The 288,358-nt window shown below is 40.7% G+C and overlaps 5 protein-coding genes and 1 long non-coding RNA gene across 14 annotated transcripts in view; 4 read left to right on the top strand and 2 right to left on the bottom strand.

Moving 5' to 3' along the window:
• Positions 1-3,226, top strand: part of rybpb (RING1 and YY1 binding protein b) — a 19,506-nt gene extending 16,280 nt beyond the window's left edge. Inside the window, exon 5 of the mRNA XM_022223316.2 lies at positions 1-3,226. This exon is cut by the window's left edge and continues 13 nt beyond it. Within this exon, the coding sequence (XP_022079008.1) occupies positions 1-237 (237 nt within the window). The 3' untranslated portion in view covers positions 238-3,226.
• A 29,498-nt stretch (positions 3,227-32,724) lies between these two features.
• LOC127534075 (uncharacterized) lies at positions 32,725-86,852 on the bottom strand. Of its 2 annotated transcripts, XR_007942025.1 has the most exons (3): positions 86,014-86,852; positions 71,708-72,050; positions 32,725-34,129 (listed from the first exon to the last, which is right to left on the bottom strand). It is a non-coding gene; the product is annotated as an uncharacterized LOC127534075 (long non-coding RNA). The 2 variants fall into 2 exon arrangements; XR_007942026.1 differs by lacking the exon at positions 32,725-34,129 and having other exon boundaries at positions 70,259-72,050.
• Positions 71,788-74,037, top strand: prok2 (prokineticin 2). The gene is made up of 3 exons (XM_022221671.2): positions 71,788-72,024; positions 73,297-73,422; positions 73,747-74,037. The coding sequence occupies exons 1-3, from the start codon at positions 71,788-71,790 to the stop codon at positions 73,870-73,872; spliced, it is 489 nt and encodes a 162-aa protein (XP_022077363.1). The 3' UTR covers positions 73,873-74,037.
• On the bottom strand, positions 78,119-81,564 carry gpr27 (G protein-coupled receptor 27). The gene has a single exon (XM_022186808.2). It carries the CDS (start codon positions 80,905-80,907, stop codon positions 79,792-79,794), a length of 1,116 nt encoding a protein of 371 aa, XP_022042500.1. The 5' UTR covers positions 80,908-81,564; the 3' UTR covers positions 78,119-79,791.
• Positions 86,853-90,706: 3,854 nt separating the features above from the next.
• Positions 90,707-98,921, top strand: LOC110945287 (eukaryotic translation initiation factor 4E type 3). The gene is made up of 7 exons (XM_022186907.2): positions 90,707-91,029; positions 92,747-92,819; positions 95,744-95,838; positions 96,058-96,118; positions 96,197-96,263; positions 96,350-96,505; positions 97,461-98,921. Exons 1-7 carry the CDS (start codon positions 90,845-90,847, stop codon positions 97,505-97,507), a joined length of 684 nt encoding a protein of 227 aa, XP_022042599.1. The 5' UTR covers positions 90,707-90,844; the 3' UTR covers positions 97,508-98,921.
• Positions 98,922-107,374: 8,453 nt separating this feature from the next.
• Positions 107,375-256,921, top strand: foxp1b (forkhead box P1b). 8 transcript variants are annotated; one of them, XM_051948529.1, is made up of 21 exons: positions 107,375-107,759; positions 112,010-112,089; positions 125,315-125,376; positions 141,992-142,035; positions 157,088-157,154; positions 175,367-175,536; positions 201,938-202,090; positions 219,770-219,907; positions 220,174-220,281; positions 223,761-223,908; positions 230,171-230,360; positions 235,478-235,585; positions 239,959-240,046; positions 241,376-241,459; positions 245,662-245,866; positions 246,069-246,145; positions 246,815-246,916; positions 248,089-248,210; positions 249,073-249,142; positions 249,344-249,510; positions 252,157-256,921. In XM_051948529.1, the coding sequence occupies exons 6-21, from the start codon at positions 175,378-175,380 to the stop codon at positions 252,299-252,301; spliced, it is 2,064 nt and encodes a 687-aa protein (XP_051804489.1). In that variant the 5' UTR covers positions 107,375-107,759; positions 112,010-112,089; positions 125,315-125,376; positions 141,992-142,035; positions 157,088-157,154; positions 175,367-175,377; the 3' UTR covers positions 252,302-256,921. The 8 variants fall into 8 exon arrangements, with proteins under 8 accessions (XP_051804489.1, XP_051804491.1, XP_051804488.1 ...); XM_051948528.1 differs by lacking the exon at positions 107,375-107,759 and adding an exon at positions 107,817-108,083; XM_051948531.1 differs by lacking the exon at positions 125,315-125,376.
• Positions 256,922-288,358: the final 31,437 nt, after the last annotated feature.

Genomic DNA, 288,358 nt, shown 5'->3' with positions numbered 1-288,358 from the left:
AACATCGACCGGAGTACCGCCCAGCAGTTGGCTATCACCGTAGGGAACGTGACAGTGATCATAACAGACTTTAAGGAGAAGACCCGCTCCTCCTCCACGTCCTCGTCCACCATCACGTCCAGCGCGGGCTCCGAACAGCAGCACCAGAGCTCCGGCTCCGAGAGCATGGACAAGGGCTCGTCGCGCGCCTCCACCCCTAAAGGGGATCTCTCTGTGGGGCACGACGAATCATTCTGAGGTCCCGCCTCTTTTGCCCCGTCCTCACCCTGCTCCACTCCCCCTTTTCCCCCATGTTTCTGGACACTATGGATCCCATAGGGGGAGAGATTTCACCTTGTCCCATCGCTGCCCCGCCTCCATCCCATGATCTCCCCTGGATGCTGAGAGGAGCTGGCTGGCCGAGAGGAACAGTGCGGTGCGCCTGCCGCGGAAACAAACGCCGCGCTTTGGGAACTTCCCTCGTGGTTACACCCGCGGCACAGGCGAGGAGAGCTGGGCTAGACGGAATAACGCCCCCACCCCGACCCCCCTGCGGTAGCATCCAGACACTTGTATGTATTGTTTTATATTTGTACGTGGATGTGAGGCCAAGTCGACATTTTCTTTTGTTTTGTTTTTGTAAAGAAGAATTCTCCGCTGGGCACAATAACCACCACCATTTTAATAACTTTAAACTATTATTACCCTTATTTATTACCTGTTGCACCTGTATACTTTGATATTCTCCTTTTTATGTTGAAGCTTTGCTGTGTAGCTCTGCCGATCGATCGTTCCTTCAGTGTTTTTAATACAGTTTGAAAACGATAGGACATCATACACACAAACACCACACACACACACACATGCACACACACACACACACACACTGGTGCTAGATACACTGTGAAGCGGTTTTGCAGATCTGGGATTGCCCATTCACTCAATGTGACAAAGTGCTGATGAATAAAATTCTCGTTCACTTTTCTCAACAACACTGTCTCACTCTGAACACTGTCGGGACCTCCGTCAGGTCCGTCTACTTTTCTGTACAGGTCAGTGTGCATCAGCAGAAGGTCACCTGAAGTTTAGACACCTGACTTTTTCAAATAGATTGTCTATGATTTAGTATGCTATAGCAGATTATACAGTATCTTATGTCCTTAACTGTACAGTGTAGGCTGTTGTGTAAAACACTAAAAGCTGTTGATATTTTCTGCATTCCGTACTTAAATATTGAGTTTTCTGGCTGAAGGCAGAGCTGTCCTCAGCTCCAGAGCCGGAGTTTGTTCTGTTGTGACTGAAGGATGGTTACACGCAGTTCCACTTGGTAAAACCTTATCGAACTGTAAAATAGACCTGTTGTTTCAAGCTGTTGTGAATCGATTTCTTTCTCTTTTTTTTTCTTCTTTTTTTGTGGTCCTGAAGACAACTTTTGAATCTTCATCCGCTCAACTAAGAAAACAAGTGCAAAGACATGAACAATTTACAAGGATTGACAATTCAATTGACCTGCTTTTTTTTATTTGTGTTAATTTAAGACTCCTGTCATTGAAGGCAAAAAAAATATTGCAGTAGTGAATAGAATACAATTGTACTTTCAATTTTATAACAGCAAGGCTTATTTAAGGGTTTTAATTCACTTTCACCTTAGCTGATACTAGACCAACATAATTTCCTTTTAACTGTATGAAATTGTATAAAGAATAAATGTGTATATGATATCTTAGTTTTATTTATTGAAGGACCAAAGGAATTTCATAATGACATGATACATAGACAGATGAATAACAATTTGAAATGCAATTATCTAATGTGTGAGATGAATAACAGTTTAAATAAAGACTAATATAATCCATGTAAATGGTGTTCTTATTGTCCACTCATCTCTGTGCGCGGCTAAATCGGGGCAGAGATCGTCGTGGTCCACACAAAGTGGTGGATGTCACCTCATCGTGGGGGCAATAGAAGCAGTTTGGGTAGCTGGGAAGAACTCCTGGTTTAAGACTTTTGCCTTAGTAAGCCCCTCTTCTCTCTGCTGGACTACCACAGCACCTGTAGCTACCCCCGACAGAGACCCCAGCTCAACAACTGAGCCACAAATAAAACCAGGTTAGGCGAGATTAACATGCCCCAAATAAACTCCTCCTCAGATCCCGGGGGCAGGATTTGATCTGTGTCGACTAAACGCTTTGCAGTTTCACACGTAGGGATGATAATCACGTGTGTCGTAAGCAATGTTCGAAGTCCAGGAGATACGTGTTCACTTTTTTTCTGCTTTTAAACTATGGTTAATATGTAATTATGTACTTTATTGCATACAAATATGGAATCAGTGTTGAAAGTGAGGAAAAGCAATGTGAATAGAAACTTAAAAAAGTGGGACTTGTTGGGTCAGAAGGGGAAAATGTTTTGTCCAATTTTTACTGAGAATAAAACCTTGCTTTGTAATGCAATCTATTAGAAATGGGCCTAAAAAGCCATCTTTTCACCTGCCTTATCTGCAACCACATTCACTTGACTGAGTACTCCGACAGAAAGGATTCATTGTTAAATTATTGACAAATGGCCATTCGCTGAGTATATGAATTATTGCTTGTATATAGAATTTTAAAAAGGTTCAAAGGCAAACACTATGAATAATGGCATTGGAGCTGAAATCTTTTGTTTCCTGTTTCCTTCCCGCGCAAGCAGTTCTGTTCTTGTGTGCGACCAGTAACCTTAATTTACTGTGTAAAGATGGTTACATTTTTTAGCTTTGTTTGTCAGAGACCCAAATATAGAATGCTTGTTTACTGACTGTATAACCTTAACCGTGAATTTCCAATTAAGTGTAATATACAAACTCATTTCTTCCTATAACAATGTCTTGTACAATGCTTTTAAAGTTATTGCTCGGTTTAAAAAAAGAAAAAAGAAAAAAAATGTAGGGACAGTTTAATAATCCATTCTTTGTTTAATCCAGTTTTTCTTTTCTTTTTTTTTTCCTTTTTCTGTTAACTTATAGCTGATGTGTCATTGTTTCCCCTTGTGAAATGGTCACCTTCTGTTCCTGGTGTGGAAATGTACGCAGCATTTTCAGCAAATCACGGCTCCTTGTCTAGCTTATAATGTTAAACTAATACATGTTTCTGGCATGTGCACGACTTTGCGCTTATAGGCTAACCTGATCATTTTCCTCCGCTTCAAATAGAAATGTCTATTTATGAATTTTGCTTGTAGTTTTTCACAAATAAAATTGTTAAAGTTATCTATTTTCTGGCTCTTCTGTGTTCTTTTACTGATACCATTTACATCGTGTGTCTATTGACATGTGAGTTCACCATCTCAGGTTGTTTTGTAGATAATGGGATGTATATATGGATCTGAGATGGGTCTGTATCGATTTGGGACGTCCCGGTGAGGGTGTAGCAGAGAAAGTCTCGCAGTGTAACGGCACATGGCTTGAGGGAGCCCTCGTATTGACAACAGCTTTCAATCACCGTCTCTCCAGGGGCTGGTTAGCAGCAGTCTAATGCACCATCTAAAAGCCCCAACCAGTGACTTCTTTGCTCTTTTCTGTCATTGCTGATAATCTACGCAGATATGAAAGGAGTAGTCGATGCTCACATTTGTTTTAAAATCAGATTCATTTTGCTGATGAGGTTATGCATTAATTAAGATTGTCCACATTGTAAAAAATGTTATTAAAACTCCCTAAAATTCCCTTTTTTTGATTATTGAGTTTTTTCTTCACTTCTGCCTTCTAGTGTTAATGTGATTTTAACCCTCGTGTCGTCCTGCGGGTCAAAATTAAACCGGTTAAAAGTTTGAAAATGTGAAAAAATGCTTATATTTTCACAGTGAATCTTCTGATGCCCACATTTTCAACATTTTTGAGAAATCTTTGAACATTTTTTGGTGGAAAAAAAGAAATGTTAAAAATGTTCTTTAAAGAAAATATTAGAAATTTTACTGATATATATGTGATCACTTTGATATTTTAAAGATTTTTTGGACAATTTCTACTCATGTTTTGAAAATTTTTACAACAATTTTCTTGCCAAATTTGCAGGATTTTTAAAAAATAAAACTAAGTAAATTTTTGAGTAATTATTGGAATTTTCTTCCTGAAGATTTTGCAAATTTTTAGAAATTTGGGGACATTTTTTCAGACGAACTATTGTTTTGGTGCCCGTAAATTAGGACTACAGGAGGGGTAAAATAAATGTTCACAGTTTGACCATTGCAGGACACAAATCAGTCCATCCATCGTGTAGCTTCACCTGCTTTATCCTGCACAGACCACACTACTATTGTACGTCATGATTCAGAATGAGATAATAAACTGCTCTCGCAGTGCAAAAATCAAACTGAATGTGGGAAATAAAGTTCGATGTCCAAAGTCCACACAAGATAAGCCTCTTCTAGTGGCACAGAGGTGAGTCACTGCTGCATTAGTGCAGTGGGCAGGGATGACTCTGCAGCAGTTGTTAGGTTGAAGGAGCCTCCAATTGAAAACACTCTGCTGCCTGATTAGTAGGTCACACAGGGGAAGCAGTGTCCATTATGTTGAGCAGGTTTTTGCAGCATCCTTCTCTCAACCACCAACTCCAGAGTTTCCAAAGTGAAGAAGTGCTGACAGCCAATTCCCAAACTTGAGCCTTCAAAAAAAGTTAACAAACCAATAGATCACGTCACAATGGAGACATACAACTTTCATATACAGTCTGTTTAGTGTCACACAATGAGCAATCATGTGGGTCAGCAAGGACAACCCATAAAATTGGGAATCATTACGATTTCTGCAGCCTTCAGCATGCAAGTTTTAAGGAACTCCCCCTCAGAGTACGGCTTTGATGCTAACGCTGTTTTGCTTGTAGCTGGCTTTCACTGCAGCATCGCTGACCTCACAGCTCCAGGTGAAAACACTTTTTTCTTTGTTGACAAAGACGTCTTGCTGACCAGGGTGTCAGGACCAGCAGAAAAGCAGGGAAAATCCATCCATCCTCTATAGACCGCTTTATCCTCACTAGGGTCGCGGGGGGTGCTGGAACCTATCCCAGCTGACTCGGGCAAAGGCAGGGGACACCCTGGACAGGTCGCCAGTCTGTCGCAGGGCTACATACACAGACAAACAATCACACTCGCATTCACACCTACGGGCAATTTAGAGTAGCCAATTAACCTCAGCATGTTTTTGGACTTGTGGGAGGAAGCTGGAGTGCCCGGAGGAAATCCACGTATGCTCAGGGAGAACATGCAAACTCCATGCATAAAGATCCCAGGCCCACCCCGGGATTTGAACCAGGGATCTTCTTGCTGCAAGGTGAAAGTGCTAACCACTACTCCACTGAGCAGCCCCAGGTAAAATCCCAATAGACAAAATGCCACTTAGAGACCCGGATTATTGCTGCCATCTGCCGTGAGTGCCGAGTCACGGTGCTGCGTCATGCTGTGTGCGCACACAGGTTGAGAGTATTACTTGTAATGTATACTGTGTGCGGAGGGGTCACACGTACGCTCCACGGACCGGTACCGGACCGCCAGGGGGTCCGATCCGGCCCCTTGGAATACATCTACATTATCAAAAAATATTCAAAAAATTATGACCTACATTACTACTGCATTTGTTTGATCAAACTGCAGCTCCCACATTGTCTGCTGGGGGCGCTCTGTCTTGTTCGGAGCACACAGAGTGAGGCAGCACTGTGACTCTGCGCTCACGGCAGATGGCAGCAATACGAAAGCCGGGTCTGTAGGTGGCTTTTTGTCTATTGGGATTTTACCTGCTTTTCTGCTGGCCCTGAGCGCTGATATTACGGACATCGCTCAGCTGGCCATATTCATTCGTGGAGATGACGAGACTTTGAATGTCACAGAGGAGTTTCTTGAGTCGGTGCCCATGTTAGACACCGTAACAGCCGAGGACATTTTCCGCGCTGTCGTTGGTGCTGGACAGGGTCGGAATGGACTGGTCCCGCGCTGTCAGCCTGGCTACAGATGGTGCACCATCAGTGATCGGGAAAAAGGCGGGTACTGTGGCAAAGTTTAAAGTCAAAGTCAAAGCCGCAAATGGAGGGAGGTTTTTTTTTGGACATTCCACTGTATTTTGCATCAAGATGCATTGTGCTGTAAGTCGTGAAAAATGGATCACGTCGTGGAGGTAGTTGTCCGAACTGTTAATTTCGTCCGAGCCAGAGGTCCAAACCGTCGTCAGTTTGACTGCCTTCTCAGTGACAGTAACATCACCCATGGCCTGCTGTACCACACTGAAGTAAGCCGAGGTGGTGTGCTAAAGCGCTTCTTCGATCTTCGTGGGACATCGGACAGTTCACGGAGAAAAAAGGTAAACCTGTTGCGGAATTACAAAGCCCACAATGGCTGCGGGACCTTGCATTTCTAGTTGATGTTACATAACAGAGCGCGTGAATAATCTGAACAAAATGTTACAAGGGAGCAAAAAATGATCACCCTGTGTTATGACGGCATACGTGCATTCAAGTTGAAGCTCACATTGTGAGAGACGCAGCTTGCAAGCGGTGACGCTGCTCATTCCCCCTGTTTAAGAGATGTATGCGCAGCCAGCGTCAAAGCTGACATGAGCCAGTACAAAGACAAGATTACAGGATTGCTGTGGGAGTTTGAGAAACGATTTCAGGTCTTTAGCGAACTCCAGACAGAATTGGCTTTTTCGCTCACCATTCACAGTCGAAGCTTCTGATGTGCCCTCTGACATGCAACTTGAAATAATGGATTTGCAGTGTGATGTAGAACTGAAGGGCAGATTTGCCTCTGTGGGCTTGGAAACATTTGATCAGCATCTCCTTCCAGGCTACCCTAAATTAACAGCACTACTTAATAAAACAAAACTGCACACAAAGCTCACACATAAGCACTTAACTGACATGCTGAAGTTGGCTGCTGCTCAGGACATGATGCCTGATACTGATGCACTTGTGCAGGCTAAAAGAGGTCAAGTTTCAGGAGCAAATACGAAGCAAGAATAAATCCCGTAAAATGCTGCTTTAAACATTGTTGCCCTCGGGATAAAAACAGTTGCTAAATGAAAACTTGCTGTAGTAAATACTGTAAAATTCAGTGTTGGTCATCAGATTCACTACAAAAGTGTTTGGTTGAGTGGAATATTATTTCTAATGGATGCATCCATGTTATGTATGTAGTTTTTATGTATATTTTACATATACATTTTATACATAAACAAGGCAGGTGACTACTTTCTTAACTGTCTGTATAAAATAGCTGCTACTTAAGATTTAAAGGTGTGCAGAGTTAATTTAGGTGTTCACAATTACTTTCCAGATGTGGAAAATGGGCTTCAAAAAAATTCTATATCTTTATAAGTTTGATTTTTTTTTAATTCCAGGACTATGTTTTTAAGTTACACATACCTGTGACTAAATATGTTGTGCGACTGTGATCAGTTGTAATGCACAATGCACACAAATAAATGTTAAACTGAGTCATAGTGTTGTTGAAATTGCACTTACTTTAATCTCTGGTTGTTTCTAACATAATTTTTAAAAGGACAGTTCATTACATATGAAGATTTTTGTAATATACTTGTTCTCCTTTGCACTAAAACGTCGGAAAAACTTAGACTAATTGTTACTTCTCGGTAATTATGCTATAAGTTTAGAGATCAAAGACCCTTTGAGATCAAATTAGACCATATGCGGCCCCTGGACCAAAATGAGTTTGACACCCCTGATCTATACAGTCAGGTCCATAAATATTTGCATTATATTAGCATTTACACCACTGTACACCACCACAATAATGGATTTGAATTAAAACAATGTGTCTTAAGTGCAGACTTTCAGCTTAAACTTAAGGGCATTTACATCCACATCAGGTGACCAGTGTAGGAATTATAACACCTTTTAAAAGAGCCAAAAGTAACTGGACAGTTGGCTGCTCAGCTGTTCCACGTCCAAGTGTGTGTTATTCCCTCATTATTTCATTTACAAGGAGCAGATAAAAAGTCTAGAGTTCATTTCAGGTGCGGTGTTTGGAATCTGGTGAGCTCAACTTTCAACATGAAGTCACTCTCAGTGAAGCAAGACATCAGTAGTCTGAAAAATCAAAACAAACCCATCAGAGAGACATTAAAAATCAACTGTTTGGTACATTCTTAAAAAGAAAAGGACGGTGAGCTTGTTTTATTTCAGATCCATTGTGGTGGTACACAGAGGCGAAATGTGGAAAATTGTGTCAATGTCCAAATATTAATGGATCTGACTGTGTATCCAACAAGAAAAAGAAAAAAAACTAATTAGAGATCTTGTGTGTTCCTAGTAAGATAATCCTTTTTTAATCCTACAGTGGGGAAATGTGCAGTGTTACAGAAGTAAAGACAGTGTAAACATTAAAGAAATGTAGTACAAAAATGAAAATAAACCAAAATATATGTACACTAAGGTTAAAAAGTTTGGAGTCACTTGGAAATGTCCTTATTTTTGAAAGACAATCATTTTTTTTCAATGAAGATAACATTAAATTAATCATACATACAGTCTAGAGATTGTTAATGTGGTAAATGACTATTCTAGCTGGAAACGGCTGATTTTTAATGGAATATCTCCATAGTGGTACAGAGGAACATTTCCAGCAACCATCACTCCTGTGTTCTAATGCTACATTGTGTTAGCTAATGGTGCTGAAAGGCTCATTGATGATTAGAAAACCCTTGTGTAGTTATGTTAACAGATGAATAAAAGTATGAATTTTCATGGAAAACATTAAATTGTCTGAGTGACCCCAAACTTTTGAACAGTCGTCTAGGTACTAGTTCTAGAAATAATGAGACTGAACCTGTTATTAGCATTGCACAGACCTTTGGATGAATAGAAATACTGAGGGAGTATTAATATTGCACAGATTATTATCTATACTGGACAGATTGTATGCAAGCAGAAGAAAATAACAAAATAGCATATATTCTGGTACATGTAAGAAAATAGATATTGCACAGGGGTTTTAAGAGTAAAAAATATTCAGATTTCACAAAATGTGTTGGTATTGTTCCAAAGAGAAGTATGACAAATTGTCAGTCTAATGAACTAATTCTGACTTTTACTCAACTTTTAAACTCGCACAGCAGTAAGTATACTTGAGTAAAATATCAAAGTTGCAGTTCTCCAGCTCAAGCAGGATATTTTGGTATTCCTCCCACCTCTGGCCATATATCCCCAGGTATCCTTGAGCCTTGATATTTAACCTGCCTGCTCCAGGGCCGCTTAGGAGGCAGCACAGAGAATCTCCCCCTTGAGGGATAAATGAGGTACATAATAAAAAGAAAATTGCTTTCAGGTCACTGGCCAAGTAGCAAGGGCAAAAACCTAACATATAAGGTAGCTTTTAAGCCGTAAAATAAAATTGCTGTTTGATGTGACGGAGTAAAAATGGAACAAGTTGGCGTTCGCTTTAAAGGATACGTTATGATGTTTGTTCGCGAGGTCCTCAAATATGCCAGAAGCGTAGCCAAACGGTGCAGGCAGGATATCAGTAATCCATTAGTGTAACCTCTGGAAAGCCATGGTAGAGTTCTGAGGAGGAGAGGGAAATGTAGGCCTTAGTTTTTGTTGCTCTTGTTCGCCAAACATCAAAACTGACTGCTTCTTTCTTTCTTTCTTTCTTTCTTTCTTTCTTTCTTTCTTTCTTTCTTTCTTTCTTTCTTTTCTTCTTTGCTTCACTTCAAAGCAGACAAAAGCTTCTCTGGGACTGATTCTGTTCAGGTCAAGCTCCAAAAAGATGAGCGTCTTCCGCGAGAATCAGCCCCTCTGCCAGAGCAAACTGCCATATCACGACCAGATCCATATGCTGAGGAAGGGTTTGAACATCTGCAGATAAACACCCCCCCCCAAAACAGCACCACTTTTATGTGAAAAGGAAATCAAGATGCCTGATGCAGAATACTGGAAATCTGTGAAGCAGAAGGTGAAGTGAGCCATGTTTCCTCTCAAACCACAAACTGTGTGATGTTTACATCGGGTTCCTGTCCTCGTGCGCCGGATCAACTGAGCATGATGGACAGTTTAAATAGTAACATCATCAACAACTTCAGCTCACTCGTGTTTATTTCTTACCACTGAGCCGTAGTCATGATGAGTCATTCATCCCACTTCTTATTCACGACTCCACTGCATATGTGGGCTGCGCCATCCAACTGATCTTGTAGAAAATGGCAAAAATAAGGTTTTACAAGTTCACATTTGTAGCCACACGATTACATAATCTCGCACAATTGCACATCATTTCCAGAAATATGGCAAATAGAATAAAGACAGTTTAATTGCAGCACAGAGGCAGCTTGTGAAAAAACACAAATTAAAGGCTCTTGGTACTTCAGATCTCCACTTTGTGCACTTTGTTCAGGAAGGTAAGATTTTTCATTAAACAATATGGCTACTAATATTCTCCTTTCAATGCCACATATTATGATGTGATCTGAGTCATCTGTAACAGTACATATAATATATATATATCATCCATCACTGTAATGTAAGATGTTAGGAAAGTTTAAGAGAACAACCACTGAAAAGAAATGACAGATTTCTTCCCTTTTTGCCAGGCACCAGCTGATACAACGTAAGGATGTCTTGAGAATTCATCTGATTTGAAATTTAGCAAGACTGGCTAAATGTTTCCCTCATATAGAGTCTTCATTCCAACCAGCAGGTCCTATGCACATGTTCTGATCTGCTACAAACATGGCAAAATACACCAAAGTATTTCAGAAAGCCATCATTCCTAATGTGCTTTATTTCACGTAACCCCTGAAACTCGCTCCTTTAAAGACAAAGTTAATGCAATTAACCCCTTGACGCCTGATTTTATTTTTACAATTACATAAAAGAGACTTTTTAGTGTGTGTTTTTGCTTTCCAGCTGATGCTAAAATAAGTGGAGATTGTTAATTTTTCTACTACACACAGAATAGATATAAAATAATAATAGTAACGGATACATAATAATTAGGTCCCACTCTGACCCGTCCCTACAAGAAACCAGTGCTTGCAAAAGGTTCCGAGGTACGTATTGAATATGAACAAACCGGCATTGGGGGATTGAATACGTTTTCTCGGCTGCAGTCTGAATGAAAGTGGTATGACGTGAATTCATGACATTAAGCGTCAAGGGGTTACATGAGATGGTTTAGAGACAGTGTGCATTTTCTCAAACTTGAGAAAATCAGATATATCCTTAAAGATTCCTTGCAAAACTTTTAGAAGAATTTGGGCCCTTTTTATTGCGCTTATAAATCCCATTAGACAAGGATGATTAGTATACCAGTGACTATCAGTTTAAATACTGATAGTCTATGTGCTACTTGTGCTATCTGTAAGTAACTCTAGTCATTTGAATAATGCAGCTGACCAAATTTCGTGTGCCATTTTCTTTCTTCCAAACAAAGGCATGAAGGTTTTCATAGATAAACCATTTTAGATGCGTTGCTATCGCCAGCTGTCGAATCCCTGTAAAATGTGACACATAGCATTGTGGGATTGTTAACTGAATGTACTGGACATGCTACAGACGCTGCACTTTTCATTCCATTGCACAACTGTTTAGGTTATAGTGGATAAATTTATTCACTTTTAGTCTGGGCATTATGGTAAAACAGTAGACAGTAAATAAAGCATAGAGCACTTACCGTAAATAGGTTTCACAGTTTTACTCAGCTGCTCAAAAATACAAACACATCAAGGACTTCTCGTCGACAGCTCTTTCAAAGCTTGTAGTTTTTTCTTGCCGATCTCAGCTCAGGGTCCACTTACATTCCACAGCTTTATCACACACTCTTAACACAGGTCCAGTCTGGGTTTGCTGGCAAATTGGCAAGATGTGACATTTATAGATGGAGGCTACGGAAACCTTGGCAACAAGTGATGGTAAAAATGATGGGGGCTCTGTGGGCACATCATTTGGGGATCGTCATGCTGAAAATTAGCATGCACATGCTCTGCCAATCAGAATGGGCCTATTCAACACCACAGGGGTGCCCTTTTGAAAGGGCAGCACTGACCCCTATTCTTCAACCACTTTTTTTTAAAGAAGCTCAACATGCCGTCCCAAGATTCGGCCTGACTTGGCCCTGATTGTCGCCACCAGCTCCTGAATCCAGTGCATTTTTTCCAGAGCTGAATGGAAAAAGGCCCTCGTCAGGAATGCATCTTTTTTTTTCCTGCAGTCCACTCCCTCGTTATCGATGCTCCCTAAAAGTGGTAAGGTCAGCTGCTGATGGAGCACTTAGAATAAACCATGGTGTAAACAAACAAAAAAAAAGAACAAGAAAAGAAACTACAAACTTTGCTACTTTATTGATATGATGCTCATTGTAATTTGGGGGGGATTTATTGTAATTAAACAGATGATAAGGAGGTGTGAGAAAAGGAAGGGGTGGATCTGAATCTCAGTTTATGAAAATGTGTAAAATGGTGCATTCTTACAGCTCACATTAGACTTTAAAATGATTTATTTTGTTTAAATTATGGAGGTAACAGAAAGCTACGTGGCAAAACACAGCAGCTTCATCACTGAACTTAAAATGAATTCAACACAAACTACAGCAGACAAACTATGATTACTTCAGTTAGAAATACCATCAGAGCAACACGATGCAGTTTGATTACAGACTTTTTCAGTTTTGCACTGGTTGGTGATGGCTTCCCACGAGCATTTTTTTCAAAATTTCAGAAAACATTAGGACCACGAGCTTTTTAAAAATCTGAAATAAATAGGAAATATTTTTGGGTGACACTGGATTGTCCCCATTGTTGGTGTAAAAACCTAAATTTCTTTAGGTGTCCCAAATGGAAAACCTCGGACCGATTGTTCAGTGTTGTGATTTGGGCTGTTTGAAACAAGAATCAGAGCCCCGTTAAGGCGGCGCAGTGGAAAACGAGTAAAAAGAACCGACCACAACGGGGAACGTGGGGCCACAGTCATTACAGCTTTCAAAATATCATAAATAATAAAACGTGTGTAACGACAGAGTGGAGTGGACAAGACTGTTCTGCCTCTGTGGGTGAAGCAAACCTCCAACTGGGTGCTTTGTGTGTTGCCACAGTCAGTTTGTAAAGTAACTGCTGCTGATATTCGAGCAGCCAAACACTTGTGTGTGTTGTTTGCTCACAGTTCTACGTATAATTCAGGAATAATACCACTCTTCTAGACTTCTGTTGTGTTGTTTCTGTTGGAAGAATCGACTTTTTTTTCTGTGAGGTTTTTTTTCTTCAGATTTTTGCAGGTAAAACCAACTAACATGGTTCTCTTGCCTTTACTAGCTGAAGCAGTGGACTGTTTCCACAAAAGCCACAAAATAAAATGTTTATTTAAGTCACATTTAAGATACCAAAGTTAATTTCAAGTACAGTTTCCATTTGGAACTGAAATAATTTGCTTACTAGCTATTTATAAACCTAATGAATGCTCTTCCTGCTAGTTTAAAACTAAACATGAGAATGATGTTATTGTTTACATATCTGGACTACATGGAGAATTATTTTTCCAAAGTTTATTGTATATGTACAGTGAAGAACAAATTGAGTCTGTGAGTTTCAGGGATATTGTTTCATAATTTCAAGAATTTTGTTGTTTTATGTAAATCTGACCACAGGAGACTATTATTAGACATCCTTCAGTAAAAAAAAATGCAGTTTCTTTACCTTGATAATATGTCTGAATGCTGTTTTTTTAATATATATATATGTGCCAGAAGACACATGGGCAAAATAAGCAGCCAACACCGTGGACGAGCATCCACCTTGAAACTCAACAGGATTTTGTTTTCTTAGTCCCACTGGATTTCTCACCAATACTGCCCACTCCCACAGTGTGTGTGTTCCACTCTTGTATAGACCCGCGAGCCTTCACACCCACACAACAGAGAGCTTTACTGATTTTGTGTTTTCTCCCATCCTATAGGAAAAAAACTGCTTAATTTACTGTGTAGTTTTATTGAACAGACACTTCCCTGTCAATAATAATGAAGCAAAATTACTAATATATTCAAATATTTGTTTTATAGTGCGGTAAGTACACATTTTATACATTTTCCTGGTAGCGACTTGTGTAAAATGTGCAGGGAAAAACTGCTTAATCTTTAAAATAGGGTTTATGTTGATCGGGGAAAGCAGAGCATGTATGATGCTTCAACCCACAAGTGGCAGACTTTTGCCAGTAGGTGGAGGGTACTTTAAAAAGTTCTTGGGGCATAACTGTGTACTATAAGGCCTTATATCACTGTTCACAAAGACTAACATGTTTAACATAATCAAAAAAAGGAGAGGAAAGCTTGGATCTGGTGTATTATTGCTCCATGACAATTCAATTCAATTCAATTTTATTTATGTAGCACCAGTTACAGGTCAGATTGTCTCAAGATGCTTTACAGAACCCATATGCCTGAACCCCCAGAACAAGCCTTAAGACGACAGTGGCAAGAAAAACCCTTTTAACAGGGAAGAAACCCTTAGCAGAGCCCGACGCTTTATGTAGAGGGATGCATCTGCCTGCTGGCTGGCAGGAGTGAGAGGAACAGTAGAGGTAGAGAGATAGAGGTAGAGGGGTAGAGAGGTAGAGGTAGAGATGTAGAGGAGTAGAGGGGTAGAGGGGTAGAGGGATAGAGGGATAGAGGGTAGAGAGCTAGGCACGTTCATCCACACATCACAAGTGGCAGAAGCAGCCAAATGTGGTTTTGAACTGTTGGTCCATGAACCTTACTCACTCGAGCTGCACCCTCTGACTTCTGTTTCCCAAACTCAAATTCTTCTTCTGTGGTTGCCATTTTGAGAGTAACAATGAAGTCATACATGCTGTTGAGGAGAATCTGGAGGCTCAAGAAGTAACCTTACTCCATGAAGTTTTGCAGAACTATATCAGTGAACCAAGTGCATTTAAATTAAAAGAGACTATGTAGAAAAATATGCAAGAACAACGCTCTGAAGTACCCTTGTATATGTGCCTGCAACAAAGTCATCAAACTTCATTTTTTGACAGTTTGCAGTTTTGTTTTTGACTGCATACTTGGGTTCCGTGCTGGGTTCCATAAAACTTGCGGCATTCCAATCCCAATGGACTCCAATGTACCAGTGTACCAATGACAAACAATTGAAAACATGGAAGGAACCAGTCCTGTCACCTTGCAGGTTGAGGCTTTCTTCGTCAGATGAGAAGCACAGAATAAGAGATATGCTGTTTTTAGTTGCAAATTTTCAAAAGGAGAAATTCTGACCAGCTTTTTCCTAACGTTTGAAACATCGTAGAATCTTTTGATAACATAGTCAAGCTGAAGGCTCAGTTCAATGATAACTGTTATGTTACTGAAGTTGTGAAGAGCAATGCACGAAATACACTACCTTTGTGATTACAGTCCACTCTTCTTGTGCTTCTTCATATATTTCCAGTTGTCACATGCATATCTTAGCTACTTCAATATTACAACTTGCCATTGTGCACAGTTGAGACCATGTCTGAGGAGAGTTACAGTAATTCTAAAGAACAGAGATGAGTCAATACCAAGGAAAGGAGCTTTTAACAACTTGTTTTACCTCTGTACTCGAAAAATGTCAAAAGTATCAAACATCTGCTGTTTTCTTTTGGACAGAAAAGGTTGAGGAAGCGGGGGATTCACTATAGGAGGTAGGCATCTTCTTTTTACCTGATGACTGGCAGCAGCCCGCAGCATGTTAGACAAGCTTTGTACTGTACATCCTGCGTGTTTACACCTTAGAAGTCGGACTTGATTTTGCTTCAGAGTTCTCGTGCTTCGATAGAAATCAACTCAACCAAAGCTCACATCCTGAAAGTCAGAGTGGATCAGAACGAGAGAGATTAATTGTTTTTGTTCGGTATTATAGATCTGTCCTCTGCACATATTCAAGCTGTGCAGAAATGTTTTGGTTTTTTTTTTTACACCAAACACTATTACTTACCAGAGTGGGAATCAGTACATATAAAAAGCATATTGAGAAACATAAACCCCAGTAGTCCTTATTTTACCTTTGCGACTGTAGAGAGAACCACTTATTTAGTGCCTATCAATCAATGTGACATCGACCTCCATTCTGAGGGAATGGATCTCTCTTTGCAAACAGCTCTGTGTAATTGTGGCTGGGCAGAGATGATAGCTCATTTCTGAGATGTCTATTTATGGCCAGACATCTGACTGAAGAGCTCTGTGATGTATTTCTATTGACGCGATTATGATAAAGCCCATGAAGACATCTCAATCAAGGCTGCATGACAAACCACAACCCACTGGAGCCTTGGCACAAGCCGTGGGAGCTCACGGGTCCACGGAGGAAGCTCCAGGCTTCAGCAACGATTACTCACCACATGATCGAACACCGTGAGCTTCGTCACACCGACATGATCAGTGTGGGCTTCTGGTTAACTAGCGCTGCTCAAACAACGCAGAACCGGAGTGAAGTTTTGGCACTGCCCCCCATCTGTCTGCTGAGATCAGATCTTCCAATAAAAGCACAATGATAAAGGATTTATTGAGCAGCAGCCTCAGTGCTCATAAAGTGGAACAGTAAATCTCTGTTGAAGAACTTTACCTCTTTTTTTCCCCAGCCTGTCTGTGGGAGGACACTTTTTTCTTTCTTTTTTTTTTTTTTTTTTTTTTTTTGACAGCTGCTGCATTTTTTTCTTCCTATTTTGTGCCAAGAGCTAAACAGAAAAAGACTTGCAGGCAATCCTGTGCGTCTTGGAATATTTTACATTAAATCCCTTTCATTGTGAATGTATCGCAAGACTGTTTTTTATTATTTTATTATGCAGCTCTTCCAGATGATTCAAAATAATGAGGATCATTTTATAACCTCTGTTTGTGTGTGTTTAGAGGATGGAGCGAACAGATATCAGAGTCTTTGCATCCGTGTTGAATATGTGTGTGTGTGTGTGTGTGTGTGTGTGTGTGTGTGTGTGTGTGTGTGTGTGTGTGTGTGTGTGTGTGTGTGTGTGTGTGTGTGTGTGTGTGTGTGAGGTACATAATAGACACGCTTAAGGATGGTGTTAACATGACCGCCGGTGCAGTAAATTATTGATGAACCTTGGAGCCTTGGGAGGCTTGTAAAGAAGCTTCACCTGGAGGTCAGAATGTCAGCCTCTGATAGCTGTCACAGCTCGCCCTCAGGGCCTGCTCGCTGCTTTCTGACACCATTTAGACATCATACTTAGACAATAAATACATTAAACATGACTGCTGCAAGAAATACTGTATATAAATCAGCCTCAAGAGTCTTCGCGGGATTTAAGAGATTGCATTGTTCTTATGCAAATAAATCCTTGTCTGTGCTGCATGGGATGTTGTGGCTCCTCCGCAGTTTTAGTGTTCTCCCGAATGCTCGGCCTTCTCTCCCTTAATGGGGATGCATTACTTTATCATTTAGGCTAATTACTGCTGAACAAATGGATTCTTGCTGCCTGTCAGCCGGCAGTGTGTAATCATTCTTGACCTACTCACTGAACTCCATGTTTTAAGTATGTGAACTGTATAATATTCGCCCTGCTTAATTATTAATAGGATCAAACAGCGTGGGATGCACCATCCATTTAATCTGTGCTCCTAATAACTGCAGTTGCACAGCCCAGTGGAGTCAACGGAGAGGGAGAGGAAGCCCAGTCGGAGCCAGGATGAGGGAAACTGGAACTACAGCTGATCCAAGCAGACTCCTGTAATAAGATGGGATCAACAGCAACACACTGCCCAATACAGAACCCTGAATATTACAATGAAATTATGGAAAAAGAGGATCATTTTTGGTGAAACATCTGTGTTCTACCACACATATAGTCACATTTTTGCTCATTGTATCCTGTTTGCAGGGATCAGAAAACAAGCTGAGAGATTACAGGGAGATCTCTGTGACAAGTTGTGTTTTGCCTGGTATTTGACGAGCCGGAGAGGTAATGTGAAAAATGTTCAATATGCCAAAAATAAAACCTCCCTGTTTGAGAAAGCAGAGAGCAGAATTCATCTACAAGCATCCAGGAGTCTGGTCGGATGTTGGCGAAGAGTTCTGCAGGGAGCTGATGAGGAAAAAATGTCTGTTGGAAATGGCTGTTTAATGGATGTTGCAAATGTATATGAGGCGCTGTGATCAGAGCCATGGTGATTTCTTTGACATATGGTTGCAGACTGATGAAATTTATCGCGTTGTTATGCTTAGAAGATTTTTTAAAAAATAGGTGTGCAGAGTCTCGTTTCGTAGTCCTGTGTGGCTGACACATACAGTATTAAAGAATAATTCATAGTGTCTGCTCCATTAAGGGAGCTATAATGTGGCTTTATGACTTTGTGGAAAGAAGGAGCAATGGGAAGTCCTAGAAGACATGATATATGAACCATGGACTGTATGTAAAAGATGGATGTAGCCGTCCAGATCTTGAACATGTAGCCAATGTCAAAGACTCTTAAACCTGCAAGCTTTCTCATGGTCAGCAGGGGGCGACTCCTCTGGTTGCACAAAGAAGTCTGACTGTATAGAAATCGAAGAGAAATTGATCCTACTTCTCACTTGATTTGCTACTTTAGTGACTCAATAACTAGTTTCAAGACTTTTTAAGTACAATCATGGTCCAATTTAGAGTAAAATAGGCAATAGTGCAGGGTTAGTTTAGGGTGGGACAATCTCGGAAATGACATGTCATTGCTTTTATTTGCCTGTGCGTATATGGCTTTTTAAATTCAAAACATGTTAAGAATATCCATAATATGTGACAAGGTGAATGTTTCTGAAAAAATTAATCACCCTTACCAGCGGTTGTTTCAATTTAAGCGGCAACAGTGGCAGTGATTTAATAAGAGTCCTGTGCTCCAGGACATCTTTGTGTCCCTGGTAGAATAATTGTTCACTTATTTCACTACAATTTCCAAGTAGTACTAACAATGAGCTTTATTAGTCTCATTTTTACTAACTGCTTCATGTGCATCATCAATTGTAAATGGAAACTTGTTTATAGAATGGTGAAAGCAGGAAGGCAGACATTTACCAGAATATCTAAAAACCATTACTTTTTGTTCAGTTGTTGTCAGATTAAAATGAATATTCGAGTCAGATCATGCTGCTGTGAGTGATTAGTGCTTTCCTCATTTGGACACAAAGTTTGTTCCACTGACAGCCCCGGAGGACTGCTCTATCTGAGCCGCCGAGCATCATTCACGCTGCAGCTCATGCACCAGGCTGACAGCTTGGCACGGCTCCAAACTTGTGTTTCCATTTGGGAGCCATCCAAACAAAACCTTGAGTGCTCAGCCAAGCTCCTAATGAGCGATCCAGGGAACTGGAGTTAGGCTAACATGAACTCGTTCACTTGGGGCGACCCCGGGCTTCAGGAGCTTTTTTTCCCCCTAGATTTCCAACATCACAGCGTAGGAAAAGGAATCCACTCCCAGGTCGAGCTGTTTCTCTACAATGTACTCACTTCACAAGATTACTTAGCCCCAAAGAACACAGTTTGACAGCTTTGCCATTCAGTGTTTGAGGTAGAGATGAAATAATGAAGTGCTGAAAGCGTGACTTTCAACTCTTCTTCCAACTGGGGAACCTGCGCTGCCAGTGTACATTTGCAAGTATGCCTCTGTTGCTGCTGCTAGGGCTGTCAAATTAAACGGTTACAACACCTAAAAATCTGCCTCCTCTTTACAGTGTCACAGCAGTAGTACTTCTCCAGATTTTCCAGTCATGATGAGGACGTCTTTGCTGTGCAACAACACAGCAACAACGCCGGAGACTGTACACGTTATGCACCAAAACGCTGAGACAAAGATTTTTTTTCAAGGAGCAGCGCTCACAGATTGACAGAGGAGGAGACCATTTCATAAAGCATCTGATGTCAGGAAGGGAGCGCAATGTTATCACCTCACAGATAACATAATCTGTTGCTTTGGCTGGGGTTTACAGGGATTCCACCTGTCAGTGCTTGTGAAGTTGCTCATAAAACCCCAATGTTTATCTGGGTTCTAGATAGTGATTTTCGAGGCTTCTGATCTTCACGGAGGCGACGGCGAACACAGCAGCAATGCCACAGCTGCTGCCTGCGCCGCTGCAGCTGCAGCGCTCCTAACAGAGACTGATAATGAAGACGCCACAGAAGAAGAAGAGGAGGCGGTGGTGGAGGAGGGGGATTAGAAATCTGAAGGGAGGGAAAATATAGGTGCTTCTGCTGTGACATTTAATTCACAAGTGAGTGGTTGTTATGCACTGGTGTGATTGAAAAGTGCCTTAGCTGCTGCCTGATTATCTTCCAAGGCTTGCATGTAGCTGTGAAAACCCCTCTTCTCTGCAGCAGGGAGCATAATGAGATGTTGAGAGGAGATAGAGCACAGTATGTATGAGCCCCAGTCTTATTTCAGGCTCCGGTGAGGATGGTTGTCTGGATTCAAGAGCGGGGGTGGAAGTATGGGGGCATATGGGATGTTACGATCATGTTGAAGATGTCAGTACCTACAAGGGCTGTGAGCAGTGCCAGCCGACGGTGCCCTGTTGCCAACTGGCACAACCAGTGCTGCATATTGAGCGTCTCTCCTGCAGCGCCCACAGAGCACCGTGGGCCCCTCAGAGTCAGTGAGCCAGTGAATCATTTATGTTCTCGCTTCAACTTGCCAACGCTTGTATGACACGCTTTTTGCGATGTACTGTAAAGGAGATTTAGGGGGTAAGACAAATATAACAGCAGAGTGGAAAACGCTGTAGCTCGGCTTTGTTGCAGCAGTCATGAATTGCAGTTTTGTTTACATCACCAGCCAGCCAGCCAGCCAGCCAGCCTCCGTCTTCCCTCACAGCCTCAGTCAGACTGATATTTTCACAGTCTGATTGAGATGCAGGGGACTTACTGGCAGGGGAAAAAAAAAGATCGGCCCACTTTCTCTACATCACCTTGCTACTCCTCACCACACCACCCCAACCAGCCAAGACAGAATGAAGTGAAGGGGGTGTCTGTTGGCTTAAAGATAGAAATTGCCTCTGCTCCTCTCATATATTTCATCAGCATTGGAACTCACCTCCATTCTTGGGAATTAATGGCTAGGATTTCTATGAATGTGAAAGCAGGCTGCTGTGCTGTTATGCACCTCTGCTGCTTCGTGCTGCCGTGGAAACAGGGAGGTAGCTGGCCACAGCAGATAGACCTTCAACTAAAAATCATTAATACACTCTCATCGTCTTAGTGAGTCTACAGTGACTTGATAACGTTTCATGCATTTTACATTTACCATTGCTCTTCCAGTGTTTCTGTAATACTCAGTAGAGGCTTTTAGTCTGTGTAGTCGGTTACTCCTGATCTCGAAGCTCCACTCGTAAAAAAAATAAACCAATTAATTATTTTTACTAGACACTTGTTAGCTGTTGACTTATCAACAAGTTGCCAATTCAATTTCACTAAATGCAGAATTTTAAGTTATCCAGCCCCGTGTATTGCCAATCTTTGTCACTGTTAAGGAAATTGTAACACATTCTAGAAATACTAACAGTTAAATGGAAAGATGGACACCTGTCTCATGGTTGTTTCATGTATGTGAAGTAGGTAGAAAACAGCCAATCCTAAAGGATTTACAAACGTATTTCCTTTTAAAGATCTCTCTTAATTAATAAACAAACAGAAATTGAACAGAAACATTAATTTCTGTCATCCTGTTGTTATAGGAGATTCAGGGAAATCACTACACCCGGACAAGAAATACTTGGCGTTCATGTCATAACCACTACTTTTCATTTTTGTATCCTAGTTTCTGAACAAATTATACAAATGAGCAAAACATGAATCAGTTACTGTTCTTGGACGTTTTTTGGTAGAAAGCCAGGCAAGCTGTTTCCCCTTGTTTCAAGTCATAATGCTAAGCTAAGCTAGTTGCCTCCTGACTTCAGCTCCACTCTGGACATGAGAACCTAGTATTGGGGGAGCGTTAGACCATTCTACAAAGTGCTGTGCAGAATTTTAAAAATGGCACTGGACAATCAAAACTTTCAAAATGTCTGTGCAGCAGGTTGCTCCTTGAAGGTTGTTGTTTCATACAGTAAAGGGGTTTTACAAAATGCTAACAGGCAGGTGGCATAACGGTAGGAGCAAGCTTGGCCAATGGCGAGCTTATACGTGGAATCTGCATTTGGTGAGTCAGACTGTACTTTATGTACATAGTTGTAGTACATTTGTTTGGGTTCGTGTCACGTCAATTTCATCATCTCTACAAGTCCAAAACTGTCTGCATCTCAAAATTTCTGTCAAACAAAGCTACAAGGCCAATAGCATGTGGGCTCAGTACGAATGTCAAAGTGTGGAAAAGTCGTGTAACTAATTGTACTATGCATTTTACAGTTTTCTATGAGCATGTTCACAAGAGAGTATAATAAAAGCTTTACCTTTCCAGCTTATCAATAATGTAATTCGTATAATCATAAAATCTATTATCATGAATACTATGTGACGGCCCCGTGTATTTGTCTAGATAGAGGAACTAATGATATCTGTTCTCGCTAAGGTGCTGAGATTGGTTGCACAAAATCACTGAGATGTGGAGCACCTGGGCCCGCTGCTCCACCTCCACTATATAGGTGGCTTCCAGTGACCTGTCTTGGCTCTCTCTGCTGCCGGCTCCAGTCGCCCGAGCCGCATGCACCATTTGTTTAGTTTCTTTTGTTAGTGCACCCTTCAACACCTCACACCACATGATTTCCACACAGCCACATACACACTACTGATATTACAGACAAGACACACGCCATGCTTGCAGTTATTCTTTATCTTACTTTAATTTGTAATAAATTACTTGATTATTTTGGAAAGCGGACTCCTCCCGTTCTTTTGTCGTGGCCATTGAGCCGGGTTATGACAACTACAATTATTGCAGTCATGTAATTAGACATCTTATAGCATCCCGGTACAAGCTCCTAAATTCAGATCAAAAGGCTTCACTCAGCTGGCTGATTATACAACAGTGTAATCTCTTCTTGCTGTTCTTTGTTTGACCTGGCATTCAGATTTACCCACAGGGATTAGCCATACATGCATTTTATCAGTGAGTACTAGGGTCAGGCTAAAAGGGCAGCTTGGTTGTAGTCCAGCTGGGAGATTCAGTAATTCATGCACCTCCTCTGGGACCTCTCTCTCTCTCCCTGCAGGTTTGGAAGGAATACCTTCAGCAGGTGACCTCACAGAAGTATTCTTATCAGAACCAAGTAGGCTGGTCAGTGTGGATGACTGGCGGCTAGACACTGGGCTCCTCATAAATCTGTCAGTGTCTCATGTTGCCGCTGAATGTGAAGCCAGCAGCCAGTCATTCTCTCTGACTGTCAGAACGTTCAGTAGGTCAAAGCTGAAAGTAGGTCAAAGGTAAATCGGGGGTTTTGTTTAATGGCTTTCATTTACTCCATTATGATCAGGAACAATATTAGTACCAGCACCTCATGATCCCTTTTAGCAGTGCATAGTAACAGTGCTCTAATTTATTCCCTCGAACCAAACTCCTCGGATGGAACAGGCACGTCTTTGTCACATTGACATTAACACAACAAACATATATTAGACAGTAAAATCTGTACTGTCCCTAAATCTGAGCCTCAAATATTCCCTATTGGTACTTTTGGCACCAATGAGGCTGAGCAATATGTTCCCTGGATAGGAAAGTGCCCTCATTAAAGGAAACACAGACCACCCTTGAGAAAGCTTCATCCATGGCTGTTGGTATTATAGAAATATGAACATGTTCCATCTCTGCAAATGATTAATTTTACCATCATTACAAAATATTTTGGATGTGGAGAAACTATCCATCAATCTTTGTATGAACCTCAGAATAGATATTTTACAAATGGGTTTCACTTCATAGCCTCACCGGTGCCTGTGTGTGTCTTTGTGTCTGTGTTTTTGGCCATTATTCAAGAGACGATTGTACGCACACCCAGACAGGATACCTGGCAGATGGGGAGTTTTCCTTGAACGTGACTTTGTTGGCAGATCTCTGCCCGTCAAGCTTCCAAGGAGGAAGCAGACAAATGCAGGAAGGGTTCAGTCAATCAAATACCTTGTATCTGTTTCACAGCCAACCAGTGGAAATCCAGGCTCAATCTCATCTGCACAGCAGGAGAGCTGGAAAACACACTCGCTTGGGCTTAGTGTGCAATCAGAGCCAGATTGTCCTTGCATTACTGGCATCAAACAAGACAGAATAAGCAGAGGAAACATTCAAAATAAAGCCTCTTACAAAAGAATGTTTGTTTATTTTAACTACGTCATTATTTTTCACACTTTTCAGTTCAGATTTGACAAAATTTGATAAAGGGATCTGACCAATTGCTGATGTCAGATGAGAATTTTGAACAATGAAGATCTAATAGAACAGGCAAAAAAAATAATAATAGTATTTTAGGTTTGAAAATCCTGAAATATAGAAGGACAAGTTGATAAATTCTAAGGTTGGGCTGAGACACATGCACACATAAGAGCTCAAGAAAGCCACACTTTTCATATAGAGTGCATTTAAGATCGAAAAACATCTAAATTATATAAGAACCAAGTGGAAAAACACCCTCACCTGTGGTGTTATGGGTGACCAAGGAGACAGAACATCAATAACACATGGAGAAATGCTTCTGCACAAAAAAACCCCAAAAAAACAGAAACAGCTGCTTTTCTTCCAGCCTGATGTTGACACATGAAACTATTGATTTAAATCTACAGGCTGTAAAATGTCATCAGCAACCTTCGGAGATTGATGAAGAGTTGTAAAAACTTTATGATCTGAGATACAACAAAGCTTAAAAACGCACCCAGCAAGAGAAGTGTGAGCAGTCTATTACTTTTTATGGTCCAACTGTGCCATCTTGTGGTTAAAGTTGCTGTAAAGAAAAAAAAAGTTTTCCTTGAACTCTATCCTTGCTCCTGAGCTATAAACTGTCTTAGAATAAATCAGTGGTTCGGCTCCAGTTATTCCCTCAGAGCTGGAACCTGTTGTGACAGCAGCCCTAGTCCCAGTCAATTAGGCCATTGATTGAGTTGTCAGGGGCGGAGGGGAGTGATGATATGATGTGATCAGTGGTGACACCCAGTGGTAATGTGTCGCTCCTGGTGTTTGCTGCTCCATCCAGCTCATTTGGCCCGTGTATCTCCCTCCACTTAATCAGATATGACAACCTCCCCGGGCCTCCACTTATGAAACAATCACAGGCTACCGGCCGACCCGTCGCACCCGAATCCGTCCTCTTGTTGAACGTTGGCCATTAAGGGGGATGATGTGTGCCTCTTTGCTCATTTGTGCTCTCCTCTTAATTGTAAACACATTATTCTCAAGACAGCCTTGGAAACACAGCAGATGTCTAATTGGCGTGTTAATTATCATTATGCGCCACTTATGAGTCTGTCGACAGCACTCTGGCTCTAAACCGGAGCTGCTGTCAGATGGCACAGGAGTTTTCTCCACACCATCTTTGAGGCTCCCTAAACTCACTGATTAGATCCACGTCTCATCATCAAGACATAATGTCAAACAGGCGATGACTCTTCCAGCATGTCCAGAAAAACAGAACTGTTAGAGGGCCACTGGTTATAGAAGTGGTTCCTCAGTGTGACAGACTAGACATACTAGAAGTCAACTCTCCATTTCAGCACCAGCTAGGGCAGGTTTTGTGGAGCAGCAGGCAGTGCAGGCATCTGTCTCTAGGAGGCTCTTCAGACTCCTGTCATCCTGTCTTTCCTTTTGTCACCAGTAGAGGAAGTGCCACTTCACCTTCTGTCTCCTGCTGTCTGCTCGTCCTGCTGTAGATATAATTACATCTGATCATGTATGAGCAGTCCAAAACAAGAAATGGGACAAATATCTGAAGAATATGACATGAAGTAACCCTTTGTCCCACCCTAAGAGAAGATTTTACTGCCTTCTGTCTCCCAAACTGAAATCCATCTCTTTCTCTTACGGATTCAGACATGTGTTAACCATATTTGAAGTCTCTTGAATTGTACTGAAGGTGTCCACTTTATTCTTCCAAAGATATCCCCTTATTTAAATTTTTGATGACATTGTACCAGAGCGCTGTCTGACAAATCTCTCACACTGCAGGTATTCAACGAAACTCAAGTGACTGTGAAGGCCGTAGCAGATGACTCACGCCATTTTCATACCAGATACAGAGCTTCAGAAGGTTTTCTTTCTGTATCCTTTCTAATATTCACCTATTCTTATTTCTGCCTTTAATATCTCACCCGTCTGTCTGCCTTTTACACTACATTACATTTGAATGTGGCATACAGGGAGTTTCATTTAAATTTATGCTTTAAAAAAGCAGTAGCAAAAAGGTTGATATAAGTATTACTTTAACACTGAAATCACAACTATTGAATGGATTGACATTAAAAGTTGGTCAGCAAATCACAGATAGCTACAGCATTAACTCTCTGGACTCCTGTTTAGCTCCACTGGCAGGTTAACTTGTCATTTATCCAACAAAAATATGAAAATTTTAGACATATATTCATCGTTCTCAGATGAAGTATCTTAAAGATAAGTTTTCCTCTTCTGCCATGAGACTGACATTTCTGGTTTGGAGGGTAAAATCACAACAAATGGATGGATTTACAGGAAATTTAGGTGCACACATTCATGGATTCAGGGTCTTCTAAGGATGAATTGGAATGAGTCTTAGGGTTTTGTTTTGAGACATACTTGTGTCAAATTTTCATGACCAAACTACCTGACAGAACCGTTGGTGTTACCGTGGTTTCAGAGCCCTTTGTATTACATCCGTGCTTTAAAATTCACACAAATACACACCATCCGCTCACGCCTGCCTTTCCTAAAATAACTGACACATGACTCTACCATTTTAGCTGTAGATTTCATAACTTAAATGTCTTGAATTTTAAATGAAGCCTCTCAAAAAGCCATATGTCTTGCAACAGATTAAATGCTGTAATTCTTTTCCCTCCAACATGAGAGAGCGGATCTCTTTAGCTCACACATCCCTCTTCCGACCCTCAGATGGGTATCTCCTCCTCTCAACGGGCCGATATTTATAGGATAGCCATCTGAATAATTGATCTAGAAGTTGAAGAAGGAGGCCGCTGCGTCACGGCGGCACAAAGAAAAGCCGGATAGCTGCGCCGGATGGAGTTACTGGAGCAGAAGTTTCTGACAAAGATGGATGAGTGAGTGCTGCACTCTGCTCCCCTCTTTGCTACCGAGCTGACAGCTATTTGGAGCTCATGGTAGGATTCCTTCATTCTTCATTATTCTCCCCTACGTGCTGTGAAGAAGACAGTTGCTGTTCGAGAGCGTAATTTCATTTAACCACATTATTACAAATGTTTGAACTCTGGCACATCAGTATAAATTTGCACACATTTGCACACATTAAGCTGCTTCCGTGGGAGTTTTACGCTGTAGAAAATGCAGAGCGGGTGTACAGTGCATTCATGATGATACAAATTCATTTTCTGTTTCTTGCTGTCCTGACTTCTCTTGTGCTTCATCGCCGCACTATCAACCCCTGTTAGGGCAACTCAACACCGGTGGCCACTTCCGTTTTGGACTCATGAAATACTCCTTTAATGAACACCAGCACCAAGGTCGTGCAACTGGCAAGCAAAATAGCAGCGGCGTCGTGTGCAGCGAGAAATTGAAAAATCATAAAAATGTCACATGAATATTCAGGCTGCCGGAGACGGACAACAACAGCTGTGCCCTTACATCTTCATCTTCATCCTTCCACATCATCCTAATTATGGGGATATGTTAATTGGGCATCTGTTGCCTGGAGTCAAATTCATCTTTTTATCTCTCTCTCTCCCCCTCTGTGACTGGCTGAGCTGCCTCTAAGGGTGGAATCAGCTCTCTGTCCGACGTTGCACCACCACCAGCATTTTAAATGTGCACACACCCACATGCTTGCATGCATGGAAGCTGTGAGCTGCAGCCGCTTACAGTGTGCACTTATCTCACGCTAGTCAGCTCTTGTGAATGCCAAGATGCACGCATGCAGCATATGGAGGTGGCTGCAATCTTTGTCAGTTGTATGTGGTTGAAGGCGTCAGCTGGAGCTGTGAAGCAAGCTGTGAAACCAAGTCAATTAAGGAAACATGAAATTTTCAGGGAGTAAATATGCAACACACCGGCTGCTGTTCCTCTCTTCGACGTGGATATAATGTAACACGCTGCCATTTGGTGGGTTGCTTTTATTCAAAGTGCCTTGCAGTTCTGTGAGAGCCTGATTTTTTCTCCTTTTTTTTTTGCATGTGGCAGCGAATCAAACATTTAATCCTGGCTGGCAGTGTCGGTACCAGCCAGATAGCTGTGCTCTCTAGTAAAGGAGCAGTGTTAGAAGGTAATGTCAGATGAATTTTCACAGAGAAAGTGAGTGCTGGAGTGTCACTTTGTGATAAATGTTTAAGAGGCTCTTCAGTTTGCTGTCCTCCCATCACGTCTCGGGCTTGGAGGATGGGAGGCAGGTGTGTGTGGCTGAGAAGCCACTTCATCTCCTCCCATGATCCCCGGTGTGACAGGCTGAACACATTCAAACATAAACCTCAGGTATCTGCTGCAAGTTTACATCATTATTTGCTACACAAGGCTTGCTCAGTTATATATGCTGCCGTTCAAAAGTTTGGGGTCACTCAGACAATTTCATGTTTTCCATGAAACTCACACTTTTATTCATCTGTTAACATAACTACACAAGGGTTTACTAATCATCAATGAGCCTTTCAACACCATTAACTAATATAATGTAGCATTAGAACACAGGAGTGATGGTTTCTGGAAATGTTCCTCTGTACCTCTATTTAGATATTCCATTAAAAATCAGTCGTATTTCTCACTAATTTAATGCTATCTTCAATGAAAGAAAAGCTTTTCTTTCAGAATAAAGACATTTCTAAGTGACCCCAAACCTTTGGACGGTAGCGTTTTATATCATTGGGATGTATGATTCAGAACATTGAGCACATGTCTCAACATTATTGTTAAAAATATAGAACTTTAACAATATGATGAGGAAATTACTTTCTGTACTTACGGCCGAATTCAAATTCTAAGGGTAATTCTGCAGTGGACAAGTAGTTCCCACACTTACTGTAAGTCACAGCAACACTTAGATGGTTATTTTTTCCCATTGCAGACCTTCAATCATCTGAGACTGTTGAGATCTGAGATCCATCAATAATTCTCTACAGTGGCACATTCTGGCACAGTTTGCTCCAACAATCTCTATTTCTGACTGTTATGTAGTTGGAAAATTCTTGTGCCAGCAAGTATCCCTGAGCTTTCATCAGTTCTAGCTGCCATACAACTGATTGGGTTTACGTATTGTGTTATGGCCTCTGGTGCTTGTGTGGACTTTTGTAGCCTTTGTGTGGGGAGACGGCTTGTGTAAACTCAGGTACAGCAGGCTGAAGATTATGCTCCAGACCCCACCTGTCTGACCTCAGGGATGATTGGTCTGGAGCTCCAGACATCCTCTCGTCCTCCCCCCACCACCCACTGATGTGGCTGATTAGTCCACAATCCAGTTTCCTCCTCCAACCAGACTGCAGCAATCACCACACCCGGCTGTAAATCTACAATCAACCTCACAGTTAAGATGGTGGTAATTTAGTGGGAGCACTTCGCCTTGTTGTGTCTCGTGTCTGTGTTTCTTGTTTGATGTAACTTGCGTTTGGAGCTGCATAACTAGTTTAGGAGTTACTCGAGTCTTGTGTTTTCTGTCCTCCGAGGCACTTTGTTTTTGTTCACTTGCAGTAATTTGTTCATTAATTTTATTAGTCGCATGGCTGTCTTTAAGTTTGGATAGGAAGTTTATTTCTGTTATTTTGTTTCAGCTAGTTTTTAACAACTCTGTTAGCCTTCATTTGGTTTTAATTAGTTCTATAAGTTAGCTGAACCCACCAGCTCTGTTTTCTTCATTGCATTCTCACCATTTCACTTGTTAATTACGTCACTAAGCAACAAATTGCTTTCCCCGACCAATAACCCCTGGTTTTCTGTTACTACCCTAGACAGCTGGGTTGTAATAATGTTGATTTAATTTTAAACCATAATAGAAAGTACTGTTACTGTAAAAAGTGAGATAAAATGGTTTTATAAAAGTAAAATTTTAAAATGGAAACAAATCTTGAAGCACCATTAATCCTGTTGTTAGGTCAACCCAGGGTGCTGCAGTACCCAGTTTGGCAATTCCTACTGCAGATTTAAAGGTGGAGTTTGCAATTCTAGAAAAGGAATTGGTCTCGAAGTTAACTGAGGCGTAGTCAATTAAATATAGTTTCTAACCTGCACCTCGTGTGTCACAGAATCTAATATCAGTCTGTGTGAAGCAAATTTTCACATTAAGTCATCATCTGGTTTTCTTCTTGTCATCTCCTGTGTGGTTGCCTTCCCATAGACATTCCTAAAATCGATGTTATGTTTCTGTATGTGCTGCTATTCAGACAGAAGAAATCTCTTCTGTCTATCCTTAAACCAGAGCTTTATTTGACAGTTCTCTTATTTAGACACATGAATTTCTAGTATATATTATGACTTTCAACCGTTTGATTATTTACCATCATTACATTTAGTATGCGTGATTCTATATTTCTACATGTATCAGGCAGGGGCTTATCTTTTGTCAGCTCCTCACATCCACTGTTCACATCATATTTACAATCCAACCTCTTCATTTAAGTAACACATTTGCGCTTTTTTTCCCTCAGTATTGTTCTTCGACTGCAGCGACACCTCAGCTTCTCTGCTTCCACTGTCCTCCCTGGAGGCTGGACAGTGTTCATTTGCAACTGTGTTACATGGCGGTTTGCCGTTAGCACTCTGTGGCGATGCATCCCCTGCTCAATTAGCCGTGCTGACGCCAACGCCTCCCAGAAAATACCTCGGAGGCAGACAAGATGAAGCAGCACAGGATCTTGGGAGGCGAAGGACTATTTTGAGTGACTCACAGCTTTGGCTCATTGCCCACGTAAAAGGTGTGTTGGGCGTGTGTGTAGAGTGTGTATAGAGACCCACTTGTTTGACTGCTCTTCCCCATGAGAAACAGAGTCCTTGAGAAATTGCTCTTTTGTGCATTTCAAGAACACAAAGGCTCTCAAATCTACATGCTCTGGTAGACCTAATCTTTCTTTGCTATCAAGGTCACGTAGGTAAGAGACAGCTGGAAATGTAATATTGTATTATATGTGTGTACTTTATCATCCTGAAAGAAAACATGGATCTGTTTGTGAGAAGTTCTGCAAATATGTCAGAATAAGCAAGCCCGATTTTCATGTGCGATCTCTGAGCATGATGTTAGAATAGCTATCTGGGAAATTTACATTTGATCAAATGTCTGTGACTCCAAAATCCTTTAGCAAGCACCAAAGATAAAGACAAAACACACATGAAATGATTCACCCTCTCAGCTAAATTAAGCTGTCTTAAAATTGTGACCAAATCTTGGTAAAAATAGCATCACTACAGAGAAAACAACACGATTCTAACGTGAACATGGCAGTATTGCAGACTGATTAGACAGAAGCTTTCAGTGAAGCACAGAGGGAGGATGGAAAACTGCAGAATGCCTGTGAACAACAAAACAATGATGCATTAAACCTAAAATCTGAGAAATATTCTCTACAGTAATGAGAATATCCATCCAAAAATCTAGGAAAAACCGTCTCATATAAATTCAGCAAACGAAAAGCTGTCGACAGAAAGCCTCCAAAGTAACTACTGGGCTTTGCAAAAGTTCTGTTACACTCGGTTTCGTGATCTTTAGAGACGTTTACATGTTGGAGTGAAAAATTGCATTAAATAAACTGAAAGTTCTACCTTATAGGCAGGTGTCCTTGATACAAATTTTTTTCTCCGGTGAAGTTGTATCAAGATGGAAGTCAAAAGAGTTGAGATATCTGCTCTCCTTTGTGCTGAACATCAGCCGGATGACCGTCCACAGAGTTGCGGAGAGGCTAAAGAATGGTGAAGACCTGAAAGATCTTCACCATTCTTGAAAGATCACTGAAAGATCTTCACCATTCTTGAGCCTCTCCGTGACTCTGTGGACGGTCATCCGGCTGATGTTCAGCTGCTTGGCTCTATCAGACTTGTTGTGGCCAGCATGAAGGAGAGCAGATATCTCAACTCTTTTGACTTCCATCTTGATACAACTTCACCGGAGAAAAAAATTGTATTAAGGACACCTGCCTATAAGGTAGAACTTTCAGTTTATTTAATGGAATTTTTCACTCCGACATGTAAACGTCTCTAAAGATCATGAAACCGTGTAACAGAACTTTTGCAAAGCCCGGTAAATACATTTACTCAAGTACTGTAATTCAGTACACTTTAGTGGCACTTTACTTGACCATTTCCATTTTAAGCTACTTTCTACTTTGATTTTGCTCAATTTTAGAGGTAAATATTGTACTTCCCTCCCCAGCACATCTACCCGACAGCTTCAGTTAATTTTAAGATGAAGATTGTACACAACAGAGAACAAAACAAGTGTTTGAAAGAAAGCACAGTGTTAGAGATCAAACCGGGGATTTCCAATGATTGATTAAAATTGGCCTTGGATCTTTTATGAAGACAGTGTGCAGTCGGGGTCACATTTCAAATATCTGTGTTGTTTACAGCTCAGATTTTCCCACGAACAGAGTTTTTTAATTAGATAAATTCAAATCATCCAATATTTCACCAAAAATCAAAGATTAGCGAACAAATCTAAAACAGATTTGTGTATCATCTTTGTGGTTTTTTTTGTATTTTTCTTCCATTAATCATGTGACAAGCCCTCAGATTTATCTGTTGTCCCTGGTTAAAGTGGACATAAAGTGGTTCAAATGAGCTCCACCTGCAGCAGCTACAGCAGTAACATGACTCACTAATGCTTCACTGTTGTTAATCTAGTGTTGCTACATAAAAGAATATATCAGTCAGAGGGACTAAACCAATACTTTTATATTGATAGTTTACTTTTAGAACTCCAAGGAGTTTCTAGGTGTTTTTTGTGCCTGTCTCTCAGGAATAAAGAGCCTTGCACCTCCATAGAAACATCACACCCATGACTAAATGTAGTGAGAATTTTAAAAATGTTGTCTGGGCAGTATTGCACAACTATAAAGCCTGAAATCATTAAAAAAGAAACAAAAGTTTAACATCTTTTAATATTTATTTAATGATTTTTCCAAGCGCCCACAGATGTTACAAATATTGGAAAAATGTAACAATCAACATTTTACAACCTCTACAAATTAGCTGTTTTTCACACTTCTTTGCATTTCAAATCTAGAGATAGGTTGAACCGTCAAACAATGTGCTCCTCTGTGTATCTCTTTTGAGCCCTGTTGCATTTATTGTATTGATCCAGTACGTTTTATTTTCCCCTCAGTTTCTCTTGTCATCTCATCTCTGCTCTGTGTGAACACCGCCTGCAGTGCATCTGAGAAATTTTTGAATTTCTGGTTGCTGGATCAGTCATGGTTTCTCCGTCGTGCTGTGAAGAGCAGAGGTGGATCTGGTTGAAACTTTTAATTCTTGGATCACCTTTAAATTAGAAATTTAAAATGAAGGGATTTTTTTTTGAAAAAACAAATCCCAATTTCAAGTTTAGATTTGGTTATTTTTCTTGATGAATCTGCACATCACACACCAGTTCCCTAAAGTTGGAAATCCAACAATACTTAATGTTTTCAAAGTTTCTGTTTCTGATAATTAATAGACTTTTGGAGAATCTTTCAAACATAACTTGCTGCCCAGTTTTGGCTTTCACAGGGAAACTAGATTTTGCTGCAAATGCTTCTAAATTTTTGCCTCAGTAGGAGTTTTCATGCAGCACTTTCACTTAAAATTGAGTATTTTTACACTGCTGCATTGTTACTTTGACTCACGTAGAGGATCCGAATGCTTCTTCCATCACTGCAGGTCTCACACTGGGCTTTTTCTTTTATCCTGCGCTGTATTCACCACACATATATACACTTTACTCCCTAAAGGATGCATGAAATCGCTGCTGCAATATCATCTCTTTTATTTTCTCCTCTCGCTCTCGAAGCAAAATGTCCGGCTGTGATGTTGGATATCACAGTGGGCCAGTTGTTGGCTCATCACCAGACAGAGAAGTGCTGGGGAAGGGATCGTCGTCATGCCTTCTGGTCATTTCTCTCTGTATCAACACCACTTTGCCGTCCAGGAGCTGGGAAACAGCCAAGAACAATGAAATCACACACTGAAAGGCAAGAGCAGGAGGTTGATCCAATAAAATGAAATTCATGCTCACAAGAATATGCAAAGAAAATTAATCACCACAATATTTGACATGTAACTTGGAACTTGCTGAATAAATTAATGAGCTATTATGGTGGAAAAAATGCCATTTATATTCTCTCACAATTGCCTCTTAACAGAATCTCAAAAATTGTTCATTTCTTCAGTGGTTGAGCCATTCAAGAAAAAGAGAAACCTCTGATATATTTAGTGATTTAAATCAGAACAATATTCCACCATTGCAAGGCTAGCTGTCAACTCAATACAAAGCTTTAATTATTTCCTTTTTATAATTACACTGATGCTGTCAGTTAACAATCCTACCTCAAAAAAAAAAAGAAGGTGAATCTGCTGTGCATTGTGTTGCATCACATCTGAGCTGTTTTTGTTTATTCACCTCTTTTCCTTCATGCAGTGATTCCTTTGAGACTGGAGTCTATTTTACAAGCGAGCTCCATCTATGAATAAATCACTAAAAATGACTACAGAGACAAAAAAGGAACAATTCTTCAAACAACAAAGAGATAACAAACAGGTTACACAAAAGATAGCTGCACCGACAATGGTGAAGATAACAAAGAAGCAACAGAGGTGCAGGAAATGAAGAGGAGGAAGAATAGTAAAATAACTATACAATACAAATAAGATGGAATACTATCAGATTTTCTTGGCAGTCAGTGAGGTCTTCCTCTTTTATGGCAATTACCTATGAATGTCTTGTACAATGAATAAATAAATTAGCAAGTAAAAAATTTCTGAATTCCTATACTATACTATACTATACTATACTATACTATGCTATACTATACTATACTATGCTATACTATACTATACTATGCTATACTATACTATACTATACTATACTATACTATACTATACTATACTATGCTATACTATACTATACTATATAGTACTATACACTGTGCTGTACTACACTACATGGTTATGTTATATATTATATTGCATTATGATTATATTTTATGTGATATCATATTTTTCAACGTCATACTATGCTGTTCTATGCTATGCTATACTAAGGAAGGCAATAGTATTCTATACTATATTATGCTGTGTTGGTCTATACCATACTATGCTATGCTACACTACGCTGTGCTATTGTAAACTAAACTATGCTATGCTATGCTATATTGTACTATACTATACAATGCTATAAAATGCAATGCTATACTATGCTACACTATGCCATATAGTCTTTTATTTTTATATGACACACTAAGTTTTGCTATTTATCGTTAAGTTCTTTACACCATCACATTTGCTGCATTTAAAATACTATTTTATGGATTTGGTGATATGTCCAAAAATATTATTAAAACATTTTTTCTTCATGTTGATAGATATTCATAATTACTACATCATACATTTAATTTCATTAAGGAGGAAACGTCTTCAAAATGTTTGACTTATGGTATGCTTTTATCCTTTTCAAGCATGGCATCCATTACCATTAATAGGTATTCAGACTTTAACTAAACCCACATGTTTTCAAACTTATGATAAAAAGAGGTAAAAAAAAAAAAAAAGAGTTCCAATAACCAAAATCCATTCAGACTCTGACTTTCTGTGTATTGGTTTCATGGTTACCGAAAGGAATGGTGGGAAAAGTGTGTTTCCTGTGTCCGTGGTTCGTGCATATTTTGGTAACTGGATTTTCCAATCTGAAAGGGGGATTGAAAACCAAAAAAATTAGTGGTTATATGATTTTCGTTTTAAAATACAAAAATTAAAATAGAAATCCAAGGCGTTTTTCCTTTTCATGATCAAAAAGGAATATACAAAATTTTAAAATTGCTTTGATTTTTTTTTTAAATTTTAAATGTGAAAAATTGAGCAAAACTATATAAAAAAAATGCTTTGGTTTTCATTTTATATTTAGAATAACAAAAAATGAAAATCAGTAAGAGACAGAAACGAAAAAAGGTCCATTATCTGAGACCGGAAGTGGTCATCAGCAAGTGTGGAGCCAAACAGAGTACGGTGCATAGACTGTATATATTTTATATATGTATATATTTTTTTCGTTAGTTTTCATAGTCATAATGAGAGATCAGATGGCCGATCTTAAAATTAATCAATATTGATTTTTTATAGAGGGTTAAAGTTTTGCAAAGCCAGGGGCCGTGGCTACTTGATTTACAGTCCAGTCTGGAATGATTGACAGGTTCTATGGAGGAGGCAGCAGAGACTCTGCTCTCCTCCTTTGGAATAACTCTGATATAATAACTGTTGGTTTATTTATCGGTGAAGCAGAAAAACCTTTTCCACAGACAGTTTTTCTGTCTGTTGGCTTGTTTTAACCAGTTTTCGACCTTCGGCTGATCCTACCAGCAGACACTGAAAGGACTCTGATAGTTCGGTAAGTGTTTATTTTCTTATCGGTGTCGCTTTTAATGCACCTTATATGCAACTTTAGTGTCAGATGTAATGTGTGCCGTGCACTCCAGATGTTGGTGGAGTTTATTTCTGTGTGTGCTGACCAGAGAAGAGAGTTAGCATCAGGGCCGGATTAGGAGTCAAATTCAGCCCGGAACTTTTTGGACCAGACCAGCCCACCTGTGCAATCGTTCTGTTATTGTTTTACTCTGTCCGGCCGACGCTTCGAGAGCTTTTCTTCTCTTTTCTCTGAGCTTTTCAGCCCCTCCTTTACGTTTTTTGACGTTCTTCTCCATCTACAACTGCCTGGCTGGGCTTTACTGCACACACCGCGATATCAAGTCTAAATTCTACTCAGCCCAGAGCTGTCACCTGAGGGCGGGGCTGAGCGTGCGTGTGGTGTGACGCATGTGGGCCTGCGTCAGTGTTGCCAACTTAGCGACTTTCTCGCTAAATCTAGCGACTTTTCAAAGCTCCTAGCGACTTTTTTTTGTCAAAAGGGACTAGCGACAAATCTAGCGACTTTTTCTGCCGTTTTGGAGACTCTGACAAGAAAACTCGGATCATTCTGAAGTTACTGTTTTCAATGAGCAGCAGGTGCTGCTGTGAGCTCCTCCCCGTCTCAAAGCACAGGCTGTCAGTCCAGTAACCCCGCAGCAGTCCCAGTGTCTGATTAGAGAACACATCACTCCATGGCCAGACGGCAGATGAATCGCGCATGCGCAGTCACTACAGATCCCATCCAGAATTACGGAGCCATATACCGTAAAGAAAATGTTTCTTCACTGTCATGCTAAAATAAACCACAGCATTTAGCCTCCAGTAAAAAAATATATATTTTGGATGTTTTATACTCACTTTTTGGTCTCTTCCACAATCTTATTCCTCTCACCTACAACGTTGATTACATGCAAACTGGGAAATATGCAAATTAGGCGATGACGTCATTTAGCGACTTCTAGCGACTTTTAGGACAGCCAACAGCGACTTTCCTTACTGAGGAGTTGGCAACAGTGGCCTGCGTGCCTGTACAGGGGTGATGAATGTTTGGACGCTCATCCCATTCGGCCGCATATGGATAAATAAACAAAATTATTTAATAAATACCAGCGCACTGGCCCAGATGTGGACCGGCCCTTCAGTCAAACGACTGAATGAAATAATGTTCAATCCGTCCCTGGTTAGCATCCAGTAAATATTAGTTTTAATGTTAATCTCGGGATGCTAGAAAGCAAATCTCGTTCCGAAATCGCGCCATAGCTTGCGCCAAAACACTGGTGATAGCACGAGCTATCGAGTGATTTCGGAATGAGATTTGCTTTCTAGCGTCCTGAGATTTGGATACAGACCACAACAAATAGCGATCGCCAAGTAATGTGGAGGTTTTCGTTCACTTCTCATCTCTAGTATGTTGTGGGACACTCGTTGAGACTATCAGAGCCGGTCAGTGTGAGACAAAAAAAGTACATTAGGGCGGACTTTGACGCGGGGGGGCAAGTTGCCCCATACTTTTCGCTAGCTGAGCTACGAAGCTGCCTGCCTGGCTAAATTCTGGAGCTATGTCGAAAATTCATTTCTCCATCACTCACATGTATGAAATGACATATGAAAACAGACCCCAGGTTGAAAAAAACCCAAATTTCCCCTTTAAAGGGATGGTTCGGGATTTTTGACATGAATCTGTATGGCATCCCCGTCAGCAGTGTTGTTCATTCACACAGACTTACTGCCGACAGCGTCCAGTGAGCAGAGATCCTGTCCGGTTTTGGTCCAGACGAAGGTAGTCCGGCAAGTTTGCTGGGGTCACGAAAATAAAGCGTTTTCTTCTCAAACCAATATGTGTTCGAAAGAGTGATATATTTGCATTACAAAACCGTTGTCCACGAAAACGTCAGACCTCGTAAACGCTTGGCACTATTTTCTCTCCCTTCATATCACTTCAAAATTAAATATACCACTCCTTGGGTGGTTGTGGCCCCAAGTTCAGTAAAGTTCTAAAGATATTTACAGATTCAAACTTCCAGCATCAATAGCACATTAGATGTAGGTTGTCAAAACATAAACAATGCCTCCTTCCCATCATTGTAAGGCAGATGTTGTGCTACAAGCCCAGTTTTATCAAAAGTAGCTGTCTTTCAAGTTGCAGAAATAACGGTGTCTATGGAGGGAACAGGTACGGTCTGCAAATTGCAAAACTGCTGCAACAGTGAAGAGAGACACAAATATTCAGTAACCTCACTCTGATACACTGTACTGTCAACAGAATCACTGCAGCCTTCAGCTGGCTCCAGTTGACACCAATGTTATTCCTGCAGCTTGAAAGAAAGCAACTTTTGATAAAACTGGGCTTGTAGCACATCATCTGCCTTGCAACGATGGGAAAGAGACATCGTTTATATTTTAACAATGTATGTCTAATGAGTTATTGATGCCGGAAGTCTGAATCTGCAAATGTCTGTTCAATTTTACTGAACTGTGGCCCTGAGGAGCCGTGGTGGGCGTCCTTTATTTTTGTTTCTGAAAGGTGGCAACCCTACGTCCAGACCAACTGCTCAAATACGACAAAACAACTCTTCACAAGTCGCTCACTTAACGTACAACAAAACAACGCTTCCGGTTAGAAGTATTTATCTTTTTACCGTGTTTTTCTCCAAGAATAAGGTCAACATCAGCCAGAGATGCTACCAGTCCTGTCGACCATAGCTATATATCGAAGACTAGATACACTAGCCTGGCATAAACAAAAACTTTGGCCCGCAAAGCCCATAATACATTGTGAGATCTCATGTGACCTTTCGAGCCCTCTATATATCTATGGTCTGACCAATCACTGCTCTCTGGCTCCACACTTGCTGATGACCACTTCCGGTCTCAGAAAATGAAAAAAACGGACCATTCTTCGTTTCTTTCTCTTGCTGATTTTTTTTTTGTTATTCTAAATCTAAAATGAAAATGATCCTTTTTTGATCATGAGAAGGAAAAACGCCTTGTATTTAAATTTAAATTTTTATATTTTCAAACAAAAATCAAATAACCACTCGTTTGTTGTTTTTCAGTATTTGTTTCAGAGCGGAAAATCCAGTTGCCAAAATATACACGGACCGTCCATCAACACCAGTTAACTGACATGTTGCAGAAGATGTCAATCTGATAATTATCAAGATTTAGAAAAAGATTCTATTCACCGTTGTGTGACCATTTTTTGTGTATCTCATGGTCATTAATTTAACGTTCTGAATATGTTTTTTGCAATAATTATTAAGACTATTTTATGCTTTATTTTGCTAAACTGTAGTATGCAATAACATGCTATGTAATTCTGTACTATACCATGCTATGCTCTGTTATATGACGCTCATCTCTTCTATCCCACATGACTCACTATATTCTGGTATGTGGTAAGACAAAATATACTAAACTATCTGTCATATTCCAATGCTGCATATACTACTGCTACTAATTGCCGATACTAGTCTAAGTACTTGAGCTGATTAGAGACATTCTATAACAAAATACATGTATTTAGATAAATAACACATTAGGTCTGAGAGCCGTGTAATTTATAAAATTCTGAATTTGAAATGATGAGATAAGGAGAGCATAACGAGAACTTTTCAAGAAGGTGCAGCAAAGTTTCAAGAGCTTTCATCAGAGTCTCTGTGACTTCTTGGTCTCGTCTCTTGAGGAACCAGTTGAAGCTTAGAGTTGATTCCTTCATCCTCAGTCTACTAGTCCACTGTCATTTTGTCTTCAGTATGCAGGCTCTGTGAGGAACGCTGTTTCCATTTATGTGTTTCCGTTTGGATTTCCACATTGCTGTCATCGTGTTTCTGTATTCTGTGTGTTGTTTGTGGGCCGCATCTCTTCCAAGGATGTGTCTCACCGTCCTGAAAGAAGACGCTTTCTTAGATAGTTCCCTCCCCCCACTTTACAAATCAACAGTGATTATTAAATTAGCTGCAGTGTGGCGCCCGGCTCCGCTCTTGAAGTCGTCATTAAGCATTCCTTTGATTCACATTGACTCAGTGAGAGAAAAAGATCATCCGTGCTCTCGCTCTCCCGTGGATTTGCGGAATCTCATTTTTTGGCAGGAAATTGAAAACTCAAACGAACCTGTAACCCAAAGGCGACTCAGTGGGATGGCTCCGTCCTTTTAAACTCAGCAGATATGAAGGACAAGCAGGGGTTTTTAGCGCAGCTCTTTTCCCCACAACCCTTTTTTCCCCCCACCATGCTGTGAAAACGTGTGTGTAGCTTACTGTTTACATCATTCGTCTTCTGGAGCTTTAGAAGAATCTGTCTTTTCTCCTGCTTTTCAGTGAAAGCCCCTTTTTTTCCCCTGCCGTGTGCCACATCCCCCAGAGCTCTCAGCTGTGTGCCCTATTTTTAGAGGAGCACTCTGGCAATTTAGCTGAACAATGTGCTTGAGTCGCATCTTCGGTTCCATGTGATCTGGTAGGATGTTGACTACAGGCATCGCATTTGCATTGTATGTGAATGTATAGGGTGTATTTATTAAAGTCTTCCCTCAGGTAATAATACATACAGTGACAGTGTATTCACCATACAAAAAGGTAGTAATGTGGATTCATTTAGTATAAAAAGCCATAAATCAAATGTGTAAGCAAAAATTGTACAAAAAACACATTTTTAGAAATATCCGTCCACAGAATAACACTTCTTCCTCACACCTCTGCGGCACACTTTGCTGATTTTGACTGACAGCCTCAAATAGGAGCACAAACAGATCCCCAACTGCATATAAAATGACTGTGAATGTCTCGTCTATGGCTCCCTATTCTCAACTGCATTACTGTATTAACAGCACGGCTGGGTTAATTAAATGGAAGCCCTGTCGTGTCCTATAACTCAATAGAACCAGGCTCAATTAAGCGCCTAATTAGAAACAGAGCTTGCATGAAACATGTAAATTCACCTTGTGTCCAATTCAATTTATTGATTGATGCCCTCTGATAAAATGAAGACAACAAGCTGACAGAGGAGCAAAGAGGAGGATATGCATTGAATGTAATTATAGGTTTATGCTGTCCTCACTCAGTTGAGCCAATTACTGTAGGATTGCCTTCACCATACGTTCTTTTGTTGGCTGAATAAGAGTCTGCATCTTTAGGTCAGTGTGCTCGCATGTCCTTGAAGTCCTGTTTCAAAGAGAGTATTTCAGGACTCAGATGTCATCATCAGTGCATCATGAAACAGAGCACTTAACCCTGAAATCTCAAAGAAATATACGAAGAGCACTTTCCCACTGTAGAACATGAATAAACTTAGTGGGTTCTTTCTCTGGGAGATGCCAGATACGAGCGAGAAAATGCTGGTGGACACTCAGAGGAGCTGTATGTGGGAGGAAGGGAGTGTGACGAACGGGACGAGAGTCATTAAGGTGACATTGACAAAAAGGCAGGAAGTCAGATTATCATCTGGAGGAAAGGAAGTGTATTAGAGGTGATAGCATTGCCCTGCGGCAGGTGGAATGCAGAGTCTGGGAGGAGTAAACGGCCGGCTGGGTCTTTAATCACTGAGCTGCTGGAGCCAGTAGGACAGAAGATGAGTCAAGAACACCTTCTATTTAAATCTAGGTTATGAACACGACAATATAACACCATGCAGATACACATGTAATGCTGTTACAAAAATAAATTGATCCTGCTAACATGTTATATTGTGTATATTTGTTCATCTGAGTCGCACTGTTTCACTGTTCCTTCTTTGTTATGAATAAAAGCACTGTAGTTTTTTCTTGAGTCAGTGCCACATACAACATCCTTCTGCACACAATATTCCATAAAGCAATAAATCTGGAGATTAAAATAGCAACGCAGTCTGAGCCTTGTTTTTACATGAGAAGCATACGAGCCACTTCAAGTACACCATCAACAGTCTTCAGTCAAAACAAAAGTAGGAAGCCTCAAAGTGGTTAAATTGATGTAAATAATTGAGGCATCAAGAAATTTGTCAATGAATATTGAACTAATAAATGATTAACAATAGAATAGATTAGTAGAAAGTAACATTTTTGTTGCTATTAATTTTTGCCCTCACATTCTTTTTATTTTATTTCTAACAAATCATCATTTTAGTTTAAACCAATAAACTAGCAATGACTAATTTGACTAATCTGGCTCTTAAATTGCTGACATTTGCACTGTGTTTACCAGCCATTTGCTAACATGAAGCCATTTTCCATTGCAGGCTGTTTTAGGACAGCCCAAACTTTTCTGTATGTTCCAATCACAAGAACAGCCAAAGTAGAACCTCTTTCAGGGCTGTTTTCAATGGAGAAATTATGACCTACTCAAAGGTCGGTACTTCTATTCTGAGTGGCCCTGACAAAACTACTGTGTGGGTCTCAACACTGATTGCTTAAAACAGGAGAGGACAACAAGGACTGTTTTTCTGCCTTCTCAATGTCATCCTCCAACAGTCGTATGGTCTGCTCCAACATTAGAATCTTCCAAGTAAAATTCACCATATGGTTAACATGCCAAACTCTCCACAAACCATCCATCCATTTTTTTCCGCTTATCTGGGGCTGGGTAGCAGAGGCAGCAGGTGAAGCAGGTCGTTCCAGACGTCCCTCCCCCCAGCGACGCTTTCCAGCTCTTCCTGGGGGTTCCCAAGGCGTTCCCAGGCCAGACGGGATATATAATCCCTTCAGCGAGTTCTGGGTCTACCCCGGGATCTCCTCCCAGACAGACATGCTCGGAAAACCTCCAAAGGAAGTCTCCCTGGAGGCATCCGAATCAGATGGCCAAACCACCTCAACTGGCTCCTTTCGATGCGAAGGAGCAGCAGCTCTACTCCGAGCTCCCTCCGGATGTCTGCACTCCTCACCCTATCACTAAGGCTGAGTCCAGCCACCCTACGGAGGAAGCTCATTTCGGTCGCTTGCATCCGCGATCTTGTTCTTTCAGTCACTACCCAAAGCCCATGACCATAGGTGAGGGTTGGAACGTAGATGGACTGGTAAATCAAGAGCTTCGCTTTACGGCTCAGCTCCCTCTTCACCACGACGGTTCGGTACAATGCCCGCATTACTGCTGCCGCCACACCAATCCACCTGTCCATCTCTCGCTCCATTTTCCCATCACTCGTGAACAAGATCCCGAGATACTTAAACTCCTTCGCTTGGGGAAGCAACTCCCCCCCAACCCGAAGGGAGCAATCCACTGGTTTCCGGCAGAGAACCATGGCCTCAGACTTGGAGGTGCTGATCCGCATCCCTGCCGCTTCACACTCGGCTGCAAACCGCTCCAGTGCGTGCTGGAGGTCACGGTCTGAGGACGCCAACAAAACCACATCATCCGCAAAAAGCAGAGATGCGATCCTGAGGCTCTCAAACCGAAAACCCTCCCCACTACGACTGTGCCTTGAAATCCTGTCCATGAAAATCACAAACAGGATTGGAGACAAGGGGCAGCCCTGGCTGAGTCCAACACCCACCGGAAACGTGTCTGACTTAGTGCCGAGTATGCGGACACAGCTCTCACTTTGGTCATACAGGGACCATACAGCTCGTAGCAACGAGCCCGGGACCTCATACTCCCGCAGTGCTCCCCACAAAGCCCCTCGGGGGACACGGTCATAGGCCTTCTCCAGATCCACAAAACACATGTAGACTGGCAGGTCATACTTCCATGACCCCCTCAGCAGGTCCGCAAGGGTAAAGAGCTGGCCCGCTGTTCCATGACCAGAACGGAATCCGCATTGCTCCTCCTGAATCCGAGGTTCGACTATCGGTCAGATCCTCCCTTCCAACACCCTAGAGTAAACTTTCCCAGGGAGGCTGAGAAGTGTGATACCGCGGTAGTTGGCACACACTCTTCGGTCCCCCTTTTTGAAAATAGGGACCACCACCCCGGTCTGCCACTCCACAGGTACTGTACCCGATGCCCACGCGACATTGTATAGATGTGTCAACCAAGACAGTCCAACAATGTCCAGAGCCTTCAGCATCTCAGGGCGAATCTCGTCCACACCTGGCGCCTTGCCACCGAGGAGCTTCTTAACCACCTCGACGACCTCTGCCACGGATATGGACGAATATCCCCCCAAGTCTTCAGGCTCTGCCTCCTCCATAGAGGACGTGTTTACCGGGTTCAGGAGTTCCTCGAAGTGCACTTTCCACCGCTCGACGATATCCCCAGTACGGGTCAACAGTTCTCCACCCCGACAGTACACAGCCTGAGCGAAGTCCTGCCTCCCCTTCCTGAGGTGTCGAACGGTTTGCCAGAACTTCCCCAAGGCCGACCGAAAGTCCTTCTCCATGGCCTCCCTGAACTCCTCCCACACCCGTGTTTTAGCTTCCACAACCACCGCAGCTGCCGCCCTTTTGGCCAACCGGTACCTGTCAGCTGCTTCAGGAGACCCCCGAGCCAACCAGGCTCAAAAAGTCTCCTTTTTCAGCCTGATGGCCTCCTTCACCGCTGGTGTTCACCAGCGGGTCTTTGGATTGCTGCTGTGACAGGCACCAGTGACCTTGAGACCACAGCTCCTAGCAGCTGCTTCTGCAATGGAGGCTTTGAACATGGACCACTCAGAATCCATGTCCCCAACCTCCCCTGGGAAGCAGGAGAAACTCTTCTGGAGGTGGGAGTTGAAAACCCTATGGACAGGGTCCTACACCAGACATTCCCAGTTCACCCGCACTACACGTTTGGGTTTACCAGGTCTGTCCGGCAGTCTTCCCCGCCATCGGATCCAACTCACCACCAGGTGGTGATCAGTTGACAGCTCTGCACCCCTCTTCACCCGAGTGTCCAAAACATATGGCCGCAGGTCTGACAATACGACTACAAAGTCGATCATTGACCTTTGGCCTAAGGTGTTCTGGTACCAAGTACACTTATGAGCAACCTTATGCTCGAACATGGTGTTTGTTATGGACAATCTATGACTAGCACAGAAGTCCAATAACAAAACACCACTCGGGTTCAGATCGGGCAGGCCGTTCCTCCCAATCACCCCCCTCCAGGTGTCTCCCTCATTGCCCACGTGAGCGCTGAAGTCTCCCAGGAGAACTATGGAATCCCCGGGCGGTATCCCTTCCAGGACACCACCCAGAGACTCCAAGAAGGCCGAATACTCTGAACTGCTGTTCGGCGCATAAGCACAGACAACAGACAGAGTTTTCCCCTCTGCAACACGAAGTCGCAGAGAGGCGACCCTCTCCTTCTCCGGAGAAAATTCCAACAAAGCAGCGCTCAGCCGGGGGCTTGTGAGTATCCCCACACCCGCCCGGCGCCTCTCACTTTGGGCAACTCCGGAGTAGGAGAGAGTCCAACCCCTCTCCAGGATTCTGGTTCCAGAACCCTTGCTGTGCATGGAGGTAAGCCCAACTATATCTAGCCGGTATCGCTCCACCTCCCGCACCAGCTCAGGTTCCTTCCCCGCCAGTGAGATGACGTTCCACGTCCCCAGAGCTAGTCTACGCCACCAGGGGGCGGCACGCCTAGGCGCCTGCTTCTGCCTACTGCCCGGTGAACATAGCACCCGACCCCAACTTCCTGCCCTGTAGGCGGTGGGCCTACTGGGCGGTCTCCACAAACCAGTTACTACAATTTGTTGCTATTTTGGCATGCAGAGGGTTACTGTCTCAGTAAAAGCATTTGGATCCTGCACCGAAATGGAACAACACCATTCCTGTATTCATTATCACCTGCCTAGATAGTTCCTCCTATAGCTTTTCCTGTCACAACATTTTTACACAGAGACTGGAGCACATCACTGGTGTTAAACGAACCGTACTAAACTGGTTTAACCCATTGATGTGCAGCATGGGTCAGGAGATACCCATTTTCCATGGGATTTGGGTCACTTTTGACCCATGTTGTGCATCAAAGGGTTAAATAGTATTTATGACAGAGGTTTCAGTTTGTTCATGTTAGTAATTGTCCCATTTAACCAGAGTTAGTTATGGAGTTCCTCAAGGTTCTGTGTAAAGACCAGTATTATTTTCATTGGACATGCTCCCCTGAGGCAATGTTTTCAGGAAACACTGCATGAAATTACATCATCATTCAGATGACACCCAGTTTTATTTATCTATTAAGCCTTTGGACAAAACTTTAGTTGTGGTATTTGGCTCTAAACACTTCAGAAACATACTGTCTAACCAGATAGTTGGTCTGAAGTTGTACTGTGAGGAATCAGGATATATCTTTCAACGTACACATAAAGTGCGTCTGTACGACAGCCTTCTTTCACATGCAAAATATAATTCATTACGCATGCCTTTCTTTTTCTCCAAATATGGTAGTTCTTGCAATTATAGCTCATCTCTGTTTAGCTATGACCTGAGAGGTTTGCAAAGACACTGACACAGCCTTGAATGTGCTATAATGTGTTAAAAGTGTGTGAAAATCCTGCTAATTCACCACCGCCTCCCGTGAATGACACCAGAGAGGTTCGACATTGCAAGTACAGCTGTTTATATTTAGCTTTGCCAAACAACTGTTTACTTCAGAGATTTCTGAACATGTTTTTTTCATGTATTAAGCAGAGTGACAGAGTGAAGGCTTTGGTTTGAAATGTTTCCAAGTGTCGCATCACCTTAGCAGCAGAGAGGAGTTTGTGTGTCTATATGTGTGTGTGTGTGTGTGTGTGTGTGTGTGTGTGTGTGTGTGTGTGTGTGTGTGTGTGTGTGTGTATGTGTGTGTGTGTGTGTGTGTGTGTGATGTCCTGCCACGTCAGATGCTGGGACATCTGTCAGGAAAGATATAGTGCTATTCTGATTCATCCCGTTTTAAGCCAGAAAGCATAAAGTGCAATTCTACCTTTAAGCGCAGACATAAAAATATAAATAACTGTCACAACTTCCGTTCCGTAAAACTTCTTCTGTCTATATTCATATTCCTGACTGTCAGACTGGCACATCTGCCACGCGGACTGCCGCTTCTGTCAGAGAATCAGGACAAAGCAGTCAGCTGTTCCCCTGCAGGCATATACGCTATCTTTGAGTTTTCATATCAGTGTTATACACAAAGCTGTATGTGTCCTTGTGAGTGTGAGAAACAGGGACAGTGTCAGCCTTCTGAGCCCGTTTGATCCCCCTTTGTGCTGCTGTCACAGTCCATCTGTATAAAGTGAATACTGGATGTTTAAGCTGTCCTGTGCACATAGAATAACACCCAACTACTGTAAATGTTCACAAATAAAGTTGATAGATTTCGTTCTTACCACTTCCGTTTTCACTGTTTAAATACAGAAACATCTGAATTTATTACTCTGTTGTTCTTTAAATAGCTCATTATGTAACCCCTTACATGCATACATATGTACACTCATACCAGAATGCTATACATGGAGATGATGAACTCAGCAGCAGCACTGTTCCATTTTTAAACAGCTACAAAGATACATCCATTAATATTAACACATGGAGTGGTTGAAATGACAGTTATTTTCAGGCAGCATCCTTCACTCTTGGTTAAAATAAAGGTTCACAAGGTCGACTTAATACTAGAGTAAGACGGAAACCATCATAAAATAATGTATTTTGCCATTTCCAAGAGCCTGAGTGGATGGATGCTTGGTGTGCTGTTGATATGAATGCTGATGGAGCAGTACTGCAGGGCTGAAAAGGTCATGGAAGTCTTTGAAATGCTTATTAGCTGTGCAGGTCATCAGCGGGTTTCTATGTCCAAAATGTATTGGGCTTCGTTGATCTTGGTGGCGAGATATAATGACCCACCGAGACACACAACCACGAATTTTAATCTGGTAACATGGTCACACCTGATAAAGTACAACCATCCCCAAGCTTTTCAAACATGATTTTACATTAATATATTAACATTATTAATATATGCTAGAAGATCTCCGGTTTGCATCCTAGCCTGAACCTGGGATATTTCTGTGTGGAGTTTGCGTGTTCGAGCTCTGCATGCATGAGTTTTCACCGAGTTCTCCGGCTTCCTTCCACAGCCCAAAAATATGCCGTGGTTAACTGGTGATTCTAAACTACAGTATCTATAAGTGTGAAAGTGAGTGTGCTCGGTTGTCCATCTCTATGTGTAGCCTTGTGATAAACTGCTAAGATGCAATGTTCTGTTAACATCGGCAGTGCAGAATAAATTAGAAACACACAGTGCAAAAGTGCAGAGAACATTATGTACACAGATGTTTTTTAAAGTCTATTTACATGAGGATAAGGTTGGAACAGTTACTGCACACTGATAACTTTTACATTTTTACACAGTCGCAGTTTAATAATTTTTCTTCAGCTTTTTTCTTTTTAAAATTTTGATCAGAATGTTCTTTTTAAAAGTACAGTTAACCTTACCTCCTTCTCACAGTTTCTACTAAACATTAGCACTACAAACATAAAAATGCAGGCATTTCTGTCCTCTTCCACACAGTGTCAGTCTAATTGCTGTAGGATTTACACTTTTTTCATAAATCACCAAAACTCTCAGTGAGTCCCATTATATCTGAGCTCACAAGTGTTGGGGGAAAATCAGAAATGGTGAGTCTCTTTAACCTGTCACCATATCTGTATAAAACACAGTACGGAGCTGAAAATACATCAGCTTGTTCATAATGACATTTGTGCTTCACACAGTGCAAGAATTCTTTCAATGCAACATATGGTTTTTGAGCTGTGACTGTTTGCTCGACGGTCCTGTCCTTAGTCTGGGAATCACCATAGCAACCAGTGACTGACAACTGATTGGCTGATGGACTAAAGAAACCATGTTGAAGCTCCACAACACAGTGATAGATATTCTGATTGAAGCTCACAAACAGATAAATATTAAAACTCTCTCTAAATGATACTGGAGTCTTCACACACAGAAAGGTTGGCGTTTCAGATACATTAAAGCAAAACGGGGAAAAGAAATAACATCACCTATCAGATGAGGATTCTGTGTGGGCAGCACAATGTTCATAAACAAGTTGAAAGAACTGGAGAGAATTTAGTGGAATAACCATGAAGAGGAACTGTAGGTGCACCAGATCTCCTTTCATATCGGCAGCATGTTTCACCGGAGACACAAACCCCAGATCGCAGCCTCCAGTGTGAACCAAGAAAATGTCGAGGCGAGACTGCTGGGTCAGCTCGGTGTAGAAACAGAGAATAACGCTTCTCCATCTCAGGAGTGGAGCTTTGGCAAGAAGTTTCTTGAATTGTTTGCCTTCAATATCCATTAAACAATATAGAATTTTCTTATTACTGAATGTCAAGATAATGTGTGAATTAAAATCTATTTTGCTGTGAGAAAAATAATTGCATAGCTTAATGGAGAAGAAAGCTGTTGAAAGAACATGTCTTCTTTGTCAGTTGGCTGTCAGAGATCGTGTTGGCTCTACTTGGGAAACTCAACGAGTGTCTTAGGGTGCTTTCACACATATGCCTTTTGGTCCCCTTAAAGCAGACCGGAGTCCGCAACACCAGCAAGTACGGTTTGTTTGGGCTGGTGTGAAAGCAGACCAGATGTTTTTGGTGCGGGCTAAAGAACCGGACCGAGACCACCTTCGAGAGGTGGTCTCGGTCCGCTTCTATGTGAACTCCAGTTCGGTTCGCTCCTGGTGAGAACACAAACCTATCTTCATTCGGACCGGCTTGATGGCGCAGCAGACTTTTTGGTCTACGGGAGCTTCCGTAGCCAAAAACGACTGTGTAATGTTCTCGTACCGAATGTGAGCTTCATGCTGGAACAACAGCATTATTTGTGCTTGCTGCTTAAAGCAATGATACGAATATATGGCAACAAGAACGAACAGGAGAGCATAGTTCATTGTTTACGAATAAACCTTGATCCATGGAATGTTTTCTTCCGGGATTTTTCCCTCTTCACATGCTGCGCCAATCAGCGTTCACCTACGTCATCTAAAACACCTTATTTTGTGAACAGCGCCGCCAAACGACAGGGGGGAGATATAACATTCATCGTAGTTGGTTCAACTGTGAAAACACTGGTGTGAATGCGAACCGAACCAGTTGAAATTAGCAACATTGTAACAACTTTTGGGTCCAAACGAACCACTCTAACGGACTAACAGGTGTGAAAGCACCCTGTGTTCAGAAACAAACTCAGGCTAACTGTGTAATGTGACTCCTACTAAAGATAAACTTGTGGTACTGAGACGATGCTAAACAACACATCTGGCACAAACTCACATATTTAAATGATTAACAAACATTTGTTTTCTATAAATGGGAGCTTCAGGGTTAATTTTAACAGAGTATAAACCTTGTTGCGTACAGACCAATGGTTAAATTTCCAGGATTATTTCATTTGCAGTACACAACTAAAGAACAACGCCATCATTTTTGAAAAACCGATAAAGCAGTAAAAATGCAATTAGATCCATACAGATTGGTAGTGTCTACAGATACGGACCCGTACCCGTAGCCTGTGGCCTATACGGCACTTTCCCTTCATAAATATTAATGAGCCGTACATAAATATTAATGAGCCGGGTGATGAACGCGCTTCGTGATTGGCTGGTAATCCGACGGACATAAATATTAATGAGCCGGCTACGTTGATGAAGGCGCTTCCTGATTCGAGGTGAATCTGCGTGCGGAGCCTGTCATGTCAGTCTTTCTCACGGACATTTGGGGGTTGAAATCAGCACTACTATTAAAAATAGCAAAACTTTTTATTCACGTGACCCTGTTCTAATAAAGCACAAACAGCAAACAAAACAAACGGCGGAACTAACAGCCAGCAAACTACAAGTATTTTTTTACCTTCAAAGTAGCGACAGACTATTACATATTAACAACCTAAACAAAACCCTGATGTATTTTCTGCGTCTGTCAACACAGACCCTGTCACAGTCACTTTAATGTTAGCGGACTCTGTTGAATGGCTAAGTTACATAACCACAAACAAATCTCACAATATCACAGTAAATCGAGTTAGTGTTTTTTTTTTTAAATTCAAGCCGAATTAAAGAGCTGCTCCTCACCATTCACGAGTGTTTGTTTCATATTCGACATCCTTAATTTTATCTTGTAAATTAGCGTCCGAAATTAAATGGGAACATTTGCAATGGAGTTCGTCAGCCGCTTCCACCACTGAACGCGGTAAATTAATAGGAACTGGACTTCAAACAATTTAGACACGGCGTCTAAAAGCGTAAAAACTGCAATGTCTAAAGTGTGAGAGGAGACGGTGTATTTTTGGTTAAATTATACAATGTTCGCCGTCAAAGTCATTCATATAAACTGCCTGTAATGTGCAGCAAATAGTAGTTAACCGGCGCCAGCTCTTCAGTGACCTTAACGGGTCCGTACCTCTAGTACAGATGCTACGGGAAAGGGTCCGTACCTGTAGCATCAACCATACAGATTAGTGAAAACATTCTGTAAACATAATCAAGCGTCTTAAATTGATCTTTTCACAAGAAAAAGAACAATAATGTGAAAGTTCCCCAGAAGATTTTCAGTCATCTTGGTCAGTTACCTAAGAGCTTTACCAAAGAAAGCAATCAGTCTTCTCTTAAGGTTCTTGATGGTATACTCTGATATTATCTTCTAACTGATTGATGGGGAGTCTCTGATGTGTAATAAAGTCACGCCCAACTCATGAGGCGAATGGCCTATTAAGGACCCAGGACTTGCATGCCTTGAAGTGTGAACGGTTGTGAAGCCAGGTTTCCAACCACCAACAACAACAATGGCTGTGAAGCTGCCAGGTCAGTCATGTTAATGGTGGTGAACCTTTCTGGGGACAGATCTCAGCACTTTGTCGTAGGTGCTCGGCAACTGGTAGTCCTCTATTTAGAGATGTTTGTTCCAGTTTCACATAGATGGATTCCTCCACTCTGCTCTCAAACAATTTGTCTTCTGTGTCAGGAACATGGACATTTCTGTCCTCAAAGGAGTGTTCATTGTCCTTCAGATCCAGATGGACTGCTGAGCCTTGAACTGAGGAGCTGCTCTATTGTGTTGAGCCATGTGCTTATGGAGCTGTTGTTTAGTCTCCCTTCTGTACAGGTCTGTGCACTCCTCACTGCATTGGGCTGCAAATACAATTTTTTAAAGTTATCCAGTGGTTTAACGTTTTTCTGTCTTTGTGCTGCTGGGTCTGAATTGCATTGGTATGTTGTGTTTGGACAAAATCCATCTGAATCCCTCAGACAAACCAACCATATGGGATGACGGTGTTGTTCTGCCTGTTTATTTCTAGATTTCTTTGCGAGTTTCAACAATTTCACAACCACCATTCTTGTGTTTCCTGGGTAGCCATGCAGTTTTGCATCATTTACACCTTCAGGCAGGTGAGTCCTGTTGTTAATCTAGGGCTGAATACATACATCTGAAACTCATCAGCTGTCAGGTAGAACTTAAAAAGCCTCCTGGATAAGAGGTAAAGTGTCTTCAAGAAGCTACAAAGGAAGTTCAGTTGCTGCTTTACTGAAGCTGCTTGGATTCTAATGCAACATAGTGTATCTCTTTCTAGCTTTTCTTTAGAGCGACAGGATCCTGTAATTTCAGTGGGAGGGAGAAAAAATTCATGATAGAAAGAGAAGTAAATACCTGAGCCAAAAAACATTTTGATGCTCCAATAAATCAATGAATGTGCCATCTGTAACAGAGGACAAGAATGTTGACCCTGGATCAACCTGCAAACCCTGAAAAATGTTATTAACAAGTGTTGGTTCTTTTTGCAATCTGGAAAAGCAACAATTTCATGTGCACATGGCAGCTACACTCAGAAAGGTCACGGTAATGGTGACAAAATTATAACATTAACATCAAATCCGTCACAGGATGCAAACTCCTGCATGAACTATTTTTATTCTAAAGCTTTTCGCAACTCTGTTGAAGCGAATGGGAAAGAAATCGCAGTAAACAAGGGAAAATGGTGCATCAAAGCTGGATCAGAAAAGGGGCCTTCCAGTTCGTGGTCAGCATATTAACTGGCAACCAAAGGGGACTCTCGTGGCAAAATTGTTTTCAGCTTTTGCAAACAGTCACACTTGAAAATATAATTGAAATACAAACATTGCATGAGATGAAAGATGGTCTCTTTGCAAAGGTGTGCATGGTGTGCTGTGACATAACTGTCTGATTGCTGCATAAAGAGTGCAAGAGCATGAATATCTCCCATGTTCCAATGTTGAATGGTATGTGAAGATCAAGGTTTTAGGTATATGTGACATCTGAGTTGATACTAGTGACGTATTTCCTACAGATAATGGCTCTGTAACTATTACTGTAAAGTTTGAGTGTTAAATAAGAATCCCTCAGTCTAAAAATACTGAGCTGAAAAGCACTGAAGTGTCAGCTTTTACCTCATTTTCAAAAGAAGGAATGGAAGATAATGTGCAGAACATACGTATTCACATGTTTTCTCAAGTGGCAACAACTCGTGTATTTTAAATGACATGGGAGCCCTTAAAGAGTCAACAGTCCTTGTAATGTTGCAAATGGAGAGTGAGTAATAGGTCTTACTGCTTATATCATGTTTGTCAGCTCAACCATGTTCAGCAGCAAAGCATCGCATCTTTATTTTAAACCTTGTATGTGCAAAATGTCCCTGGGCCAGAACACCCTGATGGTATATCAGGTGTACAATAACGGCAATTAGGTTGGTGAATAATTTTATATTTAGACACTTTTATCTCAAATGAGAAAAAAAAGGTGAAGAATGTGATTTCCTGGAAATAGAATAATGACGAATAATCAAATTGGCTGAAAAGATAAGAGGTGAAGGGAAATGTACTATTCTGCGGCATCTTGCATAATATATGTGACGCCCCTCCACAGGGCGGAAATTGTCTTTCTAAAAATATTAGGAGAATAAAGGGAAATTTGTTTGAATGGGCAGCTGGGAATAATTGCGTGCCCCTGAAAACCACACTATAACCAGAGTTTTCCTTTTCGCTTTTTGTGGTACACCGAGTAAAATGATATATTTTATAACTTGGGGATTCAGTCTAGTCAGAAATGCAGTGTTACGTCTTTAACTCAACACAGAAATATGAGCAAAACGCTGAAATATATTCTCTACGGTTTAGTCCATTTTATGATACAAGGTTTATTTTAATATGCAATACAGATTTTTCTGCCAATATCAACTTAAATTTTCATACTACATCTTGAATGTTGGTAGTGTATATGGCAAGGAAAGGCATTTTGTTTAATGTGTCTGTCAAAGTATTTCCATTAGGGTTCCTGTAAGAATTTGCTGAGGGTCTGTGTTCAGAGCCTGCAGGCTATAGATTAAAAAAAAGAACACTCAAATATATATATAAATCCTCATGAGGGGTTTTTGTAAATTATCACTTAGTGATTGTGTGATTCATTTGCAGAAACAGAAAGCCGAGTAATTTATTTCACAGATTAACTGGTGAGTAAACCATTTTTGCGCAGCTTTATCCTTCTTGTGCATGAAGAGATATTGTTCATTTCACATATAATTGTTTTTGGGGGCTCTGTAGACCAGAGAGATATTTACCTCAGTAAAAAAGCCGGTTCTCCTACACACTGCACTCTAAATCCAGAAACTATTGCAGATGGGAAAAAAAACAGAGCAGAGGGAGTGAATCAAGGACAGAATGATTCATGTAAAACAGCCAAAACATTGTTTTGACACTTTCTGAAACTTGATGATAATGAATGATTTAAAGCTATATTCATCAATTTCTGGCCATTGGAAGGCTGTACTATGAAGCAAGTTTAACGTAGCTGGGCTTTCTATATGTAAACGGCTCAACAAAAACTTAAGCTCCAGTCAGACTAACAGGTATCACAAAGGTAGTTATCAACTTACTTTGTTAACTCCGACTTTCTGCTTCAAACTATGTGAGTGTTCACGTGAAAGGAGGCGCTGAGCGTGTCATGTGACTCTTCTTTTGCTCAAAATGCACCAGTGGTGTTCTGTCTACTTCAAATCAACAGGCTGTTTTAATGTACAAGGAATATAAAAATTTATGACGGTAAAAAGTGCTGCTACTGCAAACTAGAGAAGCACTCGGAGAGCGCAGACCTCCGCCATGCCATCTGTTTGTCTGTCTGTCTGTTTGTCTGTTAACAGCATAACTCAAAAAGTCATGGACGGGTTTTCACCAAATTTTTACAGCATGTCCGGAAGAGCAAAAGTAACAATCGATTAGATTTTGGAGGTGATCCGGTTCACCGTCTGGATCCAGGATTGTTTTGAAGGTCGACGGACAATTGAGAGATGGCGGCCATCTCTCAATTGTCCTCCAAAATCCTCCAAAATCTAATCGATTGTTACTTTTGCTCTTCTGGACATGCTGTAAAAAATTTGGTGAAAATCCGTCCATGACTTTTTGAGTTATGCTGTTAACACACAAACAAACAGACAGACAAACAAACTCCGGTGATTACATAACCTCCTGGCAGAGGTAATGATGCAAGACAGGAAAAACATCACAGCTGCACGTTAAAGCTGTCAAATTAAAACTTCATACATAAAAACATAATGTTGTATTGCAGTGCAAAATAATGGTGTCTGAGAACCCATGCTGAAGATGGGCAGGCACCAGGCCGACAGATATTTACAGAGCTTTTACTCGACCAAAAGTGTCCAAATTGACTAGAAGTGGCAATTACTTGATAACATTTAATGCAAAAACTTCACATCAGACCAAGAAGAGAAGAGAATCTACAATGTTTTGCTATACAACAATATGTGTTGTCGCTGACATCGGCTCAGACAGCCTGTATGTACAAACAAACTACTGCATGCCAGTAGCTGAGAGCATATTAAACTGACAAAGCATGCTTTGTGGTTTATGAATACAGCATTTCCTATGTAACTGAATGTATACTGTCTTGCTTTAATGTTCCATTAAGAATAAGCAACATTTTTCAATGTAGTCAAAGCAACAAAACAAAACAAAACAAAACAACAATTGATAAATGAAGCTTTGGGCAGTTTCTCATACGGTTTTTTACAGCGCTGGTTCTTTGCTTTCACAACTAAAAATAAAAGACACCATACTGTGAGAGAAGTCTTCATGCTCACCCAAAATGTGTTTCATGACTTAAAGTGAAGAGGAAATTTGTGAATGAAGGAAAGAAGTCTCGGTTCTATAATCTAGACTTTCTGCCTGTTTTTAGATGCATTCCTCAGAATCCACAACAAAATACATTCGAGACTTCATGCTCCAGTGTTGTTTTGTTCCCATCACAAATGACTGTGCAGTGAAGTGAGCCGTTTCCTTTGTAATTAAGAAGCCAGACCGAGCTGCTGCAATTCTGTACATGAATCGCTGCACTCATTAACACCCAGAGGAGCTATCTATGGACCAGTCTGCATATTTATGCACAGTAGCTGCTGCTCCAATTCTCCCCGCAGACGCTGCGTGTTTACTTACTGAGGATGTTTGACATGCAGCACAACCTCTCAGGATATAGCCGTGCATCGTGTTTTTTATCCCTCTTCAAACGCATTTGTTTGAGGAGGGATAAAAAACACGTTGTAGTGGGGGTCTGATCCCATTATAAGATGTGACGGCGAGATTAAAATAAAAAAAGCTCTCAAGATTTACCCAGATACAGAGGGGGGGGAAAAAAACAGGATCCCTCAAATATCACCCAGGCACAGCTTTTATGTTCACCATCAGAGATCTTGGCCCTGTGGAGGGTGGACGAGGTGGAGAAGACTCTTTCTGACACACATGAGGTGGGGAGGGTTTGTCAGAAGAGCACCTTGTTATCCAGGACACATGCTGTTCATGTCTTTCCCTGGAGCATGTATCTGAGGATGGGGGTGGCAAGAAAAGGCAAGGCTTACAGAAAGAAACACACCAGAAAATGTGTTTGACTACTTCGAGCAATTTAAATTCTATGAAAAGGTGGAGTGTTATGTACAGAATACACAACTGTGAAAAGAGATGAGTAACTATATATGCAAAGATATCAACATGCCAATTCTCAAGTGGGATAATATGATGCTTCCTTGTCATAAAATACAGTAAAATGACACCTTCTAATGTCTTGTTTTGTTCAACCAACATTCCAAGTCTCAAAATTATCCCCCTTGAGCTCTGTGTATGTGCAATTGAATTCCAAGACCTGTCAGCGTACAACATTGTTGGATCCATCCTGTTCTGCTGGAGCTTTGCAGAGGCACCAGCATGCCAGTTTTACCCACAGAAAGGAATGCTGGAACAGTTCTTGAGCTTCAGCCTGGAGGCCTTGGGTAAAAGGTGGTATTGCTACATCTATGGTGAGGTCCTGTGTGCAGTAGTGGACTCTATCAAGGACAGAGGCTTAGGACAGCGAGCAGGGGATGCTAGGATCAGTAATGGACTGAAGGCTCCTGGTCAACTGTGGTGGGAAGTTTACATTTTTGGACTACACTGCAACCGTCAACATTTGTCTGGATATCATTCTGATATCGGAGACAACTGTACTTTTGGAGATAACTCTCCCCTGGGAAGACTGCGCTGAATGAAGCTCAAGAACAGAAGCAAGCTGATTGAGCAGATGTTCACAAGAACTTAAGGCCAGAGGGTGAACAGCGTCATCAAGAGCATCTTGGTGGAGGCTGAATAGGCATTCAGGTAGCTTCAGATGTAAAGAGGCGAACCATCCAAGCGCTAGTTTTTGCAAACTGTGGCCTGATCAATCACAATAGAACTTCCTGCATGAGGATGTATGAAGATCAAAGACCCAAAACACCAGTGTTGATCCCAGGTTCTTCACTGATGATATGAGTTGCTCCAGAAAGTGTCTTCCAGAGCTTTTAATGAAAAACCATTAGTTATAGCTCTACACCAAATTCTTCCAAATTTGCTCCATACAACAATATGACGATACATTATATAGTGTGCACAACATTGAAACCACAAACAGGTGAAATGAACAGCACCAATCATCTAATCACAGTGTTTAGTTCTGATGAATAACTTTCAATCTCGGCATCTGTTTGGCCATTACTTAGTCATGTACCACCCACCTAAACATTATTGTAGAGCAGCCTAATGGCAACAGTGCTCCCCAACAGCAGCAGCATCTCCCAGCAGGACAACATGTCTTACCACAATGTAAAAACAGCTCAGAAACGGTCCAAGGAAGACGACAAGAGCCCAAGGTGTTGACCGGGTCGAATCCAGTGACGCTTTGGCGGGATATGCCAGAACAAGCTGTCCATGGAGGCTTCACACCCCAATTCACGGGATCTGTTGCAGCCTGAAGTCTCATGTCCTGATGGGTCAGAGCTGCTTTGGAAGCACAAAGGGAATCTATACAATATTAATGTTGTGGCTTATGGGTGTATACTATTTAGTATATTATCAGATATACATTCAAATGAGGTGTTGTTTTTTTTATTGGTTACTTCGTTTTCATGCTTGAATCCTTTTTTTTTTTTTAAATTAAATAACATTTCCATTGCAGGACTTTTACTTGCAATGGAGTGTCTTCAGTGTGGTGTTCGTAGCTTTACTAAAGTATCTGTCTACCTCCACATTTCCTGTCTGTATTTCATAAATTCAAATGCATATTAATGAGAGTAAAACAGGAAATTAAAATGTGTCAAAGTTCTTGCACAGCCTCACATTATCTAATCAGTGTCAAGAACAGATTTTCGCACTTATGTGATAGTGGGAGTTATGAAGTTTACTAAAGGGCGCAAAGCAGTTCTTCTATCTGATAACTCAGATATTGAACTAACATGCATTTTCCATCTTTTCAGACATTCGGTCTCAAAATATAAAACCCCAGAGGGACAGGAAACAGTTAACAAGATGAAAGGTGTATTAGGAACTGGACCCCAATGTTCCTGGAGGATGACAGGCTCTGATTACTTTCTCTAAAAGAAGTGACTGACCCACGTCTGCACTTGTGCTTTGAGTTTAACTGCTGGGGACTCAGAGTGCGTGTTTTGCATCCTTAAATAACTCTCCCTGCACTTTTTCTGCAGCTCAGGCAAACTCAGCCTCCTCTGGTGATAGACAAGCTGTTTTTTGTGTTTGTTTTGCCCCAGAGATTCTTCTGGGGGTTAGTTGAGGTTTTTCTAAAGGTTAAAACTGGTGTCTCTACTGGAGTCAAAGCTGTTTAATCTGAAGTTAGATAATTCTGTCAAAGGCCCACATGGAAGAAAAGCCTAAGAACATATTGGGAATAAATGTAGTACATGAAGAGTCATTTCTCCATAGGTTAAAAGAGGAAAAAATTAACCTTGTGTTGTTGTAGCAAGTCTTAAGGGTCCTCCAAAGCTTGCGAAGTTTGAGCATGTGGAAATTACAGTTCTATTTGTGCTGATACAGTGAACACCATGTCTATATGCTCGCTAGTTACTGAATAAGGTCATGAAGCCCCCGGCCATAATTAGTCTTCATTAGTGATGCACGGTTCAGTTGTGACATCACTCAGAGCCTCTCATGCACTCCAACTTGTTCACTCATGTGTCAAGGGTTAATTTTTCTACATGTACACTGAGCATGGCCATCCAAATGTAAAAGTATTCTGATAAATTGGGGATATTAGGTACCAAGGAGAGCACGTTCATGAGAGATGAAAACAGCAGCAACCGAGTCGAGTTGAGTTTACTGGTTTGTACTGGTTTATAGTGTCTAATGATCTCAGCTCCCGGTGCACATAGTGTCGAGTCCCTGAGGCAAAAACATCTATCAGTCACTCTCAGGCTTGCACTGAATAAAGCAAGCTAACCTTTGTAATACACTACTCAAGTTTACCTGCTATATACAATATCTGAGACTGATTTGACCCTCATATTAGCTGGAACATGATGAAGTTTCAGGTCCAGAGGCCATACAAGCTTCCCATGCCACTGTGTGTTAGCATCATGCTGCAGCACGCAGAAATGCAACGTTTATCCACATAGTCACAAAAGATTTGAAAATTCCTATCTTCTGTAATTGTGAAACGGTTAACAAATGTCAAACATGGAACCAAAGTAGAGTTTCTGGTTCATGTACTTTTGTTCCTTTGCACTTCACCTTCAAAAAGGCATTCTTTAAGGGGCATTTTAGCTTTTAATGATTTATAAACAGCTGTGCCCGACGAAGGTACAACGTTTAGCAAATACTTTGTACCCCATCACAAATGTACTAACATCAACGGAGAACCAAATTTCAGTGCTAACAATCAAGACTGGCAGACCAACAGACACCGCAATAAATTAATGGTTCAACACTTGAACAAAGAAAACAACCATTACCTCTACAGTATTTTGGACAATGAGGCTTTCTCATTGTGTGAACGTTGCAGCAGAGATGTTGTACTCCACTGTTGGAGATATAATGTCAAGAAAAACTGTAAGTTGCTTCCAAATTAGTGCAGTTAATGAGGACACTTTTCACAACTTTTCACTCATCAGAAAAGGTTATCTTACATGTGATTTATGTTGCTTTTGGGCGTTGTGACCGAAGCAAATGGTTCAATGGTTTAGCACGCAGCAAACTGCAGCTTTTTCACGAAATCAAGAGCTCCCTTGGATTGAAAAACGTGAGACAACAATCAAAATCCAATCGATCTGTGAGATTGCCAATGATTCTCACCTCTCTTCTCTAATCCTTTTGCTCAAGTCACGACTGAATCGACACAAATCAGCAGATACTTGAACACAGGCTGACCGGTTATACAAATCAACACATTCTTTTGACGAGGAAAATAGAAAAGTCAAACAAAGTCAATCTTTTTGAAGTCGTGTCTATTAAAACTTACTTCTCTCATTTTTTCAGTGTTTGTCCTGCACTACATAGGATGAAAAGACTAGTTTGGCACCAGAATCACCTCTACGTCTCCAGTGCATTGCAACACAAGTAGCTGTTGTGAGATAATGAGCGTGTGCAGCATACATCTGTATCTTTAAGTAGCTGCTTTTTTTGTTAACTTAATGAGACATCTAAAGCTGTTGGGCTTGTTTATATGTTTACTAAGGATGACAAACACTAATGATGCCTTCATTGTGAGTGAATTTCATTAAAAACAGCATTTTGTTTACAAAAACTGTGAATCTAGTCTTAGCATGCAAAATATCTGTCATTTACTGGTTGCAATGCACAATCTCCCTCAGGCATAGTTCTTTAACAGAAAATGCAAAAGGTTCCACAGTTCTTATGTTCAGTCTAGATAAAGGTGTGTTTGATTTTCGTTATTTCGCTGTAGAGCAAAATCAGCTGACTCACCCTGACAGCTAAAAAACTCGACTGGAACATGACAGCACCATTCACTCCTCTTTCGACTTGCAAAAAACATTAATCAGACAGACAGAGAGGAAGATAATCACATTTTGATTTGCAGCGCATTTGGTACACATGCATTATGCACACTGAAGGCTGCGAATCCTTTGTACTCTCAACAGGAGCTGTCTGCACATTCCCACATGTTGATAGATTGGTATCTATGGTTACTAGAACACTTTTATTGCTTTTCAACACTGGATCATGGTCAATATAATTTGAGTTTTCGAACAAGATTTTCCAAAAAAGACTCTTTCATGTCAAAGTGAAACAGATTTCTACAAAGCAATGTCAATTAACAATATCAAAGATAAAATGAGTGACTGCATTAGTATGGTAGCTCTGGTTGGCTGTTCCCAAGACTGTACATTTTTGGAATAGAGACTTCAGATGTTGTACCTGGAATCTGTTGGACGTACTCTCCCAGTTTCAGGGTTACAACCGCTGATGTTCCTTTCGCCCCTGAAATCACTGTAGGTTTAAACTTCAACATCTGTCCCAGTTGTTCCTGTTGCTCCCGGTGCTTCTTGATCTTCTCATGCCCCTTCTTCCAGATGTTACTGGCAGCATAGATTGTCATATATATCACGAGTGTACCAAAACTTTGTCAGGTTGATTCCAAGCAAATGTTTGAAGGCTTTATGCTCCGTTGTTCTCGACAACTTGTGTTGCTGTGTTCCATTTGGACTTGGAGACTTGGTACAGAGGTTTCTGTGCATTTGAGGGGTTTATCATGTTCTTGTCTCTTGTGTTGCTGGGTCTCAAGTGCACCTTAGTGTTCTGTAGTGTAGTGAGTTTTGTTGACTTGATGAAGACCGAGTTGGGTTAGCCAGAGGTTAAAAATGCTTCCTCAATATCTGTATGCTCCATGTTAATTCTGTCTGTCTTGGCAGGGATATGCTCTGGTTCTGATAACCTCTAGCTTACGTTCCAGTGTGATGGCAATCAAACCTTAGCTTATGGTCTCTGTGCGTAGGTTTCTGTAAATGTCAATGCTCAGACTTCTGTCCTCACAGCAAAGTCTAAAAAAGCCTTGACATTCTCCGTTAGAACTTGATGTTTCTGTGCTGAGTTGTTCTGTGACAGCCTCAACTTTTTGAACTTTGATTTTGACCCAGGTGTCATCGCCATACCTGATCTAAACCTGTGTCTGACAGTTGTTCCCTTGAAAGGGAGAGATTTGTCACGATACAGAACCCATGGCAAAATGAAGCAATACCTGGGACTTACCACCATTCAGTTAGAACTGAAGATGCCTCTTGGATGACATGAGGCTCGTTCAAGAACCGAAAGTTAAATTGCTTTTTACTGAAGCTCTTAGGACATTCAAAAGTAATAAAGTTGTGGTAGGAACATCAACCTAGTAAAACAAACTAATAACACCAACTTGGTTCGCTTAATATGATATTTCCAAAACATATTTCTTCATGTACTGTTCAGATTTACAAGGGAAACAAAGTCAAATACAAGGTACATGTCTGGAGGAGATACTGCTTTGGCTATTTAGCTGCAGGTCCTGCAGCTAAATAGCCAATCAGGTTATGGTTGCTAGGGGAAAATTACTGATAATTGGCCTATCGGCATCGCCAAATTTAACGCCGATGGGGCGCTGGAAATGTCGCCCCAACTGCTACATAAAAAGCGTGAACGTTTATGATCGTTAGAGCTACTTGAGGAGCCAGCGATAGTTTTTTTCCGTAGTGCGACTCCCAGACTCCGTCCTACATCGGGAGGAAAAGAGGAGGGAGAGACAAACACATGCACACAGAAAAATAGACACACAGGAACAGAGACTCACAGAGGAACAGACACACACAGGAACAGACACACACAGGAGCAGGGACAGAGTGTCTTTTAAGTTTATTTTACATTCAATGGGCAGTATGTAATAATAATATAGTTGTGGGTTGGTTGGTTGGTTCTCACTTCTTTGTATGTTACATTTTTATAGGAAATGTTCTCTTTCATTCTCTCTTCAAAAATAACTCAACCCACATTGATAGCATAACGTCTAATATGTCTGTAAATTGTTACTACTTCTGTGAAACTGGAAACTGAAATTAAATTATTATTGTGGACCTGTAGTCATTTTCCGACTGTTCATTTGAATGCTTATGCTAGATTAGGCAGGGAAATCTGTTGGCACACCAGCCCCACCAAGATTTTTTTTTCACCAGCCGCCACTGCTGCTTAGAGTCTACTTAGGTCAAAACTTTATGGATTCTCATTAATTGAGTGCTCTCCCTGCAAAAATAAATGAATTAACTAAACCAGTAAAGCAATACAATGTGTAACCATTAAGCAAAATTACATAAGCAGCGTGTGAACCACTCATTCCTTACAGCATACAAAAGTCTCCATTGAAAGCAAGTGGCCTCTTAATGTTAAGGTGTGATGGAATTTGCAGCTGGAATAATAGAAATTACCATTACATAATTAGTTGCTCACATATATGTGAAATGTGAATAGGGGAGCACTGATGCCTTTGTGGAACGAAAGCACGAAAGCAAAGACATCCCTGAGAATGGATTAGCTTTTACCTTGTGTAGCTATCGAGGACATTTTTTTGTTTTCGAAGTACGATGAAAAGAAAATGGTTCATTCTTGTACTGTATGCAAAATTAATTTCATATTATGAATGCCATCAATTGTCAGTCAACAAGAGGCTCTGAGATGCGACAAACGATCTTTTTCTGCAGTGCTGTTTCCACCACATTTGTAAGGCATCACAACTGATGAGACAAATGGGATGAACCTGTTGCTCCAACATGTTTCTTTCATAGCAAGATGGCATCGACACTGAACTTCACCACCTTGAAAGAGAGGCTCGGAGCAATTTTTCCAGTCACACAATCTGCAGCTGTGCTCGTGTCCTTCCATTTTTGTACATGCAGTCCTCTGCTGTTAGTTTGACAGCCAAGGACAAAATTTATACTCTGCCATTATACCACTGTATGAAAGACCAATGAGTGGGGAGCAAGGCGAAGCATGGCAGGACTGAGCTGCTTTGATAGAATGTTAATTCTGCACAAAGATTGTGAAATGGCACAGTGGAGCTGCTTCTGAAAGAGAGGGACCGACTGGGACTGGGAATGGAGGGTTATCTTCTTTAATCCACAGCATTTCTGGATGTGGGATACACAGCATTGCTGACCTCATAATCAGTTAAAGATCCTAAACAGTGAAAATCCATTTTTCTTTTCTTTTGGGGGTGTTAGAAACTGTGAGGTGTAAAATAAACATCGATCTACACACGTGGACAAAATTGTTGGTACCCCTCAGTTAAAGAAGGAAAAACCCACAATTCTCACTGAAATCACTTGAAACTCACAAAAGTAACAATAAATAAAAATTTATTGAAAATTAAATAATCAAAATCAGCCATCACTTTTGAATTGTTCATTAACATAATTATTTAAAAAAACAAACTAATGAAATAGGGCTGGACAAAAATGATGGTACCCATAACTTAATATTTTGTTGCGCAACCTTTTGAGGCAATCACTGCAATTAAACGATTTCTGTATTTGTCAATGAGCGTTCTGCAGCTGTCAACAGGTATTTTGGCCCACTCCTCATGAGCAAACAGCTCCAGTTGTCTCAGGTTTGATGGGTGTCTTCTCCAAATGGCATGTTTCAGCTCCTTCCACATATGTTCAATGGGATTCAGATCTGGGCTCATAGAAGGCCACTTTAGAATAGTCCAACGCTTTTCTCTCAGCCATTCTTGGGTGTTTTTGGCTGTGTGTTTTGGATTGTTGTCCTGTTGGAAGACCCCTGACCTGCGACTGAGACCAAGCTTTCTGACACTAGGCAGCACATTTCTCTCCAGAATGCCTTGATAGTCTTCAGATTTCATCGTACCTTGCACACTTTCAAGACACCCTGTGCCAGATGCAGCAAAGCAGCCCCAAAACATTACTGAGCCTCCTCCATGTTTCACCGTAGGGACAGTGTTCTTTTCTTCGTATGCTTGGTTTTTGAGTCTATGAACATAGAGTTGATGTGCCTTACCAAAAAGCTCCAGTTTGGTCTCATCTGTCCAAAGGACATTCTCCCAGAAGCTTTGTGGCTTGTCAACATGCATTTTTGCAAATTCCAGTCTCGCTTTTTTACGAGTTTTTTTCAGCAGTGGTGTCCTCCTTGGTCGTCTCCCATGAAGTCCACTTTGGCTCAAACAACGACGAATGGTGCGATCTGACACTGATGTACCTTGGCCTTGGAGTTCACCTTTAATTTCTTTGGAGGTTGCTCTGGGCTCTTTGGATACAATTCCAACGATCCGTCTCTTCAATTTGTCATCAATTTTCCTCTTGCGGCCACGTCCAGGGAGGTTGGCTACTGTCCCGTGGGTCTTGAACTTCTGAATAATATGAGCCACTGTTGTCACAGGAACTTCAAGCTGTTTAGAGATGGTCTTATAGCCTTTACCTTTAAGATGTTTGTCTATAATTTTTTTTCGGATGTCCTGGGACAATTCTCTCCTTCGCTTTCTGTTGTCCATGTTCAGTGTGGTACACACCTTTTCACCAAACAGCAGGGTGACTACTTGTCTCCCTTTAAATAGGCAGACTGACTGATTATGAGTTTGGAAACACCTGTGATGTCAATTAAATGACACACCTGAGTTAATCATGTCACTCTGGTCAAATAGTTTTCAATCTTTTATAGAGGTACCATCATTTTTGTCCAGGCCTGTTTCATTAGTTTGTTTTTTTTAAATAATTATGTTAATCAACAATTCAAAAGTAATGGCTGTTTTTGATTATTTAATTTTCAATAAATTTTTATTTATTGTTACTTTTGTGAGTTTCAAGTGATTTCAGTGAGAATTGTGGGTTTTTCCTTCTTTAACTGAGGGGTACCAACAATTTTGTCCACGTGTGTATCTGTCTGTCTGTCTGTCTGTCTGTCTGTCTGATCTCATTCAAATAATGTCCAATTTTTCAATGCCAGCTTCCATTATGATGTGGGAGCAGCTTTTGCAGCATCACTTCCTGTTCCTGGTCTGCCATGTCTCTTAATACTTTGTAATCTTGTGCATTCCTATCTGTTAATGTGACTACAAGCAATTTAGACTTGTGGTTTGTTGAGAAAGATATGTAAATGTTACTGGTTTTGATTAAGTAAGACTGTTATTGCAACTTTTATGAATAAGTGATCAGGGTGCTCATTCAGACAATAAACCACATTCAGTCACCTTCAGATCAACTGAAAGGATTGCGTGTCTAACAGGAGCTGCAGTAAAGATCTGCATGCTACAAAGACACAGACCGCATGCTCACCCATACTCTTCTCCGATGTTATATTTATAGATCTGTCCTCAGCCATGCATGTACAACAAAGAATCATAATATATAGAGAAGAAGAAAAAAACATTCAGTTAGGTTTAAACAGAGGATGCTGGCATGTTATGTGGTTAAAAATAATTGAGGATACCCGCTGAGAGCACAGTGTGCTAACAGCAGCAGCATTATGTCATCCGAGGAACTGATCCACTGATTACAAGCTCTGGCTAAAAGAATCCGATGTTCGTAAAAATAAATAAATAAACATAATCTACTGGCATGTGTCCTTCCCACATGTTTATGGATGTGGAGCAAATGAGATTGAAGATGGCAGAGGAGGACAGAGTCAGAGGATGACAACAGCTCTGGATGTACAGTACTGCAGTCTGTGTAAAATCCAACATTTCTGTACATTCCCAGAGGTGAACAGCACGGTTAATCCCTCTGCGCTGTGCTGGGTCAGCTGCCAGGAGAAAGGTCTGTTGTCAAGCATGTAAATACTCCTTCATGACTCTCTGTCTTCATTAGATCGTAACCATTAGTGCTAAAACAGCTGCTGCCAAAGGGAGGCCTATAAACTCGGAAGATGCTGACGCTGAAGTCATCAAGCCTGTCAGGTTGCCAAACACTCTTATTATCCCTCTTGCGTCCCTTTTAACTAAAGACTTCTTCCACAAAGTAGCATCTTCTCCTATTATACTGAGAAAATAATTTTTGCTTCATTAGTGAAAAGGTGCAGAGATGTTTGAAAGCATTTGGGCGCAGTGAGAATTTAGATGACAGTTTTCATGAATTGGGATAACTAGAGACGCATATGAGACCACAATACCTAAAAAACAAAGTAAAATAATGGCTCCATTTTGCTCAAACAGGCTTTTTTCTCTAATACCCTTGGCTCCTGTTCTGTGTTTACCCTGTTCTTTGGTTTAACTTCACTCTTTGCTTTAGACGAGTGTGTAAGACAACTGAATACAAATGTTCTTCTAAGGTAGAAAATGATACTACTATACAAGAGCTGTGAGCGCTTATATAGCTGCAACCTTTTCCTCACCTGTTCTTCACATTTGCATTTTCTGAAATAAGTGTTTCCTTAGTCTGAGGAATAAAAGCGTCCATTGAGGGATTCTCCTATGGAAGAACCCTAGTCATTACATGAACTGACTTTGCAAGGGCTTAAAATGTGCAGTGATGCACACTGGTTACTAATGAACACTGCTCACTATGGATTATGCAAGTCAAGCCATAAAACGGCATTAAAGATTTTGGCACTGTGATAGCAATGGTGATATATCAGAGATGATGGTTTGCTAACTAAACCACTATTGTTTTTGACAACTTCCTAATACAGCCCAGTATCACAGCCAAATAAGTAATAGATGGTTGCCGTCATATTTTGCTTCATCTGGACATTAAAAATTAGGTTTTCTCTGACCAAGTGCAATGAAAAAAATGCAACTGCCTCCCATATTTTCAACTAAAAATGTTCTACAAACCCTAACCATAAATGAAGAGTTCATTTGCAAAAACAGATAACTCCGTTTTGATAAATTTTCAGAAAACTTTTTTTTATTGTTTACTTGAGATCATATCAATCAAACTGAAGTTGAGTGGATTTGACTCAGTAGAAAAATACATGACAAAATAGAGAAAAAAATAAATTATTAGTGTTATTTTTATTATCTCAAGTAAACAATAAAAAAAAGAGTTTTCTGAAAACGGAGTTACCTGTTTTTGCAAATGAACTCTTCAAATGTTTCTTGACTTGCTAGCTAAGTTTGCTATCTGGAGGGACAAGGGTTTGATCATCCATCTCGTCCATCAAGATGCTAATCTAGTCAGTGTTGCTTTTTTTTGTAATTGGAGCAGAGCGTTCATTCCTGCTTGTACTTTTCATGCCTTGGCAAAATTCCACATGAAACTGATCTTGTAGGAAGTGGCTGTGGCTCAGGTGCAAGAGCAGGTTGTCCAATAATCGCAAGGTTGGTGGTTCAATTGCCCTTCACTGTCAAAGTAGCAAAACACGGAACCCAAAATTGCTCCCGATATCAGGCAAGCACTCAGGAAACTAACTTGTATGCAAGGTGCTTGCCTGATGAATGACTGAGAAAGACTTCGTAAAGCGCTTTGAGTACCACTAAGATAGAAAAACGTTATGTAAGTGCAGACTATTTACTACCTGGCTGATGCTTTGGCATGTAACATACGTTCATGTATTACTCATGTATACTACACTGCTATAATTACTGCCATCAGGAAATAGAGATATGATGATTTCTTAGTATTTTTAATGATGTATTAATGAAGACCGTTTAAACAACGGGGCACTGATGAAAGTGTAAAGATGCAAAACATCACTTCTGGTGCTGCTTGACTTCAGTGTAACCTTTGATACTGCTGGCATAAAATCCTTCTGAGCAGACTGTACACGTTGGTGTGAATCATCTGAATGCTAATTAGCCTAAATGTATTTAGCATTAAAGTGCACACAGCAAGCAGTGGAAAGATGGTGTTCCATAGCCTCTTTTGCTGAAGATGCAGGGCTGATATTGTTGCATGGTGACACTCTGTGTGGATCATTATGTATATGACATCCAGATTTTCTTATCTCTCTCTCTCTCTCAGACCGCGATCCCAAAGACTCTCTGAGGCAGTGTTCAGTGATGTGAATTTGCTAGATACAGTACAATTTCCTTTAAATACAAATCGGAAAATCACTGCAGCTTTCATTTCATATTTGGCAACAAGTAAGGAAGATGAAGTTGTTTCTTGGCTTGATGATAGAACAGACAATAGCCCATCATTGTGTTTCAATAGAAGAATACTGTGTGTACATAGAAAGTGCTTTACATTCAGGATGTTGCAGAGCATCAACATCACTGTTTCTTTAAAGGTTGTGTTCAAGGACCATATGAAGCACAGCATGTCTCCTGCTTACAGTCACAATAATTTGCATTACATCTAAGAAAATAGGGTTGAAAATGTAGAAAGATCAAGAGGCCTTTTGCCCTAACATGATTTAGGGAAACTGATGACTGCGTGTAGAGCAGCGTGGATTCTACAGTTTCATTAAAGCAGATGCTTTTATCTAAAGCGATGTACATCTGAGAGTAGAGGTGGATGACTGAAATGTTTTGTTCTTCACCAAAAAGACATCAGACAGCTTCAGCACATTCAGAATACTGAGGGTTTAGCAAATTCTGGAAAAAAAAACAGAGGAGGAAAAGCAGTTCTCTGATTTATTTGGAGAATAAAAAGTAAATTAGAATCTCAATTGGTCTCTCCTTTAAGAATCAGCTGGTTGAACCTTAGGAGGACAGGCAGGTTGGCTGAATTTAATGGTTGTGAAGTCATCTGAAAAATCTAAATATAAATACATCAATAGGAGCAGAAAGTTGTCAAACAAGTGTGACTCTAGCTACAGACACAACAGGTGACTTTGCTGATTTCAGCGTGTGAGTTACTTTAAACTACACCCCGGCTTTGTCCACTTTGAAACTTTTTAAATCAGTGATATTGTACAAATAAACTTGCATCTCTTTGCACGATGAATCAAACACACACACAAGACACTCCTGCATGCTGGACTCTTGACTTTCTGTGTGACTCAGATGTCAGTGTCAGTCCGTCGAGCTGTGATGAAGACAGATTTAGCTCACAAAGTGTTGATTGGCCATGTCAGTCAGCTACATATGAGGGGCCGCTGTTCTCAAACACGCGACTTCAGGCGATTGCACTCATTTCTTCCCTACAACAAACCCGGGCCTCCACGTGTTGCTCAGTCAGTCATCTGGATTTCTTTGCAACACATCAGGTTTTGAACTTCAATTTTATCAATTATCACCTTTCAAATTTCTGACACGTTACAGTATAACAGTACTAACTGGCCGAAAAACTGTTCAGCAACACTATTATGGAGCACTCATAAGAATATTGTCGTTATTGATTAACCGTTGAGGTCTTTCAGTCTACAGAAAGCTACAAAATCATTGAAAATAGCTGTCAAACATTCTCTGTCAAGGGCTGTCCAAAAATCCCAGCAATTTCTCACATCTAAGAAATTCAAACCTGCTAATATTTCTGAATATTATTGAAATTAGAATGCAGGAGATGCCATCCTGACTTTTTTTTAATGACTGGACTAAAATGAATGGCAGAAAACTTTCAGATGTTCATTCAACCACACAGAAGCATTAGGATAGTACCACGTAAGCACGTCATAGGCTGATCTAACTCTGAACCAACATCATACAGTGTAAGAGGCCAACACAGTTAATTAGCGATAACAATGGGACCCTGATGCATTGTCTCCCTGCAATAATGACCATTGTTGTGACTCCAGAGTCTGTTTTCATGAGCGTACTGACCGCAGAAATTTGTGTCCATGAATCAAAGCTGCTTTCTTTGTGACGACGGATAAGAGCAGGTTTGAAAGGATATATCAAAACTGTGGCCTTGGAGTCTGAAAAGGTGAGAGGGGGAGGACAGCGAACATATGACACAAGACTACGCTGAATATGTTAGCATTGATCCCTGGACAGCTTCAGCATATCTGAGTGCAAGATGAGCTTTGGTTTTGGTATGAAAACGTGGTTTAATGATCAAGGGAAAGGGCATTGTCAGTGGGAAAGAAAACTGAAAGGCAGGGATGTTGTCATGCCAAAGTTTACCTTGGACGTCTTCTTTTTATTTTTTCTTCCTACGGCTTCTGCAAGGCAATGCTGGTGTGAGTGAGTCAGAGAGTTTTTGAATGGCGGGCTGGGTTTATAAACCTCCGCCCGGCCCTCAGCACATGAGTTCGGAGGCCACTTGGTTCTGCGGTCTGTCACGGATGCACATGCAGTGCGGTCCGTCAGCTTCAGCATCCTCTCTTTTCACCCTGGAGGGCTCGGTAAAACAAAGACAGCTCTTCATCATGAGGTCCTTCATCCTGCTGCTCTTCTGCACGTTGCTGGTGTCGCGTGGCTCTTCAGCCGTCATCACAGGGGTAAGTGGAAGCAAACAGGTGGATACCTTATGGGGAAATGGACGGATCTTAGCATGATAGGGATATGCAGAACATGTTTTTGCAACAAGGTGTGAACTGCTTAATAGCTGCATTGGTTTTAAGGGAAGTTGCTTTGACCAAGAATGCAGTGATTTTTCAAATGGAGCATTTGAGTGAAATTAAATTTTTCAACTCAAAACATACAAAAAATGATTAAAATTAAACATTTTCAGAAGAATGCTCATGTAATCATCCTTCATTTGTATTTTTCCTTCTAATTTAAAACATTGGGAAATTATTACAAATAACTGCATAAAGCCTGAAGATTTTATGGAATTTTAAAGGTTAAACAAAGGAAAAATGGAAAAATATTTTCAGCATGAAGTGGGAATGTATTTTATAATCTATATTATCTGTAAAGAAATAAAACTTTCAGTTCAGAGAAGCCACTCATGCAATGTGTAATCAGGCCTTTTGCGGATTGTAAAAGCATGAGGGATGTTAGATAATCATCTTATCCATAAATACATATCAATTTACATCAACTCATAAAGCTGCAGATGCATCCTTGGAATGATTTCACAATCCAAATCATATTTTACACAACACCATAAGCATAAATTACATCCATAACCCGCTAATAAAACAGCCATTTCTGTCAGCGCAGCCCTTTCACGCTGTGCTGCTCATGTGAATTGAGAGAGGAGCACGCAGCCGTAAAAGCAGAGAAGATTTTCATCCTCGTCTGTCACATGCAATCACTTCTGTTCCTCTTCATTGTGTTGCCTTCATCTCATGCAAAGTGAGAGCTGTCACTCAGCTTCTCGTCCCGCCGCTCCAAACAATAAATCACCACCAATCCTGAAGTGTTTTGTTGCCGTATGACTGCTGGTGTAATCACACGCCACCATTAGCATAATAACGCCGTAACAGACTGCAGTTGTGTATCGCACCTCTGCTGCTGACACATTTCCCACCTATCCATTACATGCCTTTTCCTGGTAATATACAAGTTACCCCATATGAGTGCATCGCATACATACATTAGGTTTATTACATAATTGCATGCATAATTACAGATTCAATCTTCCCTTTGATTACACAAAACACCTGAGTGACTGCGTGTCATTGAATTATATGCAAGATGTATTGAATTTTTGACCACTGGGGAAGGATAAAGAAGGCAGTTAGCACAGTAATTAGTAAATGTCAGTCAGTTAATCCGTTGATGTGTTTGCGTTTCATTTTCTGGACATATTTGTGCATATTTAGGCCTGTGAGAAGGACTCTCAGTGTGGAGGAGGGATGTGCTGTGCAGTGAGTTTGTGGATTCGCAGCCTGCGTATGTGCACACCCATGGGTCAGGAGGGAGACGACTGTCACCCAATGAGCCACAAGGTGAGCATCCTGACCTCCCTGTTGCTGGGTGTCATCTGGGATACTGATTTCAGGTCCAGATCTAGCGTATTTATTATTTAAATGAAGTTTTATAAATGGAGCTGTCTATTTATACCCATGGCAACATCGAAACTGAAGCAGCCAGCACTTGGATTTTATTTTCTGTTGCCGCTTTCACACCACAATTGACACATAATGCTGGAAAAACAGCATCTAAGAAGCTGTTAACAACAACTACTCTGCCATGTGCTTCTCTCTTTTCGTCGTCCGCCACTGCATCCGTTCTGCCTGATAAAAATGAAGCAGCCGTCTCTCTGCTTTCAGGTTCCTTTCTTCGGCAAAAGACTCCACCACACCTGCCCCTGTCTGCCCAACCTGTCGTGTGTCACCATCGTGGAAGGCAAATCTAAATGTGTCTCACCGTACAAGTATCCAGATTACTACCTCTAAGGACCAACGCCTGCAGTCTTTGTTACCCGCACTGTAACTCTTCTGTCTGCCTTTAAAAGCCTGTTTTTTTTAAATTTATTTGGAATAAAGAGATATTTAATATTTATTAATGCATCACTATGTTGGGTCGGGTTAAATTAAACTATATATTTAAAGGTAAATCCACTTGCTGGTCTTTGTTCTCTTTGATTTTAGAAGCAATAATAGGATTACAGCAGGGAAAAGATATGCACAGTCATACTTTGTTTATGTCTATATCCATTTTGGATGTAATTGAAAACAGATATTTAGCATCCTGTAGTGAATCATTCCAGTGATTACAATATTTTTAATTATATATCAGTTATGTGCTTGAATGTGCTCGAATCACACAAAGAAATGAGCTTTTTTCCCCCCTTTCTCTGTTATCTCATTTATGCAAGAAGAATTACCTCCAGATATGACACATTTCTCCATGCCGCGCTGGATTTCATGTCTCACGGTACTCTGAGTTTTTTGGTGAGCTTTCAGCTGCCCTCTGAGGAGAAACACATGTTCCTGCGCCGCTAATGAAATGCCTTGCTGAGTGGGACGTGCATGTTGGGTTACAGCCTCATTATCCAGTCACAACCAAAATGCAGATGTGACAGCAATTTTTCCAGCCTAATAGCTTTTCTAACCACAAAGTAGAAAAAGAAAAACGGCGAGAACATTTTAATTGGTGTTAAAAGATGAGGGGAGACGAGCCTTTTCTCACATTCTGCTCAGCTGTGGGTCTTTTTAAGAGAAAGACTGCAAAAGCATGAATCACTCTCAGCCCATGATTTGAGGCATTTTTTTAAGACTCGAGGCCTAAATTAGATTTGCTCAACGTGTAAAGCAATGACTCATATCAATCTTATACTTAAGTAATGGATATTGGTCTTCTGTGGATGTCGATGTGAGATCGTTCAAACAGCCTTTAAAACCCTCAATGGAGTGATCTGTAATAACGGACAGTGGAAGTCTGAAAATGAGACTATGAAGGAATACAAAGACACCGGGAACATGTCAGTGACTTGATACAGCTGTGAAAGGACATGCAACATGTGAAATATGACTTCAAATAAATTCTAACCTGTCTGATGCATTGAAAAAATTATGATTAACTTAACTTACCCAATAAAAGTGGAAATAAGAAGTTGATTAATTACAAATTTTATGGACAGAAAAGGATTTACTTGTTTTGATAACTGATAAATTGCAGGTTTTAGGTATAGATAATTGTCAAGCAATTCCACCTTCTTAAGTAAGACAATTCACTGCTTTTCTTTGACTTATGTGATAGTAAATTGAACATCTACATTTAGACTGCAACTGCGGACAGTCAGTCTGCTGATGAAGACTGTGAGATACGATTGAAAACTTCACAACAAGTAAGTATGAAGACCCTGAGGTGACATCGTTTTGGTTTTTGACTTGTCTTTGGCCTCTCAGAAATTGCAATGGACATTTGTGGAGATATTCTGCAGTTATTATATGATAGATAATATAGAACACAAATTGCTTCAATGGATGTCACCTGAATCATTTCAATTATCCTGAAGACTAGTCTGAAAATGAAAATAGTGAAGAAAAAAAAGTTACCTCAGTAGATCTCTGGAGCTGACTTCTCAACTCAACTTCAGATTAGGATACGTTAGAGTTGCATTATGGGTAATGTAGGCACCAGGGTTTCACAAGAAGGAAGAATGCTTGAAAAAAGAAGATATTTCTGGTTCTGCTACATCAACCTTGGTCCTTTTTTTTTTTTTTAACAAAACTGTCCATTGTGAGTTCAACAGTGACAGAGGAACTAAAATTTGATAATTTCATAGAATGTAAAGCCGCACACAATGCAGAATGTTTCACCACACAGTTAAGCCTAACATCTTTAGATAATGCCACTCGAAAACAAACAAATAAAAAAATCCATATCCAGCTGTCCAAATTATATTTTAGTAAAAGCCAGTGAGGAGGACAGAGGTCCTTACTGATGCTCAGTGGTTAAAAAGAGCTCAATAACAAAGCCAGCAGGAAAATCCCAGGGAATAGAGTCCCATTTCTCCTGCATCACAGCCGAGCCTGCGTGCCCTGAAGACAACACGATGTACCAAAAATACCCAACCTGCATTTGCATCGCACGAGAGCACGTGCAGGTGAGGATCTTCCTGCAGCTGAGAGAACCGTGGACATTAGACAGTGAGACCTCTGCACGCCGGCAGCAGAGCTCAGCCAGCCGTCAGGATCAAGCAGACATGTCGTGATTCTAATGGTTATGGATGCACTGAAGGCAGGCAGCGCGTTGGGGAGGAACTCGGTGTTGTACGGCAGACCAGAGTGACAGAAGGGACCAGAACAGAAACATTTCACTAAAGCACAGTGACTAAACTGTGTACTGAGAGTATCGCTCAGTGTTTAAAAGCTGCCGTTTGGTATAATCAAGGCCAATGTCAATTAATGCAACAGCAATTACTGAATCAATAGCCTGCTTCGGGCTTAGGGAGGGAGGAGAGGATTCAGAGTTTGATTGAGTTCGATTAAAAAGCAGGTGCGATGCAAGCAGCCTATTGAAACAGATGTGTTTGTTTAATACGTGTTCTGTTTAGGACCATAACTATGAGGCTTTAAAGGGAAAATCAGATCTGTAACCTTAAAACTAAGCATCTAAAAGCAGTTCTATTGTAGTTGTAGTGCTCTGTGCTTGCCAAACACTGAAGATGTGACATGACACTGACATAATGTTCCCACCGGCTGTAATTAGTTTGACAGAGGATTATTCAGTGACAGGTAAATTGGTGGTAAATGTCAGGTTTGGTGTCGGGCCAAAGTTTCTTTTAATTATCTCCATTTTAACCTTCACAGTCATACACAGGGAGAGGCTACGGGATTATTATTGTTGCAATGAGTTTTGCAAATATATGTGGAGAGTTGTATCTCATATATGCTCAGATTTGAGGTTGCGTGAACGAGTCTTTGACGGTGAGCACAAATCTGATTACATGAATACGATTTGAACTCACGCATTCCAAAAGCGGCACATAAATGTCTTTTTGAGTTCAAACTCTTAGCAATTGGAGTTTTTAATGTCGACCCGAGCCTGAGTTCAAATTACATGCAAAAAGAGAGCCCCATCTCACGTGGAAATGAAGAAATATCCGTTTTTCCAGCTTTTAAAGCACAATATTTACAGTTTTCACTCATAAAAGAGCATTTACATTCAGCTTTTTGAATGCATACATTGCTTATTCTTTTACAGTCGCAGATTAGCAAACACATTTGCAATTCCTTGTACACACACACACACAAATCTGAGTACAAAGGCATGCACTGAGGTACAGTTTCTCATCTCTCCATGTACATTTGCAAATCCCACAATAACCCCGTCAAGCGGTCAGCAGCCCATAGCTAATTTTATTTTTTCATTCAGCCGTTATCAGTTATATTTCCTTCAGATTTCATTTACCATTATGAAGGTCTAAAAGCAGTTTTAAATCCCTCTTCATAATACCAGGAATTATTTTCTACTGGAGACATTAAATCCCCTTGAAATGATTTCTTTTATGTATCTAAATATAGCAAAATATGAATTAAATTGAGTCTTTAGCCTGTAGAATGCAGACCCCCTGTGGTTGTTTAAAGGCCACTGACATATTTAGCATTATCTTGGCATAGGTTTGAACTTTACAAACGGGAAGTGTGGGGTTTAAAAGAAGTGGGCATTTAGGAGGCAGAGTGTCTAATGACAAATTCTATTCAGCTGCATGTTGGTAAATGTTGGATTTGGGACTATCGCCCACATCAGAGTTACACATTTATGCTAATTCAGCCTCTACTGTTTCACCTTTTCACTTTTTGAAAACAAAAATCTTGTTAGTCTCCCAACAGTCTGGAAATGCAATGCTAGTTTGCTGTTTAACCCCTTAAAGACCCCAGAAGCAGACTTCAGAATCATTACGTTACAGAATAGAAAGAAATGCACTCAGGCATTCACTCATTTAGCAGCCAGTTTGTTCAAATAAGGCTGCAACACTTAGCTTCCTCAACTGGAAAACGTTTAAATGTGTGCGAGTCTTTTGCAGATGAATGCAACATGCTAACAGTCATACTTAGAGGCTGTCAGGCACTATAGGAGATATAAAACACTCAAAAATACACAAAAATTCAAACATATTCAAAATACTGAGCAGAATGTTCAGTATCTGAATCGTAGATCCCGTCGAGAACAGAACTAGGTCAAACCATGACATCTTGTTAAAAACAGATGATAGAGTCCAAACAACTTATCATCCATTTCTTATTTATTTGCTAAGAAATACAAACAATGCAAACATCCTTTTCCAAAGCACCAAATTGTTCACAATTTTTAGAGTCCCAGCGTCCACATCCCAAGAAAAAGAGTGCCATCTGCAATGTACCCTGCAGGGAATGTGACTCCGCCCATTTCTCAACACAACCCATGAACAAGAATAAGAATTTTTTTGCAAAATACTTTGAAAGTGAGTTTTAACACTTTGTCCAACACGTAGAATTCTAAAGAGATTATGAAATATACAACATATCTGGTTAAAAAAAGCAGAGAGGGGGAGGGGGTGAGGTGGGAGTCTTTACAATATTTACAAATGTGACATTACCTTCATTAAAAATATACTGAGATCTGGGTATCTCAACTGTGGTATCCAAATGATTCAATATGTCACAGGTAAAGTCCAGTCGGCTGATAAAATAGTTCTGCAGCGTTTCTGTGGGTAAACAACCTCAAATGTTGGAATAGAATTTTAAAATATACAAACAAATAGCCAAAGTGACATTCATGTAAAATACAGTATAGTGGACCATTAAAAAAGGATGAAATAGTCATGAGGCTTAGATTGGGGCGTATAAAGTCTCCAAAGGTAGGACATAACATGTGCTATGACCTATAATTGGAATGAACGCCATCTGAAGTACATGCAGAGGCAGAAATTAAAAGGTGTCTTGGTCCTGATGCCTTGCTGGTGTGGCAGAAAACCTCAAATATGACATTTTTATGAAAATATCACTTTATGCTTCATTGCCTACCATGATATGCCTCATAGCTTCTGATTCAGATGATAAAAACATGAATTTACATCACAGTAAAAGCTGTGGTTGAATCTTTTGCCACAAATAAAAATGCAAGTAAACTGAGGTTGGTCCACCCGTTGTGCCAAAAAGCAATCGTCTGCCAAAAACTGATTCAAGATGAAGCTGTTTTGTGCAGTTTTCTGTAAGTAGACCGCTGCTTTTATATGAATCAAGTCTTACTCATTTAACTCACTGGAAATTTTCCACAATAAATGTTGGACTTCACTGTAGAACTTGGCACACTTTGACTCTTAATTCTGATTCATAACATTCAGATACCCAATTTTCTGTCTGTGACCAAAGCAAAAGTCTTGTCTTTTGTGAAGCTTTTTTAAAGTTTACATTGAAATCAGACCTCATTTAGGATGTGTTCTGTGCAATACTATAGAGTTTTCCCCCCAATGTTTAGTCCATGGTGCGTCATTTTCAGACTGCAGCTAACTTGATTTCTTGATGCTTTTTAATATAAGAAATGAAGAAATGGTCTTTTTTGCAATGATCTTTTCAGCTTTCATCCCTAAAATGTAGCCTCAGGAACGAGATCTGTCAAATGTTGGGGCGACACTCACAAATTGGCAACAGTAAAACTGCATTATTGGAGTGAAATAAGTCTGTTTTGTGATATTTCATCTAGTAAAAACAACTGGATTGGTGACCAAATGATATCTGCTCCAACAGACTGCAATCCCCTTTTGACAGATGATCCCTTTATGGCACAACAACCCCTCTGTACAAACATGTATGGGAGCTCTCTGTGTACATTCTGGATTAAGATGTAAATTAGTCTTTGGCAGTATTTTTCAGGGCCACTGCGGTTCAGATGACACAGTATGGCTCCATGGGAGTCTGTGTTCCCAGGCAGCAGGGGAAACAGGCTCTCAGTCTCATGCGGAGCTCCTTGTTGAACAGGAAGCTGATGATGGGGTTCGCTCCAGCCTGGGCGAAGCTCATCCACACCGCGGAGGTCAGGTAGAGCTGCGGCACCGGGGAGCCGCGCACGAATATCCTCAGATAGCAGGCGCTGATGTACGGAGCCCACAGGATGAGGAAGGTCAGCGTGATCATGTAGTACATCTTCCCGATGCGCTTCTCCATCTTAAACTCGTCCAGCACCAGCAGCCTCCTGTTGCCGGGGTGAGAAGCCTGCCGGATGCCCACCAGCGTCGGCGGCGTCGGTCCGCGTCCGAAGCCGGCGATCCAGTTGGCGGCGGCCTGCCCGGTGGCCCCGGGGCCGTGGAAGGTCCAGTTCTGGCTGATGGCCGGGACCAGCTGGGCCGGCTTCATCTTGCGGTGGTCGTAGACGAAGCAAAGCATCTTGATGTAAACCACATGCGTCGTGCCCACGATCACGGCCAGCATGAGCATGAAGCCCAGCGTGTCGTTCGCCTTCACGTAGCGGTGCTCGAAGATGCACTGCTCCTCCTCACGGATGAACTTGTAGGTGCCCACGTCGAACACCGGCGGGAACGCCATGGCCACGGAGAGCGTCCACACCATGCAGATCACCGCCACGCACGTACACAGATTCATCCGCTTGGAGTAGAAGCGGTGGTGGGCGATCGCCATGTACCGGGTGACGCTGACGCAGAAGAGCAGGAAGGCGACGTGGAAGCAAAAGAGCACCGACATGAAGGCGACGATCTTGCAGCTGAGCGCGCTGTACGGCCACGACGAGCCGCCGCCGATCGATGCCATCACGAAGGGGAAGCAGACGGCGGAGCGCACCACGTCCGCCAGGCACAGGTCCAGCAGGAAATAGTAGGGAGCCTTGTGCAGGGAGCTGTCCTTCAGCAGCAGCAGCGACAGACACGCGTTGCCCAGCAGGCTGATGCCCATGATCAGACCCAGGGAGGCCAGCTTGACCGCAGAGGCCGTGGACGCGTAGTTCTGTAAGGACGCGCTGCTCTCCCCAAACTCGCTTGTGTTCGCCATCTATGCAGCCGAGGGAGCGCGTATTCCCACATCAATTCATCGACGGGCGCTAGTATCCTGCCAGGTCTGAATGGAAAATCAACACGATCCGCCGCCCCTGTAACAGAAAACAAAAACAACAACAAAAAAAGCCACCCTACTCCATCCCGATGTGCTGTAATCCCCTCCAAAAGCAAACAAAAATCATTTCAGATCTCGTTTTTTCTTCTTGTCCTTCATCTCACAAGTGTCCGGTGCAAAAAGCGCGTCTGTCTGTTCTCCTGATCTCCGCTGAATCGAGGCAGGGCGGCTCGGCTTTATTCACCATGTCGGAAGGCATCCGTTCAGCAGACGGGCGGCTCGGAAAGCACATCTCACTTTGCACCGATGGCGGAGGTCTCCCGTTCGCGTTGAGGAACAAAGCGGCAGACGGTGCTGTGCGGCAGCATGGCGCAATAATTACGCATCCACGGAATCGTTAAGGCGCCGCTAAAACGCGATGCGGTTTGCGAAAGCTGGAGCGGAGGTCGGAGGCGCGCAGAGGTGGGAGCGTCAGGACGAATCTGTCGGTGCATGTGAGCAGCGGCGTCTCCACTATGCGACGCACGTCCGCTTGCATGCATGTAGTGGAGCAGGCCTGGGATCAGCCAGCAGCCTCATCTGCTGCGATCTATAGGGAGCCTGTCTCTGGCTCTGATGCAAACACTGACAGACAGAGACAGATATCCTTGACTGACTTTGCGCAACGTTTGACATGCAGCTCGTTAAACTAAATTGGATCAGAAAAATGTGTCACAAATACATGACTGTGGGTCATTATCTAGTATTTCTGAGGTAGATTACAAATAGCACAAGAGTCACACAAACACAATGGATTGTTTGTATTGTCAAAAAGAGTAAATGGTGTAAGTAGTACATAAATAATATATCAAGGATTTTTTTTTTTTGCTGGATTTGGAAGAAGATTTTGCAGAATGTTCCAAATATCCAAAGTTTGTGCCTCTTTTATGTGTTCTTTTGTATACAGAGCTCACCATTTCTCGATATTCACATATATTTTCTGTATTCTGTTATCATGGTGTTATCAGGGGAGTCAAACTCATTTTAGTTCAGGGGCCACATTCAGCCCAGTTTGAGCTCAAGTGGTGCTGGACCAGTAAAATCAGAGCATAACTGATAAATAACGACAACTCCAATGTTTTTCCTTTGTTTCAGTGTAAAAAAGTACATTCTGAAAATGTTTGCATTTAATGAACTATATCTTTCTACAAAACATTATAAACAACCTGAACTTTCTGAAAAAAATTAAGTTCAATTTCAACAATATCGTGTGTGCCTCAGTTTATTATTTACACATTACAACTTACACATCCCAGAGTGTCTACAAAGGCACAAAACATTTAGTCACGGGTATCTGGAACTGAACAATATAGCATTTTACTTGAAAAAAGACAAAAAATAACAAAAACAAGACAAAATATTACAAAAATGACACCCAAACAACAAAAGCGAGAAACAAAATGACAAAAAATGAGACAAACGACATGAAACAAACCAAAAAATGACAAAAATTAGAGAAAAAAGTTACAAATTGACAAAAAAAATGGACAAGCGAGACAAAAAAAATGGCAAAATTGTAAAACTAAATGACAAAAACGATACACAAAACAATGAATACAGCAAAACACAAAAATGAGACAATAACACAAGCGAGACAAAATACAGGAAACACAAAACGACCAAAACGTGACACAAACAATAGAGGTCAGACAAAAAACAACAAAAACAAGACAGAATATTATAAAAATGAGACACAAAATGACAAAAGAACAACGAGCAATCTAGCATTTTACTTTATGATCAAAACAACTTGTCATGGTCTAGAAATCTTTTTAAATTTATAGTTTTACAAATTTACAATCTGCAGTTAATGTCTTCTCTGGAATTTCTACACTTTACAAAATCATCCTGCAGACCAGATCAGACCCTCTGGTGGGCTGCTTTTGGCCCGTGGGCCGCATGTTTGACACACCTGATGTAAATGAAGAACCTGACAACAATGTGATGTCAGGATTATGATTGTAGTTCACCTCGAAGGAAATGTTCTTATTGTGTGGTTTCTTAAAACAGCAGCACTCAAAGTGAGTCATACAGTAAGCCAACCTGGGCTACTGTACTCAAATGACTTAATGAAACTGTAATAAAAAGCAAAAAAAAATAAAATAAAATTTAAAAAAAAAAATCAAGAAAACCTATTAGAAATCACTGACATCATGTCTCTGTATGTAATGCCACATACACTGTAAAAACAGCTTATTTGAGCTGTAGTTGGAATAAAGCACAGTTTCCTTGAATGAATCTCATTTATCTTTCTGCTTTAGTGATGGCAGTTTGGGTTTTATCACTCTAAAATTACTTGTTCCTGTAAACCACATATTCTACTTGACTGATGTTTTCATCCAGCAAGATTTCAGAGTAGAGAAAAGAAGAGAAAAGCAGATCTAATGACAAAATCCTGTGTCACATTTTACATCAAATGCATAATTTGAAAAAACAACAACAAAAACTTCAAGTTGATTCTCCTTAAAACTAAGTTCCAGTCACGCAAACTGTTCATTTAAGTGCATCTAACTTAAATCTGTGGCCCTAATAGAATGTGTTTATGTAAACTCAATGCAGTTCTGTGCCATCGATGGAAACGGTCAATTTAAGTCGGTCCAACATTTCCCTTTTCAGTATAACTTGTTGCAAAAATTTTCCATTTCAGTTCTTAAGGTCATATGTGGCCAATCTTTATGTACAGAGTCCAGGGTTTACATTGCTTGAATGTGTGTTTTTCTTTTTTTTTACTACAGCTCACTGAATTAGACTCTGGCTCCCTTTAATCCAGGGGTGTCAAACTCAGTTCCTGGAGGGCCGCTATCCTGCATGTTTTAGATGTTTCCCTGCTCCAACACACCTGATTCAAATGATCAGCTTATCATTAAGCTCAGCAGAAGCCTGATAACGAGCCTGATCATTTGAATCAGGTGTGTTGGAAGAGGGAAACATCTAAAACATGCAGGATAGTGGCCCTCCAGGAACGGATCTTGACACCCAATCAAACAGTCAGCTTTACTTCCAACGCAACAGAGCAATTAGATCACACACTTAAATAAAGCTAATTAACCACAACAGCAATGATTCATGTCAATATCCACTCTAAAAATAAATGTCTAGGCTCATAAAAATCAATCCATCTTTTTGAGTTATGGCAACTTTTAGTTAAATTATGTTCAACCAACAAACTACACTGTGTTACAGGAATTAGTCTTTCCTCTACAATCAATTTTATGGAATTTAAATGACCAATTACCTAATAATTACCAGCATAAACACTACTTTTAAGGACTTATAATCCTGAGCTCAAGATGGAGAAGAATTGAATTGTCAAGACAAATTAACTGAGTTGCACCCATTTGATTTGAACCAATCAACTCATAAATTTCAGTTTAAGTTACACACTGTATCTGAGTGTGTGAATACCAGCATTATTATGTCAACACGACTCAATTCAACACTTATAAGGTTTCTATAAATGAACACATGATTTTGTGTTTTCTTATCTTGCAACCATGCATTTAGTGAAGTGGTGGTAGCAGGTCTCTCAAAACATTTTTTAGAGTGTAGCTCATGTGGGTATGTTTTAGTAGAAAGTGACAGTCTCAGGTATTTAGTGGCTGCTTGACTGAATAAAAAGAAGCATTCTGTATTTTACTGAACCACAGTCAACACACATGGCTACAATTCAAAATAAGACGGTACACACAGACAGACTAGCTCTGACAGCATAGGTCATATTTGATACATTTCACAGAAATGTCAGATGGTTTGAAAACAGTCTGATGCTTTGAATCCTGACAGAACTATGTGAGGAAAAATAGGTTTTGTGTTGTCTCAAACAGCACCACCTGGTGACACATCAGGATAAAGAAAACTCATTATCAAATAGAAAACCTCATATTAACATGTCCAGGGTCTCTCAATAATCAAATCTTGCTCTCAGCAGGGTTTGCGTACTCTAAACTTCAGTTGTCGTCACGTGACAAGACTGCAACCAGCTACATGCAGATTTCAGTATGCATAAGACATAGAAGACTTATGAGAAAAAAAATTGCTGGGGGGATAAATATTTGGCTTGTAAGGAGAAGTAACGCTCAACTCAACATCAACCCTGTGACCCCACACATGCTTCTTACAGTAAAGTCCAAATGAAGCAGTTAAGTTTGTATTTTCCAGCAGGCAGACATCCCACATATCATTAATCCATATAAAACTCATCATATGGTTCAGTCTATCTAATGGCTGTTTCTGTTGAGGCTGGTCAGGTTTGGCTGGGGGGAGATAAATACATTTTTGGGGTTTAACTGTGCATCGTTGTTGATAGTTAGAAGAGGTGATATGTACATTTCATACCTTTAATCGCTAGGTTTGGTTTTAGATTAGAGAATAATCTAAATTTACATTGGATTTAGTGCAGCTCAGGTTAAAGATAGGATCTAGCAAAAGGGTTAACCATTGAGTTTAGTGAAGATGTGATAGTTTAGCAAATGGCCTTATAATATGCACATTAGTCTTGCAGAAATTTGAGTCTGTACATTGCAGCGCAGCAATAACTGACTTGTTGAAGCTTGAAAAGTTCTTTAAGCAAAGGGTCCTAAAAAAAACAGCAAAAAGAGGCTGCAGACTGAAGATGGTGAAATGAGAAGATGTCTCACTCTGGGGGCAAAAGCTTATCTACTTCCTGGTTTGTCCAAACGTACAATAATGCTCCCAGGTTTTTATACAGACGCACTGCTGTATTTTAAATCGCAAGCTTTTTCTTGTTACTTACAGTACGTATTACAGCTGCATTTATAATATACACACTGTTACATATAGCATGCATGTAGCTGTGGCAACCTTCTCTGTCATGATACTGTGTGTAAAGACCTGAATATGTTTTGCAGTCAACAGTCTGACGTCAAGCACAAGCTTCAGAGAGACATTGTGATGCAGTTAATGTTTAAAACTTTAGTCTACTTGTCCGATTAAAGAAAGCATTTTTTTGTGTGTAAAAACAGACATTAAGTTTAAAGAAGTCCTCACCTGAGCTTCTTCCTGCAGAGGCCATCTTGTTCTGGGGTTTAAAGAGGGGCACACCCCTAAAAGAGCTCTTCTATAGGTTCACTGAGTCGGTGTGTCCTCAGATACAGTGGGTACGGAAAGTATAGAGTTCGGGAATGGACATCATACCGCGATGGATTATGGGATGCGCCCGCCGTGTTTGTGGCCTGAAAACAACCGCATCATCTGGTGTAGTAGATCGTTTTCGTTTAAAAAAAAGGACTGAAATGAAGGTAAATGCGCTATTATCTACCCGGAAAAGCTGAACAATGAAGTGAAGCAAAGATATATGGAGAAAATAGGATTAATTGATGGGATAGATCCATACGAGCACAAAATCCGGTCCAGTGACAACCAAACGAGAGGGACTGACAGATGTTTAGCTACCATAGTGGGCTAAGGATATCACGATTGACAGGCAGAAACAAGAATAAAAAGGCAACTCACCCTTATGGAAATGCCTGGAACAAACGAACATCCTCTTGGGAATATTGCCGAACTTTAGTTTAATGGGAGCAATCCAAGCCATTCAGCGTCTTTTTGTCATTTCAGAGATGTTGTTCCCCTGGTGTCTTTTCCAAGCGGGAAAACCAAACAATTTTAGCCCGTTGGTCATTTTTCTCCCAGACCAGTGGTGAGACTTACTGTCACAACCCACCACACAACATCTGCGCCCCATTGTTGCTGATGGCCAGAAAGTTTGCACGCTAAAAACATGTAAAACTGTGCAGGTTTTAAGGAAGCCACCAGTAAGCCCACCACAAATCCCAAGATGCTTTGCGACGTCATATTCCCGAACTCTATTCGGACCCCTTGGAATTTTTCACTCTGTGTCATTGCAGCCATTTGCCAAAATCAAAAAAGTTCATTTTATTCCTCGTTAATGTACACTCAGCACCCCATCTTGACAGAGAAAAACAGAAATGTAGAAATTTTTGCAAATTTATTAAAAAAGAAAAACTGAAATATCACATGGTCATAAGCAGCCCGATCTCACGAGGATTCGTGAAACTGTCACGTAAGTTTTAGTTTCGGTTTCGTGCGCACCAACACGATTTCGTCATGTTTTTCATGCCGCTCACCACGAAATGCGCACCAATGTATTTTAAACGGCGGACTTTTCGTGCCACCCAGAACGTATTTCAAACGAATGTGTGTATTATATTTTTAATGTAAAACCATGGCGAATCCAACGCTATATTTTGCATGACATCGTCCCTAACCATAACCCTAACCATAACCATAACCCGGTGGTACACTTACCTTTTTTTTTTTTTTTTTTTTTTTTTTTTTTTTTTCCCAATTTGCATAGGAATTTCAAGAATGTCCGGCGGCCGGCGGCCGCAAACGCGATCACACAAGCAGTATACGCCGATGGACAGCTTAGATCGTCATGAATCCGCTGGTATAAACCACTTTCAGCTGTGATTACCACAGCGGGTTTCGTTGTGAGCAACACGAAAAACATTTCGTGGTGAGCGGCACGAAAAACATGACGAAATCGTGTTGGTGCGCACGAAAAAGAAACAAAAAATTTACGTAACAGTTTCACGAATCCCCGTGAGACCGTGTTGTCATAAGTATTCAGACCCTGTGCTCAGCATTGAGTAGAAGCACCCTTTTCAGCTAGTACAGCCGTGAGTCTTCTTGGGAATGACGCAACAAGTTTTTCACACCTGGATTTGGGGATCCTCTGCCATTCTTCCTTGCAGATCCTCTCCAGTTCTGTCAGGTTGGATGGTGAACGTTGGTGGACAGCCATTTTGAGGTCTCTCCAGAGATGCTCAATTGGGTTTAGGTCAGGGCTCTGGCTGGGCCAGTCAAGAACGGTCACAGAGTTGTTCTGAAGCCACTCCTTTGTTATTTTAGCTGTGTGCTTAGGGTCATTGTCCTGTTGAAAGATGAACCTTCGGCCCAGTCTGAGGTCCTGAGCACTCTGGAAGAGGTTTTCCTCCAGGATATCTCTGTACTTGGCCGCATTCATCCTTCCTTCAATTGCAACCAGTCGTCCTGTCCCTGCAGCTGAAAAACACCCCCACAACATGATGCTCCCACCACCATGTTTCACTGTAGGGATTGTATTGGACAGGTGATGAGCAGTGCCTGGTTTTCTCCACACATTCCGCTTAGAATTAATACTAAAAAGTTCAATCTTGGTCTCATCAGACCAGAGAATCTTATTTCTCATAGTCTGGGAGTCCTTCATGTGTTTTTTGGCAAACTATGCGGGCTTTCATGTGTCTTGCACTGAGGAGAGGCTTCCGTCGGGCCACTCTGCCATAAAGCCCCGACTGGTGGAGGGCTGCAGTGATAGTTGACTTTGTGGAACTTTCTCCTATCTCCCGACTGCATCTCTGGAGCTCAGCCACAGTGATCTTTGGGTTCTTCTTTACCTCTCTCACCAAGGCTCTTCTCCCACGATTGCTCAGTTTGGCTGGACGGCCAAGTCTAGGAAGAGTTGTGGTCGTCCCAAACTTCTTCCATTTGAGGATAATGGAGGCCACTGTGCTCTTAGGAACCTTGAGTGCTGCAGAAATTCTTTTGTAACCTTGGCCAGATCTGTGCCTTGCCACAATTCTGTCTCTGAGCTCCTTGGGCAGTTCCTTCAACCTCGTGATTCTCATTTGCTCTGACATGCACTGTGAGCTGTAAGGTCTTATATAGACAGGTGTGTGCCTTTCCTAATCAAGTCCAGTCAGTTTAATTAAACACAGCTGGACTCCAATAAAGAAGCAGAACCATCTCGAGGAGGATCAGAAGAAATGGACAGCATGCGAGTTAAATATGAATGTCGCTGCAAAGGGTCTGAATACTTATGACTAGAGTGCCTATATAATGAGAGTGGCGACATGACGGGTCCAAAAAATTTTGGTCACGTGATCTATCGGAGCTATTTTGTTTCCTATTCATGAACGCCGGTTATGCCTGTTAACGTTGTTTACAACGCAGAGAGTAATTCTAGGACTTTTTTGGCTTCATAAATACCTGAAAAATGACGGGCTGTTGTGCCTTTGGGTGCACAAATCGAACGGAGAAGGGATTCCACATGTTTAGATTTCCCAGGAGTAGTGAAAGAATGAAACTATGGGAAAATAAAGTCCAGAGAGTGGGATGGAAACCGACTTCATCATGACTTTTGTGCCAGGTTAGTCCCATGTATGTACTTTCATGTTACGATGTATGAGTGAATGACAGATAGAAAAGTTTGATGTGATTTTAGGCAGTTGTGGTTATTTTGACTTTGACCATTTTCATGCATGGAGATGCATGAAATACGGGCCGCTGAAGTTTAACGGGTTACCCCGTTAAACTTCAGCGGCCCATCTGAGCTTCGACAACAGCCTCCCTGTTCATTCACATGATTTACAATTCAACGAACAGCTGACAGTTTTCTGTTTCCTATTTTCTGTTTTCCGTCCAACCTGCAGTCACTTATCAGCCTCATATGACCCGAACAGGCTCCGTGTTGTTCACCTGTTTCTGGGCTGTTAGCCGCCGTTAGCATGAGGATGCTGTTAGCCATATGCTTACAGCTGCAGCACCGTACAGGCGGACGGGAAAACGTATTTTACTAAATTGACCGAAGCTGCAAGCTCGATGATAGAAACATTATACACCCATGGAAAGCTTAGATTCTCATGAATCCGCCGGTATAAACCACTTTCAGATGTGATTACCACAGCGGGTAATATAAACACATTTGTCCAATAAACAGCAAATAACGTAAACAGCAGAACTCACCTTTGAAGGCTCAAAACTAGTCACAGATGAAAATATTCCACAAAACGGCCACAATCCAACCTTGGACATCCAGACAAAACAAGCCAGTAAATTATTTTGTCCAAAACATGTCTTGAAATCAGTAAACAATCCATAGTTTTCGTGAATGTGCACCTCGCGCTGCGCGTCCCATATTGAGTGAATGGAAACAAAATGGCTTCAAATCCCCAGTTGTCGCCACTCTCATTATATAGGCACTCTACTTATGACCATGTGATATTTCAGTTTTTCTTTTTTAATATCCATCCATTCTCTATACACCGCTTTATCCTCTCTAGGGTCGCAGGTGGTGCTGGAGCCTATCCCAGTTGGCAGGGGACACCCTGGGCAGGTCGCCAGTCTGTCGCAGGGCTACATATACACACAAACAATCACACTCACATTCACACCTACGGTCAATTTAAAATAGTCAATTAGCCTCAGCATATTTTTGGACTGTGGGAGGAGAAAACCCACGCATGCACAGGGAGAACATGCAAACTCCATGCAGAAAGATCCCAGGCCCACCACGGGATTCGAACCGAGATTTTCTTGCTGCAAGGTGAAAGTGCTAACCACTTACTCCACTATGCAGCCCCTCTTTTTGAATAAATTTGCAAACATTTCTACATTTCTGTTTTTTTCTGTCAAGCTGGGGTGCTGAGTGTACATTAATGAGAAATAAAATGAACTTTTTTTGATTTTGGCAAATGGCTGCAATGACACAGAGAGCGAAAAATTCCAAGGGGTCTGAATACTTTCCGTACCCACCGTAACTGCAGTACTGAGTGTGTGGACAGCTCTCCAGGGGGCTTCAGATTTGTGTTGCAGGTGCTGAGAATCCCTCAGAGTGAGCCCTCTTCTCACGTTTCCGGATCTGTGACGTGTACCAACGGCGACGTTTCTATCCGGTGACGCAGAGACGTCAGCGGTTGGTGGGCGGAAAAGCGGCAGTGTGTTTCTGTATGTGGAGAAAAAGCCAAACCGGGTAATTTTCTAAAGAGGATTGGCACAGGGAAAGAACACGGAACGGTTTAGCTCGTCGGCTGCTGTCATGGCGGTTCCCGCGGGTCACACGGACGTCCAGATGGACAGAGGCGCCCTGAGCGGACAGACGGTTTCCCCCGAAAACAACATAGACATCGACGAGAAAGAGTTGGAAAACATCACAAAGAAACACCGAGAAGACGACACGACTACGCTGCCTTTGCACTCACCTTGGACGTTTTGGCTGGACAGGTAATATTTCCACCTTTCTTCCGCGTTGTCTTTTCCAGTTTCGAGCCCCGGAGACGAACTGCAGCGATGGAGGAAAAAAATATCATTCAAGGCTTTTCCGAAGGCCTCCAGGAGCCAAATGTAGCAGGAGAAGAGTCTGCGACTAACACGACCTTCTTCTGTTTACTCACACTGCTTTTATTTACTCAGACAAGCTGTGGACCAAAACACGCAGTCAGTTTTTAGCTATTTAACCACGAAGCTACTTTAAATATGTTTCCCAGCAGGGAGCCTGAGGGGGTTTGGTGTGAAACTGACACAGTTTGTACCATTTCTGCAAAAAGTAGTTCCAGTCTGACACAGTAACCTTTTATTAGAAGCCTTTGTTATCTAACCAGAGTCCTTCATTGATGCCAGAGGCTCACTAGCTGTGATTAAAATGAATCCTAAACGTTACAACTTAGCAATGAGGTCATGGGACTGTAGCTTGTCATTTCTACTTTGCATATTGTTTTATTATTTGCCCTGGAACAAAGATTTCCAAACCTTTGTATGAAGCTGAAGCAAGATTCATCATCCTATGGGTGTCTGCTATATTTGAGAAGACACATATAAAAGGAATAAAATTTAAAGCAGTTTATAACTCAAAAAGACAGGAAAAAATGAACCCATCAGACAAACAACTGCAAAATTTTGAGCGTCACTTAAGACGATCCATTAGTGAATGTTTTCTCAAGCATGAATAACAAGTGTTCCATAGTTTCAACTGCTTAATTCTAATACTTTGATGCTTTACTATGTATCGTATAGCTGTAAACTGAATATATTTGGATTTTCGAGTGATCATCTGACAATAGAAGACATAAAAGTGTCAAATTGGGTTACTCAGACTCTTTATAGCCATTTATCTCCAATTTTGAGTACTAAATAGATCTAATTAGTAAGTAATTACTCGATTAAATTACGCTTTAGTTCATAATGTTGTCAAAAACTGCACATGGATAGGAATCAAGATACTCCAAAAGAGGAAGGCAAAAAATTTTCAAAACATTTGCTCTGTTATTTGCCTTGAAAAAAAAATTTCCAAAGTTTGTATGTCCCTGAAGCCTGATTAGTTATCATCTATGTATCTGCTAAATCTCATAAATGACATATGAATGAAATAAACTTTCAAAGAGCCAAAGAATAACCAGACTTTTCTAGCCAGAAAGACTGGGGAAACAAATTACACAATTAGTCAAACAGCTACAAACACAAATGACACTTTCTAGTGTTCCAGCTGCTTAAACATAAGATTTTGATGCATTTCTGTGTTTCATATTGTTTTAAATAGAACATATTTGGATCTTCTACAGACAATAGGAGACAAAGTATCAAATTGGGTTCCTCAGACTCATGATAGCCATTTTTCTCTAATTTGTGGCACTTAATAGATGTAACTATTAATTATTAATCCATAATGCTGTCAAAAACTGAACTTATAGTTTAGTAATCATTATTCTTTAAAAGAGCAATGTCAAATTGACAAAAGGCTTCAAACTCTTTAACTTGTATACCGATAAAACAGTGATGAAATTACTTCATTCAACATATAGTCTATTCATGCAGGAACGTGTTCTTCTTAAAGGTTATCTCGGGTCTTTTATCGTATAAAGTGTAACAACTGTGCTGCTAGCTGCACACTTGTTGCCGTGTTCTGTCTAGTTTGGGTTAAAACGGTCTCCTCTCGTCCTTCAAGGTCTTTACCGGGCACGACGGCTGCAGAATGTGAATCCAATCTGAAGAAGATCTACACGGTGCAAACTGTTCAGGTGAGGTTTGATGTCAGCTTAAGGAGCTTCATCGTCTTAGCAACAAAAAGATCAAGCGCATGACTTGGCTAAAAGTCAGAGTCGTTTGAGGAAAGCTTCAGTGATGCGAGGGAATAAGCAGCTACAGTATGCACAACTGGTGGGGAAAAAAACCCCAAAAGCCTTTCATCATGAAAAAGTTTATTGATGCCATATTACATCAGCTTTTTCTGGTGAAATTTAAACAGTTTTGAAGTGCTGTTTTTTCTTCTTTTTTCTGGCATCTGTAATTCTTGTTGATTATCAAACAGTTATTTGAGGAGTTCATGTCTAACATACACTGTTCTGCTTGTACTAAACGGAGGGAAAGCCACTGTCTTGTTTTCATGGGGATGTGATGTGGCTACAATAAGCATAAGTTTTGTTCCAACCTTTACTAAAATATAAAACACAACTCGCTCCGAAATGAACAGACTGATATTTTAACATCAGTGTGGACATCACACAACAGCCAGTTCTAAGTTAGTAGCATTTTGCAGTGGTGTTTAAATTGGGGAAACAAGGTTTTAGTGTCAGTTTTAATAAACCCAAGCAGACAAAATACAGTGAGCAATAACAACAGTAGAATACATGGTTCTAGGGAAACATGCCGTTTATTTGAATCGAGCATAAAAGCATGAAATATGCACCAACTGACTAAATCTGATACAGGTTATATGTTGGAGTTGTATGTGTAAAAATACAAAAGTTTTTTGAAAAGCATTGCTTGGTGGCACATATTGGAAGTGACTTTTATTCATTTTGCCAATATTATGGATTATGCTAAAGTGTTATGATTTAGAGCTGCAGCAATTAAGACTAATAATAAAAAAATTTAGCAACAAAACATAATATCTTCCAACTATTTTGACAGTTGATTGTTTCAGTTGCCAAATATTTGCTGGTTCTCAAAATTTTTAGACACTTATACTTAATATTTTGCATTAAACAAGCAAAGTGAATCTACTTTGGAAATTACAGTGTGCATAGTCACTATATTCTTAATTTTTTGGGACAAAAATAAGGTGAGAAAATAATCTATACATTAATATACACTGCCCAGCCCCCCAAAAAGTTGCACATTCTAATATTTTGTTGGACTGCCTTTAGCTTTAAGTATGGCTCTCACTGGCTTTGACATCGTTTCTGCGATGTCACAGCATTTAGTTCTGTCCAGAGATGCATTAATTTTTCACCAAGATCTTATATGGATGTCGGGAGAGTCAGAGCGCTGCACAAAGTCTTCTCCACAACATCCCAAAGATTCTCAGTGGGTCTGGACTCTGTGGAGGACAATCCATGTGTGAAAATCATGTCTCATGCTCCCTGATCCTCTCATTCACAATGTGAACACCATGAATCCTGGCATCGTCATTTTGGAACATGTCCATGTCATCAGGGAAGAAAAACTCCATTGAAGGAAAGACCTGCTCATTCAGTATATTCAGGTAGTCAGCTGACCTCATTCAACATATCGTTGCTGAACCTGACCAACCCCAGATCATAACCCTAACCCCCACAGGCTGGTAGACACCAGCCATGATGACTTCATCACTTCATCTGCCTCTCTTCTTACCCAGATGCCCCCATCACTTTGGAGCAGGGTAAATGTGGACTCATCAGACCACATGACCTTCTTCCAGTGCTCCACAGTCCAATCTTTATGCTACCTAGCAAACTGAAGCCTTCTTTTTTCCATTTAGCCTCGCTGATCAGTGATCTTCTTAGAGCTACAGCTGTTTAGTCCCGATCCTTCCCTACGTATTGTGCGTGTGGAAATGCTCTTACTTTCACTATTAAACATAGCCGGGAGTTCTGCTGTCATCTACAATCATCAGAGTTTGTTCCGACCACGCTTGTTCCTCACAGATGATTGGTCACTGCTATCCTTCAGTTTTTAATAATGCTTTGGACGGTTCTTAACCTGGTTTTAGTAGTTTGAGCAATCTCCTTAGTTGTTTTCTTTGCTTGCAGGTCAATATTTTGACTTTTCTGAGACAGATTAACATCCTTTCCATGACCACAGGATACCATGGTTGTTGAAGAAATGAGAAGCTCCTCAATGCATCAGCTCGGGTTAAATAAGTTGTTGCAGCTGAAACGTATTCATGGCTGCAGTAATTATCCAATGGAAGGCTCTTATCTGTTTGCTTAGTTAAATCCAGGTGGCTATTTGTTTTGTTTTTTGGGCCAGGCAGTGTATAATGGCTGAAGATTGTTAGTTGCAGTCATTGTGTAAATAAACCAAATGCAAACTGAATGAATTCATAACACTGTATTGCACCATACTAACTTTCTCTCACAAACCAGCTCTTTTCAATATGTTTATGAATTAGTTCAGTGGAATTGTCCTAACTGTAGTTGCTCCCATTCGAAGTCTTAGATGTTTAAGCAGTACAGAAAATATAGATAAATGTAGAAAATGATGTCCTAAAATGTAGATATATGTAGATGAAGTATAGGCATAAAATATAAAATGTTCTAAGGAAAATAAAAAGTAAGTATACAGTGTAATACATAGTGGTGGAGTTCTGTTTATGTTATTGCACAGCGAGGTAGTTATTGCACATTATTTTTAACTTGTGAAGTGTAAAATATATATCCGTTTTGGTGTGTAAGTTCACCAATAAACAACAAGAAATTGTTGTACAGAAACACTAAATTAGTCTTCAGTGTCATTATTACATAGTTTGTCCAGCAGAGAGCAATGACGGATGCTTTTTCAGCTGTTCCCAGTATGCATCATGCTCCCAAATTCAAAATAAAAGCAGTTCAAAGTATTCTCAAATCTGCTGCTAATGGATTTTTTTTCAAGCTCCCATGTTTCTATATCAGTATCAGCCTCACATATCCAGTACAGATCAGAGAATAGCTGTCACCACTTGGCTTTTTCTTTCTGTTTGCAGTTGTTCTGGAGTGTATATAACAACATCCCTCCAGTCACAGCCCTGCCTTTGAGATGTAGCTATCACTTAATGCGTGGAGAACGGAGGCCGCTGTGGTGAGTCTGTTATTATTATTGTCAACATTGTGATTATGTCTCTAACCACCTTCTCAAACAGAGGACAAATTAAAAGTGTAGCTCATGTAGTTGCTGTTAAAGTAAATATAAACATGTTTGATGCCATAAAAACCTGAGTCTCGACGTTTTTATAATGAGACCATCAGTATATAATGTAGAACTATTTCCTCTGTTCTTCTTTATCTTTTACCCCAACAGGGAAGAAGAAAGTAATGCAAAAGGAGGAGTATGGAAGATGAAAATACCAAAAGAAAGCACTGTAGGTGCTGCTTTCTGTTTATCTGCTTTTACTTTAATATTGTAGCTGAGTTACTAATTAACCTTTTCTATATTTCAGTCTGCAGTTTGGAAAGAATTGTTACTTGCAACCATTGGGGAACAGTTTGCAGATTACTGTGCTTCAGGTACTTTTTTTTTTTAAAACCTTTCTTTCCAAGAATAGTTGTCTTGATGCAAACTGATTGATTGTTGTCATCTTTTTGTTTCCCAGATGACGAGGTTGTCGGTGTCAGTGTTAGCGTTCGCGATCGGGAAGACGTTGTACAAGTCTGGAATAAAGATGCGTCTCTCGCTAACGAAGCAAATATCTTGGGAAAAGTCTATGAGCTGCTCCCATACATATCTTTTAAAGCTGTTTTTTATAAGTGTAAGTATACCCATTTTTTTCCAGGTATGTGTCTTTTACCTTTACAGAGGGAGGAAACTATTATCTCTGGTGATATAAGGCAGACTAATGTACATTTGAAGGGCCGAACCAGAACATGTAAGCATACCAGAGGATGATTTAAGAGTGCAGATGGCTTTGGGCTAATCAGGGCTTTATTGACGTTGCAGAAGAGGCAGCAAGACAAATGGTGCATATGCATTCATTCCTGCTGCTCATTCACATCGGCTAATCTTGTCACTACTTGTTAAGTATTTGCTGCCAGAATTGCAATATTTAATGTAATGTTTGCTAAAACTAACTAGAAAAGCACTCAGAGAGTGCAGACCTCCGCCAAGGATAGAGAGGAAAACAGGAAACCCATGCAGTAAAGGATCATGAGCTGGAATCAAACCTGCGTCTCTGACACGGTTCTGTTTACGAATCACCTGCTTAACCAGTTGAGCTATCTGGACACCTTGCTCCAATTTGTTGGACGACATACTAACCTATGATGTTTTTGTCATATGTTAGACCACATACTAAAACATACTAAAAAATTCAAAGTGATCCAGAATCCAGGGTCCTTTCCGGATTGCCATCAAAATTAAATCAGCTCTTCCTCTTACCATAGTCTACATCCCCTCAAAATTTCATGTGAATCTGCCCAGGCGTTTTTGAGTTATCTTGCTAACAGACAGACAGACGCACACACACACACGCCGGGTGTCACATAACCTCCTTGGCGGAGGTAATTAGCATAAACCTGTGTAAGTTTTTCAATTGCCAGTCCATGAATTCTCTCCAGGCTTGGAATGGATGTATACTTTTTTTTCCTCATCCAGAAATGTCTCTCTGTGTTCAAGGTCTAACTGTGTCCTGCAGATATAATGATTTTTTATTTATGTCAAACAGATCAAAGGTTTTTAATCGCCCTGAATCTCTTTGACTTTTTCAGCTCACATGGAGCATCATGCCTTTGAGGGAGGACGCTCAAGACATTAGATTGTAGAGCACTTTTTCTTTTTCTTTTTAACCTGAACTCTGTACCTGCCTTGACGTAAAGGCTCTGTCCACAACCTAATCAAGGATATTATTTTGCTTTCAACAAGGAAATGTTATCAATATATTTTTATAACTTTTAATGACTGATGCCTTGTTTCATTTTGACATGGGTCCTAAAGCTCTGAACTCGTCAGAGAATGTATATCCAGCGTAACTGTCATCCAGAGTTTATTAGTTCGTGTCGGTCTCGACTTCCTGCTATAGTGAACTGCACTGTCATGGTCCTGTCCTCTGCACAGCCGATGGACCTCACAAGTCATTCCTGGTATAGAGGTAGCAGCCTGTTTTAACTGTTAACCGTCTGCATTCACATCATGTTTCGATCAAGTCAGCTTTGTACAGTGCCAAAGCACTTTTTCTGCCGTTTAGGAAGTTTGTATCTTAATGATGGAAGTGTTTTACTCAGCTGGACTTTTTCCACTTGGACGGAGTGAATGTCCCATTTGGTTTCTGGTATCTTCATCAAGTGTACGTCAAACTTAAATCAGGGTAACACTTGAAAATATTGCACATGACTACCTATTCCCATCACAATGTCCTTCAGTTTTAAAGCCATCATGGGGAATCAGAGCATAATCCAGCACAGATAGGCCCTCAGAAAGTGTACATTTGGTTTCCGAAATGCGTTTTTACAGCTTTATGTAAAAAAGAGGAAAACCCGTCCTGAAAGGTGCCTCTGGGAATGTTCTCAGCCTCACCATATTAGATCTTTCTTTCAGCACACGTGTTGAAAGTAGAGCTCCCTTTCTCCTAAATGGAGTCGTGGATTGTTTGAGATACTGCACATTTTTGTGCTCAGCTAGTGGTGCTTTGTAGTATTTGTCTCTACTTGTTTCTCTTACCAATAAATCTAGTAGTTTGCTTACTGGACTGTGTCCCTGTAACAATAACACACAGAAAAAGGCAGCATTATTTGCTTTTAAGATTGTAATGTAAGGCCATGTTCCTACCATATTTAGCAGTAAATGTAGGTACAGTTTGTCAAATGTCATCATTAAAAAGTCAAATAAGATGAACTTAAGCAAAAACAGAAACACTTGACTGACCTTAAAGAAATACCGTAGAAATAGAACAACATATTTTTCAGCTCCCTTTACAAATCTGGGCAATTTTTCTGCAGCTTTGTTGCTGAATCTGAGTTACCTTCACTAACCCTGTTGACACTCTGTTGTTTTATTGCAGTGTAGACCACAGTAACCTGAATGCTCCTGGTATTATTGTGTCGCACCACTTTTATAGATCAACTTTGGACTGGTTGATAGTTTTAAAGGGGCAATACTTCCTTTGTAAACATGATTTTTTTTTTTTTTTTTGCAGTGACATGGACAAAGTAAATAAAACTGAGCTGAAAATGCTGGTAGTATTATTGGGATTTCTTTTTCACAGTACATTTTTCAACAACGGATATCTACTAAAACACAGTGTTTTTATTCTGGCATGTTGGGTGAATTTTAATACCTCAGTCTTTTAACATTGTCTGATTGTACTGAGCCATTTTGCCCTTATTCCAATTGCTGTTACTCCTGATACCATCCACCGGTAGAAAAAACCTCAACAAATACTTTTAAAGGTCAGGAAAACCTTATGGTAAGTAATTAAACTGTATTTATATAGCAATTTTTTTTTCATTTAAAAGGAAATTACAATATGAAACAGCACAGTCAGAGGCAACCTGAGCAAATATGAAGTCAAACATAAAATAGGGATGGAAATCTTTAAAAAGGCTCTTTGACTGAAGTTGGATGGATTCAGTTCTGAGTGTTTTTCCAACCTGTAAGAACTACAAGATTGAAAATGTACTCTGCATTTCACTTGAAGATTTCCAGACCTTCCTCTGAAGTCACTAATGTATTGACTTTGTTCAGTAAATAAGCAGCTACAGACTTGCCTGAAAGAACCAAAACTTCTTCTCTGCTACTCAGTTACACATCAGTGGTTAGAAATATTTATGTCAAAATGTCAAGATAATCAACTCAAATTTAGGCATATAATCTAGTCTCTTATTCTTCCAAACTGATGCTAATGCCCTCTTTTTGGCTGTTCCTGGGTTATCTGAGCTCATTTCCACTTGATGAGTTGGAAATGAATTGCAGGCCTTTATATCAAAAGAAATATATCAAAGATGCTAAAATGAAGGTGATAATATTCTGTGGGCTCTTTATTATTGCAAGCGATGTTTGTAGAACCCACCTGATGCATTGGTGCGCTGATTTTCTCTGCTGATATTGGCCTATCATAGGTATATTGGTACCGGTGTATTTGTTGATCGATACGCACTGATATAAACCTTTTTCTTTTCATTTTTATGTGATATGGAACATCATGCTGATAAATGTATTTGGGGTTATGAAATTGTGTCATCAGATAGTTTTTCCTGCAGAGCACCGTCCAAAGCTGGAAAATGAAGCCAATTAAAATCTGCTATTTATTAAATGGCCATTTGAGGCTGGCTGCAAAGGAGGGTCACTCACCATAAACCCTCATGCTAAAATGCCCAACTTAACAGCAGACATATGCATGTTTCCAGTACAGTACAAAACTAAAAAAAAAAAAAAAACTAGCATCTGTGGTTAATCCCCCTGTTTATGACTACAGTTTTTTTGTATATATCCAACCTGCACATTCATCTTGTTTTAAGCATTAAAATTGTGCATAATTAGAATTTGAGTAACGGGGGGGGGGGGGGGGTCCACTCCTCTTCAATGGCTGTGCGAAGTTGCTGGATATTTGCGTTAACTAGTGCACGCTGTCGAATACGCCGATCCAGAGCATCCCAAACATGCTCAATGGGTGACATGTCCGGTGAGTATGCGGGTCATGCAAGAACTGAGACGTTTTCAGCTTCCAAGAATTGTGTACAGATCCTTAAAGACTGCACCTTTCAGAGTGGCCTTTTATTGTGGGCAGTGTAAGGCACACCTGTGAGGTGGGATGGATTATCTCAGCAAAGGAGAAGTGCTCACTATCACAGATTTAGACAGATTTGTGAACAATATTTGAGAGGAATGGTGATATTGTGTATGTGGAAAAAGTTTTAGATCTTTGAGTTCATCTCATAAAAAATGGGAGCAAAAACAAAAGTGTTGCGTTTATATTTTTGTTGAGTGTACAAATGTCTTCAAAATTCCTAGTTGCAACTTCTCGAAATCCTAAATTTAGAACAGGAATGCACTAAATGTTTGGACACTAAGCCCAACAAATCAACATAATGAGCTCCGTATTGGAAGCTTGATCCAAACAACACAAAATTAGTTGTTTTGATCCCTAAACATGTCTGACGTCCTAATACATGAGATGTAATGTGAATGTGAGCAATTACATGGACAGCTAGTTTTAGAGCACCTCTATGTCCCCTGGGGTTATAAAACACATTCAGAAGACTACTCAGTAATTTATAAAAACCAGTGCAGAGTGCATCCAGCTGTTCTGCACTGATCATGCTGCACTTACACAGCCAATGGAAATGGTTCGAAAAAGTGCCGGTATGGACTCAAAATCTCACAGACTTGATTGTGTCCAACATTGTAAGGATTCACCCGCCAGCTGCTTGTGCGGTTCAGAAACATTGCTTTAATGATCAGAGGGGAAAAGAAGAAGAATAATAGCTGACCCTGCTAGAAGCTACAAAGAAACTCTTCTTGATTGGGGAAATGCTTCTGTTCTTCTATAATTTACAGTGACACCAGAAAGTCCTCAGTGAGACCTTGAATTTAAATTAGACAAACCAATGCATGGAAACGTGCTCGTTGTCCTAAATATGTTTATTAATAACCTTCAAAAGCTACTTTTCAGTATAATTGTTATTTCTACTGCAGTGTATAATTCATCATCTGTGTAAGAGGTGTATAAATGCATAAAGAAAGTCAGTTTATCACCTGCTTTTTAAATGAGTTAAGTGTTATGGCTTTACACCTTAAATGCTGTAAAGAAGATGCTAGCGACATCTTGCTCATTAGCACTTACCTTGGCAACCATGACAAGGTAAGTGTTTTGTTGTAAACACTGGCAATGCACTGACTGATGACTTTTCCGGCTTCGTGACTGCATGTGTTTAGAAAAGAACTATCTTATTAACAGCATGTATGAGACCACGTTAGGTAGCTCTGTGTTTCCACGTTTTCAAGTTGTCTCTCCAAAACTGGCGGAAAATTAAGGTTTTATGGTTGGAGGAATATCAGAGTTGACTTTTTTTTTTTAACCAAATTTAGGCCATTATATAATAGGGTTGTATCATTTTATCAAAGCAGGGCTATTCTACTGAAGATCACATCTGCATATTAATGAGGCTACAAAATTTCAGGACTCCAGTCACATTGTTTCTCAAGTCATAGCGCTTCAAACATTGTTCCACAAACTGGCATGAAGAAAAAAAATGCAAAAAATCAACATCCATCTGTAGATTTATTTATTTTTCACTCAAAGTTACAACAATTATATTCAATCCTATGTTTTACTTAATGACATGCAAAGAGAAAAAATCTGATAAATATGAGCTGGTCAAGTGTGATCCATTTCTTGTCCTAAGTCTGAAGCTTACGACCATGCCTTTTTCAGAGCTAAGCTATTGCACATAATCTACTGTTTCCTGGCCTCATTTTAAGAGTAAGGCCACTGTGGCTTTTATTAGTGCTAAATGAATTGTTCTCAACCTCCCGATTACCGGCGCAACTGTAGGGCTGCTTTCCGCTGATTTTTAGTTGGTCATTTTCAGTTGATCTTCCTGTATCCTTCTCCATCTTTGGAGTTCTTTTCCACATGGAGCCATGAGGTAAACATGCAGATAGACACAGTCCAGTGGTCCAAATCTGTGGAAGTTCTAGTGTTTACATGTAATGTTATAACAATATTTATGCAATAATGCCAAGTGGAAATCAGAGGTGTACTCAATTTGGTTTCAGTGATATGAGGTTTTCTAACTTTTGTATCAGTGATCATGGGTGTATTCACTTTTGTTGCATTGAGTTTTTACTTTTATCTTTATCTACTGTTTAATTTAGGAATTATATGATTCTTAAAAGGTGACCGTTTTGAATCATTTGATGTTTAGATTATATTGCATTGGAGTGTAAATAAACCATTTATTCAAAGTCGAGCACATTTGTAATATTCCAGAGCAAAGCAGATATACAAGAATAATGTTTTAGAGCAAAAATAATGTAAGAAGGATGTGAATAGTTTGCCAGCATCTTGCATTATTATCAGAAATGTATTAAAGTGTCATTTTAAGCAACATGTAAATTGTTAGAGCATGTACATTTTGTTGAGTTTTTAAGCTTTAACAGAAAACCATCCTTTAAAACATTCCTGTTTGTGGGGAAAGTTTGATGCAGTCCAGCTGGGCTATATATTCAAAGCTAGAATGCAGCCTGAAGTAACTTAATCCCTGGTTTCTCCTACTTTTACTCATTTAACGTTCTTCCCTGGTCATTATCTATACAGTTCCTCCAGAAGTCCTCCTCCTTTCATTACGTGTTGAATGCTACAGCCCCCAGCAGCGGGTGAAAAACACCGTATAAAAGCCATCCATCCCCCTTTGGAAATCAAGAGGAGCTCCTATTCATTTGCTTAATTACCTAATTAACAGAAAGCTAATTACTTTGTTGTGTGCACGCCTATGTGTGGAGAGGCTGTTACGTAACTGATAGTGATCCTCAATTAATTTGTAACTGCACTCCATCAAGTCGGGGCCTTAATCCACACAACACATCACCAGCATGACACCAACAAAACATGATAATAAATTCAGACACAGACACATGGCTGTTGGGCTCCGCTGAGCTCACGGATCCAGTATTGACACACAGATCAAGCCAGTGAAGAATTAAAAAGCTCAGATTATGTGTTAGATTACCTTCATAAGACGGCACATACATTTGGCTTTTTGTCATTAATTACACCAAACGATCGTGTTTACAACTGTATGGTGGGAAAAAAATACAATAATCCCATGAAAGGCTGTTGGATACACAATTCATAGTGAAATCTGTTTGGCCCATTATGAGAATATTGTAGTTGCATCATAACTGAATGGCATCAAGGCTACAGACTTATTTAAAAATCAGTAATATTTTGGCTGTCAAAGCTTTTTTTCCTTGATGTTTAAATTGTGTGTGTGTGTGTATATATATATATATATATATATATATATATATACAGTGCCTTGTGAAAGTATTCGGCCCCCTTGAACTTTTCAACCTTTCGCCACATTTCAGGCTTCAAACATAAAGATATAAAATTGTAATTTTTTGTCAAGAATCAACAACAAGTGGGACGCAATCGTGAAGTGGAACGAAGTTTATTGGATATTTTAAACTTTTTTAACAAATAAAAACCTGAAAAGTGGGGCGTGCAATATTATTCGGCCCCCTTGCATTAATACTTTGTAGCGCCACCTTTTGCTGCAATGACAGCTGCAAGTCGCTTGGGGTATGTCTCTATCAGTTTTGCACATCGAGAGACTGAAATTCTTGCCCATTCTTCCTTGCAAAACAGCTCGAGCTCAGTGAGTTTGGATGGAGAGCGTTTGTGAACAGCAGTCTTCAGCTCTGCCCACAGATTCTCGATTGGATTCAGGTCTGGACTTTGACTTGGCCATTCTAACACCTGGATACGTTTATTTGTGAACCATTCCATTGTAGATTTGGCTTTATGTTTTGGATCATTGTCCTGTTGGAAGATAAATCTCTGTCCCAGTCTCAGGTCGTTTGCAGACTCCAACAGGTTTTCTTCCAGAATGGTCCTGTATTTGGCTCCATTCATCTTCCCATCAATTTTAACCATCTTCCCTGTCCCTGCTGAAGAAAAGCAGGCCCAAACCATGAGGCTGCCACCACCATGTTTGACAGTGGGGATGGTGTGTTCAGGGTGATGAGCTGTGTTGCTTTTACACCAAACATATCGTTTTGCATTGTGGCCAAAAAGTTGGATTTTGGTTTCATCTGACCAGAGCACCTTCTTCCACATGTTTGGTGTGTCTCCCAGGTGGCTTGTGGCAAACTTCAAACGAGACTTTTTATGGATATCTTTGAGAAATGGCTTTCTTCTTGCCACTCTTCCGTAAAGGTCAGATTTGTGCAGTGTACGACTGATTGTTGTCCTATGGACAGACTCTCCCACCTCAGCTGTAGATCTCTGCAGTTCATCCAGAGTGATCATGTGCCTCTTGGCTGCATCTCTGATCAGTCTTCTCCTTGTTGGAGGTGAAAGTTTAGAGGGACAGCCGGGTCTTGGTAGATTTGCAGTGGTCCGATACTCCTTCCATTTCAATATGATTGCTTGCACAGTGCTCCTTGAGATGTTTAAAGCTTGGGAAATCTTTTTGTATCCAAATCCGGCTTTAAACTTCTCCACAACAGTATCTTGGACCTGCCTGGTGTGTTCCTTGGTCTTCATGATGCTCTCTGCACTTTAAACAGAACCCTGAGACTATCACAGAGCAGGTCCATTTATACGGAGACTTGATTACACACAGGTGGATTCTATTTATCATCATCAGTCATTTAGGACAACATTGGATCATTCAGAGATCCTCACTGAACTTCTGGAGTGAGTTTGCTGCACTGAAAGTAAAGGGGCCGAATAATATTGCACACCCCACTTTTCAGTTTTTTATTTGTTAAAAAAGTATAAAATATCCAATAAATTTCATTCCACTTCACGATTGTGTCCCAATTGTTGTTGATTCTTGACAAAAAATTACAATTTTATATCTTTATGTTTGAAGCCTGAAATGTGGCGAAAGGTTGAAAAGTTCAAGGGGGCCGAATACTTTCGCAAGGCACTGTATATATATATATATATATATATATATATATATATATATATGGATACTGTAGATCTACTGACATATTATAATGAAAAAGTAATTCTAGTTGTTGCAATTTGCCCAAATGTGTCATTTTTGTGAGTGAACTTGTGTGTTTTCTCTGTCTTAATGCCCCAAAAAAACAATCAATTGCAGCTTTGGATTTATCTGTTAAATTGATTGGAGGACGTGTGTGTTATGTTGGTTTTTCCATGATGTCATTAAACACAACATGAAAGATTTAAATCATATTTCTCTGTGTGCTTTCAGGCTACTTGCTACAACATATTGGGTATATCTTTAATAAATATAATGAGCCATTTTAGCTATCAATTACTATGAACTGCATTTAAATACACATTCAAGCATAAACATCTCATCTTGGGACCTTATTATACCCTGTTTTATACTTTTGTTTTATTTATTTAAACCTGTCTGCTGTTTTTCTGAGATTTTTTATTAGGTCAGTATGTCACCACTCTTGTTTTTCAAATGTGATCGCTCGCGTAATTTAGCAAGCAACAAAAAATAGCGATGTTGTGTTTTCCTGTTTGTTGCTGTTACTATGACAGGACGTTTGCTGGTTTGCTGTCTTATTTGGTGCAGTGTTGCTGGTGACAGGGTCACTGTCTGCAGCAGAGCAGAAGCCTGTTTGACAGAAGAAGATTTCGATGGCAGCAGCTTTGTAAACGAATGATCCTCTGCCAAGTGATCAATCGGTCAGTTCGAAGCAGAACTGGGGCCTGAGCATGAAAACTCAGAGGTCATGAACTTAACAGCAAGATAGTAGAGCGCTGTCATGCTGCACAAACATGTTAAAGTGACTGGTATTTGTGATAGTTGTAGTAATTTTTATTTGGTGCAATTTACTGAGCAGTTACAGTAGCTTGTGTATGGTGTACATAACATAAAATATGCTGAAAAGCATTAATATAGTTTGAAAATTACATCTTTTGTAGCTGATAAATGACCAGAAAAAGGATAAAGGGGCTAAAACCATTCATGCTATACTATGAAAGGTTTACTTGTAATAGTATTTTAATGTAAAGCTCAATCTGTGAGCTGAAATATGTCAGAATACAAAAACAAACAAAAAACCCCAGCCATACATTAAAGGGCTACGGTTATTACGGGAAAATGTAGGTAGGAAATAGCACAAGTTGTGTTAAAATAACTAATAATATTACATAAACTCACCATAAACTCTCATGCTATAGATTAAGTGCTTATTAAAGTAGAAATATTCTATTGTAGTAACTTTTTCCTGTGGCTCAGTGTGGTCAGAGGGTGGCGCTGTCTACCAAGAAACAGCCTCTGATGAGAGGTTCCTCAGCAACATTCCTCTCAGATGCAGCCATGATAAATGTAATGTCGCTTACAGTGAAATGAGCTGTGTTTCTCAGACCTTGATCAAGGACAAAAAGAAAAAAAAGATTTAAAATATTTTCCCTTGAAGTTAATGTTGCTTTACAGTTAGTGTTAACTGAGCTGTTGCACTGGCCCATTCTTCTCGTCTGGGGCAACTGAGGGATATTTTTAATTACTGTTGTAATATTTTTACACTTCTTGTAACCGAGTGACCAAAACTTTGCAACCACAAGATTTACAGCAAGCAGGGAAATTCTGTGCAACTTAAATTTAGGTGCAACCATTCTGCAGCTCCGGCCCACATGTTAGAAATTATTATAGTAAAAGAACCTGCAATGTGGTTATCTGCACTACTCACAAAACAGAATACTACTACCCTCTTTAATGGTTAAAACTCCTCACGGCTGAGATTAAAACATCTTTAATGATTATGTCAGAGCATTTTTTTTCTTTTCTGTCTTTTTTTTTCCTTTTGGCAAAGAGGGGTTGGAAGAGTTATGATGAACCCTAGATCAAGAAAAAAAAGGAGAGGAGAATTTTCTGAAATAATAGAAGTTCATTCTGCCTCAGTTGTAATTAGTCTGCTTAGACATTTTAGCTTTTCTGACAGCCCCCTCTCTCCTGTCACACTTTCTGCTAAAACTAATGCATATCATTACATTTCCCCATAGAAAGGACCCACTAAGTGCCACTAAGTGCAGCTGAATTGTACTTGTGATGTTTCTATGAAGGGGGATCTGCAATGCAATGAGCGTTGTTTACCCAGCAGGTGGATATGACGTCATATTGGAACATCAAAACAAAAACATCCAAATCCGCGATTCTTCCTTTTTTTTCTTCTTTCCTTCTTCTTCTTCTTCTTCCTTTTTTTGTGGCGTGTCTTCGGCGTGTTAAAATCTAATAACAACATTGGGAAAAACGAGCTTCCCCCTGCGAGAGACACCGGCAGGCAGCGAGTGTGAAACTCCACGTATTTTTTTATTTTTTATTTTTGTTGTTGCTCTTATTTCGACGCCCTCGGTAAGATCATCTCTTTCTCTCGTAGTTAAGTAAGTTCGTTAGTTCCCCCACCGCCACCACCACCAGCACCAGCAGCACCACCATCAACCACCAGCCACCTCCACCTCCACTAACACGGAGGAGAGCGGAGGAATATTTCGCTTATTTACGGTGTGATTTGTTGTCGCATGCGTTTCTCGGTACACAAGCTCGCGTGCACGGCGGCTCCGGTATCTCGTACTTAAAAAAAAAAAAAATCGGTACCCTCCGCGTGCGCTTGTTAGCTGCCGTTAAAAGCTGTGTTGTGTGTTTTTTTTTCTTAAAAATATCTTCCCCTACAAGCCGGTAAGTTTCACTATTGTCATAAATGTTAGCTTTGTTGTTTCGTATCTAGATACCTGCTGCTGCTGCTGCTACTCGCAAACACACACACGGGAGTTTGTCTTGTCGAGTTTTCTTTTTTTTTTATTTAGCTGTAACAAATAAACAAGTAAACAAACACCTGTGCTATCATAATGTCCGCTGCTAGTAACGTTAACTGTGCCTCTGCGAGTTTGACTTTTTTTTTAAATTGGGGAAAGTTGTAAGTTCATGAGACCCTGAGGGTGGAAATGCACCTTTGAGAGGGGAGGAAAAAAAGTATTTTAGCAATTAATGCTACATGGTTATAAAGTAGCTAGTTAGCGATAGCGGCTAACTAGCTTACAATTGTAACGTTACCTGTTAAGGATATGTTAGCGCCGTGAAAAAGTTTACGTTGTGAAGGGGAAGTTTGAGTGCCGTGATTTCTTTTGGAGTAAGACCAGGGAAGGAGTTTTTCCCCACGTGTTAGCTGTCCTCCAAACTCACAAGACCGGAGCAAATGCATCAGAAGTGGCCGAAACTGAAGTTATATTGACCGTATTGCGGCTTAAAGCTAATAGGCAGAGTGGTTTTATTTAGCTGTCCATCATTAGCGTTGTTCTTTTTGGTGTGGCTCGCCTGCTTTTAGCGATAAGGCTTATACTAAACACCCGTAAAGCCGATTTTCGCTTCATAGTTAACTTTTCATTAACGCGACAGATTTGTAGAATTAAATTTTAATTATAGCTTTGATAACCTGAAACTGTATTTCAAAGTGTGCTGCGTGTGTTTTTCTAGTTGTGTTGTTGGTTTTGCTCAAAGTTTGCTGCTTTTATTGAGTCAGATGTGGCGTGGCGTAAGCAGTTGGGCATTTTCTTAAATGTAAATTGGCTGGAGTTGTAGATGACTTTGCTATTACTTGTGAAAAATGGAGTTTAATTTTTTGTTAATTAACAATTAACAGTTGTTACCACAGTTGTGTAAGCTGCTTATACTAATATTTGATATCCTAATGCACTGTCCAGAGGAATGTTATACTTTTTGTTTAACTGTAGCAGTCAAGTACACTTATATTCATGGTATTTTGGCTCTTTTTCTGTTTTATTTAACATTTTAGAACAGGTGTATCACATACAAATGAACACTTGTGGCAAAGACTGTGGATTTGGCTGTTTGAAAGCTTGGGAATCTATATAAACATATTGGTACAATTGTCCAATGTACTAAATCCACACGAATTTATCATACATTTTCTTAATCAGACAGATATGCACAAAATATTTTGTATTTTTTTTAGATAAATAAAGATAGAGAGTACATATGCCTACTTATTATAACTGCATACACATACGTATGAAATATTGCCTTAATGTTTATACAGTACGTCTGCAGCTGGCAACAGCAGGACTAAAACCATCTGAAAATTTACAAAAGGGAAACTGCAGCTTTAACAACTATTGCTGGCAGTGCTCCCTCCTCCTTGGTCTTTGGATTAGTCATTGTCTGAAGGGAAAAAAAACACTTTTTTGTAGGAGAAGTAAAGTAAACAGCCTCCAACAAGCGAACCTTGACAACCCAGATTAAGGAAAACATTGGAGATCAAACAGTGCTGCTGCTGGGCTGTTGTCATGAGCTGCCTGAGAGAGAGCTGCAGACTATTTGAACAGGCACTGGGGTTTGTGTGCTCACTTATGCAGAAATGGACCTTCGCAAATGCTGACCTAGGTTTTAAAACACAGGATGAACTTTCTTTGCAACTTTTCCAGGCCTGCTGTTTGACACAGCTATTACATAGAGACACTCAGCCTTCTGCCGTTTCTGATGGGAACAACCCAACATCGTCCCCCGCGTCTGCTTCTAGAAACAAGAATGACTGTACTTCGTCTGCTGCATGCTACCACTGAATAAATTGAGTTGGGGGGGAGGTGATGGGTTGGGGTATGAAGCTTGAAATTTGAGAAAGACCAGCTGCATGCATTGTAATGACGCAAGATCCTTAATGCACCAATCTGTGATTTTGTATTGTTTGGAAAGCCCTTGTTTCTAGTTTGGCCTCTTCAGGCTTGGGCTAAGGCTCTTCTTTGTGGAGAGCTGAGGTTCAACTGGTAAGAAAGTAATCAGTCACTCATGCATTCAGTGTGAGGACTCCCATCCCTGAGTGGAGCGGTCCTCTCTTTCATCTGACGGCTCAGTATTTGTGAACACACATTCAAATACCCTGCGCTGGGTACAGAGGGGCTGTAAACTGACTGTGCACCCTCGCTTGCAGCTGAATGATAAGGAGAGTTATTTTCGGTCCAGTGTGGGAATAAGGTTCTGCATTTGCTATATTGTCTCTTTCAGATTTATTTGCCGGCTTTACCCTTCATTTGATTTCAGATACAAGACGCCCTCAAACCAGTTGCTTGAAACAGTTTTTTTTGCACAAAGCAAGACAAGTGACAGATGAATAAAGGGAATTTTCTGGTAGATGAATTTGTCATGTGATTTTTGCACGTTTGATTCGCACAGCACAAAGGGGGAAGAGTACCGGCAATATGAATACAAGTGCAGCACGCTCATTAGTGCTGTATTACATGAATGGAAGTGATAACAAAGGAAAGCAGAACAATATTTCCAGGGTAAAGGTTAGTGTGTCCCGGCTCCTGTGGTGTGCCCAGGCAGACGGTTCTCCATGCCAGGGAAGGCGATTGGTCAGAGAGTGGACAGCTTCAGGTGAGCTCTCTGCAGCTCCTCAGTCTCTATGGAGACTGCAAAATGCTCAGGATGGCCATTAACTCATGCAACCATTAATTACTGTCTTCTACTGTCATCTGTCCTTAATAAAGGGAGCGATGCTGACAAAAAATGTCATCTGCTTGCATGGGAAGAGAGGGAGCATGCAATTACAATCAATTAACTTGAGTTACAAAATGAATTTGCCACTGGTGTTGTGTTTTATGAATACAGTGCAACTCTGGAACACGGCTTGTTCCTTGTTGGACAATATCAAAGTGTGTTTTATCTGATCAGTTTTGTCTCTTGAGATGGTGCAATAAATTAGCCATTGTGTTGGTTTCAGATAAAGGTAGTTGTGTTGTTATAATATGCAGTTGAATTGGGTTAGATGGTAGAAGCCTCTACCATACTGCTACTTTTGTACAATAAACCAAAAGGCTGTGGTACCAGTTATGAAAGTGATTACACTTTTCAATAGCAAATTTATTGTTAAAAAAGGCCTAATGATATATGTTACATTATCATATTTCGTGTCAGATTTTCAAGGTAAAATGTGTTTCATCTGTTACTTCGCAACGGGAAGATGTGCTGCAGATGGGCTCTTAAGACAATGAGAGAAAAATTAAAGGTGGAATGGCAGTGTACTAGGGTATTTTTATTTATTTATTTTTGGTTAATCAAAATTATCAAAAGTTAGCTAGTTTAGAATATTTCTTAATGTCTTGACATTGTGATGATTTATCACTGAAAGATTGCATTGAAAAAGTGCAATTTATTTTTTTCCTGTCTCTTTCTTTTTTCAGTCCATCCAAACTGTTAGCATGTACGCAATTTAATCATTGTATTTTTATTCATACCACCCCCTTTTTCACTTTAAATGGTCCTCTTTGCATATAAAATAGCACAAAATCCCTTTCATATCACAGCACTAGTCTGTTTTGGGAAGGATACAGGTAAGCTGCAAACATTTTCGTCCAGACATGAGGGGCTCAGACATATGCTACAAGCTGTGCTCAGCTGCCAGGCGAAACCTCAGCACCTGTTTCTATCAGCTGTCCAGTCTGTGTGTGTTTGTGATGTTGCTTGGATGGGCTGATAGATGCTGCTTTGGTTTTAAGGAAAAATTCTATCAAATATGCAGCGATTAATATTTACACTGAAAAGTTGATCTAACCTGAGGCACTCACATGCTGTTTTGTTTGTCATTCCAGGGCAACATGGAAAGGAAGTGAAGTTGGCCAGCTTTGAGAACAATCTAAAGCTGCTAGTGAAAGCTGGTTACGTCAGAACTGTGAGTGATTCTTCTCTTTGTTTGAACTTCAGTAATGCTCAAACACCAGCGTATATTATGGCGCTTCAGTCTGCAAAAACAGATATCTCTCGCTTTGATTTGTTATCTATAGTGTGATTCCACCCAGCGCACAGTGATGTAGATTCTAAAGTTTATCGGTTTGCCCGTCATTGCAGCTTTTAGTAACTAATTCTACTTCCTAGCAATTTATGTAAGAAAAACGGCAAAATAATGTGGTCGGTACCGTTGAGTTCCTGAGACAGCTAATGTTGGAATTACTCATATGGCGGAACGTATGTCGAAGAGGTGGCCTGTTTCACTAATGTGGGATGTGATATTTATGTAAAAGAGACAATGTGACCTGACAATGCAAGAAAAAGCGTCATTCAGAAACTGTAATTTGTAAAGGTTAAACTTATGTTTTTAATATTGTGATGACAAGTTGTGTGATCTGACGGCTTCATACCTTCGCCAGGAATCACTTGTCAGTCAAATGTGTGTGGTTAGATCTGTCATATAGTTTCTTTGTTTATGAAGTTTTAGTTTCTTGTGTTGCCACTCTTCTCGTTTTCTTTTCAGCTGTGGTGGCTTCTCATACTATCTCGAAGGTTCCTCTGCAGCAGCAACAACAAAAAAGACTTTCATTGCACCAAAGAGTTTGGATCTTAAAATACATATGGTGCTGGATGCTACTGTAAACACTCAAAATAAAAGGAAAAAAAGATTTCATTGCCTGGCTGTAGATTAAATCATTACTGTGCTATATCAATGTAGAAATAAGAGTAGCAAAGCTGACATTTACTAATATGAAAATGTCAGAGATTATTACTTACAGTCTGGTAAGTGTAGTAGGCACATAATGTAAAATAGGGTTGCAAGAGACATTTTTTTTAGGACCTCATCCTTGACTTCTTGGCTGTGTTTTCAGTTGGCAGTCCCAGCCTAATAAGAAACATAACATGGCAGGGCCTGCTCTTCCATCATCATTGCTGGGTGGAAAGTTGGTGTGCTTTGATCATGTCTTTTGGGCGCATCACTCCGGCTTAGCCTGCTGCTCGCTATGTGATAAGCCATCAGAGTACTCAGATCTGAGCCGGCAGCTCCGTGGGCTTGAGGAGAGACAGGAGAGAGTAATGGAGATGAGGAGAAAGCAGCAATGCAAATTTTGTTGACAGACTGTTACTGCAGCTGTTCTTTTTGCCATTGAATTCAACAATGTTACTGTCCCTCTCCACTTGTCTGTGAAGAAAAGGCCGAGTTTCATTTTTAAGTCTTTTCTTTGTGGAAAGCACCGTTCCATGTTGTATACTTTGTCCTGTTGGCAATTAAAACACCTTTTAATTAGAGCTGCATATTAATAGCCTCAAAAACACATGTGATTTAATTATTTTACAAACTGTTATGTTCAGATGTACTGTTAACCACGGTTAACAGATAAAAGTTCACTTTGAAGTTGAATGCTCCCTTTTCTCACTGCTTTCCTCTGTCTGTACATAAAACATCATTTTGAACCCCCATTATGAAAGGGTGCTCCTAATTGACGGGTTGTTGCTTGTTTATTTGATATATATTTACCAGCTGGGAGGTAATTGGGAAACAGTAATTACCCAAGATGCAGTGCAGCGCTTAAGCAAAGGTGCTACCATGCTGATGAGTCTGGAGCACAGATGAAAGTATGCAGGTTACTATTATCATCCTAGCAGGCTGTTTAAACACTTGACAGCTGAGAGCAGAGATGGCTAATTGGGCCCATGTCCCTTATACAGTGTCATTGTTTACTGTGATGATGTACAGTGTGAGATCAAACACACGATACTTTTATCTTGGTGCTTTTTTTTCACAATTGTTAACAGCATACCTGAGCAGTTAATAGCAACAATAAAAGGCCAGTGGATGTAAGGGCCTTATGGATTTGGAGTCCCTACTGATGATGTAGCTCCCTCTCTGATAATGGCCTTGTTAACTGAGATTCATTACGTCTTCTTTTAGAGTCCCCTGGATATTGAGGGAGAGTGTTCTCAAACTACTGTGTTTGCCATGGTGAAGTCATACTGATGTGGTTTTGTGAGCTATTCATGGAAGGTGGTGACGGTATCTTGCCTGGCTCCTGATGATACAGTTGACCTGAGACAGGGGTGGTGCGGGTGGTATTTGACTTTGTTTGCTACTCAATTCCACTTTCACACCAACTCTCGCTTTCTCTCTCTCTCTGTCTTCTCACAGACACTTTCTCTCTCCAATTCGCTCCCTCTAACACAGAGAGATGCACACCTTGTTTGTGTGCAGGCTGCTGTTGTTTGATAGCCCGCTCTCCCAGTAGATCTTCAAGACATTGTTGTTGTTTGCCTGTATTGGTTGGAGTGTGTGACTTGCATTTGCCTGGGCTCCTTTGAGGGAGTTTGTTTTTGTTCTCAGTGTTGTAAACAGGGTGGGGCTCCGTTCCCAAACCACTCAGTTGGAGATGGTTATTTTCACAGGAGTTATTTTTTTGTTTATCATTTCGGTCAATAGATTAGCTTGGGATGGAATTATGTGTTGAAGCAGATAGGGTGACTAACCATTTGCTGCATGTGCTGACTAGATAAACACTTTTCTCCTGTTGTTTTTGTGATTAAAAAAGTACTCTCATATAACTTTGTTTTCTCTAACTGGCTGATAATTTTGAGTGAACTTCAGAATTTGTATTTGCAAGCAAGTCAGTTAAATTTTGCCATTGTATTTCTGATGTTTTTTTTTTAAACAGAATGTAGATTTTGAAAAAAAAAAAAAAAAAAGAAAGATTTAACTTAAAGTAATTGTAACTCTTATTTTTTAAATATAAAGTAAAAACAATTAAATATATTATATAATAATATCATTAAATAATAAATGTGTCTCTTGTTGAAAGATTTTGAACATTGAGAGACCATAGTACACAATGTCCAATGTGGTGTTTCCATCTACAACTTTAAGCATACTTGATAGTATTTGTTAAATTGAAATCTTCACTCAGTTCATAAAATTTTATGATCAACTTTGCTGCGGTGTTTTTCAGTTAAAAAAATCAGCTGTCTTTAGATTTTATTTTATTGAAAAGGATTTCAATTTGGAGACTTAAGTCAAATGTCAGAATTAACTCAACCCATAGCCATGATTTTAAATTTGTTGATTATGGCTAACACACTGCTAGCTAGAAATATCTACATATAGGGATTGTACTTCTTCAGCCCTCTAGTTTTCAAGGAGCACACACTTGTTGGATTTTGACCAAAAACATGAAGTCTGACGTTGAGAATACTGTAGCAAAAAATAAAAAATATTTTAGAGCCTATTTGGATGATATTTAGATTAATCTTCAACACTGGATATTCAATATTTTAGGCTTTGTGTTTATTTAGTGAGCATAATGTTGAGCTCCACACCAAAATCCTTGTCAGGTATGATACATCTGTGGCTTTCACAGTGTGGCTCGGCATCAGAGGCTGCGGATGTGTGTAAAGTCCCTTTTAGATGGGAGGCGACAGCCGCACTGGCTGTCGCTGATCCTGCAAAGGTCTCACCCGAATCATGCATCAGCAAGCACAAAAGTCCACTGTGTAGCAGGTAGCAAGTGTCAAACTGAACTAATCAGGAGTCGAAATTGAGAAAATCTTTAAATCATTATGAGTGGCAAACGTATCATAATGCTGTGCCACTACCTCAAATTTATTGTCTTTTTGCAGCAAATACAAGGGAGTGAAGCGGCTGCATTTGCTTAATTTACACAGCCACCTAAATACAATTGTTGCTTCTGACAGGAGGTTAAAAATGTTGTTACGGTACAACAGTAACTTATATAATTATGCATTTGGTCCATTTGTTCAGTATGTAAATCAACACTCGGATACCTTTTGTTTTCGAAACTCACGGAAACCGAGATAGGAGGAAGGTGCCACAAAATTAGCTGAGGGAAACTCTGTTAACCAGATCATAACAGTAGTTAAGTCAACAATGTACTGCTCTGAGTCGGAAAAACACACAGACGTTAATGAAATGAAATACAAAATGATCAATTAGTTATAGCTGCACGATTTAACTAAATAAATGTTTATTGTCATTTCATCCTAAATGCTGTCTGAATGAGTTTTGGAGGCACTTCAACAGCATTTTGTGTAATAATCTAGTACTGGCAGTATTCCTGTTTGGTACAATCAGAGTGCTTTACCTCTTAAGCATACACAGGTACACATGTACTCAGGTGCATAACAGCAGGCAGTAACAATAGGCACACGGCTCATGTGTAAAATGTGACCTGTTAAAAATACAAGGTATGTTTACTGTGGCGAAGAAGAGACAATAGCAAGGTGTAAGTGTTGTAGAATAGAATGGACTTTGTGGAGTTTAATGATCAGCTTTCATACAAGAGCACAAGTTACACATAAGCTCTTGAATGTCTCTGTAATAAACTAGCATTTGTAGCTGATCTCAATGAGTAATGCTGACTTAGCTTCATGAACCTGACACTGCCCAGAGTTTCTTATGAATGGGTGAACACACCCTTTATGTTGGCAGTGGAAATCTTGTTGATTGTTATTGCAGTTCACAAGACATTTTTGTAAGTGACTGCCCAGCTAGTCTAAAAAAAGATAGACTACTAGATAGGCGGAGAACAAGAGTATGAGTAGGTGGGTGAGAGAGAGAATCTAAACTAGAACTGAAACTTTATTTGGCACTTATTTTGTTCCAGGTAGTAGAGTGAAAAGCATGAGAAAACGTCTATTTGCGTACTCAGCAGTGACGTGAATAGATCACCAGTTTCACGACTGAGTCTCTGTATGGTGATGATGACCAGTCGCGCCAACAGTTCTGTTTTAAAAGTGGCTTATGTGTCGGTCAAACAAGAGTAGAAAGCATACATGTTACACAGTAGCAAATGTTATGTATGAAAGGGGACCTGATTTTTGTCACATTCTTTTTATTCTCTTGTATATGTTATGTGAATTTAGCTTCTGTTTTTTGTTGTCATGACTTTTATTTTAAATTGTGAAGAGGTAAAATAGCTGAAACCATTTTGAAATGATTGATTTCTTTCAGTGCTTTCTGTAATATGACCTATGACCATGGTCTACAAGTATAGAGTTTGTGAAAGATCTTAGTAATAGAGTGACACTGACATGTGACATCAAAGTGCCTTCGTCTTCATGCACATCAAGTTGCTTTCCTCCAAGCTCACCACTGTTAACCATTTACTGTTTACTGTTCACAGCATTTGGTTGGGAATTTACCGCACCTGTTGTAAATGCTGTAAATACGGTGTGGTTAAAGCAATCAGCTGTTCTGAGTTATTGGATATTTTTCTAAAAGCCTTTTCATGTTGTGTGTATGGAGTGCATGATGTACAAGCTTTTAATGTGTTGACCAATCAATTCCTCACACTGAAAACAACTCATAGTGAGAAATGAGTAAATCAATCTTTTCATATCCTACTACAGAGGGGAGCCGGGCCAGGCTTTTGAGTGCATTTCTGTGTACTTTATACGCAATTGTATGCAGTGATTGAAGGGCTAATTCAAAGAATTTTAATCACTCCGACCAACCCTCTTGCAGTGTCATCTTTTTTGCAAATGCCCCATAAAATGAATAGATGAGCAGTCTCTTTTTAGAGCATAATGGCTACATTAGAATATGAGATGAATAGTAGATGAAAATTCTGTATCCTTCATGCACTCTTTCTCTTTCACTCAGTCACTCTGATCTCTTTTATCAATAGTGATCCTGTGTAAAAGACCTTCCAGGGCACAGTGAAGTGTTCAGTTGAACCTCACATAGACAGAGGAATGGAAAAAGCAGAGGTGAGAACAGTTTGAGCGGTAAATTGTAGAGTAACTGACGCTGGATCGACTGTTTCAGTATGAGTTAGCTAATATATGATTTCATGCTGTGGAACCAATAATAGATTTGTTTTGTTTGTGTTTAAGTCTCCTCAACTTCATTGATTGCAATGCCACACCCTCGTACCAAATTCACAGTGACAGTTCTTTTTCCACCAAGTGAGATCATACCATTCAATACTGTGTGTTGCTCTCATCACGGTCAACCACATAGTGCCAGTCAATATGTAAACAATGGTGGAGACAGTTTCTCACTGCCTAACTGACATTTGCTCGGCTGATGATTCATACGTGAGCTGTCATCTCACAAAGTGTTTTCAGGCTTCACTGTACTTACAGCGGTTTGAGTAATTCACTCTGTGATCTTTGTCCACCACATTTACTGCCATAAACTGTATATGTTAATATCATAGGCTATTCACGGAAACTCACTTCTTGTTTGGACTCTGATCCACAAGTTCCAGACAAGTAAAAATAGACAATATCACTGCTGACTGAAGTTACCTGTATTTTGTTATCAGCATGTAGACCATAAATTTAATGTCTATGTAATGGAGTCCTTCCCTCGTGAAGGTATGCAGTGCTAACAGACACACAAAAACCTTTGGAAAAATATTTATTCTCTATCTTGAACATGAGAAATGGCTCTAATCGTGTCCAAAATATGGATGAATTGCTATAGCAGATTATATGTTGTGTAGCCTGATTTGTTAAGTCTTCAGGTGCTTTCTGAGAAATCTTTCTGTTCTACTAGAATAATTTTAGAAAATGAGAATGTGTCCTTTTCAAATTATTAAAAAAATTGAGAAAATATGCTACGCACTGCTCAAACTGGAGGTGAAAATCATATACATATACATGCATATGAGAATGGCTCACTAATATTTCCATAGCAGTAGGGCTCTTAGATATATTTAAGCAAAGAACACTTTTTTTAAGAGAAGCTGTCTTTTTAAGTATTTAATTTCAATAGTGTTCTAATTATGATAGATCATTTAGTTATTACATAATAGCAGCAACCCCATGCCAAAACAAAGGAGGCCCAAAAACAACAGTGCAAAAAGTGTCAAATGACTTCTTGCAGATGATTATACATGCTAGATAAATCAGTAGCTGTAAGCTTTTATCAGTGAATGTGTCAACCAATAAATGACAAGAAATTAAATACAAAACTGCCAAATCAAGACATATCTTTGTAGTTTTTTTAACTCTTAAATACCAATAGTGATGTAACGATATGCGTGTGCGTCTCTAACCACTCCGTACAGGATGTTGAGTTTCAATATGAGACTTATCTTTGATAGGCCTTGCAATTCAAACAAAATGCTGTCAGAAGTCTGTTCATCTGCGTAATCATATTCCTGGAATGAAAAATCTGGAGTGTGACTTACATGTTTCAACATTGCATCGTTGTTTTCTATTAGCTCCTGCGTGCTAGTACTGTTAACCTTGAAAGTTGGACAGACACTGGGACATTTTGTCTTAATCTGGTATAGTATCTTACCTCATAATACACGTTTTAATCTGCCTTTTTACATGGCCAGAACCTCAAAGTTAATGCTGTAGAGTCAGTGGACTGGTGATATGTGGAGATCACATTGGAAGCATCATTTGTACCAAACTATTGCTCACTTTAATCCAGTGACCATTCCAGTGGAATATAATTAAACAAGAAGGCTATATGTCCAATGTCAAAAAAAGAAAAAGGCACAATAGACTTTATCATGATCAATATTACAAAATAAAATCACATATATATATATAGTGACAGTGAAACTGCAAACAGTTGCTGCTTCGACAATAAATGACTTAATATGCTAATTTTAATGTATTGGAGCTTGTGAGAAGGCAGCATAGAGACACAGATGAAAGATCTTTAACTATGATGTAAAGACAATATTTTTGTCAGGTAACTGAGAGATACATGGTACAAAATTTAGGTACCAGATACTGAAGTTTCTTTGCTGTCATTTTAGTTTCTGCTATAGAAAATAAAAGAGAATTGTAACTAAATAATACTAACAAAAATGAAATACAAATCCTACTCCAGTGCTAGATAAATAATACCTATGAATGCCCCACCACACTTTTTTTTTTCAGATAGTATACAATTTGATCAATATCGACTGAAGCTCCTCTTATTTTTGAGTACATGCATCATTGAGGTTGCAGGAGGGAAAGGAGTTTCCTTGCTTTCATGTTCTGAGGTTTTCCTCAGATATTTTTCTGCTCTCTCCGCTTGTGCTAATGTAAATGATTTGCATGGAGTTTGTCCCTGCTGATTAAGGCTGTTTGGACTGTTCTTCTTTGGAACCATGCCAATTGAATTTTCTGCCTTCTAACACGCTTGGAGAGTGGGGAATATGGTTCTCATTGGGCCTGAGGCTTGATCTCCTTCTAGCCTCCCCCAGTCCTTTCACATCACTCTGACAATTAGTGAGCTCGACCATCCCCAAATGACGCACGTAATTAAAGAGTTGGCATTATAATTACAATGTGTTTATTGTCTGTTTATGGGTTTGGTGCAGTGCATAACGCACTGGGAGATTTCTTTGGTGTAAATGGATTTGGGGCTGTTAATATACTTGGTGGTAAACGTGATTTCATGTGGTTAACATCTCGATACCTCCTTTATCAGCCCTTTGACAGTTGCTCTGTTTGTCGCACAATTTTGGCTTAAAGGAGGAACTGGCACCAGCAAAAAACAAATTATTTAGTCATGGGCTTTTAACGGGCACAACTGTAAGTGCATGTTAAGTAAATGATGCAATTTATTCCCTTCTCCTCAATGCCAGGCTGGCAGCCACGGGACTTCTGCCAGCTTTAAATAAGTGGTACCCAGATGGTATTCACATGATGCCCACTTGGTTACAAAACGGTCCTGGGGAATAAAGCTGACTGCTACAACAACTAACGGGTCAGCTGGCGAGCCTGTTGCTCTTTCTCGCTCTACTTGTGCAAATGGGTTATTGTTGTGTCACTGTGTTGAATTCTCTGAGAAGGTTGTATTTCAGGGGTCCCAAATGAATTGGAAGAAGATCTATTAATGAGGAGGGCAGGATAGAAAAATAAAGGAGAAGGGTTTCTGTTTCTCTTGGGTTTTTTTGCAGCTAATGTTAGGCTTCTTTATTACTCAGAAAAAAGAGGTAAAGCAAGTGATGAGCAGGGCCTCTGGAGTGACATCAGTTTGTCAACAGAGTGATTGTTTACCTTCTTGTTTGAAATGAGGCAGCCTCTCCTCTCCTCTCCTCTCCTCTCCTCTCCTCTCCTCTCCTCTCCTCTCCTCTCCTCTCCTCTCCTCTCCTCTCCTCTCCTCTCCTCTCCTCTCCTCTCCTCTCCTCTCCTCTCCTCTCCTCTCCCTTCCTGCTCTGCAGCTGTGCTGGTCTCTGGTCTCGCTGTCTTCTGGAGAAGTGGTGAACTGTGTCATCTCCAACCACTAACAACCAACAGCTGCAGCACTAGCCACCGATGCAGATCGAGGGACAATGTGGAACTGATTTTGTAATGCAGAGAAATAAATAAACAAAGCCCCTGAAAAAATGAAACAATACCACAAACAATACGCAGCTTATGCAAATGGCTGGGAAATGTGTTCGCGAATCGATAAGCCTTATTTGTGTACTAAGAGACTATCGGACAGGAGTGACCATTTTACATGGAGATGCTCATAAGCTAAGTTTGATATTTTATCTGCAGTAGTTGGCCCAAAACATCTGTTTAGTTTTTCTCCTTTACTGTACATATCAAACCCACACACTATGATGAAACACACCAACTATTTGTTGTTGAGTTGTGACATGAAACAACTCAGAACTGGGGGTGTATTTGTTGCTGTGTGTACACGTAGAACACCAGATGTTCAAGGCAAAGTTTTAGTCAGTGTTGTGGGAGAGGGGTCAAATTGTCAGTAGGTTAAAGGTCGAACAGCATAAAAAAACTGCACCACAGATGCAGTTAAATAGAGGTTAGATATTTGAGGGCCAATGGTAAATTTATGTCACGAAGCTCCTTAACTAGTTTAGAGTGTAGTTGTGCTACTGTTGAAAATATGAGTATGCTGTCTGTTGCTAAACAATTTTCATTTGTGAGATATCTGTTTTTCTCAGGAATGAAAAATTAAATCCTAACAGCTCATCCCATTGTTTAGCTTTTTCTCCCAGTCACCTTGTAATTGTTTCTGTGTCATAAGCAGCTATCAGTATTGCTGGAAAATGGTAATGCTTTGAGAGACTCATCTCTTCCAGAGAATGGCTCTCTATCACACTCTCACATTCTTTTAAAAGGGAAAAGGAAGATGAATTTTGCCCATAAAGGCTGTATCACAAGGGCTTTTTATCCTAAATGGCTCTGGGGATTGTTATCTGTGGGAAGTGTGTCCTGCCTCCGTCGTGTTCAATCAAGTGTCCACTTAGCTGTGACTGGGAGTAATTGTTCCCAAGTGGGCCACACACTGACCTGTTAATGTCTGCGTTGACCCTGTAACCTTGTCAGCACGTCTTAGGGAGGAGTTTAAATCATGTGGATCTCCTCTGCATCTTTACGCTACCGGGTCAAGTGGGCGTTGGTCCTGAAAGACCACTCTCTTGTAATTGTCCCCAGCAGCATGGGTCAGCTAGGGGTGTTCCCAAAGATCGGCTCTTATTAGATGAGGTACTGGGAGTGGTGTGACTTAATGGGTCAAGCCATTGATCCGATACAGCGCCAATGTCCCCTACTGCAGTCACACTCTGTGCTATGCCTGATCACTGGCTGGACTCCGGCTGAGTGCAAATTAGGCTACACTGGAGATCCATCTCACTTTTTAGCTATGGGGTCTGCAGTCTTCTGAGAATATCGTCCCCTGTTTACATACAGTTTATTGTATACTTGTCTTAGATTTCCTTCATTTTGACAATTTTAACCATTAACCAAAGTTTTCTGTTACTATTCGCAGATTTAATGCTCATGCAGCAATGGCTCAGCAAATCCCTAAATATGATGTCAAACTTGTAGAAAGTGCCATATCTTTTAAGTTGTCTAGGGTGATGAAACGTACTTAACTGTGCTTTTGAATGGGGACTGTGATGTACAATTGAGTAAAAGTCTTACAAAATACAAAGAAGGGTCACTAAAACCCTACAAACTAGCTGCAATATATGGTTAGACTTCAAACACCCTGATTGATACAGTGTGTTTGCTTAGCGACAAACCAACTCATATGTTGTTAAAAAGTTATCAAATGTGCCATCATTCTGGACCTACTGACTGCTAATTTCCAACCTCAGCTCATACCCCTCAACAAGGTTGGACAGCTTCAAATACCTGTCTAGTTTGCTTGGAAACTCACAAATGAGTTGTAATTAACACACATGCTCCAAAGTGGCTGGATGTGGAGTTTCTTCAGAAACTGACATAGTTTGTAATTTGAGTGAAAAGGGGGGATTACAACCACATGTTTCCAGAGTAGGAGTGAATTGAGTGTTGAGCATCTGGCATGCAACAGGCCTCAAAGTGAGAGTGCTTTAGTGCTGGAGGTTAAATTTTAGTTTTATGTTGGTGTCTTAACATGCAGTATATCTTAAAGTGTTGTTGAAGGTGTTTTTATGGACAGATAATGCTATTAAACTTTACCACATTTTAAATTACCGTGCTTGTTAATTTGCAATAAAAACAGAAGATCAGAGCTGACTCTTAAGCATTTCCAATCTCAAGCCATTTTTCTTTGTTTCTTTCAAGGAACCACATACACATCCCATTTCTTTTAGAATCTTCCCGTCAAGTAGTTTCTAAGTTTTTGAGTGTTGTATATTGTACGTGGCAGACACAGTAGTACTCTGCTGAAGCCATAGAGTGTCCTCTGTGGCTGAACTTAAAGTGAGGAGACCTTTTAAGAGCAAGTGCTTCTTTTGAGGGGTGTGGAGACACAATAGTGCAGCCATAAATCCATATGGGGATGGAGGGGGGGGGTTCTGTCTGTTGGGATCAACATATTTTTGCGAGTAATGACAGGCATGCAACCGAGTAATCAGAAGGGTCTTATCTGGGGCCGATGGCAGGCCGAGGAATGTGGACGGGCTGTGGAAACAACGGCTACACTAATGGGGTTAGTTGAATTCCACACTGGTGAATTATGAGGAGTTGGGACATCGAGGCTGTGGTTTGTTGTGTCTGGTTGAGAGCTACACCGCTGCACACAGACACAGAGTTATAGATTTGGTTTTTGACACGCTTTCTCATAGCTCAGGCCAATTAACTGGGAACTGAATTGCTTTGCTGTGCTGCCAAAGACATAGCCACATTCAACAACAAAGTTGTACACACATGTATCATGGGGCAACAAGCCACACATGCAGCTATGACTTCTGTGACAGGGACAAAACCAGAAGCCATCCATTCTGCTGCCTCATTTGCATAATCTGAATTGTATATGGAGCCATTAGCATCTTTCCACTTGTTTATCTGGTTACAGATGAATGCTTTTGAGCTTAACACCAGGTTTTTGAATAAACAATATGTCGTGCTCGTTTCAGACATATTGTCATGGTGCAAGTCTTGCTTCATTTATGTAAAAAAACACTATGTAAAAACAATTACAAAAAATATATGGTTTATTCCTGAAGTGGAGACTGCTGCAGGCTTTGTAGGTCACTGTAGTACTACGAATGCTTTCTTTAGACTAATAAGACTTCTGGGATTTTTGTTGTCATACCATTATGTAGCTTTGTTGCCTGTTACAGTGCTTAAATTAGCCTTTTGTGTCATCAGGTTTGTATTGTTGTGTAATTTAGAACAAGTAATAGTGTTTTTCTTCATGCGATGTTATTTTCTTACTGGGCAACTTAAAATGGAACAAAATATATAAGTTCCACATATAATATAAATATATAAATCCTTTAGCAAGTGATACAAAAGTAGAATAGCTATGTGAAACATATTCAGCATATTTATATGAGGGTATTACAAGTTCTCTTAATAAAGCAGAATATTGTGACTTGTTTACCATTTTAAAGGGAGAAATGAATAACCACAGAAACCAGACACGGTGATACAAACTTTTGCTGATATCGTACATTGTGTGTGTGCGTGTGTGTCATCGGTGTTTATGTGCTCGTTCAGATGTGAAAGATAGATAACTTGATATGCATGTAGGCTAGAAGGTGCCAGCAGGAATCAGTGTGTCATATCTTATCAAATACTTGTGGCTGACGATTGATCACGTTTACTTTTGTCACTTCTTATGTCATTTCTGTACATGTGGGCTGAGCGGACTCGGATTGGGGCTTTCCCCACCTTTTCACTTCCTGTTTGTAATCGTTGTATCTTTCCCTTTCCTCCTCTCTCTCTCTCTCTCTCTCTGTTTGTGTCCTCTGCGAAACCCCCATGGCCCTGCCCTCAAGACTGTAAGCTGAATTCTGATTGGAGGAATGGAGTGCCAGTCAGCTGTGCACCAGTGATCAGGGTATGTGGCAACCCTCCCACTAACCTTTCTCTCATTGCATACAGTAATGTGAGTGCTTTGTCTCTGAAGTGTCCTCAAAACTTTTGACTATTAGGTTTATTTGTACCAGTCCATAATGAGCTTGAGACCCACACCAACAGATAAATTATGAGCTTCACATCAGTTTTAATGTTAAATTTTGTAGGCCACTGAGCATGATGTTAATGTTAAGATGCAAATAGTGCTGAAGAGAGTTCAGTGTTTGGACAAATATCAAAATGTGGTTTAACTGACCAATATTGCAACTATTTTGAATAAATTAGATCGGGTTTAGACGGCTGAATTGCTGTCCTTGTGTCCAGTTTTTGCCAGCAGTTTGAAAAGGTCTGTGGGTGACTGTTTTTCCAGTTGAGGAATCAGTAAAGCTAGTCACAGAGCCCCTAATCCTGGAGGTGTCCATCATTTTTTTTAAACTAATATACTTAAAACAATGATATGATGCGTTTAAAATTAACTGAAGTTCTTACATGGAGTCAGCTGTTGGTGATTTTACTACCTGTCCAGCTCCTCACTCGCTGTCTGAGAACAAAAAAGACTCTTTGTCTCTTCAAATATGACACGGTTAGTTCCTTGGTTACTGATTAAACTTGCCAAGTCTGGGTACGTTTATAAAACTGTCATTGGTGTTGACTGCTTTTTTCACTCATGATTGGTTATTTAGCATATAAAAAACACCACATGGACATGTTAACAAACCTAATTTTCATTGGAGCAGGACTCTAACAAGCCACAGTTCTATTTTTAGGCAACGTTTTCAGTTATTGAGATGATTTTCCTATTTACAATACTTTAAAATGTAGGCTATACATCTGAAACAAATGAACAATTAACTGATTGACTAAATATTAGCATTAAATGAATCTCACTGCTTGATGGCTTTTGTGTCCCCGTGATATCCACCCAAACATCAGGTTGGCAAAATTTATATGCTAATTACAACAAAATTTCATGATAAATCAATGCCTAGAGAGATGTTTTTTCAAATATGGCACAAATGTTCACTTGAAATCAAGAATGAACCTTTTGGAATTTGCTGGTCAAAATCCATGTGACCTAAGAATTTTTGTTTTTTGGGCCTAACAGCTATTTTTATGCTAGTTTTGAAAAAACTTTATAAAAACATTTAACAGGATAAAATGACAAAGTAAAAGGTCAAAGGTCAGCTTCACTGTTACATCGAAGTGACACTGTTCTGTCATTATTGTTTGATTATAAAATATAATTCATGAACACAAGGGAAGATCGTGACCATATTTCACATTTGGTTAGATACTGAACGGGTGACTCTGATCTAAGGTGCCCAATTTGAAAAGTTGGTGACAGGAGTGATCTGCTAAGAAGCTGGGGGGATGATTTGTGTTTAAAAATTTGTATTTTTTTGTGGCAAAATCCACATTCTCTAAGTGACGAGAATGTATTTTCCACTGGGATCTTGTATGTCAACATAGTGATAACCTTAATTTTGCCAAAACATACACTTAATACCTGTTATCAAATTTCAATAAAATCTTTACTACATGTATCACATGCGTTTGGACAGGCATGTATGTAAACTGCAGCTTAGCAGAGACATTCAACTGCAAAATCAGAATTCAGGCTTGATAATAAATGGATTTATTAAGCAGCAGTTTAAAAAAAATCACTGCTTCTAGCTTCTTATTGTAAGTGTTTGCTGGTTTTCGTAGCTGCATAGTTTTTAGGAACCTGTGGTTCCTCTCATTTTGAGCAGGACTGCTATTGCATCAACACATCATCAGAAGGGTAAAACTAACCTGTTTCACAACCGTCTAACCCTAAGTCACGTTCCCTGTTGGTGGTTGACAAATTCATTACTTAGTGAATGTTTGGGGTTTAGGGAGAGGCGAAAAGGCTGTGGTGTAAATGGAAAGGGTTGTTCTACATTTATGACACCAGACAAAATGAGAGCACTATTGTGAAAACAGAATTCTGGACAAGAATTGCTTATCTGAAACATCTTGTTTTGACACTCACTGAAAGCCAAAATCATAATTGAAAGATGCATTTCATGTCATTGCCCAGTCCTGGTTTTGGATCACTGATCAGACAAAACATGACATCTACTTGAGTGCTGACAACTTGATGGCATTTTATAAATAAACGGTTAAAAGATTTATGATGTAAATATTTATTAGTTGCAGCCCAAAGACTTTAATGTATGAATAAAAATAGACCTTTGACTTTCTCATGTAATGTTTTGGTTAAGATCTTCATTCTAGTCTGTATGAATGCAAAATGCATAGTCTGTTATTTTGTGATTAATGTAATGAAAAAATGACAATTTTTTAGCGCCTGATGATCGTGATAATTCATAATTGTTAAATATGATTGCACACCTAAAATCAATGAAACGTCTGACGTCTGTTAATATAGCATATTGCCCTCTGCCTGAATGTTGCACCATCAGCTGCTTTGTGTTCGTGACTCTCCTTTGTTTTTTAATATCTTTGGTGTACAGTAGTCGTTCTGTCCCTCTGCTCACCTCTGTCTGCCCTGGGAGCCCTGATTGGCTGAACACTTTCTGCACTATAGTCTGGCTGCTTGCCAGCCATGCTGCCAGTTGCTGCCGTGCCCCCTGATCAGAAGAGAATGTGACATTTGTGCAGAGGTAATGGAATCTGTGTGCAATTAAATCTCTGACTGTGAAGAGGAGTCTATCTCCTCCCTGCTTCCCCCATCTCCTGCCATTCCCAGCAGCAGGGGGGGTCAGGCACGATGATGAAACCATCCCAGCAGGCCTCTCGCTGCACTCTGTTTCCCAATCTCCATGTCAGGTTGTATTTTTTAACTTTGCTGCACTAGCCCTGCCTCTATCTGGCAATTAATTACAGAAAATGTCCATTAGGAATCTCTCCAAATATTGTATAGAATTACTATTTAATATAAAAATCATGTTGCATGGCAGCAATGTTGCTATTGCTTTAATGGATTTGGATGCAGGTGATGGTTATTATTTTGTAGTGAGTGTTGTTGAGTGTTTAAGCAAGCTTTGTAGGAGGAGTGGCAGAGAGCAAGACTGAGAGAAAGAAAGAGAAGCAGAGGGCAGATTCATGCATGGATGAGAAGAGGGTCATCTCTCTGCTCCTCTCTCTTTGCTGCCCTGCCACTACACTTAACGCCTCATTTGTGGGCTTTGTGGCCAATGGCTTGAGTCTGTGATCTGTTGCCATAAAAGGCAGCTTTTTCCTCTCTGCTGATGGGGCACTTGCTTGTGGGTTAATACCAGACCCCTCTACAGGCAGACTCATATCTAATGGATATGTGTATCCCCATCAGGGCTGCTCATAAACATAAAACTCTCTGCTGCCATTGTACTTGGTGGAGCTGACTGAGAAGGACAGAGCCACGCCATGCAAGCATTTCCCTTGAACTTGTATAGGAGTAGTTCCTATCTGTGTTCCTTGTCCACACTGGGTGGACGGAGATGCAGGATATCCAGGTCAAGGTTTGGCTAAATCCTCCCTAGTCGTTCACACCCTGTGTAGGACTGTCTAAAAAGCACAATCTAAGTCTGGGCTGCCTGGCAGATCAGCCACTGGATAGAATATTCAGTATGAATATTGTGTTGAGAATTCATGTTCCAGTTCATTTAAACAATAAAAGATTGCAGTTTACTTCTCACATTCTGCTGCTGAATGCCAGAACCCAGCTTTAATGTGGCTGTTTTTCTGTCACATTCGACTCTTTTTTTCACATTCAGCTTCCCTGGTAATGTATTTTGTCATGATGAATTATTAATGTCAGCGCTGGTTGAAGGGAGTGTTGTCTCAGAAAATACGAGGGTCACTCTGTTTCTTTTTATCTCTGTAACCAAGGGTTAATATAAACCAACAATCAAATGAACCTCACTATTTCCTTGCTACACTATGGGTCGTAATGAAAAACTGCTGGGTCTTAACTTTATTCACTAACATCCTGCTAAACAAATACAACACTATTCCTCGTGGCTCTCTCTGTTTTCCTCCGTTGCAGATGGCTTTAGTGCGTTTTGTGATAAAGAGGAAAAGGCTTTGCTTGGGGAAGGAGAGAGAAAGAGGCTTACTCCATTAGTGTCATTCGAATGGTGAATTAGATCAGTCTGACAGATAGATGCGGAAAATTGTTTTAATTGTATAATTATCTCTGGTTAGCCACTTGTGCGGAAAAGTGCTGTGATGTGGGTGAAGGCCAGGGAAGAGCACATTTTGGCCTTTATGTGCCTATTTGTCTTTGCACAGGAAATGAACAACAATCGGGGGTCCTGAGGATAAAACATAAACACACCCAAACTCGTGGACACTCACACTCGCCCCTGGGCAGACGTGCTCAGTGAGATGCTGCCCTTTAAAGTAATGTGTCTGGCCAGTGAGCCTTCTCCTCAGGCAAAGAGGAAGGCGCCTGTAACTGTCTGATCAAGATGGCACAACATTCACACAAATAACAGCTATGCAGAATAAGGCCTAGTTAACACTGCTGGCATTCTGAAAGGAGAGGCTCAATATATTTGTAACTTGCCTGATCACATTTAGCAGATTTCTGATCAGAATAACCACACAGGTCTTTGAACAGATGGCACTTTTGCTGCATATTTTCCTTTGCCTGCAGAACATTCCTATGAATGAGTTTGCATGAAATACTTACAGTAACTGCTAGTTTGTAAAATAAGAGTAGTTATTTAATCCCTCTGTTTCAAAAAGTGAAGATTCATTGTCAAAAAATGCCTGATGTGTTATGCTTTCATAATTTTGGATAGAATTAATGTCACATTGTGTCTTTGACCACAGATAGTCATCACTGTTAAAGCATTAAGCTGTCTATATTCAATATTGCTGCTTTACTAGAGGTTTTGGGATTAAATGGTGTTTGGGTTGACATAAATATTATAAGTATTTTAATTTAAGTGGCAATTTGATATCCTGTAAATCTTGAAATGGTCATTTTTATTTCAGTGACAATTTAATTTTATAAACATATAGGCCTGCATAAAGTATGTAGATGTGGATTATAGTTTATTCTTGACAGATCAGTTACTGAATGATTTTTCAAGCCTGGTGGGCAAAGCTAAGCCTAGGCCAAACACTGATACACTGCAGTCAGCAGCTGCATGCAATTTTCAGCTCAGCTCATTCAAGTGTAATAAAACAATGCAAGAAGTGCTGGAGGATTGTGGGCCTGGATGCTCTCACTCTTGAAGGAAAAGTTGAAAAAGGATGTGTAGTAGAACAATGGTATGAACATTAAGTGCAGCTGCTACCTTATGAGTTTCCTTCGTTGAGTGGTTGTTTCTGTTCCTGGTTGTATCGACAATGAAAGCAATTTATTATATAATACTTGGTTTGTAATCGCAACAAGCAGACCTTTAAATGCTTAATCAAATAATAGATATTTATACTCTGCACCAGTCTGATGAGAATCTTGCAACACAAAGCAATTTATGGACTGAGAGCTTGTCATGTCTCAGTTGTTACCTTCGTCATGCTCTGTTGTTCTGTTGCATCTCCTGTTATAATGCACAGGGGATTAGCAGGTAACAAGGCAGCAGCGCTCCACTGAGGATGTTGCGCGTGGCTTTGAATGTCTCGCACAATACAACATAAATGAGGCGGGGGGTACCACCAAATGGTGATTTCCCGGCTACACAGGGAGCCTCCTCCTGGATAATGTGGTAATGAAAGGTGACAGGAAGGACTCGGGTCTGGAACGAAGCCGGGGCAGCTGGTCAGAGCAGGAGAATAGGAAGTAGTGTGCACCCGGGCTAAAGTGCAGCGAGAAGCAAATTAAAGCTCATATCTGCCATCTCCCTCGCCTCCCTGCACTTTCCTGTTTGGACTTGAAGGTGATTGGGAGCCAAGGCGGTGACAGTTGACGGAAGCTGCGCGGAGGAGAGAGTATTTATTTACAGTGAGATGCAGCGATGCTTGTTCAGGATGCGGTTTCACGCAGGATGTGCCGCCCCCCCCTCCCCACCACACACACACCTCCTCCCATCTTTTTCATCTCCACCCTCACACTACAATCCCCAGGTTTGATCAAGAATGGGAAGTGGGTTATTGGAGAGGAGGGGTTGGCCGGCTGCAGGGCCAGGCAGCCTGTATTGTGTAAGAGGCTGGGTCTGGATACAGCCTGCAGAGAGCTCACTCAGCATGCCTTCCTGCCTGGCCCAGGAGGTGGTACCAATGTCAGCACAGGTCACCGAGGAAAAGGAGTGTGAAGCACTAATATTGCATTGTGTGACAAAGATTGTCTTTGGGCGTTGCATAATGCTAATAGAAAACTGAGCTAGCATGTGTGTAATAGTGTGTGTGCTTTGAGAAAGTCTGAAAGAGTGTGCGCTGCTACCCTGCCAGGAATTCCACCTTGTAAAGCAGGGTTGGGGGTGTGTGCAAATCCCAATAATTACACCATACACTGTGGTTGCAGTACAATTACCATTGTCATCACCCTACAATGCAGTATAAACTGCTCATTTTAAATATGCAAGTGTGTGCAACACTATTTCATGCCACCCAGGAGGAAACACCCTGAAACTCCTCCTTACTGTATTAGTCAGATAAAACTGAACATGTAGAAGGCGCAACTTGCCCAAGTCTTGCCACCACTGGCTTTCATCTGGCGAGATATCAGATGGTAAGCATGTGAGTGTGCTAAAAAGGTGAGCCGTTCTGATCTCTGCTCACTGGCTGTCATGTCGGCATTAATCCGCCCAAAGTTTCAAAGGCAGGTTTTATGGCCTGCCTTACGGCCCATCTATGTGGACAGCGGCATCTAAACTCTGGAGAACCTGCCACATAAAATGCACATCTGTTTAAGCCTAAATTGTAAAACAGCCCCCACATGTCCAGGCAGCGTTAAGTTAATAATACACTCAAAGTACAGCTTATAGCATGCCCTACAGCAACAACAGCAGTGATTGTCTTGCATTTACATCTTTAAACGACTCATATCATTTTTGTCCATTGTGTTTTTTTGTGTGAAGTTTTTCACCTTCCATCAGTATACACTGAAAAGCGCAATGTTTCCCAGACTGAATATTGTCTGTGAAAAAACAGCTGGGTTTTTACTAGGAATTTCAGAGGTATGAAGGGCACTATGTCAATATATTTTGTTTTTGCAATCTGTTCATTTTTTTAAAAGTTACTCTTCACCTGGTAATGGCATTCCATCAGCAATACACTTTAAAAGAAATAGTTGTCAAGATCCCTTGTAAATCCTACTTGAAAATCTTGTCTGCAGTTTTTTCAGACTGAATTCTTGACAAGAAAGTGCTCCATTGACCTTTTATGTACTCGGACTTCACTGAGTCAACTTACAGTAATACTAGTTAGACCTGCTTGCATAGTCTAAGAGTTGTATGACAATAGCAGACAATTACTATAAAGTCAGCAAATGGGATTATAAAATATGAGCAAGTCTTCTGCTCAGTCTTTCAGTTGAACATCACACTCCAATTTGGTACGATTAACAGATCTGTGAGTGGTGCAATTTAAACAGCACTTTGCATTACAGGGACGCGGTTATTACACACTTTTACAAGCTCCGTTTCCTAAAGAGGAAGTGCAGCTTCTCCCCATAGTGTATTCAGTCATTGCCCCTATCAGTACATTCAGAAGTCATATGTCCTGTATGTTTATCTGCACCTTCCCAGCTTATTCTACCCCTGTTGATTAGCTGTGTGCCAGTTGATTCTGTCAAGGGACGAGGTCTCACCAAATCTGTGAACTTAGCTATGGGCCCGACAGAAACAACACATGGGGGAGGAGGAGACTCGAAATCGCAGCAACATAAATCTCTGGGCTGATTTGAGGTTTGTTCAAAGGCATCTGGCAAATAACCTGAGGGAGAACCACTGTGCAGCAGTGTAGGGGGGCAGGTACGTCACCAGTCCAGGAATAACCGTGACAGGCAGTCATTGATGGTGGGAGGGGAGATAAGTAATGTAGCAGAGCTAGTGTTCGATCTGGTTTTTTTTTCTTTTAAAAATCTATGTTGTGATTACAGTAGATTTTGTAAATAATATATATTCCCAACAAAGTTATTTTTTCAGTGCTATTGAACTATTTGTTATATTGTTTAAAACTGATTTTATGACTGTGCTGCTTATTGCAACAATATTTTTAGAATGCTAAGAATAAGTTGTAATTAACAAAACACAATTGAAAAATAGACATCTTTGAAGTAGTTCTGTAAGGGATTTACTTGTTGAACAAAAAGAGTGACTTGTAATGCAGTTCTGTGGGTTAGTGTACAGCAATGTAGGATTGCCTGTGACTGCAATGTTAGGAGTGGCTTGTTATGCTTTTCTACAGCATTATATTTAATACACATATGCAAAACTAAAGTGAAATTCTGATTTCAGTCCGTATAGAATACTTCTGATTAAGTACTGTCAGTCAGTGACAATCGGTTTGAGTTTATCCGAGTTTAGAGCTTAAAAATGGTTTGAGTGATTCTGTAGCATTTGTTGAAATAAAGGGATGTCTGCAGTTGTAAGACATAAAATAATGGGCCGATATGATACAGTGTTAGTGTATAGTTAACTGTTTCCAGTGATTAGCAATAGCAGTAAGAAAACAGTTTGATTGAATGTCTAATTCTTTCATTTAATTATATCAAGTAACAAAAATGCAAAGTTTGGTTGCATGAACAAACCCTGAGCGTATTCACTTCCTAGCTTAGAACCAGCTATCATACTTTGATAATTGAGCCCCTTCGTCCTGCTCATTGGCTTCCATGCAGGTCTCCTGGAATGCACTAATCCCCAACTGCCTGGCTTAATCGTAGAGAATCTTCATGTATTTACTCCTTCTTTTCTGTTCAGTGATGCTGTTTGTAATTGATGATGACAACATGGTTGCCTTGCATGAATTGGAAAAGATTTGCTATTTACAGTGATAGGCAATGGTCTGTGTGAGTTAGGTCTTACCCTAATTGATGTTTTGGAAGGTGAGCTCAGTTGGATGAGTCATTAGGCCTATTACCAGAGTTTTATTAAATGCCCCCACCAAAAAAATCTGCTGTGGAATATTTCCTTCCTAGAATAACAGACGGCTGGATTGGTAAAAGGCAGATAATATATGTGTGAGATTGATCAGTGAGTAGCGACCCCATTATCTCCTGAGATGTTAATTACACTGTGCTCAGCTTGCATGTCAAAAGGCAGATAATTGAAGAAGGTAAAAGATGTGCCACACTTTATTTATGCTTTCACTTGCTGGTAGAGAATTCACTTTGCCTGGTATGTCCTTTTCCCCCTCATCTTTCTTTTCTCCCTTTTTTTGTCTGAATGTATTTATTATTGGCTCATATCACATTGTCATAGTTGATAGTTTTTTTTGTAGTTACTATTCACAGTCATCACTTTAACAAATGTTCAGTCCGGTTTCTATGTTGTCTGTCACAGTTTTCTCTAGGGCCTTTATAAATTTTACCATGATTTACATGACATTACCTAAATTCAAGGCCTTTAAAGGACTTGAATTTAGATGCAGTAAATGTTGATAAATACTTTTCCAGACCTCCTAAAGGTCTCTCTCTGGTGCCCCTAATTTTGAGTTTAAATGCATTTTAAAATTCAACAAGCTTTTATAAACATATGACAAGGAAGACTCTGTAGCTAAAAACTGTAGCTCCGAAAATGGACAAGAATGCAGTTCTGCTCCTTAAAGACCTTCCAGCTGAGGGAAGCTGTAACTGTAACTCCTTCAATGTTATTTTATGCAAAAATGTTAACTATAAAATACTGCACTAGTGTTAAGTTAGTGTAATAATTGCCTTTGCACATTCTTTTCAGTAATGTGTTAGACGAGTGAGAGTGGTGGAGCATAACACAAACATATAAAAGAAAGATGATGGAAACATTTGTGGGAGAGTCTTGGTATCATTCTCCAGTGCAAAGTCCAGAGTGGTTCTGTTAAATGCACACTGAGGTGAGAAGGTGCAAAACGCACAAGAAACACTGAAGAAGTTCTTGCTGTTTTCTTTTTGTTTGACTTTGTTTATGTCTTGACTGCAGTTCCCCCACCTGAGTAGCTCTGTGTCTGTAAACTTCCTATTGACACTGTACGAGCTACAGGGGACATGCTGTGCTTAAAAAAAAAAAAAAAAAAAAAAAAGAATCTTGTTTGTCTTTTTGCGTGCTTATAGACGTAGATTCTAAACTCTGTTTCCTGTGGTTTCCTGTGGCGTCTCTGTGTGCTGCAATTTACAAGTGCACGTGAATCGTGAATGCTGTCTGCACTTCCAAAAGTGATTGTGCACATACACACACACAAACACATTAGCTCCTGAGTTCTCTTCTCCTTTCTGTGTTGTCATCGCTGCTTTGGGGCGGAGCCTCAAGGGAGTGGCTGCCCTGTGGTCATCAGTCCTCAGGGGCTGATGGACAGCAGCATCCCTCATGATTTAGTGCATCACCTGGTGGACACTGTTAAGAATGAGCTCCGCATGAAAGGAAACCACATTCAAAACACTGGCAGATACAGTCTAATGCATTTTTGTTCCTGTTGTTCACTTTTATTTTCTCTTACTCCCTGTCAAAAGTGGATTGAATTCATCTTGTCCCAGAATCAGTGAATGTTTACAATGCCCTCATCAGAGAAGATAATAATATCCACCAGAAGCACATACCAAAAATAAGTGGAAAGTTTAAACTTGTTTGAAACAGTAGAAAAGGACAAAGTTGAAGATCAAGAGTGTGTTTTACAGTAGGACTTAACAGAGTGGTTTATTAGAGGAGTTGAAATAAGAAAAGTATTTAAAGCCCACCTCTTCCTAACAGGAAACTCAGTATAGAGCTGGAGCTGAGGGTTGGAGTACAGTTTCACCTTTGCTTTGACATGTGCCAGCTTTTTTTCCCACTTTTTCTGACCAATATCCACTATCCACTGCATCTTTCTACTTGTGTATCTGTAGGCCAGGAGGCTCTGTGAGGCAGACAATGAACTTCATTGGATTTAAGGTTTTCATGGTATTACGTTTAAAGTGTTTTTTTCTCATTTTGGCCGCTTTTTGTGTGCCAGAGAAAGACCTCAGCTCTCTCAGATGCTAGCAAGCAGTATTTTGCTGTGGCAGTACAGCGTTATCTGCGCTTGAGGTCTGTGCTTTAATGGGCTTTATTGATCTAAACAACATCAGGGGTTGCGGTGATGTTATTAAGGCAGAGATAACTTCTGTGTAATTCCACTCCAACAATATATTAGCCTTTTATTGGTCTAAATAACTTTGCCTTTTAGACAGTAATGCACCAGTAAGTCACAGCAGCTCTTCATGTCGGCAGGATCTTAATAAAGCATTTCCTCTGGACATCCTGCTGCGGAGAGAGTGAAAAACGACAGGTTAAAAGGCATGCTGGGAAGTTTCCATGCCATCACTGTAAATTATCTCTTTTGAATACATAAATAAAGGTAGAAGAGAGATGTGAACAGGAAGGGGTGGGTGGTGGGAGGGATTGGTTGAAGTTTGTACAAACGTGTTCCAATGCTTTTATTTATTTCACACATGGAAGTGCTATAAGGAGGAACACGGTAGGTTCCAAAAGGAGACAAATTATAATATGTGCAGTCATGGAGGCAGTAGCAGATCCATGTGTTTTGTTAGCATAGGGTCATATGTAAAACAAGAAACTAAAAGGAATTGTTAATCTACTTTTGTATTGTAATGTAAACTTTTAAGACACTGTCATTAGATCTGACAATTTGTGATGTGCAGTTGTTCATAATTATTACAGTTTATATCAGTAAAAATCCACAGTGGTACACACAACAGAACAAAAATACAAAAATATAATGGAGAATGAAAGAATATAAGTTTTTATGTAGCATATCTATAGTAGCGCCAGATTACCAAGGTATACTGCATTATTATGCAAGTAAGTTGGAAAAATTACACATATTCAGTCATGACATGTCTTTATTTAATAAATCAAATTGTTTTATCCATAACACAAATGTTATTTATATAAATGATAACGATGGGGAAAAATAATATAATATCAGTCATTCATCATGCTTTGAGCGTTTTTAAGGGTTTATCAAACACAATGAAATAAATAGAGTAAATTATCCATAGGTTAATCAAAAAATAGTCATTTTAGCCACACTTAAATGGGTCAGATCTATAGTTTTGGAACGTCTTTATTTGTAAGTTTTTATTATTGATTTAATGTTGTTTAATGCCACGTTGTGCATTGTGTGGCTGCAAACTTTCTAATGGACAGTTGCAAGATTTCTCTCCTTTCAAGGGCAGCATATATCTAATATTTATATGAAATAACGAACCCATTTATCTGGGAGTGTATTTTCAAAGGGTGGTGTGGGGGTGGTGGTGGGGTAGGGCTTCATAATTTGCAGCTATTTAAAGCCTTGGTTTTGGTAATGAATTATTTTGTCATCTCGACTGTGATGAGATTCATCTTTAATAACTGTAACAATTATTTTATTAAAAAGAGAAGCCATGCATTATGGCTATCTCGCCAAGGTCTCAAGCTGGAAGGGATTCTCATTAAGAGCATTATATTACCCTGGTGTGCTTTCAGTTGGATGTCCCACTGAAATTACATTAGGTGTCAACAATGTTTGTGTTAGAAGTAAGCAGTCATATTTACAGAGGCAAGCTTTTTCATTTGCTGGCTGACACTGGGAGATGTATTAAAAAAGATACTAATGCTCTGTATCTGATTAAGTCACTTAGAGAGAAACTCCTTTAAAGTGTTGACTTTTAATATAAGGCAAGCACTGTTCTGTCATCAACAGAGACATAAATCTTTATACAGAACTTTTGATTACCTGAGATTATTTTTTGATTTATTTAGCCAGCACTTGTGACTGTTATCACCCCTCGTTCCTACCATTAGATCTCCCAAACTGTAAGCATCAGGTTGTTTGTGTCATGATTGATTTATCAGTGTATTTTCATCTACATCCTGTGTTTCTTCTGATGGTGAGCGTGGTGTGCAACATTGTGTTTTGTTAATGGTTCCAGGCCCAGGGTTGCTGCTAATGACATGGTTGTAATTGTTTGTCAGTGTGATAATGTGTGATTTCCTATTTCCATGTGAAGTTGGACATTTGATGAAGGAGGGATCTTGTCAGGAAGACAAAGTGCTGTCATTTGTCACCAGCTAAATGAGCTTCTCTCCAGACGTCCTCTTGGTTTTCAGCGGCAATATCATATTCACAGATCCCTTTTTGGGCTATTGCCATGATTTTCACATTATTCAGTGCATTGTGTGAAAAGGAAAGAAACCAGAACTCATTCCTGCTTCACATAGAAGCCCCTATTAAAATAGAGAGACAGTTTTATTGTGTGTAAGTACCCTAACCTTGGTTAACATTTGGAAGTCAGAAACTGTGAATCCGAAATTTGGGTTAAATCCACAATGAGATAAATGTTTCGATCACTCAGTTTGTGTTGTGTGCTGACATATAGAAATCTGGTAACTGTATTTCCAGAAAGACAGAAGTGAAATTACTGAGTTTGGTAATCTTTTATTCTTAGTATTTGCTAGCAGTCATCACTTCCTTAAAATTAACATTTTTAAGTGGAGAAACTGTTTCATCATCTTCAGGGGAAAGACTTAATCAGGTCATGTCACCGTGTACGTCGAGGTTCACTGATCTTCTGTATTTATGCTACAATATGATAACATTTGCTGTTTTGTCCATTTTGTCTCTCCGGTAATATCAAACTTATGAGGCACATAATTGCAGCAGTGAAGGTCAGAAACGTGGGATTGCTTTCATACTTTCCAAAGTCTTTGATGTAGTTGCCCCCTGAACAGACTGCTTGTGGTTCTGATTAGACTGACTCCATATTGTGGGGTTGGGGGCAGATTCTTTGTAGTTAACAATGTAATGAGCTAAACAAGGCAAACAAAGGAGAGGTGCCATGAATAGGTCTCCTGGGAGAGCTACTTATTGTCACAATTGCCCCTCAGTCTTCCCTTTCCAGTCTGTATCGATCCATGTCTTCATTGGTTATGCTCTGTCCACTGTAGCACACATGGGTGGTGTAATCAGCTAAATGTAGCCTCTGCTTTCTTATTATTACCTGGGTGCTTAACACTGATATTTTTCCTTCAAGGACAAATGGTGTAGGAGAAGGCAGATCCTGTGTGAAGTCCCTGAGCTCTCGCCGAGCAGCAGATCCCTTTTCAGCGCCAGCTGTTCTCTCAGATACACCAGGCCGTGCTGAAATTCTCTTAATATAATTCTGGAGGCTCAGGAGAATAGTGCAAAACAAGCGTGCCAGCGAGGAGAACGTTGAATTTTTCATCAGTGGGCTTCAACTCGCTGAGTTAGTGGGCAGTGCTCTCATTCATGAGCAGATGTTCAGTGCAGTTACACTCTGCAGTTAATGTGAACTTACTGGCCTCTCTGCCATTGGCTGCAAGGACGTTGGCAGCGACCTGGCATCTGAGAATTACTCCCAGTAAAAGGCGCAGGCCTGGAAAGCGTTGCCCCGGCCTTTTTTAGCCACTTCCCAGCCCAGGAGCTGGATGGTGGACAGGGGAAGGCACTGACAGCCCATCCGTCTTCAGTCCGACAGTGATGAAACACTCGCCACTGTTTGCTTGGGGAATAGTGATGAAATTCCTGCAGATAATTTCCACAAGTTTTAAGTTTACTTCTAATGACTGGCTAGACATGAACCATCACCACTGTGCAGGTGAAATACAGCGTGTTAAACAAAAGTACTGGAAGGTACCTGCCCCTCTTGTTAGAATGAAACAGTTGTAAATGCTGAGGAATTATTCCAGTACTGCTGAAAGAGGAAATTCATAGAAACTAGGCACCTGTGAGGGGTAACAGTTTGGCCCTGGTAGGTCTGTAGCTGAAAGCAGCTGGTGCTGTGGTCACCCTGGTGGGCTGTATCCTCTTCCCAGCCTGGTGCTTCAGACATCTGCATACCCAAGCTGCCTAGACTATGTTTGATGTGGTCATATAGATCTGTAATAGTTTCCTTCTAAGTAAGCAAAAGGCTGTTTGATTAGAGGGTGTATGTGACATTAAGTTTAGTAGGCGGCACGCCAATCATCTCGAGTTTGTGTGAAAGTCATCACAGTAAAGTTGTGCATATGGGACTTAAACAGTGCAAATGACAAGCTCTTGTTTCCTCTGCACGTCTCATTTTCACTTTCTAATTGGTCGTTTTCAGGTTGGCTTTACGAGAGCAAAACTAATTAGTGTTTCTAAATTCAGCAGAAAAAAAAGTCAGTTGGCTTGATTGTTCTGGTTTCCTCTCCTGTGTCAGGCGCTCAACAAGAAAATAAGACTCTAATCATTTTCAAATTGCTCGTATTTTTAAACCCCAGAGCTGAATGTCACTCCCGGTCTCTTGGCATTTTGTTTGGCAAGATCAGGGAACAGTGGTTGCCCTCTCGCCTGTGTGCTCTCTTTGTGATTCGTGGGAAGTTTGGACTTGGGCCGGTGGAAAAAAAAACAATGCGTTGTGTTTTAGGTGGGGTTGTTTCTGCTTTGATTGGGAACGTCCTGCTGACAGGAGCAGCCTAGCAAGTTTACAGTAGCTGTGACATTGCTGTTACCTTTATTCAAAGTCCTCCAGCTGCAGCGAGCCCTCAGGAAGCCCAGCGCAGGCCCACATGGGCGGCTGGCGGCCCACAGAGAGGAGAATGAGCCCTGTTTGAGTTGGCAGACGCTCCCCTCTCGGGGAACTTTTGCTGCCTCTGCAGAAAGGCCAGTGGCGGCGGGTCTGGTGGGGCGGCAGTGATTCTCAGGGCAGGATGGGCTTTTTCCACCTCTCCTCCCTTTCAGGAAACACATTTTGCCGTTTCTTCCCTGTGTGTTTGCAAACGGAGGGAAGGAGTTAAGGCGAAGGGGCATGGGCCAGTGGGACTGCATGACTGAGCTCAACTGTAAGAGGTTGAGTGCTAATGTGTGGTGATTTGAAAAGGGCAGTTTAATACCATGAACAAGCTATTTCAGAAAGCTTGAGTGTTCTCAGAACTCACTCTGGTCGAGCTTTATTTATACTTTAAAAAACATTTAGATTGTGCTGTAAAACATAACCTATTTTTATTTTTGCCTCAACACTGTGGGAATTCAGTCTTCAGAAGCCAGTAATTAAAAAATGCTTGATCTAAGGTTAGGGAGGAGCAGTATTTAAATGCAATTAGAGCAACGCGCAAATTAATTTGGACTCTGTTGCAGCTTTTGGAATGTGTCATTATTTGTTTAATCAGGGGAGTTCTTGTTTGAGATGCTAAATATGTATCCACGGATATTTAAGGGGGGCAATGGGAAACCTATTTAATTCTGCCATAATGAATATTAATTTGAAAGTGACCTGTTTTGTGTCCCTGCACTCATACTTAACTCAGAGGTGCATGCGCGCTCACACACATTATCGTCATGAACTAAATAGCATCTGAGGTGACATCACGGTTATTATTCTGCAAAATGAATATGCTTTTGTTTTTGTCACCTTCACGTTTAAAATCATTTCCACTGTTTCTCTTTTTTTCCATTCTACCACCCCCACCCCACAACTTTCCTTTACACCTCTTCTCTTTTTTCTTCTTCTTCTTTTCTCCTCCCCTTGTATCTGCTGCTTGCTGGTCCAGCCAGGAGACTCCAGTGGTGACATCCTGTGGAGCCAGAGATCAAAGTAAGCACTTCACATGCATGTCAGTAGACAGCACCAGCACCAACTTTCAGACAAACAGTTTGTTAATGTCCTTTCAAAGATGGGCATTATATGGAAATTGTTATGAGTTTGAATGCCAAAAGATGATAAGAAAGGTTTTGCATAGTAACCGATTTCCTCGTTTCCTGATGCAGAGGTATGACAGAGATGCTGCCCCGTTCAGTGCGAGTCCTGTTGGCGCTGACTGTGGAGAGTTAACTGTGAACCTGAAAAGTAAAGAAAATTGCAGATAGTGTGCTGGATCATGTCTGCATCCCCAGACTATCCTAGAAGTCATTACTCCTTGTGTGGTGTATAAACACGTCGAAAACAAACAATGACTCTGGGCAGACTCCACACTGCAAAACAATTTCAAAGCCTGCAGTGTAGTGTAAACACAAAACATGGCTAACCTTCACGCAGGGAAGACTTCACCTTAAACCCGGTGTTTGTTTTATAGTCCCTGTCGACCTTGGTCAGATATAGTTTACATCTCTTCGGTTCTTTTTCAGGTCGATGTAGCTCAGGTTTTGTGCTGACATTTAGGTTGAGGCTTTCAGTGGTAGTCTGTAAGGGGTACTAATGCTGTGTTTTGATTGGGGTTTGCATTTGAATATAAATCTGATACATATTACATATTAAAAACATGTCGATTTTTTTATTTTATTTTTATTTTTTTGCAGAGCTAATAGAACAATATTATTTAGCCCCTTACTGGAGATTAAAACTCTCATTGGTCCACAGTTTCATCTGTCTTCTTCACAGAACTAGATGACACATATGTCATGTGAGGGATGTTTAATGTTGTTCTAAACCATGTGTAAATACTGCTTTGCGGGGTGTAGATTTCTCATGCAGGCACCCTACGTATCAAGTAATGAATATTTATTTACTTCTTTCATAGACTCTTCTGCCTCTGTGAGCTGTTTCACACTGAGCCAGGGGTGACTGTAAGGCGATGTGAACCCATATTTTTAATAAAGCCCAGCTGCTGAATGATCAAATAGAGTTTCTAATTAAGGCCTGAATGTACACCCATGTAAAATTCTCTCTGGAATGCTAACAACCTGTGATATTTCCAGAGGAATTTGCTGCGCAGGTCTCAGAGAAGGGAGGGGAGTCGAGTGTTTGGGGTTTGGCGGGAGGAGGGGCAGTGTTCATGTGGCAAGCCAACATGTTGTTCACATCCGTGTCAGATTGAGGCTAATGAAGGCCAGACTGATCCTTGGATGCAAGCCTTAAGTAAATGATCCCTCTTTGAATATATTAGAGCCCCATAGCAGCGTTGTGCCTCCCTGCCGTGCCAGCGCTGCTACGTGGTGTCTTGTGGTCTGATGAGGCCGGTCAAAATGGCAGTCACGGTGTTCGATCACGTTGTATTCCGTTCAGCCCGTTTCACGTTTGCTTTAGAGCCGTATTGTTGCATTGACTTAGTGGTGAGAAACTACACTCACTGATCGTTTCCAGGTTAATGTGTCTGCAAAACATCTTGATAGTAAATGGAAAGTATGAGTGTTGTGTCATTTGACAATGTAAATGAGCCATCTCAAATTTTTCCCCACCCTCTTAAGAGGGGTTGCATTTACATAACAGGCTGGTATTTGATACTCATGCAAAATGCTCATGTAGACAATTTTTGCTTTTCTCAACTTGCAAATATTCTTTTGTTTTATTTCAAATTTGATCATTTTTAATACAAATATTATTTTAAATGACTAATAAAATAATAATAATTGGAGTAAAGAAAAAGTCTTTTCACTGCAATTTATGGCCACACTGGCACTCTGCATGGAAATGAATCCTAAACTTGTAATTACGTGGCACTTTTGAATATTAATTGGAAAGACAAGGACATGAAAATTAAGCAATTGTAAATGCACCACTCCTAAGCTACTGTAACATCCCATTAATAAATACCTTTCTGCTTCTTTAGAGCTATGCTTGCCTTTACACTGAGTGAAACAATGTCATTTGATTTTTGCTGATATAGCATGTGTACTTCATAGATGGATGGATTGGATGGATCCAATTAGCCATGGTCATCGCTCATGTATTTAAGCTGACAGGGAAGTCTTGCATAGAATATCCTTGATTTTGGTAGCTTTGTGAAATGCTCTTGCAAAGTACTTTAAAAGCCCATAAAGAGCATAGTGTGAAGAATGCACCCTTGATGCAGATTTGATTTACAGCTACAGCAAATTTTCTCAATTAGACGTGGTAGGGAAATAATTGATTTTCAGTAGGTAGTGTACAATGATGGAAGAGTCTTCAAGGATGATAAAGTGACCAAGATCCATACCCTTTCTCTTTTATATTACATAAAATCAACACTGGAATTACTTCTGACTTTTAGTGAAGATTTCTTTCTGGGCTTATTAGCAGATAATGCATCTTTTAATACAGAGCACTCACATTCTACAGCCTACACATTTTCAGGAAGCTATGAGGATTGATGGCTTGTGGCACCAGCTGCACAGGTGCACAAAGCCGCTCACATGGCCTCCTGACCTTCCACACGATGCATACCATGCTGGCCTGTTTGTAAGTACGAGCCCTGTTTGTAAACATGAACAGAGGGATGAGGAGCACATTTGCCCTCATAGCGCTCAGCTCACAGACACTCTCAACACAACGTGACAAGCAACAGATGTGTCACAGACTGAAATCAAAACAGCCGTCCAGCATGGAGTTGTGCACACCATCAGACATGGTTGCTGTGATGAGGCAGGGAGGCAGCGAGCGCTGCTGGCAGATGAGACAAGGCAGCGCCTCTGCTGCTCCCAGCTTCCTGTCTGTAAGAGGACAGGCCTGTTTGTAGGCTGCTTTGACACTCCTAGTCACTTTGTCATCTGGGGTGCTTGCTGCAGCTCTGATCACATGTACACACTGCATTCAAAGAGCGTCATATCAGCTGTGTGACAGGTAGGCTCCCAATGAGACAACAGCCAAAGGGGATGTCCTTTTCAATACACTGTGTGAGTCCAAATGCGCAGTGCGCTAAGACAAAATAACATCATATGACATCATTCTGAATGCTCTTTCTTTTTTTTTTTTTGTCTTTTTTTCAGTTTGGAAAAAAGTTGGGAACAGTGTGGTTTTGTTAATGCCCTGCAGTAGGGCAGAGAGGCTTGTATGGACAGATGGGGACTAAAGTCCCTCGGTCCAGTCATCATTTGCACTTCATGCAAACAGATTGTTGTGTTTGACAGTGGCAGTAAAAGTTCAGCGTGCGTTAGCTTTACACACGGAACATGTTAATGATATTCTCAGGAGCTTAATCTGCTTTTTGCTTCTGCCCCATAAGCAAATAGTGTGGCTTCATGTTGAGCTGTGGGGAGAGAAAAAGGAATCCATCATCAGAACAGGTGAATGAATGAAGGTGCAGCAACAGCTGTTTGACTGAGCATGTACTACAGACTGTCACCCCACATCTGTTTACCACTCCGACAGCCACATGAGTGTTTATATCCATGGGTGTAATTGAGCTATTTTCCTGAGGGCAGCTGTAACCCACACTAAGTTATATCCCAACTTTCCATTAAAGCGTGGGGGGAAGTTTTACTGATAGTAATCACGGCCAGCAACACTGCTATGTAAATTTGGCTTATCAGCTTTACCAATTTGGTTAAGTGGCATGTACGTGGGTGATTCATACGTCCAGCTCTGTGACTCTGACACAGGCCACATACAGTAGTCATTTATTAAACATAGGTAACTTGCATTGTTAACAAGTGTGTATGCAGCAAGAACATAATGATGAAAATGATGGTGTGTCAGACCAATATTGTGCAGAAAAGATGCAAATCCACTCACCAAGTATTCAACCTTCCATGTGGGCAAAGCTAACTGTCTGCATTCAGCATGTATGGAAATTGAAATTGAAATATCTAGATCTAAAACGCACCATTTAAATATTCAAATGTTAACACCAAACAATATAATGCATTATGGCTTTTAGTATTTGCATACAACTCTGTTTGCTACTGGGAGCTGGAGTTGATACAAGGAAAAGGAGGGAGAGCGATAGCGAGGGAGAAACACTGAGTGGAGGATATGAAGCTCACAAACAAAGCCTTTGTCTGCCAGTCATAGGAAAATGACATCTGATAACTGTATCAACCTCTTTTGTTTCTTCAGTTTAACATTTGATATTGTTTTGTTTGTCATTATTTAATTGCAGTGTTAGGGGGAAAAAAAAACAACAAGACCTACAGAAAAAGCAACCTCCACCACACAACTGAATCTATGGTCATTTGTAGACACCTCTGTTTAACCAAAGTCCACCCAAAGAACACATTTTTGATTCAGCTGCAAAGGTTTTTGACATGGACAACATAGCAATTTATATAACTTTCTTAATTTAAGGAAATAATTTCAGGTGATTGTTTTTACTTAGTTGCAGCTTCCTGTTTAACACATAAGGTTGTGCAAGGTGTTCAGAATTTGACCTCAGTTCAAAAGGTACTGCACTTTGTGGCTGTTAGAACAGAGCAAAACTTCTGCTATAAAAATAGAAAGTTTTAGCTTTTCAGAACTGTGCTGAAAGTCATCTATTCTTTCTTGTTCCACTGATCAAAATAAAATAGAAACTTAACAAATGTGGCAGATTTGATAGTGAAAAATCTGCTTGTTTAAGGAATTTAATTCTATTTAAATAATCTAGCACCTACGCTTTGGCATCAGATACAGCAGAGCAAGCAGTGAACTGAAATGAGCAGTCTTTTCCTGCTTTGAAAAGCCATAGGAATGCCGGCTTTTTTGAATACATGAAATAAACACTTTGTGTTTAGGATAAGTAGTAGACAAATAAGTAATAGAAATGGTAATAAACAAACAGACTCTCAGCAAGGTCACATTACTGGTTCCACTGTTTGATTGATATATGGAGTTTTGGAATTTAGTGTGCAAGTTGTCATGAACCAAAGATGTCATACATGACCCTTTTTTTGGAAATTTGGACATACACCTTATACTAAGTAACAGGCCATCCCTCTCTTCCTCTCGTCACTCTCTCACCATCCTCATCATGTTGGCAGTGATTCTGTAGGTCAGACATTGAGCAGACAGACACAGAGGGATGGTGAGAGGAAGAGGGACAAAGGGCAGGAGAAGGCCTCGGCCACTCTCTGACAGGGTTAAACACAGTGAAGGATTGCCAGTCCAAAGTGTGACATCTGTAGCCACCACCAACACGCACTGTAATTAAGTGGAATCTCTGAGTTTTAATTCCATGCGATGTTTAATAACAGCTCCCTGTAATGCATAATTTAAGGAAGAAGGGAGGCTGATACTTGACACTTTCTCACTTTGTGTTTAAATTTAGCTGGTGTCATTGTCCAGCGGTGTGTGATTAATAGTTTATCAGTCTCGACTATACATCTCCATGAAATATCTCCATCTGTCATTAAACTGCACATGGAAATTGGTTAGATTTTCAATCGGGCATAGTTTAGGCCAAAAAAAGGAAAATTACAAAAGGAAATGGCTTTCAAAATGTACTTGCACACAGGTAGGACAGTAACCCAATATAGGGTGTCATTTGTGGGAACAAGTCTTTCTAGTACTTCTTTAAAAAAGAAAAAGAAAAAAAAAAGCCAGTCTTTGTTTGTTTTTTTTGTTGTGTTTTTTTGGTATGATAATTAGATTGAAACCTCATGTGGGGCTCCATATTAAGCCTAGATGTGGTTTTAAATAAGCTTGAAGTGTATAGCAGTGAAAGTGAGTTGTGAGAGCAGGGCCTACCGCAAGGGGTTGACCAGTGAGCCAGAGATTGGCTTCTCTGTCAAATAAAGATTAGGCCTTTATTTCACCATCTAATCCTTGTAAATCTCTCATGGAGGAACTTGAACAGTGCAGGGCTTTTAATGGCGCAGAGGCTTCACTGTCTGCATGTCTTCTTTATCTCTGAATGTACACAAGTGGATACAGCAACCTGAAGTCCCTGGTTAGTCAGTGTGTTCGAGTCCGGATTATAAACCAAACCAGAAACAAGAAGGTTGCCATAGTTTTTACGCAATGCTTGCAAGCTTTTTATTTATGCATTTGATTTGAAGTTGCTCATAGGATGTTGCTATTTTACTTTTTTCTGTTAAAATACTGTAGTTAATAAGTATGTTCTGTAATGTGACTTTTATAGTTTCATTTTCTCACATTTAGTTATCGAGCACTCCAGTTTTTCCCCTCAACTATGCAGAACATTCTTTTTATTGAATTATTAATGTGTATATTGAATTATTGAAGGAAGATAATTTCTGATCAGATTAATATTAACTCCCCGTGAAATATTAATGGCTCATGTTAAAAACGATGAACTTACGGAACCATTAATATAATCATAAACAGACATAGTAGCGGTAGCATGGAGTCAAATGTGCTCCGGCCTCTTTTAATGCAGTTTCCCTTGAGGTTGATGAATATGAAATATTGCAGCAGTCTGCTTTGTACTCAGAAGCTTGGCTCATGTCATTGGCCAGTCCTGCCCTGGGGCTGACGGCCATGTCACAGGGGGAAGTTCACCAGCATTTGTCTTCAGCTTACCTTTGTCACCTTGTCCACAGATGACCTGAACTATGGCCAAGGGAAAAGTTACAAAGATGTTTTTGGTGTTAATATTGAGCTGGCCCTTTCATCACCTCTGCTGATTGGCAGAGCTCCACTGACAGCTCAGAAACTCAGCTCCTCCTCCCAACTCTGGCTCTGAGGGCTGGTAGCTAAACTCAAATAAGATTAGTGCTGGCTTTACCATTCTTTACCTTATTGTTTGTCTTTTTTTCACAGGAATTGGCTCAAAGTGAATTTTATCATGCGAGCCTTGAGCAGGTTAAATCTAGTCTTTTGTCAGATTTGATTAAAACTCTCTTTAGATTAATGATATTCAGCAAAGATTTGATATCATTTGCCATTCTTTGGTTTGTTATTACGATCTTCCCATTGTATTTATAAAATATGGAAATCAGAAAAAAATAAACCATTATTCTAACATAATGTAAGCACCTAGAAAATATGGTTACATTAATTATGTTTTAAATGCTAATGCCAGTGAAGAACATAATAACGAAGACATGAAAGACTCGCTATTCAAAATCTGATAGCCAGGGAGAAGCAAATTATTTCAAATATTTGATATTTAAATTATTTTCAAATGAACTGAGACATGAGTAGAGCAGAGGCGAGTAGTTTCCCCTGGTGATCCTCCAGGCTCCTTTGTTTCCTTGGTGTGTCTCCAGCTCATTAATGTTCTAAGCATGTGAGAGAACCAGACCATACTTCGTAACCCATAGCTGGATGACACCTCGGGCCCAACACACACATATACAGTACATGCGCATACGTTCACACACGCATACACAAAAATCCCTCAGCTGTTTAAAGTCCACTGGCTCTTTCAGGAAGTGATGGCCGCCGAGCTGTCCTGATTAAAATGACAATAGTCTAATTAACTCGACCTCAGTGTCAGTGCACTAAACGGCTGATGGCCCGCCAGTTCCTGTTTGAAAACCCTTTGTCTCCTCATCGTCCAAAAATATGACTTTTTTTTTCTGCAAAATGCCTCAACCCCATTTGATGGGATTTGCTAATGGCAATTATTTCTCATAAGCTAATTAAATCTAGGCAAAGTTTTCCATCCTTTTTTTTTTTTCTCCCGTAGAAATCCTTCTGTACTGTCCTCCAGGGATTTATCATTTAGGGTGTAATATCACAAGCACCTTCAAGCAATGTTAGTCATTTAGATTATATACAATTTTAAAGTGGTGTTTTGGTGTTCAGCCTGATTTTTATTTCAAACATTTTCAATCAAATCTTTTGCCTCTGGTTGTGTTTCCGTCTACTTTCTCACCCGTGATGTCCACTGGTCAACAGGTCAAGCGGTCTGATAGGAGAAGACCAAAGATGGCGCAGCCAAGCAAAGAGTTTCATGGCCAGTATTTTCCAACCTTTGTAACTTCACAATATTTGAAAATGAGGCTTTATTCAAGCGCCCATTAATCTTTGGCATTGTTTGATGGACTCATCTTAAGTGCAAAGGAAAGAAAAAAGAACAACAACATTAAAAAAAAAAACTTTAATGACTGAAGAAGAAGCTGCTTTTTGTTCTATTATCCTTCTGTTGGTGATTAAGGTCTATAGGGAGATAATTACGCTTTAGTCTGGAGTTAATGAAACGAAAACTTCTCTTTTCTTGTGAAAAGGAAGGGCAGATCTTTTGTACTGCTATCTGCAGACATCTCCCACCCTTGACAAGGCACACAGAGAATTGGTTTTGTTTTAAGGTTGCAGCCCCCTCCGCTGCCTGTCAGTCGGTGGTTGATATGAGGGATCGGTGAATGAAGCCAGAGTCAATGAGGTCTGTCTCCACTGCACTGTTGCATCTGCCTGTCTGTGAACGTTAGGCATGCTGGAAAACATCAAATGAGAAGATCACAACAGGTCATCAGGGATATGGGCTAATTTGAATAAAAGAAAATCAAGAAAAGAAGAAAAAAAAAGAGGAAACATATCTTCACTCTAATCATTACACCTTGTGGTGTTTGTTGTTGAAGCACTCTGCTTACGGCAACAAGCATGTGTTTGCCATCAAATGACCCCGCTTTGTTGAACATAAAAGGAATGCACAGATTTGAATTTATCACACGGCAACACGGGAGCCATATGTATCATCTGACTTCAGACGCCCCTTTAGAGCACATGGAGGTGTTGACCAAGCCATTGTCTGGAATGCTGAAGCCGAGCGGCACAAGTGGTGGCCAGAGAGCACATATTAAGCTGTCCTTGTGGAAGTTCACATCTGGTGTGTGGAGCTGTGCGTGTGTTTTGTGTGCATGTGTGTTTGTGTGTGAGACTATAGGGCAGCGTCCCACCTCCTCCCCCTCCTCACCCCTCCAACAGCACTCTCACATTTCATCATCTGTTCCCCAGCGCCAGGGTGCTCCGGCACAAGTTGGCCGCTCTGGATCCATCTGTTGTTATTATTTTCCACTGATAATTGGCTTGAACAATGGAATGCCTGTGTCCCCCTTGCCTTTGAAACGCTACACCCTGTTTATTTTCCAGAGGTCTCATTTCTGCTCTCCTTTCTCTCTCTCAACCCTCAATTTCTCCCTCGCTCTCCCCTCCTGTCAACTAGTGTCACCTCACCCCTGGCCCCCTTCTCCTTTTCCCCCGTGATCTATTTGAGAGGGTTTCACATGAAAATTACATCTTTGACTGGCCACATCAGTATGTGTCACTCAGCATCTGATGCTTCTTTCTAGATTTTATGGAGGGACTCAACTCCCATTCTCCTCTTTTTTATTTTATTTTATTTTTTAAAACTCTGACTGGCTTTTTTTTCCCCCAGGACTACACCACACACTTCTGCATTCTTGTCCTAAAAGGAAAGGAGAGATAAATGAAGAGAATTAAAGGGAGGGAGGGAAGAAAGTGGGGACATAAGAGAGTCTTTAGAAAGAAAGACATTGCCCATTGAATGTTGATATAAATCCATTTTTCCTGCCGATTAATATCCAGTTTTTCCACCAGGCAGTGTGTAGAGAGGACGCATGTGTAAGGATGAATAAAAGGCTCACAAGGTGTACATTTTTTTAATCGAGGACATCATTTAATGAAAACCCACACCAAAAAATGACCTACTTAATATAATTAAATTGGATATTTTATATTTTAATTAGTGTTTTAGGTTGTAATTAAGCATGTTGAAGTCTTTATGCTGTAGTGACATTTGTGTACACTGGATTTATCAAGTTTTAGCAACAGTCTTACAAAATATTAGTGGTAAAGTAATTGCCAAGTGTTTGTTTAAATGTAAAATATTCAGAGTAGTACTGGAAGAAGCCAAATATCTCTTTTGCGACAATCATGAAGTCATGTGTTCCTTTTTCCAGCTTCTGTGTTATCCTCTGCTCTTCTCATTAAGGACATTTTTGAAGATTGAGGAAATATTTTGTGCATTTGTTGTGTTTTTTTTTTCTTTTTCCTTTTGTTCGGCCTTTGCAACCATGTTGATGTTCATTTGTTCTGCCTGCTCTTGTCTAATTAAAAGAGGCCAGGACAGGTAGAGCTCTCAGCAGGCATCTGCTCTGTGCCCGTTCTTCATTTGCTGAGTGTTTGTGTTTATGCAAAGGGGCCTCTTCCTGCATATTTAATTTAGAGCAAGGCACCGGCTTTTGTTGTGTTTTGACCACATACCTCTAGTCCCTCTCAGCACTGCAGTCTGGGCTCTGGTCCTCTCTCTCACACACACACATGCGAACACACTTAGCTACCACACACTACTTCAACTACTTCATACCTGCTACTTTCACTGGCAGCTTTCTCCTCTTCTCCAGAAGTGGATTTCAAACACTCAGTGCTTGGAGGGAATCTGCATCAGTATACAGTTTCATAAACATGATGAAAGTCTGTTTAACTGTTGATGGGTAAGTCTGTAAAGATTTCATTGTCTTTAGACACGTTCTCTAATTTTTTCTTGCCTTTTATGGGACTGCGGTGGATGAATGTCTGCTTGTGTCCATGCGGGTGTGTTTATGGGTGTGTTCCGTAAGTGATTGGCAGAGTTTGTGTGTAGAGTGTAGATACCAGTGAGTTTCTTTGAGTAGTAGAAGTTGTTTGACAAGGCAAGTATTTACAACGTAGTGTAATGTTACATTTTGGTGAATTCAGTCAATCTAACAAATCCAAACTCTTGCTCCAGAGATGAAGTCAGTCAACCATTTGAGTAGTTTATTTAGCAAAAAATGACATCTTAAAAGCTGAAAACTTGCTTATATTCTTTGTCTGACATGATTGTGACAGTATATTTGGGTTTTATACAGTGAGATGGATGGAACTTGCCATTTACAAGACTATCTTGAAATTGTAATGCCATTGTCACAATTTTCTTACATTTTAGTCAAAGTGTTTGATTAGTTAATCAAGATATATAGTATTTTATATTGATAATGAACAAAATTGTTAGTTTTAGCCCTAGGTTTGTGTTTACGTGTGCACTTTTACAACAAGCTATATGTAGCATAGAAATTATATCAAATGCTAAACCCTCAAAGTTTGTTCATTGAACAGCAATTTCAACTATGTACTAAATAAATAAAAACCAACCCCTTTATTGTCCAGTCGTGGGTGTGCATGCAGCACTGCAGGAGTGTGTGTGTGTGTGTGTGTGTACTCCATATTTGTGAAACAGTGTGTACAAGTTCATGTGCAAAATGTTCCTTTTTTTCCGTGCAGCAGGGTTGAAGGTGAGAGTAAGTGTTAACCCCATGGTGATGCGTGAGGGTATTAGTTCCTCCCCTCACTCATCGCATCTTGTTCTCCCTTTGTCTTTGTCTGGGGAAATGGAATCTGCAGCTTATTGATATTAATAGCACACAGGATCTGTGGTTGGAGAGGAGCTGGGACCTGGGCGAGAGTGGAAACCTGATATGGCTGGGTAGAATTGACAGTCCTACTTGACAGGGTGGAAAAGGGGTAGGTTATAAAAATAGGATTGCATAATGTTCACTGTGAGTTAGCCCTTTGAGTGCAGTACTATACGTGCAGGATCAGCGTTGAACTTTTTGACTCAGTTAATTTAACATGCGAAGGTGAGACAGTTTTCAACTGTGGATCCTACACTGGTTGTGACTTCTCAACTGACAGGATTATTTACCAAGTACAGTTTTCTGATGGTTTGCCTTGTGGATCGGTGGAGTTTGAATTCCTAGAGTGGTGCACATTCACTCATTTTGTATTCAGTAAGCTCATTTAAATAGTGTAAAGAAATGCGTGGCCTTGTTTGTTTTGGGTTAAGAGTGAAATTCCACTTCCTTGGTATTAAGACAGCAAAGCTCTCTATGTGCACTCTGTGTACTTTGTTCTTAGCTCAGCAAAACGTGAGGGCAGGTCCAAGAATCTGGGGGATCAGACAGGCCTGACATTCACCAGACTGCACTGTTGCCTTTTAAACTTAGAAAAAAAAAAAGAAGAATCTGAAAAAACCCACCCAGAATAAGGGCTGGCTGGATTGAAGTTGGGTTTAATTGGTGGGTTTTGAGTGTGTTTGCGTGTCAGAAACTGCTGTTGTTTACAGCCTGTGTGGGTGTTGCAATATAACGCCAAGATCCTGCCAATCACATCAAAAACTAAAAAAACAACAATGCTTGTTTTTTCACTTTTTTTTTCAATTGCTGACTTTTTAGTCTTTACGAGGCTTAGCCATGTTTTTCATTTAATCAGTCCTTCTTAATAAAAGCCCAGAAGAAAAGAGGGAGAAAATAGTGTGCAGTCAGCCCTTTTAGCAGATCAGATCATACAGTAAGCAGCTGCATTTGCTGAGAAGTGAGTCATGCTTTAGATTTTCCTGTGTTTCAGAGCACAGACAGTGACTTGGAAAATCTCCTGTACACACCCTATAAACAAACACCAGTGACCCTGTATATTGATATCACTAACTCTACACAACTAAAACTCTCCTACGCCCTCTTTTTATTTACACAATGCTCTTAATACAGATCCACCAGCCTTGAGGAGTGTTGAACCAGTATCACAGCTTTTTTGGGGGGTTTATTCAAACACACTGTTAGGCCCTCACATGATAAATAGATACTGTAGATTTATTCAGATGCTGATACTAAGTGGTCCAAACATCCAGGATGGGCTGTAAAGAACCACGAGACAACTCTGGCAGCCTTCTATTGACAACCATTGAGTTGAGCATTAATTAATATGGTAATGATGTGTGAAGGTTCATTAACGAGCCGCCACAGAAGTAGCCACAGATACAGTATTAAGCGTGCTTAGAGTAATTAATGGAATAACTTTACTTAGTGGTAAATATTCATGGGCCCTCATCTTTTTGTCTGCACTGTGTGAAGAGAGAGGAGAGCCTGTCCATTAGAGGAGCTGAAGAGCTGTCCACAGTGAATGCAGGCCTTTTGTTGGGATTGGGTGCGTTTCAGTGGAGGGGTATTAATTCATATTTTGAACATGCAATCTTACAACAAAGCCAAAGGCACTGATAACATACCTGGGACTAGAGAGCATATTGTGAAGCCGCGACCCCTTCACAAATAGGGAAGTCCACTTCACAGGTTTGTGGACAGAATAAAATGAGTCTTTGTTCATGCTCAGATGTAACCACAGCAGTTCATTACCATAGCAAAAAACCCTTCTGATTGTCCATTTCCTCTGAAAATAGGGTGTTTGCGTGTTTTTTTTCCCTCCACAACTACAATGAAGCCGGTGGTATTTGCATACAGAATGGAAACATTTATTTGGATCATCTGGTCCTCTAAAGGTATCGAGCTAATGGTTAGGTTATCTATTGCACACGAGAGTCTAGTAACTACTGTGGGATATTTCTTTGTCAAAAGTCGTTTGTTGTCCTATTTTCCACTTTGTTTAACACAGCAGACCTACAATATCCTATCAAGGCTTTGCAAGAGAAGCTTGCAAAATGCTCCTGAGTTTCCTTTGTCTTTTGAAATTGTTGCATTTTGATTCATATTCTTAGCTTTGGCCTCTTACTGAGCATGCACATAACCCACCTAGGTGGGTAATTATCTCAACCAGGAGTTGTTCTATTCCCTAAAATCTCAATGTGGGAGTGTGTGATGGGCTCGGTTTTCCCAACCGGGTGAACCAGCATGTGCTTGTTTATCCTCACCCTACGATCTCTGCACCCCCACTGTTCTAAATGGCAATATTACAGCCTTGTGCTGTTTGAAATGGAGACAATTATCTGTTTAGGTATTACAAGATGGGCATTATATTACAAGGAGAAAAGGCGTACAGCTGCTATCAGGATCCCGTTGTTGCCTTTTCTCTCCAATACAAATTTTCCTTCATTAAAATGATGGAACATTTATCTAAATGGATGTTATGCATTGGGTAAACTCATTTAGCTCCTGGGGCTCTTTCAGGTGATGGGAATTAATGATGTTTAGTAGTTTGAAACTGAAAATATCTGTCATTTGTCACCACTCGCCATTGAATTACGATTCCATTGATGATATGTTAATTGAAGTGTAATGAATCACAATAATGGGGTAGTTGTGTGGGAATGGTCCATTTTCGATGATTGTTCAACCCTCAGTAGAGTTCAGAGCGAGCTGCATGTTGACTCACGTTTTCAACAAGGGCATTTAGCTCATAATTAATGCTGAAACTGGGCAAGTTGGGCCGGTGTGTTTTTATCTGTGTTCAGTCCGCTTTAGATATACACTTGTACAAATGCCTGGCCACAGTTTTGACTGCCAAATGTAAACGGCAAGAAAGAACAGTAGGAGAGGGAGTTGGAGCTTCCCCCCCCCCCTTCATATTTGGATATGCTTTAATGCTTTTATTCAAATTCACCTGAGATATTGCGCCACAGTCACTTCTCAGTTTACCATAAAAATAAGATTTTGTTTCCTTCTCTCTTTTTTTCGTCTCTCTTTTCCTGGGTTGAGTGCTCAGTTAGGAAAGCCGTGCGCATGCAGATCAGGGCTACCCAGGGGAGTTGAGTCGGGGCAGAGCAGGTACAGATACAGCGTGTTCGCCAGCAGGGGGGGCCAAGAAGGGCATCTACTGTCAGTAATATGGAAAGTTTTTGTCTTGCAAATAAACCATTCACTCACAGACAACCCCATTGTTCATTTGTTATCATCAGTGGGTGTAGTTGTAGTTAGCAGACAGATGGAAATGCAAGGATGTGTCCGACGGTGACAGTGAGAGGCTGCAGGAAGATCAGGGAATGCATGGCTCTGAGCTGAAATGGTGGCTTTTCCGTTCCTAGCAGCCAAGGGAGGTACACTGACTGGTACAGCTTCACACAAACAAAGGAAAGCAAAGAGCACAGGAATGCAGAGAATTGATTTCTTTCAGATAATTACACTTTTGTGCATGTTATCAATTTTAATCAATATCAACTGGTGGGCCTGCTATTGGTAGTGTTTAGTTTACCCTGGTGTACTCTGTGTTTCTTTTTTGTAGATTACTTCTGGATGCTGATGACAACTATTATGATCAGCAGTGGTAATTATTTCATAACTAAAAATGATTTTACATTTTGTGTCTGCAGGGCGAGGAGGCCGTTTTACCACCGCTGGAACTGAAGATTGCTTTAAATAAGCAAGTTCGTGCAGAAGGTAAACACACAATCATTCACCAGACTCCAGTCCGTGTGTGTGTGTGTGTGTGTGTGTGTGTGAATGCTGTATTGAATTGGCTTAATAATTAACTGAATGCAGTGTGGTTGTCTTGTTTGTGTACTGTATTTTATGTGTGTGTGTACGCGGGGGCAGGAGGGTGGGCAGGAGACTCGACAGGTGTCCCCTGTCAGTGTTGTGAGAAGCTGCTGCTCTGAGACTAGCATGGTGAGTAGTAAAGAGACCGTTTCCCTGGAGGTGAAAATGGACTTAAGTTTGTTGCATGATTAGCAGTTTAAGAGTAGTTTTAGTGGGTAAGAACTTGTAGGAAGCGAGAGCCACGTGCACAACTGCTCAGTTTGGAGAAGTTAGCTCAAATATGGTAATGCCGTGTTTACCAAACAAGAAATGGGCGTTGCAGTACACACTCTGTTATGGTTGGCATCTCTCCCTTCTGGTTGATATCTCGTGTTCGCTCCTCACACCCGTCTCACTATCTGAGATCGTTTGAGGCCCACTGGATGTGAACCTTCAGCCGGAGCGGTCTGGTGAGGAGTAGTAGGACTTGGGGGAAGTGGTGTGTTTGTGTGGAGGGGTGTTAACACTTCAGGAGCTCCGGGCTTCAGAGGAGGAGTGTCTGTTTTCTGTCTCGTACAACTTTAACCTCACGTCATCTCTTTCTCTTATTCCCTTTGTCTGTCTTTTATCATTTCCTCTCCGTCTGTCTGTCCCTCCCTCTATTAAATTGTTGTGACTTGTAGGTAGATACACAGGACATGTGTAACTGTACATCTGAGCAGTGCTGTCCTTGTTCGTATCTATTCTGGAGCAACAGCGATGTTTTGAGATGTGACTTGGCTTCACCAAATATTTGGTTTTGTTTTTAAGAGTCGCATTTAAGCTAATTTGATGACAGTGTGTCCTTAAGAATGGGGGTAATCCTCATCTGCATTTAAGTATAGTTGTGAAGGATAAAACAGCTTATTCCCATTTTTCTTATGGAAACATCCTCTCTTCAGGAGTTTCACTGGCTTATGGTAAGAGCTGATATTTAGGTTGTAACAAAATGATTTTTTTTTTTTTTTTTAGATTTTCTTATCACAGAAAAGATTGTTTTTTTTCAACAGTTCCTCTCTGTTGATTGCAAAAGTTTATTGCTGAGCAACCCCACAATAAAAATGTAATAAATTGATTTGCATAATTAGATCAGCATCTGTTTTGAAGCACATGATTCTCTTCCTTAATATCTACTGGTGCAGCTTTGCAATAGATTTTGTAAAAAAAACCAACAACAACAAGTATAATCACCCTAAAATGCCATCTTTACAGTTTGACTAGTTGCATTTCATTTTATTTGTAAGTGGAGATCTTTATCAGCACAGTATGTTAAACAGCCTGTACTCTTTTATTGGGTTCAGGCAGTCGCCTCTTCCATTTAGAAAACAGAGCCTTGGAGAAAATGGAAGCAGAGAATTCATGTTGCTGCAGTTTATCTGGAGTGCATTCTCTGCATACTCAGGTCCACTCCAGCAGGCCCCTCAGCTGCCTGCTCCAGATGTAAGATCAGCCCTGAAATCTTCCAAATGGTTGTGTAATTAATGTTAATGTGGCAAAATCAGCTTAATTATTGACATAAGCTTCCAATGTGATTTTGATTGCATCACTAATGCAGAAATCCCTGTGGCAGCTTATGGGATTAATATGTCTTGGTGTTTAAAGCTCTTTTAAAGAGCAATGGAGTCAAATAAGGCGGGTGTGTAAAAAGCACGTATGGTGCTTATTTTTTCTCTACATTTGGACCAACCATACTTGGTCCAAATGTTTGATTCTTGGTATGCAAATTACAATATAGGAATTTTAAATGTAAGGTTGAGGTAGTCACACTGAAGTCTGGGTTCAGATGTCTAGAATGTTTATCAACATTATATGGACGTTTTTAGGTGATAGGCTGCCTCTGATATGGCCAATTTATTCAGACCCAGTGACATCCAGCTTTCCACAAAAAGAGAATTCTCAAATGCCCAAAACATGCTTGTCTGTATTGGGGGCTTCAAAATATTATTGTCTCACATTGGACTTCATTTGAATTTCATGAATCCATGTAAAGGAGAAAAGAACACATCGTACAAACATGCAGTTTGTTGTATTTCTCCCTTTGCTGTAAATGCTTTCGTTTTAGCCGTTGAAGTTTCTTTGTTTAATCTACTTTTTATGGGAGTGTTAAGAATAAACAAATGGATTCATGAGTTGGACTCACAGAAAGGTCGTGTTCAGATTTATGCTGGGATGAAAATAGGGCCTCTGTAATAGTTCCCTTGACTGCATTTATTGCTTACTTTAAAAAAGTAATTTCTTTATATCAGCATCAAGCTGAAAATTGCCATGTATTAGTATTAGGCTTGGTAAGCTTCTAATTCTGTGGCATTTACAGCCGGCTGTGTTTCCATGCATTTATAACACTTTGATTCTTAAGAGCTCCTTTAATCGCTTATGCCTTGCTTGGAACATAATAAACAACTCGCTGTAGCGAAAGTGCCACATGGGGGAGATTTCTAGCAAGAAAGTTAAACGCTTCTGTCACTGGCAGTTTTGTTGCTGTGTTTTTCATGCACTGTAAGTACCGTAATCTACTCTCTGAGCTTATCTGCAGTAGTTAAAAACGGTGACAGGCAGAATAGATGCAAGGCAGCGTGAAAATGAAAAATTATCGTTCCTACAAAGACGTCACAATAGAAACCAAGGCACAGACATAAAGCGATGGTGTGCCTCTGTCTTTTCCTGTTGATTGAGATCGCAGGATGTGTCAAAGCCTTCTAAACACCCTCACTGGCCACCGTCTGCTTTCCCTATCTGATGCTCTGCTCCCATGGCTGCATCAGCTGCTATCTGAACACACTCTGGCAGATTGCCCGCCTCTGTATTGTCCGACTAAACAGGTTGCACAGTTAGATGCATGCCTTATGCTGAATAGAGAATGTTACACAATAGAACAACATTCTTATATACTCCTCACTGCTTTCATGCCTTTCATGTGAATTATCTTCTCTTTTCAGGTAGATCCTAAAAATGTTATCACAGATCTGTGATCTTAAAGCTACTTAAATGTCTTTTTTTTTTTTTGAGAAAATACATCTGAAAAGTTTCAATCTATTTTTCTATCAGCATCAAACAGACATGTCTTCTTTTGGACTGAAACACATTGATGGATGTATACACTCTGGGCTCACTGGGAGAGTGAGGAGCTTTGATAATGTCAGTCGGCTACCAGGTGCAGATGGCTAACGTGACAGACTTTTCTTGTGAGATTGACTGAGGCGACAAAAGTAAGCAAATTCCATCTGCAGATGAGTTGTCTTACAGCAAGATGAAAAGAAAATCACAAATGTAAGAGGAAGAAGTGCAACGGGTTTCTTTTTCAGTTTGGGCCTCATGTCTGAGCTCCAGAAAAAAATGAAATAGAACTAATAAATGGGATTGGTTTGTTGTCTTCTGAGCAAAATGACTATACAGAGATTTTTTTTATTGTAGAAGGGAAGCATCTGTCAGACTGCCTTTACAACAAAACAATACACTGTACTGGAAATTATACCTAACGTTACTTAACATAATACACATACGTAAAGAATTGTATATTTGTATTTGAGACATAGTCTGGAGGTTTTTTTTTTGTTGTTGTTGGTTTACACTACAACTAGTGACGGTCTGTGACTTTGTAAGGAAATTCAGAAAAGTTCCGACAAGCCGCAGTGATTCTTATTTGGATAGTTTTGACTTTGTTGCGCTCACTTCATGTCATGGTAAATATCACTTTGGCAGTCCTTTGCTTTCTCCGTTTATTTTAGAAAACAAATCCCTTTTAGGGATAAAGCACCTGGTGGGGCTACTTAATGGAATGGCTTCAGCTCTACGCAAATAAACAGCTTGCATTTTTGGTGTGAGATTAGGAATGAGGCTGAGAGAGAGCGAGAGCTGGAGAGGTGGGTAAAAGCCAAACAATAAAAGTCAACATGTGGAGAGAAGAGAAGTGGAGGAGGTGCATGTCTGCTTCTACTTCCTACTATAGCTGACTGTATGTACAATATGGCTATAGGTTGTGAGCTTTGGACCTTGGCAACTTTCTTTTTTTCCGCCTCATACTGAGGCAATTTTTTTTGTATATCTGACCAGTGAGTCACCAGCACTTATTCAAAAGAGCTGGAAAATATCAGTGTCTTTGTTTTCTACACTTGCGCGTACACAAAAACATTGTCATGACTTTTCTTAACCTGGGAAAGATGGTGTGATAAACAGCCAATAAAAACTCAGTGACCAAGGTTGAGAACAAGTGACCAGTGAAATATGAACTAGAATGAGGAGTACATATTTTCAATAGCTCGAAATGCTGTTGCAGCTAATGACAAATGGAGCACTTGAACCAAATCATATCAAAAATTATTTCTGTAATTTTATTCAACTTCAAGTTTGTCACCCTGCTCCGATTCACTTCACAACCCGTGTTTGTTTGTTTGTTTGGATAATGTTAAAAATAATACTGGATAAGAATTAATGGTGCACTTTAAGTAGTTCATGTTCCTTGGAGCTACATTAAGTGCATTTGTCAGAAAATTGTATATCTGAGAAGTGTCATCCACACTTGCATCATACTCAGTCTCAGTACTGGTTGAACACCAACTAAAACATGGCTGTAGAATACCTTCTAAATAGGCATTTTCTAATCTAGCAACTTGTTCTGGCCAGAAAGTTGTACCGTAAAATTCATCTGTGAACCTCAGTAGTTCTAGGGGCAGAGCCAAAAGGTGGCTCAGGGTGGCCACCTCAGACTAAAGCATGACCCCACACAGCCTATAGCAAAATCTGTTAAAGAGTATGCTCATATTCATAGAAGTGGAGTTGTATCCAAACCCTGATGTAATTAGGGTCAGACCACCAAATGGTGTGAGTTAACTATTGGAATGCAAGGAATATTTCTTATTTTTTAAGGCCTGAAACATACTCAAAAACTGGTCAAAAATGTTGTATTTCATGGGAACTGTGTATGCATGTGGCAAAATGGCTCTATAGCGCCCCCTGCAAAATGTGTAGGCTCTACTATAGGCAGCCCGTTTCACCGACATCTATAAAAATTTGTTAGGCATACGCAGCACATCAGGCTGAAACACAAAAGTCTGTGGTGCCACATCCTAAACCCAACAGGAAGTCCGCTATTTTGCTTTAACTGTTTGAAATTTGATGGTCTTTGGCCGTTTTTGCTTATCTTCAAGAGCGAACTCCTCCTAGTTTAAATTGTAATTTGAACAATTAAGCACACAGGAGAAAGAAAACTAAACAAGATAATAGTTTTTATGTGTTTTTGTATATATCCATACTGCTCTTAGGACTAGCTGTAAACTAGTTAGTAAGCTACTTTTCCAAGCATTTTAATGCATTAGCCACATAGGCTAGTGCCAACTGGCTGTTTGCTCTAGGCCAGGTTGTTTCCACTTTTTGCATATTTTTAGTTAGTGTTTTTTTTAATCATATCACTCAGCCATGTGCTTTTTTGAATACGATTATATTTCAACTGATGACGCTTCAATAAAACAAATAGTGCAGGAAATACTAATTACATTTTGGAAATACTGCTCTTGGTTCTTCAAAGGTCAGCACTGTCCAAATGATTGGCTGCAGATTTTCATGTCAGATTTCATCGAATTTAAAATTGATGAGAAAACTTGAGATAAAAATATTTTTTCTATACTTGATTATTTCTCCGTTCCCCTCCTTTTTCTATTAAAAAAGTAAAAGATTTGTAGGAAAAGGTATAATTTTAGGCATACAGTACTGTGTTGTTGTCATAAAAATGTGAGAGGATAGCTGTTCTACTTTCTGCAATGTGCTTCTCTTCTATTAAGTTTCAGTAAATCCAGTCACAATATTTACATATTTTATTGACTAATAACTCAGATTTATCTGCTATGAAAAGAGCACTTGCCTGTATTTGTAAAAGATGGTGGATCAGTGTGGAGTTCAGGCCAATGCAGAAAGGAAAATGTATTCTAAACTAAGCCGCCATAGTGTGGACATGGCCTGAAAGGGGTGGAAAAACTGAAAGACTATTTCTGTCCAATTGTGGGTGTGTTTATGTAATCAAATAAAAAAGGTGGAGGCATTTTTTAAGCTGATATTTATTTATATTTTTTTTCTTTCTTCTTTTTATTGGTCTGGTTTTAGCCTTGGCTCCTGTGTTGTTTTCATAAACAAAGTCTCTCTGGCCAACTAGAAAAAACACAGGGCCGCTCAGTGCATTGAAAACAGGAATGACAAACACCATTAGCTGAAAAATTTCCATCTCATTGCAACTATGTTATTGTTTACTTTACCATACACGTCCTAATATGGTTACCTCCCTGTCAAAGCGGGGCAGAGCAGAGCTGAGGGGCCCTCGCAGGGAGACGCTTTCAGCTGCCACTTAGACAATAAGAAACAAATGTCACAGCTCGGCAAAATAGCCTGGCTTTCACAGCCTTACAGTACTTGGCTTTCCATGTTGCTTGGCTCAGGCTCCCGTGTGATATTTATCTACTCTCCAGTGTTAGATGCCCTCACAATGTACCCCCACCCCTCTTCTTCTTCTTCTCTGCCCCCCTCTCTTCTTGTCTTCCTTCTGTCTTTCTTTATTTGTGTATATCTCTCCATCGATCTCTGTCCCTGTCCCAGTGTTAGCTATGTGTGGGTTGACTGATGGGCCTCTGTTTGCTGTGTTAAGTTATTTATCAGGGGGTGGGGTGATGTGTTTGGAGTGGCTGTTGCCCTCCTCCCTGTGGCCGAGCAGAGGCCAGTTCAGCTGCAGGTCACGCCCTGGCCTGAAGCCGACGCTGCGTTTGAACTGGAAACATCTTGGCGATGCTTAGAGACCCTTTATAATACTTGGATGAAATCTCAACCGCACAAACTCAAAAACCCTGGGATACTTTAGGGGAAATGTAGCATTCTAGAGGCTGTGGCATTTTTGCTTTAATTGCTCTGAAGTTTACTGAGGAATCAGTTGCTGTTGTAAATACTAATCTGTGTGCTCTTTTTGCAGTAGTGGGCAGTTTTGTGTGAGCACTTAACAAAACAAAAATCCAGGTAAAATGTCATAAGAATCCAAAAACTGGACGCTTCTTAAATTGCCTATCATTTGAGAGATTTCTCCATGGATAGTCAGCGTATAAGCTATTGGGTATTAGTGTCAGATAACCTCACCACAGGTTAGTCTGGCAGTAGGTGGAAATAGGGTTCTTTCAGATGCATGGGCTTTCTTTTCCCCAGTTGGTGGAGGATGATGGCAGCCTCACCTCAATCCTAAAATCCTCACGTTTATGATATTTGCCCAGTATTATCTGTGCCTGTGGATGAATGGGAGGACAGAGCATGAGGAATGTAGAAGGTCAGACTGCGTGATTTACACAGTACAGAGCCATAGAATCCTTGGGAAAATACTTGGGCTGGGATCAAACAGACGTCATGTGACATGACCTTTAAAGTCATGCATTGTACTCCTGCTTGGCAAACGATGCACTAAATGTAAAACAATTTCTGTTTCATCATTTCAAAAACAAATGCAAGTTAAATAGGATACTTTTTTTTTCAGATCATTTGAGCCATTGTAGAGATTCTGGTTCTTAAAGTGATTTTGGCTCAGAATTGTGCTGTCATGTGTAGCAGAGCTTGCTTGTGGTCTAATAGTATTTTGTGTATGATTTTTTTTATAGTGCTGCACATCCCAGTGTTTCATTATCGACATGATTTAATAAAAGTTTTTCCCCACAAACCTTCAAAATGGCAGAATCTGAAATAAACATTCATAGTAAAACCAGTGTCTTTTTCTGAATACCAGGAATGCAAGATCCATTTGAGATCCATTCTTTTTAACCGAGTGGCAAAATGCCACAAACTGAACACATGCAGTCAGTCACAGTGACTGATATTTGTGAAGCATACAAACAGAAGGAGCTACACAGAAGTGATTGAATAATTAGCTACCAGTTGACATTTTACCTAGTAACGATGATTAACTTCTCTTTCTTTTTTAACCAGAGTTCAAGCTAACATTCGGTTCATTATTTCATCAGTATTTGTTCAGGCCTAACTGTAATTTCCACTCCATTGCAGTTATATTTTGTTGATAAGCTAATGGCGCTGACCTTTCATGTTTTTTTTCCACCTATGGGGAGAGACTATACCCTCTTTGACGTTAATGAACTGCTTACTGGCTTCAAGGTCAGTTTCTGAGAAAGGCAGCAGGTTTTCTTGTAAACATATTTACAGCCAAAGATGTGTAAACATTGTAAATGTATACAGGTGCAGCAGGGGCGATACTGGCATATTTTCCTCTTTCCTCTTTGTTTTTTTCCTGACCTTTCCCCTGTGACACACGCATAGAGGCTGTTGTTTGCATATGTGTTTATTTCTGGAAGCACTTTGAAGTAATATGTGCGTCAACAAAAAGCTAAAAAATAAAAAATAAAATACATACTCTTAGAAAGCGCTTACTGTTGTGCTTACTCACAATATAAAGCTGATAGGGGAGAGAAGGAGAGGAGAGGCAGATAGCAAGGCAAATGTAGGGCTAGTGGGGGTATTAAATATGAATTAATGGAATGTTGCTCAGGCACATCTCTGGGTGTAGTGTAGTGTTGAAAAATAAAATTTATGTTGCCAGCTACTAGCCGTGAAGGTGCATTTGGACTTAGTATCCTTTAATTAGAAGTGAGATATTAGCATTTCATAGGGCTTTATGCTGGGTGAGGGGATCGGCCGGCCACCGCGCCTTCATTAGCCAGCTTCTCTGTGTAATGAGTGCCGTCATTAGCTGATGGAGTGGATTTGCCCTAGCTCTACCTTGAAAGGCACATCTTTTACATACTTGCAAGGAATAAGGCCTTTTAATGGATTTCTTAATGAATAAAATAAGATGCCACTTCTTTAAAATTTGACGAGTGCATTTCTGATAATGTACACCACTGGCTGCTGCCCCCTTTTTGTTGCATTATTAGCAAAAGGAAAAGTGTACTGGTGGGAATAATAGTGGAAAAGTGGAAAACAAAAGTAGTCTTAGCACTTTGTGGTGGTATATCTGAGTTTTTTTTTTTGCTTTTTTTTTTGTTGCAAAACTTCAAAAAATGAAATCCTTTGAAAAATTCTGAATTCTATCAACAATATGTGGAAAGTGGGTTGATCTTCATTAATATGCACATGAAATAAGGCGTGTGTGAGAAAGTGCTCTCTGTGCTACATGTTAAAACTCGCCATGTTTATCAAGGAAAATGGCAGGACAGCTATCGGATAAACCTGACTGCAAATTATATGTGCGTCTGTGCTGGAGTGTGTGCACATTCAACAACAGTCGAGACAGACAGAGCAGAGGTGTTTTTTTGTGATATGGAAGTCTCCCTAAGCCTTTGGCTGCGGCTCCATTCTCAGAATCAGCCGTGAAGTGATTAGTATTTTATTGATGAGCTCCTGAAGTGGCAAGTGTGGGAAATTGGATCTTTGATCTCCTGGAGTTTGGGAAATATATCCTGAGTGTGTGGAGCTCTCCAGGTAAAACACCCCCACCTTACCAACAGCACGCACAGACACACACACACATATATATACACACAGACAGACAGACAGACATGTCGTTTGGGAGGGATATTCCTCCCCTTCTCCAAAACACATATTTGTTTTGGATGTTTTCACTGAGAGGCTACACAGTGATTACAGATGTTCATTAACAAAATTGGGTATTTGTTTTAAACTTTAACCAATCACTTTGATATGCTAATTACAGTGTAATTTAATTTGAGCCCTGTAATGATGATGCTGTTATTATGGACATAAATGATGCAGTTAAGCAGAGAGTAATCTCATTTGCATACTGTACATGCCAGTAAATTAAGCCCTTTCCTGCGTTGCTTCAGCTTTAATTTTCCACTCCTTTTCACACAGCATCCCTCAGCCCCTGTGCCTAATAGCAAGCCAGCTTGTTTGATGTGGAGAGCTGCTTCCTCACACTAAATCTAGTCACAATATGTAATACATAAAGGCTCTCATTATAACTCTAAGTGCCCTTTTAAGAAGTTGGTATTAATAAGCAGGCAAGCTTTTCATGCTTTTGTAGCGATACACAAAAACAGTTTTGTCCCTCACCATAATCATCTTCAGCATTGCTTAATCTGCATGTGAGGAAGAAAAACTATCACGGTTGTAATAATGATGTAGCGGGGGATACTTAAAGAGCCCCTAATCAGATTGTATATGTCTTCCTCTATGTGTTGATCAGACATATCTTCAAAGAAGTGATTGTATTTTGATACTCCTACTTTGAAAAAAAGATGAAGGGCACTTGGATGTGTTTTCTAACTAAGGTTTTTCTCCTCACAAAAAACTAATTGAAAACTATTGCCTTATTGTATGTTTAGCGCAAATAATTTGGCTCCGTTTCTTTGTACACACATGTTTTGATGTCTGTATGAAAGAGGCATATTTCTGACAGAGGGACACGGCCGGCCTTGATAAAAAGCTCCTGTGTCTTCATTAGAGAAGCAGCACCTCATGGTGTCTGATTGTCTGATGTTTGCAGTGAGAAGGTAAACATGTTTGTCATACAGGGGTGTATTTATGCTGATCAAACATGTGAGATGGGCCACGGTGAATGTTAAGGACTTTGACTCAACAGCTCTGTGAACGTACACCCTCACAACGATCTGAACTTGCCCTTACATCCCCTGCCTGCAAACAGAGTCCGTCCCTCTTTCTGTTTTGAAGGTGGGTTAGGAGGGTGGTTTATGGACTTTAGCACCGACAATACAATTGCCCTTCACTGAGAATGCTTCTCCATTTTGTACCATAAAGAATATTATTTTTCTGCCAGCCAATTTTCTCTGTTAGTCTCTAATTGGCTACATAAATCTCGGCCGTTGAGGGTGAGAAATGTTGCGGTGTCACACAGTGTAATCTTCACCCTTATTTACCAATTCATTAAGATTCATTGATGCAGGATCGGTGAGAGGAAATGACAACATAAATCAGGCCTCCAACATAATGACCCTAATCAGTTGGGAATTGCAGAAAATGTCATGATGAACTATGTCCTTGTATTAGTGCCACTGTACATTGCCATTGTGCTGCTTTATGAGTGGGACGCATCATCCTGACATGGGCTGTATTTAACAAAAAAGAGTTGTTAAAACCTGATTCCATTAAAACGCAGAAATTCATGTAAGGTCTTTTGGTATTTAGCCCTTCGCCCTTTATCTTCAATTTAACTGCTTAATGGAACGCACAAACTCCCTTCCTTTTTAACCCTCTCTGTCCTCTCTGTGGGAAGCGGGGGGTTTTACCATTATAATATGCTGCTTAGGCTTAAATGCCCCCGGTACCACCTAGACGAAGAATTGCTGCTTCAGAGGCAGCAGGAGGGGTCAGTGGGTAAGACCACTCCCATACCAATGACAGTGAATCAGATGCCTAAAAGCAAATTGATGTTGTGTTAAAGATTCCTAAAGTCAGTAAATTCTAAGCAGCCATTGAGCAATGACAGTTTTAGGTGAGAAACTATTGAAATAAAATAACCACTGCATTACCATGCCATTATTTGTGTGTAAAGGTTAATGATTGTGTCTGAAAAATCAATGGCTTAACTTCATCTCGTTGTGAGTGACTCTAAACAAAAGAGATGGGAGAGATGCACCTGCTGCGTGCTTTTGTCTGTAGAGAAACATTAAACTCTATTAAGAATCATTTAAAATGCAGGGGTTTGGCCAGACCCTACAGTTTTTCCAGTTATCATGAGAGGAAACATAATAAATGCATCTACCACAGCTGATGACTTACTCGACAGTAATTAGTGGCTTACTTTGTGTATTGAGCTGTGGCTTACCACAGGTCTGCCTTGATGATTTAACAGAACTGCAAAGCTTTTCCCGAAAATGATTAGGCTACATGTTGTCAGTGTACAAAGGAAGTGTGCACTTCAATGAGTTGACATCAACCCCAAAAGACAGCAATTCTAATAATATTGTCCTTTCCTTTTGTAGGCACGCAATATTAATTAGACAAGTTCGTTAAAGCTAACCTTGGTTTTCCCATGAAAATGCATCTGACACATTTCCCCTCCGCAAGTTCGCATGGGAGCAACCCTTACACAGATTCTAGTAAAAATGATTAAAAATATATGACACACTTTAAGTAATGTTAGAACAATAAGTGCTTTTGCAGCTCCCATAGGATGCTGATAGACTGGAGCTGTGTTTTTCTTCGGGTATGCATGTTTGACAGGTCTAATTGGTAAGAAGAGCTTGAGGGGAGCAATGCTTGCTTTTTCCTTTGCATTGAGCCTCTGGTCAGAAAAAGCAGCCCCTCGTCTCCTGGTGTCTGTCCTCTCGCTGTAGTGTTAATGGGCATGAGCCACATGTGAGCGAGATTATCAAAGTCAAATGAAGGAGAGTCGCTGAGAAAATGTGTGGCGAACCACTCCTAAAAGAGGCTCCACATCCCAGAATTACTATTCCATTCATGCACAACCAGATTTAAACTCATTAGACTTCTCTATTTACTTAGTCTCTATCGGCCCTAGTTGTACTAAAAATACCATGGCCTGCCTTACTTTGGCACATTCCGTCATTGTCTGTGCACAGCAGGCCTTTACTCCGAGGTGTTTCTCAGATGGCTCCATGCAAAGGAGACAAACTGGTTTGTGTATTTTCTGAAATTATGGATCTACTCAGATTCTCTACTGGAGTCTGCCTTCTAGTACCCTTCTTGTTTTTAATTTATCCGAGCTTGTAGCGTGATAATAGGTTGATATTCATATGAATCATCTTAGTCACCACTGCTTGTATGCTAAGCCCCTCTCTTCTGCTCATGGTGTAGTAATGGGTTTGGATCTAGATTTCATGCTTGAGAATCCTATTGCAGTCATCCTGATGTGTCATAAATATGTGTTTTGCTCATATTTTATGCTTTCCTTCCATGGGGGGAGTAGATTATATCAGGAGTTGAAGTGGAGTCAAAACACTGTGGATTCTGGGTAGGGAAGCCTCATTGGATGGCTTCGGCTCAGCAGATGGCAAGTTGTTGTATGTATGAAAAATTCATGGTCAAGGTGACGCACGGCTTGAAAGTCCTCACAGTAGATTATCTGCCTTTTCTTCTGTTACCAGTTATTTTTGGGCAATTACATTTTTGATCTAATAAACAGAGCGTCCAATAATCTTACTGTTAAAGTCATGTATAAACCAAGTCATCAACAATCGACAGTTCAATTAATGACAGATAATGTCTTTTTCTGTTCTAATTCCTTTCTTGTAGTTTTTTTTTTTTGCCCACTCCTTACCCTGCTGTTGTGAGTTCCAGTGTTTGGAGCCCTCAGATATCCTTTGTTATTTCCACAAACCCAGTTACTGAATAATTGAAAGGGGTAAATGTTTAACATGCTTTTACAAGTTCCTCGCTGTGCTGTTGTGAAGAGCCACTGTTTGTTGAGTTTGGAAAAAAAAAAAACCACTTGGTTGCTTTGCTTGACAATGATGTGTTTCCATAGGAGACCACCTCCATTGCTGCCCACCCCGCCATGGCCCATCTTGTTCTCATTCACGGTGGCTTGCTAGCAGCTGCAACACACCAGCTTAATGTGTTTTCAAATGTCAGAAGAATGACTCTTTGTTTATCTTGACTTTTGCCTCGCTGTTTATTCTTGCCAAAACTGCATTTGCATCGACCTTGATTCCCTAAAGCCTGGCCTCCTCTGCTCCCCTCCTACAACCTGTTATGCCTGCCCCGAGTGTCACCTAGGAAATCGGCTGATCATTCCACCTGGTTAATATTAAATGGCTCCTGCAAGGAGATGTGGTTGTTCATAAACACAAACCCCTGTTCCTCCTGTTTACTGTAGCCATGGCAGCAATCACTTATTAAACAAACAGCTGCTTTGTTTGCCAGTGTGAGTGGTCTGCTTATACCCAGCACAAGGTCTGGGAAGAACTTGGAAAATGCTTCTGTGTCCCGTGTGGTGCAGTAATGTCGGTTTTGCGATGGGGGTTTTGCTTGCAAGAGGTGGTGGGGCGTGTGTTACTTCTATATTGTCACAGTAGTCTGGAGATATGCTCTGCTTATCTGTGACTTGGTTGAAGTAGCTGACAAGATTACATGGTTGTTTGGTCTGAATGTGAAGTCTCCTTTGGCAGAATATCGTCCCAGGCGTTAGTTTCTCAGCCAGAGAATTGTAACTGGAGCGACGATGAGATGTCCAGATTCAGTGTTTTTGATCAAGGTGGTTCTGGTTTGCAACAGGACCATTTTGGAGATGATGTTTGACATGTGAATGTGGGACTCCGGTTGGGAAAGCTTGTTGGAATTCAGTCAAATTTCTGTGCCTCTTGTACAGTGGAATATTTCCAGGAGACAGATACTCAGAGTAGTTTGTTATCGGTGATGAGGGCTGTGATAATAGATTACTTACCATGCAGCTTGTGTTTGTCTTTTGATTTTTCCCTGGAATCAGGAGCCAAAATACAGAAAAACATAAGACTCTTAAGAAACCTTGAGAAGCATTCTGTTGTTGCACCTTTGGTACACACTGATGTGATGTCTAGTCTAGCAACCAAGCCGAACCTAAACAGCTCTAAAGCGAACCTCTCCCCATTGTCTCCTCCTTTGTGTGTCTTTATCTCCCACCCAAGAAATGTTGTGCTTTTGTTGTGTGCTTGTGTAAACAAGGGCTGTGTGAGAACTTGGCGAATCGAAGCAGGTGGCCGCAGAGGCTTTACTGTCATGAGCATTAAAGAAAAACAGAACACGGAGAAGGGTCAAAGCACAGCTGCACGGGCCGACCCTACCTTGAATCGACTGCTGACTTGTTTGAGCTGTTGAATTCCAGGCAAGCATGACAGGGGGACAGGCATTAGATTTCCAGAGAGGGAGGGAAAGAGGCGGAGAGGCAGGGTTGATGAGCTCTGCCCGCCGGCTGTTCTTAACCTTCAACCTGTCTGGTCAGGTGGGAGACACATGTGACTCTTGTTTGTACTATACTCCCCATATTTGAGGCAGGGGAAACAAAACAAACTGTAAACAAACAGAAACTCCGACCTTTTTTATTATCCAGTGTTTGTTCCAAACACTTGTTTTGTTTTGCAAGCACTCTCCCCCAAAGAACAGACGGGCATCTAATAATCAACAACACAACCAGTTCTTTTGTACAAACTGTTGTTGCCTTGTTTTGATCTCTTGGAATTTCCATTATTTTTGATTCCTTTTTCTTTATTTTTTCAGGGTTTTTTTTCCACTCAGAAAATAAGTTGACATGCTCCATTAATAACAAGAAAGATATTTTTTTTTCTCATGCCTCCATTTGTGTGTTGTTTTATGTTGAACTGTTTGTGTTTGGACCATGAATACATATGTTCTTAACCCCAGTAACTACACCCCTTTTAGCAGGACACTTGACCCATAATTACAGCTGAATTTGTGCGCGTTGTATAAATGGAACGAACGGAAAAACTTAGAGCTTTTTGAGTCATCGCAGACAAGGCTATCCCCTGAGCAAAGTGAAAATAAATAGATAGATAAACAAACTCAGGGCCAAGTCACGTGACAGAGTTGCCCAGGCCCTAGCTGATGATGGTGTTCCTGCCTCAGTGCTTCACAGATTAACATTGTTATCAGCACAACTCTCTAATAAGGCTCTTTCCTATCTGCTTGATATTTATGATGGATAATGCCCATTTTCCATTTTCTTTTTTCCTCCAATTTTTTCACTCATGATATTGCAGCTTTGAATTATTCTGTGGTAAAATTAATGAGAAAGTAGATTTATGGGTTTCATTTGTTTGTCAATTCGAAAATTAATTGGGTGTTAATTTTAGCCATCCCCTCATCAGTGCCGGTTCCAAGCATGCGCGCATTACTTTGCATTCATTGTAGCCCCTCTCTCCTTTATTGTGGGTCACTAGTTTTGCATACATTAAAATAGGCCCGCGGCTCATTCTCTTGATTACTTTTGGAGATGCCATGCATTTGGAAATTTACGCCTTTCCGTTACAATTATGAAAATTTTGCATGGAATGACAGTGCATGTATAATAGCCATTACTAGCCCCCCCGTTCTGTAGCTTTAGAAAAAAAAAAAAAGAAGGAAGGCCCATTTTTTCCTGCATGTGGTAAAATGTCTTTTATTTGAAAAATAAGTGGGGGTGAGTAACGTCAGCACATGGTTTATTTCAAATGCCGTTTAATTTCGCCCGAGAATGTGTGTTTCTAATTGGTGTCTCAGAAAGGGAGTTGGTGCAAGCGAAGGCCTGTAGATGGAGTTGTGGCTGGCTGCGTCCCATCCCACAGTATTCCTCTTGCTCACTCCTTGTTTAGAAAATCCCATTATGGAGGCAGGCCGTGCCAGACTGGTGGGGTGAGCCGGGTCAACATCTGTCTGGAGGGAGAGGGGGGCCGGCTGTAGTCCCAGCCCAGAGAACGGGGCCTGTAGGCTGGGCCCAAGCTGCTCAGACAGGCCCCTGAGTGTGGGGGCGTTGTGACACACAACTGAACCGGCACAGGCCACAGTGTCAGATGACTCATTCAGTTATGCTTCTTGCAAGGAGGGCTTCTACGGGAGAGGAGATGTAAACCATAGCGCACTTTGGGTTTGATTTTCGTTCTGGTACTGTTTTAGCTCCCCGTAGCTTTAAACTGCTACTGGTGATACTGAGCTGGGAGCCTGTTCCTGAGAACCAGGATTTAAAACAGCAGTGCTGCTTCTAGTACTGTTTATTCTTTTAAATAATCCCATGTCTAGATTATTATCTCGCCTATGCTCTGTAAATATTCTTACGTGACAAGTTGTCAACCTCAATTTCCTATCTGTCAGCCTGAGTGTGTGTCCCCATGGTGTCTGGCTGTGTGTCTGCATCTTGTTTAGATCGGATCTCTGGAGACACTGTGCCTATGTACCTGAGCACATGTTAAGTCACACTGCCCTTCCTATTACACGCCTTAAATGCAACACCATAAATCTGCATTTGGTTCCATTTTCACATTCTTTCATGATGAGGCCCAGTGTTTTAAAGGCATTTATTCTGCTTCATATAAATAATTAATCAGCCAAGTTAATTCGCTTCTGCCTGACTTGGTCAGCTTCATTAACTGCCCTGGAATTGGGAGGCTAGACGCGTTGCGCCAATGAGGCCTGTGACCAGCGCACAATAGCTGTAAATCAATCCACTGATTTGAGGAATACAGGCGCAGATATGCACCAGTGTCACTGGCACTTATCCCCAGAGAGACGGGGAGGGGGGTGTGGTGGGGAAGACGGCATGTCTGTCTGGCTTTTGTGTATCCAAAAACAGAAGAGAGGATGTAACATGTAAGCAAGTAGCTATGTATTCACACTTAACTCTGAGTACTACTGCCATATTTTTACAAAGAGCATGCAATAGTATTTAAAGCAGTGTTGCCAATATTTGTATGTTACTCTTTGGAGTTGGATTAAGTTATGAAAGGCAGTTTTTTTTTTTCCATCTTAAAGCCATTTATTTATACTGAGACCTGTATTTCGTTGTTAATTGAGCACCCCTTAAGGATTTGACTGTTTTTGCTCAACCTCAGATTGGATGTTTCTCATGGAGATCCTTTGGCAGGCCTCACACAGTCACCCTGTTTCCCATTAAAAAGCCATTCTGCCGTGGTTCTTCTGGGAGTCATGCAAGTAAATATATCCATTTCCATAGAAAGTGTTTTGTTTTGGAGGTCCAGTGTTTTCTTGGGCTCCTCTGCTCTCACTCAGCTCAGGTTGGGTTCCTCTCCGATGTGTGCTGGACCCTAACCCCTCTACCGCACCCCTGCATATCCCCTATAATGGAGAACACAAACAAAACCTGAGTCCTGCTCACTTTTCTCCAGCTCAATATGGACTTGTCATCTGCAAAGGATCCGCACCGGAAAAGACAAAACAAAGGAGCTGTTCATTGCTCTGTTTAGAAGCAGTCTGTGAGTGTGTGTCTGTTTGCCTCATTGCATATGCTACAAGCAAACAAACAAGACACAGGGAAGCACAAACCAGCAGGGAAACCTGCAATAAAAGTGAAATTGTGTGGGAAGGATATGACAGATGTTTATAGTTTGGCCCACAGTTGAAATGCGACCTCATTGCTGTGTGTTTTAACAGCTGTTTCTCTCTGTCTCTGTCCCTGTTTTCTCTTTTTCTGTGTCTTCTCTCAGGTTTTTAAGTCATGATGCAAGAATCTGGGACGGAGGCCACGAGCAACGGACCAGCCAATCAAAATGGAGGAACAAGCGTGGAGGGTGTACCCAGGGAGGGACGACCCAAAAGTGCCACGCCATCAGTGGAGGTGACTGCAGTGGACCTCCTGCATCTCCAGCAGCACCAGGTAAACCAAACCCTCTTTCACACCTGTCTTCACGTTATTTAGCCATGTCAACAACAGGCCCACTCCTCCTTCTTAAGTGCCACTTAATATTTAATTCCACCTCAAAGTACATCTAGTACATAAACACATTATTATTATAATATTATTATTTATGTATATGGAGGCCCTTTTTGAATATTTAAAGAAGGAGAAGTGCTCTCTCTCTGTGAATTTGTTTGGTTGTGAATGTGTTTATTGTAGCATGCAGCATCTGCATTTTGGTAAAATATTTATAATGATGTTCTGACATAGTTTAAGTATGTAGGTGTCACAGGATTTTGTAGACAGTTAAGAAACCATTACATCCAGTAGGATGACAGCATTTTCCACTGGCTCATTGTAAACACACCTCACACTCACAACTAATGCCACACTCTGCCGTGTTAACCAATGAGGTGCGGAGATGCACGTCAGCGTTATCGTCAGTGAAGCTGAAACATTTTCAGACTTGAGGCAAACAGACAAGCTCTTTCTGTTGGTGTCAGCGTTATGTGTGGCACACGACATTGTGTTTAAGGAAACAACATTGAAAAGATCAGTGTGTCTTCTGCTATCTTGGTCTATCCGACAGCACAACTAGGGTTGTTGTCAGGAGCTGTTTGGTGATGATGCACAGGCTGTGTGCCGTTGTCTGTTGTCACAGCACATCCATCAGCATTTGTGCAGGGAAAAACAAGGCTGCAGTGTGGAACACAGAGGATATGACGCTGTAACATATAGAGCCGAGCAATAACTCAGTGTTACCATTTATCATCTTTCAGCAAAATTATAATGGCATTATGATGATGTGATATTTGGACACTGATACACAATTCTTTTTTCAGAAATGATGATAACAACCAGATTCATTCATATCTCATTTTAAGAATAGAGTTAAACAGCATATCATTTCGATAAGCCATTGCCTGGCAGCTCCATTGATGTTGCACAGAGGTACATTGTTGATTGAAGTAGTACACCAAGGTTTTATTAAATGAAAAATAATTCATTTCAAATATGTAACTTTGACCTGCTAATGTGTCACTAAACAGTAACAGTAAAACACCATAGTCAGTTGTTGTATCTTTTAGTTATTTCCCTCTTACCCAGACTTTATGTAATTGTTGAGTATGGATGTATGCATAAAGCATGTCTGAATAACTGTTAGAGGGGAAATCATGCAATATGAGCTAAATGGGATGTTGTCATTTTTGAAACACAAAGTGTGGGCTTTGGAACAGCACGCCTCTCATAATCACATTTTTGTGGCATTACATGCAAGTGTTAGGTGATCAGTATGTAGAAAGGGTGCATCAATGTGTGTCCACTTCCTCAGTCTTAGACTGTATAGCCTTTAGGCTTCCCCAGATCTGCTCTTCATCCCCTTTCTCCCACCTCCACACCCCAGTCCAAGACCCCACCTCCCACCCATCTTTTTTCCAGCTCAGAATGAGCATGTCGTCAGTGAGAAAATCACAGCCATACTGAATTCATTACTGCAGTAGTCACACAAAACCATGGATAAAATTTCAATAACTGCAGGCCACAGTTGAGTAAACAGTTGCACTGAAACTTAATTCCTGTTGACTTTTCCTTCATTCTTTGCCAGGGGCACATTCTGATTCGCTCTGCAAAGACAACAGGGTTACAACTTTGATAAATGTGAGGCAGGAGAGAGGGAAAGAGGGAGAAAAAAGTGTCATGGATGTGCACTTGACACCGAGAAGGGATGGAAATAAAGCCCTGCCACTAGAATAGAGTCAGCCGTCCAAGCATGGTCCCTGTTTTCTAGTCATCCAGAAAGAACTATTGCTCTCCAGCATCTGCCATGGCATTTAAAGAGGGAAAAACAAGAAACTCTCTCCCTCCCAATTCAATATAATAGTCAGATTTTCTGCCCTCTGCTTTCTGCTGTGGTAAATAACAAGCACTTTTTTGCTTTGTGCCTTTTGAACAAATTTGGTGGTTAATTCCTGTGGCCTGCATTTGGAGTTGAAATAGAGGGAGGTGTATTAATTGTTGTGGTTGATAAATGACGCATGGACGGCAACGAAGGACGAGATGTCTCACTCTCCGCTGCTAACACTGGACTTTGATGGGCTACTTACCAGGGTAGTGTTACTGGCAGGGCAAGCAGGCAGTCTTTTTATTCTCCCATTAGACTAACCCAGGATTTTCACTCATGCACCATGAACCATGTTAATTGTCCCCAGGGCATTACGATCTTCGCTCAATTACTTGATAACTTTTTACTTTTGTGGCATTTCACAGTCTTTCTTTCAAGTTTTATTTGCGGCTTGCACTAATACGCCTCTAACTGACACACTGAGGGTTTTTTTTCTTCTGCATTCTTTGTTCTCCACAAAACATCCAAGATGCTATTACCCCTTTAGGTGATGTAAAAATCAATCTAAAATGTGCCCAGACTCAAAGTGCAAATGTCTGAGAGTCCCCTGAGTGAGCCGCAACAACAAACCTGGCACTGGCATATCATTTATTCTTATTAGGGAACATAACTATGAAAGACAGTCCTCATTAATAAAGATGGGGGATGAAATAATTGTAATCTGTTTGATCATCTTGATTCTGACAGGGGAATTCATCTTGTAGACTAGTCAGATTTGTGGGAAGTGGACCATAAGCTTGATTTAAGCATCTCTATTAGTAACTCAAATACTGTTTGTTAAGAGGTAAGGGTGAAAAAAAGGTGCTGCCTGTCTTCTTTTCTTCTCTTAGATGCTGTTGAAATTTAGTAGATTTCACTTTTTAAGGAACTTATTGTGGTAGCTGTTGTGTTGTAATGGTTAGACATTTGGGTATTTTTATAAATGCTTTGTTGTGCATCTTGTCCATTTGTTGCTTTTGCTTGTGTTAAATATACAAGTGTCTCCTTTTGAGAGCATGAAAAGATTTTTTTTTTAAACGCGTGTCTGTCCCAGAATCACTTTTTTTGTCTGTTTTTGTTTTTTGTTGCAGAAGTTGTGGTTTTAACGTTATCCACATGAGGAAGTGAAGATACTGTAGAAGAGAAATAAAACAACAACAATAGTATGAAAGAGTTGCGCTTTTGCAATAACCTGTTTTGTGATTTAAATGATTTTGCAACAGGAAGTTTTGTTGTGCAGCTGTAGCTGTCAGATAAACACATACTGACAGTAATAATGTTAGGGACCTTGTATTAGCTCTGGAGCTGCTGTCTTCAGGATATTCTACTCCCTACCAATATTTTCTCTGATATATGGTCATTTTCAGCAAAGTATCTTACCTGTTTAAATCCTGAAAGTCAATTCTCCCATCAAAATTAGGTTAAATTATGCAGCTCTAGAGCATTAAATGTTCATATCCTGTTATTTAGAACAGCCCTTCTAATACACTTAGACTGATCTTAAATATCTTCTGTCTTTTCCTCTCAGTGATACCGTACACTCAAAAAAAATATACAAAAGAGATGAATAATCGCTTTCCTTTTATTGCATACACATCTAGCGTACCATGTCAAACAAGTGCATTTAAAGATTTGCTACATATTGAAAGATAAGGCCAGTCAGTTATGGGTATTTTTTCTCCTCCGTCTCAGCCTATGTGATCGGGGTGTCCGTCGTGTTGCGTGTACAGAGAGGAGAGAGTGACACGCATAACGGTGGCTGCAGAAAGAGCTGAGCGGGCACAGGTTTCCTGTTTGCATAATGCAAGTCTTACACGGTCCCTTGTGGAGGTTTGAGAAGGTGGAAATGCACATCTTAGCCACTGTCACTGAGCTCTCTACTGCTGAGCTTCAGGGAGAAGTGCTACATGATAAGCCTCACTATCCCAGTCTACTCACACAGATATACAGTTCACATATGAGCACATTCATGCTCAGTAGGAATAGAGGCCCAAAGGCCAGGCTTTCAAGAGCAGGACCTGCTGGTTTGTTCCATCCAGTCCACATTATTGGCTAATGGTCAGACTGAGAGAGTTAACAGTGCAGGTCAGAGAGGAGGCCAGAGAGCATTTTCTGCCTCAGATCTGTGCTAATCGTATGTGTTCTGCTGCACAGTTGTGGGCAAGAAGGAGAGAGTGCTGCTGAAATACATACACTACTAAACAACAAGAACACAGTCTTATCACTAGACTTTTGAATTGAATTCCTGCATTATCTCTGTATTTGTTCTACTGCAGTTTTGTATATATATATATATATATATTTTAACTACTGTGTGTGTGTGTGTGTGTGTGTGTGTGTGTGTGTGTGTGTGTGTGTGTGTGTGTGTGTGTGTGTGTGTGTGTGTGTGTGTGTGTGTGTGTGTGTGTGTGTGTGTGTGTGTGTGTGTGTCTACAGTGCAGTGCTCAATATTTAACATGTGTGATAAAGGCGTCTTTGCTCTGGGTGCTTTTTGACCAGTAGCTGTGGTGCATTATCCCACTGACTGTGTGCCTCCTTCCTTTGACTTGTCATCTAACTCACACATGCAGTTTGTGCGAATGTGCATCCACATAGCTGATTACACTGAAAGGATCTGAGTCCCTGCGGTCTGGCTGTGCATACTCCTCCATCTCTAGGAGCTCTCAGGTATCTTCATGTATACTGTTCATATTGTCACAGGAGGCCAAGCGCAGGCTCCGACTTATTGGAAAATCTGGCAGAGAGGATAACATCAGTGTTATGACACTGCATATTGCCCTAAATTGCTTATTGGTAAAATGATAGTGCTCGTCCAATTTGAATAATTTTATGGAATCCCTCACAGAACAGTTTAATTATGTTATCACACAACTGGCAACATCTGTCTTTATACCACAGCACATGACAGTTTTATTACAGGCTGAATTTCTTTGCTGGTTCTGGCAATTGATGTGTGATCTGATTAATAATCACACAGATGGAGGTGAAAATTGAACAGTGATGCGTTGCTATGTTGAAAAAAGGGGAAATAATTATTAAAGGGAAAAAAACACAGCCTCTGTCACTGAAAATATCCTGACTGTTTTCACTAACACTTGTACTGCTCTCACTTGAATCATCCTTCTTTTTAAAACAGTTTTTAATCTGCAAACAAAATCTGTTTAGTCTAGGTGCAACTTTTCAAATCCTTTTGTCACCCAGGTTTTGTTAGTGAGGTTTCTGGAGGTAAACCACCCAGCACCTCTCCTTTGTCTTATGGATGCCTTCCAAGACAGCCAGCCTATGAACTCATCCATTTTGTTGAGTCTACCTCCAGCTGCTGCTCTCCGACTGAGAAGAGATGAAGCACAGGTTGCATGTGTGCCGAAACCCATAGTTTAAAATAGTTGAATGTTGCTCGGGTCGACATCCTGTTTACACACTCTGCTTATGTGGGCAGCAGGAGGGGGATCACAGGAGTTGTTTGACATTGTGGTAATCAGAATGGACACACATTGGAGCACACACACGCTCAAGTATACTCGGATCATCTCTCATCATAGCTCAGCACAAAAACACACGCTACAGTAAAATCAACTTGTATTTACTCACTCATAATTGAAAAAAAACGTGTTGTTTGGAGACATTGTCAGTCGGGGATTTTTGTTGTATACGTACATTTGTACTTGCATTGTTACAGACATCGGTCGTGAACAGTGTTTGACTCATTCAAGGCAGTGCAATTTTAAATGACAGCCAAAAAGAAATTAAAATAAATAAAGATCAGCCTAATATTAAAATGCTGTGAGCTGTTGAAGAACTAAGAGTCTAACCACACCAAAGCAGATTATTATGAAAAATGCCACTTGACATGTTGATTTGCATCCACACTTAAGTTATCATTATTTCAATATTTCAATGCTAATTTTTAAAAGATTTTCATCCATACATATATAGGCGGTGGAAGACATCTGATGACTGACAAGCTGCGTGTAAACTGCCATTTTTAAATTAACAGATGGTTGTAGCGCACCATCCAACACGTCAGTCAATCATATTAATCTGTTTTTTGGTGTTATTTGGTGTAATATCTCCCAGTGGAAAATTGTGTGTATGAGGAAACCTGTCAAGGAAGTGTGCATGTATAAATGCCTCCCATGTAAATGATGCGAGTGCATGCTGGTATCATTAGGAAGAGTGAAGTGGCTCTCATTGTGTGGCGCCCGGATGGTCTTTGATGGCCATGGTCTGCGTGTTTGTGCTGAAGTGGGCAACTCTAAACTTTGAGCAGGTGTCTGAAGCAGCTGGCTGGAGGCAGACAGGGAAACACGTCTGCATCAGTTCAGTATTAAATGGCTTAGAGAGAGGCCTCGGCTAGCCAGAGGACTAATGCATCCTCAATGTTTTATTTAAAGTAGTGCCAACAACTGCTCCTGAATGCTCCACATCAAGATGCACACACAAATGCTCGCACACACACACACACACACACACGCACACGCACGCACACGCGCACACACACACACACACACACACACACAGGCACACAGAGTAATTTTGCGCTGTTTAGCGGAACAACTTGTGTGTTTAGTGTTGTAAATAAGTAACCGTTTTAACAGGGCCTCAGGAGGCTGTGGTTGGGAAAGTACACGTTCAGACATGACTAGCTTTAATGGCCATTGTCAAAACACAGTTTAAACAAAGCCTTTCTTCACCAATTGGAATGTTTACATTTAGTTGAATAATAATGCCATTTTAAGGAGAAGCTATTCTTTAAGGATAGCCAATCTGACCCAATTTATTAGGGATAGACTTAAGGATGCACAATTCCTCTTGGGAAAACATTCAAGCGCAGTGCCTATTCATTTTTAATGAGAGCACTACTTTAAAAACTTCATAGAATTAATATGTATCAGTGAAGTCTTTCCTGTGCAGAAAACTTCAGGGTAATTAATATTCATAGGCTGTGCTTGTTAACACCCCCAATGCTAGTGCAATGTAGATCCAATTAACATAGAATGCACCCCAAGGATTTGGGCAGATAAGGGTTAAATGAGCTATTGAAATTGAAACTGGGACCGTCTCCTTTTAAAACACTTATTTGTTTCAATAAGCCCTAATCCTTGTTGCAGATTAAGGCATCTTTTGAGTGCACATGTGAATGGCTACAAAGGTAGAGTTGCCTCAGATAGTTCACCAAGACTCCGTATGTGGATAAAAATTGTGTGTGTGTGTGTGTGTGTGTGTGTGTGTGTGTGTGTGTGTGTGTGTGTGTGTGTGTGTGTGTGTGTGTGTGTGTGTGTGTGTGTGTGTGCGTGTGCGTGCGTGTGCGTGTGCGTGTGTGTGCACGCACATATACATGCATGTTTAATTGCATGTGCATGCACTTGCTTGTATACATGTATGCATAGAGGGCATCACCTACACAGCCAAGCTAATGTGAAAACCCTGTAGTGAGCCTGGCTTTTATATCTTATTCATAACCTTTTGGCACAATGTGGGTAATAGACATCAGTGTTCATTCTTGGCATCAGCCTGCAAGCACTGGTCAGGCTGGGTGACATGGGGGGAATTTCTGGAGTTCTTAGGGGAGCAAGATCACCGTACAGGAGCAAAATGCCGCCTTTTACCATTTGATAGCACACAGACTGCGGATATTGCTCCCCAGAGCACCCTGAGACAACTGTGCTTTAGGAGGACTCAGTGTTTAAGACTAGGTCAAACAGGTGAACTGACTGATAGGAGGGGACAAGGATAACCTCTAAAAAAAAATGGAGAGTAGAGATGCCCTTTAACATCTTTTTCTTAGGTAGCCCTAACCCTTATTCTACTCTAACCGTATCTTAACCCTTTACGCTTCAGTGCGTCGTAGGTGTACCGCCGGCGGTACACCTCCGACAGCTGGAAAATATCAGTGTCTTTGTTTTCTACACTTGCGCGTACACAAAAACATTGTCATGGCTTTTCTTAAGGTTTTGCTTTATTGTTTTTTTTGTTGATGTTAATGTGGCTACCTCAAATGCTGTCAGGAAAAATGATCAGCAAAGCAGAGTGAGCACAAGGGTTTACACTGAATAAGAAAAGAAATTTGACTAAAGCAATTATCTTCTTGGAAATATACCAAATTAGGCTTTGAGATTTGTTGCTTTCAGCCGGCCAAAATATTTTGGTTTGAGTCCCTAGTGTGGGTCAAGCTCCAAAAGCATGATGATGACATGATCAAGGTTAATTTGTCAGACTTTGGAAGGCTTCCTCCTGAGCCACAGAAGACATGATACAAATGTTTTCACTGGCTGAGTTTTACTCCTCATGACAAGCACACTGACCTGGGTGGAATGCCTCTTCATGACCCACACCTGTTAAAGTGGTAGAAAAAATAATTTTATTTACGTACATCAACTGTACACAATGTGGATTTTGTATGTCACATAATGAAAAAGGCTTAAAATATCGCATTGTAATATTTTAGCCACTTTCTTCTTTTGTATTTTGCTGGAAATGAGCCATGGATCTAATGTATACATGCGCCATGGACTTGGATGAATTTTCGTATTGTTCAGCCCCTTTTAACTGTAAAAGCATTTTTCCTTGGAAACTATCAGTGCTGTGAAGTGACAGCAAGTTTTTAAAATGTTGCAGGAAAAGTTAGGTTGAAAATAACAAACTACTGACAGAATCAGTATAAAATATAACCTTACAGTTTAAAAAAAGTGTTAAACTTTCAGTCACAACAGCACTAGTCCACAGTGTATGTTCTCTGTTTCTATTATGCATTAAAAAAGTGGACAGCTCTGTTTTTGGCATGAAGGGTGGAATATGATAAACTACCAACTCTGATGATCAAATGAGCCTTCATTGAAGTAAATATGCATGGACAGCCAGACCATGTATAGGTCTCTTAGAGTAAATTTGATTGTTTGACATGTATTCACCCATCAAAGTATGTATCAGTGATTAATAACAACCCCCTGCATGTTCAGCAGTGACATGGCCTCTATTTGAGAGAAAAATGGCACAGGTCGGTATTCACTGGTGAATAGCTGTATACCATTTAGAGAATGATATGCCATGATGGGATGTCTCGTCATAAATAATAGTGATGGCACCTCTGCATCCTGTGAATGACATGTGCCATAAATACTTACCCAGGCCAGAGACAATGGTTCACATAAATCCTGCTGCAACCCTTTGCTCTAAAAAAAAAGGGAAAGAACGAAAAAAAGATATATATTATTTAAATGAACAATAAAAACAAATGTTTTTCCCTCCCCAGTTGGTAACAGAGAGACCTCCAGGACAATGTGCACCGCTCCCTCACTGTGGTCTCTGTTACGCTGTTGTTATTTGCTTGTTTACAGTCTTTGACATGATGTAATGGGATGGCTGTGAAAGTACTAGCCAGTAAATGGCACAGAAAATAAGACAGTCCTTTATGTCTTCCCTCTCCGCTTTTCTCCTTTTCTCCCCCTCCTTTTTTTCTTGTTTTTTTTTTTGCTGCAAACGGGGAATATGTTCTGCGTTTGACTGAAGGAACATGAGCCTTGAATATAAGTAACTGTTTTTTGCATTAGGTACTCCCTGGAGGTAGAGGGGGAAAATATCATGTCCCTGCGTGAAATGCGAATGTGAAATCTAGCAGAAAGAAATATTTATGACCATTTTCTGCTTGATTAGAGCTGGATGACATGCCTTAGGAGACAGTGAGTGGACAAAAGGCAGCAGTGCTGCTTCTGGGCAGATGTTAAGAAAGAGTTGTTTAAGGAGGAGGGCATTCTGTCCGTGGACTCTGTGTGCGTGTCTGTGGGTGGGATGGGGGGGGGTCGGGGTTGAAGCATGGCAGGGGAAATTGAGTAAGTCCAACCGGAGTGTACTGGCAGGCACAAGATCCATCACTGGCCTTGTTCTCTCCGCTACAAAATACACAGACGATCTCTCTCTCAGATGCCATGCTAAGTATAATACCGGAAATAATAATGGGGGGCTCATTGAGAAACAAAAGCAAAATTGAGCATTAATTGAACAGAATAGCATATCTGCATGCTTCGAGGTATCAGGTAGACATTTAACTCCTGGCAGAAATTTACCATTTTAGGTGAACTGGGATGTGGTCCTCTTATTTGTTATGGCAGTGTTACTCAGGCATTTGATTTTGATTTTACTGCTTTTGTCCAGTTCCTTAAATGACTCAATTTTTTAAATTTACTATTGTGTGTGCTACATCATTGTATATTATAAGCACTAAAAATGTTTGAAAAGTCATAGCTATCTGTCTTTTTCATTTTGAGCACAGTTTAGAAACAACTAGTCCTACTTGTATAAATATCTAACAGTCTCACCACTGATAAAGACAGCTTTAATCTATGGTACCTTTTGCATAGAGAAATTTGCAAATTTATGAAGGTTACTGCTGCAGTTCTGCATTAATTACACATTTATTTCGTTAGTAAATAATAATAGTAATAACAAACACCCACTAGAGGGAAGTCTGACTAAAGTGGCTGAATTGAAAAAAGAGCCTCCTTACCTCTTGATTTGGAAAGGTCACTTGGTTTGTAGTATGTAGTCTGTGGCAGCGCTTTTGCATGTAAAAGAAAATAAGTGAATATTTCAAATCTCGTGCGCACGGGCAACAGGTGATTTTTTTTGTACCTTCTCATTTTTTTTGTACCTTTCTATTCAGTAAAGGTACTGTTCATCTAAATCAGTCTTTTACAGCAGCATTTGGGCAGTACTGCAAATTTAGTTATTGTTTTTGTGCATACTACATTATTATATATGTGGCTTTTAAAAGCTCAAAGTGCCACTTAGAAACTATAGCAGCTATAACCTAATGCTGCTTTGTCACATTGACATGTTTTATCCCATCCTTGGGACTGCATTTGTATCAGTAACATCTCAGGGAAATTTCTTCACATTAGTTCACTTAGACTTAAAGATGACCTGATTAGATTTTGGAAGGTAACTGAGACCTCACAGAAACAGGAAGTTTTTGGATATAACTCAACAAATGATATGCAAATATGGTAAATTTTCACACAAATGTCTGACAGGATAGAATGACTTTGCTGTGACATTATATTATTCTGCAAAAAACTCTTCGTATTGTTCAACACTATAACTCATGACTTTATTTACATTTGCTTGGATGCTGACTTGACGACACTAATCGTGGGTGTCCATTATCAAAATATAGCAACTATATAGACCCTCTGTGCTGCTGGGTGTGTGAGGCTTATATTGTTTGGATATATATAGATGTAAACTTGAGCTTGACTCGTTAGTGGAGGCATACAGCGGCAATAATTGTAGTTCATTTTTATGCTATTCGTCCAAGAAGAAATATGCCATTCTCAATCAATTCATTTTATTTTGGTACCTTTTATCTATTAGTGGTGACTCACTGCAGTATCTTTTTTTGTAATTCCAACTGCTACTAGTTATGGCCCGTCTTGTGTTGTTTCCCTGCCTGCAGGCTTGCCAGGTTACTGTTTATTTAGTCCTTGATATCATAAAGTTGAGTCTCTTATTTTGACAGACACCAACACCATCATCTATGACTGCAGCTGGCCACTGTTCAGCTCTCTGGGTTATTCACTGCAAGCTACCCCAACTGAAATATGTACAGTATTTATCCTCTAAATATTAGCAGTGGTTCATCATATATACCCTGCTATTCAATAATTAATTACAAAAAGCATGGGTGGGCCTCGTTCCATGTGCACATGCATCGCCCACCTCGTCACACCCCACGTGATGGGATCGTCCATCGCATTTTGCCAATTCGCCCAACCCGAATCAAGACAAGTGCCAACATTTAAACAATCTGTTAATTACTGTATTGGTGCAATTGTCTCTGGCAGCGGATTGATTGTGTTTAGATGGAGCCTGTGACAGGGGAGAAGCCTCAGCTCTTAGAGCCATTTCCAATGGATCAGAGAAGTACAAAATTGAGAGTATGATTAATTTTTCAATTTCTCTCTGCGGATATCTAATAATTGTGCCCATAGATAGCCAAGGGCTCTTATTAAACATTAACATGCAAAAGAAAAGTTAGAATCAGAAAGATGGTATTTTGGATTGAATAATGTAAAATATCTGTAGGGCAACAGAGAAAGAAGCAAACTATTCCAGGTTTATTCTTCAAATGTTTTCCACCACTGCAATGCCTACTCCTAATTACTGAGCTCTTATCTGCACACTCAACACTATATTTATTTTTCCTCATTGCTAAATGCAAATTTCTCTTAACCTTTTAATAACATGTACATGTCAGTAATTTTTAAAAGGTATCATTAGAAATGTCATTTGGACTCTGCCAGGATTGTGTTTTTAATTGGTATGTAACTCCACTGGACAGACAAGTTTTTATTTTTTAATTCAAGTTTCTGATAATTAATGCAAGACTATCTCCAACATAAAAATGCTCGGCCCTTTGATCTGGTAAAGGGAGTGTTGCGAGGCACATGGTTCCTATTAAAATAAATCAGCATGTTATCTCCTTGCTTTCCAGTGGAGAGGCACTACGCCTTTAAGAAGTGGCGCCTTAGAGGAGGTTCCACCTTCAGGTCTCATTCTGTCTCCTTCTGTCTCTCCTACTGTCTTCCTCTGTTTCTTCCTGTGCTGTCTCCATCACTTTGTTCACTACCACATAATATCATCATCATCTCAGATAGCTGTGGCACAGGAGAACTGCATTTGTTGATCAGATTTGGCTTGGCTGATGCCTCCTCCCCAGAAGTGTGGGGATGTGCGTGTAATGCTTGCCTGAGCCCAGCCATCGCCGGCTGATTGAGTGATCATGCCTGTCATAGAACAAGATAACCACATCAGTAAATACTCTGCACCCCTCAGCCCCTCAACCTACCACTACCAGGAGCACAGCGGCGCTTCACACACACTCATGCTTTGTGTTGTGTCACCTAAGTTTAAATTGTGATGCATATGCAGTCCTTTCTTTTACCGATCAATTCCCTATCGGAGCTATGAAAGATGCACGTAAAAGACCATTTCATAAACATTTGTGCCAGCCCTCTGCTTCTCCAGAGGGAATTCTAACTCAAGTTACAGTTAGTTTTTCTTCTCAATTTGATGAGGTCTCTAGCCGGTATCACACCACCAGATTCCGGTTTCACATTGTGATCTTTTGATATTCCCCTCTCCTCAAAACATCACCAGTATAGAAGATGGATTGAATTAGCGATTTGTGGTGTATTTATCTCGATCTGAGAGTAATTTGGTGCTCTCTGTCTTAGCACTCAAGCTCAATGAAAACAATAAATGGTGTCCTTATCTTTTGGAGTGAAATCAAGATAGGCACAGGAGGCTTTGAGTTATTTGTGGTTGATTTGGAGGGAAAGGAGGGACAGGAAATGGACACCCCACTCACATTGCCTCTCGCCATACAGCGGGAGAAAAGGAGACGCAGACGGACATTTTTTAATCAGCAGAAAGCTGTGCTTCTAATGTAAAAGTGTCAAAGATGTGCTTTAGCCCTGCAATGAGTGAAATCTGGTCAAGTCCTGTGTTAAATTGAAAACGGAGCCGCTGGGATTCAGAGGTGAGGGGACAGGGGACTCTGTGGTAGCAGCATCTTGGTCAATTATCACAATCTCATGTGCTCTGTTCCAATCTTGAGGCCTCCTCTCCTCTATCAGACTGCACCACGCAACCAAGAGCACAACGAAATGCAGAAAATTTTCAGATTTTGAATATGAAGGGGTGTGTCTGAAAAGGTTCGGCTTTGATCTAAGTTTCTTTTTTTCCTGAAATCAAAAATCTTGCCTAAAGACATATTTACTTTGGATCACCACTTCAGGTGATTCCAAATCTTAGTTGCCTCATAATAAATGATAAACTGCCGCGTGTGCCGCTGTACCTCCCTGTGCCCTGCCTTTAGGAGCATCAAGCCTAATACTCATGTAACCGCTGCATGTCCTGGCATATCCCAGCAGCCTCTCTGGCTGGAGAGAAAAGGATCGCTTCCTGGCAGGTGCGATGTGGGGAGCCACAGCTTCTGCCTTTTCGCTGACTCGCCACAAGTGGAGGAAAAAAAAATTGTAAACTACGGGAGGAAAAAATGAAAGTTACCCACCACTCTATTTATATGTGTATGTGTGCAGTCTATTTTAACCACCTGAGCAGCAGCCAGAAAACCAGCACTTGCCCCATATTTCAACCAGATGTTGAGGAAGAGAAGAAAAGCCTCACAAGAGTCTCGCAATCAAAATAATTATCTTTATGGGTGGATGTTTACAAAGTGTTAATGCCATTTTCTACAGGCAGACTAACGGAGTCTGCTTTTATGTGTTGAACATGATAAATGCTCCTGTCTATTAAAAGGCCGACACTTTGACTTTATATAGGAGCAGTGTAGTTTATAAATGTCTTTACAGCTTTCTTCTAAAGAAGGGAAGAACTCTGTACAGTGAACCATGGTTCTCCTCCCCCCTGTCCAGCCACTGTGAATCATAGCAGACAGGACAGACAGGAGTGGATGTGGCCTCCTTGACAGACAGTCAAAGAAGCACCAGCAGTGATTTGTAGCCACAGGGCAACAGTACTGCTGTAACCTGTCCTCTTGCCAAGCCCATATCAGATGTAGCAGAGGTACATGCGTTTTTGTAATCGTCATTCCTACTCCACAAGATCAAATTGTGATTTCTAATTTGATTCTGTATTTTATTTTATTTTTTATTATTTATTACCTGATTGAGCAAGACAAATTGAAATTTACACTATGTAGGCTGACATCTAATAGAATTCCCAGATTTCGCTTCAGGGGAGTTTGTTTTTAGAGCATATTAGCTTTGCCGCATTGTACTTTGACAGACGTTTTCTCTCAGGAGTCGATGTTTAATTTGAATAATCACAAAAAGTGTGTTCTTTTGGTTTGCAGGGACATCCGTGTCCCAGATGAATAAAGGAGTAAATGAGGGGAAGAAAACAGGTAATTATGTTGAACCAGTAAATGAATGACCCACTGACCCTCAATACTAATTGATTTTGTAGAGACAAATCGTTTTTTTTTCGCCCGTTTTGATGTGTTTTTGTTAACTGTCTGTTAGCTTTTTTTTTTTTAATGTAATTAATTGGCTATGTGAATAAAGAATCAAATACTAGAAACTGAGGGGGGAGGAACGCTGTTTCTTTCATTTACCAGCAAGGCAATTATACTTGGCAGGTTTTTGTGAAATGATGTCATATCCTGGAAGAAGAGCAAAGACTTCACCTCCCACCGGAGTCATTCCGCCCACAATGTTATTTTGCATTGTTTACTGTTTGAAATCATACATGCATAACATTAACATACAGTTGGCTGTTTGGTGGAATAGTTAGGCTTGTAGATACACAAATTATGCAAATGAAAAAGTGGGAGAAAAAAACTCTGCAGCAGCTGTGTGTATTTCAGAAATAGCTTTGTTCTGAGAGCACCTGCCCTGGGTCAGGCCATCAACCTCGCAAACCGTCGCAAATATGTGGCGGTCAGTGAGCGTATGCCAAGTTACAATGCAATGCTACATGTGCAAGTGCACTGTCTGGGTGATGACATGTGCTACTTTGCATGTAAATTCTTTAGTGATTCACCTCCAAGTGAACCCACTGAGAGCAATTCTGGTGCTGGCTTAAAGACAGAGGTGTGTTTTTATGACTAGGTGAGGCATGTCCTCTCCAAGGCCCTCAAGCACTGTATCCCTCTACCCTCCCCTTTAATCACTGTATCAACCGCTCTCATAAACTCCATGAGCTGTGTATTAGTGTGTGTTTGCGTGTGTGTTTGCAAGTGTGCGCGCGCGAATGCCATGCGTATGTGTCCGTGAGCGTGTGCCCTTCCTTGTTTCCCCAGTTTTTAAACTTAATCAGCAAAAATAAAGCCATTGTAAGCTAGCTCATATTAAAGAGGTGATTATTGGTAATAAATACTTTTTATACATACTTATTACAGAGGCAGTTTTCTTCTTGCGCTTAATGAGAGTAATTTGATTTGCTTGAGAGATTACAGTTTCCTAGAATTAATGCGGCAGTCCCCATTCCAAGATAGAGTGAGATCTAAGATTCTTCACAGGTCGTGTGCTGCTAGATGCACCCCTCTCACATAGCAGCTAATGGAGTTGAACAGCAGTCTGTCATCCCCCCGCCCACCACCCCAGCAGCTCTATAGCCCACATGCCCTTGGTTCCTGCAGTGCTTGTTGTTTGGGCTACTTCTGTCTCCCGCATTTTACTTCTACCTCTTATTCATGCCACCCACTACTACCAAGTAGCTCTCTTTGAAAAACTGGGGGATAATGATTTATTGTATATATGCAATGCTCACTCATCAATGAAAATTCAACATCTGGGAAAATTATTCACCCAATTGCACTAATTCAAATGATGTTCCAGTTGCATCAGGAGCTGTTTTTTAACCATGGTTTCTCTCCTCGTCTTATTTCCTTAGCTTGCCGTTGTTTAATATTTCCATCACATGTTTATGTAAGCCCTTCAAGCTTAGTGCATAACTTAATTTGAGTTGTGATCATCTTCTCCTGCGACATTTATTGAAGCCTGCAGCCTGCAGGTCTCAGCGCCTAAAGCTGAAGGTGGCTCAGGCAGATTGAGGGCGACCAATTCAGTCACCACACTGCACTCTGCATGTTAATTAAGCTTGAGGTGGTTCAGAAAAGTGCTTACACTGAAAGCAGTGAAATGACTTGTTAGTCCATAAACACTGCAGAAAGAGGCTCAAATGAAAAAGGATTTGTGAATCAGAATTGTGAACTGCGAGCATGTTCTTCACAGGCCGTGTGCTGCTACATGCACCCAATATGGTTGGGTAATCTAATCTTCAGTCCCAGACAAGTAACTCTGATGGCCTTAGATTTTGTCCTCACTGGTAGATATGTTTAAATACCTGGAGATCTGCCTTGAAGCTATCCAAAACCATGAATTAGTCAGTAAATGGGTAATAGCTGTATTGGTGGCCTTGCCAACAGTTCCTTGAAATGGCACCAAATGTTCAGCAATTCCCTTCTCTTCCTTAAACTTTATTATATTCAGTTCCTGGTTCAAATTCTCAGTGCTGAACAGTTGTCAACCCTTTTGTCACAGATGGGGACTTGAATACTTCTCTCCACTGGGCTTCACCATTGGTGTGTAATTGTCAGGTTCATAAAATCAGCCGGTTTGCTTTAGAGAAAAATAACTTAAGGAAGATTTAGTACAGATCTTTACAGTTTTAACTGTTCAACTGTTAGCTGTAGCCTTTCTTGCTAGGTATTTATTGAGTTTTTGGAGCATGTAATGTAAGTGGTGTTCCGAGGCATTTTCATGCCACACCAACAGTCAGCAAAAAGTAAAGTGCTGTTTGATTGTTTACTCAAGTCCCTTTGATTGCATTTGTATACATTATAAATGATCCTGATGGTTTAACAAGCCCTTTGCAACAATTATTTAATGTATTTTGTAAATGCATGCTTTCCAAAGTATATGACACAATTACCTATTTATAGATTAAACATAGTTCTACATCGGAGTTGGAGAGAAGATATGTCTCTGTATGTCATACATTAGTACATTCATACATTAATCATTACTGAAGAGAGAGAGAGTGTGGGTTTCTCTGTTCTTTGGCACTATAACTGGCAAACTTTTCTCAATTCACCTTTGCCATCTTTCTACCGAGTCAATGTAGGTTAATAATTCATAGAATAAGAGAAAGCCGCCAAAAAAGTGAAGCCCACCATGTGTCACATCATCTGCCTGTGAGACTGTAATACATTACAGTCCAGTGTGACGGGTGATGCGTCTGGACACTGCTGGAGATTACTCCTCTTTATGGCCGGGGCAATCAGATTTTTTTGTTCCTGCTTTTCTCTTCCCTTCCTTTATTCCTGGCGGCATAGGATCATATTACCCATCTTGGAATGACTTCAACAGAGACACTGCTATTCCCAGGGAGCTGTCTCTCCCGGCTGCAACTCAATCCATAGCCAATTGGACTGGCCTGTGATTTATAGAAAATCCTCTCCTTCGGAGGAACTCTCGTTCAACACACACACACACACACACGCGCACACACGCACACACACACACACACACACACTGGGAATTCTCCCTCAGCAGCTCATGATGTGTTAGGTCTCAGGTCAGGACAGTTCAAGGCAGTGAGCATCAGTGGGAAAAAGATGTGCAGTCAAAAACCACAGAAAGACTCACCCTAAAGGCTATGGTACGGTACTTTTAGATACCTAAAAGCCTGTTTACTTCAAGAAGAGGGATTTTAGTTTATTTTCTTAATCAAATCAACAGGATGTTTCTCTTGTCTTTGGGCAGATGTCATTTCCAATCCGTCTCCAAGAAAACAGTTTTGCTTTGGGCAGCATTATGCTTATTGTCTGCTTTACTGATTAGTGAGATTATTCATCTAGATGAGTTACTTTTGCATCTCTGCCGAGTTAATCAACATGCCCTGTGGTGCAGAGGCTAAAGAGTGGTCAGCTGACATCAGTTCAGACCCCGAGCACTGTGACGCTCTATGACTGTGGCAACTGTCTGATCACTCTTTCCCTCCTCAAGCACCATCCTATAGCTGTGTGCAGAATACATTCATCTATATTCACCACAACTAAATTGTAAGATTTAGGGGTTTTACTGGTCGTATCCCGGAAGTCTCGGGTGTATCAATAATGTTGAGTCCTGTCTATGAGACCAGGGCAGATAGATCTTCCCATTCTAAACAATATCATTCACGCATGATAAAATCTGCTCACAGTATTCTAGGTCTCACGCTGGGTTTTTGGAAGCACCCATTTTCCCAAGCACAACACTCCCCGCTACAAAGTGATGCAACACTTCCAACAAAGATGCAATCGGGAGGAGAGTGTGTTTTCTAACAGTCCGTCTAAGTACCCAGCACAGTTGGCATGCCTCTGCTCTTTTCCTCTCACTTTATCAACTTGACGGATATTATCGCCGTATTCAGTGGTGGGCATCCTGAGGCATCATATGCTCAGAACAAAAAGCTAAGGTCAGGGAGAGAGGAGCTGCTGAGATCTGCCCGTTGCATTGTTCCCAGATCGTTTGTGCGTTTGCCTTCTTTTTTTTCTTTAGCTCTCATTTTATCGTCTTCTCACTCGTGCTTTTTTTTTTTTTTTTTAAATCTTTCTCTCCATCTGCCTCTAAATGACACCTAAGCATTGACTGTTCTCCAACTGATGTGCCTGTGCGTGACCTCCCTCCTTTAGTAGAGCCATTCACAGTCAATGCTAAAGTAGAATGCCTGGCTCTTGGCGGGTAGACATAAGAGAGACAGTGACACGCGGCTGTGCGCTGATAGACTTTCCACTGGAGTGGATTAAATCAGCATCAGGCTAGTGGAGCTGATTACCTCAATATGAAAATGCAGTATCTTAATGGTACATATTTTCATGAGGCAGCCCAGTTGCCTTTCATTTTGCGGCTAATATGTCTATTCTTATGAGTCATTTACTTCTTTAATTACCTTTAGCAGCAGATGCACAATGGTGTATTAATGTGAATGATTTTTACTGCCACTTTATCATACTGAGCCTGTGAAGTTGAAAGGCGTAATTGAGGTGGAAGAGCGACTCACGAGAGAAACAATATTTAGTTGACAGTTCCTCTTGTACTCTGGGTGGGTGTTTATGAGTTTACACCGCACTAAAGCTGTAATAAACGCAGTATTCGTTTAATAATGGTGAGGGACGGAAATGCTTTCACCGAGATCTGCTCAGTTATTGAATCATCACAGGAAGTTGTTTTGTGTAATCAGACAACACCGTGTGTGTGTGTGTGTGTGTGTGTGTGTGTGTGTGTGTGTGTGTGTGTGTGTGTGTGTGTGTGTGTGTGTGTGTGTGTGTGTGTGTGTGTGTGTGTGTGTGTGTGTGTGTGTGTGTGTGTGCGCACTGTGTGTGTGTGTGTGTGTGTTGTTGCATGTGTCCCCTCATTGTGTCTTTGCGTGCAGTTTTGTGACCACGAAATAACTGTTTGAGGCAAGCAAATCCTTATTTGCTTTTCTCCCATTTGCAGCATGTGCAACTCTGACAATCCATGTAATTTGCATGTGTGTGCTTGTGGTGTGTCTGTGTGTTTTGTCTGCTGCTTGTGTACTTTCCTTGGTGTGATTTTCTGATCCAGACCACTCTGAATAGAGGCCTTCTTTAGCCATCTGTTGTTAAGCTGCTGGCTAAGCAAGGCTGGGGAATCCAAACAAACGCAGAGCACACAGCAAACGGAAGCTGTCAGGCCTGCATAGCTGAGCTGACCTCGCCGGGTTAGGGGGAGTGGAGGGGGGGGAGGGTGACCCCTCTGTACCAGGCTCCGAGTGCCCGAACCGCCTGGTTGGGGCACTGTTTACCCTCCCCTCTGCACCTTCTGCAACCTTCGCCTCCTCTCCGCTACGTTCTCTTTTTTCCTCTCTTTCCACCTCTCCTATACCCTTTTCTTCTGTTTCACACTCTCTTCCTCCATCTGTCACCCCACCTCTTTTCACTTCACTCCCTCCATCATCAGTCCTGCTTCACAGCCCCCTCTTTTCTATCTTCACTCACAGTTAATAACTTTGCTTTCGTCTTGTTTTTCTTACAGTCATTTTTTTTCCAAAAAAACATTTGTCAGGGCGCTGCATTACCTGTTATGGGCAGAGAGGGTTGGGGGGGTTACAAAGGGAGGCACGTTGGACAAACAAAATGGGGTTTTTATTGAAGTCAGATTTTGTCTTATGTAAGTGCACGCACTGCCTTATTGTTTAAACGTGGATATTTGAAATGTTTAGTGTTGTCATAAATATTAATAGATTAGTTGAAAAGTGCAGTGAAGGAAGGGAATCTAATGGTTTGAAGTGGGTATAAAACGTTGATTTATTTATGTATTCTACATGAATTAGTTTGGAAATCTAAACACAGACTGGAGAGTGTTGTTGCAAGAGCCCTGTAATGCGCAAGGTTTGAGCATCGGGGCCTGTTTTCCATGTGGAGTGGCTTTTTGGAAATGGCATTAATTATATACTTACTGGGAAACCAGACTTTTCCTGCTTTGCATTGCAGATAAACGTCTGTATTACTGAGGAGAAGAGAAAGGGGGGGAAAAAATGCAATTAATATAAATAGACATGATCCTCACTTCTTATCCGCTTATGTGTTTAAAAATGACCCCCTGCTAAAAATAAATAAAAAATTATATGCATTTCAATTTAAATGACAAGAATTCCCAGTGAATTCCATTACTATGTGTTTGCATAGTCAACACCACTCTAACTCGATAGCTATCAGTTATATATTGTGAATAGAGGATCAGTTATACGTTCAGCTTTACCGAATTCATTGCCGCTGGCTACAATAGCCGGTATAATTTATGAAATGATTACTTTGCTTTCCTAAGTAGTCTGTGGAAGAAGGTTACTTTAGCCTAATCTGCTCGCCCCTTGCATGGAATAACAGGTGAGAAAAGAACCTGATCTCTTGGCTTGGTTTCCTCTGAGGAGCAGAGGGCCCTGTGTTTGAAAAGGAAACAGCAGAAGTGATAAATGTCAGGTGAGTTGAGATGTGCAATCAGTCAGAAAGTCAAGCAGATAACCTTGACATTTAGGCCACTGGTGTTGAAGCCCCACAGAGGCTACAGAGCGAGACCAGAGGGCACAGTGTCTTCTGAGCTGGACTACATTAAGAGCTAACCTATTAGTCGTGTTGTTGCTGGCTGTCTCTGAGCTACACTCTGCTGCCTAATAAAGCCTAGCGAAACATGGCCGCTGAGTAAATATACTGAAGCACGTGCGCACACACACACACACACACACACACACACACACACACACACACACACACACACACACACAGTGTAGAAACACACAAACAGATGCACGTCTCGTTCCTTCTTCTTTTCTGTGAGTGGCCGCAGGGATCTGGTTACACCTGCTTGCACATCTTCCAGCAATTAGGAGCAATCTGCTTGAAACCATTTCACGTTCAAGGTCTTCCCCAGCCGTGGCAGGAGGTGCCCGACATATATAGAGCTACAGAGGTCTTTCTGTTGATGGGCCTGAACAAACAATGCTGCCTCGTAGTTTCACACTGGCTGACTCCAGGTGAAGACACCTGGAATGATTCCCACCTGAATGTTTTCCCTCCACTTTCACCCACACCAAGTCTATTTTGTAACCTTTTACCACATTCCTTTTCTATTTGTGTGCCATTTAGAAAATGTGACTTGAGCCATGTGTGTCTGTCACACAAGAAGCAAATGGTGTGATTGCTCTGAGTCCTCCCTTGGATTTGGGCTATTGATACAAGGTTAGTAAAGTTGCATAAAGAGAGAACAGAGAGAGGCATATCTGAAATGTGTCTAGTTTTCGTTGTAGTGGGAAAAGGTGCAGCGAGGAATTCAGCAGAGAGCAGGCTTGACTGTGTGGCAATGCTCTGAGCTGGGATTTGTAAGACACCCAGAGCTGGCTTTAGCAGCAGGAAACCCCAAAGCCTGTAAATAATCCACATGTGCAGACTGCACATAAAGACATCCAGTACTTAGCAGTTCCCTTATCACAGCGTGATAGCCCAGGGACATAAGAGACGCTCCTGCCTCTATTCACTAATATGGTGTGAAAGTAGATGCAGATAAAACGCCTGTTGTTTATTGAGGAAGTTGTGTTAACATGGGGAAGAGGATGTGAACTTTGAACACATTTGAAATGTGGAAAATAAAAGAGGATTGCAAATGACAAGGATACCAAATTGCAATGTCTTTGTTGCTGATAAAGCCTTGTCATGTGCTGGAGGGTGTTTTCTAATCAAAAGCACCTGGAGGGTTCACTCCCTCTATGGTGTGTGTGTGCGCATTTGTGTGAGTGTTAACTCACAAACAGTGATTGTATGTCTGTTGTGTGAATGTAGGCGTCTATTTGTGCAGTTGTGTTCTTATTCCAGTAACAAGCTTGCCTCCCAAACAACCTCAGTTTGAGATTATAATAGGACTACTGTAGTCGTATGTGCTTAAGCAGAAAATGATGTAATGCACAAAAATCCCACTTTATAAAACTAAAACCTCAATTTTTGCACATTTTATTCTTTATGCACCATAAGCACACAACAAAAATGCAGCCTACAGATGTGCAGTAGAAAAGTTATTTTTTGTTTGCAGGGTAATCAACAGTTTCCATGATCTGGCCTGAACATTTTCACTGTAATTCATCATTTCAACCCGATCAAAAAACATACAACATGCCGTTTGTCTCACTTCTAAGTGCTTCACATGCTGTGTGCTAGTTTCCAGTTCATCACATTTTGTCTGGGGCAGCTCCTACATGTGCATGTCTATCAAGCATTCAGTACCTTTGAATGGAAGATCAAAAGAAGACAGATTCCAGGTGAAGGAGGAGGAAGGGAGAGCTCTTAAACAGAGGAGTGGGTGCTGTGTAAACACCACAATGACAGTTCACAATAGGTTATTTTAGCCCGGCATTAGGCCTCTCAAAGGCATGCCAGCTCCAGTGGCCTTTTTAAAACACAAACTAGACAGCAGCATTCCTAAGCATGAGGACCTTCACAACACAGGTTCTCAGCTTGCTCACCTTTTAGACTCTTTATTTGTATACCAGCAGCAGTGTTTGCTCATCTTGTAACTTTGGCTTTGAACGTTACTTGTTTTTTAGCTCGCGTGTTAAAGCTTGTGCTGTCATGCTCAGTGTGATTTCAGTTAATTTGCCCATGTCAAGATGATCATTGACTGTATTTTCAAGGGCATGATCACTTAATTATTGCCCTTACTTTAATTGGAAGAATAATTTGATGAAGCTGTTGACATGAAAACTAGGAGGCTGTGTTAATAATTTTCTCATTTCATGCAATGTGGCAAAATGCTATCATTGCTTAAATTGCCATGTGACTCCACTGCTTAAAGGCATTACGTTAATGTAGTCATAATAGCCATATAGCGTGTAACCGTCTGCTGTTAATAAATTATATACACAAAGGCAATACCTCCAAAAACTGTATTTCAGACACACTTGCATGCACAGTTGGATGCTGTGGTGGCCAACCTTATGTGATACCTGTGTTCTGATAGCACAATTGTAATATTCTGAATAACGTACTGCAGTCATCTTGTGTCTTTATATCATTACTATTGAAATATAAATGTAAATATCCCATTATTGCAATGTCCTTTTTTTTTAAAATACTTGTAGTAACTGACCTTTTGCAGTCAACTTTTCTTTTCTTTATGTATTACTGACAGTGGGGAAAGACTTCCCAGAAATGTATCTTTTCATCCATTACTGTCTGAACTTCCTATCATATCCTGTTGACTCAACTCTCTTTGTTCCAACACCCTCGGTTGTAAACCCAGACACACACACACACCACACACACATTTCACTGCATGTGTCATCAGTTACAAGGAAAAAGAAAACAGCGAACTTTGTTTACTTTACTTACTCTAAATGACCGTAATACCACACCTTGTGCGTAGTGTGAATGATTCCGTTACTGCTTTTTTTTCTTTTAAATTTCCTTATGAATTGTCAGTTTTCCAGAGTAAAAATCTATTTCAGTAACTTTGTTTCTGATGCTGTAGCGGGCTAACAATTTAAATAAAAACTTTACTCGTTTGATTGTCATCTGTAGGTTATTAGACCTGCAAATCCAAAATACCACACTGCCTTATTTTAAGTACATTGATGTTAGAAATGTTGTTTTAAAAGCTGTGGAGTTTTGTTAACTTAAGTGTTGGGATTTAATGCTAAAATGTCAAATTTTTAGAGTTGTTCTTGTCTTGGATTTGTTTTTTTACCAAATTGAATTTACAGATTTTTTCGTAGAAAACATTACTGTAAAAAATTTAATAACATTTATTGAATCTTCAGTTGCAATTTTCACCATTCTATTGATAACCCTTTTTAATTATGATATAAAGAATGTCATCATCATGCTGTGCACAGCTACAACAGACGATCTCGCAATATTATAATTCATCAGTTTTTTTCCGATCCCCTCCCAGTGTCAATTGAGTTCACATCCTGCTTCACAATTTTTCTATCACATTTTAAGTTGCTCTGGAGTGAAAAGTCTAAAATGTAAATATTGCGTGGGAGTGAATCTTGCTCACATAGTTCTTAGTTTGAATTTATGCTCTTTCTTTATGAGTATACTTGCTTAAAGGGGGTTCCCACAATTTTCAAAGCAAAAGACAATTAGCCATGCAGAATGCGATATGTTGGTGGAGTGTCATTTATCTTTACATGAGAGAGAGCTTGGAGAAGGACAGAGACAGACACAGAGAATGAGCATTTTTGTGCTTTAAAGTTAAGCATGTTGAAATGCCAGGAGTGTGGCCTCTTTGTAGCCTGTGGTCATATTTATGCCTCATGATGTCATCCGACAGCCGTGTGTTTGGGAGGGTCAATACATACACCCACACACAGACCATCATACAGCTGTTCGCTTCAGCCCCCAAACTGTCTCGCTCCTTTCTGCCTTAAAGTATTGTCTGACTGACTTTACTCACTAAGACTTTACTGGCATCTCTATCTTTTCGTCTCTACGCAGGGCTTTCTATTTGCTTTTTCCCTTTCGATATCTTACTTTCACACAGTCCTTTACAGGTTTCACTCACTTTTTCACACATCACTCTGAACTTTTTGCTGTTTTGTGCTCTGTACTCTCTCTTTTACTGTGATCTTGTCAAACATTCCACCACTTACTTTAACTTTTTTTTTTCAACAATTTCTGAACTTCTCAAAATAATTCACTAGAGAACTAATGCATTGTCTGTCTATAAGATGAGCTTGGATGCGCCCCCTGACTGTTTGTTTAATAGTGGGAGCAATCGTCTGAGGAACATGGAAAGAATGAGGCCAGTTATTTACCCAGATGGTTTACTGGTGGAGGTGTGAGGCTGGCCAGCTCACTGTGGGAACACAACGCTTGCTTTTCTTGGTATCGCTGACCGTTTTCAAGACCACTGTGTTTTTTTCCCCCAGCTTTCTCCAGCTTTGTTTGCTCTGGATGGCATGTTTGATTATTTATCGTAGGGGAAAAGGGAGTAGCTGGAGCAATAAACATGTGACTGCACTGTATTTTGTTTTCCACTGAGAAGGCCGTGTCCTTTAACAGATATTTGAAGCAGCCATAAAGTCTTTTATTTGCTTTCTAGAGGGGAGTTCGACTGAGTTGAAGGAGGATCAAAAGCACTGATTAGTGTCTTTGACAATTTGTGTTTGGTGTAAGTGCAACTTATCAACAGATAAATATTTATTCTAGATGGCTGCAGAAGATTTTTTTTGGTCTTCTCTCTGTGTGTGAATTTATTTTGACATCTGATGATTGTTTATGCCAGCCTTAGCTTCATGACTCTGAATCAGAGAGTATGAAAAGATGTTATCTATCAGAAAATAAAGGGAATGTTGTTCTGTGGGGATACATCTGCTCTGATAATAGGCATCAAAATGTTCTCAAGAGACTTGAGGCTTATCTACTTCTAGCATTTCTACTGAGCACTTTTTTAACACGTTTTGTGTTTTTTCTTTACTTAGGCTCTTCAAGTGGCTCGTCAAATACTTCTCCAGCAGCAACAGCAGCAGCAGCAGCAGCAGCAGGAGCAGCAGCCCCTGTCTCAGCAACTGCAGTCTCAACAAAACACTGGCCGCAAATCCCCCAAAGCCAGCGACAAGCAGCAAAGCCTACAGGTACCATATATATGTTGCCATTCACAGACACTCTTTTATATATTAAATTATAATTATTAGGTGGTTTGGTTATTTCATTGTGTGGTTGCAAAGATTTTCAAAAATTGATGTGAACTTACGCAACTCTTGCTAGTACACAGTGTGCAAGGAAAAGTACAGCAGTAGTCGAAGTTCACAAACAGGAAATTAAAATTGGCAGTGCAACATTTGCAGTTATGTATGCTCACACATTATGTGTGATTTTGCAGCACACACGCACACACACGCACATACACACAATCAGTCATCTGTCAGCTAAATCTTGACAGAACATTAGAAGCAATAGTTTGTAAAAATGGGTTCTGTTTTTTGGCCGAACTGGCAAAAAAGTCACTCAGTGGCTCATTTAGATCACAAGAACTCGTCCGGTGTTCCCCACATTATTATTGTTTATTTCTATGGTGGACAGAGCTTTCTCTATTGACTTCACTTTATATCAGGAGTGTACAGTCTGGGCATAAGCAGGAGAAAGTTTGGAAATGAGGGAGAGGAAAAGAGAAAAGTGATAGAGCTTTGTTCTTCTCGCAGGGGAGTGAGTCTGGTCAGGCAGAGGAAACGCCATGTTTTCACACATGCATACACGCCAGAAATAAAGGAAAGGCAAGGCTCTGCCACCAGCAGCAGGAGGTGCTATAGAGCAGCCCAGGAGTGGGGTGGCTGATCCAGGTGGGGGGCTTGGAGGTGGAGTAGAGAGAGTTGAACTGGCGGTGGGAAAGTGTAAAGGTGTTGTGAGAGTTAAAGAGTTGGTGGGACAGTTATGCTGATTGGCTTTTTGATGCGAGGAAAAAAACAGCAGCAATTTTTTTTCTTCTTCATTTTTCATCTTGCCTTGTTGTTAATTCGAACAGCACTGCGTATCTGATGCAATATTTACGTTAATTTCAGATCAGCTGCCTCAGAGATGTATATCTGTGTTTGAACAAGGAGCGGTTGTTTGTGTCAGTGTGAAATTGCAAACGACTTCGGGGCATATTTGGTAATTAATACGGAGCCCTGTTCTCTCTGTGTGTATATATATAATATTTAATACCCTTACTATCCCATTGGGGGCCCTTTTTAATGAGCTATTGTAGCAGCTAGGTCTAATGTCAGGTTGTGGAAAAGCCTCTTTGTTGTGCAGATGTCTTCGGAATAGCTCCAGAGGATGAAATATGACTGTGATGACCTTTCAGTTGTGTGCATATTTGTCAGGATTCAAATAAGTTGAAAGGATCAAACTAAACAGTTTCCCCAGCCTGCCAGGGAATTGTGCTGCAGAGGTCAACAGAGGGGACCACAACGGCAGATTCCAGCGTACAGCCAGTTGTTGGTACATAGTGAAGTACTAGACCATCTCCTGCAGACAAAGACAAAATTAAAATTCTAATTTATTAATGTATACAGAGAGCTTGGCCAAGCTGTCACTCAGCTATTGAAAAGAGAGTCGGGCCCTTTCCCCCCGCTTCCCTTCCCCTCCCCTTTTCTGCCCAGTTCTTGTGATGAGAGCTCAGGCTCGCTGTAGTGTCTAACGCTGTAAATTGCCTGCTCTCTAATGTTGTATGTTTCATTTTACTGGGTTGAAACTGTTACGAAAAAGCCACAGGTCCAGACAAGTGTTTGTTTATCTCCGAATTACATATTCTGCTAATTAAACACACCCCAATCACACACGCACACAAGCTTTCATAGAGTTCATCCATAAACATCAGTGTGCCGTTCTATGTAAGCATGAATTACATTTGTTTTGGGGGTTTTTTCCACTCATGGTTTTCTGCTGGTGAGATTTCTGTTGTTTTCTGTCTCACAAATGCATTTTGTGAAACACCAGAGGGTCTGAGTCTCATCTTGCTTCCTCTTTTAAGAACAAACCCCGTGCTTAGAGAAGCCCCCTTCACACAGAACATTCACTATCTCCATCACACAGCCTGGATAATGATTCTCTGTTGAGCTGGACTGGGTCATCAAAAGACATGATCCAACGATTATGAGACTGTGTAGTAAGCTGACACCTCATAAAAGCACCTGATCTGCAGACGAAACTCCATTCATCTCAGCGGTCTTCCTATTAGGCACGAGAAGATGTGCAGAGAGACTTTTACTCATTTGGAGAGGTGACTCACTTTCCAATTCATTCAAGTCAAAAATAATGAAGCACAGTATATATGAAACATCTGAAAAAATGACCTGCATAGAGCACTAAAGGGGAAAAAATATGAGTCAAACAAGCCTCAGAATCCTTGATCAGCATTAAATGGCTCTTTGGTTTTATATCTCCAACAGGGGTGCCCCCCCAAACCCCCTCACCCCAGCACCGCCCACCCCTGCCCTTGGATGAAGATGCCTGTGTTGTATACTCAGCAGCCCAGAGGCCCTTTAATCATACTAGATATACAAACAGCTGCTATGCAGGCTGGAAAGCAGCTAAACATACTTGACTGGTCAAAAAGCCAGTAAATTACATTGACAGAATGACACATGTAATTAAAAGAATCCATGCCGCTTTTACCTTTTGCGCTTCGCACCTACAGTGGCACAACGACGAGAGCCGGCAACTCCCACCCCGCTAATTACCATTATCAGTGAAATGGTAGGGTTTGACTCATTAGTTCCATGTGCATTTAATTAGAGGCAGGCTGAAATTGGATTTAACTTATTACTTTTTCATGGATCACTTTCTTGTCATCACTTCAAATTGGATTGCAGCCCCAGGTAACTAATTATGCCAGCCGCAGGATCAGGAGTGGAGAAATAGGTAATTAGGAACAACACTGTCGGACCCTCGCTGATAGTCCACCAGCACCAAGGTGGGGGGAGGGGAAATTGATGCTCGATTGTGGCGTTGCACACGAGTCTGGCTGGTTAACTACACCTCATTGCAAGGGATCCTAGGTATGCATCCACCTCCTACAGGGGATTATGTGGCACTCAGCTGGGCAGTAGATGTTGTGTCAACATGGTGTCTGTGCTATCAGTGTAATGCCCAGATTATGCTTGTTTCCCATTCGGGACTGTGTCTGAGATTGTTCTCCACTATTCATGCCACTGGTACAGTTTAAGGTATGGCTGGCGGCCAGCAGAAGTCCGCTGTGTGGACACTGCTTGAATGACATTGACTAGCTTTTGTCTGTAGTTCATCTGCTCTAATCATAATGAGAGGACCTGAACAGCCAGTTTGAGGAGAGGCGGGTGGATAATGTAAGAAAATAATGACACAGTTAACCAAATGGAACTGTAGCAGTGATAGTTTGCTTGAAAAGAAAAGTAAAGAAGAGATAACTTCACTTAACATGGTACTGGGAGTTTTTCTGGTCATCCTAAACTTAAAAACAATCTATGTTAGGAATTTGACATTAAAATACTATTTTCCTTTGAGTTTCATTGTTTTTGCATTTATTGTAATTATGTGTTGGCTTTATTTTTAAAATGAGCAACACTATTCACAGTTCTCTGATAAATGTTGTACTGAACATTTTCAGTGTCAAAGGTGCATCACTTGTTATGCTTCAGACACAGAGAAACTGCTGATAATGTTTCAAACCATGCCAGCAGACAATTTTCTTATCTACAATATTACCAGTTGAAGCCACGATCTGCACTTCTTTCTTCCTCCTTCCTTTTTTCCTTTTCTCTTTCCCTCTCTTTCTCTCTCTGTTTTCACACCATAGTGTACAGCCTCACAGAGGGCATCTCCAGGTCAAAAGATAATGTCTTTTCAGTTTACAGGATGAAAGCCTTTTAAGTTGGAGAGCTCCCCTCCAACGCCCCTCCTCCCCGCGTTTGCTCTTCACATCCTTCATTTGTGGTCTGTTGGGGGGAAGCGTGATGTGACACAATCCAGGGGCCAAGCCTCTGTCTGACAGGACAGGGAGAAGCCGCCGGCTCTCTTTCTCTCCCTCTCCTACTGTTTTTGCAGTAGGCCCATGGCATTGTCCTGACACATGTATACCACAGAGCTCCAATCTGTAAGTCATTAGAGCACTAGGCCAAAGCCTGTCAGCTGGAGCTCAGCCAGTGCTGCAGGGTGATCTGAGGCAGCATTTCGAGGTGCTTCTGCAGCCCAGTCGGCCAGTGGCCCGAAGTGGCACAGCAGTGGTAGTCTATTGGCGAGGTGACAGCAAGCGCAAGTCTGGATTAATGTTCTGGCTTGGTTATTATGAGGTAAAGATTCTTTTAACACAAAGGAGACCTATACAAAACAAAAGGTGTGCATTTAGATTCAAATTAAAACCTTTCAAAGCATTTCCAACCAGATGAAAAGGGAACTAAAAAGAAGTGCTGAATATAAAGAGAGATAGAACAGAGTTGTTTGTACTAGAACTTGTATTTACTTTAACACTGTTGTGGCTGCAGTGCAATCATACTTAAAGGAAGGAAAATATACTAATTTACTTTTATTTCAAGAATGATGTCAATATAGATACTATTCTCCTGTGTGTACAATGAATATGAAGTCACTGCCAGCAGCTAGTTAAGTTTGCACAAAGAGTGGACATGGGGAATCAGGTATCAAAATCTGACTGTATCCTGGCATCACTGCAAAGTTCCTTTTACTCTTAAATTTTTGTTCAAATCAAAGCAATACAGTGAGCTGTAGAGGTGAAGGTTGGTGGTTTTTGTTGAGTTTGGTAGCTTTTATCCTTGTTTGACATCTTTGAACTAAGCCAGGATAACTGCTGGCGCTAATGTCTAGTGGACCATGAGAGTGGTGAAGATCTTCTCATCTAACTCTTGGCAAGCAAGCAAATAAGTGAGTTTCCCAAAATGCTGAACTATGTCTTTAAGAGCTGTTTTTTTTCCTGAGTACCCTTCTGATCAAAATTGAAATTGTTGACATCTTTAGCAGTCTCCGCTTCTTTACCTCCAGGATGTGCTGCTGCCATCAACATTTTAGTGAAAAATCCTTCAGAATAGTGCTCGTGTCATTCTACAAAGTGTCTTCAGAAGTAAAATCCCATAATTCATCGGCTGTGTGCGTGAGCCTCGGAAGCAGTTCATCTCTTTGTGTTTGTAAAAAGTCTCAAGGTGATGCTGTAATGAAATCTCATTTTGATGTGTGCGCCGCTTTGAGGTGATACAATCTGTCAGGAATGATCAACACAACACCGAGGCCGGTGCTCGCGTGGAACCCGGGGAACAGGCCGTCTCTTTTGCTGCTTGTTTTCCTTGTCATATTGTAAAAATGTATTATGTGTACTGTATAGATTAGAACCAGGTTTTGGGATAATCCTGTCAGAATGAAGTCATCTGTCCCGATTCCACATAGCCAAGCTGAGGCTTGTAGCGGGGGCAGATGTGTTGGGAGCGCTCTCCCAGCCAAGACGATGACTGTCGAATTGACTCCAGTCACAGCGCTGTGAGCCACTCTACCATTTTCAGGACCCTCTATTCATCGGAGGCCTGATGTTTCCCTTCCAGCAGTCCTCCTTTTCAACCCTCCACTCCACTCAGTCATCCACACAGACGCACAAACATGCACACACACGCTTCCTCCTAAAATTTGTTGTATCTTTGTATCATCCTCTGGCGCTATATCTTGATGTCAGCCGTGTGTTGTTTGGAGTGATTCACACGCCCTTTCGCAGAGGGGTGGAAGGATGGATGGATGCACAGTCAACCATAGCATTAATAAACACTAACAGCTATGCAAGGTACAGTCAAGTCAGCATCAACTCGCAATGGAGTTTCTCTTTGAGTGTTATTGCACATTTTTGACAGCTTGGCAATTCTCTGATTCCATTTTCACTTTTTGTTAAGAAGAAAGAAAAGAAACATGTTCCTGCTCATACGGCAAGAGAGAGATCAGAGAGAAACAAGGGCTACATGAGGACATAATTTGGAGCATTTTATATTTGTGCTGGACATTTTACAGTAAACATCACACTGCACAACTTAGTCATGCTTGTAGCTACACCCAGGCATAAAGGCATAGAAACATAGTTTAGGATATATTTGCTTTTGGGTTTTAGTTTTACCTTCATAGTTGAATGAAATTTACAGGAATCACAAAGAAGAGTGCTCAACCCTATGTAATACCTCCCGGATTGTTTGTGAGCAATTTATTGGTCAGTGTTGAAAACAGGACAGGCTGACAAATGCAGTTTAGTAGCACAACAAAAAACGTTAGCTGAGCAGTTAATCACAGTGGTTGGCAGTGCTGTGGACTCACTGTGTCTCCCACATTCAGAGTTTTCTTTAAAAAATGAAGACAAGAGCCTCAAACACTCTGTCTGAATCTGACTGATTATAAAGATTAAACATTTGTGATGCATCAAAGCTGATTATTGACGGTATAATATAATCACAATAACAGGTGTTTTGTAGGAATGCATCTGTACATTCAGATTCAGTGTGCAAGTTATTTTTATCTCCACAGCCACCACAAAATCATCATTGTTGTTGCTTGCTAAAATTCTGTGCACTGAGTTTCTTTGTAATAATATAGTTTTCGATTTATATCAAAGATGAATCAGTCGCCAAACAAGACACGGCAAAAATTCCCCCACCTCTTTAAATCGATGTTGCTCAAACCCCAAAGTGTTCTTGTTTTGACTAAGTGAAAGACCACACTAGACGGTACACGATGAAACCGTTATACGCAGCTGGCATATCACCTCAGGAAATATTTTGCAAATTTGGAGTTCACATGTGCTGACTAAACAATGTGTTCCTGAATGCTGAAATTAAAAGTAAACAACCAAACCCAAATATAATGGACCAGGAGGAACACAGTGAGTCAGGCATGACTTACTGTAACTCCACTCCACTTCGGGTGATAACCTCATTCACTCGAAATATGAGTTTTTCCAAGTATCAGCGGGAGTATCAGTAGGTTGCAGATGTTAACAGATGCGTTTACTGTCATATCATAAGCAGAGAAATGCTGTTTTATTTCAACAGGTCTTGTTGTAACGCCATACCAACAATAAATACTGAGCTATATTAAATTAATGAATGCTTTAACATGAGTTAGGAACGAATGTGGAGAAATATACATTTAATAAAATACTAAATAAGATAAGGTTAAGGTTTTGGCTGTACTATTGACTTTGGAGTTGCAAATGTTCACATCTTTTCAAAGTTTTGAGTTGGTTCTTTCTTGACTTTAAGTTTTGCTTAAACTTGGAATTCACGGTTGATCAGTGGCTTCATTTATATTTGTTTTCTAGATGCTTTGTGTGTCTTCTGCCTTTGATATGGGGCACTGCTAAAATATTGTTTTATAAATAAAGGATAGAAAGGTAACATATTACTGCACTGTTGGGGATCTAAAAAGTGTTGTTACCTTGGAGATATTATATAGAGCAGCTGTTATTTATATAGGTCCCACACCTGCCCTGCTGACTCCCTCTGCCAGTAAACAATGGTTTACTTCACACCACACACACACACACACACACACACACACACACACACACACACACACACACACACACACACACACACACACACACACACACACACACACACACACACACACACACAGAGAGAGAGAGAGAGAAACAGTCAATGTTTGTTTTCTCATGACAGTGGTCCAGGTCACCAGTGCCTTTCAAGAAAAGGAATGAGCACAGTTTTGTATTTTCCTCCACTTCCTCTTCATTTCTCTCTTGTCTCTTTATACGAGCAGTAAGACATTGGTTGGCATGCCAGTGCAGCTTATTCACTGGCTGCGTTAGTGTTTTGGGAAGGCTTTGTAATTGGAGCCGAGTCGTTATCTTTAGCAGAGCCCAGGCCAGACCAGACATTAACTCATACTTTCACTCTAACTCAAGCAGGAAATGGGAGTATTTTATAATGTCATCCACTCTGTCATGAATACAATCGCTCAGTATTCTCTGTAAACTATCACAAGGGACGCCGGTTCAAGGCTCAAGGATATTGATGTTTCTCTGTGCACAGGAACAGAAAAAAAATCTATATAGTGTGTGTATCACATCGACACATATGTGTAATTATTTTACATAGAGCAGGCACAGAGGCAATGGATTAGAAAGACAGTGTGAGAGGAGAAGCTTGAACTGTGTGTCTGCTAAATTTATCATGAGGCCTTTGGGAGCGTTGAAATGAGAACAGTGGCCTATTACTGCTAAGAAGGTGTTTTATTGAGAATACGCCGACATGCCACCCCAGGGAGAGTGCCGGGGGAGAAGAGTGTGGCCATAGCCTAAACCACTTTGTGCATGTACATGTGCGTGTGTTTGTGTGTGTATGCCGAGTGCGTGCATGTCGTTGTAAGCACATGCCTGCATGTCACTGTCTTTTTGTGCGAGCCGTCTTGAGGGTGTCAGATAGAAAATAAAAGCCCCTTTTCTTCCACTTAATTATTCACTATGATATGTATTGGAATTGTCACTTTTGACACTTGAGGTGTCCCAGTCAATAATTTATATAGGTCAGGCCAGCTTAGCAGAGCTCATTGTTAGTTATTAGCAGATGAGAGCAGTGGCTTGTTATGCAGGCGCTCTGTTTATTTTACCAGTGTGTTTGCGGACTGGAATGCATCCCATGAACATTCCTTCATCCTCGGCCAAGGGTTTATAGCTGTTGATATGAGCTGTGTTTTAGAGCTGTGTTATTCAGCTCTGTGTTTATTGTCATGATAATTAACAAAGTGAGGTGTTAATCTTGCCTCATGCCTTTCCTCTAATTCTTTAAGTCGCTTGTACAACTTAGTGAACCTGATTTTGTTATTACTAAAAGTAGGACTGATTAGCAACTCACTCCGTGTTCTTATGCTGAGATATAATAGAATGAAATGCAGTTCCATATAAAGGAAAAACAACGAAAGGTTGAATTTGGTCAATGGGAAAATATAAATATATACATTGTCCAGAGCTCCTGTTTTCCTCCTGCCTTCTTTCTCTCCTGGTGAGTTCAGTAAGATCTCCAGTAGGTGGCAGGGCCCTGTTTTTCTCTCCTGTCTTTTCCCCTCACTGAGTGCACATGGGTGTTAAAGAGTGTGATGATATCATGACAGCTAATTGCTCTCATTGGGATGGAGTTGGATGGATTGCCTGGTAGCTAGTGTAATGTTAGCTGGTAATGTAAGTGATTTTAGCTTGTCTGAGGCCAAATCGTAGGATAAGTGTTTTTAAAAAAAACTTGCTGTGGTTAATTTTTGGAATGAATACTCTAAAACAGTCTTTTTTGTTTTGTTTTGCATATTAAAACTAGTTGCTTTAGTGCAAACAGTCCAGTAATTACTGGACAAAACAAAGCCAAAACAAACTGTTCTTATAAATACATTATTTTTCTCTCAAATAAAATGCATGTGAAACTAGCTCTTGGGAAATTTAAAAGGAAGAAAAAGCCCAAATAACTACAAAGCATCTGAACTGTTTGTGCGTTTGTTGTTTTCAGAATGTAAAATGAGTTGCGTCTTTGTTCAAGCACTGTAAACAATTCCATTTACCAGAACAATAAAGGATCTGATAGCTTGGCCAGTTTTCTTTCTTTCCGCTGGATAGCTATGTTTACTTATCTGTTGTTTAATTAAAGGGCCTCTTTTCTTTAAGCTCCCATTGTTTCAATAGCACGGCCGGAGTCCCAGCAGGGGTCAAAGGGTTAACAGCCGTCAACTGTGCCTTTTTTTTAAAGGGGCCCCCACACAAAGGCACAGTTTCACCTGCAGCCCAGCCCGCGGCTCCCTATTGTGTGGCCCCATTTGAATTGATTATGTTTAGAGGGCTGGTTGTGATTGGTGGAGAAGGGCGTGGTTGATTGGATAGTTTTGTATCTTGTCAGCCAGGGAGCAACCTTGCGCGTGCAATCTGTCTGTATCCTGAGGAAGGTTGGAGACTCCACAGCACAGCAGCGCTTGTTCTCAGCCTCCCTGTCTGCCAGCCTGCGAGCCTCTACCTCTCTCTCTCCCTCACTCACTCACTCTCTCTCTCTTTCCCTCGCCGCTCTGCTCTCCGCTCTGCTTCACTCCACACCGCGTGGCCCGGCACTCTGTTTACCCTGCCAGCTAAATGGAGTTTGTCAGGTTTGTCAATATGATTGATTTCTGTGATTTTGCCAGCTTTCTTGTGTAAAAAACTTGACAATTTAATTTGACCAGGGAAAAAGAGAAAAGGAGGTTTATTGTCTGTCTATCGTTGATGTGCTATCATTGTAATTGGTTAATTTTGTCATGCAGTTTCTGTGAGAAGAGCAGTTATCCAGGGTTTACTTTGTCGTTGAGACTCTGACAGTTTACAAGCTTGTTCTGTTAAGGGAGAGACATGTAAGCAGATATCATGCACATTAGATTTACTGCATGTGAATTTCAAAACAAGACAGTATGGATTAAGTGCTTCTGTTTATTTCTGTGCTGTGCTGTTGTCACTTTAAGTTAGTGCTACAATTTCTTTTACTGCATTTAGCTATTTTTATATTTAGTTTCTAACTGCCATTTTACGGTGTTTGGTTAGTTTTGTTTACTTTGCTGACAGTGAGCTAACCAGTTAAGCAGGATATGGTACTGTACTGTGTGCTGTTTGAATTAAGGAAAGTTCTAGGAATAACAGAGCACAGGTTTGCCTTCTCTTTTACCTTGATGTTTTTCTCAGAGAATATTTGTTATGTGTTCTCGTTAAAAATATTCTCAGGTCAACGCATGTAAATACTCTTTTTGTTAAACGTTAGGGTTTGCTGCTTGTGTATTTTGTGACAATTTGTTCTTCTGAGTTAATGAGTGCTGGTCAGACTTTTCTTGCTCTCAGGCTATGGCCTGGTCTAATCCTCACTCTGCTCATGGTGTCACAGTGAATTAAGACAGAGTCTGGCACAGCTCTATATTTGACACCGTCACCACAAACCACGTTGGAGACACGCTGTCACTCCAAATGTCATCGCTCACATCTTTCTGAAAAGTTAGAGTGCGTGAATGTTGGTATGTGCCTGTGTGAGAGTGTCTGTACTTCCAACAAAGGGATTTCAGAGTACATTTAAGAGGGAAAGTTGTGGTCGTTTTGCTTGATTTTTTTTTTTTTTTTTTTTTTTTGCTGTCAAGTCTGAGTCCTGTTTGACAGCTCTGAGGTTTTATGCAGAGGACTTTTATTGATCTGCTGTTGCTTAATAGCTTTAAGTATTGTTTCTGCTGCAATTTAACTAATACACACATGCAGCAATAGGAAAAAAAAAACACTTTTTTGGAGCGTTGTTTTTGTTTGTTTGCACCTACTATTTAACTAAAACTTTTTTTGGACGCAATGTTTCAGCTCCTTGCATCAGTGCTAAGAAAGTGGTTGCCTGAATGATAGGAGAGCTGGAGAACAGTAGAGATTATCAGATGGTTGAGGAGGCGGAGGAGAGCGAAGCCTGAACAGGGCAGCGTTCACCGTAATGCCGTGCAGCTGTGCAGCCGAGACTCGCAGTTTGGGAGAGCTGGAGTGCGAGCTGATTGGGTTGACAGTTTGTAATCAAAGTTGATTTATTGTTCATTAGTAGTGCATTAGCCCTTTCAGGCAGGGGCGTTATTTGTGCAGTGGCCTGTCAAGGCAAGGGGCTGCCAGCACCTGTCATTTCTAAACCATGACATAGGCAACCAGATATTAGCTGTGTACCCGGAGAGGGGGGCACAGGGGGTAGCCTGCAGAGCCCCACGGCTCGCTGGGATATCCTTTACAGGGACGATCTTTGCTTTGTACTGGAGCAGGCAGCCAAGGCAGAGAGGAGAGACGGGGGAATAGTTTAGCAGTGATATAGTGAGCCACCAGCTGCTCTCTGCTGTTATTCCCTGACTTTCCCGACTAAAACATGTTTTTACTTGAAAAAAGGCTTACATTCGTTTTTTTTTTTTTAAGGGTCATTACTGCTTGGAGTATGTGCGTCTCTGTTTCAAATAGGAAGATTAACTCTCCACTTGAGATGCCATGTGTTTCCAAAGGTTGAGATGGTAGGATAATGATGAGATTGCACGGTGTAGAGAGTTTTATGGCAGAAGGTCTTCTTCACCACTCATCTCAGTCACAACCTATGTATTTTTAAAACATTAAAAGATGTGAGGGTTTTGGCATGTCAGACCTACAATATAAAGGTGGATGCGTGTGGACAAAAAAAAATAGTTTTGCATGTCTGATTTTTTGGTTAATGCTATAAACCTGGTGCAGACACTGGATATTTTTAATATGATTTAATTAAATGACTGTACACTTTATATGAATCACATAACACAACAACATTAAGAGTGTCAAGAAGCAACATAATTTGTGTCCCTCTTGTCTGCCGTCATGGAAACAAGGATTAGCTTTGCATTGCTGGTGTGCAGAGAATAGAAACAATCTGTATGAGGATGTGTCAGCCATTGTCTTTTGACTACAGTTTCATTTGAAAGGGATTTTAGAGGCTGTGATCTTAATTAAATCTCAACTGACTCAAATAATGCATCTGAAAACGTTCAGCGTTGCGTAACTGTGTGTAGCTGGTGAACTATAGATCACGGGCGCACAGTTTACACGACATGATTGTAAGATGTTTCTGGGAAAGGTGTAAACCGTGAACAGTTGTGTGTAGGGTAGTAGTCACGCTGAATTTCTAAGCCAGGTTTCAGAACTCAAATGCCTTGTGAAATACGTACTTGGAGGTGTGGCTTGAAAGGTCAAAAAGAGTGACAGGACATTGAGTCACACGTCAAAATGTACGACGCACTGTTTTTTTCTCCTTTTTTTGACCACGTCAGTGTTCGATTTTTAAAGAAACAAAAAACTAGAGCTGCACCAGAATATTTTATCTACTAGTATTTTTAATATTTTTAACTTAATTTGAATTAAATAGCTGGTTATTGATTTTTTTTTTTTTTAATCCCACAATAAAATAGCTGAAACATTTTCCGAAATACAAATATTAAGTTTGGTACAATAGAGATGCAGAGGATGGTGTGTGTGTGTGTGTGTGTGTGTGTGTGCGTGTGTGTGTGTTTGAGGGAGGAGAGCGAGGATGCCCTGTGTGCTCTGCAGTGGTCACCTGCAGTGGTTTCTGCCTCCAGTGTGGGAAACAGCGTCCAGGTCGCAGCTCAGCTGTTATTGTTGGGGTGAGAGCTCGCTCACTTCGGCGTGCAGTTTGTTTGTTTAAACCCAACATTGGGTCGAGCTCTGTGAAAACCTGTTTGTTTGTAGTCGACCAGTTAATTAAAATGCAATCTTAACTTTTGTTTTTACAGTTGCTGCAAATAATTTGAGTCCCGGCCCCCCTCACACCCCTACACCCCAAATCCAGAATATAAAGTGCATGTCAAATGGAGACAAAATGTGGCTGTGATTATCCTGTTTATCTGAGCTGTAAATATTTTTAAAACAGCTTGATTGTGGATGAAGAGAAAGGAATTATGGCGGTCTTAACACATGTATGGTAGTTGTGTCCTGCTTCTTAAATTTTGTAGTTTTACTAAATATTCTGCATTGTGTTTCTTTTTTAACATATAATTACCTACAATTACACATAATTTATACATCTAGATATTATTAATATTATTATCATTATTATTACTAGGGGAAAAAGCTATTAGTGTGAAAACAGTGTGTCTTATTTTTTAGAGGGAAATAAATGCTCTCCACCTCAGAGATTTCAATCAACCTGAATGGGTAATATGGAATTAGTCTTTCCAGTCTTGTCGGCGACTAATTATGTTCACACATCACTTAAGTACAATAGCTCCCGTGAAATCCTCATTTTGGCGACATTTTCATGCAGGAGATCATAGTCAGGATGGGAAGTTGTTTCCTTTCACCACAGCAGGCCAAGGTAAAACAACAGCATCAAACGGACTAGACTCTGTGATTTCTCTGGGGCTTGTTATTTCTTTTTACTTCTCCATTCCATTTGATGCCCCCACAAAACAAGATGACCCCAGGGAGCGCAAATGAAAATTTGATAATTCTCTTCTCTTTTTTTCTGCCCTTTTCTCTTTTAGCCGAGCTGTACCATTGCGGCCAGTGAAACGTCTTTACCGGTCTCACTGACATTCACCTCCTTGTCCCTCATCCCTGTTCCTTTTAATTGCCTTGGTGCGGGGAAAGGGGCTATCGTACAGCCTCATTCACCCCACTCCTTTTCACCAGGCTTTGACCCCTGACTTGTGATAGGAGGGGGTGCACGGGGAGCATCTTCATTAACTCTGAATCAGTGACTTTTGAACATTTTCAGATCTGCGGTGTGTGTTCCCTCATTAGATTGTCAGATTTTGCACTTTTTTTTCTTTTAGCAATGCGCAAAGAGAAGTTGGCCTACTGTAGATGTTCTTTAATGATAAATGATTTCTGTGCTGTGTGTGCACGTGTGTCGGTGCATGGTCAGAGGCGGTGCAGAGAACAAAAGGAATATTTCAGCAGTGTTTTGTTGTTGTTTTAAATTGGAAAAACGCACAAAACATTTTCTTCAATTAGTCATATTAAACATTAATAATGTTAAAAAAAAAATCTGAATGTTTTGTTCTTCATTCTGTTTTTATACTGAATATAAAGTGTGAGTAGGGTTAGAGTTAGCACCTTTTTTGCTCTAAATGGAAAATGTGGTTTAGGTCTTCATGTGCAGTGTGTTATGGGCTGCACATGTTCCTGTATCTACTTGTGGCAGTTAACATGCCACAGTTTAGATTTGCGCATGTGTGTGTGTGTGTGTGTGTGTGTGTGTGTGTGTGTGTGTGTGTGTGTGTGTGTGTGTGTGTGTGTGTGTGTGTGTGTGTGTGTGTGTGTGTGTGTGTGTGTGTGTGTGTGTGTGTGTATGTGTATGTGTATGTGTGTGTGTGTGTGTGTGTTTGGCCAGCAGGCCTGTGCTGGTACAGTATATTGCCTCCAGTCACTCTGCAGCTGTGTGAGAATGTTCCAGGTTTGAATGTTTATGTATGGGAGGCACCTGGAGAGCACCACACCTTTGTGAAATTCATAAACGTCAGCTATTTCTGGCATCCTCAGAATGTCCTCTTTTTCACACCCTCATATTGGTATAGTAGATTAGAGCTGGGCTCTGTGGATCCCTCCAGTTATTAGCCCAGTACGAGTCTCCTTTTAGACTATCTTTAGATGGTGATATATTTTTGTGGATCATCTGGAGTCATGATGTTATCCAACAGATAAGGGAGTGCACCATATGGGAGTGCTCTAAATGGCGACTGGCGTCCTGTGTTTGCGTTAAATGGGCATGATACAGCGGCCAAGGCAATATTTTTCAGTTAAAGTGCTTCTCCCGCCCTTCCACTCAATAGGACCCAGTCTTGGGCAGATTTTCACTCCTTCAGCACAGGATTAAATGGTAGTAGTTACATTGATCAATAGGTTAAGAAGCATACAATCCCTCTTGCTGCTAATGACCTCAGTAGTAATGGGTAATAAAATGGGGGTCTGTAATAGCCTCTTGCTGGGGCTGTGCACAGAGGAAGCTGCTCTAACTGTAGTTACTGTGAGCCAGACACTCCTGACAAAGCGAAGTGTGAAACCATGATGAGATATACACCTCAGGTTTAAAGAATTAAGACAGTTACACTGAAGGAAGTCTCGGCGTAATTTGTAATGAAATTGACAGCTATTGAGATCTGGTTAAGTGTGTAAAACCTCTGTGTTAAGATGAAGTTTGCTCTCTCTTTTTTCACATCACACTGTGTAATAAGGCATGACAAAATGATTATACATTTCAAAATAAGGCTAAATTTACAGCTTTTACACGCTAGTAAAAAATAGAGCATGACAAATATGGAGTAGATTTTTAATGCACGCGGTAAAAGTAAAGCTTCAAAAAAAATGCAGGCATTATTATTTATCCTCTGTGCGCATGGGAGGAGGGTAAATGTCATGTTTAGACATGCACTGTATATCACATCATGTATGGGACTTGCATGTCAGCAAGACAAGGCTGCTTGGTTGACCTTCAAAATATTTCATCAAAATTAGTGATGCCCACAAAAAAGGACTTCAGTGGATAATGACTGTGAAATTAGGAAATGGGAGGCCAGGGCTATGCAAATGACAGGACAAGTCATGTGCAAAAGTCAAGATGAACTGCATATTAAGACATAATACAGGGGGGAATTAATATTGCATTTTCCTCCTCGTACCCCTTTGCCTGGTGCTGGAAATGAGAAATATGGAGTGTATGTTAGTCCTGGGAGGGGCTGAGCCTCCTTCATTCTCTTGGGGCTGGACGAACACAGCCCAGTGTATTCTGGCACTGCTCAATAAAGTTAACGGAGAGCATCTAAACTGGTCCGTCCTATTTGACATCGCTGCCCTTTCTTCCGAATTTTCAGTACAAGCTGTTCATTATGGCAGTGCTTTGTTTTTGTTTTATGCTACAATGGGGAGAAGGAATAAGGTGATATGCATGCATGGTGTGTGACAAGAAAAGCCCCTTAGTTACCGGATGAGATTTTAAACAGCTAAATTACATTCAGAAAAGCATGAAAAATTCAAAGGGGTGTCATTAGCTATGAGGTAGCCACACAATTTGGGTAACCTTGGTGAAGACAGACTGTCACCAGTTATGTCTACTCTATCAGCTTCTGACATCAAGCTGAGAGACATTTTACACTCACTTATGCACATACATACTAATGTATTCTTGCACATACACAAAAGAACCATCACTACAACATGGCAACAATTTGCAAAGACGCAGCCGTATCAAGCACATCTTAGTTGCTGTTTGTCATCCAAATGTCAAGGAAAGGAGCTTTTAATGGTATCGCACATCATAGCAGTGAGTGGCAGCATCCAGACACACTCCAAGTCCCCTGTGTCGCCAGAGCAATTAAGGCACCCTGACAACTGTGGGGGCTCTTTCAGTGTCACAACAAATCACTTGTTTTGAGGAGTCGTGCACTCACACCTTTCTACAGGGAGTTAGTTAGAGGCCTGTGTGTTCTTCACCGTGGCTCCTCCTCCAGGCACTCTATATCTTCACAATAATAGATCGCTGTTGACAGCATCTCTAATGAAATGTTCTCACATGACATGTCGTGCGTGTGCGATGAGTGAACCGCAGCGTTTTTGAGGCTATCTTTCACGTCCTCAGGTATGACATATTTGCCACGTTGTATAAACGGCGAGCTCCGAGAAGCATGGCAGCAGATGCAGATCACATCGGATGGTGTCGAGGCGTTTGTGTGTTTGAGAGGGGAAGGTCGAAGGATGGCAGCTGAGGTGGATACACAGGCATATACTTATAGGCATGATCCTCGCCCGGCTGTCTCATGTCCTGTAGCCCGTCTCAGCCTGGTGTGGTGTCATAATGGTTAGAGGGGTCGAGATGTGTTTGTTTGTTTGCTGGAGGCCTTGAGCAGATTGCAACACTTCAAGATGACACTTTTGATGACTCTCATGATGAGTTCTTAGAATCCAGTCGAAACTAATTGGCCTTTTTAAATATGTCATATTAATTAAAGTTTTTGTTAAACAGTGTTTATCTCTAGCATGGCATTAGCATTCACTTGATTTTTTTTACATATTTGACTCTTTTTCTACTATATATCCATTTATCCCACTTGTAACAAAAAGCAAGTGTATAGTATAAATTCTGTGCTGTAATTTGTCAAATCTGTTCAGCTTTATTCGTATCGTGCCAAATCACAACATATATCCTCTCATGGCACTCTACATAGTAAGGTCAAGACCTTATAGTGTTCTTATTATGCATTTATGCACTTCTGGACAATGTTTTTTGACAGCTGTTGTTTGTGGTCTGTTCGTGCAGGTTCCAGTGTCAGTGGCTATGATGACACCTCAAGTGATAACTCCACAGCAGATGCAGCAGATCCTTCAGCAGCAAGTCCTGAGCCCTCAGCAGCTCCAGGTTCTTCTCCAGCAGCAACAGGCCCTCATGTTACAGCAGGTAACGTACGACCGACATTCATGTCATGAATAATTTTTTCAGTCAAGGCCATCACGTTTCAAATGTCTCAGTTTGAAATGAAAATCTTCTTATGCATAGACTATGTTTCACAAAGATAAATTCACTTTGAACTGCTATTCTTCTCACTTTTCTAAGCCTCAAAGACTACATTCCTCAAAGTATTGAAAATTCTCACAAAACCCACTGCTGAGTTTATATGACTGACAGACTTTGACTCATGCGTCGCCTTCCTGTCTTTTCTGCAGCAGCAACTCCAAGAATTCTACAAAAAGCAGCAGGAACAGCTCCACCTCCAGCTCCTACAGCAGCAGCAGCAACAGCAGCAACATGCAGGCAGCAAGCAGAGTAAAGAGGTAGGCTGACATCACTCCAATCGCCTGCCATTACCAAACATTGGCCAGACAGAGCATGGAAGGCATGTGTGCTCCCTCCTTCAACTCCATCTGCTTTCAGACTGTGGTTAAAGCAGAGACTGGGGTGGAGGGGGGGGAGAATCAAGTGCACTCATGCTTCTGATTAGCATGTCAGACTTGGTGGATAAATGGTAGCGACTGACTGATACTGCACTAAGACTACAGCATCTCTTTTTCTGGACCTGTCTTCACATTAAATGCATAATGTTTTACAGAGCCTGAGACTCGGTCCATTGTTCCAGATTATTTTTTTTCTAGTAAACAAGTGTCCTGCGCAACAAAGAGATGACCGTTCCTGTGAGCCTTGTGTAGGACATAATGAAAGGCAGAAGGGAGAAAGGCAGAAACACGGAGCATATAAATCTGAGAGGCTTTTCTCTGTAATTAACATGGAAATGGCAGAGGAAGAGAAGGCATGTAATTGTGAGATATCAGTGCAGAGAGCGCTCCCAGCTTTGTTGCCCGTGTTGGGTTTTTTTTTTTTTTCACCATTTTTCTTTCTTGCTTTCTCTCTTTGGCTCCCCATAGTACAGCAGGGCTTGCTCATAGGCAGCAGCTTAATGCGTGTTAATGACAGGCGGATACAGGCATCACTGTGGACAAAGCAAATTATTATTGTGCGGTCAGAAGAAGTTCAAAGACAATCTGGGAATTTTCGCTCTTGTCCCCGTTGAGTTCCATGTTTGGAGAGCAAAGGAAGCACAGAAAATTAAGCCCAACGTTAAAAGCAGACACACACCCGTCCACGCATGCTCACACTCACACCCGCTCGTGTGCTGTCGAAGCTCCAACTTCAAAGTCGTAGCTCCCTAATTAATGAACTGCGGGCTTCAGTTTGGACAAGTTGTGGCGTGATGCTCCCATAAATCAACATGACAGCAGAGCTCCTCGGCCTCAGATAGGGCCTGTCACCAAGTCGCATCTGATGTAAACACTAGAGGAGCAAGGGAGAAAAGGGGGGGGAGGTGAGGGAGGGGAGACAAGGAGGTGCAATTGATCAGTTGAATGGAGCATGAGAATAAAAGAAAAAACTACTTTTGAAGCATATTATGTATGATCACAGGAAATGGATGCAGCCTCAAGAGGCTCTCCCCCTCTGCCGATGTTTTCTTTCTCTTCCCATCGCTCTCCCTCTTTTTCAGTCGCATTTCTAGCAGCCATCAAAAGACAGAATAAGAATTATGCAGTGACTCCCCTGTGGCTGCCAGACAATAACCCCCTGTTGCTGCTTTGTGCCTCTTTTATTTTAAAGACATCAAAATTTAGTTTTTCAAAGATCTTTAACTTTATATTTGAAGCTTGACAATAAAGGCCTGCCAGTGCCACTCTTTATCATTTGTCAGGAACTGTATTTTTCTCTCCCTCGTGCCACTTCTTGTTAACCTCTTATTTGGTCTATTGGGTCTGGGGTTTTTAATGTGTCTGCATGCTGAGAGTGCACAGGAGCTGCTGTCAGCTGATGGAACCAGAAGAAAAAAATGTGAAGGGGAGAGAGTTAAATTCATTTGCAGTACTCGATTTTCTTTCTTCTTCTTCTTTTTTCTGAAAAGCCATCCTCTATTTATTTAGCGTTTTGATGAAAGACATTGTTCCTTGTGAACTCCCACCCCCGTAGCAGTATTATCTTTATCTCAGGCTGTCAGGGCGGAGCTGGTGAACAGAGAACCACTAAAGACATGAGAAACTTCTCTAACATTGACAAAAGAGAAAAAAGAAGCAACCATCTTTCATAAACAGGACAGATCAGAGAAGATCACAGGCCACCTGCATCCTGAATTTCACTGAGACCTCTCTGAGATCTCTATCGTGTCTCTTTTCTCTCTGTCTCACTTTCCCGCCTCTCATTTTGGGTTAGATCACACATGAGCCGGTGAATGAATGTGGTTACTCTTCAATTATGACCCTCCACTACCACTGTCAAAGTGCCTGCTTCCCCTGATTGATCCAATGAGACGACCCCGCTTGCTCTAATAGACCAGCGCTGCACTGAGCTTTATTTTTAGTCAGTGCAGGAGAAGCAGGCTGGGTGTGGGGCAGGAGGGAGGTAGAGGAAGGGAAAGGAAGGCTTCTAGACCCTTTTGACAAGCCGAACAGGGGTGGGCGGAGGGGACCCGTTTTATCTGGCTGTTTCAGTGGTTTCAGAGCCGCCAGCTAGTGACCTGACTGCCGTGTTGCACAGAGACCTTTTTTGTATGCACTCAATTGTGAGAAGTAAACAAAGTGGTATATCCTGTGTTTGGTAAAAGGGTGCGGTGCACAGCTTGGCAGCCCCAGCACTGCTTTTAGTGCCCCCTCCTCTCCTCCCACCCGCTTGACAACTGGCCTTGTGTACTCATAAACAGACCTTGTATCCTGTTGAATCTCAAAAATGCCTCTTCTGTCCTTATCTGTTAGAAAATATAGAAAATGTCCTAATAGCTCTGTTTAATTGGTACAAACAGATTTTTTTTTTTTTTTGCTTGACTGTGTATTTATTGAGGACAGGGATTGATTAAAGGGTTAAAAGTCATCTTTGTCTCTCTGTGCCCCTGTTATCTAAATAGGATCTCTCATTTGTTTTGATTCATAGGAGATTGGGGATATTAGATAATTTCCTTCTATTTATTATTCTGACTGTCTTTTTTTCCCTTTCAATTTTCTTCTGCGTTCTTCTGTCGCTTTTTCAGCCCATCGAAGTTCACACGTTTCACTTTTCAGAGCCAAAATATCCCCCCATAACCCCAAAATTCTTGAAGACACACCGGTGTTTCATTAAATGTTTCTTGATAAAACAGCCGGAGCACAGTGAGATCAACATAACAGCTATCTCTCAGTCAGTCCGCAGTATGTGATTGAACACAGCTTGCTGCGCTGGTTGGGGGAAGAATGTATCCCTGAGCTCAGCGCCATGCCTGGGAGAGTTGTGAGAGTTGCTAGGGTGGTTATTAAGCACTTTGATTTAGTCACACGTTGTTTGCTGAATTATGAATGGCTGTAATTAAATTCCTGTGGCTCTTATTATGAATGATTAACTATGTTGTTTCATTGTTTGTCATTTGCCTCCCGACTCCTCGTTAATTAAGGCAGAGAAAGATGTATAGTCTACCTGTCTTAAGTGGGCCCAGACTAACCCACACCAAAGGCAAAATTTATGAAAGTTACACCATTCTGTTGTGTGTTAGCACATGCAAAATCCATTAACCTTGTTTTTTATAAATTAACATGTTGCTCTCATGTGTTACATTTTACAGCCATAACTGTGAACTCTGTGGCCTTGGACTTAAAATGTTTTTCTTCAGCGCTGTGCACAAATCCAGCAATGTACCAACGTGAAAATCCACGTTGCATGTTTTCACTAGCTGTTATTCCTCTTTATACTGTATGTATATGTGTTTGCTGATGGTGTGCCTCTCTATCTTTGTGTCTTTGCGTGCCAGCAGCAGGTGTCAGCACAGCAGTTGGCCTTCCAGCAGCAGCTCCTGCAGGTCCAGCAGGTCCAGCAGCAGCACCTGCTCAACCTTCAGAGGCAAGGGCTGCTCACCATCCAGCCCGGACAGACCGGCCTGCCGCTGCACTCCCTCACTCAGGGTCAGTACCTCGTATCAGGCTTCAACACCTTACATCCTCTGTGCCTCTGTGCGCTGTTGCTCAATAAAAGCATTTTGTTGTAACATAACACTGCAACAAAGCTGTCTGGGCATGATCTGACTCTTTTCACTCGTTCATTTGCAGCTGCTAAAATTTGTTTGCAGAGGAAGATTTGGTCTACTGTTGATTAAACATTTGAGGATTCTGGGTTGTCTTGTAAGACAAAACAGTGGAGATTAGGGTTATCCTATTGCAGCTGTCTATTGATACATTGGATGATCTCGGCCTGAGCATAGTTTGTGGATTTAAAGTCATAATAATTCTTCTGAAAAATATTAAGACATGAAAAAGAGGAAAAACTGGAAAAAATATTCAGTTGGGCTTTAGAATTGCAGTAGGCTGTTTGTGAAAAATACAGTGGCACCTGCTAATAAAGCTAAAATCATTTTTGTTTTATTATTTTTTACTAGTTTGCACATTTTTCCAATCACACAATCACCATGAAAATCAATGTTTTATCGGTCTTTCATCACACTGTTTCTGGAAAAAAATATGAGATTGTTTTACATCCTATTTACACTTATCTTAATGCATAAACTGTGCAGCTAGACTCTAAAAATTATAACATGAATTAATAGTATGTTAAGAACCCAAAGCACACATGAGACTACTTTGACTGAATATAATGCAGCACTGTTGTGTTGCAGAATTTCTGGAAAAAACAGATATAATTTTAAAAGGAATCTATTTTAATACTGCAGCTTGTGTAGGTGTATGGCTGTGTACTCTGAGTGGTTTGACCTGCCACTGTTGTGCGCAAATTTGCATAACCCAAGTGAACAATGTGTCACAAATATTTAACCACATTCTGTGCCTGGTTTCACTCTGGACACACCCAGTGGAAATCTTCAGAAAACACTTGTTTATGTTACTGAATGGCATCTTATACAGTTAACCCAGGGAAGTCTGCTGTTTACTGCAAGGTTGTAGTTTGAGGTAGGCCTGCTACACTTTGTTTAATAACATCCCAGACCTACATAAGTAACATATCCCACTGTTCAGATCAACATTTTGCCCTTCAACTCATTGTCCTGTGTCTGTGATTGGCATCCTGGTGGCAGTCTCCTTCAGCCTGGAGGAAGACTGGATCTATTGTTCTTAAACTGCCAGTGAACTTGTCATTGTGCAACCGCCTGTTAGTTGATAGGGAGTCAATACTTGTTGTTTGGCCAAGAAGTTTATTTCTTTATTTATTCTTTAATGTTTTGCTAAGGAGCGGCCGTCTTGTGACAAAGACGTCGTCATAAGGGTTTTAGTACATGACATAGACTATTCATTCCCGGCTAAGACAAACAGTTTTGAAATAACAAGATAAAAACGGGAGGGTTTGGGGGGGTGCTTAGGTAATAGGCAAACACAAACACAGTTTGTACAGTGCTGTTATTGTTTGGACTGGGTATGGAATCACTCATCCGCTTGCAGACGATTGCCATGGGCACAGGCGTGGGGCACTGCTGTGCTGTGAGTGTGCTTTGCTGAATTGCTCTGTGTCAGATGTCTGGCAAACACTCACACACCCCTTGAGTAAAGCGTTATATGAGTGATATGGCTAGGTACTGTACTTTTGATAGATTTCACAACAGACTCAGAACATCCTGTTTATTCTGTGTCATCATCAAATACCTCTGAGGCATCTCATCTTGTCAAGAGAGTGGGTGTACGGAGTTTTATCTTAACAGTCCCTTTTCAGTTTTTTTTTTATAAAACTTAAGCTTTGTTAGGGCCACATGCTTAATTCTACTAAAATAGTGATTTTGGTTATTGCTTGCATTGATAGGGAGGTTTGCATGTATCACACCGCAGGCTTTTTCTCCTCACGCTCAACAAATGACAAAACATTAATGACTAAATTACCAAATTTAGTTGAAAAATGCTCAAAGAATACTGAAAGAAAGTATTGCTTTGATTCCAAGTGATTTTATTTTCTTAAAAATAAAGTATAAATTGTGGTTTTAATTTTCACACCCAAACAATTAAATGTAATTTGTCTAGGGTGTTGTTTGCATAAACATCAAGCTGAGAAATAAAATCTCAGCACATACAATTATTGTATTGTTTCAGTTTATTAAAACAAGCCAGACCTGGTTAGTTTGTCCTTGCTGTCTACTGTTGGTGAACTCTGTGTCTCCAACAGCTGTTACAACACTTAGGCTAGTGCTTCAGGGCCCCAGTTTGTCTTCCTATTCTACACATTTTCTGCTTGACTGTTTGAAGTTATTGATGACCTTTCTGTTTTCCACATCACTAAACTCTTTCATGCATCAGCGGGCCAGGCCTATGGTGCTCAGATCTAATCTGCAATATTCAGCTAGCAGTTAGCACTGCATCGGAAGTGATGAGTTGATCTGCTCTGTTTGGGTCCTCGTGATTATGCATTCAAACTTGGGGGCAGTAAATTGCTATGACTTTTTAACTGATGATTTTTATTTCGTTCGTTTTGAAATGTAGATATCAATATAATTATTTTAAAAGGCCACTGTTATCACACGCAATCCACTGTATCCGTTTTTTTATGTGCCGAGACAATGAAAGCAACAAAAGGTTTTCAAGTAATAGGTCAGTGTAATAGAGTAATTAAAGAAAAATAGGTGTGCTTTTGGGTACCGTCATGCAGTTTACAGTTCAGTTTTATATCAATCTTCTGCTTAGTTACGTTGCTGGCTGAGACAGATTAGAGTCATTGTTCTGCCAAAACGATGGACTGAAGGAATGCATTTGAATTAGCTTTTCAGAAAATTGATAGCACTAATTAAGTATAAACTTGTAGATAGCAGTTTTGAGTGAAAAACAACTGCTCGCATTATCTGGAGCATAATTTGTTTCACTTGTCGTGAAGTCTTTTGACATTAATGTTCAAAGTCTTGGAGACGGCCAGACGGTATCTGTTATAAATTACAACAATGTGTTTGGGGAGGATATAACTCTCATAAATATAAATTTGATCCAACCACCTCCTCCTCACCCGCCTCACAAAACGCCTGTCCTCTTGACCTGATAAGTGAATCAGTGGTTACTCAGGCTCACATAGCCCAGGTATTGCATGTGTGTGCGTATGTTTGCATGTTTTTGCACATCTGCGCGTGTGTGTGTCACAGAGGTGGCCAGTGTTTGTGCACATCCTGGCTAAAATGGACACTCACCCTCTGAGGTTGCTCTGCAAGAGAGCGAGTTCTTATAGCTGCACAACATCATTTAAGCTGTCTAAGAGAGGCCAGTGGGACAGTGACAAGACAAATTTGTCGGTAATATGAAAGCAAAGAATGTGGCGAGCCATGAAGTGCTCACAGAACAGCAGCACATCAGGGACAGCAGTGGGTAATGCGGCTGACCTGTCAGTGATTGATACATCCAGCAGTGGGCTACTGGTAATAGTTCCTGCAGCATTAGGACAGGACATATTTCAGGCCTAAGGGGTGCATATCAGCAGGCCAGTGATTACGGCAACATAAACAGGGGTGCAGTAAAGGTCCCAGTCTGACGGAACAATAAACTAATAGCGATGTCACTGTCCCCCCATGGCACCGGTAGTGCGTGTGAGAAGTAACAGCACGGTTTAAAGAGCCCGGATCACTGGGGGCCATTTTTTATTTGGGGGATGATGGCCTGCAACTGATGTCATTATGAACCTTAAATCAACTTTCTGCTTGCTTGAACATGGTCACCTGGGTACAGGGGGACAAGGACAGGAAAAGGTTGAAGAGCTCGGCCTGTCTCGGTGCCAGAGCTACCTGCAGAGGTAAAATTGAGTTGGGAGGCCGGTGATCAATCAAGTGTCCCAACAACATACATTTTTTAAAGTGCTTGTCCGTATTTCCCAGTCGTAATGAGTGGAATAGTTGTGTTGAAAAATGGAAAGAGGAAAGATAAACCAATCCGGCATTTAAAGGATGGACAAACTGGGGACCCAAGAAAAAGGATTTACAGATCAATGTCATTATGTGTCCCACAGTAATCAGATGGAGAGAAACTCAATGCATTTTGTCCAAACACAAAATATAATACCTGCTGAGACATTTGTGTAATGATATTTTATTGTCATTTATGTGGAATCATGAGCCATAGCTGTTGTTGGGTTTGAAGAGGTTAGGGTTAGCTCGGACTACTGAGGGGGAAGAGGCGAACGGAGAGCAATAAAACTACAGAGTAGATCCAGAAAGAGACAGGTTGGTCCCACTCCGTTACCTCTCTCATCAGGCCAGTCTATCCGCTGTGGTTTCATCTGAGTAAACAGTGGTGTTGGGGTCACCAGGACTGCTGGGTAATTGAGCCAGTGTGGGCTGGCCTGTCAAGCACATCGGCTAAAAATACATCGCCCACTGTCACCGGGCACCAAGTGGGGGGAAAATGATTGTTCCCGCTGTCGGAGCACAGGACACTCGCATCACCAGTGACCTTCCCCTTCTAAACCAGCTATCACAGAAAAAAAAAAAAAAAGAAACAAAATATAAACTTTTGCTCTGAAGTCTCCTTATACCACCACAACAACAATGGCTCCTTTGATAATGCAACTGGAAATCAACAAGCAGCGGATTAGCATGCTATAACACAGACCGCAATATTAAGCATGTTTAGCCTGTCATGGACGTGCACTTCGATTAGGGCACATCAAGGCATTGAAGAGAATAAGGGAGAATACAGGCAGACAGAACAGAGCGAGTGTGTTGAAATATTCGAATGAGGAAAGACGCTCCTTGGAACGTGGAAAGGTTATTGATTTGTCCTGCAATCATTTCCTGCTCTTTGATATGCAAACGATCTAGTGTGAATTTACAGCAATGCTATCAGACTCATTTCACAGTTCTTAGCCCCTGCGTCTCTCTGGAGTCCTCCGCCTCATTAGGCCAATGTTCTCCATTACCAGCATAATTAAAATCTTTAGTAGCTTATCAAATTAAAAATATTTTTGCTGATCGTATTGAGATCTTCACCTTACAGTTATTTTCCACAACAGGAATAAATTAAGACTAAGCATTTTGCACACAATGTGTTACAATCTGGTGCTTGAAAGGAGCACTTCTGGTATCTATAGAGCTGGTGATGAGAAACAGGGAGGGGGGATCCGGAGAATATAAACCCGAGCAGATAAGCATGTGCAAATCATCTTTCATTTGCCACTGCTCATTTTGAGAATGGATTTAATTAATTGTAATGTTAAACGAGTGGTCTTGCCCATTTGCTCTGTGGTTAAACTCACCACATATCCAAGGGCTTCTTTCACCATGCTTAAAATGTGGCTTATTTAAGCACAGATTTGAATCCCCAATGCAAATACACACACATTCTGCAATTAGATCTTTCAGTGGTATTAAAATCAGGCTTACCCAAATGCGCTGTGTTTTGACCGAAAATACAAGTAACCACAGATTCACACGCATGAGGTTTACGCTTATTTTATATATCAGCTTTATCCTCGTTTGTGTGAAAGCAGACTTCTCCTGCACCGTAACAGACACACCATAGATGGACACATATATATTGTGTGCCAACAAAGGCTCTCTTCTCTGAGACATGGAAAGTGGGGTGCACAAACACAGCATTATCCTTCTTCATCCCGAGTCTGGCCCTGAGTGTCGGGATTGCCGTCACTCATAGGCGGAAAAAGCACACGCGCTCTGTAGATGTGTTTCCAGCACACAGAAAAATGTCTTCTGTCTTCAAGGGATTTTTTTTCAAAGGGCTATGTGAGCTGCAGTGTGCTTGACTTGTTAAATGAGGTTTAAGTCTTCTGTGTCAATTGGAGGCGGTGCAGAGCTTTAAGTATTTTGCACATTAATGCGCTTTTGAGAATATTACCCCAGGGTCCTGTTTCTCAAGGAGACAGGGGTGGGATGTTTTCTAGTGTTGCTATTGTAAACTTTTTGTTGTGTGTGTTCTGCACATCTCTGTTGTTGGGAGAAAATGATGGTGATTATTCAGATTTCATGCCTTGTCTGGATGTTAATTATTTACTCTGGGCATGAAATTTGCGTGAATGCCAGGGATTTGTGTATACAAACACGCTTCAGATCACAGGAAAAATGGGAGGGAGAGAAGGAGGTGGCAGAGAGAAGAGGTGGGGGAGCTCTCAGTGCATTACCCTGTAGTGGAATATTTTCTAATTAATACTCGGCTTTGTTTACAGACGCTTTGATTTAATTAAGTGATGAAGAAGAGAGTTGGATTAGCTGTTAATTGATTTAATTATCCAATTTGTTTGTCTCAGGCATGATTCCAACAGAGCTGCAACAACTGTGGAAAGAGGTGACAAATGCTCACGTGAAGGAGGAGCACAACAATAGCAGCAACAACGGCCACCGGGGCCTTGACCTGTCCTCCCCGGCACCGCCAAAGAACCCACTCCTCAACCAGCATGCCTCCACCAACGGGCAGTTCATGAGTCACAAGAGAGAAGGGTGAGTTCCTCCATCTGCAAGGACTTCTAAATTTTCAGTTTTATTTTTCTTTTATGTTTGTTACAACTTTTGCTTGTTCTCACAATGAGACACAAGCTTAAAGCGAAATTAAAATGCAACTAATGCATTCATACAGTCATGTTTTAGCAATTGGTAATTGCTGATATTAAGCAGTCTTCACTGTGTCATGGTGTAAGGGAAACTGAAGGCTCATGTGCCTTATTTTCTTATTCAAAAAACACATTTTTTACAAGACTTCAGTTGATGTAAATGTCCCCATAGATTTACACAGATCACTATTAATTTATAGTTTCAAAGTATTCATAAAGTCCATCCGTTCCTTTTCCATGTGGCTGGATGCACTTGGGAATTTCAGAAGAACACCTGCAAGGAACACAGGGATTTGAATAAATGTTCATGCAGTCGAAATGGCATCACCGTGCTATTAATGGGGATATCAGCGTATTGACCCCCTGTTTCTGCGGTTGGACATTGAGTGCAGCTGTGACTGAGCTGTACTTCCTTGAGAGCATTTTGATACAAGTGTCTTTTCATAAAGACAAACATTTCCTTCTATCCTGGGAACATGTGGATATGCACAATCAAGCTGTCAGTTTCGAAATAAAAAAACATAAGAACAACAAGCTATTATATGCTAGAAAAAAAAACAAACACTGAGTGTATCATATTTTCAAAACCCGGATGAATCATCTATGAAAGGCATCTGCTGTCTTAGCTGTGTGTGTGTATGTGTCTTTAAGGAAGGAATTAATTTGGCATCTTGCACATTTGCTTGTTTTCTTGCACCAAAGCCTGATCTTTGAACTGCTAGTGAGGAGCCTCCAGGCACCATGATCTCACTGCATAACATCTGACTTATGTTTCAGTGATCAAAACCTACACGTCATTATGAAAGCAATGCCGATGAAAGCATGTTTAGCACAGTAAACCGGCAGGCTTTTGGAGGTGAAGAGGGGCTGCTTGTGGGAAGGGACACAGGGGGTTGTAGAGAGGATCTGAGTGACACCAAGAGGATATGCTATGATTCACTGATGGAGAGATAGAAATGGAAAGCAGCTATTTCTTTTCAAGTAGTGCTATCGGTTTTAAATACATTCATGACATACTACCTTTACAGACTTATCCTCTTTACTGTGTTTCAAACTTATCTTCCAGCACAGTGGAGAAAAATTTTAAACATAGGCGTTAGTTGTCCCCACAGTTGACAGTATCCACAGGCTCCCAGTCCTTCATCCAGTGTCTGGCTGAATGTCTGGTTTTTGTGTAGTTAACTGACAAATCGTAGGGGGAGGATATTGACTCGCTCACTCCATCACACATTGTCGCAAGCGAGCAAACAAGGTGAGCATCGATGGCAGGAAAAGGCAAGAACCAGCCTCAGCTGAGGGCTCCATGAAACATCGGAGAAGACATAACGCAAGAGCTGGCAGCCCCTCTGCCTCGCGCTGACTGTCAGAGATTAAAGAAGATGTCAGCAGCAGTTTAACACAAGCTTAAGTGAAGAAGGCAGTCTCAGTCTGAATATTCTCCCAGTATCTTAGATCTGTCAGAAAACCAAGCAGGTGATTCTCATCCACCGCATCTGTTCAAGGAAGTGCATTACCTACCCAGAGTTTCAAACGTGCAATTACAAAGAAAGATGACTGATACAAAGTGAACACAAAACAGTCCCCATTAAATACAGAATGATGCTAATTTAGATTCACACAACCAATAATCCTTTCTTGTGTTAATTTTGGTACACTTAAATCGCACAACTATCAAGAGCATTATTCCCCTCTTTTGATGATGCACACTCAATTCTAATCAGACTCCATGGGAAGAAAAATGAAATATTATTAAGTATGATTATTCTAAGCAAGGCTCTGAGAAAACGTCTGTGTTATAATCCAGGGATTTGAATAATCAGGTTGAAGATAATGGGCTGGGCCGGCCTGGGCGTAAATAGAGAGCATCCACTCATCCTCCCAGTGCTGAACTTAATGAACTTTTAATTGATGCGGTTTTGCAAGTCCTTTTGTCATGCAACAGAAACAAGCCTCTCTGCTGATGGGCCTGTTTTCCCGACTGGCTTCAGATTGGTTTACAGCAGGCCCTAAGTACCATGTAGTTAGTTTCATGTGTCATATAAAATCTGCCCAGGCACAACGACGCCTGCAACTAAAACCTTAAGTGCATCCACAGGAATCACTCACCGGCTTTGCACTTCCGTCTTAAGGAAGGAGGAGAAATTCAATCACTGCCGGCTTGACACACCGAAGATGAGGCACGTGTTCCTGCTTTTAGTTGTTTCAAAGAACACTCTGGCAGGGCAAGCTGGGATTTCTGTTTGTCTGAATAACATCCCTGATACGACCAGATCCTGAGTCACTCAATATGTCAGGCCGTGTTGTTTCCCAGCCCACGAATCGCGATGCATAGATAGAGATATACCCCTGTGTGCCAGGTCATCTTTATTCAATGATTTGCTTATTTAAATCAAATGTGCCTGATCTGTATCTGACACAAATTCCCCATACAGTGCTGCATCAGCTTTGTAAGGGGGAGCATCCTTGCAAAGCGCTTGGCCCACTTTACTTCCCAACATCAGTAACCACAGCTCAGGGACTGTAACACAGCAATCTGTTAAGGAGATAAATAATCAGATTTGGCACAGCACTCCCATCCCTCTCTTGCCTTTCATTTGTCTTACATGAGAAAAAAAAAAGATAATTAAATCATTTAGGGTAAAGCACGCTGTGGCACCGAGAAGACAGAAGTAGAGAATCCAGTATACGGCCTAGAGAGTTAAAGAAGGGAGGGTAGCGGGTATGGATGGAAGGTGGAGGCTGAGGACACAAGAGAACGGGCTAACCTCAGTACCAGCAGTGAGAGTGAGTGTTGTGACTTGCTTCACACACTGTGGCCAGACTTTGACCTGGCATGGTGGACATCAGTCTTGCCACCTTTTTGCTGATAGATTGAGTCCATCAGCGCTGGATGCCATAGATCTCCACTTGTTTATGGCCCAAAGCATCTCATCAAAATAAGTGAGCTAGAAAACAACTGGCTTGCAGCTGTCGAAATCATCTTGGTGTGCAGTTGCTGCTGTCTGTCTGCACATAAACACCGTGCAACACCTGGAAGGTTCACACTCTGTCTGTTCGGGTCTATATGCACTTTAATGTTCCTTCTCCTCTAAAGGAAGCTGATGACATGGTTTTCCTCATCGCTGTTACAAGATCGTTAGAGTGTTCTTCCCTCAGGCTGCCTGACAATAATAACATCCTGACAGACCTGTCGTGGGTGCAAGTCAAATTTAAGGCAGCACGAGGAACTGCTGATCAGTTTCCTTTTTTTTTCCCCAGAACATGCTCTGAAATGGAAGAAAACCCCATGAATACTACACTCTTCTCCTATTACACTAATGTATCTCATTTGGTGTAAATTCTGTCATTTACTACTGTTTAGCCATCCACCGTTTAAAAGGGCTCTTCTGCCGCCAGCCCCTCATAGTGCTTTGTGCTCACTGATTCCCAGCGCACTCCACATTTCAATATCTTATTAATACAGAATTAACCAACAAGCCTCCTCGCAAAGAATTAAAAAAGGATCTCTTTAAATTAAAAACCAGCGTTACCTTCACCAGTCCACACATTTCCTTGTTAAAAACTCATTATAATAGGTCTTCCGCCATCTATTTATTAGCTGTATCAAAACAGAGGTCTTAATGTGAATGCATAATTCATAATTGAATAAAAAAAATTCTGACTTTTGAAAGAGGGAGAAAAAAAGCTGCTAACCACATTCATGAATGCTTGACTGCTTCCTAATTGCAATGCAATTATCACATGTTATGAACAATGTGAACTCTTAAGCAAGTAATTATAACACAAGGAAACCTGTGACGACCTTTAAATTTTCCTACTTGAGGTACAGCTTTACTAACATTGATACAAATGAGATTTTAATCTGAACATCAGCTTGTTTAATCCTGCAAAATTGGCACACCACGGATAGATTAGTTTCTTTTTGCTAATTCATTTTTACATCAATTTTTTAAATCGTAACAGATGGATGATTGGCTAAGAAATGCAAATTGTTGTTTTCAGTAGTATTTTTCTCCTTTTTTCTTAAAGAAATCCCCTGAAGCAGTGGAATTAGACATTATTTCTCATGGAGTCTGTATATGAATGAGATTTTTCTGGGCTGGAGGTATTCCCACATGGCAACAAAACAGTTTGTGGTGCAATCTCCTTATCCGTCCTGTTATCTTAGAGAGCAGAGCTCACACTGGAGGAGAAGCAGCAGCAGCATTGTGCTCACGAGCCGCCAGAAGCACAGGTGGTAGCGATATAGGCCAGTCCCCCAGGCTCTTGTAGCTGAAAGTTGTGTGTCTTGTATAGTGCCTGTGTCCATATGGCTGCCTGTCTCGCTCTCTTAGCAGACACTGCCTCTACACGGGCCACTTTCTCTCAACACTGATTGTGGTTAGCTCTGGTTCCACGCCTCTCGCCATATGGAAGATGTTGTAAAGTTTGTTTTTCAGGGATGTTCCTGCTATTTAGAGTGATTGCATGAAGCCATACACTCCCCATAGATGCACGCTTGTCAGCCCCTGGTGACATGGATTGGTCAGTAGATAAATTGATACCAGGCGGGGATGTTTACAGTTTGTGCAGGGTGTGAAAGTAGGAATTTCATGTTGTGGTACAGACTTCTCCAGGTGGGCTCTGGGACATGAGGCAGCAGGCAGCACTGGAAAAATAGCGACTCAGGGAGCCCCCTAGCAGTCTTGATCAAAGTGAACTGCAACATGGCTCAGTGATACTAAATAATTACATATTGATTTGTCCCTTCTTTTAAGTGTAGAGCTAGCAATGATCACATAGGTACACTGATTTCACAAAGCCTAAGGTTCACAGATCAAGTAGAAAACAACATTTCCTGGGGTAAACAAGATACAGTACATGGAGGGAGGTGCTAAGAGGGATCGGCTTAGCAGGAGAAACGATCATCTTTGACCTCTCATCATGTTATGTGACCACAGGCCCGTAACCAAGAACAAGTTGTGATCTGTTTTTACTGATAACTTTCTCTCTGAATCTCTTTTCCAGATCCACGCTAGAAGAACCTTCCCCCCATAGTCACCCCCTCTATGGCCACGGTGTTTGCAAATGGCCAGGATGTGAGGCAGTGTTTGATGATTTCCATTCATTCCTCAAGTAAGTTTAAGTCCTAGTCAGAGGTATGTTTCTATCACAGTTTGTTTGTCCTCTTGTTGGGTCGATTACACGTTTTGTGATCCCAAAGCGACTCAGAGGCACTGCAGGTGCAGCTGGTTGTTATTCCTTAGTCTGGGTTGCTCCTTTCTTGACAAGGGTACTGTGGTGGGGTCTCCTTCTGGTAACGGCATGGGCCTCTAATTCCTGTGATAAGTGCAGTTCCCATGGTGATGGGGGCCGTTTTTCCCAAACAAACAACGGTAGGATGTTTATCTGTGGCAGCTCACACTTAGGGCGCACCGCATGTTTGCCCTTGTCACTGGACAGGGGGATTGCTGTATATGTCTCGGACTGCCTTGCTCAGCTTTTTTTAATCCTTCTCCTTGTAGTCAGTTTGTTTTTTTCCCCTTTGTGTCATGCTTTACGTTTGTGATTTGCTATTTGGTGTAGTTAATGGATGGCCCGCACCTCATCTCAATGTTAAAATGAACCAGTATATCGGATTTAGAAAGCTCCATCTCAGTCAGCATCACCTGCTGTGCAGCATCTTTCCAGAGTGTACTTTATAACAGGTTTGACTCTGTCCAGCCTGACATAGGCCATTGTTTTGCTCCCTGATTCCCTGTTTGAGTCAGACCCCTGGTTTACTAATCAAGCCTGTGTGCAGTGCGCTCTAGGTAATCCAACACATAACAGTGCCATGGTTACGGAGAGGATGAAAACATCTGCGTTGTGGCAGCAGATCAATGGCTCACTGTCACCCCGGATTAGTCGCACTTTAAACAAGATATGACACAATTCCATTATCCTAAAACAAGCACTCGGCGAACACACAGCTTCTCCACAGACACAGGAGAGAAAGGTGCTGAAGAAGACGCCTCATAGGCTGCTAAAAGTTTTGACTCTCTTTGTCAACATTTTGAATCCGCTTTTGATTATTTACATAAATCCACTTTAAGCCAGTTTGCATTTAAACGGCTTATCACACTAGATTGTATAGTAGTACAGTTTCTGTGTAACTGAAAGGAAGCAGTTACATATTTTTATTTTATTTAATAAACATGCAGTGACACTGAGTTATTAAACCACATATTTCACACACACACTTTAACACATAGACACATATTTCAGCTTTGGGAGTGCCCGCTTAAATCTATCACTATTTATTGTATTCTGACATTGCCTCACCCTTTGTTTATAGAACAGAGGAGAATTAAATTCAGTGCGCCCGGTAGAGCTCTGCCTTAAAAAGTCTCTAAGTGCACTCTGCTCTGTTTTTACAAGTGTTTTTATCATGGCAACATCTTGTTTACTTTAGTTGCCTGCTCAAACTGCTTGGAACATGTTAAGAAAACATTTGGGGAGAGTCTCTACAAAGCTGCCTTTGTTTAACAGCAGGCAAGAGTGCGAGCAGCTCACCAAGGTGTTAACTCTCAAACCCTTAAGCACTTCCACATGAAACCCAGCAACTGATACTGCAGGCCTCCAAAAAGAATCAAAAATAAAAACAAAGAATACGTAAGGCATTATATTGCTTTTACAAAAGTCTCCAAAGTTTGAACACGTAAGTGAAGCGAGACGTTTGTGTCTGTCTGTGTGAGTGTGTAGTCAGCAGAACACAGTGTACTGTGTACGAGAGAGAAAGAAAGGTGAGGAGGACTCTAACGTCAACCAGATTTCGGCACCACATGCCAACAGCAACAACTAACACAGGGCTGAAATGTTGTTTTAAACTGTGTGTGTATTTATTTTATCTTTCAAAGAAAACATTACATACCTACACGCACTATCTTGATAAATACAAAGCACCAAATCCCTGTTCCTGTTTTCGGGTTCAGCACACAGAAGGGTGGGGTTGGGTTCATAGCAGAGCCTGGTGTTTTTATGAGGGTCAGGACCCTTCGCTTCAGTGTCCAGTCAGAGGTCAGAGCCAATGAAACACTGCAGTGCCCTCTAGTGCTGCACTGTCTGTCTGTTCAAACCACAAAAAGTCATCTCTCACACCCCGGCACGATGCAGTGACTGTTTTGTAGGTCATGTGGCCTTGTAACACTGCAAACCATGCAGACTTATTAAAATAATACATATAAGACAATCCTAAAATAATGTAAAATTAAATTGAAAAAATCTTATCTTGATTAAAATAAACAACAAACTAAAATCTTCAAATGCTAAAGTAGAAGCCAGGATTTTCAAGCATCAAAAATCTGAAATTTTCACTGCTTTTTAAATGTAAATACCACTGTACAGATGTGTGCATCTAATTTAAATTCCACCCAACAGTGAAGATAAACCTTCCTCAGAGACAGCCTTAAGCTGTGGCTTCAATCTATGTAATTAGAAATTGTAAAGAGAAAAAAAAAATTAGGCAAACTGATATGTAAAAAGCCGACTGTGTGAATATCTGTTTAACTTGTTTTATTGTGGCAATTTACATTAGGATCTGTCATCCTGCCAGAGCGCCTTTAAAAGTGGCTTCATTTGAAGTCCAGAAAGTGACACATGCCAACGTTCATAGTCTCTCTCGATGTCAATTCCCCGTATCCCCTGCTCCCGTGTCCAGACACTCCTCTCAAGGCTGCATTAGGGCCATTTGAATATTTCATTTCCTATTAATTATGCACTGTGACTCTCCATGTCATTAGAAGAAATAAAGTGGAATGTAACAAAGGATGAAAAGAAGCAGGGCACATGTCTCCTATGAACAGAGAAATTCCAAAGCTGCTCACGTAGGCCACCCTTCATTGAAAATTCAGTCTGTGCCAGTTAAATTGGAGTTGAAACGTCTTTACCTATTATTTTCTTCTTTGAAATTTAGTAAGATGTCCTAAAATGTTTACCAGTTTCATTTTCCGACCTACTTAATTAAATGGGCATTTATTTGACTCAAACAAATGGAAAGCTCAGAGAAGCCTAAATTGATTTCAGCAAATGGGGGATATTGCCCACGCTTTCTTTAAATATGCCTTTTTAATTTCTTTTTTTGCCACAATAATTAACTTCAAGTGCTGAATGTATATCACAGTCATTTTGAAAAATGTATTATCAAAACACAATAGGAAGACCTGAAGGGGGGAAGAGACCACGTTTCCCATAAAGATTTAAATCATTCACTTCAAGGTTGAAAATACCACAGCTGAACAGAAGCATCCATATTTCAAGCAGAGCTCTATCAATTTTCCTTGCTTTCAGATGTCTGTTTTCTGAGTGTAAATGTGGTGTTTAATGCACAAATGTGTTGTCTGTACATAAAGCAATGGCATCAAATTTATTGGGCTATCACGACGCCAGTGCTGCCACTGTGCCGTCACCGGTTGACTCTGGCTATTTTTGATTTGCAGTAAATGACAGAAAGAGTGAATATGGAAAGGCAGGCACGTTACACACCTTCCTCGCATCTGCCGGCGCCACTTTGTGCACACACAGACATGCCTGGTGACAGTGACCTACATGGTCACCGAAGATGTGATATAATTTATGATATATATAATATATTGGATCCATTAGCGAGCATAATGAAGTAGTGAAATGAAAGGGTATTTGTGAAATCAGTTCAAACATCCTGCTCGGATTATGATTAAATGATTAATGAAATGCCCCTGCATAAGCATTTTCAAACAGTAATTCATGCGGCAGCTGATAAAATTCCCCCAATCATATTTCCTTCACTCATGAACCTTATCTCCACCATTTTATATAAATCACAGAAAAAACCCTGTCTGCTACCCGGCGAGCTACTTATTTAGATTAGTTATAAACGTACAGGAAAAGAGAAAATCTTCCCTGTATAAAATAATCATGTGTAATTATATCCATAATTCAAGTTTGTGACAGATCCCATCTCCTTGTCCTGTTGTCCTCTACATCTGGTCTGGCTTTATTTGAATTCTCCTAATTTTAATGATATAATTAACTATCAAAACACCAAAAAGAGCAAATTCAACCGGGCAGGGGAAAGCTGCAGTGAGAAGAAATGGCATTAGGGCACCGGTGCATAATTTAGCAAAGGAATCCAACCTGAAATTCTTCAATCATTCCTCTTATCTGTGAGCTGTAGTTGGAGCAGACATGACCGTCATGAAATATTGAATGTCATTCTTGTGTGTTAAAAGAAGTATTTCTTTTTGTTTCACGGTCTTTCTGTGTGTGTGTGTGTGTGTGTGTGTGTGTGTGTGTGTGTGTGTGTGTAATCTTTGCAGTATGCTGTTGTATTTTCTGAAATGTTCCCAAATTGTCTCTATACATCGTGCTTTACTTAATTGCCAAGTTGCATCAGATAGAACTTTTGTTTCCTACCTCTCAAAAGTTGCAGAAGCCGAACTGACATCAGCTTTTTGTGTGTGTGTCTGTGTTCTCTCTTTTTTGTTTTCCAGGCATCTTAACAATGAGCATGCCCTGGATGACAGGAGCACGGCCCAGTGTCGAGTGCAAATGCAGGTCGTACAACAGCTGGAACTGCAGGTATTGTCCCAGCGGTTGTTTTGATCCAAATATTTATGTGTCTTCTTCTGCTGACACTTCCTCAGTGTCTGCCGAACCCCTCCCTGTCTGTCTGATATCAGCCATGGGGTCACTCGTGGAGAGGGGGAGGTTGTGGGGTGCAGAATGAAACAATTTTGTACATTTGCTAGTAACCAGTCATTAAAAATGTGTTATGTATGCATGACAGCCAGGAAAAGATATATGAAGGGCCTGGGGCTAAGTAGAGAAGATAATTACATTTTGAATTTTACTGGGTTTTAAAGTTATTTATGACTTTTAACTGTTTGGCACCAACAATAAAACACTTGGTGAAATGATTCGGCAGCATAGTGTGGATCTGCGCTCAGTGCTGATTGAGTTAAAGCAACAGAAAGGTTACTGTAGCAAAGTACGGAAAACTGTTGATACAGTAATCGCTAGTTTTAATACCGTGTTCCTCATGAATTATCTTTAATGTTCTTTTTCTGCGAGAGAAAAAAAAATGCATGCGTACATTAAGAATGCACTTATGGAAAATACTTAGTTCACTGTCATCCCATTACGGGGGATTTGTAATGGCCAGTGAGTCAGATATGTGCGTGTGTTTGTGTGACAGTGGTGGGTTGGATGCTAAACATGACCACTATGCTAATGTAAGGTTGCAGTTATTTATTAGTATTTGAGAGAAAAAATAAAAAAAACACCCATTCCATTAAACAAGTATTTTTTACTAATTAGCTTCTGCTACAGTTACAAAGCAAACACAGCACGGATCCAGTGTAATGTATTCCAGACTATATGCAGTATTCACTTGTGGTTCACATATTAACCACATAATACCTCCAAAATGACTGATAATGAGCATAAAACAGCTGTGGTTTATAGGATGTTAACTTTAAACAATGAGATTTTAGTTGCTCAAACACTGCACCATGCCAATGTCATGTTGTTTCCGCTCTGGTGGTGTATTATCCAGAGGGATCGAGTGAAGGTTTATCAGACACAGACTTCCTCTACATGCAGCCTGTCACCATAATTTAAGTTGGCAGTTAAGACAGCGCTGAGTTTTAGACAGGTAGAAAGGGCCTGAGCTTGTTATTGGCAATGAGACGCAGTATGTTTTAACACCGACTTGGAGACTATAGTTTGGTTGTTTGAGCTGCCGACTTGACAGGTTCCAAAAGCATTTTGAAAACAAATAATTAGATGGTCCCAAAAGGAAAAAGGTCGACTTCACTACAAAGGGTTGCACGGGATTAATAAAAGTACAAAAATAGATTTTCTTTTGTGTTCATAAAAAATGTATTGTTTTCTCCTTTCTCATTACAGTTAGCAAAAGACAAAGAGCGTCTGCAAGCGATGATGACGCACCTTCATGTCAAGTCCACGGAGCCCAAAGCCACCCCACAGCCGGTGAGCCGCAACCCTGTCATACATCTCTCTCTCTCGTCCCTCCCCCATCCTTTTGTTTGTCTTAATTGGCACACATGTATTCATTAATCCCTTCCTCCATCTTCTTATTTATCTGCTAAATAAAAACAGCTGTTCTCTGGAGGGAGGCAGTAAATATAGTTTGGACCACATCTGCTGACATCCGAGATTCAATTTGGTGTCTGTGATGAACTGAATGCACACTCTGTAATGGCCCCATCTCAGCTTCAGAGAACCGATGCCTGTTTGGGCAAACGGAAAAAAAAGGGAAAGCGCAGGAATGTAAAACACTAATATATTTTATAAATACTTAAAATGCAACATGTATTCTTGGTGATTTTCAAAGGAAAATTGTAGCATGCTTTCCTGCCAGATAATATTATATATATGATGAAAAACATTTAATAAAACACCAACAACAAAGCCAGACTAATATGTGTGAAATAAAAAACAGCAAAATAAAGACTCTGATCTAATAAAATATTGCTACAAATCAAAAAATCAAAGGAAAAGTGTCCGTTCTATTATTTCTGAGCGAGTCTGCCAATGCTCTCTTATCTTGAAAGAGAAGCCAAGAGTGCTTGCTGATAGAAAGCTGTGCCATTTCAAAGTACAGGTGTTGGTCGCAGCTGATTGTGGTTTTAATATTAATTTACTATGATGACAGACGCCTCCCAGAGGATATTTCAGTCCTCATTTATAGGGTTAAAAAGTTGTCAGGAATCACCCTCAGCCATCCTTACAATAATTATAGTAATTAGTAACATATGATCTGAACAGAGGCAGACCTTGTTCAAGGAAGGAAAATATCTCAACAGCATTTTTGGCTTGAATTTTATTTTTATTTTTTTACATAATTGTTATTTAAATTGTGGTTGAGAGTCAGTGCCAGAATGTACAATCAAACTGTTTAGCTTTATTTTACCAAAAGGTAAATTTGTAAATATGAAAACATAGATAAATTGCCTTAATTCCAGAATGTACTGCAAGGCAAAAACGGAAATTTCAAATAAATGCCAAACAATCAATTTATTATCTCCTTGACACATTCCAAACATTATACTTATCACTCTCGATGTATGCTGTGCCATAAAGCCTCCTGCCTAATCCCTATCCTATAGGGGCAAAGGCTTAACATATGGCATTTAAGTGTCTGCTGTATTTTGTCATGTTTAAGAGGGGGCCTCACCACCATATTTCAGTCTGTATGGCAGTTCATTCGGAGTGCCAAATGAGCAAAGATCATTTTACTGCAGGGCTTGAATATAAAATCATGCACACAGACGCACAATATCCATGCAGGAGTCCTGTCCCTCAGCGCACTGTGCAGCTTGTATCATTTATTTACAGTCAGAGAGATGGCTATTGACATCCAGAAGCTGCGTGTTCGCTCCACACAGCACAGCCAGTCTACATGAAAGACCTGGAGATGTTGAATGACAATAAGCTCCCTTTTAAAGCTGCGCCTGTGTCACACACTCTGATTGTGTAGATTAGAGTGCAAAACGAGGGCTCTGACACAGGGACATTTGTATATGAAAAGTGGTAGGGGCGGCAGATAGCATCTTGAGTTCGCTACCTCTCCTCTCTCCCCGGGGCCCGTGAGAATGGCTGTGTCAGAGCTCAGCGTTAACACTCTCAAGGGGGCGAGCTGGGATTTGTATTCAAATAAATAGACTCCCATTCTCCAGGGCCGCTTTGCCTGCTGCGAGCTGCTATGAAACGCTATGATAAATATGTCTGACTTCGGCTGGCTGAGTGGTGGACTTACACAGGTCAGGGCTCAGGGTCCCGCTGAGGCTTTAGTGAGATTGCAACATCAGAGGTAGCCGCAAAAGAAGATGCAGAATGAAAGTATTCTCAGAGCTGACTGGAAATAGAGTCACTCTGAAAGAAAAAGAATGCATTCTTCCAGTAATTGCTAGTTCTGCTTTTCTACTGTTCTGTGCTGTTGCATATAAAAAGGCATGTATAAGTAGCCAACTGTCACAGCAAAGTAGCTAAGATGAACTTGCTGGTTTACATTTAGTTATAATTAAAGACAAACAAGCTGATACGGTGCATTCACAGTGTCAAATGAATGGGATTCATTTTATTTTCTGAGGTGGATGGGGGTGGGGGGAAGATCAAAACAAAATGTGCCACATTAGCAATGCGTGTTTCTGTGTGTGTATGCCTGTGTATGTGTGTGTTTATGTTTGCCTCTGTGTGTGTGGGTGGGTGTCTACACACGGTGTCACTAAGCATTCTTGTCAGAAATCTGACCTTTTACGCCATACATAATTAAGGAGGGACTTTTTGTTTATTTTCTTTAGCAGCTTGCCGAGTCAAAGCCAGTATAATTAGATCACCAATTACCATTTAATTAATTTCAGTCTGAAGTCTCATTTTGTCTAGGCACTGGAGTGAGCCCAAATGGTGAGGCAAACAAAGGCAAGGCTATTACCAGCCTGTCTGGCCTATTGTTGAAGCCTCTCTGTGTTTATGGCCAGGGAATATGGATGAAACATGAAACAAAGCCTGCTAATCCACAGGAAGAGAAGTCAACACCGCAGCCCCATTCTATTGATAGCATTGTGTCAGAAACACGCAAACCCAAGTGTAATTTATTTTGTTCATGATTTAGAATAACACGTCTTGTGCTACTGTTGCTGAGGACGTAGTCTACATTTGTGCATCCCTGCAGAAATCCAAATTATTTGGGAAGACTCTGCCAAAAAGGCAGAGTTCAGCCTCCAAAACAAAAATAGACATTGTGAAGACTTGGACACTTGTCTGTTAAAACGGGAGATTCAGAAACCACAAACGTCACATATTTTGGTGAGAGCAGTTTGCTATCTAATCATCTGAGACATCTGTCCAACGAGATGTAAAATAAACTAAAATTAAATTTAAAAAATAATGTAATGACAGTGTTATTCAGGGAATGTCAATCTCAGATGTATAATATAGCTGCAGGAACTGAATGTTAATAATGTGATTAGTAACTGGGTGACTGAACAGGATCTATGTTTTCATGTAAAGTGAGATGTGAAAAACCATCATCACCCCACCGCCACTATCAGCAGAACTCAGACAATTGATCCCTTGTAATCAGCATGTGATGTCAAAGATGAGATGTTTCCTACCCACACTGTCCTCCTTTTCTCCAGCTCTTTATTTCACTTTCTGTGTTTTTCCCTTTTTCTTCTTCTCACAGTCTAAAGTCATGTTTAATTTGGAAACTGGCCTCCTTCGGCAAATTAGCAATTAGAACAATTTTGCGGGAATATGTATATGTGTCATTAGTTTTCCTGCCAATTAATAGCTGGAGCAGGGGGTCAGGCTAGAATTTTCCACTTGACTGCTGCTGCAGTACGGAGGTTTGGCACTTGGCTCGGAGCTGCCACAGCTGCTGGAAGCCATGCTATACCTTTGGAGCACTTGCCATAATTAGTTTACCTTGTAGCCATTATTACTTAAATCCCTCCTTCTCTTTAGCACACCCAGCCCAACTGTGCACCCAGATCTCAGTGGTGAAACCAAATATTCTCTATGTACGACTATCTGTGGAGAAGCTGTGGGTCCATCTTTGCCATGGTCATCATGGCCTGATGATGGAGGTCAGTCAGATACAGTAGTTAATCATCAGATCACCTCCGTAAGCAGCTCCTAATTAGAGTCCTCACAATACAATTTCAGCTTGTAATTAGCCCAGATTGGCTTCTTCCTCTGGCTGCCTTATTAGCAGGGCTGCTCAGCGGTAGGTGAGAATCTCACTGTCATTTTTCAGAGCTGTACAGGCCGCCCATCTTCCCTTCACAACACAACCCTCACCGGTTACCATGCTGGAGACCCACGGAGTGTGGAAGAGGTGGGGGTGTGTTGTCCAAATTGGACAAAAGATTAAACAAAGGCGGTGCAACAGAGAGCTGGGGACAAGCCTGACATGGCAGCGAGAGAGAGGGAGGGAGGACAGAGAGCCGAGCCTGAAAAATAGAGGAGGAGGAGAGTGGAGGATCGGGGCTCCAGGGTTGTTTTCCAAACATTTAGCGAACATTCATGGATCATCTCAGGGCCCGCTTGCAATTAGAGAGGAGATATGCATAGTCAATGAGGCGTCGGAGACACAGGGGTAATTAGAGGACTAACTAAGCTCTGTCTGTCTGTGTTTCTGTTTGTTTGGTCTGGTTTCCTTTTCTCAGCTCAACCTAGTGTCCAACGTCACGTTGTCCAAGTCGGCCCCCGAGGCGTCTCCTCCTCTGAGCCTTCCCCAGACCCCCACCACACCCACAGCACCCCTCACACCCCTGTCCCAGGCCCACTCTGTCATCACAGCCAACAGTCTCCACAGTGTGGGCCCTATGCGACGGCGCTATTCAGAAAAGTACAACATGCCCATCTCTCCAGGTACTATACAACGTACACACTCAGCAGTAAACGCATATATGGAGCTGCACACTCCTCTGCCCCTCTCAGTGTCTGAAACATATATATATATAATCTCACTATATTTACACACAGCCATGTAATTAAGCTATAATGTATGTTATCAACCACTAATTGGAATTTGCTGTTGGTTTATTTCCATTTTTTTGCTCCTTGTTTGCAGATCTCAGTCAGAACAAAGAGTTTTACATGAATGCAGATGTTAGACCGCCATTCACATATGCCTCACTAATAAGACAGGTAAGGTACCTCTTTGTTTTTAACATTTTGATGCTTTGCAAACTGTCTTTCTGATTTCATGAATTGAACCTACAACATTCGGCTTTTGGCAGGAAATACAGCAAGTACATTCAGCTTTCTAGAAACAACTTTTTTCTACTTATTTCACTTCTTGTTATATTTGAACACAATTTAGACAGAGGGGCAGACAAAGCTTCTTCAGAAGACTGCAAGGGTGCATTCGGGAGTCAAAACACAGCCACATATGACAATTTGGTTTGATTAAGCATTTTGGTGGCTGTGATTATTACCAAATTCATTTCACACAACAGTAGGGATGAACCTGTTTTAAGATGGCCAGTCAATTATCGCTCGACCGCAGTAATCTGGGATCTCAGGAATTAATCTGAGCCGTCCATAATTGCTGCCCTGTAATCTGCCTGAGAAATGTTTTCGCTTGCCCTTCATTTACACCCACAAAAGGAAATATATTCAAATCTGCCGCTTTGAATAAAAAGTGCATTACACTTCTGGAAACAGAGTACACTGTACATAGACAGCTTCTTTCCTGTTGCCTGTGTTTTTCTCAGGAGAACACACACAAACCTGCATGCCTCTTGTGAATTATTAATCATTTTGTGAAGGGAGCAAAATTGTAAATGTTTGTTTCTGTCACTGTTCCTCATGCAGGCAATCCTCGAATCTCCAGAAAAGCAGCTAACACTAAACGAAATCTACAACTGGTTCACACGAATGTTTGCATATTTTAGGCGCAATGCAGCAACATGGAAGGTAATTTTGTTTTTCCTCCTATCGTCTTTAACCCGCACCAGAGAATAAGGAGACACTGTTGTGATATTAGGGAGAGCTGAAATGATAGCCAGGCATAATACCTAAATATGAACCTTTACCCAAATAGAAAACAATACCCCACTTATTCAGTCCAAATGAGCCACCCTTTAAACAAACATGAACCACATAGAACAGCCAAGGAGAGGAATATGTGCATTTCTGTTATAAAAAAAAATAGAAGGAGAAAGGGAGAGAAGAAAAATGAAAAAAAAAATCTCCCTGTAATATGTGGGGATGTTCTGGTGGTGGGTGGCATTAGTTTAACATAGCAGTGCTCTGCCAATGACTCCTGGCTGAGCCCCTCACACTCACTTCAGAAGGGAACACTGTGTTTTCCAACAGGCCACAAACACACACACACAAAACAAAACTACAAAAAAGAAATAACTAGAGACAGAGAAAGTGAGATTTGAATGAGCAGTGATGAAGCACTGAAAGCCCCTTCTGAGCCGTAGCTGATCAGTCATTTACAGCTTCACGGGACCCAACACACACAAATCTCACCAGCACCACCCTGCTCTTCCATCAGCTCCCCCACTTACTGACAGCCCTTCCATAGGGGCACATTGGTGCTATAAACACTGAATTCCTCTCTTCACACACACACTTAGTACATGAACATGCACTCAGCAGAGCTCCTGGAATAACAAAGGGATGATATGTGTAGGTCTGCTTTCACGCCCAAATTATTTTCAATTGAACCCTGAGTTTAAGTGGTAATAACTTTTCTCCCCCTCGCATTGTTATAAGAGATGTCAAGCTAAAATGACCGCAAGATTTTATGAATAAAATGTTCGATTTCTATATTTCATTCACTTACTTTGTTGTGACTGATCGGAAAAGGCAGCTTTTGAATGATAAGAAAGGGGATGTTACTGTTTTAAGACTGCTGTCATGGAAACCAGTAAATATTTGTGTTGTTTAAGTCATTTGAAACTTAAGGACCATTTACTGCCAATAACCTTTTGGTTTATTTATTGTTTTCATTCAGGTTTCATCCGGTGCCTGTCACAATATTTCTTCTTTGCAGTGCAGTTTTTTCCCATGAAGACATGTTTACTGTACTGATAGAAACCTGTTTTTTTCTCTCTTTGTTCTTACACCAACTGCAGAATGCAGTCCGGCATAATCTTAGTCTTCACAAGTGTTTTGTGCGAGTAGAAAACGTAAAAGGGGCTGTGTGGACAGTCGACGAAATAGAGTTCCAAAAGAGACGGCCTCAAAAGATCAGTGGGTAGGTTTGGCCTTTTTGAGCGCTGACTAGCGTCTGTCTCAGCGTTGACTGATGGGAAGAGGCTCCTGCCGCCGCTGCTGCTCCATCTCATTGTCTGTGTGCCATAACGTCCAAAGTCCCTGCTTGCTTTGGCGTGCCTCCCCTTCATGCTTTCAGAAGCCTTTTGGTGATGCCTCATAACCCACAGTGGCTTTTTTCATTTTGATCCTCACCCTCTCCCCTCCTTCCCTGTGTCTGTCTGTGTGTCTGTCCGTGCCCTGTCTGTCCTGTCGATCACTGCATCTGCATCTGGCTGTGCCCTGCTGGTTTGCTTTCCCAGGGTGCCATTCGCACCAACCTTTCCCTGCATAAGTGCTTTGTGAGAGTAGAGGATGAGTTTGGGTCCTTTTGGACTGTTGATGATGAGGAGTTTAAGCGCGGCCGCCACATACAGCGAGGCCGCCCTCGGAAATACACCGCTGATGAGAACTTTGATGAGCTGCTCGTACAGTAAGCACTTCCGCCTGCCCTGCAAAACTCCAGTGGCCCCCCAGCCCCACCTGCATGATCCCCCCTTGCAGTGTTGCCATCATGCTTTTTGTGTTTAGTTTGCCATCCATCATGCTTTCACAAGATCTGCCTCCATCAACCTGTTCTTCCTTCCTACGAAATGCAAAGTGTTGAAGATAGTTGTGTGGTATTGTCAAGTGATTGAACATCTTAGAACTATAGCCTTAATATCCACATTACGACACCAGTAAACTTGTTTAGTTCTTATACAAAGTGCATTGATTTCTTTTTATGAAATAAGATACTGTATCTGTGGAATGCATGCTAGGTGAGACATGAGTCTGTGGTTGTAATTTAATTTTTCTGTTTGCAGAAGTCCAGCCTTAGTGAAGAACATTCAGACCAGCTTGGGCTATGGTCCGACCCTCTCTGCTGCCTTCCAGGTAAAAAAAAAAAGTGACTTCATTTCACTTCACTCAGAACGTTAGAAGACAGTAAGAAAGAAAAATCTTTCTCTGTCTCTTAGTCACTTAGTCTTTGTTTTCTAGGGGAATGTACCGGTATGAAAAGAGTGATGGGCAACTGAGAAAGTGCTGACAACTCTCTTCCGTTTCACATTTAATGCTTCGGGTTTTGCTTTTCAGGCTTCAATGGCAGAAAACAACATACCTCTATACACTACTGCTTCCATTGGAAGTCCCACCCACAACTTCCTGGCCAACGCTATCCGCGAGGAGATGAATGGAGCGATGGACCATGGAAACAGCAACGGCAGTGACAGCAGCCCGGGACGCTCGCCTCTGCCAGCTATGTGAGTGGCACACACGCTTTCTATCACCACTACAGTCAGTGTAAGAAAAGTGAAGAAAGAAAAGGAATTTTGGCTGCTTTTTCCCACGAGACAGAAACACTCCAAATAGCCGGAGACAAAAAATAATTTTAGTGCCCACCCAAAATGCACTAAAATTGCCTAATACATGGCATTAGATCAAACAGAAACAGTGCCAGAGGGACAATAAATAAAGCAGAGAGGGATGATATTGGAGTGGGTTGTGGGGTCATGGCCAGTGCTGTGGCAGGCCTCCCTGCAGAAGAGGAAACTCCACCTTTTCGAAGCTTCCATCACCAGGCCGACCGGGAAGAGAAGACCGGAGCCCCTCTGTTATTTTAACAGCAAGTTTATGAACTTTCCTTTATGTGTCCTGCTGTCTGTCTGAGCCCCGCCATAATCAGCATTCCAGTTTGTTAAAATATTTACAAAATGCCAGAACGCCAAGTGACAGAGCTGCTGGCTCCGACACGGTGCAACATGAGCTGCAACACATTCAGAAACGCTTCTGAGTCTCTGAAAGAAAAACAACACAAAAGCATAATTAGTCTGGAGGACATCATCCAAGATTCTCATGTAGGAAAGTTGTGGTCGGCCTGGAAACCGCAGCTCCCCATTCACTTGTTGTATAGGAGTGTCTGCTAAGTTGTTTGAAGCCTAAAATAATACAGCACACGCTGCATCGTTTCCAGATGTGGGGGCAGACCACCGATGTGCAGCACGGGTAGACTCAGGGATGGCCTCCTGAAATGTCTGAGCTTGGGGGAAATTCTGCCTGAAAACAAAAAAGGTGCAGTAATGAGCTTCTGGCCAAATGGAGGAAAGTGCCATCCCTAATCACTGTGAACATAGCTCTGAGCATGGCTGTGGAACAGGAAAGGCAGAGACAGGATGGGTGTGCTGGCCTAAAGGCAGCCTGCTTCTCCCTCTGCCCCTCTGCTTCTATCTTTAGGCTGATAAAGCTCACATCTCCTTCTCCATAATTATGTCTATAAGCTTTATGCAAGTACAAAATGAGTTAAATCTGTTTTCTTTTGCTTTTAAAGAACGTTATTCTCTTATTAACAAAACATACCCAGTGTTTTATTTCCTATGGATCAAGCATTGATTGTTATATAATGCAGCAATTAATGTGTGTTCCATCTCTGGAAGTCTCCAGGAATAAGCTGAGAACTAATGTGCAAAAACATCCCTGTTTTTTCACACAGTTCCAAGTACAAGTTCCTCACCCCTGTTAACTGTGTAACATGTGTTTTCCACATGTGCCAGTGTGCTGCTGGTTGACAGGACGCAGCTTTTTAACACGGTGAAGAAACCAGAGCACTGCTGTTAAACAGCCAGACGAGAATCAGGTATCCAGAGAAGGCTAATTATAAGCAAAGTGTAGAATCAGCATGCAGTTCAATAGCATAATAATAACAATTTCATGTCTGCCCTGCAGCCACAGAGTCAGACCTGAGGCAACGGCACTTGTGGAGTTACTTTGATGTGAAAATGATAGAAAAGCTGACTTTACTTTTTCCCCTTTTTATAATTTACACCAAAATATGTCAGCTCATTAGCATACGAGTGCCTCCATCACAATAGTTGCAAATCACACAAGACATCCTGGTGTGAATAAATCAAACGCAGGCTTTGGTGATGAAGAATGTACCAGTTGTCCCTTGTTGTTGTAGTAAATGAGCCCGGCGCCTCTTCCTGACACCGCTCTACCTCCACTACAGCAGCCTGGCACCGCAGGTTAGAGCGGCAAGTCCCCTGCAGCTGCTCATAATGTTTTTTTTTCTCTCCTCTCTGCCACAGCCAGGCCTTGTCTCCCCTGCGCTTTATTCCTGCTCTGTTTCTGTAATGAGAAATTTGGCAGATCTCATCTCTTTAGTGGCTCTTTTGCCCAGGCTGTGAGCTGGGGGGGCTCATGTTTTTGCCTTGTTTACAAGTGACAGCGTTATTATTCTCATAAGGGCTCTGTTTCTTATCACGGTGTTGTGCCGAGTGCGCTGCTGCCGCTCCGCTCCGCACGCCTTTCCTGCCAGCGCTTTTCTTCCCTTATTGACACTTGGTTGAAAATATGCATTAATTCTGGAGTTTAAAGCATGTATGGCGGTGTCTGGTCGCTGTGTTTGCTTGAAGTTGATTAATGATAGAAGCCGGCTCGGGGTCGTCCTCTGGAGACCCGCCTCGCAGGTTGTGCATGTTAACGAGCAGGAAGGGGAACACACAGCGCGCCGCTGATCCTCCGCCACCAGGAGGCTGACAACGGCAGCCCACTCGCTCCACAGAGTCCATTCTCTCCTCTCCTCGTCTCACGTTGTTAATCTTCCTCATTTATCAATTCTAAGTGAATACCCTGTTGTCGGTTGCCATGAAAATAAAAAGCCTGCAGCTTTGCCGGGATTGGAATACCTCAAAAGAAAGCTGAAATTATCATCAGCACCAGTGAGGCTCCCACTCAGAGTCTCACCGAAGCCAGACATTTGTTTTTGTTCCCCTGCTTGTTCCTTTACAAACAGAATCAGCGCAGGTCGGGATCACTTTGTGCCTGCGTGTGTGAAAGGTTAGGGAAAAAATTTAGGGAAGTTAAGGATAGCAGAGCTGAAGCTGTGTTTGTTCTCTCGTCTGCCCCTCCAGGCATCACATCAGCGTTAAGGAGGAACCACTGGACCCTGAAGACCATGAAGGGCCCCTCTCCCTGGTAACGACTGCCAATCACAGTCCGGATTTCGATCACCACAGAGATTATGACGACGACCAGGGCCACGACGACATGCTGTAAGGCTCAGCGCCGCCCCTCCCCAGCCTCAGCGGCCGAGGCAGTCTGGGTCATCTGGGAGATGGAAACGCTCCGCAGATAACAAACACTGAACTGCAGTCTCAGCCACTGATGACAGCTCTCAAATGTCTCCAAGTTGACTTTTTAGTGCCATTACAATACATAGCAAGAACACACACACACACACAAAAAAAAAACACAGATTACGCCCCACACGAGGGTTCCTTTTCTTTCCTGATTTCTTTCTACGTTTGATTTAAGTAACGCTTTAAAAGTGAAAACAAACTTCCTTTCTACTGTTGGATGGACTTGTTTGGTACGGGGGGCGACATGTTTCAGAGTCTGGGAGACCCTCGACCTGCAGCCGGGATGGACTGCACTCAGCGGACTGCAAGAGGGGTTATGTCTCTCCCCCAATCCTCCCCCACTCTCTCTCCCCCCTCCCTCTCTCAGACACACACATCTGACCATAAAGTGAAGAGAGAGGGAGAATGACTGACATTTAATTTACACCGTGTGTGTGTGTGTGTGTGTGTGTTTGTGTGTGAGGGAGAGAGAGTGCGGACTTCTGTTCATTGTCACTGCCTTCAACACTTCTCATTGGTTTGATTCCATCTCGGATGGGAGGGATGTTATTTTTCTGGGTGTACTTTTTTTTGTTGTTGGGGGGGTGAAAAGTTCTAAATATCAACATAATGTGTCTTCTCCATCATTCAATGCTGTTATTGATGTTGCATCTTTTTTTTTTCATTGTTTTTTCTTCAAACTGATCAGACCTCATGCCCATGCTGTGGAGATTCTGTGTGGTCAGCACTTGATGATGAATGTTTATGATTTCCTTTCATGTTGTTCTTTTTTAAACAGACGAAGCACGAAGCAGAATGTCAGATACCAAGTAGTATTTTTCTGTCATTTATTCCACAATCTTCCAAAAAAGAAAAGGGGGGGAAAAAAAGTCACCGCTCTGATGTGTAGCCCACCCCTCACCCCCTACTCCCCCCCCTCCTGCTCATGAAGTCCATTGGCAATGCACTACTCATAATGAAGGCTCTCTCCACGCATCAATGAAGTTTAATTTAAGATGCGAATGAATGACAGAGAAATCATGCAGGTTATGATTTATCCTTATGAAATTATACTTTAAAACAGCCCCTCACGGCAGAGCATGCTGAGCTGCAACAGAATTTCTGATCACTTACAAGCTCCGGGTTTTTTAAAGCAAAATGAAAATGTCAGGTGTGCACCGGCGAGATAATGATTTAGACCAACTAATTGTGATTCCTGAACACAACTGTCATTGTTAATCAAACGTGTCTGCTTTTTCCACGCTGTAATTCCATTCAGTGCTTGAAGATAAACGTGCATTCCCTGTAGTTTTATTTGTATCACGCGCATGACTACTTTTAAGTTTTGAGTGTTAATAATTGCACACCGGATGAAATGCTCGTTTTCTTTCATCAGGGGAACAATCCCGAGACCTGCAATAAGACCTAAACATTGCACATTCCAGCATTTGACAGCCATCGTAAAGGGCCCAAACATCCAGTACATGCCATTTAGGGAATGTGGATACCTCGATGTTCAATGCCACCCAAAAAGCCAATAGTTGTAGTCCACAACATTGAACTGAGTGGAATCCACGTGTGATTTTGTGATGCAAATAAAGAAAAAAAAATTCCAGCTATAATAAGGAGTTAAATTTTAGAGACCATGAATTTCAAGACTGCAATCAACCACTTTTATTTTTTTAATTTATTATTAGTTTTATTATTATTTTGTTTGGCTTATTCTTTTTTTTTGTTTTTTTTTAGTTGTTGATGTGTTTTAATATCTTGTTCTGTGACTACCAAAGATAAACTACAAAGTCAATGTTGTGTGTTCCATGCAATAGCAGATAAGGCCAAATATCTCTCCTGCATTCTCTCCCACCGGGCGATCTCGGCAGCGGTGATCGCGCTGGTGGCAGATTGATTTTGAAGGAAAACGCTCCTCAAACTGGTGTTTTCATTCATTTTTTTAATTTTTCTTTTTTTTTTCAATTTTTTTTTTAATAAAAACCAAAGTGGGTGTCTCGGACAGGACAGCTGCGGTAATGTCTTGCAGTGACCAAAACTGAATGGGAGGCGCTGACAGTCTGACTACATGATGACCAAATTAGGGAAACTTTTTTTTGTCATTGGGGCCAGTGAGTGGAAAAGGGAGCTTTTTGGTCAGGAGTAGATTTTGTGTGCAACGTAAAGGGTATGTAGATAAAGTCGACAAAGAAAACTATACTGGGAAATAGAAAAAGCTTTGCAGAGAACAATGTGAAATGGATTCTGTACTTCAACTGGACCACACAATGATTCAGTGTTTCTCTTCTTTTATTCCTAATCTATTTGTATCCTTTGAAATGATTGTATGCCACTTTTTAGGGGTTTTAGGTTGTTTTTTTTTTGTTAAGATTGGCAAGACTTTATGATTGTGTTTAGTTTCTGTCAACTTATTACTTTTTATATTAAAAAACACTCCTGTCAACTAATAAGCTGGGTACAAGGTACTTTATGGCAGTTATTGTTATTATTATTTTTTTTTAAGTTCACCGCTCATTAACTAAAATGGAAAAGGGCAATCTGTGGTTTCCAGAAGATGTATTTAATATCCAGGCAGCTGTGGGATGGGTCAGTTACAGCCAGGCTAGGATCGTGAGAACACGGCCGAGCTCATCCACAAACCCCCAGTCATCTGGCTGGTTTGTTTGGTATTCAAAAAAGGAGGAAAAAAAGCGCTGGTAGATTAGATCATTCTCAGCATGTGTAGCTTGACATTACTAAAGATAACAGCATGAGAAAAACGTTAGTACGCATACCTCAGTTCAAACCTATAGGGAATGATTCAATTAAATGAGAAAAAATAAACATTTCACTCAGTTGCACTTAGTTGTATGTCTTGCATGTGTAGTCTGATACTGTAGAGAGAAAAATAACAAAAAAAAAGAGGAAAAAAATGAAATTAGAGCTTGTTTATCTGAAAGGTTTCATCCTTTTTCTTTTTTTTTTGCCAGACCAATCCAAACCTCAGGCCTTTTTGTTCATGGAAATATCACCCAGCTGTGTGTGGCACCGCTCATCCTGTCAAAGTCTGTCCTCCGTTGTACTGATGGGTTGTTTTAAGGGCGTTCCAATATTAGGTTGTACATACATGTCGGTATAGCCTTTGTCTTTCCCTGTCCTTTCCTCTCTCTCTCTCTCTCTCTCTCTCTCTCTCTCTCTGTGTCTCTTTTTTTTAAGATCAAAAAAATACATTTGTGTTATGATGTTTGCTTTATCGCGACTGCTTTGTATTAACTATGAAATAGCTATGAGAAAAACTGCTGTATGTATTGGAATAGCAAACTGTGCTGCAAATGTATTTTACTTAGTAATCCTTGCTTTAACACAAAAGAAGAAAAAAAGAAGAAAAAAAAACGAAGAAAAAAAAATCACACCATAAATGCAGACGTCTGGGTGAGCTGGGCAGGGGCAGGCTGGGGGGGAGATTATCCCCGATTTTGGATTTTAAACTGTAATATAGAAAACAGACTTTTCTCTGTTATCATTGACCTAAGCATTTTGTACAGATTTTTTTTCCCTCTTTGTGTTAAGCTGTTTTTTGATACTTCCTTTTGATGGTCCAACCACTGCCTTCTGTGGCTGTATGTTAAAGATTACCTGCTCTGAGAGAAAGGGCAGACAGGTATATTTCCTCTACAAGACGGAGATATCTTGCATGACTAATCCCAGGGTCGCAGAGATTTGGGAGGTGGGGGAGGGAGGGAGGGGGTGGTTTAAGTGGTCAGTAATAATATAAGGGTGTATCAATCTAATGATATTTTATATGAAATTAATAGGAAAAAGAAGAAAAATATGCAGTGCCAAGATGTAAAGAATATTGTTAAATGCTGTTTTTTTTTTTTTTTTGTTCTGTTTTGTTTGAGAAATGCATTTCACTCACGCATCCAAGATGTGTCCTTCTCATCCATGTCACGTAGGTTAAAGACACGTTTTGTTCGGCATCCAGATATTTATATTTTTATCTCAAGTGGTCGTTGTAAATGAGTCAAACCAAGCACAGCAGGCAGGTCAAAGGTTAGATGCTGCTGGACACTCGGAGCGTAACGCCGGCCGTGCGGCATCAGATCCCCCGAATATCGCGCACATACACTGGCAACCCGAGCTAAAATGCCATTGTTTCATCCATCACCAACCATCCAGCCCGCTGTCATTCCGTCCCCCCTTTCTCTCTCTCCCTCTCTCTCCCCCCTTATACTCTCACATCACACTTTGTTTCTTTCCAGATGGAGGGGGAGGGAGGGAGGAAGAGGGGAGGGAGGTTGCAGCCCAGGAGCTGTCACGGTGCTCTCATCCCGCAGCAGCTTTTCTTTTCCTTTCTTGTCTTTTTTTTTCTTCCTTTTTCTTTGAAGATGTACTCTGTAGGGTTTTTTTTTTTTCATTTTTTTTAGAGAGAAATATTATTGCTCATCACTTCCATCAGTCTGTAACCTCCTCATCATTCCTCGTCTGTCTGATGCAGACCACTCTGTTGTAGTCAGTGGCGATGACTGACGTGAGCATTCTAAACATGCAATAAAATGCTGGTTGTTCACTTCGTTTCCTGAAAGTTCTTCTCTCTATCCGTACCTTACTCTGGTGCTTGAATACATTTGCTTTTTATTTTGCTCTCGAAAGATGCGGCTCTTGCAGTTTCAGGAAGTTTCTTAACACTAAATGAAAGCTTTGTGTTTGTGAATCAAAGCATCACAAACTGAGAGGATCCATTTTTGACCAGTATTTTACATCTCACCATGCTATCAGGTTGTAAATGGCCCTCTCAGCGCTGTTTTCCTCTAAATTTCGGCCTCCGGTTCCACACAGACCTGTTTGTCATCTGCTGCAGGACTCTCATCCCAGCCTAAAACAGTAAATTATATTGTAATTAAAATGAGACAGTTAAACTGTCTTTTCCTAACAGCAATTTAGGTAACTGCATTTGATAAGCTATAAATTGTAACAGCATTAAAATTCCAGAAATAATAGCGATATGGATTTGGTGACGGGAGCTAATGCTGATGACCAAGACTGGGGTTTTTACGACGGAGGCGCAGGTCACGTTGGCCACTAAACAGGAGACAGAGATCAAGTCTAAGCACTTTTAATCTTGTGAAACAAGCAATTACAAATAGTTGCATTGATTTGTTAAAAAGCTTTAGGTGACATAAATCGTTTCTTGCTTAGCTTATTGCTGGAAAGCATAAATGTCAAGTGTATTATTAATTAAGACCTTTGAAAGACAAGATTTAATGGAAACGATATAAAATCACAAGCAATCTTTCCGTGGGCAGTATTTCACCAAACGCTCAGGATTTGTGTGCTTCTCTGTTGTCTCTGTGGCACGTCGCAAACTGGATCAGATAATGTGAAGTGAAGATGCAGCTACTGAAGGTGTCTGTTTTTAAAAATCATCCAGAGCAGAATCGTTTACGGATTAATCACACAATAACTTATAGAGAGGCATTAACATATGATATTATTATAGTCCATAAAGACGGGTGAAATATGGGGGCAGATATACTGGTGCAGTGACATGATCCGCCAATACTGATTCTTCACACATAAATCTACATTTCTTTGCAGATAACTGACGACACACGGTTCTAAATGAACAAAACTATCACAATTAAGTGAGAAAAAGAGCTTTTAAATGATACTTTTTGAAAAATAATGTATTTTCTAAACACTCAGTCTTCAGTCATTCACTGTGGCGATGTAGCCGAGCAGATAGCTTTTGGTTTCATCTGCTCAGGTTTAGCTAAATAAATTAGCAGTAGTGTTAATCACCATTAAAGGCATTATGGAGGATGTTTGTTTTTTTGTTTGTTTAATTTGTCTGATTCACATAAAATGAATATACTGACCTTTAGTGGACTTGTATGTATGGTCTCTAAAAGAATAAAAAATTAAAAAAAATAACTGTGGACATGGCAGGACCTGAAAAACATCAGCCAATCAACGCGCTCGGACCGAGGCGTTTGGTTTGCTCCCTTTCCTGTCAATCAAAAATCTTCCGGCTCAGGCCTAGTTACGTAGATTACGTACGCCTTGGACTTACGTGTTTTCTGTATGTGTTGCTTTGGTATAGCTTCATAGTTAGCTGGCGACTTGTTTTGCTCATCTTTTTTTACATAATGGCAGATAAAGATCCAGGGGGACCCAGCCGTAAAAGACAACTTCACGAGTGCTACGCAAGTTTCTGGAGGGGGGCGTTTCTTCGTAAATGTTAAGAGGGGGGAGGTTAGAGGGGGGTGAGGGAGAGGTTGTATGTGGGCATGCGCATGCTACATTCAAAGTCATAGGAAATTAAAACTCCTCTAATGCCTTTAAGCTGTTTTTATTTTTTTGACCAATGATAAATGTTTTATATTTACTGTGAATTCTTTGAAGTACATTTTCATGACTTGTGCAGGGAGCTGAAATGAGGTTGTTGAACAAACAGATTAAAGTGTAGTTTTCTTTTATTGTTCAAATCAATGTTATTTTTATTTGTTATTTATTCATTTATAACACATGGCCTGTTTGTATTAGTGAATTGGTCAGAGATGTGGGCAGTGAGGCTATGAAAACTTCACTGATAAATACTAAGTTAACATTTTGTTTCACTAAATCAAACTTTCTTAAATTTTTCTTAAAGTCTTAAATTTCAGGTCCATTTATGTACATTGTACACTCATGAAAAATGACACATTGACTTTTTATCGACAAATGCCACATAATTGTATGTTTTTAGTTAAAAGTATCAACAGTGTGGTCATTATAAATAACATGGTTGTCTTACATTAATATATTCTTTGGAATGGAGATCAAAATCTGTCCACATCAGCAAGAGATACGTAATGTTAACCAGCTTTAGTTAGTTTAATTATTTTGACCTTAAGAATCTGCTTTTAGTCGATATACTTCACATTTGTCTGCTCAAGATAAAATAATGATGCTTCTGCAATTACCAAAGTTTAATTTCTAAATCCAACTTAGTTTTTCTAGTTAGGTTGTCAAAACTTTAGTTTCCACACAAAGCAAGGGGAATCAATTAACATATTTTCTTTATTCATTAACAAAAAGGTGAATCTGCTAACATTTTGGTGCCAAAAATGTGAGAGATAAACCTTTCATTGCACCTAATTATGGTAATGAGTATACAGTCAACTATATTTTGGACACAGCATGTAACATGAAGTAAATATCACATGCTTCCTATTATTATGCATAACTTTTAATCTTTTTATCTATTGCTTGGAAAGCTTTAAGTTGGATAAAATCTAATGCTGTTAGTACCACAGGTGAAATTCCATTGACCTCCATTGAGGAGACAGAAATCTGGCAAATATATTAAAACCTCAACAAATAAAACAATTGTAAAAAAAAAAAAAAATGTCTGTCTAAATTCCAGATAAGGTAAGTCAGAAATTAGTTTTATTTTCAGTGAACTGATTCTCTTTTCTCACCTAAACTGGTCAAGGCAGATGGTTTCCCACCCGTCAGCCTGGTTCCACTGAAGGTTTCTTGGCCAGTGTAAGTCAGTTCTGTTCAGTTTCATTTACTGTATGTTGCACCAAATCACAACACATATCATCCCAGGTCAGTTTATATAGTGTGGTCAAAACCTTCTAACATGTACAGACAGAAACCAATCAGTTTCCCATTTCTGTACGATATTGTAACAGTTGGAAGGGACAGGAAGAAACCCCAGCAGAACCAGACTCAGGGAGGGCAGCCATCTGCCTCCACCAGCTGGGGTGAGGGGAGAGTGGAGAAATCAAAGATTAAAAAAAAATGAAAGATGATCAGTGAGAAACAAACACTATAACAGTCAACACTGGGAAGGTTGGGAGGACAACTGACTGCAGATCAGAAACATGCAGCTCTGAAGCCAGAGATACCAGCAGAGAGGTCAGATGACAGAAAAGACAGAGAGGGAGAGGTGCTCAGAGCTTCAAAGGATGACATCATCCAGATTACAGAACTATAGCAGCATAACTAAGGGCAGTGTTAGACCAGTGATGTCTGCAAGGGTTTGCCAGGGTCCAAACAAAGTTCATTTGGTTATCTCCACAAGTCCATAGGAGAACTTTTGCCACTTAACGTCACATTCAGCTCAAAGTTTTTGTCCATGCTGTATACAATAAGAGAAATGGTACACATGCTCAACAGCCAAGAGCAAGTAGGGAATACGTAGGTTTTACCTACTGCAAAAGTGTGTAACAGTCTGCTGTTGAGTTGATAATATAACACCGTTAATGTGAGAAATTAATAAGTTAAATAAGAGTGCACTTTGTATTTGAGGATTCACAGAAATAATGAATCGGTTGAACTTTGGGACTCCAGTGCCCATGATGTTTTGTTTAAGCAAGGGATTTTGGGAAGTCAACAGCGCATACAGGCGTGGAAAAAATGTTTAATTTATCCTAGTAGCAAGTTATACTGGGACATGAGTTGAAGCTTGTGTTCACTAAAGCAGTTTATGAAACAGAAGTCCAGGCTCTTGCCTTTTTTTAAATGTCACTGTGGAAGCCACTACAATGTAAGTAACATCCTCCAAACTCTACAAGAGTCCACATGCTGCTCAAAGTGTGAGTTCGAGCACTACACTAGGGTGATACTGTGCACACACAGAACAAAACTCCACCAAAACTGCTCAGTTGTTGTGTCATTTCCGACACCTGAAATCATTTAGTCCCGATTAGTCCGCAGCAGTCGATTTGTAGTAGGTTCACAATCACATGGTCATTTGATGCAGCTGATGTGGTATTCACTTGTAGTCCTAGTCATCTGATGTTCCCTGAAAAAGTCATCTAAATCTGTTCATCTGTTTTTGAGTAATGTGAATGGACAGACAGACAGACAAACCAACGCCAATCATCACATAACTCCTTGGCAGAGTAATAAGTAGATACAACCTACTGCACATGTAGGAAACTGATTCCTCTAACTGAAACTGTGCAGATCACAAAAGCAGTCTAACAGCAACAACTGATGTGTCCACAGCAGCACTTTAAGTTTAAATTTTAAGCTTAATCTCAAAAGAAAAAGAGTACTGCTTCTGAGTCCCAACTGGAAGCCGGTTCCACAGCAGAAGAACCTGAAAGCTGAAGGCTTTACTGCCCAGTTTGCTTTCAGAAACTCTTGGAACCAACAGTATCCTGTCACTACAATATGTTACTATGTCTTTAAGATATGATGGAGCTTTGTCATTACAGGCTTTTTTATATTAGAATTGAGTTCTTCCTACCTACTGCTCCTAAGTGCTGCTCAGAAATTGTGGTTTCTTTCTATAATACTGTAACGGTCCTGACCTTATTATGTGAAGAGCCCAGCCGTTACACATGCTGTAATATGGCACTATATAAGTAGAATTGAATTGAACTGAAACTCTGTAATGTCATTAACAGATTACTGTTAATTTTCCTCATTAATCATAGCGAGGCTTTTTAACCCCTTTAAAGACGTGCTGCTGGTGCATCCGGCCCTGCAGACTCATCACAGCCACATTGTTTAGCGCTGTTAGATTGCGAAAACAAACGTGGATGGCTGCTGTTCACTTTATTCTAATTAAAGCGCGCCGCTGCCTCATCCATTCACACAAGAGCTTCAGTCAAATAGTCAAAGCTGGCAAACTCCCAACATTGCAGTGAGGCAATTAGCAGTCCTGCAGTGTTTGTTATTCATGGTTTGATGTAAAAATTTGTTTATTAAGATGGGCTGCAGGCGCTGGTGTGCAATAGACCTGCTTGTAATTAGATTCCAATTATTTGTCTGTTTCTGATATTGTAAACTGGCACTTACCACATCAGTTAAATTGACACACTGCACTGCTTGGTTTACTCGGTAATTAAAATGTGTTCTGTTAATTAGATGATGACCACTTTATTCCAGGGCTCTTGTGTTTGGGCTCCTCGGCGGCTCACTGTTTGGATCATGAGTTGCCAGACGCTTCCCTAATCAGCCCTTGTTTTGTTTCAATTACCACCTGCTGTTCAAAAGGCATGCCTCACTGCCCCCCACCCCTACACACACACACACACACACACACACACACACTGATGTACACAACAATACCACAAGGCCTGCTTCACCAGCAGCTCCAACACAACAATCAGTGATTCACAGCTGGGCCCGCTTTCTTCTTTATTAGAAGGCACAGCTAGGTTTCAAAGAGAGTACAAGCAATTAAAAAAGGAACTAAAGGAAGATGAAAGTATAAAGGTACTTATCACATCAGTTAGCGGGCCTTGTGTGTGTAGCCAGTGGTAATTACACTCATTGAGTAAATAGCTCTGATGCTCAGATGTCACCTTCGCTTGGTAACGGAGGGTTAAGGGTGGGGGAGCTGTTGGATCCACTGACTGAAGATGGCTGCAGATATAACGCAGGTGCTGCCATGAGAACTCAGTGTGGATGTCCTGATGTTGTTATAGCAACGCCCCAAACTCAACTCAAACTCAGCTGTGAAATGTGTTGGCTTAGACTGAAATCGGTTTGAGATTTGCTGCTTTAGTCAAGTGTTAAAACTCGTACTCGAACTTGGGAGTAAAAGCTCAACAGCACCAACTCGTATTCCATTTGCAGCTCATTAGCTGACTTTTTTTCTTTCATATCAGACGGCTCAGTTGTCATGGAAATAGATCTGTTGACATGTGAGCTCAGTGTGATTTCTTCAAAGCGCTTTGAGGACTTTATGTTGGCTTCAAAGTCAAACGGCGGTATCCCATTCAGTAAGTCAACATTTCTTTATAAACAGAACTACGGTAATAAAATATATTTTTCTTCTTAGTAACAAATCCCAGCAAAGGCCAAATTAAGCATTGAAGTGATCTTACCAACATCTATCCAAAGCTGTTACTTCTCAGTGCTTTAGTGCTCCATTGTTGTACAAAGACTGTTAAAGACAGACTGCTGCACCGACATACACACAGCAGTATATTTAAACTCAGTTCACCAACAAACACAACACAGATGCTACACACTGCATACCAACCAATCCACAGCTGAAAATGGTCCTTTCAAAAGGCATTATTGGCTTCTGTTTAAGTAACACTACTAAAATACTACATTGCAGAGCTGTTTTGGGGAACTCAGCCTTCTTTAACCCTCCTGTTGTCTGCATTTACCGGCATCCAAAAAATATTGTTTCCATGTCTGAAAAAAATCCAAAAAATAAATTCCCCAAAATTTCTGAAAATCTTCAAAACTTTCAGGAAGGAAATTCTAATAAAATAGTTTCATTAAAAAAAAAAATCCCCCAAATTTGGCAAGAAATGTCTTGGAAATATGTTTTAAAAATTAGCAAAAATCTTCCAAAAAAATCCTACAATTATCAAAAGTGATTTCATATACAGTATATCAGTAAAATGTATGATATTTTCTTTAAGAACATTCACAAAAAAATAAATGAAAATCCAACGCCTTCAGGAAGAAAATTCCAATAATTCCTCAAAAGTTTTATTTTTAAAAAAAATCCCCAAAATTTGGCAAGAAAATTCTTGTAAATATTTTCAAAAAAACAAATAAAAATCTTCCAAAAAACATTCACAAAAAAATCAACCAAAATCCAGTGAATCTGGCTGGATTTTGGTTGATTTTTTATTTTTTGTGGGGGGAATGTTCTTAAAGAAGCTTCTTTTTTTCCACCAAAAAATATGAAAAAAAAATCCCAAAAAGATTGAAAATGTGGACATAAAAATATATTTTTTCCACATTTTCAAACTTTATAATGGGTCAATTTGACCCGCAGGACGACACAAGGGTTAAGAATTGAAATTTTACATGTTTGTACCATTAATTTATAGGACCCAGTGGGATTGAGTCTAGCAGGGGGGACAAGTGTGAGAAAATTACCCAATAAGTTGTTTGTGAAAGCAGCTACTTGCCTTCGAGGGAGAGCCATGCAGATCCCCGAGGAGGCTGGGGTAGATGGAAGGGTCGGCAAAACACCAAACTGCAGCACTGGAGATCGCTGTTTGTTTCCTGTTATAAACTGATTGTCACTGCTGCCACCCCAGATCTGATAAGTTCATTCACAGAAACTGTGTCCATGATGTCCAATGTTCAGTGAATGTAACTATGGTGTACGAGTGCAAAGCTATGGATAGCCAGTCAACCGTCCATAAACATCATTGTTACAGAAGCAGTTATGTGACTTAAATTGATGCATAGACTCCTCCACAATCAATGAGTTTTTTTACATTAACTTTGCTCTATAAGTTCACTTCTATTACAAATTGAAGTGTTAAAATGCAACTTCACTGCAAGGAAGACAGTGTCAGATCATACTATAATAATAAGTAATATAGGCTGGGTTTTGACACTCATTAACAGGAGCTGAGGTTTAGTTTGTCGATTCCAGCTGTTTGTAGGAATCTTTTCTCTGAGTTTATTAAATACATGAAGCATCACATATGAGAAGGATCCAATTACGTATACTTATCAGTTTTCCCCTAACAACATGTCACACTGGGTCCTTTTTTGACACTTAGACACAGCTTATAGGCTGCACTTAAATCATTTGTTACAGCTGCATCCTGAAGTTTATCACCACTCGATATTATTTCACTGTAAAAGTCAGAGTCCAAATACATATTTTGATCAAGTTTTTATTCATTATTTTTTTATTTAGGAGACTTTTTTATTTCACTCCAGGATATTTACAGCAGTAACACAATTGTGCTTATTATTGTGTTGTATTCAAATATGACCTCTTGAATCTTTAAATAAACTGCCAAAATATGGTAATAGGTGGTCTAGTAACAATGAAAACATATTTTATTGAAGCATAGGTTGCTGTAGTTTAATTATTAGTTGAAGGACCATCATGCATGGACAGAATTTTCAGTGTTGAAGTCATAAATAAATACGAATCTCTTGCCTATAGGTGCATTTGTATCACTTCAAATACTTTGCAGCCTGTGTAGAAATTCAGCTATATTGGGTTTTTGTGTGCCACCCCAAGTTTGTAGTGGTTTCATCTGGCCATTTCTATGAAAAAAGACTCTTTAGTTATTAAGATGGGGACAAATGAGGAAGTTACTAGGTGACGTAACGGAGCCACAGAGTCCACCTAGGGAGGAGGTTGGGGTCGGTGGAGGGATCAACAAAACACTGGACTGTAGCACAGAAGATCAATGTTTGTTTCCTGCTTGAGACTGACTATCAGTACTGTGTCAACAAAAATGTCAAAAGTAATCTTTAACAATTTATCTGTGGCTTGCTCTTATAGTTGCTCTTACAGTTTAGAGAGTAAGAGCGAACAACCTATACAGTGGTCTAGTTTAGAGGACTTCTTAAAAAATCAGAAGGTGCTGAGACAGACTAAAACACTGATGTCTGACTTTTTGATAATAACAAAAATATGTAACGACACTAGTTCTATTTGCAACAACAGAAAAGTGTTTCAAGAATTCTCCATCTTGCATGCAAATAGTCGACACACACAGTCCCCTACATGGTGCACAGAAAGCTTCCTACAGATAAAATTAATGAGATTTGATTAGTTGTGGGGAAGAAATTAAACCCTACACCAATAATATTACCCACTTTTTAATCTTCTGAGGTGAAAATTGAGTCAACAAGACTCGTCTCTGTGTTCAGACCGGACTCCAGCATACTAATTGAGCCCTCCAAGCTGCCGATGTGGAGCAGCTGCAGAGCGCACAGCCTCAGGTTGATCCTGCTTTGCTGTAAACACTAAGTAACTCCAGTGATAAACTGCAGTGCAGATCTACACTCAGCTGCAGTCCTGGCTGTCTGACCCGCACTCATGTCCCAGCGTCCCACATTATTGGAAGAAATGTTTTGTTTGAATAATTGAAGGGATGCAAAATAACATGAATAATTACTCGCTTTTGCTATTTGTGTCATAGTGGATTAACAGAGAAGTGGCTCCAACCAGGATGCTTTTTTTTCTTAATGATAGATTTGTGATCAGGAAAAATATAAAAATACAAAATCTTGATTTGGTGTCTATTGGCTTGCAAGCCACATTGGAGCTAATGGTTCAATAGTACAAATAAGTGATTTAAGACAGAACACTATATTTAGCTTCCACTGACAGACAGACAAAAAAAAGGTATTACTCTGGTGTCTGTATGCTAAATATAAAGCTAATACTAGCTGCTTTCTTTAGCTTAGCACAGTGACTGAAAACAGATGTACAAAGCTAGCCCGGCACGGCGTAAAGTTAAACAAAAAAGAATCTTTAAGATGCATTTGTGAGCTTAAACATATTAATGGGATCATAGATTTCATTAACTTTAGAGAGATGTTGCCGCGTCTCAGGCCTTCGTGCTAAGCTACGCTAACAGGCTGCAGACTACTAACTCAACACGATTGTAGCACATTTTTTGCGCTTTTGTTTTAAACAAGGCTAATAAACTATTGCACTGTTTCATGCAACAACAACGCCAAGCCCTTGTAGCAGACCGCCTATAACTGTAGTGGTCATAAGGTATCTAGTTTCTTGAAAAAAAAGCTGCACACAATAGATTAACATTTATTTTATTTTTAATTTAGAGGCATCGCTCATGTGGAAATTTAAATTGTAGTTCTGTGGTCCTCTGACAGTTGCGGTTAAAAGGAAGCGTATTATTGTAACTGCAGATAGCCTTCATTGGCAACAGTCTGCATTTCTATTCACTTCCATCCTGCACTCTTTCCTATATGGGCTCTCTGTCCTTCCGCTGCGAATGTATTGCTCCCCCCCCACCCCACCCCACCCCCCCCTCCTTTCTTTAAAAAAGCTATCATTTAAACATGTCATGGGTAGTGTTTACCTGCAGTGAACCTTGATTGAGGAAGCCTGTGACTTTACACTGATGCCCTCCTAATCTGTATGACTGGCATGCTAATTTCTCTGACGCTGCCATTCAAAACACAAACATGAAATGTTGGTTTTAGAACCGGGAGACCTGGTAGAGTGAATTTCAAGTGCTTATTCAAATATTTCATTAAAATGTAAATTTTTACAACACCGTACGTCTAGCTGTGCACAAGGCATGACTTAAGAAGTTATGAAGTTATAGCGGCATTTCTCTCTCTGATGCCAATTAACTGGGGAGGGGAGGGAGGGTTTAATGTCCTCACCTTGTTTTATCGTCGCATAACAGCGTGCCAACAAATGCATCACATGCAACAGGACATTCAGGTATTGACAGCTAAGATTGGTAGCCTGGAAGAAAAAGAGGGGGAAAAAAACAGAGAGTGTCAAACATGAAGCCTCCTGAAGAGTGGTGGCTAATCAATTCTCTTATCTCTCACAAAGTGCAAATGAAGTGATTAAAATTAAGGTTATGCAGAAGAAAGAAGTGGAAGTGAAGGAGGCGGCCACACAGCTGCTGCTGGATCTGCAGGTTTATCTCATTTATCAGGACTAGAAAACAACCTATTGAAGGTTTTCTTCACTCAGGCTGGTTTGGGGGTGTTTTTATCTGATGCTGATTATTGCATGTAAAAAAATATTTGAAAATGATACATTTTATCAGTACGTCTCCGTGTGGTACGTTGTTGAATACCACTTTTCCCAAAAGGTTATTACCAAATGTTGCATATTAAAACAAAAATATGTGTATCACTTCAGGTTTACAAATTCAGATTGGATTAGGAGCTTCTTTTTTTTTTTCTCCCCTTTTCAATCATCTGACCAACAGACTGTAACCTGATAGGACGAGTTATCGGTCCACAAGGAGAGTGTTCTTCTTTAGCATGGATGTTTGTTCAAAGTTTGCATTTAAAAATGGATAACAACTTGATATTCTGACTTGTCTTGAATATTTGTATCTGATGAAAATTCCAAGGAGGAATTCAAATCACATAAACTTTGATTTTCTGAGTCAAATATTTGAACTATAAATTCAAAAATATTCACACCCTAACACTTGAGTCTGATCTGGGCAGTGATTTTCCCCCTTGATTTATTCCAAGTATTCTTTTACGAGTTCTTTTTTCCTTAACCTCTTCTTCCTTTTTCTGAAAACAAAGCTTGTAAATCACTACCTTAACAACTGTATGGATTCAAATGGAAATTTATATGAATCTTTAATCTTAAAGTAGTTTGGATTTTGCACTTTTGCATGGAACTGCTGGCTGTATAACATGCTGTTCACATACTGATCACTATCATAGTAAAACATCTCTTCCCCTGCAGTCATTTAAGCCTGTTTTATAGCATTTTTTTTTTACACAGATTAGCTGAATTATTTGTTGCAATCGTAATTTGATGAGGAACACAGTTTAAATAAGGCTATTTACTGACTAACAAGTGTCCTGTATTTTATGCACATGGCTGTACATATGCTGCAAAGTGTTGCACACTTTAAAATACTGCTTTGATTTTGTGTTAGCTTAAATGTTGTACAGCTGATACAGGGTCCCTGGATGAGGAATCAGTGCTAGATGAACACAATGTAGAGAACTGCTAAATTATCTGGTATAATATTTAGAAAAAATAACATTTAATGAGTTTTTGCATGTCTTTGAGACTTTCAGTTTGAAATATGCTTCAGTTTAAAGGGACAAAATTTGATAAAGTCATCCACGGAAATTTCCCTGCAGGGCATTCTCCCTGTCAATCAGTCATTCATCATCTTTAAGCGTGTGCTTGTCGGAGGATGTATCAATGAATAAAAAACTTGCCTGTTGACTTTTAGAGTGTCTATTTAGCTTATATTTGCAGTTTTTCCTGCCTCGATCAGACACTGAAACTTCAGCGACAAGCACCTCCGGCTTCGTATCGCTCGAGGTTCTTCGCTCTCCCCTTTTATTTCTTTATTTATGCTCTCATTTTTAACTTGCGGGGGGAAGAAGACAAAATGGTTGCAGGTGGTGATGAAAATAAGAGCCATCCATCATTATTTATTAGGCATGAAAAAGATACACAATAATGTAATTTAATCTCTCAGCAGACAATTATTTCCACATATTGATAACGCAATGCGAAAAGTGCCATGAATCCTAATATGATGTTTGCTTTTATTGGTGTATGATACAACCAGAACAAATAATGTAATTGTATCAGCGAGAAAATGTGATTATTTGCACATGCTAACATTATAATACCAATCTGCTGCAGACAATGGTATCATATTATTTTGCTGTGCTTAACTAGTTACAATTTGCATTAAGTTATTATGTCTGGGTGGCAATAAAGACGGCGCTCTCCCTCTGGTCGCTGCTTTTCTTAGTTTCTCATTACAGCTCGGTGAAAAATTTTTGAAAGGTTTCAAGTCCAACAGCCCACATGATGTCTGATGTGAGGCGGGAAACTTTCACACGGAGTTGCAATATGATATTTCTGTCTGACTGTGTGCTATAGCCTTTATTTATTTATTTTTTTGTGCGTGCAGCTCCAAGCACAGACGAGCATCCAGCCCAGTCTGAGGTTAAAGAAACGTGGCACAATAGACGCGATTGCTATGCAAATGATGGCGCCGGAAACAAAAACACCTTTTTTCCATTAAAAAGTAAAATGCTTTAAATATTTGCATATAGGTGCGCTGATTTGGTTTTTCACAATATCACGATGATTAACATTAATGAAGTAGCCGCTTGATGCACCGAATGTCAGGCCACATCAGGCCACCTCTGCAACCTCCTCTGTGTTTTGCATGGCGAAGCATTCACGCCATAGTGAACTAATGACCAAGTCAGCCTGTGTAAAATTAGGCTGTGCATCTACACAAGTGTCTTTCTGACATTATGAGAATGTTTTATTGATGACTCATTATTAGCAGTCCGGCAGTGAGGTGAGTTTGATCCACGAGGAAGATGCAAAGTGTAATAATAATAATGCCTGCTTAATTATTAATACTCAAAACCTAATCCATCTCTGCAGAGAATATGTACATATTTTAGTGTCTCATTTGAATTTTTGCAACAAACACACACCTAAAAACCATTAGATGGCCGTGGTAATGACAGGTTTAAATGGGCTGATTTTTAAGAATTAATGCGCTACTGTCACTGTATGGCTCGAGCTGAAAGAAAGAGGTCTTCCTGTTTATTCGGTTTGATTCTGAGAGCGTGCAGCGTCCTACTGCACGTCCCCGTAGAGAGGCGAGCCGAGCACATGCTGTGTGAAGGCGTCATTCTGCACCGGAGGCTAGAAGAGTGTTTGCAAGTCATTAGTGGTTTGTAAATGATATTTGTTCCCATGTGACATATCATTTGAAATGGTTTTCTAATAATAACACCCACTGATAATAAAATAAGAGGGCCCTCATGTTGTGATTATGCTTTTCATAAATTTGGTCTGGAAAAATGGAGGGAGACAATTCAATATGAGTAAGTGTTCTATATATATTGATGTGAATGCTACTCTCAGATGGTGAGCGTTGTTCTGTTGCTGCTTCACTTTGACCGCTTTGAGCGTCTCACACTGAGCCGGAACAATTCTACAAATACAACTTTTGTTATAACCTGACTCGGCTTTGTTGTAAATAAAAAGCATCTTTCCTCTAAAGCTCATTGTGCTGCATGCTACATGCAAAAAAGCTTGAACTGTCGCCTCCTTCCTTAATGACTCCTGACAAATACCCTGTCTTCCTGCGGTGCGTCTCCTGTTCACCACCGCACAGCACCGAGACAACTTGGCACAGGCAGCAGTGTGTCTTTTGAATAGGAAGCCATACTGCTGCTCTAACACCATTTGCCTTGTATTTTATGAAATGAACCAGCGGCTCGGAGATCAATAGGCCCCTGCGGTGAATGCGAACAACGCTATTGGGCCCTTATCAGGACCCCGCTGCCAATCTGTGGCAAGCGAAGCCTGCACCTTCCCTGGATACACCATTGGTCTTTGAAATTAAAGTTGACGCCTGTAATCCAGGGAAATGGTCCCTCTACTCTCGCTTAGCACCGGTTTAGTTTCACCCCAGCTGATGATAAAGCATGACAGAAATACAGAGCACTATCTTCTTGCTGGGGTTGATAGGTTCTGCCAGCTTATCAGGAAACAGGCAGCTAACCTTCTTGTGCCTGGCCCGTGGACAAAACTGAGGAGTCAATTTACAAAAGAAGCCATGCTGGGTGGCTTGTAAATAAAACCGTTCGTTCTCTATGGAAGACAAAAAAGAAAAAAAAGTAAAAGAAGAAAATAACCAATTTTATAACCCACCCAAAAGTGAGCAAATGTATAACACAGGAGGCTAAGCGCTAGTGATAGAGTGTATTCATGTAAATCCGCCCAAGCACAGCTGCAGGAAATTGACAGGGATCTACTGGAGCGCTTTGCCTGTAAAGGGTGGGATTTACATGCCTAACTAGGGCTTAACCACCCTCCCCCGAGTTTACCTGTTACTCTCTGGCCTCTGAGCACACGTCTGGATGTGCTAAGGTTGCACTGCTTATTCTTAATGCCTTTTCATCCCCCCTCATATCTGTCAGTCTCAGAAATGAACTCATAAACTCCACCGGGGCTACTCAGTATTGCAAAATTGGTTTGGCGTGACGGCACATCACGAGTTTTGTTTGTTTCCTGCTCTTGAAGGCCTCAGAACTTTTCCACGGCAGCCCCCCAGATCAGTTAAAGTGTACGGCAGGATGTGACCGAACGAGGCTGCGAGGTGCTGCAGGATTGCTTCACGGGTAATTGCGATCACATTAATGCATGTGTTCCTCCCGAGGAGAAAGTGCAAGTCTTTTCCTTTTGGACAGGATGTGGCTTTGGGCAGTTGGGGCTGGTGGGCGTCGCTCCTGGGCTCCACAGCCCTCAGCTGAATCTCAGTCCCTGCAGGCAGATTCTGCAGACCGCTGATGGCAGTTTAGACTAAGCAGAAAAACTGTTTGGCTTTCTTTTTTTTTTCTTTCTTTCTGTTTTTTTTTGGGGGGGGGGAAACTCACATCTGTACACGTAGAGCACGCACCAGCGGCGGACTAAAACCAAAGCAGTCTCAACAAAAACACAGAAATGTTTCCTCATTTGTTTTTTTCCTCTCCAGCTAAGATCCTCGCAAATGATTAAAAAACACAAATAGCTTGCACCAGTTCTATTAATGCTGCCTTATTATCACACAGGAACCAAGTGCAGATGGAAAGCGTTCTCTTTGGCCCTGTGTGTTTTGTGTGTCGCCCTCCCCTTGCTCCTACTAAACAATGATTTTCAGAACTGGAGCCGCCGCCAATAAAATTAATGGGAGACTTGCTGAGTCCATACAGGAAGTGGGCTTTTTAAATAAACACATTGTTTCCAAACTAATCCACACCCCTATTGTTTACAGACGGGGAACTGGGCTGGGTGCAGAACGGGCCGGTCCGCCCCGATTAACCCGCCTCCCCCTCCTCTGCTGTCAGGGCCACTCCATTTCTAAACAGAGGAGGAAGAAGATAAAACTGTCACACAGGAGCCGACTTTGATGTCGTCCTTTATACACTCAGGCCTACCTGACTTGACACTTTATTACTTTATTAAGTTAAATATAGGTTATGATGACAGAACAGCTATTAAATGTGGGTAAGTAACACTTTTTGGTGCAAGTGTTGAAATGACGTCTAAGTGTGGAGCTTCAGGGTGACTTTTTTTTTTAAATCTCTGCCAAAGTTGAGATCTGTCATATTAGTGGACTTCTGATCACTACTGATCAGAAAATATGGTGTTGTAGATGCTCACTTATCCAGATCATTGTAATCCTTCAGTAGAAAGTAACTGAAATTCTCTTTTTGGTTCTTGAGATGGAAGAGATGGAATGTCTTCAGGAATCAAAAACAGAAGTCCTGATGCTTTTTCCTAAAGCTCTTGGGATTCTGTTGAAAGTGTAACAATAATGTGTCCCTAAACATGACATGCTGGACACCAACACACTCTCATAATGTCTTTTGTTTTCTGTTTTAAAGCTGCAATCTCTGCTGTCTCTCCATCCAGCTGTTATTCTGAACTACTTCAGACTCTTGACTTCCCCCCTGGACTCAGCTCCTCCTGATGAGTCTCTCATGTTTAGCCTTCTGTGGTCAAGGGCTTATGGGAAATGGTGTTTGTAAAAGGCTGCTAAAAACAGAAATATGAGATAAAAAACAATATTAGATCAGTTTTCTAAAAACACCATCCTTATCTGGAATCACGAAGTGACCCGTACGACATACTGTTTAGCACGGCCCTGTTCCCAGACTGGCTTTTTTGTTTTCTTCTCTTTCTTTTGCAATTTTAACCATTGAAAACATATTATGGGATGTTGAACTGAGTGGTTTAATATAACTATAAAGGGCAGTGCTGGGAATTTTTGATTTTCTGCCATGAAAATCACACACTGGACTCTTCTCTGGTGTTTCTGTTGTATGTTAAAACTTTTTAAGCAAATAGTTTCACAGTAAAGGTTTATCAGGTATTTAGAAATGAGCTCTGATTAGAAAAACTATACCAAATTTGTCACAATTTAGGTCTTCAAGGCATATTTATCAAATATTGGCACAGACTATAAAAACGGAAACCAATTACATCTTTGGCCCTCCTCCAAAATCTAAATACAGAATCTATGTTTTGAGAGCAACACTGTGTACCAATAAATAGCATTTTTTAAATCATGTAAATATACAAACAGCCACAGGAAGCAAAACCGCCCATAGACATTAATAATTTTATCTTCAGAACCTTCTATTTTTGTGCTGCAAGATTCAGTCATTATTAAACAATGCTGGAACAGTGCTCAGAGTCTTAACTTCTGGAATAGAGGCCAGACGTTCTGAAGTCCAATATTGACCACATCAGTACACAAGTGAAAAGAGTGATGGGGTTTTATCACAAAAAAAAAAAACTGCAATTCAACTTTTAAAACAAGCAAAAGCATTCAATGAAAAGAACAACTAGCCTTAACTGCTTTTTCTCTCCTGTAAATATTAACTTTCTAAAACGCTGGATGTCTTCTATTAGCATGCAGGGCCCCTTATGTAATGAATATACTTTGCATGATCAAATTATCAGCTCTGAATTCAAAATATCTGCGAATTACCCGAACCACTCTGTCAACCACTCTCACTTATCGCCTCCTGCATCGATTTTTGTTTCAAATCCTACCAGTCACTTATACTTCCATTTACATAATGTCCGATGAGAAAAATTTGTCAGACAGATTGTAATTCATATCTCCACTCTGCGCGCTCGCTGGCCCTAATACTTCAGTTAGCTACCTCACATTTACATTTCAATCAGTGATTATAGCCTCTCCTCCTCTCACCCCGCTGAAAGTAAATACAGGACTCCACTATCTCGGACTGAAACTGCATTGGAGGGACGGCCATGAATATTCTGTTTGGTACATATTTGCTGCTAAGTGTCACATGCTGCAAGTGCATCCTTTAATAGCTCGCTGCTCTGTGTACCGCACAGCGTGGCTCTAAAACCGCCAGGAGCCTCAGACGTGCTAAAAATGTCTCATTTGGGCTTAAAGTGTCCACCAAATGCCTTGTGACATGTCCTCCGAGGCAGCTGTTTAGCGTCCGGTACACTCGCTCTATCAGCGCTGATCATTTAGTTGTGTTTGTTTAGACTCACATTCAGCTGCCTGTTGTCTTCACACTTGGCTTCGTCTCGTTTCTAATATATTAGTGGGCAGAAAGTGAAACTCCATCACACGAGCTCACATCTAGCGTGCTTTCATACAGCACTAATGATTAAACACATTGTCAGGGAAAAGGTCAAGCAAGTGGAAAATGTTGTGTATTGTTGGTTTACTGTCGACCGCAACTGTGAAATGAACGTTTGACATGTTTGCGCCTCGGTGTTTTCTCGCGTAGATGGCTCGGAGCATAATAAGGGAACAAAGTGCTGTATGTTTTATAAAGCTGACACCCACACAGGCAGCTGCCGATGACAAATGTTGGGCTGCCTGTAGTCGCAGCACAGAAAGCAGGTTATATCTTCACTGCGTTGGAAGCTTCTGTAGGAAAGTCTGCTGCGTTTGGAAAAGCTCACTTCCATGTCCTCCACCGCTGGACGCCTGCTGTCTGTTGACTCCTCTGTCAGTGGTAACCCAATATCCAGCTTAATGGGGAAAAGTCTGTCAGTTGATGAGTCATCGCGAAGCTTACAATCATTACTTTTTAATTGCTCTCCGGGTGGAATGTTCTTTTTGTCGAAGCCTGGCACTGTAAGGTGAGCCGGGAGCCGTAAAGCTCAGAGGAGAATTGTTTGCATGTTTTCTTGTTTGCTTGTTTTGGAACTGCTCTGCAACTCATCTATCATGCAGCACAGACAAGAAGAAGAAGAAGAAAAAACACGATCACATCATAATAATCACACTTTGCCACAAACTGCTCTCCCTGGCCTTCTGTTTTCCAAGTCTGGTTACACACATGTTGGCTCCGCAGAATATTCAATAGACATTTATAGGAAATAAATTAAGAGATGAATGCAAACCATATGGCATTCAGAGGTTTATTTGTAAAGCCCCTGCATCAAAGCTTTTTCCAGATCACACCATATTAGCTATGTTTTTCCAGTCCAGCAAAATCAGGAAGGTAACCACAGACTTCCCTGATGGGAAACACATGAGCGGCAGTCCGCCGAGACGAGGAGCCTCATACATGGACGAGGCATCATCAGGGAGCATCAGCAAAAACAATTATTCCCTGCATATCTGGATGTCTTATGTCACCCCGGGTTGACTTTAATAGGAGGGGAGAGCGAAGGAGCTGCGTCACTTCTTGGAGAAAAGCTTTGTAGCCTCTCAGTGACCCCCCCTGCTACATTCACACTTCTTTGCATGTGAGGCGGCCTGGATGCCTGTGTGGGGTGTGGGCTCCGAGACAGGCTGGGAAGCGAGCCAAGAGGAAACGGCAGTGCCCAGGGTATACACTTCCACCCCTGCATGAGCACATGAGCACCAGACCCCCTCCTCTTTCTCCTGCTTCCCTCCCAAGCATTTCATATAGGCCAGACAAGTTTACGGTTTCGTGCATTTTAGTGTGACAGCAGCAGCCCTCCTGCATGTGACGGGCCCAACAGCAGCGGTCTGCTGACACCCGGGGTGGTTTCTCCTTCTTCGCTGTTGATCTTGGGCTTGCGCTGCACACACACACACACACACACACACACACACACACACACACACACACACACACACACACACACACACACACACACACACACCGGGCCTGCCAATGTCAGATGTGGAGCTCCACACCGCCGAGAGTCCACAACTCTTTACCAGGAAGGTATTATTTTTTGCTGCGGAGACGCACATTTTCTGCACGACGTCAAGCGCCAGCTTGGGCTGCGGTTGCTTTTCCAGAGCTTCAAAGTCTTGAATCTGCATACGATGTAGGCTGCGGTAGTGTTCAGTTCTCGTGCCATTTCACAATGCAGTCAACGTGGTATGGGGTCAGCTTGCTCTCAATCTCTGTCTCTCTGCATTACACACACAGATAAACACACTATATGCTCGGAATGATCGCAGCCTGCTGTGCGCCATCGGGCAGTTTACCTCAGGACTGACAGAAAAGCACTTCCAGGAAAAGAAAAGCCAGGGATTCCTGCTGAGGGAAAATGCATCAAAGCGCCTGACTTAAGGCTATAATTAGCCGCCATGGTGTTTGAAATGTGGAAGAATGAAGTCTTTGGAGAAACTGAATTGTTTATTTATTTGTTGTTTTAATTTTCCCCTCCAAATGAGCAAATTTTTCACAAGCATTGAGCGTGCTCAGGCGCACTTAATTTGCTGTGTGTCAGTGGTATTGTGTACAGCTTAGTTTTATGAGATGATTAAAACACATGTGAGATGCCATGTTACAATAACTGACTTTATTTTATGTTCATAGCAGAGAAACTGCTTCATTTTTCATTGTCTTTCTGGTTGTGTGACGGAGGGGGGCGTCCTTTTGGCAGAGCCGAGGACCAGCTGTGGATACATACAGTCAGTCCGTTCTCTAATGATGTATAAAATCCTAAACTAATACAAATGTTCGACCTGCCCTCCCACTGTCTCTTGTCTGGTAATCCAGCCAAACCAGTGCCCATGCTGCTGGCTTACAGCTGATGAAAACCACGGCCTTCAGAAGAACTTCAGTGTTGTCTTCCCCCGGAGAGAAGAGAAAAACTCTTGTATTCTGCTGACAGCTCGCTGCTCCACCAGCTTTTCTTGAATAAAACACTTTATAGATGTTTCAAATTCACTGATGTTTTCATGCACCGTGTGTGAGGAGCTTTAATATAAGGCACATTCAACAACCTGTTTGAAAACAGTCCCGATTGTAAAACAACCTTTGGTGCCACGGATTCCATAAAAAAGGAAAACATTACTAACAGCATGAACATTTTTATATGTATGAATGATATTTGTGCAAGTCAAACTGTTTCACAGCTCCAGTTTAATGTGGAACCAGGCTTTAACTAAACACTGCTGTCAGAGTGCACGGGGACCGCTGATCAGCTCAGATGGAAGTGTTTCAGCTCCGAGCAATCACGGCTCAGTTTACTCTGGCTACTCTACGCATTGCACCTTTGCAGCACCTCATCAACACAACGAGAAACAGAGAAAGTCATTTGTGTTTGTTGGCAGCCGAGGAGCCGTCTCTCAATCTGGCTCGGGCTGGAAGCACGACTGTCATCGGCGCTCTGGCAAACATGCAACACCCCTGTCGAATTGCTATCTGTGGCTTCATCAGATCTTCACACCACCGACACTGGATCAAATAACCTCCAGCTCTAATTCTTTCTAGCACATGAAGTCAGTGTGGACTCTGTGGAACGCTGAAGAAAAGCCACCTCACCACATCTGAAAAACTAAAGATAACTGTAACTGTTACAGCCTTAATTTGAAACAGGTATGTGCAAGCTGTTCAACAGGAAGAAGTGTTTATAAATTGCCTCACTCGATAAGTCCAAATGATTGGATCCATAAGGAGGGTAAACTTGTTTCTGTTTTTTCATCTATAAAGGCAGAAGGCAGTAGCAACTGGTTGCCTGGAGAGGCCTGCCAAGTCAAATGATATTCTTGGGTTTAGACCAACTATCCCTAAATATGGACAACAGATTCCTGGTTTCAAAAAATAACACGTTTATTTTATACCACAGTGGAAGGGAAGATATGTGGAGATGATAAGAAGTTTTACATATATTAACAGCGAAAATCCACAAAAGCTCTCCAGATGACAAGAAATACCAGGTGCAGTCCAGCTTTCTGGTGTCCAGACTGTGTGCATGTTATCGCAGTTTCAGATTTTCAGAAGAGTCTGAATGATCTGCAGGAGAATTTGTTTCAATAAGAAGACATGCTGGCAATTTAGTGCTCATTTATTTAGCATTTATAACACCTAAACAATAGTGTCATGTCAGCTACATGACAAATTCATGAATACTGATTCAATCCTCATGTCAGCTTTCATTAACTGCTCAAGTGAGCCTGCTATCACTCCTGGTACAGCAATGAGATTGTGTAGCTATCCAATGAACCAAATTTGCACAACATTAAAGTGTAATGGCAAAAAAAGCAAGATTAATGAAGACTGAGAGATTATGTGCTTACAAATGTTTTTAAACTCAGGCACAAAGACTGTATGTTGTTCCCCCTACAACTTATTGACTGACTTAAGACACTGCTGAATGTCTCTTCGGAAAAAGAAAAAAAAAGTTTGTTCTCCCATAAAACACAATCCGTTACGTTGCATCATGGCAGCTTCTTCTGCTCAGTTATTGTTAGAACGTAGCTGTGGAATCCATGTAGGGAGGAGATCGGGGTGGATGGATCGGTCGACAAAACATTGGACATCACAGACTTTTTTTTCCTAGTAATCATGACCAACTCATTACCTTAACTGCATGTTGATCTTTGCAACAATGACAACATGAGCCCTCTAGTTTCATTCATCAATGGCAGCCAGTGGCACTGACCCAGCACCACGCTGTGATGATTTCACCGCTGGAAGCAAAGTTTTGCCACATGCTCTCTAAACAGATTCAACCAAATACTTACAAACTTTCCAGACAACATTTCATCATTCAGCAGGACGAGTCTAAACATACAGCCAAAGCAAGAAGGGGAATATCCTCAACTGGCTGAGTCAACGAGGTGATCTCAACCCAACTGAGCTGCATTCCTCCTGAAAACCAGACTGAGAGCAAGAAGGCACAAATGTCTGTGGTGAAGGTGTGGGAGAGCATCACCAGGGAAAATACAAAGCATCTGCTCAAGTTCAAGACTTAGTCATTGACTGCAGAGGATTTTACACAAAAAAATGTAGGATTTTGTTTAACTTTGTGTGCATCTTTTGAACCTCTAAACAGCGAGTACAATGTGTTAAAAGGATTATATCTCCCTTCAGTCTTGATGTACTCAAACTGCAACAAGGTGCTTTAATGTAGTATCCTTGAAGTTGTTTTGAATTTAATTTGCTGCAGCACAGAACCTGAAGAACAAACTGTTCTACAATTCAAATATGAACACTATTACTGAGGTGCTGCACAGAGACTTTATAGATATTGCTCATTTCCAGCTGTTTTCCCAAATTTCCTTGCCTGTTGCTTTCATTCTCCTAAAACCACACAGGGAGATGCAGTGATAGTATGGAACAAAATACAGTGTTTGTGGTGCATAATGGAAAAAACAGTGACCTAAAAATGAATACAGCTCTGGTATACTTTTAACCAGCTCTTACCTATATTCTGAAGGATTATTTAAGAACAATTAATTTACTTTTTACTTACTCTTTAATTAGTTGACAGAGTTGACAGCCCTTTATGTAGAAAGCTGACTGTCCAAATTTAGATGTACAATGTGGTATTTTACAGTCATCATTCAACGTGCTCCTACTTACATGAAGGGAAGCTTTGGAGTTACAATGCAGATACATTTCAAGACTAATGTGATCAAACAAAAATGAGTGAATCTAAGTGGATGATGTGTTTTCAGAATGTTACAGCGAAGCCACCAGACAGAGGCCTGATTAATTTGAAAAACTAAGGTTGATCTTAACTGTTTTTGTCATGTTTTTCAAGTTTGAGTTCGACTTACTCCTGAGAGTTGGACATGGTTCCTTTCCTCTCTTTCTTCTGTCTGTATCTTTATATTCAAATCTTCCAGTGGACCTTTTTGTCTAGCAGAGAAACCCATAGAAACTGTTTTTTTTCTTCAAATCAAAAACAATATAATTATGTTGCAGCCAGACTTAAAGTCCGGACAATGACTGAATGACGAGATGCCCTTGGACATAAAAATGAATTCTTTAATCAAGTAGCATTCTGTCTTTAATTATTTTTTTCAGTTTGGATAAAACATCTTATTGTGTATGATAACTGTCATTTACCTCAGTGTCTTTATACACATATTGTCCCGCACTTCATTCCTTTCATTTCAATATGGAAATATTTAAACTAGCATTTTCTTTTCTTTTTTTTGTTTCCAGTGAATAATGTGACACTGAGTGCTCCTTGAGTTTCACTTGATATTGTCTCTCTTATTTGTTCTTTCATTTGACTCCACTTGAACATCATTTTTAAAAAAAAACAAGCGCAGAGGCAGTTGATCCTCATCCTTACTTAAAACCCTCTCACATTAATCATCAGTTCATCAGATCACTTGTCTTTGTGTTCGCCTGCTCCAGTATCTCTTAGAACAGATGAGAGTCACCTCCAAATAATGTCTTCATCATACAAGTGCCGGAGCCCAGAAATCCTCACAATTTCCCATTTCTTTATCCAATGTCAACAGCTGACAGTCTTTCAAAGTCAAATGTGGTGTCAGTTTTAATAATTAAAGCTGTTTGTATTTCAAATAGAATATTACATTTACAAGAAAAAGTCATATGTGCAGCAACACCATCGGATGGACAGCTTTACATCAATGATAGAAAAGAATAACTGCGGCAGGCCCACCCCCCACCTTTGAAACTGATTACATTTTATGATTAAAAGAAAAAAATAACAGAAAAGCTCCACTTAATATTGACATTTTTACCACAGTGGAGATTGGTTGCAAACAACACAGACGATTCTGTTATTGTTGTATTCTTTAGATCAAAAGAGGCTTTAATAAGGCCATTATAAATACATCTGAAAATTCACTCTGATATTCGGCAAACAAATCAATACAGGATGTGCACCGTTCATTGGTCTTTTATTGCAGCTCTGTAGGCCGTCGCTGAGGTACCGCAGCATAATGAACAAAAACCGTGCAGGGCTTCTGTGCGCCCGCTGTGTTCAAAGTCTGTTATATCCATACTTTATAATTGAAATAAAGGTAATTTCTCCGACCATTTGAGTTTCGGCTTACATTCTCATGGTGTTGTGTCGAGAAACAAGACGGCGCTACGACTTTATTAGGAATGAAGGGGGATCTATAGTCATCACAAGAGAGGTTCAAGTGTCCCTAGTTGCTCTGCTGCTGACTCAAACTGTTCAGGATCCACCAAGAGCAGCGGCGTTCCTCACCAACTGACTGACATTTCAGGCATAAAGACCAGCACTGTATTTCTGTATGATGTGCAGTAAGCCATATATTTCTTCATCACTTATTAAACAGCTATGGCAAAGTGTATCGCTAAAATCTATATCCCTGTAACCGTCCTCGTTTGGAGCACAGCAACGGTTGATTAGGCCTCAACACCCCTTTCCTTCGCCACCGGATTACTTTATTTCTTTGCAAAATTGATGAGCTGGTTCCTCAGTGGAGGAGCCTGGCCTAAAAGCCCTCCACCTTCCCCTGCCGGACCCCAGGCTGGAGTGAGAGGGGAGGGTGACTCTGTAGGATGAAATGTGGATGACTGTGGGCGGTAAGAGGAGGGTCAAAATGTGATACAAGAGGACTGAATATCTCTCAAACATCTACAATGTATTGAAGTCAAAACTTCAGAATTGCTTGTTGTTCAAATAATCCAAAGAAACTGAACCAAGGCAGTTAGGGTTTGGTGATTTAAGTATCTGACTCTCCCTTTAATACAGAATAGTGTTGCACTGTTGGTAAGCAGGACTGCTTTTTGGCGGTATTGGATTTTGGCACCACTTTGATGAAGTGCAGTTACTGTCACGTATTTAATTCACTGCATTAACCAGAAATGCTCTTCTTTCTGTGTGGTCTTGTGCATTAATAGCTTCTCAAGTGATGTTCCAGAAACCACAATATACTGTGCTGTGCTTTCTTAGATCTACTAGAAAAAATACTTGGCTCCTTTCTGAAAGATCTCAACATGGACACAGCTAATGTTAAGGACACAAAATTATGTCCTCCATAGTTTTCAATTTGGCAGCATTTTACAGTTAGAATTATTATTCTAAGGCAGTCTAAATCAGACAACTTGTAGTTCAACCAAAAAAATAAAGTATTCAACATTTCTCCTCCAGAATGTTGCCCCTGGTTGTATAGAGAGAGCTCTGAAATAGAATTTAGACCTTCATGTTTGGAAATAAAATGGTGACATTTCACTTCAGCTTCCTGGAAAGAACTAAGTGCTTGCGTGTTTTGAGTTTAAAAACAGTAGCTGATTTCCAGAGGAATCCCTCTTTATAACTGCTTAGTTAAAAAATGAAACAACAGAACAGCCAGCGTGGGGACTTCAGCTAATGCCCTCGGGATTTCTAAAGGCTTGAAAATGAATCTCAAGTAGAGTGTATTGAATTGTGATAGACTTTCACCATTTACTAACACCAAATTATACTGACGTCAAAATAAAGTGTTTGTCTAACAGCATATGTACCCTAATACAGGAATATTTAGGAACAACTGCAACTAGAACCAAAGCATACTTGCTAGAGGAGTAGGCTAGAGCATCTTCAACAACATAATCTTCTGGGGTGTTCCCAGTATGCAGTTGGCGCCCCCCAAAAGTTGTCCAAGGAGGGACAACAAAGATCTCCAAATTCCCCGGATCTCAGTTCAATCATATATCTCGGGATGTGTTTAAAAAAAGTTCCAGTCATGGAGGAAACACCTCATAACTTCCAGGACTTGAAGGATCTGCTCATAATGTCTTGGTGCATGATACTATGAAGCACCTTCAGGTCTGTGAAGTCCATGCCTGGATGAGCTGGAGTTGTGTTGGGCCAAGAAAACCTACACAATATTAGATAGGTGGTTTTATTGTTGTCTAATAGGTGCATACACATTTAGATACAAAATGATAGCAATTGACTTTACGTACCACATTTCTTAAGAATGCTACAAAGTGCATAATAAAAACAAAAATAAGACTAAAGCCTCATAACATCAATAAAAGATCATAAAGGCAGCTGTAGAATATAAAAAACTGAAAAACAATGAGATCATAAAAAATAAAGGAAACAAAAAACATCAGAAAACACAGCCATAAATCATACATTCATCAAGACCGTTAAATAAAGGCTAATAAAATAATGTTGTAAGAAGAGGTATTTAAAAGGCACTAATGATGTTGCCAGTTTGATCTCAACAGGCAGACTTGAAGATGGTCGGGACAACACTTTTCAACTTGAACATCGAAAGTGAGATGAGCATCAAAAACAGCTCTGAGTTTTCTAGTGAACTGTCTAGTGTTTTGGGTTAAGAGACCAAACTTACTGTGAGAGCATACTAGCAGAGGCACTGTGACAAATGTTTAAAACATCAGGCTTAAAATCACAGAATTTAAAAAAGTTAAAGGACAGCCAACATTTTACATCACTGAAACAGGTAAACAAATTGCTGAGATTGTTGATTTGAAGGAGAACAAATGACTGCATATCATATGCAGTGATGGGAGATAATATGATTATAAAATTGGTATTGCAAATAGCAGTGGACCAAAGATAGAGCCTTGAGGAACATCACAGTTAAATGTGATAGTGGAGAAACAAGCATGATATGGCAAAAAAGAAGTGTTTTTTTTTTTTTTAAGGGAACTACCATTATCATAACATCAACCCAAGTTTGAATGGAATCTATACTACAGGTAGAATATTTTATCTGAGATATTATTTTGACCAGTCCTGCATTTTTGAAGGTTCAAAACTGATAGACTGAAGCAGCATTGCCATTGAGGGGTGGTAGATATGGTGAGTCAGGCACAGTTTGAGACTGAATCTTTTTTTTTTTCCAATAAATCAAGCAGTAAATTTCATTGACAGGTGAAATGTCTCTACTAGGTTTAACATTGGGAGCAAAATTTATTATACTGGCTAAAACTGGGAGGTTATGACACAAGAAATACACTGTCCTTGCATCTTTTACTCCTTTTTTAAGTCTTTCATGCAGTCCTCAAGGGGATTGTGAGTAGTTGTGTTTCTTGTTAATTTCGTACATTTACTACATTGTCATTTAAGTGACTGAGTATGATCAGTTAGCCAGTGGAGGGCGTTGGATCCATGCTTTCTGAGTCTGAGTCGAGCAATATGGTCAAGACTAGAGAGACAGTAACTGTTGAAAGAAACTGTCCATCTGGATTTTGTGGAGATGCTGTAATGGGAAAAGACCAACTGGAAAAAGTGTAGCTGAAGTTGGCTGCAGAGTTAGCAGTAAAAGTGTGAGACCATGTGATGGTATGAGGTTTTAAAGCACAAGAGGGAAGAGGTGCTTTAAAAATAATAGCTTTGTGGTCTGATACATGAACATCAACTAACCCAAGGTTCTGTGGGCAGAAACCAGAAGAAAGTCTTGGATGTGACCTGAATGAGCAGCTGCTGTAACAGACTGCATGACGTTGAATGATTCAACTAGATGAAGACATGTGGCATGCAGGACAACAGACATGAATGCTGAAATCGCTCAGGATAAGTACTCTGTCATACTTGGATATAACCAGAAACAATTGTTCAGGAAAATCTGCCATGGAATGATTGTGCATTGGGGGCCTGTAGACTACAATAAGGAAATAGGACCTGCAATAAAAAAAAAAGCTGAGTATTTCAAATGATTTAAAACCACCAAATGAAACAGGGCTGCACTTAAAACACTTACCATAAAAACTGTTTAACCACCAACCAAAGGGTTGAGGAAGATGGAAATGTTTGATATCTGGAGAGGCAGCTTCTACTAAGGCGGCCATGTCTGTTGAGGTTAACCATGTCTCAGTTATGAGAAAATCCAAACTATCTGAGACAATTAAACTATTAACTATAAATTTGTTATAGAATGACCTTGCAATCAGAAGGCCAATATATCTTGGTGTGCAAATTAGATATGTCAGCATAGGTCAGATTAGAGAGACGCATACATGAGTTACAAATGTAAGATCCCTGCTGAGAGATAACATGGGCTGTTGTTACATATGGGTGGGATAGTTGAGGTGAGAGACAACTGATAGAGCAGTGCACAGATGTAGGTGGTATGGATGGCAGAGTGGAGCTGTCTGTGTCGCAGCTGAACCTAGTGGCATTTACAGGGTATTGTGAATTCACACAATATGCTAATAAAAATAGTAATTGAATTGAATGACAAAAGAATGTATCTGGTGCTGAAAATCTGCTGAAATCAGTGGTATTGGGATTAATCAGACTAAGTGGACTTTGAGGAATTGCTTTGGCTAACTCCATACAGAATGTTGACAATGTTTTTCCCCCAGCCACATAAGATGCATGCTGTAATTTCTCAATAACCATGCCAGGAAAGGTTGAAATTGTTGATCTAGAAATTGCTGAGTAGAGATAGTGTGTGGACAGCGCTAATGCCATTATTCTTTCCTGGGTGTACAACAACTCTGGTAATGTCTGGTTGCGTTAGCAAATTCTCAACACCTTTGTTCTTGGTATCACAGACAGTGGAGCACAGGAAACAATACATTACTGCAGAGCTCCTTTTAACATTCCCAGTAATGTTGTCTTGTAATGAAGGAGCTGGTCAGACTGAATGAGGGACCTGAGGGTGCCAGTCCAGGGGCTTCACCAGACGGAGACCAGTGCTGGACTCACATGGCTTAGTGGGCAATGGTGTTTGGGGTTAGGCCGGCCGTGGGTTCCAGTTCAACATTGTACTAATATTCCAGCTTCTCTTGTACACTTAACATGTTAGACCGCTTCGTAGATCCCAGTGGTGGAGTATGAAAGAAACTCCTACCTTGTTTCTTGCCACCCTGGATGACAATCTTGGGTTTAGAAGGAGTGAATGCAGAGAAGATTCAAGCCTCGGGCAGGGGTCATCCTAAATAGACTGATGATCAATGGCTCTGTCTCAATAGTGAAAGTAGTGTGATGTTATTAGTGGAAATACATGAGAATAATTTTGTCTTTTTTGTAATTGAAAATTCTTATCTGTCATATCTGTTCTGTAGCTTTTGTTAAATCAGCTGACGTTTACCTGGCTGCAAAAAAAAGTTCATGCAGGATCAGTGAGTAATTCTGGGAAATGTGGAAAACAATAAACAGTGACAGCTTAAATAGAGTTGGATGAAATATTATGTGTAATATTATGGAAGTTTGATGGCTATAATCCGACCCTCATAAATCTGGGAGATTTATGAGATAACTACAGATTTCTTCAGGCCAAGAAACGTAACAACAAAGCAGCAACGCTGTTGTCAAGTCAGTTTCATTCAGTCTCCTTTACTGTATATTCACCATAACAAGACTGCAGTGTTAGTATTTCTTGCACGTCAACAATAATGATTCGCACAAACAGATATTTTCCTCTGTAGCATGTATGAGTCATTACTCTCCCAGCCTACTCAGACACCACTGAGAGAAGTGATCATCTCCCTGCCTCACCTACAGCACATGACCACTACACTCCTCACCTCACCATTGTGCACTGCAGTATATAATAAACCTTGTTTGAAGTACATTAACCTGGCTCACAACAATGGTAATGTGCACCCTGAGGGGGATACCGGCATTATTGACTTCCTGGTCCAGGAATGTTTTTCTCCTGACAGTTAGCTGAATACGTTTTAAGTTTGCAGGCATGTCTGTAAAGTAGATCTATTCAGGATATATTCTATTCTTTAAATGTATGAATAGGGATTGGATTGCTGATTGCAGCCAGTGCTGGAGTACATCTGAGCTGTAGATGAGATGTTAGCCTCATTCCACTCACTACAGAATGCAGTTCTGGAGTTTCTTAAATAACTTTAGGTCACAATATAGACAAATCTTTAACCAGAAATTGTCATTTTAGTGTTAAAATGTTTCAGTTTAAATAAAATATAAAAACCCAGCCACTGTTAATTCCAGCTTTGATTGATTAAATGACTGAATACACTAAAGATTTAGAGTTACTTCATACAAAATATGGGCAGATCAACCAAACATTTATGTTGTCTTCACAGTGGCACCATTTTTACTCAGTCACACAAATCACACAGCATGAGTTACACAAAATCAATGACGTGGCATCGATCAACCGCTCTTGTCTTTACAATCAATTTAAATTGTCCAAGAGGGAGCTGGGTTATGAGCTGAAGCTCCTTCAGCATGGGAACTGTTTGAAGTGGATGATGCAGCTGTTACCTGATGACTTTTTATCATTTTTTTCCCCCAATTTAACAATAAAACAAGACCAAAAAAAATCTGTAGGCAGTGTTTGAGCAGTCTGAATGAGGTGAGAGATTTTTTTGTGCAGCATGAGGTCACACAGACTGACTGTTATCCAGGAGACAGAACTTGTTCATTTGATTAAGTCTTTAATGAGTAACATGAACTTTGGTTCTCGCTCAGCAGGCTGCTGATTTTTTAGCGAAAATGCACAAATCCCATATTACATTTTTGCTCAGCAGTCAAACTTCAGATTAACACAGTTTGAGACTAGCTGGTGAATCTAATAAAGTGTTCAGCAGCTAAAGAGGCAGTTATTTTCTCTGGGAGTCGGTAGAGACCAAAAACAGAGCTAAAAGGGACTGATGCTTGAATTTGCATTTGCTTGTGGCCAGAATTCCAAATAAATGATAGTAGAGTAAAAGAGCAACTCCACTGTAAGTTCACATAGTTAGATTGTGTTCATGACTTGTTTTAAAAGTTAAAAAATAAGCTATTTCAGGGTTAAATGTCAAATTTGTATTAATTAATTAACTTGTTTTCATTATTGGATTTCATTATAGCTAATATTTCCACCATTTAAATATGAATTTACCCTTCTTGCAAAAATGTGGTGTTGTTCCTTCATGAATACTTACTAATATTACTTTTTTTAAATATTGCCCTCTA

The sequence above is a fragment of the Acanthochromis polyacanthus genome, chromosome 5 (assembly GCF_021347895.1).
Source record: "Acanthochromis polyacanthus isolate Apoly-LR-REF ecotype Palm Island chromosome 5, KAUST_Apoly_ChrSc, whole genome shotgun sequence".
NCBI lineage: Eukaryota > Metazoa > Chordata > Actinopteri > Pomacentridae > Acanthochromis > Acanthochromis polyacanthus.
Note: the sequence above shows the minus strand (reverse complement) of the source record. Positions and strands in the feature narration are given on the sequence as shown.

Coding starts and splice junctions, on each gene's coding strand:
- prok2 (XM_022221671.2), top strand. CDS start 71,788: ATGGCGGGCTGGGTTTATAAACCTCCGCCCGGCCCTCAGCACATGAGT. Junction 72,025..73,296: donor CTTCAGCCGTCATCACAGGG/GTAAGTGGAAGC, acceptor GTGCATATTTAG/GCCTGTGAGAAGGACTCTCA. Junction 73,423..73,746: donor GTCACCCAATGAGCCACAAG/GTGAGCATCCTG, acceptor CTCTGCTTTCAG/GTTCCTTTCTTCGGCAAAAG.
- gpr27 (XM_022186808.2), bottom strand. CDS start 80,907: ATGGCGAACACAAGCGAGTTTGGGGAGAGCAGCGCGTCCTTACAGAAC.
- LOC110945287 (XM_022186907.2), top strand. CDS start 90,845: ATGGCGGTTCCCGCGGGTCACACGGACGTCCAGATGGACAGAGGCGCC. Junction 96,119..96,196: donor AAATACCAAAAGAAAGCACT/GTAGGTGCTGCT, acceptor TCTATATTTCAG/TCTGCAGTTTGGAAAGAATT. Junction 96,264..96,349: donor TGCAGATTACTGTGCTTCAG/GTACTTTTTTTT, acceptor TTTGTTTCCCAG/ATGACGAGGTTGTCGGTGTC.
- foxp1b (XM_051948534.1), top strand. CDS start 175,378: ATGATGCAAGAATCTGGGACGGAGGCCACGAGCAACGGACCAGCCAAT. Junction 240,047..241,375: donor TACAACAGCTGGAACTGCAG/GTATTGTCCCAG, acceptor TTCTCATTACAG/TTAGCAAAAGACAAAGAGCG. Junction 241,460..245,661: donor CCAAAGCCACCCCACAGCCG/GTGAGCCGCAAC, acceptor TCCTTTTCTCAG/CTCAACCTAGTGTCCAACGT.